This window comes from Pituophis catenifer, unplaced genomic scaffold (genome assembly GCF_029215685.1).
Source record: "Pituophis catenifer annectens isolate HBS135680 unplaced genomic scaffold, rPitCat1.0.hap2 SCAF_3, whole genome shotgun sequence".
NCBI classification, from domain to species: Eukaryota; Metazoa; Chordata; class Lepidosauria; order Squamata; family Colubridae; genus Pituophis; species Pituophis catenifer.
The window spans coordinates 113,605,852-113,871,349 of record NW_027256883.1 but is presented as its reverse complement, the minus strand read 5'-3'; the positions used below and the strand labels follow the sequence as shown (position 1 = coordinate 113,871,349).

The window sequence follows — 265,498 nt, the reverse complement described above, 5'->3', positions numbered from 1 at the left end:
TTCTCTTTTCTCATTATCACTCATTTCCAGTTCACCCCATTCTCCTTACAAAAAACGTACAGCCTTAATACCTTTTGTTTCTGAGTACCTGAAAATGTCTGTTGCTGTGGCATTTCTTACAAGCTAATTTAGATTCAATTTTAGCTTTTCTGGCTTAATCCCTGTAGTTTGTTTTTATTCGTTTTTGCAATTGCCTTATATCCCCCTTGGGTTACATGCCCCTTTTCTAATTTCCTATGTTAGAAAACTTACGTGACCTCACTGGTCTTCCAGTTTAACTTCTGGTAGGAATTGTGCATGATTGCATTTTCCATAGCTTATTTTTCAGGATCTCCAGCCATTGAAATTGACCCACCTTCCACCTGAGTTCATCAAAATCTGCTTTTCTGAAATCCAATACACGAAACTGATTTTACTACTCCTTCCCTTGTAATTGTGAAACTCAATGAAACATTCTTCCAATGTTTCATTTACTTCCCTTCCTGTTGGTTACATGCATAAATACATACATTTATTTTTAATTTTTAATGCCATCAAACGCCAACTGTGTTCTTTATTTTCACAATGAGGTGGTTACAAAAAACCAAAAAAAAAAAAAAGGCTAGGAATTTGTTGGACATGATTCATGACATGGATTTCTAGCAGATATCCAGTCCACCTGAAATCTTATCTCTATTATGTACCTTTTTGAAAATTTGATCATATGGCATAGAAAAGCTTTACCCATATCTTCTGGCTTTCTATCTGGATAGTTTACAATAAGCTATTCATTTATAATTTTTACAACCCACCATATTTTGGTGGATTTTTCTGCAGGCATATGCTTCCTATGTATTGAGCCTGTTCCTTTTGAATAAGTTGTCTTTTTCCAGATTCTTCTAATCACGTGTCATCCCACCAAGTTTCATCATTCTGTACCGGATTCACATTTGTAGTTTCCTGCCAATTTCTAAGTTTTCCACTCCAGTCTTACACTTTTTCCCTTCTGTCCTATGGTTGTTGCCACGGATGTAACAGTATAGTAGGTTCTGGGCTGCTGCCATCCTCTTCCATTTGCTGTTCTTTAACACCCATATGATGAGCACCATGCGGTGCCTGTTGAATACATCCTTGCCCGTCCTTATGAGATGAAACCTGATCTTGTCAGAAGTTCGTGATCTAATAGTCATAGAACCCAAACTCTTCTCAGCCATACTACCTATGTAGCCAGTTGTTCACATCCAAGATTCTGTTTTTCTTTTTACGTCTTGATCTCAACTGGAAGAATTCACAAAAACACTATCTGCTCCCAATCTTCCTTCTTAATGCCCATAAAATCATAGCCTGGAAATTGATACAAGACCTCTTCTGGCAGTATCATTTATCCCCCCCCCAGGATCAAAAGAAAGAGATAGTTATCTGTGGCTTGAAGAGTTTCACCAGCATATCGCATCATGAATACAGGCACTTGGAAGACAATACACATCAGACTGGGCTATCTTCAATTCCTTGTAAAGAAGATGAAGTTAGCTAAAATAGACTAACATCTTTTCCTTCCTCCCTCCCACATAAAAGAACTTCAGATTGATTAATATTTTTGTGATAGCATTGTGATCTCTGCCTGCATATCTTTGCTGGAAGTATTGTAGATCACACTTGTATTTATCCATTATATGGCAAGTTAATCAGGTATGCTGATTATGGCTGTGCAACATACAGTATGTGTTGGCTTGCATATGTTTGTTTGAATTTACCACACTGGGAACACATTTGTTCTTTTAATTGCTACTTAAGATTCACCCAAAAGAAACTGAGAGAAGCCTTCCATTTGTCCACTTTACATTCTAAATTTCTTAGCAATAAATTCAAACATAGCAGAAGAAATATTTGCAGAGTTAAACTGTAGCCAACATTTCCAGTGGGAAAACTGGGTGAGAGATAATTGCACACAGCCTGGTTATCTTTGGTGAAGACAGGGAATACAGTGTAGTTTCACCTGATTTCTTAGGTGAAAGCATCCTGACATGAAGGCAAAGAAGCTGCTCCATAAATAGCACAATTCCGAAAGGTCAAGCCCTGATTCCTAGCCTGGCTGTGCAGTGGGGTCATGGTTATATTAAAACCAAAAACATGTTGCTCCAACATTTAAATGATTGACTTACTTCTTGTGATTTCAACTGGCAGGCGTGTTGCAGCTGGTTGGAAAATATGCTAGGGGCAGGTTTGCTCTTTTCATTTGCTCCAAGCACTTCAGGGGATGGACAATAAATAATAAATCCTGACATTGTCACATTATTTCAGAAATTAATATGGCTTTGTATTATTACTTTTAGAGTACAGGCCATCAATTTCATTTTTTAAAATATATTCTTGCATCCAGTGGGATGAGTTTCTTTGCCTCTTCATCTAATGGGAATTTGAATCTTTAGTTTACCAGGATATTATACCATGAAATGGATTCTCTTTAGATCTGGTCCCAAATGCATTTTATGCAGTCATTTTACACAAGGCGATATATTAGTTACCTGAAAGGATTACAATCCTGAATTCAAGATAGCCAGTCCCACATAGCAGACAAGAGAATGCAAACAAAAATTCTGGGTGATATTCCACATTCCCTTCTTGTCAATTTTGGGTTGTCGGCTACAAAGAAAATCCCAGAGGCTTCCCTCACAATCAAAGGTGTGTGTGTGTGTAGGGCACATTTTTAATGTGTACCCATATACTTGCCGGAAATCCCATTCCAAAAACATGTACTGCCAGGCCAAAATTTAAAAAGCATTACCAATTAAAATTTATTTCCTGAAAAATAAAGTACCCCATTATTACAATTGATTTCTTATCTGCGCAGTTTCTCCATCTGGTATACACAAACTGTTGTAATATGCGTGACAGAAATATGGAGAGGAGCTGAGCAGCTGCCCTGCGAAGTGGAATATAAAATGGGGAGCAAAAGTGAATGGAGACAAGAAAAGGATAACTGAATTGGGAGGGGGGAAGGGGGCTGTATTTGTATCTTACAGAAAGGTACACATCAAGCAATAGTCAACCAGCCAAAGTTCCAGGCTTTTCAGAAGCAAGAGTCTGCATTCATTGGCCTTCTCACCCATTTGTCATTTTTCCTCAGGTAAGAATCCCTACCCTCACCATTGATGCGTAATTATTTTGTGGTGAAATAGCCTAATAAAGCCACCTTTCCCTTGGTTCCATTGTATTGTTTTCATTGTTCATTTGTGTTGTTTTGATGTTTGGATTTTTAGAGGTGATGTATTCATTGGGGAGAGCAATGACAAAAAGTTTAGGAACCACTTTCCTAAATGGATCAATCTGGCCTTTGTGCCTGTTTACCACCATCATCTATGGAACTGAACCTTATAAATAATTTTATTTACATATTTGCCCCCTAAACAAACAGACAACAAAAGGGTATTTACTAAACTTGTCTAACTAGCAAAAAAAAACACCTCTAGGTGCAACAGCTGACCATGGCTGATCTCAAAGAAACATAAGCAACATTAGATGGGAATGGGACAATTTGCCACAGCCAACTTGCCGTGGCAAATACTGTGGCCACTTGCCACGGCCAACTCACTGCAAGACAACTCATTGCGGAACAATTGAACAATTCTATGTATTTAAAGTAAAAATTATTTTAATTTTTGCCATTCACATTTCATTCTGTCCCTCTTTTTGCATCCTTTATTATATTCCAGCATTTCTTTGATATTAATGTAACTCTTGTCCCGCAGCAAGTTGGCCATGATGAATTGGCCTTGGTGAGTTGGCTGTGGCAGGTTGGTCATGGCTGCAGTGAATTGTCATAGACCTACATTAGACTAGGTTCCTACTTTGATACGACACCACCAGGGATTGCCGTCTGTAAACTAGACTGAAAAATTGGACAACCCTGCTTGCTGATGGCAGTGGCAATCTGATTCCGCATTGCCAAGAAACCTACATGACTACAAGTGAAGGGCTCTAGATTGTGTGGGGAAACCAAAGCAGGTCTATCGCTTTGTGATTGGATTGGGTCCCAGGCCAGAAGACAAAAAAACCCTTTGCTCACATCTCCCACTGAAAGATGACAATCGGGTGCTTTGCAAATTAGTAAAGTGAGCGGAACATTGCTTGGGCTGCTGAATTGTTTCCATAATGCAAATGATATGGCAGGGACCTGTGGAGAAATCTCAAGGAGGACGCCCACCCAGAAACAAAAGAGCCATTGTAAAAAAAGCAACATTAGAAAGATTGTTATGAGGAGACCGGAGGAATGGGGGGCAGTTTTTGTAGAGAGGAAGAAATTATACTGGGGCATAAGACATTTGAAACTCTTCTGATTACAGTCTTACAAGACTAATGAGTGGGGGTGGAAATGTGTCTCAAAAGACCCTCAACCACTCATTTTGCAGTTCTTATTTCTTTTTCTCCCTCACATCTTCCAAGTCTCCTGCACGTATGAGCAGTCTGTGCAAAGCATCAGGAAGGAGGTGCTTTACAAAAATGCTAGGAGAACAGTGTTTCTCATTGTAATAAAACAGACCAGTTCTGGAAGGCTCGCGTGTCTGGAACTGCCAGCAAAGCACTCGTGAATAACCAGAACTGCCTTCGAAACATCCAAACAAGCTTTCAAAAGGACAGGGTTGCTTTATTGATTCAAGGTGAACTGCTTCTCTTCTCATACACACAAGTACTTTGCAAAGCACCTCTTTCAAATTACTTGCACAGCCCTAATCTATATTAATAAAGGTCTCTGCAAAGTAAGGGGCTTTTCTAAAAAATCTGTTGCTACTGAATTTTGGTAGTGTGATCTTGGAGCCCTTTGGAAAGCATGGATGCACAAGGCAACATGAAGTTCATAGGATAACCAGCCTATCCTGAATAGGTGATAAATGTATTTGCATTGATCCAGGGTCTTCCTAGCAAAATCTGTCTTACTTCTGCTTTTGTTGTTAAACTCCAACAGACTTAAAATGCCAGACAAAGAGGCAAGGCATCATTTGAGTCAGTATGCATTTTCCTCTCTCCCTAGGTGTCCATATGAGTCAGGCAATCCTACCCTTTCTATGTGTGCATCCAAGAAGAAAGAGCATTTGAGGGGGAGACAGCTGCTGGAGAGCGAGGGAAAAATAACCCATCTTTTGTGAAATTAGCAACCATTGGAAAGGAAATCTGGTTTAAAGAGCAGTTTGGGATTTTGGATTTTGTTTCTCACCTTCGCCTTACAATCAAGTCTTTGGACAAATTATTTAGCTTTCAGCTCACCAATTTACCGTCTCTGAAGTGGAAAAAGGCCACCACAGTAGCCTCTAATACAATCTAAAATGGCAACCCTGCCCCCCCTCCCCTTTCTTCAAAGGTAGTTAGACGGCTTCAGTTCTCTACCCTCCTGAGGGCTTCGCTTGGCAAAAGCCAAATGTCATTCAAGGGAAAAGTGGGAAGCAATTATGTGCCAGTTCACAAGCTCTGCTCCGAGAAGAAAAGCTCCACAAGAAGCTAGAGGCGGTCCTGGGCTCAGCTTCCCCTCCACGCACTTTGCAGGCAATCGGTCCAGACACACTGAAGTAATTAGCATTGGAGGAACAAAAGCTAAAGTTACTCGTCCAGGGAACAGGAACCTTACTGGTGGGCTGGGGTGGGGGTGGGGGAGGCAGCTGGAAGAGCTAAAGCACAACTGGGGCTGGGCAGGTGGCTTCTTGGCTTGGCTGCCAGCCCAGAATTCTTGGCTGCGTCACAACTCTCTTTTGTATTATTGGAAGCCTCTGGCAATTGCAGCAAGATGCTCGCCTGCCGTTGGGCCCTGCTGGGTGATGGAAGAGCTTTGAAAAAAGCCAGCCAAACTAAGCAAAGTGGGGGCAAGAAGAGAGAGAAGACGTAGGCGAGAAACAGCAGCTCAAATGGTGCTGCCAGAGGGGGCAACGAGAAAGAGAGAGAGAGAGAGAGGGGGGACACTATCTAAGAAACTTCCTAGCTAATGGGGCGAGACTATAGCAGCCAGAGATCCCCTGCAGGCATTGGGTGCAATTCATTCACAAGAGAAATCATAAAGCCATCTCAGATGAAGCTGTTGCCAAGAAAGCTCCACAATCAATGCAAAGAGAAGTGTTGCAACAAGTTTCTCCAAAAATGTTGGGGGAAATAGAGAAGCCGCTCCAACAGGCTCCAACAGGTGATTGGATGCATAGCATACTTAGTCAGCACTGATTGAGATCTGATCACTTTTTGAGAACCTTGAAAAGAATTAAATGTACTATAAAATACTTTGGACAGAACACAAAATAGGAACCCTTTATATTTTCATCTTGAAAAAAAAAACACTGTCCAAGCAGCTTTTTCTACTGGTACTTCTAGTACCCCCTTCGTTTTACCTGGTATATTTGTTTTTTTGTGACCAATGGCACTCCCTTCAATTGTATATTTGCCTTTGAGCCAATGTTGACTCCTAACAACTGCCTGGGCAAATCCCTGCAGTTTTCTCAGCAAGAATTCAGAAGTGACTTGCCATTGCCTCCTTCCTAGGGCTGAGAGAGAGGGATTGCCCAAAGTCAACCAGCCTTGTGCCTAAAGGGGCTGAGAGAGAGAAGGACTGATCCAGGGTCACCCACCCATATGCCAAAAATGTGATTAGAACTCACAGTCTCCTGATTTCTAGTCTGATGCCTTAACTGCTACATCAAATTGGCTCTCTAGGCCACTGAGTTTAAAATGAATTTTGAGAGAATGAAAGCTTGTTTTTTTTTTTTTTTTTAAATTTGATTTATATGCCACCCTTCTCCGGAGACTCAGGGCGGCTTACAATGTGCTCAGCAATAGCCTTCATCCTTTTGTATATTTATACAAAGTCATCTTATTGCCCCCACAAATGGGTCCTCAATTTACCTACCTTAGAAAGGATGGAAGGCTGAGTCAACCTTGAGCCTTGGCGAGATTCGAACCTGCAGTAATTGCAGGCAGCTGGTCTTAATAACAGGGTGCTTTAGACCACTGTACTACCAAGGCTCTTGTTGCAGTCTTTGCTCTGATAGTAAAAAACTTTGGTTTGGGCAGATATTACTTTTAATATCTTCCTGTCCTCAACTACTTTGTATAATGGTGTGCCCATTGTGAAGCTTAGGGAAGGGAGGGAGGGAGGGAGGGAGGGAGGGAGGGAGGGAGGAAGGAAGGAAGGAAGGAAGGAAGGAAGGAAGGAAGGAAGGAAGGAAGGAAGGAAGGAAGGAAGGAAAAGATGCCTAGTTAAAGATTAGAGAAACCAGTGGTTCCTTGATCCTACCAGACAGAAACAGGCTATTCCACTATTGAGCAATTATTTATTCAGTTCCTGGAAATATATTTATAATAAGTTTCTTATTAGAGGATTCAGCCTTCAATCCCTTGAAAATAAGTAAAACATTGAATTCTGGGTGCATTCTACTCTTTATTTATAATTCTTAGTTTTTAAAATATTCTCTTCCAGAAAGGTACAACTTTTTCACATCTCCATCACATGGGAAAAAACAAATCCTTTCTCTTGAAAACTCATCCAAAATTATTGTTGTTATTATTATTATTGAATAATGTGTGATATTTGCACTAGTTTTACTGGAGTTAAATGCCAAAAATAGACAATATTCCTCTGCAACTCTTATATAAAGCTGATAAAACAACAGCCCGATTTCCATTTATTGCCATTTCATCTTATCCTTTTGTTTCTCTAAGTCTATGTCCCAAAATGAATCTTATGTCCTTCTTATTCAAAAGATTTAAATGTAAATCAAGATAAATGCAAGCCAAAATAATTGACAACTAATTTATGATCCAGTCTCCTCCTTACTATATAGCATATTATTATTATAAAAATCTTTTGTTCTGTAAAAGCTGTGAATTCCCCAAGACTTCACCTGAACATTGCTTCTTGTTTCTCAGGCATTTAAAGAATCAATTAACTCTTAATTTTCTAATATTGATGCAAATGGCTTTGCTTTTTTTCTTTGTCATAGCATTAATCATTTATAAGGGAAAAGTTGTAATAAAAAATAATAATTTTGAAAGAGTTCACCATTTTAACTGCTGTAGTTCAATCAATTCAATATTTAAATATTTCTTATTCCAGATTTTTTTCTTTTTCTTCCAAATTGAAATAAAGTTGTTACTGTAATATTTATGCCTATATATTAAAGGATTTCTATAGTTGCAATATGTTTAAAAAGTTATGTATCTCTCCCTATGTGTTAGGAAAAGTATAGAAGAACATCAATTTCGACTTTTGTTTAACCTGACACTTTTGCAAATTCTGCTAAATCCATCCTAAAACATGTTACTGAATTGCTGGAGTTTGAAAAAGGAAAGATATTGTCTGTGGTGTGTTCTTAATAAATGCTAAGCAGCTAAAGAATTCTTCTTTTGTAGCTTTTGGTGGACTATTGACTTGAGGTTGCAACATGCTTCAGAAGGCCTAGGCCTCTCCAGATTGACTACCAGCTCATGGGGACAGGGTCTGGTTATATTTCTCAGTTAAAAGAAAAGTATTTTCTTAGGAAAAGAGGTAGTAGCAAATACCAGTTGAAAGGCAATTAAATGTTATTCTGATTGGGTAGATAGATCTAGTACTTGACAGAATCTAACCGATTTCAGGAGGAAAAAAAATCTGGCTTTAAAGCACCACCTCTGTATTAGAAATTTTGCTTCTTATTCCAGGAAGTGTCATCAGCTAATCATTAGAAGTATAACATAAGATTGTTCCTTCCTTCTTGATAAAATGAAAAATTATAGGTGCATTTAAAAAACACACTCCCTATCTAGGAATTCTTCACTATGACCTCTTACTACAGACCATGTCTTGCCTCTTTCAATGCATAAATAATATTTCAGGTCCAGGACATGTTTACGCAGTGTTCTTGTTTGCCAGCCCCCCAAATTCTGATACCACGAGAGTTGAAAAGATCCAACAGAGGGAAAGATCATAATTATCAAGAATTCACAATTATGTAGCTGCAGTAGCAGTTCTGATGGTCCCATTAATTACCTACTCACCAGTGAAATAATTTGGATGTTTTACACCAGTCACTGTCTCTTAGTGTTTATACCAAGTTGCTCAACATTGAGTGAATTCAACAATTGAAAATGTTCACTAATATGCCCATTGTCTATTTATCCCCCTGAGTTATATTGAATATGACAAGGACTCTATTCTTGTTCAAAAGAACCCTTAGTCAACTCACAATAGAGCAAGAGTTGTAATATAATTAACTGCATCAATACATGGCTTTTTTATATTTGTAAGGTTAATCACTCCACACAATTTGAAAATCTGAACTATCAAGCTTCCTACTGACTAAAAAAGTTAGAATGAATGTGTAATTTTAAATAAACATACAATCTCACTGAACTTGATGTAATCTGCATAAGCAGTTGAGTAAAACCTTCTGAAAGGACAATCTTGGCAAATTTCAGGTAAATTTACGTGCAGGGCAGGGCGTTCAAGGCTCCTTTCTTTGTAACAATTCATTGTTATCTGTTAAAATTGGATAAAATTTGCAGACATAGTTGGTTGCTAGAGAATAAAGATTGTAAATACTCTTCTACAAACAAGAGCTAGGTTTATAGTTTAGGGATGGCTTAAAAAAAGTTAACAAATCTCTCCCTCTAGTGTTTGAAGAATAATTTGTCAAAGCCCTGCACATTTTATTCGCCAAATTACAAGGGGAGTGCAGAGCTTTAGAGTTAGGCATGCAAGTTGATGTTGCGGCAGGAAGCCAAAAAAGGATTTAATGCTCACTCACATCATTTTGTTCTGTAATGGAGGGTATGCAGCCAGGTTGCATGACAACGTGGAACTTGAGACAGTCGAACAAATACCAGCAGGAATAATTAAACTTCTAGAAAACAAATTAAGAAATGAATGAATGGACTAGAACAGAAAAAGAAGTTAGGGAAAGAATTGGTGAGAACTTCTAAAACAGGGTGGTAATAATTTAGGGTTTGAGATTTGTATTCTGTATGCTGTGCAGCACTCCCAGAAGAAAATGGGCAGGCTCAGAACTAAACAACTGTTTGTAATGGATCAATTGATTACGTGCCATCAAGTTGTTTACAGCTCTTAGCAACAACATAGATTTTCTCCACGAGGATCTTGAATCTTTTCATTCAAGTCTCTCAACGGTACATTCCTCACCACTGCAACTGAGTCCACCCGCCTTGCCATCTGGTCATCCTCTTCTCTTTCCTTCCACCTTTCTCAGCATTGGAGCTTTTCCCAGTCTTTGCATACTATGTCCAAAAGTGTCTGGGTTGCAATGGATTAAATATCTGAATAAATATTTATATTGACCCTTATTGTGACTACCTAGGAGCTTCCAAAAGATCCTGAAGGAAGATAAAAAACCTTTTGCAGACAGAATATGTTACTGTCAGGCAAGCATATGTATATATCTGTATACACAATGTACAACATGCCCTATGTTATCCAAGAATTGAAGATGCACTGTTCAGAAATATCCATACTAGATTGGGGGGGGGGGGGAGAGGGGCATTTAAAAGGCAAAAGAGATCTGATTTAAAATTCAGTCTTATTTCTTGTATTTATCATTTTTTTAACCTAGCTCCAAATGTTATATTTTTCACTAACAAATGAAGACAGGTCTCCAATCCATATTAAAGCCGGGGTGGGGGTGGGGGGTTGCTTTTTAAAGGAGAGAATATATACCATGCATATCTCCTGACTCAATTAAACATTATAAAAATATTGTTTTGTGCAATATGCATATGATGTTCAGAACCTCAGTATGAAGATAAGTCCATACATTCCCTTCCTCTTTCTCCCACCATTACAGGATCACTGAGAGTCAGAAGTGATCAGTGCCTTTCCATGTTGTAGAGAGGCAGGTCATTGGCTGTTGCTTTTCTTTTTCTTTCAAAAGGCAACTGGACTCTTTTTTCCCTTGAGGAAGGAAAAAACAGTTTTTGCTAGCGGCTGCTTCATCTGTGGCACTGGTGTTCAAGTACTGCCATTAATATTTTTTAGCCAATAGGTATGGATCATGTCCTTGCCACAGAGACTGGTCTGCTACAGATAGTCCTCACTTTACAACCAATCATTTTACAACTATTTGAAGCTATGATGGCCTAAAGAGGATATGAAGGCATCCTGTCTAGGAATCTGCTTGATGGTTATAACCCTCAGGAAGCCAAACTGAAGCCAATCATACCCAATACTGGAGTGCTACTCTACTTCAGGATTTGTAATCAACAGTCCTCCCACTATGACCATAATGTTTCAATTCTTTTCCAGTGCAGTTGATTTTGTTCCCACTGAAATTTGCTTTATTGGAAATATGTAGAGGAACAATATTAAAAATGATGTCTTTTAGATTTTCTGTCCAAACACAATATTTTGCCTTTGCCTGCCCATCAGCAATTTCTTCTTATTCCTTCCTTCTTTTTCTCAGCTGATAGAAAAAGGTTTGAAAGTTCTTATCCTCCTTGGGAAGAACACAGAAATACCTTGGTTTACTTTTAAATCATGCTGAAGGTCACATGATTTGAATTAATATGATGGGGAAGGCACATCCTAGTTGGACATGAAGTAAGCAATGGGCTGAGGCCAAGGCTAAATGGATTGAGCCACCACCTGATTGCTTACTGGGCACTTTTGAAATTAGTTGGGGTGGAAACCACCTAAAGTCAGGCCATCCTGATTTTATATAACCTTACATGATTCATTCACTTCACAAATCAGCTATGCCATCGTAGATTCAAGCCAAGAGTCCATAACTGCTTTTAATAAATAATTTAATCAGAGAAATACAGTGAAACAAGGTAGAGAGGCTTTCCAGTGTTGTCAAAAGCAGCCCATGGTTGTAGGTCAGGGCTGAATACAGATAGTCATCAAAAAGAGAAGCCTCTCCTGTCACAATCATATTCTGGGTACAAAGCTCATGAAATAATCTGGTCTTTGCGGCTATAGAGTCTAGAAGATGGCTCTAAGACAGACACAAAGGATGATCAGTGGTGACAAACCTGGCTGTTAACTCTACCATTTCAGATTGCAACTAGAAATTGATTAACTTCCTACAAACAATCAAAACAAAGATCATTTCATGTTGTGAACTTCATGTGCATTCTAGAATAGTACGTTCCAGGCCTAGGATTACCACTTCATGAGAAGCAAGTTTTGAAAAGAGCTGAACATGAGAAATATAGGAATATGAAGTTCAGACTGACTTGTAAATTTGCAAGGTGGAGAATTTCTCTGGTAGAAACTGAGAAAACTTTCTCCAAAAATTAAGTTCAGTATTTTGAAGAAGCTATTGGAATCTGCAAACATCAGGAATTCTCAGCTCAAATAGCTTTCACTGCAAACATAAAACATCTAAAGTAGAACAATTAGACAGAAATGTCTACTGATACTGTGGCATGAATGAGTTTGGCCATATATATAGTAGCACATAAACTGATCCAGAATGGATATTTTTGTGGATGCCTGTAAAGACTCTTAAGGTTTGTAAAGGAACTGTAGATTTTCTGGTAAAGAGATCTAACTTCTTTAAAGATTCCCAAATCATTGAATCTTTCTTTATAAATAAAAGGGTGTGGAGGGGGAGAGATAAGATTTCCACAATAGGGATCACTTAATTCATTAGCAGCTCTCCAATTCAGTCAACAGAAAAAGTATTAGCTTGAATGTTTTAAAAAAGTTTTTATGAACAAACCCAACTTGTTATGGGTACTTTAATACAAATTAAAGATGACCCAGCATCCTCCAATTTTTAAAGAGTTTGTGGGTATGTTGGTGGTCAAAAGATAAGTCTTTATTCACAAATTGTTACCTGATGCTGCCTTTCCCCTCTCCCCCTATTCTTTGTACAGGGAGGTGCCAGATAACTAATTCCTATTCCTTGGTGATAGACAGAGTCCACATTGAATGACTAATCTTTGCATAAATTAAATATTCAATAGATATCAGGTTCCATTACAGAATAACCCATGGGGTTGGTTTGTGCCTCCATCCACATCCAAGTCATAAAAGCACTGAGACAAGGATGTGAACTCCAAGTCTCAGGTAGGCTTAATAAGTACCAGAACTGCTTTGCCCTGTTCACAAGGCAAAGCTGCTCATTCAAGCTTCCCTCACAAGGATCTCCTCTTCTGCTACTGCCGAACAGGTCTCTGCTTCAGCACTCTAAGGGAGAGTGTCTCTGCCCACAAGAGCAGTTCGTTGATCCGGGCTAGGCCCAGCCCAGCAACCTTGGCACCGTTTACTTCAAGTATCTCATCCCCAACTTCTAGGAGTCCAGCATAGAGTTTAGCTGTACTGGTGTCTGCCATCTCCTGGATGTAGATACCTGTTAAAAAGAGAAAATAACATAAAATTGCATTTCATGTTTTAGTAAGGTAGCCTTTTATTGAAATGTCACAACTATGCAATGGGAAAAATGTTCCTCCTGCAAAATCAAAAGAGTTTGAGGAAAAACTGAGAGACATATAACACTTCTTCACTGAACCTATGCTTATTAGACCTTCATTAATCATTTAGAACTTCTTATAGAAAGACACAGGTTTTCCTGTTTTGTATGAATCTGCATTTATGCATTTGAGCATTTTCTGCTGGATTTCTTTGCAACAAAATCTCCCAAACCTGTCACTGTATTTGTGTCAGAATAATCAACTTGCACCAAAAATCGAAGCATGCCACAACGTTTTGCCATCAAAATCATTTGAATGTTTTCCCTTCATACTTTACTGTTGTACTGTGCAATTACTATCATTATTTCTACTGTTTTGATGCATTTATAAATGACTTAGATGAGGGAATAGAAGGGGAACTCATCAAATTTATAGATGATACTAAACTGGAGGAACAGCCAACACCCCAGAAGACAAACTCAGGATCCAAAAAGATTTTGAGAAACTTGAACAATGGGCTCTATCCAACAAAATGAATTTTAATGTGGAAAAAAGCAAAGCTTTGCATTTAGGCAAGAAAAATCAAAGGTATAAGTATAGATTAGGCTGTACTTACACTAGCTATTTTATAGCTAGTTACGGGCAATTTATAAATGAGGACTCAGGTGTACTACCACAAGCAAAAAGAAAAAAAATCCACCCAGAAAAGCAGCACAATGACTAAGAAAAAAAATAGTCTAATTTGTTAAATCTAGTTATTAGTTAATCAAGGCTTCCTGGGAAGGGGTAGCTCAGAACAAGAAATTGTTTAATTGAGATGTATCCCAATATATTTTGAAATTTTCTTTTTTGGGTGGAGGTGTAATGGAAACACTGTATTCCTAGAATCAGAGTGCTTAATGCAGGATAAACATTTGTCAACTCCGTCACAAATGTTGCAACATTCCCAGGAATCTGCCTGGGAAAAAAACCCCTAAGAACATATGTTCCAAATTATTCCCACCATTTGACCTACTTTAGACAGTCCTTCTCTTAAGAAAAAAACAGAAAACATAAAAACACCAGTGAGATTCTATCATAACCAAATATTTGATTGTGTTCCATAGCCTATTTTTAACTAGTGCCATACAGCAGGATATAAAGTAGATTTGTAGCATACAGTATACGTGGCTGAATATTTCAAATGCGTTCTTCAGAAAAAAAGATAACAGGGAAATGATTGCAGTGCAGAAAGCAATAATACACATGCACCAAACAATATAGCTCAGTGTTTCTTGACCTGTGGTCCACGGATCCCTGGGGGGCCACGATGTCATTACAGGGGATCCACAAAGCCTGGAAGAAATGTAATGATTTAAAACTTGAGTTAAGCCTTAGAGGTCCATGGCCAAGGTCCATGGCCGCAAAAGGCATTTAAAGGGGGTTCATGATGAAGAAAAGGTTGAAAACCACTGGTATAACTGAAACAGGTTTTGAACAAACAAGGCTGCTTTTACCTTCCATTTGTGCAGCATTCCTATTTTTTGGCATGGCTGCATGGTTTCCTGAGTATACACATGTTTAACAATTTCAATACTACACCAAATCATAATTAGCAAGGAACGCATGGGGTCATGCAGCCATGTCAGTGTAGATCAGGGGTCTCCAACCTTGGCAACTTTACGACTTGTGGACTTCAACTCCCAGAATTCCTCAGTCAGCGCATGCTGGCTGAAGAATTCTGGGACTTGAAGTCTACAAGTCGTAAAGTTGCCAAGGTTGGAGATCCCTGGTGTAGATGATGCCACTTAAAAAAATGATATGTTTTTGAGAGGATGCTCTTTGATGTTCTGGAACTTTTTTTAAAAAATGAATCATAACATCATGAGTGTTGTGGCACATCTGTTTTATTGGAAAGAGTAACACATCGCTGTGTTTTGCTGCTGTAACTCAGACAAATTATTTAAGGATAAACTGGGCATTACAAAAACAGTACTTGGGTGCATATATCCTGTGGCTAGTTTGTGTTTAGGAAGTTACCATTCTTGGGTTTGAGGGCAAAGCATTTGTAAAAGAAGCAACAATATCATAATTGGCATAAGAGCTAGCTGCAGAAGTCCGTGAGCAACATAAAATAAAATAACTTCCAGGTCCAGAATAAAGTTTTAAGTCTAAATTAACTTAAAATGTACAGATCAATGAAGAGGCTAGATTGAAACTGGTTATTTAAGAATGCCTCTGAGGAATGTCTCCTCTTGTTTTTCTCTCTGTAATATAAAAATGAAGAAGGCAAGGCAGAAAGAAAGAAAATATATCACAAGGAGGAGCATCTCTTTGCTGCTCAGAATCCTGAGCAAATCTTCCTCTGGAAGATGTTATAGGGAGCAGGGAATGATATATAGGACCTGCTTTAGCAAATGAGTTTCCAGAGACTATCGACAGTCCTTGTAGACTGATTCTTTGTGGCTTGTAGTTGTGATGAGACATAGAATTCCTATTTCAAAGACCTATATTCAGGAAGTGGTAGACATTCTGATGAAGAAAAAATAGGCAATTCTTACTCTGTGGGGTCATAGCGTGTTCACAAATGTTATGAGAATATGCCATGGAAGACTAAAAACACGGCAGGAGCTCAGAGCTCAGAGACCAGGGTATAGAAATGGACTGGTGGCCTTACCTATTAACACAAACCAGATACAAAAAAGACAATGAAGAAGGAGGAGTTGAAATAAAGCCTAACTAATTAGATAAATTATTAGAAACCAAAGAGGGAAAATTAATCTCAAAGTTTTACAAATACCTATTAGAATTTGATTTGGCAGAAAACATAGTTAAAGGTCAAATGATAGCTTGGGCTAAGAATATTGGAAGAAACATACAATCGGAAGAGTGGGAAATGATATGGGAAAATAACTATAGAATAACAAAAGCAACAACATATAAAGAGAACCATTATAAGATGTGGTACAGATGGTATCTAGCCCTGGCGAGATTGGCAAAGATGTATGTAAATTTCAACCCGATATGCTGGAAATGTAAACAAACACAGGGAACCTTTTATCATCTTTGGTGGCTTTGCCCAAAAATTAAGAAATTTTGGATAAAAATTAGAATCTGGATAATAGAAATAACGGAAGAAGATATTGATTTAAAACCTGAAATTTTTCTGTTAGGTATACTTAAAAAAAGTAGTAGAAAGGAAATAAAGTACATTACGTTACATATAATCACGGCGGCTAGATTAACCCTAGCTCAATCCTGGAAATCAGAACAGTTGCCAACAGAGCAGCAAATAATCCAAAAGATATTAATATGCGCAGAAATAGATAGATTAACTTTAAAATTAAATGATAAGGAAGACTCACAGTATTTCAAAGTATGGGACAGATGGTATGAGTGGATTAATCAATGGAAAAAAAGGTAATATCAAATATAGTAAGAAAGCAAAGGTAACAAATATACACCGTCATTAAGATAAAAGAAGCAAAGGTTAATGTATATATTTGCATACTTATATATTATAGACAGGTAATCCGGTTTGTTAGTTTTGTTTATAAGTAGTTTTGAATGTATTTTTAGAGTTAAGAACTTTTTGTATAATTTTTATCTTTTTAATTGAATAAAGTTTGTTTTAAAACGAAAAAGAGAGAGAGAGAGAGAGAGAGAGAGAGAATATGCCAGAGAAGTGGAATTAAAGTCATGCAGAAGAATTTCAGAATGCCAGAATGCACTTTCATAATATACACAACTTGCATTTATGATTTAGGAATCGCAGCATCTCTGAACCTGTCAGGGTATGTACGAAGAACATTTTGTAATGTTATTACACCCCTACAATTTCAGTGTTGCATCCCATGCCCACCACAGGTTTTCCATTCTCTCAAATCATGAGTTTGTTTTGCATGGGTGCATGGGTATAATGCCATTGGCGTTATCTTTTACAGCAGGGATCCTCAAACTTTTTAACAGGGGGCCAATTCATGGTCCTTCAGACTGTTGGGGGGGTGGACCGGTTGGATGGGCATGGCTAGGTAGTCATGTAACTGGGTGGGTGTAGCCAATTTATTTATTGATATCAATTTTTATGTTTTACATCTATAGTTTTTATATAGTTTTATCTCACCGTTGTGTGCCACCCAGTCACCTTTGGTGAACTGCTCTCATCAGGATCTAAGGCAAAAATATTTAGATGGACCCAAAAGCTAATGCAGCTCCTATAAAAGCATTTGCAGGACTGAACTATTCATATAAAAACCTGGGCAAGATATTCAAATACCTGGGAAGGGAGTGGAGATAAAACCTCCCACAGCAAAGCCCATAAAAATCCTGATCTTGAGTGAGACATAGACTGGATCACCTTATTTCAGATGTTTAGTGGCATCTTTTATTTTATTGAAAGCCAAAAGGCTTTGTGATTAGCACAGTCCTCATATAAACCCCTTCCTCGTAATATGAACTCACTGGTTCTGAAACATGAAGCAAATCTGTTCGTTGACTTGAAGAGAAAGATTCCGTTGGTTCTTATTGTCCCTTCTCCTGTCTCAGGGGTCTGCAACCTTAAACATTCCCTCTCATCTCTTTTTCATCTTTTTCTTTCTGTCTCCTTCTCCCTCCCTATTCCTACAGTTAAATACATGGATTCTTTATACTACAATATATATAAAACTAGATTTTAAATACGTAATGTTAAGTTTGTTTTTGTTTCTCAACTGAAAAATTAAGGATACAAATTGTAAAATAAAACAAATGTAAGCCAGCATCCTTCCCTCCACCCAGCAAACAAAAAAAAAATGTACAATTTAAAAAACCATAGGGATACTCCAACACCATAGTTTTAAAAAGTAAGCCGGGGGTCCACTTGTTCAAAGTTTCAGGCCATTCGTTACTAAACTCATACCTGTATCAGGACGACCATTCCCTGAAGAAACACGAAACCCAAAGTTGCCTTGTTGGAACCGCTGCAATTCTAATTGACTAGTTCCATCTGGAAAAACTGCTACCACCCGCCCAACGGTTCTCGCCAAGTTAGGGGACCCAATGTCCTCCACACTGAGGGATCTTCTATGCTGAGTCCTGGTTTTCCTAAGAATGGGGAAAATATTGTCATATTCAGAAAGATGTATAATCTGAAGTCAAAGAAGAAGATGGTGGTTGTTTTTTCCTCTTATCATCTAATCTAACTTCTTTATAATATCTTGGTTTTTAATGAACAGATTTACAGCTCACGTTATGATGGGAACTCTGTGAAAAAGTGAAGCTGACACTTGCAGCATAAGGTAGTTTGGAGACTATCTTACTTGGACTTGGAGACCAAGCTTATGCATTTCCCGTGTGTACAAGGAAAATTTCCTCAAAGGAAACATATTAAGTTTTACAGCATTACCCATTAATAACTTTTCAACTCTGTAAATATACTTTTTGCCATCCTATGTTTAAAAATTCTGACCACATCATCCACGTACATCAGGGCATTTTTAAAATTGCTTAAAGTCAATTTTAGAAGCATTTGATTGTAAAAAGCAAAGTATGTAGTTGTTCTAGCAATTGTGTGTTCTGCTTAGGGATCTCTGAGAGTCCATCTTTTTGAATTTCCAATATAATTGGATTTCTGTTGCATAACCAAGAACAGCAAGCAAATCAAACTTTAGTTAGCCACCAGGCTTTGCATTCTCAAATACTCTGATATATATATTTTAAGGATGAGAAAATACATATTAAAACAACCTTTTCAGACATATTTGTATGGATTTGTTCAGCCATACTGTATGTTCACATTGAATTAAGTGGCATTATACGTTTTCTTCTTCCCAGGAAGATATCATGAAGCAATCTTAATGTCTGATGTGGTTGCTATAATTATGACAGAGCTAAATAAAGCAATTTCACTGTTTATGAAAACAGATAATTTCCTATAAGTCAAAACTAGTATTAATAATTCAAGGTTCACTTTGAATTCACAAAGTTAGTATTAAATAGTACAATATTACTATTAAAATGTAAGATTTAGTGGTAACTCTAAATGAAAACTAAACAACTTTCATAACCTATTTGCATTGGAAATTAAGCGCAGGACTCCACACTCTGTGCATAGAACACTAGACCTTAGGTTAGCATTATAGCTGAACCTGGAAAATACAAATGTCCCCATATGGATTAGTTTTGTGCATTAAAAAAGAGCCTTGATAGTACAAGGGTTTAGTGCACCCTGTTATTAACACAGCTGCCTGCAATTTCTGCTGGTTCGAATCTCTCCAAGGCTCAAGGTTGACTCAGCCTTCCATCCTTTCTAAGGTAGGTGAAATGAGGACCCAGTTTGTGGGGGCAATAAGCTGACTTTGTATAAAATATACAAAAGAATGAAGGCTATTGCTTAAAGCATTGTAAGCCGCCCTGAGTCTCCGGAGAAGGGCGGCATATAAATCAAATTAAAAAAAAAAAAAAATGAAAACAAGATGAAGCGGACTTTGTGACAAATCACATACAATAGAAACATGGGGAGAAAACAGCATGATGTGACCATAGCTATCTAACTACTCTGCAATTCCCCTGAGAAACAGCAGTTAGGGACAGGATTGGATCTGGATTCATGTCTCCTGCAGAAAAGCTAGCCACTCTTCAGGCTACTGTGAATTGAATATGCAAAGATCCTGCAGGATGCAGACGGATCTGAGTTGCTGCAATCAGTGTCTAAAAACAGATTTAGCCACCATTCAACACATAAAAAGAACCATTTAGGATATGGTCACAATAGTCATCTAAAGTATCCCAATTCTCACCTGTTAGAAGCAGCTTCCTCATCCTTAGGTTCCCCCACCAGGTAAACATTGGACCGATTATTCTTGCCCAAAAAGGAATGCAGATTTTGAACAGAAGAGGCTTTTCTTGGTTGGCAGAAAGGTGACACCTAGTGGGAGAAAATACTGCAAATCAGAAAAAGTATTGAAGAATCAAACTGCAGATATATTGGACAAAGACAAATAAAGTTTTCTGACTAAAAGCTTGAATTATCTTGATCTTTCTGAAAACCAAAAGAAGTAAAAACAAAACAAAAAGCAGGGTGGGTGGGTGCAATGCTACTGGATTTGCTTTCATTAAGTTAACTTATTAAACATGTTTCAAAGATCTAAATTCTGATGCTTCAAAAGTATTGCATTGTCACAACATAATCACATTATTAAATAGTATGCACATGCACTTACGAAATTTTTATTTTTGATAAATAGTAGATATTTAGCAGAGGTCAATAACTCAGTGGCTTTTTCACATTTTATAATAATTTTATTAGATTATATTATGCAGATAAAACTAACACAGTGCATAAAAATGAAAACTGCAAAGAAGAAAAAACGTCTAAAATGAGAAAGCAAGAAAAGTAACTTCCCCCTTTGTCTCAGAATGTACAAACAATTTTAACAATTTATCAACCTCTCTTAAAATAGAACATTGTCTTCATCCCATATCTCACCTCATTCTTTATAAACAAATCTTTAAAATCTCATCACCCATCCTAATCAGCAAATGTCTATTAAGGATTACCCAAAATAATACCCTAACTATTATAAACTTGATCAAATAAACCCTCTTGAATTTCTTCCTTTTAAGGTATATCTCATTTTCTATAATAATTAAAATCCCCCAATCCCATTATTCAAATGTAGAATACACTAAAGGTACCAGATAACATGACTATTTTAATCTTATTCAGATAAGTTTAAAATACATCCAATAAATTTTTTCCCATGTAACTTTTAACTATAAACAAAACCATAAAACATCATTATCTGGTCCTGGTCAGAAAATAAAAATCCATTAAAACTTCCAGAAATAGCAACCAATCTATTTTAATCTTGGTCAAATAAACCAGTTTTATATTATACAGTGCCACTAGAACATCCTAACAAATTACATCAATGTCATCCAGCAAACAACCATATAGTTCTTCCCTTCTCATTTGCCAATTGAAAAAAAGTATTTTCCCCGCTTGGAAACTCTTGAGTATTATTATCATTGTTTTGACATATAAAACTTCAGCAGCACTTTCATAATTCTTAGAGATGATCTTGTTAAAATATTTCTTATTGGAGTGGATTCTTGCTGTGCCTTATATTTATTCATGTACAGCTATGTGTCAGGTTTCGTTGCTATCTTAAATAAACTTCATTCTCAAACACAAAGTCTCTAATGAATCTTTTATCTTTATTTAAGAATAGACAAACGACATGCCTGGACTCTGATGCAGCCAAGATTGGCACCTCCTTCCAAACCCCTCCCTTTCCGTTCTTCAACCCCAATGTCTCATTGGCCACCATGCAGATCCATCTCTTCGTCCCATGCACTTTCTTTTCACAGGAATTTCCCCCCTCCCTCTGTTGCCCAAGTAACGCTATCTGCTGAAGAGCCAGGAACTAGGTGAAAGTTCATCCCAGCATTAAAGCAAGTCTTTCTGTGATTTCATGTCAGCGCTGAGAGAGATCATAATTTGGAACGCTGACACTATGCTTGGATAATGAAATGAACTCGTTTTCTGTAAAATTCCTTTGATTTGATTGAAAAATAATAATTGAATCCCAGTATTTGAGATCTGAAAAGCAGGAACTACAGAAAAGTAGAGAATCAATATATGGAATGTGAATATGAATGTGAATCAGTGAATAACTAGCACTGTTGGACTTAATCACTGTCTCAAAGAACTGGGAGCATTACAAACTAAGATGCTCTAAGTAAGATGAATTTCAATGGTGTCATTATATTGTAAAAACTGAAATGGATTTCTAGATGCAGACTGGGCTTACAGGTGGACTTCAGGGTTTAAAATGTTTAAACATTCATGATGCTGTTTAATGCAAAATGCATTGACTAACAAAAAAGTTATACTGATAATATGTCATCACTGTAAGGCTAATATTTCTCTGGAAAATAGTTTTAAATTTGTACCATAAAAACTAAGCTAGTTTACTGCTACCTCATCTCATAAAACTGGGGTGGGCAATTAATTTTCCCAGGGGGTCACATGAGAAACTGGGATTGTAGTGGATGACCACCTCCAGTGCCCTGCCCCCCACTGAAGGAACCCTGCCCCCTCCAGTGACTCTGTCCAAACCCCTGCCGCCAATGCACTGCCACTGATGTTGCCAATGCCATGGGTCAGATATGGCCCAAAGGCTGTAAAATCCCAGGTATCATAAAATCTAATAAAAACAAAATTTCAACACAGGCTATAAAATACCCGGGCCTGTCATAAAATTTAATAAAAACACAATTTCAACTCACCCTCTGCAAAGATTGTAAGGAAGGTACTTTCTTCATTTTTGGAGAACAAATGGTATCTGGGCCAGTTTCCATGTTGGGCTTGGCAGTTCCTGATTCTAGCATAGAAATCTGTTCCATGCTATAACATCGGAATCTGCCCAATCTTTGTTTGGTGCTCTGACTCAAAGTGTTGAAGAATTTTTTAAAACCTGATGTAGAAGAGACTTCTTTCTTGGTGGATTGCTGTTTCTTTGGCTGCGGGTAGACTTCTAAGTGTTTGCTGGAAGGCAAAACAACCAGCCAAGAGAATTACAAATTAAAAAGCAAGAGTACCTTCAACTTTATTTATAATTTGGAGTGCCCCAATGAACCAGTTTGGTGTAGTGGTTAGTAGGCATCACACTAGAAATCAGGAATGATTTTAAGTTTCAGTTCTGCCTTAGGCGACTTTGGGCCAGTCACTCTCTCTCAGCCTTAGGAAGAAGGCAACAGCAAATCACTTCCAAAAATCTTGCCTGACTTGAAGGCACATAAAAAAACCCAAGGACAATAAATGATAAAAGGATTTTGAAAGGATTTACAAATATTTAATAAACAATTAATAGACAAACTAGACACATTTACCTATACTTTCAAATTAACCACATTAATGCCCGAGGAACAGAGAAACTACTTACTATTATTACAACTATATTCCACAATTCTAATCTAAAAAACACTTCCCCAACTAATATTAATTTATTTTTATTTTATTTATGCCCAACTTTTGCTTTGTTTTTGTTTTAAAAAGTATAGAGAAAAATTCTATAAGTGGAGAAGTGTAGCTTATTTTTCTGTGAAGTTCATTCTTTGTGTAATTAAGTTTTTCATCTTACTATGACTAGGATTTTTCCATTTCAAACTGCAAACCTAGAATTGCATATGTGAGGTATTGAAAAGTGTAAGGGGATTAGTCTCTAATCTTATCACTATTTTGACTAAGTAAAAGAGAGCAGCTGTACTCTACTGTATCTCTATCTATGCTTCATAGATAACTATGAACTGTGTGGCTTTGTTGAAGAGGATGTTGTCAAAAAGTGAATATTAGAAATACATTGCAGTTAGTGGACTTTTGATCAGAACATTGCTTAACAAAATCAGTCTTTTTGACTAGGAATTATGGGAAATGAAATCCAACACTGTTGGTGAACACTAGGTTGGGAAAGGCTGACATATACTATATAGTATCATTAATATGTAGGGAACCTCATCTAGGTCAAGGATAGAGGTGTACCCCAAAGAGCTTACAGTATAAGCAGCTTGAAAACAGGAAGAAGCAAAAGGAAGAAAACAAGGTATTATTAATAAATTCATATGCCTCACTCAGAAATTTGAAGGCAGAGAGACAGAGAAAGGGGTACAACATAAAGCAAGTATTTTGAAAGAGTTTAAGCTTTAACTGGGTCTCTATCTTATATATGTGATGTACCATTTATTCTGGTACATCACTGTGATCTTTTAAGAAGGAAGGAAAACCCACATGGCCCAGGAAAGATAGGCTTTGTGACCCTTAATGTACTGTTCTTTCTATTTGCTCCGATTATAGCAATCTTCCAATCCAATGTTGCGTTCAATGCAATGAGAGCTGAAAACTGAATAGACCCAACTGATATCTGTAACTGCTACATGGCACTGTTAGTTGCACGACAAATGACTTAAAAACGCAATAAATAAATGAATAAATAATAATAAATGTGTTATTTTATATCACTCTGCCCAAGTTGTGTTTCTTTAACTCTTGAAAATCCAAACTTGATAATTCCCCTCTATATACATTTCTCAGATTTTTAAATTGGTCCTTACAAAAGATTTCCTAAATAGCTACTTCTTATAAAGGCAGGTGACACTATGTCATGGATGAACAGAGCAACACTGTCCCCAAGGGCAAGAATTTATTCTCTCTGCCTTCTGTAAGAGCAAATTATAGACATTTAGCTGCCAGAATGACAACACTTAAGAGTCATCACTGGAGTAAGAGAGGCTACTGAGAATCAAACTTCAGCCTTCCATCCCTGGTATTAAAGAAATAACAACTGTTCAACCAAATTGTACAAACACTGGCCAGAAAGAAATAAGTGCATTATATTAAATTATGCTTTTTAATAAAAAATATAGAATGTTGTGCCCTTTGTGTACAAAATATTTTTTGTCAGGCACAAAGCCATCTGGAACTTGCCAGGCAGTTGCCAGGAGTTAAACCTGACTTGAAGGCTCTCTTTCTTACACTTACACACACACACACAGAGGGGGGAGGGAGGGAGAGAGAGAGAGCAAGAGAGAGTTTGAAACAAAAAAGGCTTTCAAAGCCAAGAGCTTTTCTTACTTCTCTTATTTGTACTTTCCAAATGTATCTCCTGCCTACTTCCTTCAGCCCCATTTCAAGGGGCTGAGAATCATCTGAGAATCATCTCAGCTTGAACATCTCTATTCTCAACCTACTTTTCAGTAAATCTGCCAAGCTTGTGCTGGCTTAGATTAATTTGTTTCTGGCAACGCTGGACAGAATTTCATCAGACCAAATTATTTTATTTATCTGGTTAACTAATCAGCCAGAAGTAGAATCCAAAGTAAACACATTGTTGATGTTGCTAAACAATGCAGCTACTCGAGTTATCAAAATGGATTTTAGATGAATTGAAGAAACCAATAATATGCCATTTTAGCATTTTAGATATAATTCCTGGATTAGAAAGGAAAGGCTTAATTTCTGAGAACTGAGGTATCAAGCCATAACAAGAACTTTCTGGGGATTTGGGCAGGAAGGGAGAAGTAGGTCAAAGCAGATTTCAGAGCTAAGAGGGAGGGGAAAACAGCAGGGGAGGCAACGGGGGCTCTAAGCCTGCTGGCAGCACCAACAAAGCAGTACTTGCCTGCTGTGAGAGTGAAAAGCCAAGCCTGAAAAAGCAGAAAGCACCCGTGGGGAGAACTGCAGTAGACCTCAGGGGAGTTCAGCAGAGGAAAGATTATATCACGGAGAGCTGAAAGTAGACACGCGGGAAGCATTTGTTGCTAACAAACTGAAAGAGATATTCAGTCTGTACTGCTGCTTTCCCTGGGAGAAAAAGGATTTTAAGAAGAGATTGGACAGCCGTTTGTCCAGAATGGTATTGGGTCCTCTGCTTGGGCAGAGGGTTGGACTAGAAGACCTCCAAGGTCCCTTCCAACTCTTGTTATTCTGTTTTGTTAAAACCAGCACAATGAATTATGGGACAGAGCCTGGGAGCCTTACGAACATAGGAAGTTGAGTTCACTCTTACTGACCACATAAATAGATCTTCTCCAGGATGATGTGTCCCCAAAATAGTCCTTCAATGATGCACCCATTATCCCTGTAATCGACTCCATCCATCTTGATGCTGATCACTCTTCCCTTTCTTTCAACTTTTCAACCCTACCATAGACTTCATAAGAGAGCCAGGTCTTTGCATAATGTGTTGAAAATATGATAAATTGATCCTCATCATTTTATTAATTTAAACTTTATTTATTTAACTGTTATGTCTGGGTACATAGATATCATTTTGGTTGTTTAAAGACTGTGTAGTAATTCGGAAATAATTAGACTGGAAGAAACTGACAAATCATTCTCCTGCTTCTTTCCCATTTCCTAGGCCATACAGTACAACTACATTTTCCTCTTTACTATTCCCAACTAGTATTAACATTAGAACATTCTAATGTCCAACTTCAAGTAACAAAGCTTGCATAATATGTTGATTTCAGATTGAGCTTTTCCTGCATGACATCAGCACATAGATATCAGAAAATCTTTAACATGACTGCACTGTAAACATTATTAACACTCTAAAAGATTCTCAGTTCTTCTTCAAGAACAATCCAAAGGGCCACCATCTGGCACTATATTATCAGTCACTCTATATTGTCTATCCATGCAGTTTTCTTGAAAAAAATACAGGAGTTATTTACCGTTGCCTTATCATGTGCAGTGTGAAACAATGCCTTTGCTATTGTAACTAAAGCTGTCATCTCCCTTTTCATCATCTTCCTATTTTGCTGCTGCCAATATAGGCCCGTTTGCTTTAATTAGAAATCTGTAGTGGCCTTGGGTGACCCTGATGGAAGTAATTACTCTTAGCATACATTCCCAGCATTATTTGTTCATCCCTTCTAGGAGCACCTCCCACCATATGAGACAGTGTAGCAGGACAACCAATCCATTCTACCAATTAACTGAAAATGTCCAGGTTCCTTTTGAAGGCAAATGTGTATCCTGCATAGAAAGTATATTTTTCACAAATAATGTTCAGATGCTATGTAGTCTTGGAGAAGTACCTCACATCCTAAACCTACTTTGCAATTGTTCCAAAGATAAAAATGGGGAAATACAAATTAAAAAGCATTTGGTTAAGCTTGCTAGCTACACCAATTATTAGAATTAATTTCCTCCTGGCAACCTTTTCCACTTCCCACAAGTTGGTACTCTGGAGGCCTTTCCTTTACAAAAGGAGGGAGGGAGATATTATGAAGATGAGGTGAGGTGAGGAGCTGTAAATTAACTAGCCGCTGCTTATTTTCTTCAGTATATTTCTTATATATTTCTTTAATTGTGTCAGATTCTTGAAGACTGCCTGGAGAAATCCCTCTAGTTTTCGTAGCAAGATTTTTCAGAAGTGGTTTGCCATTGCTTTCTTCCTAGGTCTGAGATTGATTCGCCATGATCACCCAGTCAACTTTGTGACTAAGACAGGACTTCTTGTGGTCCGCCAGCAGCCTGCGGAGCTGGCAGCAGAGTCAGACAGTGATGAGGCTGGGGAGGAACACGGGCCAGTCCTGGCATGTGGGGAAGGCTCGGACGAGGGCTCTGCGTCGGAGGCAGAGATGTGGCCAGGGCCATCTGGGAGTTATGCATGGACTCCGGAGCCTCCAGAGTCGGACATCAGAGAGGCAGAGGAACAGGAGGAGCCTGTTCCTAGTGTGCGCATGCGCAGAGCTGCCAGAAGGCAAGAACAGTTAAAACTAAAGGGACGACTCGGGAGTAAGGCCTGGAGATGATTGCCCCCCCCCATAGGAGGAGCAAAGGCACATGGGGCCTTTGCAGGAAAGCAACTTTGTTAATTCTGTTCCCAATCGGCATCTCTGTTTGATTCTGGACTCCGTGTGGCTTTGCCAAGTAGGTCTTTGGCAGCATGTCAAGGGAGATAAAGGTTGGTGATTATCTTGAAGGACATCTCCTGAAGGACTTTTTGCAACTAATTGGGACTCAACAGTGAATGAACATAATTCACAGCTGTTGCAATAAAAGAGGTTTTTGGGACTACACGGGTGTTTTAATGACTCAGGAAGCCTAGATCACAACAGGACTAGAACTCACAATCTTGTGGTTTCTAGCCTGATGCCTTAATCACTACAGCAATCTGGCTCTTTTTTAGTATATGCCATTGCAAAGAAAGAGATCATGGTAGAAACAAAGCAAAAACATTTTTGCTTAAATTGTGTCTTGGTCATCAAAAACCAGTTTTTGTTAACCTTCATCAGAAGAAAAGATTAAATGGCAGTAATAACTCCCTCATTTGTCAGACTAGTGGGGATTATGGGAAATGAAGTTCAAGAGAATATCAAGTTAGGAAGGCTGATGGACAAGATCCCTCAGTAGCAGGTCATTTGTCCATGCTGGCTGAGAAGTTCCAACATGTAAAGAGGGATTAATTTGGGAATTACTTAATTAGTTTTAGCTTTAGAAAAATGACATTTGATCTTATAAACAGCCCTGCTCTATGACATCCCCACCTAAACTTTCTAACAACATGATATATTTCTACTCACCATTGAATAATATTTGCTTGCCCGGGTTTTGTCTTCTGCATATCTGAAACTGGCACTTCTCTGATGATTGACTGAGTGGAGATTGTGAAGTTGGGCTCTTCAGTTGTCAGGGAGAGGTTAATAGCAGTGGAACTGATGACATTGGGAGCAACAGGGGGAACACCACATGTTGAGGATGATGGACCTACTGCAACGATACAGATACGTCCAATTGCTGTTCTTAGAACACCTTTGGGGTGGACTTCCACCTTCAGCTAGTATGACAGGACATAACAAGTAATTGTGGCTTAGCACATAATGTCTGATATACATCCTTTTATCAAAGAAAATGTTCTTAACATATATCAGATGCCACTCTGTACAGTGGCATAATCCAAATTGGAAAATCTTAGGAGAGATCTTATATTTACACATACTGTTCCTCTTTCCCCCAACCCAAAATAATGCTAGGAAATAGAAGTTCTTTCAAGATACTGAGATTTTCATTAGACCCTTCTGAATTCTCTACAATCTTTAGAAATGTAGTGATAATTCATCCAATTTGACAATAATATAGGCATAACATTAAATTGTCACAAAAACTTTCTGGCTTTTTGATTTCCAGATTGCTCTAGAAACAAGCTTAAATGGACTTGTTATATAGAAGGCCAGAAGAAATAAAAGAAGTCACAGTGGGCTAGTACTGATGAAGTTACTTAATTTGATAATGACATCTGCAAGAAAACAGCCAAAGTCAGAGAACACTAAGGACCCCACAGTTCAATCCTGGGCTATAACTATTCTTTTTTATTGGTTAAAAAAAGTCATTTTATTGTAACATATTCTTAATTTTCACCAACAGCTCCCAAATCAAGATTTCTTTAAGACATAATGCTAGTTTTCATATCTGAAGTTAGCAACTTAACTAGGGTATTACAATAGTTTAAGAACTCTCCTGCTTATAAAACCTATACAAACTACGTAACCAGCAGTATCATCACAATACACACAACAGTTGTGACTTTCAGGATGATAACATAAACTACCTACAGCTTTAGAGAAATTCTTGACAGCTAATTCTAAGTATTCTCTTCCATGCAACAGAAGAATAATAAGCCTGAAGAAAAAGTACTTGCCAAAAAAAATCCCATTAAAATGTTTTCAGCTGAAGTTTCTTTTTAAAATTCTTTGAAAAAGGTCCTGAAAAAAGAAGCATTTTGAAGTATTTTTAAGCCCTGGAAGATCAGGTAGTTCAAGGGGGAATAACTTCCAAATAGGAGAAGCTAGATGGGAAAAAGTTCAGAAACATGAGATGGTTATTCTAAGGCAAAGAAGAAACTTACTTAAAGTTGATAAAACTACAAAGGGTTTTTTTTTTATGTACAGCTTCTGAATTCATTTATTTCTGACTTGAAAAGGCTAAGAATACTGAAGTAATTTTTTGACAGCTGTTCATGGAAGTTGCTTCATACCCTCTGGTTGGGTCTAGAATGGTCTGTGTAATTTATGGTCCTCTCTTAAGTCACCCCTATTTTTTTTTTTTCATCAGTCCTCTACACTGGCTAAGACCTTAGGAACATTATCACTTTAAATTGGTTGTGTTGACAAGAAAATCCAATTCTTGAATAACCTAATATGAAATCACGATTCTGTGTGTTCAGATCACGCATGTAATCAGGGCTGCCTAATTCTTCTTTGCCTTAGAATAACCATCTCATGTTTCTGAACTTTTTCCCATCTAGCTTCTCCTATTTGGGAGTTATTCCCCCTTGAACTACCTGATCTTCCAGGGCTTAAAAATACTTCAAAATGCTTCTTTTTTCAGGACCTTTGTGAAATTGAAAGAACTTTCCAATATTAGTAGATGATGTTAATTAAAGTATGATAGTGTTGGGATTCAATGTTTTAAATTGATTATGATATTTTATTGTTTACATCAGTTAAGAAAGTATTGCAAATTATACCCTTCTTTGTACTATGCTTAAGAGCATACTAAATAAAAATACCATTACTACTGTTTGCATTTATAATCCATGAAAAGATAATCTTTTTATTAGATTAATAATCAGTTAATCTTTAAGGACCTACAATATTCTTTCTTTTTGCTACATCAGACTGATGCTACTAATTCCCCCTCTCAAAATTTAATTAGTTTCCATGATCTGAAAGATGTGCAATTTGTATTTTAGCTCTTATTCTTTGATTAGTGATGAATGATTAGCTTTCTAATAATTTTGATTGTAATAGTAAAATTGGGAAACTATCAAAATACGCATTAAAACTGCATTGTTTAATGTACTTGCATAGTGCATGTAGTGCATAATTACAAAACGGTATGTTACAACAAGAAGTAGCAGTTAGCAAATTGCACAAATTAATGGAGGAGACGACTATCAATGGCTATCATTGTAATATCATCTTCAGAATCCAGCTGCATGCCTCAGCATCTTGGAAATCAACAGGAAAAAAAAGTTACGGCCCTCATGTCTTGCTTTTGGGCATTCTTGAGGTTTCATTTATCTAGTTTGGAAAGTAGATGCTAATGATATATGGGGTTTACATTCTTTTAGATGTTCTTCCAACTACTCTAAATATGTTCTATTCACTTTGTTTTCTCACTGTTGCTTACCTCTTATATCCTCACTATTTCTTCCTATTCAAATTTGTGCAAATATCTCAAATATTCACATTCAGACCAAATAGCTATCTTTCAATAAAACAATGTTAACTTAGTACACATTTTTAATGTCCTTGTTGGAGAGATTCTCTTTTTTACAGCCAACTCAACATGATCTCTTACCTTGATTTTTTCCCATCTTCTCATTCTCCTGAAGTTGCTCATCTCTGCCCATTATTATGGTTTTGGGCTCTGGCTTGGTTGATACATTATTGTGATTATTGGAGGACAAAGCCAAATATTTGGAGAATGTCCCTGGATTCTGCTGGCCATTATGCTCCTCTAGCCCAGATACACCCACATCCTGGGAATCAGAATAGGCAGCTGAAACTGATAGTTCATTGGTTTTATTTATATGCCCAGAATCCTGTTTGATCAATTTGTGGCTGCCTGTTAAAAGAGCTCTCCTATAAGACATTGGGGAGGGGTGAACTTTTCCAGTAGCAGGAGGTGCTGGTATTAGATTCATTAAATTGTTGGTCGTGGCCACCTGCTTTGTATGCTGCTTGGTTTGGCATAAATGATTGACTGGCCTGTTCATAGGAACTTTTATACCATCTTTTGTTTGTGATTTGTCTTTGTCTTCCTTCTCCATTTGACAGAGATTCATTAGCTGTTTGCTTCTTGGAATGGCTGCCTGAGTCTCCTGATCTTTTACCTCAGAGCCCCCCTGCAAGCTACCAATTTGTGCTTCGTCAGTACCTGACCCAATTTCCAATCTGCTTACGTTAGGAATGTTACCCCAGATAATGTCTTTACTAGTTTTACAGCTGCCATTTCCCCATTGCCCGTCCCTGGTAACAGTGTTGGCCTTCTTCTCTGAAGAACACAATGGTCTAGGGACACCATGACAATTTTTGATTGCAAATTGCAGGCTGTTGATGCCAGCTTCTTCACTGTCTGTCCTGTAGCTGTCTGATGTGTCAGTGGTGCTGCCTAAAGCTGAGTCCACATCTTCAGCGCTATTAACTTCGCCAATATATGTCTCCCTGATGCATTCTGAAAAAACACGCTGCCGAGAAGGAAGAATCCACAATGGAGTCCTTTTGGGACCTAGAGGCTTTGTCCGTGAGTTCCCCTGGGAAGTACCAAACTCTTTGTTTCCATTCGTGTGAAGAGTATCACTGCCTCCAGGAAGGACATTGGCAATTTCATGTTTGCCATTCCCAGTTTGATTGACTCTAGTGTCTGCTGAATTGTTGATATAAGACCCACAGGCACTACACTTGCTTTCTTTATTGACTTGAGGAGGCGTCCCTTTTTCAGAGCATCCTCCATTGCTCTGGGGAGTATGCATTTTGGCTCCCTGTCCTATGCTTTGATGTTCCCAACTAGATTTGTTGATGCTATTGTCTTTACGCTGAAGGTCACCATTTATATAGCCAGCAAGATCTGGTTTGGAGAGCAGTGGGCCCTGTCCAAGAGATAACAGAACTGAGTCTAAGGGCCGTTTCTGACGTTGCTGCAGGCGTTCCAAATAGCGAACTTCAGCATCCCTTGCAGATTCATCCTCAAAACGCACCCGAGAAGAAGATGGCCCTTGCTTCCTCTGCTGCCCATAGCTGGAGTCACCACTAGATGAATCACTCTGGTTTCCACTACTATGGATGTTTCCATCTTTCAAAACAAAGTCTTTTTTGTCTGCAACAGGGGATCTACAGGTACCCCTAATGAACCAAAGAAAAGATTATTTTTTATTACTTGGTGAGACTATCCACTTTGCTACTGTTTTCATCTATCTACAAGCCTTTAGCAGGAGGGATTGTTTGTCTTAATGGCCACGTATTGTATCCTAATGAAGAACAAAGTCTTCTAATATTGCTCAGGTTTTCGCTACCAAAATTCATTTTGCCAGTGAGCAAAAATAAAAGGTAATATGCATCTAGCTTCTTGTACAGTCATCAGATGAACAAGAGATCCAGCATTTTGTTACAGTCCTAACATGTAACAAATCGGCAAGATGAATGTATACTTCTAAATGAAGAATAACTTATGACTAGAAAATGGCAGGGATATGCTGTGGAAAGTTGAAATTGCTTGGGGATAATATAAGATATAAGACAAGACATAATCAGGTAATATCTGAGGACAAAAAGTAGTCTCAAATAGGGCTTACATTCAGCTGCAAACCAAATTCAGATCTATTTACTTTTATAGGCAAAAGTAAACAATTATTAGACTCTGGTAGTATATATGTTATAACGGTGAAAGAAAAATGCTTGTGAATGCATTTAAAGAAATGTATTTTACAGCTATATGTTGATTTATTTTTTACAATTAGCTGGGCTCCAAAATATTTTTTCCAGGAATTGAAGTGTTTTTAAAGAAGGGGAAAGGGGAAGAAAACATGGAAACCGATTTTTTTACTAGCTGCCTTGTCATTATAGAATATACTATCTCCTGAAATCCATATAGCCCCCCCCTTCTGTAGATGTTTTTAAATATTAGCATTTAAGATATGCCACAAGGATTATCTCTAGTATTTATTTTTTCCAATTCCTTAACTTTATATTATTGCAGTAATTATGTCACAATGTTTATTTTATGAATTTACTTGGAAGATAGCTGCCCAGGGTCTCTGGAACTGAATATACAGTAAGTATTAGCAAATAAATATTTATTTTGTTTGTGTTTATAATAATTTTGATGCATTTGGTGTATGAAAAAGTTTGTGCAGAAAGAAAATAGAAGCACTAAAGCTTGTGGTTCACAATACAAATAGCAATTTTTATAAAGTTTAAACTCCACTATTTTTGAAAAACTGCATTTTATAAAACTACTATGATGTCGGAAAACATTTAAGTCTTATGCATCCTCATCATTGAATATTTTATTGCAAAGGACGTCAAGCCACAACAAATAATTTCATTTGAATCTCACTCTATTACATAGCACTATTTGAATCAAATGTTTATGTTTACTTTCACAGTTTCCTTCAGGTACATAATTTTTGGGCTCTGAATTAACATACATACATTTCTTTAATCTATCTGTTTTATTCTACAGCATTTCATTTGTAAGATGAAAACTTTAAATGGTTACAGATGTGAAGAACAAAGAGGCTGGAACCGAATGGCATACACTGGAAAAATAACCCACGCACTCTTCTTGACTAGTTCCTCCCTTTTCATGCCAATCCAGTCCAGAACCTCAAGGTTACCAAATGGAAATGACCAAGCTTACCTCTTGTCTGGGGAGGCAGTAAGCAGGATGTTATGGCTAGCTCGGAGCGGGTTTGTCCTGGCCTTCATACGAGCTCTCTGTAGCAGCTGCTTGGCCTGTTCATGCCTGGGGCTCAGCTCCAGCTTTTGGTTAGGAACAAAGACCCTGCAGGCAAAGCAACAGGGAACAAACAATGCTGCATTAGTGGGGAGGAGGGAAAATACAGATTAAGAGTAGTTTAATGATGAGAGTGGCAGTACAGTGGAGAGACACCATAGTTGTAGAAGTTGGGTTGAGGCTTCTACTGTAGCCTGACTTAAAATAGATGGTATTTTTTGTGGCTAATATATTCTCAAGCAGACTAATGATCAGACAGCAGGCTAGCCAGAATATCAACAATAAGAAGGCAGTAGCAATGCTAAAGTGTTCAAGAAAGATATACAACTAACATTCATAAAATAAACTTAAGGCAGGCATTTGTTCATGTAAGAGTAAAGGGATGAGTGTTAGTAAAAAGCTATTTATTCTAAGTAAAAAATTAGAGGTAAAGATGGCCCAAAGGTGGCTTTGATTTGTTGTGAAAGCATTGGTGCAGCTTTTCTGGCACTGTTTGCAGGCATGGTCTGCCTTCTTCCCCATCCCCACCCTCCACCTTTCTTTTTCAATCCCAGTTCTCCCACCCAAACAATAATGAGACAAACCTGCTTTTCCCCTGAGATCAGCCAGGAGCAAGGAGAATAATCAGGCTGTACCAATTTTTAAACAGTGAAGAGGGACTTCCAGGATTTGAATTCAGCTAATGGAGTATGATTATACACTGCTTCAGATTTTTATGAGAAATAGCATTTCTTTCTTTCTTTCTTTCTTTCTTTCTTTCTTTCTTTCTTTCTTTCTTTCTTTCTTTCTTTTCTCTCTCTCTCTCTCTCTCTCTCTCTCTCTCTCTCTCTCTCTCTCTCCCTCCCTCCCTCCCTCCCTACCGCATATATTTAACTACAGGTAGTTCTTAACTTACAACCAGCCATTTAGTGACTGTTTGTAGTTACCACAGATTCCAAAAATGAGACTTATGACCCCGTTTCAATGTTTGGGCTCCTCTTGAAGTCACGTGCACTTGGCCTGCATGTATATTTATGGCTGTTTGCAGCCCCCACAGTGATGTGACTGCAATTTACAACGTACTTACTGAAAACCAGCGTTTACTTCCAATTTCCTGCAAAAATTGTCACATAGCAAATAATGGATTAGTTTAACAACTGTGGTGTTAAGGCCACAAAAAGGCCTTAAAATCAGTCTGGTCATATGATAAGCCACTTTATGGCAGTCATGATTTACAATCATTATTGCAGGCTCAATTATGCATAGAAATATTCTTTAGCAGGTATTTTGCAGACAATACTATATATGCCCACAACAGCCAAACAAACAACTGAACAGAATATGCACTTCTGAGATCTCTAAAGAGAACAAATAGTGGATAAAACTGAAAAACAAATGGTTTTCTCAGATAAAATGTAAAAGAGACCTTCTGAATTTTGAGCATTTATACATTTTAAAATGTATGGCTTGTCTAACCAGCAAAATATAAACAGTGTAGTACTGTATTTTTATTTAGACAAATTACAATGTCTTTTTACAATTATAAATTTATTATATTATCCTTCTTTATTCAGATAATTAATTACTCCCCTATTAATTTCCCCTATTAATATTACGTCAGCTTTTCGTTATATCTATAACATATACCGATAAAAGCTGATATTGCTGCTTCTTTAAACATTTGCCCTATTGTGGTTTGCCATCTTATCATGTGACCTATTTTCTCCCCTACAGAGCTTACCAACACACTCAGACATTTCCTATTTGTCTTGATCATAATCTTTACAATTACTTTAATCAGCTTAGTGAGTCACTTTGGCTGATCCAAGTTTAACTCTTTCAGCCTAGAATGTAATTGCACATGGAGGCTAGTAATATGCATACAGATTGTTTTTGCAGGTCTTTTTCAGACATGAAGAGATAAAACATGTTTCCAATGAAGTTTGGCAACCTATTTGAAATAACATGCTTTCTTTAAAATTCTTCAGACGCTGAGCTTAAAGAAGCCCCTCCAATGCGATATATTATGCTTCCAGGACGCCTGCTTATCTATGTATATTTATTTAATATTTAGCCTTTCATTTAGCAGCTCAAGGTAAAATAGAAACCTCTCCTAGGATGTAGGTCATGTTGAGAGAAAGAATAGCCCAAAGGCATGTAATGCTATCTTCCAGAAGGCTAACTAGGTGGGAGCCTTATCATCCCAAATAACACTATTCTGATAAAGCAAATTCTTTAGAAAATAAAACATATGATACATTTTTCCACAAAACACTTTGTTTCAAGCACTTCTCTCTCTCTCTCTCTCTCACACACACACACACAAGCAAACAAAAAAAGTATTCAGTACAAGAGGCTCCAGATCGTATTATGACTTGATTTCTAGCCTAATTTGTATTATCCAGGCATCCAACCTCCCTGAATGTAGTTTCAGAAAGCTTCATTTTGTAAAGTTCATCTTTAGAATCACATATATAACCCACCTGCCTTTTTGTAATCCCTCAAACCATACAGAAGTCACATATGTCATATGCCCTGTTTTATGAGATTTTACGTTACTTTCCCTTTCCCTCCTGGGGAGAGGGGGAGGAATTGCTCCATTTTTAAACATGGCATATCAGGTGGTTTACTTATGCTGTTCACTGGGAGGCAGCACATGACAGCTGTTGTCCTTACTTGGGATTCCTCAGGCATACGTAGCCATTGATATATCTATGGGGCTCAAATCCTCTGTCAGGAATTGAACTCATGGTGCACTGTAGATTACTCCCTTGTAGGGAGTCACAAAGAGAAAAAGAAAGAACCAAACATCTCTCCAAAGAGACACCCAATCTCTGCAGCACTGCACTGCAGCTATGTATGCCCTATTAATCTTGAGTTAGGTGTTTGGTTCAGAGATAAAAGGAGGAACAAACAATTTGATCAAATGTTCTCGATATGAAATGAATCTCCAGGCCTCTTTTTCCTCTCCTTTTTCTTTTAAAAATTTATTTAGATATTATTTTATTAGCTCTTCTTAGCTCTCTGGTTTACTACCAACCTGCCTTCCACTGAGGACCTGTATACTGCATGAGTCAAAAAGAGGGCTGTGAAAATATTTACAGACCCCTTACATCCTGGACATAAACTGTTTCAACTCCTACCCTCAAAACGATGCTATAGAGCACTGCACACCAGAACAACTAGACACAAGAACAGTTTTTTCCCGAATGCCATCACTCTGCTAAACAAATAATTCCCTCAACACTGTCAAACTAGTTACTAAGTCTGCATTACTTCTCATCATTCCTATCACCCATCTCCTTCCACTTATGACTGTATGACTGTAACCTTGTTGCTGGTATTCTTAAGATTTATATTGACTGTTTCCCTATGACTATCATTAAGTGTTGTACCTTATGATTCTTGACGAATGTATCTCTTCTTTTATGTACACCGAGAGCGTATGCACCAAGACAAATTCCTTGTGTCCAATCACATTTGGCCAATAAAGAATTCTATTCTATTCTATTCTATTCTATTCTATTCTATTCTATTCTATTCTATTCTATTCTATTCTATTCTATTCTCTCTTTATTTGGTTTGGCACAATAAAATACTTGGAAAAGTTTGTATCTACTACGCATCTTGGGCATGCCTTTGAGTCAGTGTTGACTCCTGGCAACTGCCTGAATAAGTAAACCTTGCAGTTTACTTGGCTATTTTTTTCAGAAAGGGTTTGCCATTGTCTGCTTCTTAGGGCTGAGAGAAAATGACTGGCTTAAGGTCGCTCAGCTCACTTCATACTTAAGTAGGAACAGAACTCAGTTTCCCAATTTCTAACCCATTGCCTTAACCAGTACACCAAACTAGTCCTGATTAAACACTTAGGATGAACTTTATATAATATAAAGTTGAATTTCAGAAATATTTTTGAACTGACCTTTCTGCCTTTTAAGTTGGACATTTTCTTGTTTTTCAAATGCCCTATTTGATGACAAAGTTTGATTTGTATTTTGAATATATATTGCAGCTTCAATTATATGTAATACTTGAACATACATTAATACATGGAAACATGCTGACCTCTGTACTAAGAATTTTATGCATTTTTCTGTATGATTTGGGAGCATCAAAAATAAATAAATGTTTATGTTTATTACATATTAATTTCTAACTTGTATTCTTTTCTCTACTGTTTTTCCCTTCTAGCCCAGCTCTGCCCTGGTGATTTTTGAATAGGGCCTATGGCATACTATGCAAAATAGAACACAACCAGTGACTAGTGATCACAGAATGTGACTACTACTAGCATTACAGGAATGGGGCAAGTGATTAAATCTATTTTGCAATGTCACAACACAAGTGCAAAAGGGCGAAGCTTGCACTGTAATAACACAACAAAGATCTTGTTATTCCTGCATCATTGTGTTTACGAATGGACAACTATGCATGACTCTTCACACAAAAAGTTTGTTCCGTTCAGGCCTACCAAATGATTTATCATTTGAGTTGATGGAGCATAATAATTCAAGAAGTCTTGATTGAAATTTTGCTTTTTCCATAAAACGGCTATTGTGGCATTTGGCAAGCCATTGCTTCTAGCCTCAGCTCTCCATAGCAATAATTTTTGGATAATGCTGACCTAGAGTTATATACAATATTACATACTGAAAAGATCTGCCCTTCAAACTTACATGATTATCAGAGGTGATTTAAAGACTAAATGGGCCTCTCAAATGAAGTCATTTATGCACTTTCAAAATTGGTCCCCAGAGCTGGCAAAGGGCCTACTGTGTCTTCAAGGTCCTCCCTGGACAATAGGAGTAATCTAGCATATGGATTGTGTAAATGTCATTCCAACTAGATTTATTTATTCTGAATGTAGTTACCTTGAGTAACTACATTCATCTTACTCAGATGATAAATTGTCAGCTGCAGATTACAATATAATTTCTTGTACTGCGGTCTCCAAGTCTATCCATCCATAAATTTTAGCCAGGACTGAGAGTGATCATTTACCTTTAGTAACAAAATGTAGTTCCCAAATAGTACCACATGAATCTCTCTGAGATACCATCCTAATGGAATCACTGCAATCTAGATCTGTGAGGTTAACATGGAATGGGCAAACTAAAGAAAAGACAGTTAATAGGTATAATTCAAGATTACTGATTCCTTATTGCTATTTTACGGAAAGTTGTGAGACCTCAAGCTTGAGGGAAGATAGTGGCTTGGTATCACGAATCAAATTAGTGTTTATTACAGTCATAGATCATTATAATTGATATGACAAGTTAGTATAGAGTCTATAGGCATATGTCATAAAAAAAACCCCAGTGCAGCCAATAGGACTATTTTAGGAAGAGGTAATTTAATTGAATATGCATAATGGCCCAAAAAGACCTGATCAATGCATTCATCAGTGATTTTAAAAAATCCTTCAAAGAGCTCTAGCATACTGGAAACCTAAAAGAAATATTTCTTTTGAAGAAGACAAAAAAGGTTGGCAGCAACAGCAGGATGACATCACCTAATATAGACTATAAAGCTGAAAGACCTCAATTTTCTGACAATTCATCTTGAACCACCCAGACACAATTCTACCTAAATTGGCCTGTTGGGAACCAGTGAGAGCATGGGAATGATTTTTCCAAGCCTTATATGATACACCAGATTTATTTAATTCATATGACTAGTCATTTGCCAATCACCATTAATGAGGGCTAAGAAAAGAAAAATGGTAAAATAATAAAACATAATATGGTGCAACTGGGCCAGGGACCAGACAGTTCATATCATATATCAGACTCATTTGATATTCTGGTGCAGGGCCTTCTTAAAGCACCTTGATCTATATCCAGAAGCAGATTAAAGGTAAAGGTTCCCCTCGCAAATATGTGCTAGTCGTTCCCAACTCTAGGGGGCGGTGCTCATCTCCGTTTCTAAGCCGAAGAGCACTGTCTGATGACGATTCCGTGATAATGTGGCTGGCATGACTAAATGCCAAAGGTGCCTGGAACACTGTTACCTTCCCACCAAGATGGTCCCTATTTTTCTACTTGCATTTTTACGTGCTTTCGAACTGCTAGGTTGGCAGAAGCTGGGACAAGTAACAGGAGCTCACTCCTTTATGCGGTGCTAGGGATTCAAACTGCTGAACTGCCCACCTTTCTGATTGACAAGTTCAGCGTCTTAGCCACTGAGCACTCATAAAATAGAGGTATTACATTAAGAAGGAATGTTGACCTGTCCTTGGAAATGGGGCAGAATTAACAAATGGGAAGACTTTCAGAGAAATGACTAAGGAATGAGTGAGGGAAAGAAAAAACCCTAATTCAGGAATGGATAGAATAAGTACATAAGTACTCCTATCCAACTCCTATTCATACTCTAAAACTCCGTAAATACTATAAATACTATAAAACAACATACTTATACCCACATATTTATATGTTTATATTTTTCTTATCCTTCTCTTGAGTATCTGTGATATTAATAAGTGAACTCTGTTTTTCTCTCTAATTTTATAATTTTATAATTAATATTAATTAGACCTGTTAAGCCATCTTATAGATATATACAAAAAAAAAAAAAAAGGTTGATTATATATGAGAATTTAGATTTCTATAATTATTACTAGTTAAGGGGAAAAAAATAGGGTTGGATTTGTATTCTACTAATTAAATTATTATATAGGATTTTATATTTATTTATATTTATTGTAATCTATTTATACCTATTTATACTTATTTATATCTATTATATCTATTTATATCCAACTTTTATTAAGATCTGAACTTAGAATTTATTAACTCATTAACTTATCGTGGTCAACTTATACAATTTAGAATATCTATTTGTATTTATCTATATCAATACTATCCATTAGGATCTGAAATTAGAATTTATTAACTTAAAATAATTACTTGTACTGCTAGCCTTTAACAATTTACATATATTACTCACTCTTTTCTAAGATTGAATTTAGATTTTATTAAGTGATTAATTGATTAGTATCGATATTTTGTCTGCCTATTTGGAGGAGAATTATATAATTAGTGATTGTTAATTGCTGGAAACTTTATAGTAGCCTACTACAGTATTTTGGAAATTTAGAACTTAGTATTAATTGGAACTTATTGAGAGTGTAGAGAGGACCAATAAAGGAGCGAAATAAAGGTCTAAGAAAGCTCCTCAGAGAAAACGTGGCAAGTGCCACTGGATGAGAATTTGGAGAAAGATAGAGGAGATAATAAGAGACCAAAAATCGGTTCTGAAAGAAATGGCAAGTTTGACCTCCACAATTGCAAAAACTGGTAAAAAAGCGACATCTATACCTACCTTAGCGATGTCTTCCCCAGCCACCCAGAAATCAGTAGAAGGTCTCCAGAAACTAGACAAACCCCCTATAACTCCTACACTGCAAACGGTACAAACATCTCTTCAGTCAATCCAAGAAACAATGCTTGCGATGCAAGAAAAACTTTTGAATAGTCACTCCGAATTAAAATCAGACATCCATGCTCTTGATTTTAAAATGAATGAGATCCAAACTGCTATTGCTAGTAACGAAAACAGAATTTTAAAAGCAGAACAAAGAATTGAAAAAAACGAGAAAAAACTGGACACAGTAGACCAAACTTTGTCGGCACAAAACAAAGAAACAGAAGACGTGCTGATCCAACTTGAGATGGACAAGGCCTCGTTTTTCTTGCGTTTCCAGAACATCCTGGAAGATAAAGATGAGGATTTAGGTGATAAGATAGCGGAGTTGATTGCAGAAACTCTGCAGCAAGACAAGCAGGAAATAATTCGTGAGATTGACGAGGTGTACAGAGTTCAGACAAATTACGTAAGAAGAAACAGACTCCCCAGAGAGGTCCATGTGCGCTTTGCTAGAAAAACAGTTAGGGATATCCTGTATAATATAGCTCGGGAGGAAAAAAATTACCTATGGGGGAAAAGAAATTAATATTCTGAAACAAATTCCGAGAAGAGTGAGGGAAAGGAGGAGAAATTATAAGTTTTTGACAAATCATCTAAACAGGAGAAATATAATTTTTAGGTGGCTTTTGCCAGAAGGACTGCAAATTTCCTGGCAAGGGAGGAAAATAAGAATTGATTGTCTAAGTGATGCTCAAGACTTTTTAGAACAACTAAGGGGAGGAGAGGAGGAACAAACCAGTAAGGAGGATAACGAGATAGTAAATACGGAAGAAGAGATATCCCAAGAGCAAATTACTAGGGAAGACATAGAAGAGGAGAAGAAAAAGGAGGATACTGAGGAAAGAGGGAAAAAATCAAGACCAGTGAGAGCAGTGACTTTAAAAGGTAAATAAGAACAAGAGACTAGAAACCAATTTCAGGAATGAACGATACCAAGATCATATCGGTAAATGCGAATGGATTAAACGATTACAAAAAAAGAAGGATAATATTGTCGAAGGTCTGGGTCCGAGGGAGACCACTGTGCCACAGATTGCTGGGTGTGAGTCCCTCTTTGTGAGATGGGGTCATGGGGTTCAGATGGGCTTGCTGCTTACGTACCTGGCTCCCTGCCGCGTGGCAACGGCCCTGCCCGAGCTACTCGACGTGATAGCCACGGTGGCAGTTGATACACCCAGGCTTATGGTCATGGGTGATTTCAATCTGCCGTCCGTTGGTGAAACGTCAGAGATGGCTCGGGAGTTCATGGCTTCCATGACGGCCATGGACCTGACCCAGTTAGTTCATGGCCCCACTCACAGGGGGGGGACACACGCTGGACCTGATTTTTGTCTCTGGCCGGTGGTTGAGTGGTCTTATTATAGGGGATATAGACATGAAACCCTTGTCATGGTCAGATCACTCACTCCTTCGTCTGGACCTTCGAACCGCTACACCCCGCCGCAGGGAGGCGGACCCAATTAGATGGATCCGCCCCAGGCGCCTGATGGATCCTGATAGGTTCCAGACGGAGCTTGGGCCAATTCCTGAAGATCTGGCACACGACTCGGCCGAGGACCTGGTAGCTGCCTGGGATCGGGCGGCTGGTGGGGCCTTGGATCGAGTCATGCCTTTGCGGCCTCTGACCCGGTGTCGATCCCTCGCGGCTCCTTGGTTCACCGAGGAGCTGAGGGAAATGAAACGCCGGAAAAGACGCCTAGAGAGCGGTTGGAGGGCCAGTCTCGCTGAATCTGACCGAACACTGGTAAGGTCGCATATTAAGACCTACCTAGTGGCGATAAAGACGGCAAAGTTTAACTACTTTTCCGCCTCTATTGCGTCATCAGGGAATCGTCCGGCCGCCCTGTTCAGGGTAACCCGCTCCCTGCTCCATCCGGGAGCGCGGGAGGATCCCTTGGAAGGCAGGGCGGAGGATTTCGGACAATACCTGTATGACAAAATCGCTCAGATCCGGGGGGATTTGGACTCTGACTGGGTAGATCAGGGCAGGGTGACGAGGAATAGTCTTGAGAATGTTACCTGGGAGGAGTTTGATGCTGTGACTCCGGATGATGTGGACAGGATTTTGGGGAGACTTAGTGCGGCCACATGTTTACTGGACCCGTGTCCCTCCTGGTTGGTACTGGCCTCCCGGGAGGTTACACGAGGCTGGCTCCAGGGTGTTATCAACGCTTCGTTGAGTGAGGGTCACTTCCCCGCCGCCTTGAAAGAAGCGGTGGTGAGGCCTCTCCTCAAGAAGCCGTCCCTGGATCCGGCAATATTGGCCAACTATCGTCCTGTCTCCAACCTTCGCTTCCTGGCGAAGGTTGTTGAGAGTGTGGTCGCGCGACAGTTTCCACAATTCTTGGAGGAAACATCCTATCTAGATCCGTTCCAGTCGGGTTTCAGGCCTGGACACAGCACGGAAACGGCATTGGTCGCGTTGGTTGATGATCTCTGGAGGGCTCGGGACAGGGGTTGCTCCTCTGTTCTGGTCCTGTTAGACCTCTCAGCGGCTTTTGATACCATCGACCATGGTATCATGCTGCACCGGCTGGAAGAGTTGGGGATGGGGGGCACCGTATTACGGTGGTTCTCCTCCTTTCTCTCCGACCGGTCGCAGTTCGTGTTGGCAGGTGGGCAGAGGTCGACCTCAAGGCCTCTTATATGTGGAGTGCCTCAGGGGTCGGTCCTCTCGCCCCTCCTGTTCAACATTTATGTGAAGCCGCTGGGCGAGATCATCCGTGGCTTTGGGGTGAGATACCACCAGTACGCTGATGACACCCAGCTGTACATCTCCACCCCAGGCCACCCCAACGATGCCCTTGAAGTGATGTCCCAGTGCCTGGAGGCTGTGCGGATCTGGATGGGGAGGAACAGGCTCAGGCTCAACCCTTCCAAGACTGAGTGGCTGTGGCTCCCGGCATCCCGATATAGTCAGTTGACTCCATCACTGACTATTGGGGGCGAGTCGTTGGCCCCCACAGAGAGGGCTCGCAATCTGGGAGTCCTCCTGGATAGGCAGCTGTCCTTGGAGGAACATCTGATGGCTGTAACCAGGGGGACCTTTTGTCAGGTTCGCCTGATCCGCCAGTTGCGGCCCTTTCTTGATCGGGATTCCCTGTGCACAGTCACTCATGCCCTCGTCACCTCTCGCCTTGACTACTGCAACGCTCTCTACATGGGGCTCCCCTTGAGGAGCACCCGGAGGCTCCAACTGGTCCAGAATGCAGCAGCGCGGGTAGTGACGGGAGCAGCCTGGCGCTCCCATGTAACACCGCTCCTGCGCGAGCTGCACTGGCTCCCAGTGGTCTTCCGGGTGCGCTTCAAGGTGTTGGTTATCAAGGTGTTGCGCTCCATGGCATAGGGCCTAGCTATCTTCGAGACCGCCTGCTGCCACCGACAATCTCCCATCGACCCGTGCGCTCCCACAGAGAGGGCCTCCTCGGGGTGCCATCAGCCAAACAGTGCAGGCTGGTGACCCCCAGGGGGAGGGCCTTCTCTGTGGGGGCACCTACCCTCTGGAATCAATTGCCTCCAGAGATAAGGAGAATCCAAGACCTCGGTGCCTTCCGCCGTGCCCTTAAAACCTTCCTTTTCCAGCAAGCCGGGCTGGCCTAATTTTTTAAGTGTTTTTAAGTGTTTTGTTTATTGTTTTTAATTAATGGGGCCAAATTTATATATGTATATTTTAACTGTATTTTAATATTTGTACTTGATGTTTTTACTTGGCTGTTCACCGCCCTGAGTCCTCAGGGAGAAGGGCGGTATACAAATTCAAAATAAAATAAAAATAAATAAAATAAATAAATTGTCGAAATTGGTGAAACAAAATCCCGATATTATCTGCATCCAAGAGGTCCATATAAAAAAAGATGAAGCTGACTATTTAAATTACTGTAAATTTGGTAAAGTATTTTCCTCACTAGCTGAGAAAAAGAAAAGGGGGGTCGCTATCTATGTTAAGAAAGGAATAATGGCAGAATGTAAATATAAAGATGAAAAAGGGAGAATACTCATAGTTGAAATAATGAGAGGTAACTCTAGACTGCTATTAGTAGGGGTTTATGCACCGAATAAAAAACAAGGGAAATTCTATAGGAAATTGCAGGAACAGTTGGCAAATTGGGCACATCTTGAAATATGTATGCTAGGGGATTTTAATGGAATTGTAGATCCAAAGCTTGATTATAAGTGCGATATAACCAAAAAGAATAAAAGATCTCCCTTACCAAAGACTTTCTTTGATTTGGTGGATGAGATAAATCTAATTGACATGTGGCGTACCTTACACCCCCAGGACAGACAATTTACATTTTATTCCATCCCACAGAACTCCTGGTCCAGAATCGATATGGTTTGGGTTACTAGAAAATTGGCGTTAGAAATTAAGAAAGTTAACATGGGCACCAATACTTGGGCAGATCATAAGCTCCTTGAAATCAGTTGGTCCCATGATACGAAGAAAATACAACAGAAATGGAGCTTAAGGACCAATCTCCTAAATGAAAAAGAGTTCACACTCAAATTGAATGAAGAAATCAAACGCTTCTTCTTAGAAAACGGAAATCGAGGGACAGCCAAAGAAATTGTGTGGGACACTATGAAGGCCTATGTCAGAGGAGTAGCTATTTCATATACTGCCTTTAAAAATAAGGAAAAAAGAAAGAGTAGAGAAGAACTTACTCAAAAATTATTACAAACTGAGGTTGAACTACAGCAACGACCGGGAGATGAGGCGACGAAACAACAGTGGTTGATGATGAGACATAGATTGAATCTATTGGACCAGGAGGAGGTAGCTCAAAAAATAAGAAGATCTAAGCACTATTGTTTCGAGAACGCTAACAAGTCGGGGAGATGGCTGGCATATAAATTAAAAAAAGAGAAGGAAAAAAACCAAATACTAGCTTTAGAAGACCCACAGGGCATCCTGCTGACGAAGGAAGAAGACAAATTAGAAAGCATAAGAAAATTTTATGAATGTCTTTACAAAAATGAAGGAATTGAGTTAAACAAGGTAGAACAGTATTTGTTGGAAGCCAACCTTCCTCAAATTCCGGAAGAAGAAAAGGAAATGTTAAATGAAAAGATCACCATAGGGGAGTTAAGAACCGCCTTATCCAAAATAAAGAAGAACAAAACCCCAGGCCCTGATGGTCTCCCCGGGGAATTATACCAAAAACTTGATGATGCCCTGAAACTGGAACTGTTAGAAATTCTAAATGATGTTATTGCTGGCATAACAATCCCAGACTCCTGGAGGGAAGCGTATTTGACGATCATTCTGAAAGAAGGTGCCGACCCGAAGCAGATCTCCAACTATAGACCTATCTCACTGCTTAACGCAGATTACAAATTATTTATGACTATAATAGCGGAGAGATTCAAGAAAATTCTAAACCGATGGATACATAAGGATCAAAATGGTTTTCTCCCAGGGAGACAGATTAGAGACAACTTGAGAACAGTCCTAAATACCATTGAATATTATGAACAACACCCTGGAAAACAGATGGCTTTAATGTTTGTCGATGCCCAAAAGGCATTCGACAATTTGAATTGGACCTTCATGATAAACCAAATAGATTTAATGGGATTCGGGACTAATTTTAGGAGGATGATAGAGAATATCTACCAAAATCAGAGGGCAAATATATTAGTAAACGGAGACAGAACCCAGACATTTCAGATCCAAAGAGGAGTCAGGCAGGGATGTCCCCTATCCCCCTTACTTTACATTCTAGCATTAGAGGTTTTACTTAGAAGGATTAGAACTAATGAAAATATCAAAGGCTTGAAGATTAGGAAGGAAATATTTAAAACACAGGCTTTTGCGGACGACGTTGCCTTCATAATAGAAGACCCATTAGACACTGGCTCAAAATTAATGCAGGAAGTTCAGAATTATGGAGAAGTCGCGGGCCTTAAACTTAATAAGAACAAAACTAAAATAATTGTGAAAAATATGACAAACCTACAAACGAAAGAACTAGAAGATTTATTAGGCCTCCAGGTAGTTAAGAAGATAAAATATCTGGGAATATGGATTACGGCGAGACTTTCTTCATTAAAAGATGATAACTATATCCCCTTATTGCAGAAAACTAATCAAGACCTCGATAGGTGGAGGAGGCTTAAATTGTCCCTGACTGGTAAAATTGCGGCGATCAAAATGAATATTTTACCGAAATTTCTATTTCTATTTCAAAATATACTGATATCACTAGATAAAAAAAAATTTTTGGATTTGAATAAACATATCAGGAATTTTTTGTGGGAGGGTAAGAAATCGAGGATTTCTCTCAAGACACTTCAAGGGAAAAGAAATTTGAGAGGGTTTGGGCTCCCTGACTGGGAATTATACCAAAAGGCGGCAAAAATAATTTGGATAAAGGAGTGGATCAAATTACAAGAAGGTAGAATTTTGACACTAGAAGGACACGATCTCCTTGAAGGATGGCACGCTTACCTCTGGGATACAAAGGATAGGAGGAAAACTCATTTCTATAAACATAAAATTAGAGAGACATTGATTCGTACGTGGCTGGAAATTAGACAGAAGATATATACCAAGGTTCCTAGCTGGTTGTCGATTATGGATGCTCTGGTGGCCCCAAATAGAAGAGGGAACTATAAAATGGGCACATATAAGGATATCTTGGATGAAGAAGGGAAGCTCAAACCCTTGGAAGTATTGAGGGACCAGGGGTTTATTCTGGATTGGTGGAAATATCTCCAGATTAAGTCTAGATTTCAAGAAGATAGAGATAAATGTGGTATTGAAATGAAATACGGATATTTTGACAAAATTATTTGGGGACCAGATAAGAAAATGTTATCGAAAATCTATAACTTTATATTAGATGAGGATAGAGCCGAGACGATAGCTAAAAATCAGCTAAGCATTTGGGAGAAAAACTTAGGATATGGCCTTAATTTTAATGACTGGGAGATAGCTTGGAACAGAAATTTCAAAATAACGAAATCGGTAACATTCAGGGAAAATCACTACAAAATGTTGCATAGGTGGTACCTAGCCCCGGACAGGCTGGCCAAAATATTTCCAAATTCCTCTGCTTTATGTTGGAAATGTGGAAAGACGGTCGGCACCTTTTATCATCTGTGGTGGACTTGCCCTGAGACCAAAAAGTTTTGGTTAAAGATTCGACTCTGGCTCTCGGAAATAATGGGACAGGAGATAGCCCTGGCCCCGGAATCCTTCCTCTTAGGTATGATTGAAGATGGTCTCGACAACAATAAAACCCAACTGGCAATTCAAATTATTACTGCGGCTAGATTAGCCTTTGCGAAACTCTGGAAATCCAACTCTACCCCCTCTGAAGAAACATTAATAAATAAAATTCTAGAGTGCGCAGAGATGGCTAAATTGACGAGCGAGCTAAAAAATGAAGAGAACTCTAAGTACTACGAAGTATGGGGAATTTGGTATAACTGGTTAAAGAATAGGATAAAAATATGATAATAGGTTATGATTTGTTAGACACCCGAAATGGACTTAATTGTATAGAAATGTAGAGAATTGTATAGAACTGTATATTGTATAGTTATGGATGGAATTCACCTAATGTTTGATCTATGAAATGTGTAAACACTGCACCTCGGATCAAGATTGTGATTGTACATTGTCTTTTTAAAAATTGGAAAATTCAATAAAGTATTTAAAAAAAAAAAAAAGAATAAGTACACAAAATAGATTTATGCAAAGGTCCTCCTAGCTACAACTGCTAATTGGTCTTCAAGCAGGATCCAGAAATTTAGGAAAACTTCCAAATTGTGCAGAAGTTTTCTCTGGGTTAGTTAGCATATACAGAATTGCAGAAATCTTTGGAGCTGCGCAGCTCCCAAAACAATAGCACTTGACCTTTCTTAGAATTGAACCTAAGCCAGTTCATCCCTATTTAGACCATAGTATAAGATGATGGTATCACTTGATCAGCCCACAGTTGAGATGTAAACTGGGTATCAACAACATACTGATGATACCTAACTCTGTGTCATTAGTTGATCTTGCCCAACAGCTTCATATAGATGTTAATAGAACTGGAGAGAGGGTTAAACTCCAAGGATCTCTACACTGCAAGGACTTAGGGATGGATCCCTTCCCCTCACCAATATCAGGCTGAAGAGGGAGAAGAATCACCTTATTAATTTTGCCTCTCCCCTCGCAATTCCTTGGGCTGATCCAGAAGGACACCACAGTTATCAAAAGCTACCAAAAGATAAAGAAGGCTCAGAGTGGCATCTACTTGGATCACAAATGGCTCCTTGGGGTTGGGGTGCTTTAGGACCGGCTCAGCCTCAAACGGTCTCTTTAGTTCTATCTTGAACTTGCCAACGATTATATACCTGTGTGATCAATGCCACCTCAATACAATAACCAAGGTCTGAAGCCTAATTAAAAGGGGTCCACATAAATCATTTACTTCAGGGTCCTCTGAAGCTGCAGCCCAATCTCATTCCCATCAAAGGGACTACTGCCTCCTTCACTCAAGACTGAATTCACAACCACTTGAAATCAAACAATTACCTGCCTTCGAAGATGCTTTGACCAACCAGGAGAGACATGGAGCTAATAAATAGGTGGCCATCCTCACAGCCTCAAGGACTCAGGAGGATGGTGTTCCACAAGAAAGGTGTTGCTACAGAGAAGGCATGACTCCTGGGTCCAACAAGGTAACATTATTTGCTAGAAAGGATTCCACTGAGTTGTTTACAGTAAGCACAAGGGACAATTATATACCTAAATGGTGGGTGAACTGCATTCTTTTAGGCTTGTCACCTGTTTTTCCTAATATTTGAGCTGGATACTGCTGAAGAAATAATTAAGCAATGGATCAACACTACTAGCTTCAAAGTGAGTTAAGCCAACTATTAATGGAGCCTTCTTGCAAGCTCTTTTAACACTTTCCCCTCAATAATCTTGGAATGTGGATTCAGAAAAAATATATTATACTGGGATTATGCCATTTGACTCGAGCAAAACTTAATTAGGAGCATTTTTTACACTATATATTGTATTCTAATCAAAAGAAATATTACTTCAATAGCTTTTTAAAAAAATTCCAAAGATACAAGACAGTGTACATTTTACTTTATATGAGACAAAATGCAAAAGTTACCTATCAAGTTGCCAAATTCTGCTGCCTATTCATAAGGATTCCCATTAAATCTTGGATTTTAAAGATTTGACTTTTTTATGATGATAGAAGTACTGTCTGTTATATAACATGTTATACAATACACAGTACAATTTTGTTTTTTCTCTATCCCTCTTCTTTCTAATTCTTTTTTCTTTTTTTAAAAAACATTTTTTTTAAAAATTTTCTTCTTTACATTTCCACATCAATATTCATCTTTTATATATCCATTTTCCCTGTTACTTCAATTTACCTTTATCTATACAAGTGGTTCTATTATTTATTTATACATATTAATATATCAATTTACTAAATTACAATCATATATCATGTGTCATTTCCATTTCTACAAGTTTGTTATTACGTTCTAACTCCTATATTTTCCTCATTTAATCTTTCCTTACCTTTTACACCTCTCCTCTAACCATTTATTCCAAACCATATAGTACTGTTTCTCCCTTATCTTGTATTTCTTTTGTGAGTCTATCCATCTCTGCGCACTCTAAAACTTTCCTTATCACGTTTTCTAATATTTTTTTCATTGTTTTGTTGCATTTTATACCTTTTTGAAAGTTAATATTTTTTTTAAAATAGGTAAGGACATGCTGTCAGAAGGTCACCATTTTATGACAGGATGACTAATCTCGATATATTGGTAACTATTTGGGTAACATTGAATACTAATATTTCTCTTTATCTACTATTTAGGTAAAATTGGATTATCTGTAATTTTATTGAGTCTAGTTTATCAACACAATACAATTTTCTTTTTGTTGGATTATCACATGAAGTCATTACTAAAATTGCATTTAAAGTACTTTGTAAAATCTTAAGTAAAATGTTCAAAGTCCAAGTATTGCTTAGTCTAATCAATTTAACACTTTAGTTTTAAAAGGGAAATGATGCATAGGTATATATTTTGTTGGATTATATGCTAGTTCTCAAGTATAAAAATTGCAGATATTTATAAATTCAAGAGGGAAGGGTGCATGGATAGGCAAACAGCTATATATGTATGAATTATATAATTTTAGAGCTATATTTGATTTGACATTTGATTATATATTAGAAAAATATTTCAATTCAAATATCCTACATACATTTCCTAGGAATGAATGCCAAGTATTTGCAGCATTGCATGTCCTCTATTTTTAGAATTCTATCCTTTGCTCATTTTGAAATTGTTTATATTCCATACAAACCTCTTATCATATTCACAAATTTGATATGAAAATCAGTTACAGAAGTGTCATCTTAAGATAGTACATTAAACTCAAATAAACTGTCAGGCCTGGAAGCCATTTTTTGCATTAGGCCTTCAGACCTGCCACATTTACTACTGTGGGAAACTGGGAGGGGGGATTGTATGGAGCCAGAGTGATATATAGTCATAATAACATTCCTTCCTCAGAAAGTCAACGACAAATTGCCTTGCACCTTTGAAGGCTGGACTTGGGAGGCATCTCCAGTTGGGATGATGTTTAATTGGACCATGTGATGGACTTGTGGGTATTGGGCAGAGACTTTAACTTTTCTTTGGGTGGGGAAAACCTGGAAACGTTCAGATTCGGGTTTTTCCAGATGTACCAATATGACATCTCTAATAAACTGTAGCTTTGAAGAACTTCAAACCTCAAGAGTTTTATTTCATTGAGTGTGTTACTTGGAACCCTGATATAAACACAGATCTACACCAATGTTCCCTTGTCTCCCAACTTTAGTTGCCAAATTCAGAAAATGATCCCATAAACACCTTTTCCTAAAACTCCCTCTTTATCTTGATTTTTATTGTTGCTGTTTCTTAGTTCAAAAATATTAAATGGGAAATGTTACAAAGCAAAATATCAACCACTAGGACAAGATCTTCATTTATAGAATAAGGAACCTAGGTTCCTTAAACATTGCTAAAATGCATAAAAACTCGATGGCTGCAATTCAGTGCTTAGTTTGGAAGTGATGCTATCTGTCCAGAATAAAAAGACTGAAATAATCTGGAACGGCAGATGACATCCCAGAGAGTAAATACCATTCATGAAAAGGCAATTTATCAGTTCATAGTGATGCTAGTATTTAGGGCCTGCCAATCTTATGAGGAGGCCAATCTGCAAGCAAATCCATAACATGCTTACAAAATTCTGCACATGCTTTCTAGTATCAAAGCTTTGCTTTTAGCTGTTCTATGATGCTACTTTGCAACATTTTTCTCATTTCTCAATTATTTCAGTTCAGTCAATTTATTACAAGCTGAAATGGGTACAATGTACCCATGAGCATTTTTTTATATAAAGTTTGTCATTGTACATATATACACAGTATACCCATACAACGAAATTCACATAACACCCAGAGACCAAGCCAGATGACAATCCCCAGACATACCCCCACTCACCAAAAATTCCCCACCCCTAAACCACCCAAGCATCCACACAGCAGACCAAGTAATGATGTCCAACAGCTCACTGATGGTGGCCATGAGCAAAGTCCAGAAGGAGTGATCTATGTTTAGGTTTTAAGGAAGTTACCATATAAAATGTGGTAATGTCTAAAATTAGAAAAATGTGATGGTATCTAAACTCCATGTAAAATGTGACATGTAAAATTACATAAAACATGATAAAATCTAAGACCATACAAAACGTATCTGTGTTGAAGGAACTTGGCACAGCAGGTTCCAGCAGATGTTATATGCTGCTGTACAAACCTAGCCACATGCTCTGTAATAAGAGTTCTATCAGGAGCATTTGGACATAGGTCAAGTCTGATTGACCAGGATATCTGCTGATCAGAGGGAGGATAAATCTGGTACACGTCTCTCTGTAAAAGGAGCAATGAGGAAGGACATGTTAAGTGGCTTCCAGCCCTCCAGAATCACAGACACAAAGCCTTTCAGCTCTGTATTAAAATAGAGTTCTGATATTTTTTCCCCTAGAATTAGGTAAACCATCAAAAGCAACAAGGAGGAGTGGAACATTAGAAAACAACTAAATTGTGCCCTTTGGACCAACAATTGTTCTCTCTTTTTTCAGAATCCCTAATGTGGCCTGAAAGAAATTAGACATTTTTTTTCTGCATGTATTTTGATAAATGTATATTTAGAGCAAATGCCAAACTGAAAAGGTTTTAAGATATTGCAGGATCCAATCTGGGTTAGTCACCTGGTCCAGAGCTTTAGTCTTCTGATTTTTCAGACTCCTGGTAACCACACATCCTGGTGAGAAGTTCCCTGAGGATTTGGATTGGATCCTGCAACCTTGTCCTGGGATACGCATATTTGCCTTCACTCATGAGTTGTAAGATATGTTATAGTAAATGGCTATTGTCATTTGGAAAAACTCTTTTTTTTCCGTAACAGAGAACTGAAAAACCCATAATACCTTAGTTTAGTTGGAAGTTGGACTTTGAAGCAGCAGGACAGAAAGAATATTGATGCTTTTGAATGTTGTATTTATTTTATTTTATTTATTTATTTTTTTAATTTGATTTATATGCCGCCCTTCTCCGGAGACTCAGGGCGGCTTACAATGCGTTAAGCAATAGCCTTCATACTTTTGTATATTTATACAAAGTCAGCTTATTGCCCCCACAAACTGGGTCATCATTTCACCTACCTTAGAAAGGATGGAAGGCTGAGTCAACCTTGAGCCTTGGAGAGATTCGAATCAGCAGTAAATTGCAGGCAGCTGTGTTAATAACAGGGTGCGTAGACCACTGTACTATCAAGGCTCATTTATTTATTTTATTCGCCTTATATGCCGCCCTATCTCACAATGGACTCAGGGCAGCTCACAACAATAAAACACAAGCCACAATAAAAATAAAGACTAAAATCTAAAAAAATTAAAATTAACCCATTAAAACCCTTAAAACCCTGTCATCAGACCAGGTCAAGGGATTTGAAAAGACAAGTTTTTAATTCCCGGCGGAAGGTGCGAAGGTCAGGCGCTAGTCAGAGCTCCAAGGGGAGTTGATTCCAGAGGGTGGGCACCCCAACCGACAAGGCTCTACCCCTGGGGGCCGCCAGCCGCCACTGTCTAGCCGACGGCACCCTGAGTAGGCCCTCTCTATGGGCGCGAGCCGGGCGATGGGATGTTGTTGCTGGCTGTAGGTGGTCCACCAAATATCCTGGTCCTAAGCCATGTAAGGCTTTATAGGTCAACACCAGCATCTTGAATCTCGCCCGGAGGGCAACCGGTAGCCAATGCAAACCACGCAGGAGGGGTGTAACATGGGAGTATCGGGATTCTCCCATCACAACCCACACGGCTGCATTTTGCACCAGCTGAAGCCTCCAAGTGGTCCTCAAGGGCAGCCCCATGTAGAGAGCGTTGCAGTAGTCAATCCGTGAGGTGACCAGTGCATGAGTAACTGTGCGTAGGGCATCTTGGTCCAAGTAGGGACGCAACTGGGCGAATGCCCCCCTGATCACGGTCGTTATCTGGTCTTCTAAGCTCAACCGTAAATCCAGAAGGACACCCAAGTTGCGCACCCTGTCTACAGGGGGCAAAACTTCACCCCCTATAGTCAGCGATAGCACCTCTCCCCTAAACCGAGATGCCGGTACCCACAGCCACTCGGTCTTGGCCGGGTTGAGTTGCAATTTGTTTCTACCCATCCAGACCCATACTGCTTCCAGGCACCGGGCCATCACATCGAGGGCATCACTGGGTTGGTTCGGGGTGGAAATATAAAGCTGAGTATCATCAGCGTACTGATGATACCTCACCCCAAAACCACGGATGGTCTCCCCTAGCGGTTTCATATAGATGTTGAACAGGAGAGGCGAGAGAACCGACCTCTGAGGCACCCCACAGGTGAGGGGCCTCAAGGTCGATCTCTGCCCCCCCTGCCAACACCGGGGGGGGGGGCAGAGATATTGGTAAAGGCTCCTGAGAATATTATGGACAGCCAAAAAAACCCAAATCAATGAATCATTGAATAAATCAATCCCGATTTCTCACTCAAAACATAAATGACCAGGATCAAATTATCCTATTCTGGATACATTATGCAAAGACTGGAAAAGGCTCTAATGTTGGGGAAGGTGGAAGAAACAAAACGAAAAGGGTAATCAGCAAGTAGGCTGGATAGACTTAATTACAAAGGCAATAGATGCACTATTGCACAGGTGTCAAACTTGCAGGGTCATGTGGCTGTCACGTGACGTTTCGTGACTTTTTTCCCTTCACGGAGCTGGGGTGGGCGTGGCTGCATGTGACGCATCCAGCCCATGAGCTGACATTTTGACACTCCTGCTTATTGGAAGACCTGAAAAACCATGTTAGATACAGATCTTCATAGAGAAAATGTACATGGTCACTAGGAGTCAAAAATGACGATGGTATATAATCAAGCAAACAACCTTAGTTTAGTAGCTCTGTAATCTTACCGATAGCCTTCAGAATCCTGTAAGGAGACATTAGAATCCCAGGCTCCATCATTCGGCACAATCTCTGTAATCATGTGATAAAAGAAGTACTTAATTAATTTTGTTCATTTTAGTCCCAAGAAACATAACAGAACATTAAAAAGATACCCTTTGTTTTAGTATTCCTCATTGCTGATATTATCCATTTTTTCATGATTGCTGTGTGTCAATCTATTATAAATAATTTTCCAAAGATTGTTGAACTTTACCATATTGCTATCAAATTTGGAAAAATTATCCAACCCAATCATTACCTATGTAAAAATATTTAAAGAACAAAATGTCAATTTCAGCAACCCATGCTGAAGTAACATACCACCAGTAAAACATTTTGTATCAGTCCTTCTTCCCTTAGTATAATATTGTGTGAGAATTTAATATTCTTTTTCCACTATGATACTTATTGTGGCCCATAAATTACTGTATCTAAATTTTGCTTCATATACTCTTTATCTTGTACAGTTCACTGCATCAAATGCAGAGTGATGATGTCTTTTAATAAAATGAATTATGGAATGAAGTACAGAAAATGGTTTGTCCATGAAATGAGGATATATCTTTAGATTACCATTTTTTTCTTTTTACAATGTTATAATCCCTTGCTTCAAGGTGGAGTCAAGGCAACTGAATGCAGCTGAGCATTTACTGGCCAGATGCCCTTCCTGACACCTATGCAGTTTACAACAGATATTTTCTTTGTGCCCCAATAAAGAAACATCTGTCACTACCTAGGATTGAACTCTCAGTTTTTCAAATGGGAGGCGAGTGTCTTCACCTCTAGGCCACCTTACATTTAGACTACCAATATGCCCATGGAAATCGTTATCGGAGCTGTTGATACTTCAGAAATTATTCAGAAATGCTTCAGATCTTTCAGAATTTTTACTGTAATATTTAAAGCAGCTGAGTTTTTTTTTCAGGCTACTGTCTGCCTTCTTTAAGTCTTGTATAAGATCCTGGAAAACATTGAGCTACTTGAATGAATAGGACATGCTGTTCTCATGCTTGGCCATGGGCAGAAGCAATTATTTTGAATAATTTTTGAAAAGTGCACAGTGCTAAATGGTATGAATTAAAGTGTCATGCAAATATTAAATTAAATAGAATATATGTCAATTGTCAACATTTAAACAGTAGTTTAATCAACATTAAATAAATCAACATTTAAACAGTAGTTTACACTTTTATTCACTTGTTTTCAACATCAGATCTAAAAGTTTCACTCAAATTATCTCAACTAACTTCACAGTTACACTTCCCTATCTCATCATCCTATTTGAAGGATGCTGAAAACTCTCTTGCATACTTACATATACATATGACACCATGTCCATTAGAACAAATAGAAAGATTTTAACTAATTGTCAACATTTCCAAGTATTCCCTAAATAACATGAGAAAAACACACAGGGAAATGTCAGGATTCAAGTTCATACTGTGTATATGTTTCCCTTCTTTCCCCTACCTATTGAGTTTAAAACCAATCATTTTTCATTTGTGTCTCTTTTTTAAATGGAGGGATTGATCAGAACCACAATTAAAATGCAATTAGTTTCACATTTTCTTCATTGTTACAATCCCACAGAAAATCAATGACCATTATTAAGAGATGTAAGGAATGAGTATAAAACACACAAGAAAAGTTCAAAACCAAGGTAAAATGGATTTTGGTTTCATTATCAGATTTTACTTCTCTTGGAGATCCAAAGAAAGGGATTTAAAAAACCCAAAATTTAGATCAAAGCCCAAGAGTGGGATAACCTAAAAAATGAACTGTGCAAAATAAATGGAGTAGGAGCTGCAGAAATCTGGTTACGTTACAGATTCTCTACTGTAATCGTTTCTGAGACATTTTATCACCTATCTAAATTACAAAGATATTTCAATTTTTATCACCCAATTTTCATCACATCAACCTACCATCATTAGGCCCAAGGTCTTGGATTTCCTTCTGGTAAGTATCCAAAGTATGAGGTTCCTGCAAATAACTTCTGTTCAACTGTGATGTGCTCAGCATCTCCTGCAACTTAGTCCGGTTTCTTTCCACTCTCTCTGCTAAAGACAAAGTACTGACATTGCTGCTGCTACTGCCAAGACTGTCCCAGCTCTCCGTTCTCCAAATCCTCCCAATTGATGCCACCTCAGAGCTGTCATTCTTTTTCATAGAATTGCTGTCAAACTCCTTAGGCCGAATTAGATGGTCTTCTCTACCATTTGTTTCTTCAAAAGATGTTGGGATAAAGGAAAGGTCCTTTAAAGAGCCAGTACCAGAGATGGCATTTAAGGGTACCTTTTTTGTTGAGCTTCCTAAAGAACTCTTTTTATCTGATATGTTTCTTCCTGGGAGCCTCCTGAATTCCTTTGGTGGACTCATGCCTGTGGGCTCTCCTGTTGCCATAGTTTGTGTTTCAAAATCATTGATGTATGGATCTGGAAGGCTTGTTCCCTGAAATTCCTCCTGCATCTGATGTGGATACTCAGTGCTGTCCAGCAGCACATCTGTTAAGTAAGTGCGGATTTGAGCTTGTGGCTCCACTACTGCATTCTGAAGAACAGGGTCTGTTGGTGGCTTTCCTTTCCATGCTTTAAGCTTCCTTAGAGAAGCCTCTTCCTGGGATGTTGCTTCAGTTCGCTTGTTTATGAGGTTCCTTTTCTCTTTAAGAGCTTTAACCTTAGATTGCAAAACAGAGGTGGACTTACTTACAGACCCTTTCTGTCCCACTGGAATCCATGTTGGCCCACTAAGAGAAAAATTATTTACATGTTCAGAGCATTTGTCAGGCTGTTTGGGTCTAGAAGTATTTTTAGCACACTGCTTTATGCTGCCTATTCTTTTTTCAGTAGAGAAATTTTCCTCCATGGTCTCGTGTCCAGCTGGTAACAAACCTTCTGGGGGGAAAACAAAAATCGTTTGAGCAAATCTGGTTGCTTTGCTTGGGAACATTTTCCAAAGTTAATATCTTTTAGAATGGGCTGACACCTTCTATCTGGGGAAAGACCTTTGTACAGAGCTGTATACTAAAAATACTACTACTCCACAAAGTGTGCAAAATTCTGTACAATATAATCTGACCTCCAGCAAATTCACATTCCATTAATTATGTGGACTATATTCTAATTTCCTTACAGGGAAAAAACTCTGGTGCACTAAAACCCTTTTCATTACTGCTGACAACAAAGCTTCTATTACATGGTAAAATATTTAAATAACTACATTAACATTACACTATATTTTTGCCAAGAAAATCTGAACTGTGTAACCTGTACAGTTTATACAAATTAAAATTTTCCAATTTTGTATGTTTATTTTGTATACTAAGATTTTACTTAGTCTGCTAATTTTACTTGGTTCTGCTAATCATTTGGAAGACCAAGAGAGCCCTATTATTTTTCAGGGCCCTAAACTTTTCCCTTTTTCAGTTCCTACACCCCACAACCCAGCTGGCAGGCATGGTTCTAAGTATATATCTATACTTATTGAAACAAGTATGTATCTGAAGTTATTACATCACAAAAGCTTGCTTCTGGCCATTGGACACAATGCCCTAGGCCACTATGTTATAAGATTACTATAAGGTAATTAAAATAAATTCCTTCAAAGATAGAGTGGCTTGGAAGATATTTGAGATTCCTTGGAATGAAGCATATTTACCAGCTTAACAAGGGATGTTACTGGAAAAAAAGTTAAAGGAAGTATGCTCTCAAGCATATTTCAGGAGCAAGATGTGAAAGTGTGAAATTGAAGCTGAGGAGCAATGCAAAAGAGAGGGCCATTCTACTTCATGAGTAAAATTAAGAGCCGAACTCTTGTAAATATTGGACATGGCCCAGTAATAATTTCAGCAACTCTGTCTCTGGGGCTAGGCTGCCTTCCAAAGAAGTTATAGAGGAAATTTGCCTACACCCAAACTAAGAAAGACACCAACTCCCTCACACTAGAAAGACTCCCTTTTCTATACAGGACTGCAAAATTATTGATTTAACACTCAACACCTTTTGATTAGGGACCTCACTGAGCTCAAATCCATAAATTTATAAAATTTATGGGGCATTCTCCTTCCAATCCTTGCCCAGATTGTTAACTAGGGGAAACTTTTTCCAGACACGTAGCAAGAAAACTGCTCTTGAAAGCAGAGGAAGAAGTTTCAGCGGAAGAGCAACAACGTTACCATCTCCTAACTAAGGAGACCAACAGAGATACTCACCCAGCTTTGGGAAGTTCCTTCTTGGGAAAGGAAGGGGAAGGGAGGGCATCAGTGCCTCTCCTTAAAACTCACCTTCTTGGGAAGACATTGCTCCTAAGTCCATCCAAGCCATAAAGGTTTGTGAGAATGGCAGCCCATTTCTCAGAGAACGGCTACCGAAGAGAAGAAAGGAGGCACTAAATTAACACTTCAAAAAGAGAGAGGGAGAGGGAGGGAGGGAGAGAGGACTTTCTTCTAGTTTGTTCCTTCCGGCTTTCCAAAGCGGGGATCATCTTTTCAAATGAATATTGTCGATATTTTCTCCAGCTTTCTGACGGCCCCCGCTATGATCGCCCAGGCTGTTCATTAGGGGGCGAAAAGTGTTTATAATGACCCTGGCAAGAGACCTCAGAGCGGCATTTGGAGCCGAGAACAAGCGAGAGAGCAGAGCAGCTTAAAGCCTCCAATCCTCCTCGGAGATGTGTGTGTGTGTGTGAGGGGGGAGGGGGGAAATGAGATCTACGACTCTGCCAAAGTTCAGCTGAAGTGAACCAGGAGAGCCCCCCCCCCCCCCTTTAGGCCTCAGCCAGTCTGGAGGAGCAGAAACGCTGCTTCCGGCGGGGGCTTTCGGCGCCTCACCTCCCTCAAAGCAAGCGAGATGCGAAGACGGGCGAAGGAGCAGTGGCTGGGTGGGTGGGGGGGCCGCCTCCTCGGCTGGAGTTGGAGTAACTCTTCTGAGCAGCGCTATGACCTCTCCTCCCACTTTCTCCCCCTCCCCTCCCCCTCTGCTTCTTCCAGCCAGCCAGCTGTGTACGAGGAAAGCCTTCGCCTTGGGAGCCAGGACGGGCTTTTTTTGGCTGCTGGAAGCTGCATACCAGGGAATCCAACCAACAATCCTTCCCGCTTAACCGCAAGAACGGGCTGCTCCCAAAGCCTTGCCTGTTTAGCAGGGCTCTTGAGTTGCCATGGCGACGGCTCAGTGGAGCCGTCCAGCCAGGAGGAGGAGGAGGAGGGCCGGCGGGATGGGAGAAAGGTGCCCAATGTGGCCCAGGGAATTTCATTCAAATATTATTTCCCCTTGACGGGCCCAAGAATGTTCTTAACAAATTTACAGTCTGTAACTCGACACTTCAAGGTCGGATTTTTTTTTCCCTACCATAGTCTACCGAAGAATATTTTGAGCAGCAGACGTAAGGAGGGGAAGTTAGGCAATCTCTGGGTGCTATTCAGGAATGCCTTTTAGTTTAGCTTCCCTTTTTTTTTTTTTACACCTGCCTAGAATTTAAAATTTTTCAAAATTCAAAGATTTAGAAAAACAAGAAGACGTAGAGGCAGTTTTGCAGGGAGGAAAGTGAATCTAATAGATGTAAGTTGCCTAATACGTGTGTTTAATTAATATACATTATATATCACGAGACATGGTATATGGGAAGTAGAAGAAATTGAAATAAAAATTGCTGAGAGAAATCCACATATGCCACTTAAAGAACCTCTTTTGGAAGGTAAAAGAATAAGAGGCAAAAAGACTGTTGATCAACATAAATAAATCTCTAAGGCAATGTCAATAGGCAATGCCAACCCAGTGTAAATAGTAGTTGAAGTGCTAAAACATTTATTTTTTGAGATGCAAAGATTCACAGGGACAGTAACTTTAGTCAGAAAATGAACAAATGTCTATTATTTCTGAACATGGCTATGGCAGGTCTAGACAAAAAAAATCTACATGGAGGGAAGTATGCATAGGGGTACCCAAAGGCTCTGTCTTATGCCCAGTACTCTTCAATATCTTCCTCAATGATTTAGATGAAGGGATAGAAGAGGAACTCATCAAATTTGCAGATGACACTAAGTTGGAAGGAATAGCCAACACTCCAGAATAAAGGCTCAAGATATAGAAGGATCTTAACAGACTTGAACATTGGGCACTATCAAAAAATGAAAAGTGAAAAAAGTAAGGTTCTACATTTAGGCAAGAAAAACCAAATGCACAGGTATAGTATAGGTGGTACCTGGCTCAATAGCAGTAATTGTGAGAGGGACTGGACAATTTATCTGAAATGGTAAAGGGTTTCCTGCTTGAACATAGGGTTGCACTAGAAGACCTCCAATGTCCCTTTCAATTCTGCTATTATTCTGTTAATAGCAGAAATATAACAGCAACAAAGATATATAAAATAGTCTTTTGACTTACAACCAATCACTTAGTGACCATTCAAATGTGTGACAGATTCCCCCCCCCCTTGAAAGTTACTTACGGCCTGGTTTCAAAGATATGGCCACTTTCTCAAAATCCTGGTTGGAGTAATTTGGGTCTGTTGGGGGAGGGGGGATGGTGGTGGTTTCTCCCCACAATGCACTGCCTTTACTCCCCACCTTGAGCTATAAAGAAAGCCTTCAAATTGTGGCTGCTCCAAAATGGCACTCACTTGCAGAAAGAAGCAATGCAGCCAAGTGATGGAACAGCTTACTCTCCTTTTCCAACATGGGCTCTGGAACTTCCAAGTGAGAGATTGGTGACAGGGATGGGGAAGAGCGTGTGGTACCTCAGGGTACCCACAAGAGAAGGCCCTTGTGGGAATCCCGAGAGGAGGGAACTGGAGCACCCTGGTCCCTCAGGGTGAGAGACCTTGGAAGGCAAGGATTGCACTAGACACCCCAGGGCCTTCCCCACTCTGAGGCAACATATGCCCTGTTTAATGACTGCATCAGAGAGAAGAGGAATGTAGGAATTGTTAAGCCAGGCAATCATGTGGGAACTTCATTCAACAGACATCACACATGACCATAATAGGCAGGCTCCATTATGGTTGTCAGTCAAGGATTACTTGTACTGGCAAGACTATGGTTTTCCCAGTTGTAGCATAAGACAGAGCTGGATAGACTTAAAGAGAAGAAATTGTGAACTAAAGTTGGTGACAGAATGAAGAACTGCCAAATAGATTGGCTCTTTGAAATACCTTTCTGGACAAAAAGAGGATTTGGGATTACCCACAAGTGCTCCAGACAGCTGTTCCTTATGAGGAAATTGCATGACAGTGGTCTTCAGTGGGTTTAGCGCTCTGGGAAATGAAGGAACACCATTTCTGGAGGATATTTGTAAACAATGGTCTTGTAGGTAGACTATGTTTTAAAAATTATATGGAAGAAAAGCATGTTTTACCAGTCAAGACTGAGACCAATTTAAATATGGATTTAAAAATAATAGCCTACAAGAATGATAAGGAAAAAAATGCTACACAGGATATGCAAATTAAACTGGCTGTTGTTTTCATAAAGGATATACAAATAACAACCAAAAAAGTGACCTGAATAACTTTCCCATACTGGATTTACAGGAGTGTGAAGCTAGTTTGCCTCGTCGTGCACCCTGGATAGCACTACAGCTGAAACTGAACGAACTAGCAACTGCTGGCAGCCAGATTACTCTATAGACTTTCCTGGCTTTCAAAATACATGGCAACAAAAGCCATACACTAAATTAATAACTTGGATTTAAAAGATTTGTTAAAAATAATTTATTAAAGTTTGAAGAATTTTGTGAGAAGGAACAAAAAAAAAAAGAAAATAAATCAAGTTCTAGGAAATTATTGGAAGTGATTTGTCAACATAAAGAATCAGGACCAACCATGTAGATCACAGCATAAGCAATTTATTGAAGCATAGACACAAATATCTGGTCAACTAACTGTCATCACTAAATTGTGTTAGAAAAAGGTCAATGGAATTCAAAGGGAGGGTACTGGACTTGGCTCTTTTTTGGCAACACAAGAACTGATGAGGCATTTTACTCTGGCCCCCAGCTCTGCCTGCTCTTCTCTTACAGGATTAAAGATTAAGATTGTTAAAAGTAAAAGGAAGGGATATACAGTAAATTTGGTTTATTTGATCAAGGTCAAAATTGAGATATTTTTGCTAAGCCTTATTGAACTTTTGCTGACCAGGATTAAATAATGAGGCTTTATAGTTTATAGATAAAATATGAGATAGGGGAAAAAGAGGTCTTTTTAAAATATATTTTAAGAGAAGGTGATAAGTTACTAAAACTGTTTATACTTGTGGTAAAGGAGTAGTAATTTCTTTATATTTCCTTTTTTAAAAAACCATATTCTTATTTTTTAGTTTCTTTTATTTTTTTGCATTTCCTATTTTTTTCTTTTAGTTTTCCCCCCCAGTTTGTAGTAGCTTTAATCTTTTTAACTGTAATCTTTAATGCAATTTACTATAAAAAAGACAAAGATGAAGAAATAATGGTAATTAAAGGAAATTATTGAGAAATACCATGTGCTGCAAGAAGGACAAATCATTTAGTACTAGTGACATTAAAATAGATTTTTCCGAATATGCACTTCTAAATGAAGCTAAAGCTCTGATATCTGCAATGCAAATGCAAGAGAAGATCCTGAGCTGGGGAAAATAAAACACAATTGAAAGAGTGTCTCACAGAAGAAAAGGTTTATGATGACATAAGCATAAACTTAGAAAATTTCAGAAAGAGTTACTAACAGAAAATTCTGATGGAATTATTTCCATATTGGGTCCTGAAGAATCAGAAGAAACTAAAAACAATACACACAACTCTGAGACATTGTTTCAAATAAAAATGTAGTACTCTGAAACAACTAAGATTTGTTTATATAATACAAATCCTTCTTAAGTAACTATTTTTCTAAAACAAAGGAACAAGCATTTATCTGTAACATTTTAATTTGGTTTCTCTTAGCAAAGAAAACCTGTTAACAATTGTTTATTTTGAGAGCAATATCAGACATGAAAATGGAAAAGAAAGTTATATTTGTGTGCATGGATCTCTTAAGAATACATGTTGGTGTGTCTTGGACTTGCCCTGAGGAATTTAAAATAAAAAATGAATGATAAATGAAATCACTGAGAAAGGGAAGCAGGAGCAAGAGTATTCAAGAAGGAAATGATGCATTTGCTTCAGTAGCACATACTTAAACTAGGTATCATTCAGTCATGAGTTTCAGGGGTTGTAACGCAAATGACTTATAGTCAAACCACAGCAGAGATAAGGTCTTTCAGATAAGGTCTGAAACCAGGTCTTTATGATTGCTACTGAGCTTCTTTTCCATGCCTAGATATATAAAATACAGAGGTTAACAAAATATTAGTCTGAATTGGGGTGTGTGCACCCCAGAAAGAGTAAGGTAAATTTGGGAACGCTCCTTGAGCATCCACTATCTGTGGATGGGAAGGTAGCAGTTAGAAGCAAGGAATGCAGTTGCTAACTGTAACTATTCTTCAGTCAGTCAGGCTCAGCAACAGACATCCATGCCTTGGTTGCAACCTACCTTGATACTGCAATATACTTTAGTTTGGCCTATCCTTGAAAAGAGTCTAGAAATTGTATTTGGTACAAACTGCAGTAAAAGGTTCGGAGCTAGCAGATGCCTGCACTGAAACATCTGTGCTGGCTATTGCTTGCTTATAAGGTACATGTTAAGATGCTTGTGTTAATTTTCAAAACTCAAATAATTTAGGGCTTAATTATCTACAGGTCTCCCTCTCCCTTTATGAATCTTTCTGATTCCTTGGTTCAGCAGGGGAGGCTTAAAGCATTCTTAGAAGCCACTTTGCTTATAGAAAAAAGGTGTGCTATAAATCTATCCCTTAAATGTACATAATAAGCCACTTTGAGTCGCCATGGGCAAATAGGCGGCAATATAAATTCAATAAATAAATAAATAATGTCTAAATATCCTTCCTCCTAACAGAGCCCTAATAAGAGGTTTCAGTGCTGCAAGTGACTCTGATAAGGACATATCTAACAAGAGCTAACTTTGAAGGGCAGTTGCAGCTCAATAGACAATAGTCATATTCACACTAGGCAAAAGGGTACAAATAATGCTCAAATTTAATTTTTGTTTTAAGTGGTAATGACCAGCTGAGGTTACTTTGCATTTATCCTCTCTTTAACTCAATTTGGCATTTTGATCTTCTTACTGTACAGTGTTTTTCTCCTGTAGGAAAGTACACTACCAGCAAGAGTAAGGGTTTTAAAAAATAGTAGAATGAGCCATTTATATAGGACAACATTTAATATGACTGTCTATAAAAATGTGTGTGTATCAGTGATCAATTAACATGATTATGTGGAATGTGGAAGCCATATTTTGAGCTGTAATGTCTAGATTATTCCTAACAAGTATATTAACATAACCCCAATAACTAGATAAACTACTTATTTTTTATACTTGGTATAGAAATATTTTGCTTCTATCAGTGGGTTTTAAGCTTTGCCATAACGGATAACCTGATATCAAAAAAATCACTCTTCGTGGAATAGTTTAGATTTCCTAAATCCAAAATGCAAAACAATTCTGCAAGCAACATTCGTTCCTTGCTTTGGCTTTGTTGTAAGCAGAACAATGTAATAATTTTAAGAAGTGTCTTACCTGGATATCATCAGCTACCTCAATGAAATCCAGCAACCCTCAAACTGTTATGAATTCAAAAGAAGAATCTCAATAAATAAAATGAAGAATAGCTTTTCATTCTTGCCCTACTGGTTGCTTTGTCTCCTGCACCCATCAGTATAAAGCATATGTCCCAAGGGGCTGGTTTAAGCTGTGGCTTTTGATATTCATGATTGGTTTCATAATCCTGATAAAAAAGAAAATCACTACGATTATGAAATTGTTTTAATCCACTCCTGACCCTTCCATGACTATTGACTTCAGTATGTAGAGAGTGCTACAATAAATGCTGCCAATCAGCTTTGCTTTCTAAAAACATGCCTGCCTGATAACCTGTTAAATTGTGCCAAATGTGAGGTCTTTTCTCACATTCATTAATTCTAAAAAACGCTTCAATTTCCAGTATTATCCCATTTCCAAATATCAGTTCTAAGTGGGGATGAAATAGCATCAATTGCAGAGTTTTGTCCGCATGCTTATAATGTTGGAGGACATGTGTCAGACTAGTAGGAGAAACTGTTTTGAGTTTCTAATATATAAAGATGGCAGAAGAAATGTATATTCTGTCATCCAGTATGTACTTGTTTGTAAGTTAAAATACTCATTTCTGACTGAAAAGTTTTTAATATGAATTTTTGCAACCTTCAGGTTTACCGAAGGAAAAGAAGTTTTACCACAGTCTGTACCCTTTCAAGTTCTTCAAACTTCTGCCTTTAGAAAGAAACCCCAATATAGGTAGTCTTCGACTTACAACCACCACTGGATCCAGAATTTCCATTGCTAACCAAAGCAGTTCTTAAATGAGACAGATCCGATTTTACGACTGTTGCCATGGTAGTTGAGCAAATCAATGCAGGTTAACTGAATCATGCAGTCATTAAGCAAATCTGGCTTCCCCCACTGACTCTGTTGTTGGAAACTGGTGAAAAGGTTGCAAATGGTTATCACATGACCTCGGGACACTACAACTGTAGTAAATATATGTCGTTTGCCAAGGGCTCAAATTTGATCATGTGATACCCTGGAGATGCTGTAATGTTCATAAGTGTGAGGACTGGTTGTAAGTTACTTTTTTCAGTGCCATTATAACTTCAAATGTCACTGAATGAATGGTTGTAAATGAGGACTATCTGTACAAATAATCAGTTTAAACAATTTAGATTCTGGCCAAAGAGATTGTTTAACAGACTGAACAAAGGTTTTTAAAGAGGGAGATGCAAAGATAATGGTTAAAATGACTAAGTCGGTGGCAGAGGTCTCAATTTAGTCTCTGGACCCTTTTATAGTTGGCATGAAACTACAGATTACCTTCAAGGATTGCAAATTTCAAGGAAAAAAGGCTGTCCAGCCTTACATGTACAGCTATATATGTTTTTCATCGTGTACAGTGTCCAAGTGCTAAATAATTATTTCAGTATTTTTATACTTTAAAACAAATGAGTGACTACATTTCTCCTCTATGCATTAAATTGATCAGAACATGTTTTACCCTACTGTTCTCATCCCAGTTGATAGTGCCAGAAACAGTACTACAATGGGACAACAAAAACGATATTAATCAACATTACAGTGACAGTATAGGATACAAGTGGAGCGCAGTTAAGATGCTGGGCTTGTTGACTTGAAGTTTGGCAGTTCAAGACTCAAGTACTGCATGATGGGGTGAGCTCCCCTTCTTACACTGCCCCCTAGAGTCGAACACAACTAAACAGGGGAAACTTTTATCTTTTTATAGGAGACAGTCCTGAGCCATCGGATCTTGATACTGTTATTTCAATTGAGATTTTGAAACAAAATGGCCATATTGTTCTATTTGGGAGTGAACTGTGCTCACTGCCCACTCCACCCGACGGATAGATTAAAAATATAATGAACTCCATTATGACTACTGAAATGCATCAGTATATTAGCAACTAAAAAGTGAGGAAGCCTAATTCCCTTAATTTGGAAAACAAGCATTATATCCTAGCATAGGAGACCATTGGATTTAACTATTCTTCCACTTCCTGACTTGCCTTCAATGTCTAAATAGTGCTAAATGCTTTTCATAAATAAAAGCTGTTGTATCTGAAAACAACATTTCTTCCCTAGCTTTTGGAAGGGCTGTTTTAGCACCATGTTACACATTAGGTTTGTAAAACACTTTGGAATTGATTCAAAAAAAGGTACTTTGGAGTGTGTGAGAATACAAACATAGCACCATATATCTTTAAGGTAAGCCAGGATTTTTTCATCTTGTTTTTGCTGCAAAAGAATAAGAATAAGAATATGGCTGCTATCCTTTGGGAAAGTTGAATTTAATGGATGATATACTTGGACAACACTAATATGGGATTCTTTTCTGCAATAGCTCAGGTTCAAATGATATGAGAATTACACAGATGACCTACTGGAGAGCATCAATTATGTTGCTCAGGTAGTGAAAGAACAATATTCTCTGTCTAAAGTTTGACCTCACCAGCTTTTTTTTTTTTAAAGAAACAAACATGGTCAGCATTGATAGAAATGTAATCACAATTATTTACAATTCTGTCCTAAAGGCAGAATAGAAATCTAATCTGTAAGTAATAAATGTGTAAAAATAGTCTTTTGGATGCCCTAGTCAGTTACATAAGGCTTGCACAGCTGTGATCTGTGTGCCTGATGTGATCAACATCAATGTGTAAGAATAAAATCAACCATTAAAGACACATATAACGTACAAAAGCAAACAGACAAGTAGTCATTGGAAAACAAAGCTTGTAATAATGAAAAAGACAGATTAATAAATCAATCACTTATTCCTTTTAAAGCACAAACCACATTAACTCTTTTTATACAACCATCTAAGAACTATGAAACAGTACCACATTGTGCATTTTTTAAACCTACTTATCAAGAAAGTTAATTCCACACTTCAGAAAAGTCTTATATCCATGGGGGGAGAGTAGGGGAGGGAGAAGGAGACAGCTAAAAGCGCAATCACAGAAAACATCATTATGAGTCCAAGCAAGCGGCAAGTCTTTTCTTCACCTTTTCCACTGAACCAAAAGAGGAGTGGAGAAGGGGATAGAGAAAGGAAGAAAGTAAAGAGAAAAGCACCCACAAGAGGACTATATCACATTCCATAGTTACTTTTGACACCTACAGCTCGGGGTTTTGTAATATATAATCATTATTTAGACCAACACACCAATAAGGTGAAAAATGGAAACGAGATATATCTCAATATAGCAGCAGGGCAAAGTTGGATCTCAAAAGGAAAGTTTGTTGACATCTCCAATTGCTTTTTGAAGAATTCTTAACAGTATAAGGCCAAAGGCTTAAACATGCTGGAGATAATTTAGAGTTTAGCATGGTAAATGGACAAATCTATTGGCATATTCAGATACGAAGACTGCAGTTCATAGCCTAGTTATCAACCTATAGCTCCTTTATTCTACCTATTACAGCAGTGTAAAGGAAGGAAAAATGTGATTTTTCGACATCAAGTTAATAAAGATTTGGAAGCAGGATATATCTAAATGCACACCTTCCAATCAGAACTAACATAAATATTTTGGCAACATTGTTAGTGTCTTGTGTTAAGTTACTCATATTCATATAAGGAGAAGAAAAAAAATATAGGGGAAGATATTAAAAGCATAAAAATGGCTCCCCCTCAAAGAAATCTTTCTTCCTTTTTAATAGCCAGTGTTTTAAAAAAAAACTTTACTAAGTTGGTACAATTTCTTCTAACACAACTTGTTTACAGAAAGATTTAACAAAAATGATATAGAGGGCTAATGTAATTGCCCAACTCAGCACGGTGGTTAGAAAAGGAAATAGTTATGTCTTACCTGACAACTGTTACCAGTCCAATTGCATGATTCTGGATCTAATTATAGTAGTAGGTTCTAAAATCTAGAATTTCAATTTATGCCTCCTGGCTTTTTTATGACCCTTAGAGAAAAGTGGGATAGTCAAGAGATCAAATTTGTTATATATCAACAGGAAATCTTCCTAGTCAAGTTACATCCCCCCCCTGCTCTTTGCAAATTTGTGATACTATAAGTTTAGAGGCCTTATCAATAATGCTTCCTTGAAAACAAAAATATGAGAACACAATCATGGATTAAAAATGTTCATGTGCATCTCTTGAAGAAGCTTAGAAATATCTAGATGCTGAAGACATTGCTTAATTTAGACACAGCACTTCTCCACAGAAAAGAAATCCACTGGACACATTTTTGTCCAATTAAGGGAAAGATGGACTTCCTTAATGATGAAATTGTCTGATGTTTTTAAAGTATTTTAAAAGAAAATTATCTATACAAAGCTTCTACTACTACTATTTCCCTATAGGCTTGTGATCAATTTCAAGCCAAAGTCCAGAATAACAAAATGGAATTTCCTCCTTAGACACCAGAATTATATACTTTTTCCTGAACACATGCTTTAACCTCCAATATGCGAGCTTTTGTTTATTTTCCTACAAATCACACTTGCTTGTGTCAATCAAAAAAATAAAGAAATCAGGTAATAGAAAGCAAAGCATGAAAACAAAGGAGGATTTTTTAAATGCTCAGAATAAAGCCTGAATCCATTGCAATATTCCTATTCTCCACAACTCTGTAACCTTTATAGAGAATGGACAAAGAGCAAGCGAGATATTTTAATTCAAATATAACAAATTCATCTTTTCTGACAAAACAAGGAAACACTCATTTGAAAGAGGTAACCAAAAAGTAGCAAAGTGCTTCTGCATATCCTCACAAAGATGCCTCTACAGTCTTCTTGACAGAGTGTCAATTCCATTCCATTTCCAAAACAAGTAACCACTTAAGAAAGCCATTAATTCCCATGAGGTTCATATAGCTTTCTCTTACCCGCCCTGTCATTTAGGTCAAAGAAAATCTAACCATTATGTAACGGTACATTAAATCTATTTGCCAGACATGGAAAAGGCCAAAAGCATCAACCCTTCTTTCAGGTCTTTAAAAAAAATCTTCTGAATGTTTTTTTGCGAGTTACATGACATTTCTCTACACTCCAGGAAAATGGAAAAGGTATCCTATCTATCTCAATATTCCATTTTAGTGATTCTAAAAGCTTTCTACATAAGAAATTCAAATAGACTGGTTTTAATGAACAATTCTGCACTAACCACCCGCAGGAAAATACAGTGAACTCTGGAGATGAACCTCTACATTAGGAAGAGAGGCAGGTTTCAATTTCTTGTTAGGCTACCAAGCATTAATTCTTTATTTTTTTCCAAATATACAATTCAATTCAATCTAGGGCTTTTTGATGACACCACCCTGCCGGGGGGAGGGAGGGGATGGCTTAGTTAATGAACTTGGCTGATTCAAAAAACAAAAACAACAAAAAAACTCAATATACAATTTATGAAAATTAGTCAAGTTCTCTAAATATAAATTAAATCTGGAACTTCACTTAATACTTCCATGTAAAATGTTGTGTTATGCACAAGGCAGTGATCTTTTTCAGTCAGATGATAGTGGTATGAAAAAATTGTTGATTGTGGCATATATAATCTTCCTAATCTGATAGGCAAATTATTTCAGATTGCTGGTACTTCTAAATTTCCACCATCAGGTTACTCCTTCTGCTTAATCCTTAAATGTCAGAATTCTTCTGTATATCCTGAATAAATCTTTCCCTGTCATATGTCTTTGGCTGGAGGAATTTAGGGGACTCATGATTTATTCAGATTAACATTCCTTAAATAGAATGACCTCTCATATTTGTTTAACTGAATGTATAGGTAGTTGCCATTATTCACATAAAGTTCGGTAGTAGTCTATTATTATAATATGTAAAAAAACCCACCTCTCTTTGAATTGCAGACTCAACTTGTTACAAAACAGCTTAGTGGGACTCCAAAATCCAACTTTTCTACTAGAACAGCCTGGTACTAGAATACCAAGCAATAACTGCTACACTGCAGAAGCACAAATAATGTACAACTCCAAGATCTACTTGCATTACGACCACAATGTCCTAAATCTTCTACCAAGTTAAAGCACAATAAAAAATAACTGTGATTTAAAGTTTCATTCTACAGCTCTCTTGCCTGTCAAGGAGTCCTGATTTGTAGTTAATTTTTGTTTAGCCAGAAATTTGTTTTCTAGTTCCTTATGGCTACAGGCACATTATGCATACTATTTTTAAGTCACAGTTGCTTTACAAAGTAAGTCTTGTGAATGGCTTGAAAGATAAAATAAGGAAATAAATTATTGTAGACAAGATTATTAACTTGGAAAGAAAAGGAAAAAAGGATAAAAGAGGAATCCTCTTTGCTTAAAATGCTTGTGATTTGCAAACCAAAGGAGATTGTAAAGGAGAAAGGAACTAACACCATCTAAAAACCTAAACAAGAACAACACAGTCCTTGCTGTAAAATCCTATATCAGTATCAGACTTAAGAAAATCTGAAGTAGCTTCTCCCATCATAGGGTGATGATCTCACAAATGCACACATTGTGTAACAGAGTACAATAAGCTTTCATTTGCTAATATGAAGTACAAATGCTTGGCATACACAACACAGGCTTTCTACTACAAGGAGAGGGAGTGGTCATCTTAAGCATTCATGCTGCTCTATCCTATGGATGCTGGAGGCCAATATGGAATTAAAAAAAATAATCAACTGATAACTTTTTTTTAATAAAGGATTTACTAAAGTGTATGACCATCTACCATAAGTCCATTTAACAGTGCCGCTCATAATGCTTGTAAAAGTTGGGCCTAGCACCACACTGGAAATCTAGGACTTGGGGCAGGTAGGTTTAAAAAATGAAACAAAAGTTAACCTGAGGATGTTCTTGGACAGTGATTGTCAGACAAGTATTTGCCAAAGTACGGCAAAATATTTTATTTATTGAAAAAAATTAAAGAGCCCTTTCTGTAGCAATACCAACTTTCTCAATATTTAGAGACTATGCAGCCTCTGGATGACATAAATGACAAACTATTGAGTATCTGCCTGAACCCAGTATATACTGCTGAATGAGTAATCCTTTATCCACTACAAGACAGATCTTTGTCTCAATCAATTTTATTTTTCTCTATTTTTTAGCTGAAGTGAATGAACCAAACATACAGGAACTCCCTATTTAAAAATGGGATGATGTCCTGGAGACTCAGCTCACTAAAATGAAAACCATTCTTAAATGTACAAACTAAGGCTTTCTTGCATGGATATCTGATGGACTACATCGGATTAGCTCTAGATTCCTTTTTCCACAGAAATCTGGAGATCATGTTACTATTTCTGTGGAGGCACACATACAAAGAAGATCCAGCTAAGGAAGGTGTCAAGATTTCTACGGGACCAGCAGCAGCAGCAAGTAAAACTCAACAGAGCAACTTTGGCTTAAAATCAATCAGTCAATAATAAGAAAAATAAAAATAAAAAAATAATCAGGTTAAGCTGGTGCAAGTACTCTCAAAGAGGTATTTTAAAGGGCTTAACCTTGCAGCAAGAGAGACCCAGGATCTACATGCCCTTCTCCCCAACCACTTGCCTTTTTTTTTCTTTTTTAAAGAGTTACCACCTTCATTGCACAGGACTCAAAAACCATTCTCATAAGGTTAACTATCATAAATAATATGAAAACTATGTGCAACAAATACATCATATTTCAAAAAAAAAAAATAAGAAAGTTACACCAAATTAAAAAGTAGCTTCGTGAATGAAGGTACTGCTCTAAGTGCACTTTCCCGGCAAGTGCAGCTAGTGCCTTGGCGCTGGATATGAAAGAAAACACCAAAAACCAGAGCGCAAGCCAGAGTTAAAAACGCTGGTCCAGTTTCAACCAGTCAAAACTGGACTGAGCAGAGACCGAATGATTTCTCAGTAAAGTCCCATTAGGGAGTCCAAATGATGCTTCTTCATCCAGATTGTATGTCCTTGAAGAGATTGTAAACAATCTTTAAGACAGCTCCTTCCTTAAATGTCCCTCTGATTGGCAAAACAAAGTTAGATTTATATTTTAAAAACAAGAAATCAAATTAAAACCAGAAGAAAAGAAAGGAAAACACAGTGAGCTTGTTGGAGTCCATAGGAACCGGTCCGGAAGAGCTCAGAAAATGTGTTCAGATTTTTCTCCTGTTTTTAGCTGGAACTATACCAGAGGATAGACTGGGTGGCAGTTGGGGTTGGGAAGGTAATAAAGCAAGAGAACATGAGGGATGTGGAACTTGACTCTGTGGGCATTTCATGTGTTTGCTTCATCGTCTGTGTCTTCTATTAATACTTTGGTGTCATGAATCTTTGACCTGAGAAAACAAGAAATTAAACTTTGATTAACAATTTGTCAATCAATTAATCAATCAGTCTTTATTTGGTCATAGACCAGCAGTTAAAACCCAAAAGTCACAATTAATTAGGATAAAAGAGGAAAATATAAATGTTCTAAAATATCTAAAAAGGATTAATCTAATTTTGTTTCTTTGACCACAGCTAAGTACTGTTGTGTAATTTGTACAGTATGCCATAATATATCCATTAAACCCTTTTAGGTATTTTAAAACAATTAAACTTTAATTATTTATTTATCCTAGCAACATAAAACTGTTAACCCCACTGACTATTATTATTAGCAGAGTTCATCTACCCCCTGACCCAAACATCTGGGGAAATAGCTTTCTATGCATTCAAAACACAATCTACGCAGAAGAATTTTGGCCAGGCATATTAATGTTTATTGAACTGAATAAATATTATATATCAACAGCTCCCTCTGCTGAGTACTTGCTAGTATGAAAAGAACCCAGAAGAAAAAGCATTTCTACTGAAATGGGCATTCATTGTAATCATTGTTGGTACAGAATAAGCAGTAATGCTCTATGATCAGAATATATTTTGGCCCTGTTACAAGCTCCTTGACAAGCTTTATTTTCTAAACAATTCAAATCAAAGGAGGCTTGCATGAGTCGAGCTGCGCATCTGTGTGTGCCGGCCTGCCTCTCAGGTGGTCCAGTTGAGAATAGGCCACAGTCTGGTAGGCCATGGCCCAGAGGTCCATGGCCTCTGGGCCATGGTATATATGGCAATATATATATATATTATTACTTTATTATTTTATTTGTAATATATATATTACATATATATATATATATATATACACAGACACACATATATACATATACACACACACACACACACACACACACACACACACACACACACACATATATATATATATATATATGTATATATATATATATATATATATATATATATATATATATATATATATATATATATATATTCTGAGGTTTTCGCGGGTATTTGTATGTAGGTCTTTGGTTATTCGGGTTTTCTCCCGTGTAAAATTGGAGGTTTCTTGGCAACGTTTCGACGAAGTCTCATTCGTCATCTTCAGGCTGGTGTCCTCGGCTTCGTGCTTCTAGGAGCAATGGTTCACATTGCTCCTAGAAGCACGAAGCTGAGGACACCAGCCTGAAGATGACGAATGAGACTTCGTCGAAACGTTGCCAAGAAACCTCCAATTTTACACGGGAGAAAACCCGAATAACCAAAGACCTACATATATATATGTGTGTGTGTGTGTGTGTGTGTGTGTGTGTGTGTGTGTAAATTTGAGAAAATAAAATAAAATGGTGTTTTGCTTTTGTTGTGTGTATAAATTCATGTGAGAGATTTTAAATCTATGTATTAATCGGGATCCAAAATCAAGAAATGAAGGGGATTTTAAATGTAGCCTCCAAACTCCCCCCTCCCAAATCAGCATCCTTAACGTTCAAGCTCATATGAGCATTTGCTAGCACACTGACCATACCTTCTAGTTGTTATATGCATTAAATAGAATGTTGCCCTGGAAAGTAATCTTGAGATTCTAGAATCTGATTAAATTCTAGTTTGTATACAAAAGCAGTAGGGTTCAGGTTCATTCTAATCTGGAAGGGGAAAAAATTGTGCTAGAAAGAGAAAAAAAACCTGATACATGCTATGAACGCATGAGCTTGAACAAGGTGTGAGAGAACTGAAAAAGTGATAAGCCTTTAGAGACCCAAGAAAGAATGAGAATGCTGACTTGAGAATAGCTGCTTAGAAAGAGTTTTGTTATTAATGTTTTATAGCATTGGCATGAATATAAATATAAAACCAAGACTGTTTATGATGAAAGATTGACAGGAAACAATTAGTGAAGGGTACAAGGGTGATCAGAAGTTTTGAATGTGAGACAGACCATTTTTTGAAACTATCAAAAATGGATTTGGGAGAAAATGGATTGGGGGAAAATGGACAAGGAAGAAGAGGAAAACAGTAAAATGAGTGAAATGAGAATGACTTCAGGAAGATACAAGATCTTTATGAAAAAATAATTAAAAATGTATTAATAGAAGGAATTAAAGAGGATGTGGAACCTTCCTGAAAGAGAGTAAAAACAATTATGTTATAAATTGCTATATGAATATGAAGGCAAATAGAGAGTACAAAAATATATGCTTGTTGAAATAATGAAGAGTATGAGAAAATGTTTATAAAAATGATTGCTGTGAAAAATGAGAATACCAAACCCAGAGACAAACATATAAAATCAGTAAATAAAAAGAATTTCAAAGAATAAAAATTAAAAGTGGCAGAGAAAATGAGCAATGTTTTGATGGAAATAAAAAAGTTTTGGAAGTAGGAGAAGAGGGCTAGTCAAGTAACAGAGCCCTGAAACATACCAAGCTCAGGCCTAGCCAGGTTTTTAAAGCCTTGGAAAAAGCCAATAGGGTTGGGGCCATTCCAGTCTCTGAGGGGAGGATATTTCATAAGGCAGGGGTTGCAGCAGAAAAAGCTTATCTTCTAGTTCCTGCCAGTCAACACTCTTTGGCTGATGGGATCTGCAGCAGGCCCAATCCGTTGGATCAATTTGGATGGGTAGAAACTCTTGCGAAAAGCCGATCCCTCTTAAGTAACAAGGTCCCAAATCATATAGGTGACATAAAGATGACAACCAGCACCTTGAATTGGACCCAGAAACATACTGGCAGCCAGTGCAACTCACAGAGTAATGAGCACCATTTATTAGCAGTGCAGCTCAATTTTATATTTCTGAATGCTCTTCAATGACAGCCCAATGTAGAGCATATTGCAGTAATCTAAGTGAGAGGTCACAAGGGCATGGGTGACAGTAAAAATAATCAAACAATTTAAGTAGTCCTTGATTTATGACCATAATTCAGACCAGAACTTCCATTGCTTAATATGCAATTGTTAAGTGAGTCATCACATAATCACACCTGAATTTATGACCTCTTCTTCCACAGTCATTAAGCAAATAATAGAGTGGTTAAGGGAATCATCTATTGATTTCGCTTATTGAAAACTGAGTGGGAAGGTCACAATTAGCAATCATGTGATCCTGGGATGCTGCAACTGTTGTAATTATATGCCATTTGCCAAATATCAGAATTGCAATCATGTGATCGCGGGGCTGCTGTGACTGTTGTAAATTACTTTTTTCAGTTTTGTCGTAACTTTGGTTGATAAATGAATGATCATAAATCAAGGATTACCTGTACAACTTTAAAAAAAAAAAACCTTGCCAAACACTGGAACTAAAACCAACATTAAAAGATAATAAAACATGCTGGACTCACACACCCATGCTAACCCAGGCCTGGGGAAAGAGCCAGTCTTTCAGAACCCTCTGAATATAGTCAGGGTGTGGGCCAGATCTATCTTGGTAGGGGGAACAGTGTCCCATAGGACAGGAACTGTCCTACTTCCTAGGTCCCATCAGATGACACTGAAGGAGTTGTGACTCCAAAAGAATCTTAACCTACTGCGCGAGCTGCACTGGCTCCCAGTGGTCTTCCGGGTGCGCTTCAAGGTTTTGTTTACCACCTTTAAAGCGCTCCATGGCTCAGGACCTGGGTACTTGCAGGACCGCCTACTACCATCAATAGCCTCCCACCAGCCGGTACGCTCCCATAGAGAGGGGCTCCTCCGGGTGCCGTTGGCCAAACAATGCCGACTGGCGGCCCCAGGAGGAGAGCCTTCTCTGTGGGGGCACCTACTATCTGGAATGAGCTCCCCCCGGAGATACGGAGGATCCTGGATCTGTGCACCTTCCGCCGCCCTCTAAAGACCTTTTTATTTCACCAGGCGGGCCTGGCCTTATTTTCTCCCTCTTTTATAAAAGAATTTTTAATTTTTAATATTTTTTAGTATTTTATATATTCAAATTTTAAAATTGGTTTTAAATTGATTGGGGTTTTAATTTGTCTGGGCCAAAACTATTTAATTTGATTTTAATTTTGCTTTTAAATTTTGTATGTATGGATTTTATTGTTGGCTGTTCACCGCCCTGAGTCCTTCGGGAGTAGGGCGGTATAGAAATAAAATAAAATAAAATAAATAAATAAATAAATTAAAGAATAATTCATTCAGGACTGTTAATAAGCCTGTTCCTTCTGTGTTGTCTGGTAAGTCTGATATATAATTTTGTATCATCTGGATATTGATGATGCTTGAATTCAAATTTATTCAGCAAGCTCATGAAGACGTTGAAGAAAGAAGTGGTACATCAGCAACCTCAGGTTGAGGGTCTAACTGTTCCTCTACTGAATCCAACCACAGAGAAAGGAGGGAAAGCATTGCAACATTGTACCTTCCACTCCAAATTCTCACAAGCAGGCTAGAAGGATACTCAGGTTGATGGGATTGAAAGCTATTGAAAGATCAAGAAACCCAGGACAGTTGTTCTACCACCATCACAAATTCACAAGTCAACCTGAAATGTTTTCAATGCTGTCTCCATACTATGTCTGCGCTTGAAATCTGACTGAAAGGAGTCCACATAATCAGTTTCTTCCCTTTTTTCATCTCCCATGAAAAGAAAAGATTGGAAACATGGTTAAAATTGTCCAGGATGCCTAAGTGCTTTTTGAGGAAAGGGTGCACCACTGCCTCCTTCGATTATAACATGGATCCAGCTACCTGTTACCTCCCAAGCAGCCTTCACCAACTGGGGTGTTGTTGCATAGTAGCATGAAGATGAAAAATTTGAACAATAAATGATAGTAAGCTAAAGAGCAAGAAAAAATCAAAGGGGTAACAATGGATGTATTTTGAATTTCAGATGAGCTTTAAACAATTTAGACAAGAGGATTTGCTGCAGCACAATTATATGGCAAGTGCACTGTACTCCGTTACATTTCATAAATTATGCTGTGCTAGACTGGGAGGTTAAGAGATTTTATACCTAATTTGAGGACAGAGGAAAAATTGGATACTAGCTAGAATTTAAAGCCAAAAGTTATTCATTATTTTCTCAAATAATTATTTCAATCAACAACCAATTAAAACCTGCTAATAACAAAACAAATGAATTCAAAATTCTCCTTGAGAAATATGTGATAAAATTACAAGAAAGGGGTATCAAAAGCTAAATCTCCAGAGGGTAGACGATAGAATAACAAGCATTATACTAAAATGATTTAGACAGGATTGCAGCAAATGCAGCACTAATGGAGGCTGAGAAGGGAAAACAAACAATAAGGAAGGATGGCAAAATTCTTCATGCCTGTATGTCACAGTTTCACAAAGAAAGTGGGAAATGATACTGCATTATCTTCCTTGCCTAAGCACACAAGATTAAAAAGTGTGGCAACTTCCATATTTTCTAACAGGATAATGTTGTTGTGAATGAAATGCATAATAGGAAAACAATTATGCATTCTCTTACCCAGCTGCTGTAATTCAAATAATCTGAGAGATATTATGTGGCTCCCAAGTAACCATGGCTATAACAAAAATTAAATTAAATTTAATCTGTAAACTGCCTTTGATGTATTAGAATAAAAAGGTTTTTTATTGAGGTGATTTCAAATTATTCCTAGTTGGGTTTTAAAAGATGACTGCATTCTGCTCTTTATTGAAATGCAGAAATCAATTTATAGCTGTAGGAATACAAGGTCATAACAGATAATCATCTGGACATAAAACATGGCTGTTCAATTACTCTCAAGATGAAATTATGTTGTATACAACTTCTCTGAACTGAGAACAGGGAGGCAGAAATGATTAAGAATTGCAACTTAACGCAACAAAAATATGATGCAGTCCTTTAAAATTTCCCCCCAAATCATATTGTGTTGATATTGGTACTACTGAAGGATATACCTGTAAGAGCTGTTTCTGCTACAAAATAATTTAATTTTTTTAGTATCACCATCTTTTCTTTCTATCTGCACTATTGTTTTTAGTTATTCTTTTATTTCTATTTTTTTTATTTTCACTCCATATAATTTCATGTTTACTTTTTACTTATGTGAAAATCTTTAATAGAAATTGTGTGTGTGTGTAAACTTTAACATCACCATAAAGAGAAGAGCAACAAAAACATCAAATAGAACTGCAATGGATCAGTATGGGGACAGGTCAAGGCCCCTATTGATAAAAATGAGCTATCATAATCCTGCACAAAATGGTGGAAGAAGGGAAAACGCAATGACACGAGGATAGCTTGCCTAGAGTTAAACACACATTTACTTAGAGGAGAAACTGTTCCTAACTCTTATAAATCTGATAGCACATCCCATTGATATTTGTATATAAATGATAACAATCCTGTAACTAAAACCTAGGAATATGTTTCATCCACAAGACAGCAAGCTATTGGAGGATATGATTGAAGATCATTTGGGGAATATCTTTTAGCTAGCTTGGTATCTAGTCAGTATGCCCAGATTACCAGTGATGGCAGTAGGAACAATGGAAGATGGGAACTTCAATAGATTATCAGAAGACCAAACTACACTTTGAATCTATGCAATAGGTCATGACCTCAACCAAAAGACTTATGCAAGAAACCAATGAAGGTGCTTTGTTATAAGAGTTATAGCCCTGAGGGAGCTAGAACCACAACAACTGCTTAATACTTCCCCTGGGAATTACTGTAGCTAGATTCATTACTTATTAGTGAGTCACACCAACTGTTATGCATGTAAAATTGTGCAGTTCAATATACTTGGAAATATTAAAACAATCTTAATTTCATGCTCTATATACATGCTTATATGTACATGTAGAAAATCTGTATGCAATAGATTTAACGATATACTGAGCAAGGCAATAGATTTAAACTAGAAGGGTTTGGACAAAATATGGATAAATACTGCATATAACTTGATAAATTATATTAACCTCTTTGTACTAGGCATCTTAATAGTTGAATCTAATTAGATACTGAATGATCAAAACAATATAAAAATACAAGAACTATGTCATATCCTTATCATAAATTCTAACCTTCCCGCAGTTAAGAAAGTTAGGTACATTCTGCTCTTGCCAATAGGCAATGAATTACCAGTATCTAACATAATGTCAACTTCACTTAGTATCTTAATGTAACTCTAAGTATCTTTATACCAACCACAGATTTCTTCTCCTTGAAAGCCTTCTGCTCTGAATGAAAAAAAAAAAGCTGCCCATGAATAAAGTTCAATCTACCAAAAATTTTCCATTTCTTGGAACTTGGAGCTCCAAGAAAAACGTGGCCTTCCTATGTCTGTAATCTAGGACACAATTATTTCAAAGAACAGATAGCACCTTGACATACTACATTCTCAAGATTAATCTTCCCCATCTTCCAAAATGTTGACTTTTTCCTGGCAAATACCGCAGAGGGTGAGAATGATCCATCCCAACAAAAGAATAGCATCTTATGAGGAGAGGAAAGATTGATAAGCACAACACAAGATTTAGAGAAAAAGATTTAGGACTCTCTGAAACACCAACGTCTAATGCCACCAATCCTGTGGGTAATGGGTATGCGTACATGAGAGAAAATCCAGTTTATCAATTTTATTTCCACTGATATTTAACTTCTGGCTACATGAAGAGCATATGCATAAATTAAATTAAATTAAATTAAATTAAATTAAATTAAATTAAATTAAATTAAATTAAATTAAATTAAATTAAATTAAATTAAATTAAATTAAATTAAGTATATTAATTAAAATGCATTAAGAATTCTTAACCTTAGGAAAGTTGGGTATCAGAAAGCAATGTAAACTGGCTTCTTGTGGGGTGGAATGCAATAGAAAAAAATGGCCAGCTTTCTTTTACTTCTCCCATGTTAGATTTATTTATTAAATCTAATTTAGCCTCTTCCAATTTTATGCCCTTCAGAAAATTCAGCACTCTTTTTGGTCATGCCAGCTAGGAATTCTGGAAATTGCAGTCCCAAGAATATCGAAGGGAAATACATGGAGGAAAGTTCTTCTAATCAAATAAGAAACTCATTGGGCTATTATGTAACACGTACTGTGAAGCAAGACGTGGTCTGTGCATGGACACACTCTGGCTACGCTTCCAAGCTCTATTTTTCTGGCGGTTTCGGACACCATCCTCCTGGTCCATCATCTGTTCAAGCAGGGTCTGATCATCTGCATTCAGTGGTGCCACTGAAATATCCCGGACAGCTCGGAACTCACCACAGTTATTCAGATGCTCATTCTCTAATCGGAAGAAATTCCACACAAACCGCCTGAAAAGTGGAAGATAATAGCAACTAAAACAAAGATTTGAAGATATTAACATAGACTAAGACTATTGCATAAATGTATTTTATAAGGAAAATCAATTTTCCACTTCTCCCAAAAGGAATGACAAAGAAGAAAACTAAAACCAGAGAACATTTGCATTAATTTCCCAACTGACTAATCAATACATATAAATTGAATGACAGTCTTTTTAAAAATTATTATTATTAAATTTATTTGCTACCTAGCTCACCATGGGGCTGCTCTAGGTGGCTCACAACCATAAAAAAACAAAGAAATAAAAATGAAGTGTAAACAAAGTGAAAGTAAAATAATAGAATAAAATAAACAAGGGAAAAAACCCAAGAAAATACGTTGATATGACTAGCAAAAAAGTAAATAATGTAAATGTAACAGGTCAAATACTGGAGACAAAAAAAGCTCAAAATTTCAGTATAATGAGTTGATCAAGCATATGATAAACTTGGATACTGAAGCCTAGTCCTCTTACTCAAATATTAAATCTAGGTTTGATCCCCAACAGATAAACCCAAATTCTCAAACTGTGGTAAAATGCAAATTACACTTTCATAGATATTTTATTGTCCCTCCTAAAAATAATATGGAATTATATTAATTAGCTTCTAGGATATTTCTAATAGTTATAAAGGTAGAAGTTTCAAATCCTGAATGCTAGAAACCATATCCAAAGTCTCTTTTGATTAGCAGTTTCTGTCTGCATTTTTAGATGCTACATAATACTTTTTTTGAATGCCGCAAGCATTGTTCATCTGAGTGGACTGATTTAGAGCTGTAGAGAGAGAATAAAATATTTTTAATTATAGGGGATAAATGCAGTCATAATTATTTGCAAATAGGCCTTCCAAAGCTCAGTAACTATGCTGTTAGTGCTGTGCATCTTACCGGAAAACCTCTAGTGGTGCAAATACAGTAGCAATGATGTCACCAGCAAAAGGGTGAATTTCCATGGTAGTCAGAGAAATCTGGATAGTCCACGCAAAACGTAAAATCACATCCTCTACAATGGCACAGTAGTAATAGGCCTGTTAAACAGACAAAATAGGGAGCTGTAATATCAAGGAATAATATCCACCAAATCAACCTCCAAATAAATATATACAAATAGAGATATCCAGTTCTTCATTTTTTAAATTTTTTTTTATTTATATGCCGCCCTTCTCCGGAGACTCAGGGTGGCTTACAATGCGTTAAGCAATAGCCTTCATACTTTTGTATGTTTATACAAAGTCAGCTTATTGCCCCCACAAACTGGGTCCTCAATTTACCTACCTTAGAAAGGATGGAAGACTGAGTCAACCTTGAGCCTGGTGAGATTCGAACTTACAGTAATTGCAGACAGCTGGTGTTAATCACAATGCTATCAGTCTGCTGAGCCACCAGGCTCTACCTTTGCAGCATTTTTTTATGGATATAAGTTCAGTATCATTGGAGATGAGCTAAATGTCTAGCTGTCAACCAGTTGAAGGACAAACATTACACTAAATAAAAGGGCAGCAACAGTTTCACTTCTGATCGTTAATCAGTTCTCTCTTTCAAAACACATTTTTAAAGATAGTATCTATCTACAATCTAGATAATGCTCAGTTTAAACAGAAATTATTACCGTGTTTCCCTGAAAATAAGACCCTGTCTTATATTTTTTTGAACCCTGAAATAAGCGCTTGGCCTTACTGCCATGCATTCAAAAGCCCAATTGGGCTTATTATCAGGGGATATCTTATTTGGGGGGAAACAGGGTAGCAGAAGCCCTCTTCAGCATGCACACTTAACAGCTGCAGTCCCTCATAAGCATTTCCAAATAAACACTGTCCATATACACACTTTTTGTGGGTATACAATCTCTTCCCGGAGGAAAGTATTTTCACCGGCGTTCTTGTCAAAAAGACCCCAGTCCATCTTCAAGTCCCAGATAAGAGTATAGCAGGAACTAATGACGTAGAAGACAATCCACAAATAGAAGAATACTTGGTAGTCACTGTGTTTTTGAACTATAAGAAAGAAAAACAGTAATGTTAAATAAGACTATTTAGTACATACTTCACTCCGTAAAATGGAATTCAGTTAATCATGTCTCAGATTCCTTTTGGCAGTGGATGGTATTTTATATAAGTAGGAACTCCTATAACACTGCATTTAAAGAAATACTAGCATCTGCTTTCCACATCTATAAAAACCCTTGATTATTCACATCTGAATAACCACTTAGAATCTTATGAAAGTATAGTTGGTTAAAAGGAAGTTACCTTTACATGCTACAGAGAAGGATTACCAATGACATTCTGCACCCCACCCCACAAAGGTCATAAACACTCATCTTTGTACAGTGTAAGGATGGATGCTTATTTTTCTTTAAATGATTGAGGTTACTAAGAGTTTGAGTATAGCTCTGCAATTCAGTGTTGTGTTCAAATATTTAAACCTTGTGTTCAACAGGCTGCAGTGTTTGTGTGTGTGTTTAATAATAACAAGATGGTGGGGCTATATACAGTATGTGAGTATCTCATTACAACTGTGGCGCATAAGCAAGCTTGTATATTAATGAATAAGTACAGAATAGCAATGAGTACATAACAACCAATTAAGAGTTTAAAATTACATACAGATCATATTTTTAAGGTGACACTACTCTCCAAAAAGGAACTTTATTGCCTATCTACATATGGAGAAAGATCATGTGAATAAGCCAAAAGGTTATTGGAAGAGTGTTCTGTGGATGGCTGAGACCAAAATAGCACTTTTGTGCTTGAATAAACAAAAAAAAAAAAAGTTATGTTTGAGAAAAGGCATTTCAGTAAAAGAACCTCATTCCATCTGTGAAATGTGGTCATGGCAGAATTGTGATTTGGACTTGCTTTACTATCTCTGGACCAGGATAGGTTGCCATCATTAATGGAACTATGTATTCTGAATTTTGCTAGCAAATTCTACAGGAAAATTTTAAGTATTTGTTTGTAAATTGAAGCTAAAGAGAAAGTAGGTCACAACTGGAAAAAACACAAGTTCTATGACCAAAGTACACTTAAAACAGAAGAAAATTAATGTTTTAAAACAACCAAGTCAAAATCCTGATATAAATTTTAAGAAATGTTGTAAAAGGACAAAGTGGGTAATTTAAGGAAGCTCACCAACCCCCCTTAATGATGCTGATTTTTAAGGAGGAATGGGCTAAAACTCCCCCAAGCTGATGTGTAGAGTGATCATTTAATTACAGTCATTATACTGCTCAAAGGGGAAGACCAGTTAATGAAAGCAAAGGTTCACATACTTTTGCAGTATGCAAATATTTAATTTTGGATTATTTTCCTCAATAAATAAAGGAACAAGTATAATGTTTTTGACTCATTAATTTAATTAGGTTCTTTTTAGCTACTTTTAGAACTTGTGTGGAAAACAGACCACATTTAGGTCATTATGTTACAGAAATATTAATAAAGTGTTCAAAAACATTTACTACTGTAACCACAAATGAATTCTGGTTTGTTTTTTTTCCCTGTACTCTTAAGAAAAATCGCCGAGTGCCAGTATAGTGAAGAGCTGGGATTAGGATCAGAGAGCTCCAGATTCTAGTCCAGTCTCAATACTCTAAATTACTTTGTATCTGATACTATCCCTTAGGGAATTCACCTCAGGGGTTGCTGCTATACAGAAAAAAAAATGAAGAGGGAGTTTTATGTGTGCTGCTTTAAACTCTAGTGAAAAGATGAGTAATCTAATAAAATATGCAAATAAATAGCTATGGTTTACAGTTCTAGCAGGCTAGGAATGAAGCAAAGCTCCTTTTTTGTGCATAATACTAAGTAAATGACAAGCACCATCTGGGTTTGTTCAGCAATTTCTACTGGTAGGAAATACTAACTGGAATAGTTCAGCAGTACACATGACACTCAACTCATCCACACATAAACCAGAATTCCAGAAAATTATGTCTTATTATAATGTGCTAATACAATGAATGCTTTTACCTTTAATGTTTAATCAAGGAAGCTTTTTTTGTCTAAATTAAGAACATTTTTCAACTAAGTACGGTATATTTCATAAATATCAAACTGTCCCATTATGTCAAGAAATAGCATTTTTAAAAAGTTTTCACTTATAGTAATTAAATAATTAATAATAATTAAAGAGACCTTGAGGTGGTTGGATTGCTGATCAAATCTGTGTGCTTTTTATAAAAACATTTTTAAAAATATGAATGTGTTTGACATGTTTATTTTTTAATAATTTGTTGCTGCACACTGCCCAGACTCACTTCTTATGAGATGGGCAGCTACATAAATTTGATAAAATAAATTTTCTTTTCATTTTTTGGAGTAAGGTTGGGCCAAGGAAAAAATAACCCCAAAAGAGCAACATTGGAAACAACAAAAGGAAAACAAAACATAGATAATCTCATAAATTATTTTGTAAAGATATTCCATAAGGATATTTTAAAAAGGAAAGTATGTAAGATTTCACATGCAATATAGAGATGCAAGCTCTGATTTTTAGAATGAAGGATCTAGGTAAACTCTATTTAACATGGCTTTTGATTGTTTAGTAAACCTATGAAACAATATTTGTTTGTTTGCTTAATTTATTTGCCAGCTATCTTGCTATGGGGCTACTCTCAGTGGTTTACAATAATAAAAAGGAAGAAAATGAAAGGCATGTAAACTGTACACAATGAGAATATATCAATATGATATCCAAAAAGATGGACAGGTGGAGAGCAGAGCAAGTGGGGGGGGGGGAAATCTGCCATCAATCCAACAGTCACCTGCAGCATGGACCTTCCCCACTTGGTCCCAGCTCTGTAGCGGACAAAAACGCTCTATGGAGAATCATTAAAACTGCCCAGAATATTATCGGACTCCAGCTACCAGCCCTGGACAACATCTTCGAATCTCGCTGTTTGATGAAGTTGCATAACATTCTGAGAGACTCTTCCCATCCTGCTTACAATCTTTTTGGACTGTTGCCTTCTGGCAGAAGATACAGAACAATTAAAACTCGGACTACACGTTTTCTGAATAGTTTTTATCCCAGAGCTATCATTGCACGCAACAATGAACTAAAGGGCCACCATCAGTGAGCTGTTGGACAGTATTACTTGGTCTGTTGTGTGGATGTTTGGGTGGTTTAGGGGTGGGGAATTGTGGTGGGTGGGAGTGTGTTTGGGGATTATGTGTGTTGGACCTGGTCTTTGAGTGTTAAGTGAATTTCGTTGTATGACAATAAAGTTTATTTATTTATTTACCATTTGGGTCCGAGGGAGACCACTGTGCCTCAGATAGCCGGATGTGAGTCCCTCCTTGTGAGATGGGGTCATGGGGTTCGGATGGGCCTGTTGCTTACGTACCTGGCTCCCTGCCGCGTGGCAACAGCCCTACCTGAGCTACTTGACGTGATAGCCACAGTGGCAGTAGATACACCCAGGCTTTTAGTCATGGGTGATTTCAACTTGCCATCCGTTGGTGAAACATCTGAGGTGGCTCGGGAGTTCATGGCTTCCATGACGGCCATGGACCTGACCCAGTTAGTTCATGGCCCTACTCACAGGGGAGGTCACATTCTGGACCTGATTTTTGTCTCTGGCCAGTGGTTGAGTGGTCTTGTTATTGGGGATATAGACATGGAACCCTTGTCATGGACAGACCACTCACTCCTTCGCCTGGATCTTCGAACCGCTGCCCCCCGCCGCAGGGAGGCGGATCCAACTAGATGGATCTGCCCCAGGCACCTGATGGATCCTGAGATGTTCCAGATGGAGCTTGGGCCATTTCCTGAGGATCTAGCATATGACTCGGCCGAGGACCTGGTAGCCGCCTGGGATCGGGCGGCTGGTGAGGCCTTGGACCGAGTCGTGCCTTTGCGGCCTCTGACCCAGTGCCAATCCCGAGCGGCTCCTTGGTTCACTGAGGAGCTGAGGGAAATGAAGCGCCGGAAAAGACGCCTGGAGAGCGGTTGGAGGGCCAGTCTTGCTGAATCTGATCGAACACTGGTAAGGTCGCATATTAAGGCCTACCTAGTGGCGATAAAGATGGCAAAGTTTAATTACTTTTCCGCCTCTATTGCGTCATCAGGGAATCGTCCGGCCACCCTGTTTAGGGTGACCCGCTCCCTGCTCCATCCGGGAGTGCGGGAGGATCCCTTGGAAGGCAGGGCGGAGGATTTTGGACAATACCTGTATGACAAAATCGCTCAGATCCGGGGGGATTTGGACTCTGACTGAGTAGATCAGGGCAGGGTGACGAGGAGTAGTCTTGAGAATGTTATCTGGGAGGAGTTTGACGCTGTGACTCCCGATGATGTGGACAGGATTTTGGGGAGACTTAGTGTGGCCACATGTTTACTGGACCCGTGTCCCTCCTGGTTGGTACTGGCTTCCCGGGAGGTTACACGAGGCTGGCTCCAGGGTGTTATCAACGCTTCGCTGAGTGAGGGCCACTTCCCCGCTGCCTTGAAAGAGGCGGTGGTGAGGCCTCTCCTCAAGAAGCTGTCCCTGGATCCGGCAATATTGGCCAACTACCATCCTGTCTCCAACCTTCGCTTCATGGCGAAGGTTGTTGAAGAGTGTGGTCGCGCGACAGTTCCCACAATTCCTGGAGGAAACATCTTATCTAGATCCGTTCCAGTCGGGTTTCAGGTCTGGGCACAGCACGGAAACGGCATTGGTCGCGTTGGTTGATGATCTCTGGAGGGCTCGGGACAGGGGTTGCTCCTCTGTTCTGGTCCTGTTAGATCTCTCAGCGGCTTTTGATACCATCGACCATGGTATCATGCTGCACCGGCTGGAAGAGTTGGGGGTGGGAGGCACCGTGTTGCGGTGGTTCTCCTCCTTTCTCTCCGACCGGTCGCAGTTTGTGTTGGCAGGGGGGCAGAGGTTGACCTCGAGGCCTCTCATCTGTGGAGTGCCGCAGGGATCGGTCCTCTCGCCCCTTCTGTTCAACATTTATGTGAAGCCGCTGGGCGAGATCATCCATGGCTTCGGGGTGAGATACCACCAGTACGCTGATGACACCCAGCTGTACATCTCCACCCCAGGCCACCCCAATGATGCCCTTGAAGTGATGTCCCAGTGCCTGGAGGCTGTGCGGATCTGGATGGGAAGGAACAGGCTCAAGCTCAACCCTTCCAAGACTGAGTGGCTGTGGCTCCCGGCATCCCGATATAGTCAGTTGACTCCATCACTGACTATTGGGGGCGAGTCTTTGGCCCCCACAGAAAGGGCTCACAATCTGGGAGTCCTCCTGGATATGCAGCTGTCCTTGGAGGAACATCTGACGGCTATAACCAGGGGGACCTTTTGTCAGGTTCGCCTGATTCGCCAGTTGCGGCCCTTTCTTGATCGGGATTCCCTGTGCACAGTCACTCATGCCCTCGTCACCTCTCGCCTTGACTACTGCAACGCTCTCTACATGGGGCTCCCCTTGAAGAGCACCCAGAGGCTCCAACTGGTCCAGAATGCAGCAGCGCGGGTAGTGACGGGAGCAGCATGGCGCTCCCATGTAACACCGCTCCTGCGTGAGCTGCACTGGTTCCCAGTGGTCTTCCGGGTGCGCTTCAAGGTGTTGGTTATCACCTTTAAAGCGCTCCATGGCATCGGGCCTAGCTATCTTCGAGACCGCCTGCTGCTACCGATGACCTCCCATCGTCCCGTGCGCTCCCACAGAGAGGGCCTCCTCAGGGTGCCATCAGCCAATCAATGTAGGCTGGTGACCCCCAGGGGGAAGGCCTTCTCTGTGGGGGCACCTACCCTCTGGAATTAGTTGCCCCCAGAGATAAGGAGAATCCAAGACCTTAGTGCCTTCCGCCGTGCCCTTAAAACCCACTTTTTCCAGCAAGCAGGGCTGGCTTAAGAAGAAATTTTAAATGTTTTAATTGGTTTGTATTTTTAATTTTGGGCCAAATTTATATATATTTTAATTGTTTTTAAATATTTGTATTCCATGTTTTTTAATTCTGGCTGTACACCGTCCTGAGTCCTCAGGGAGAAGGGCGGTATATAAATTTAAAAATAAATAAATAAATAAATAAAATAATGAGCAGAACTTTAGGCTCTTGCAAAAGGATAGGAGACTTGTGGTAGATCTTATCTTAGAGGGTAAAATGTATGGGAAACCTGATTTAAATAATCATACCCTTAGTATGAAATAATTTATCTGACAACAAAGTATTTATCTGAGACAGCCAGATACTTTCCAAGAATAGCTTGATAATAAGAAATTTTGTATGTGAAATACGTTAAGCTCTTAGAGAAACTATTGCATAAATGCAGATTGCTTTTGTTATTGTAACCTATTGATGCCATTCAAATTTTCTCCAGTAGATGGAAATGGATGCTTTCGCATACAAAACATGGAACTCAATGTTGCATGCAAAAAATTCAATTAAATAATAAGAATGTCATCAATCCACTTAGCAGTTATCTACCAGGGTATTTTACAACAAAGAGTGAATAGAGATGGTATCCCTGGGGGAAAGGGGGAGCTTGATCCTTTTTTTGTTTTTAGACTAAATTCATGAAAATCATTCAGATTTAGTCAGGATTACCTTAAATTCTACATATAGTGTACTAAATTAATATAGTATACTTTTTATACTAAAATATATATTAAATCTGTGTACAATATTGTTTCATCTAATTTTACATTTGCATTTACATTTTATATACTAAAGTCTCCTCTATAATGGATTTTGGGTGCATGTTTTCATATAATTAGAAAAAAAATGAAGAGTTGCTTGACCATGAGATAAGTGGCATATAAATTATATATATATATATTAATCAGCACCTCAAATTATGGGTACTGATTAACTAAATTTGTAAACTCAGGACCAAGTCCAGGGTGTTTAAAAGGTTCTTTGCTCTGGCCAATAGGGGGAAACAGCAGTCACTTTTTAAAAATAGGTGATAGTTGATAAAGATGCACAAGAATATATCAAAAAAGGCATTCAAATATTGCTGAAATAGGGAGGTCCAATGCAAAAATTTGTATAGGAAGAAGATAGCAAATTTCTCTCAAGCTATAATTGCTAGGCTCTTCACAAATATTCTGCCACACAAATGCCAGTCTTTACAGTTCCTCTATGTGAACATGTAAACACTGAATAAATGAATATTCAAGTGCATTTTGTAGAACACATAGCATAAATATTTAAAATTCAGTTGATATCAGCTGGAAAAAAATCATTAGTTCGCATCAATTGTTTTTGACTATAATAAAGTCCAGTTAAAACAGGGTCTGCAATTTTATAAAATCCAGGACAGATTTAGTTTTTGAGTGGAATGCACAGGATAAAGAATAAGGATAAAGAAATGTGTCCTCCCCACATATTAAAACAATATCCTTCTAATTCATTAAGAATTACCTTTCAGTATCAGCTTTTGGAAGTGTTCTGAGGTCTACAGGTTGTCTAATCCTAAAACAAAATTATCCCTAATAATAATTGGGGAGTTATGGTAGAATTTCATATATTGGTTTTTGATTTTGTAAACATAAATCTCAAGTAACAAATGTGCCTGTTCCACTGAAACAGATCAAGACACCGTATTAGACCTTGCAGCATTTTTCATAAATTGGCATATTTACCGTCTTGATAATTTATAATAATTTATTCATCGTTTATTTGCTTAACATGTAAGTTTTACTACCAGAATGTTTTTAGCTATAATGTAACAACCTCAAACTTTAAAGATGAATGCTAATAGCTGAATTCACACTTAATGATCAACTATAATATATGGTTATGTGCACACTGGAGTGATCCAATGCAGAGTGCCAGGATTTCAAAATAGCTTTTCTTCTCTATATGCATATGGAGAGCAATAAAAGCTTCCATTTCACTGAAATAGATTGTTTTTAAAAAAAGAAATCAGAAGCTACAGTTTAAAATAAACCTAGCTTTCCTAAACAAACCACAAAAACAATGCTAGCACGAAGTAGACTTATTTAGAAACTATCTACAATTAATTTTAAGCCAAAAATCTGGTTTATACATTATGCTAAGCCATGATACAGTGTATCTATTCTGAAAGGGAGGGAGCTTAGTTAATATGGAACACACCATTACCTACCACTATTATGAACATAACCATAATAACTGCTACAATTATACTTATTCCTGTTTTATTGTTATTATTGACTGCATTTTTTTTCTTTCAGAGAGAAGAAAATTGAAGAGTGGATGCTTACATTGCACAAATTCTTGGTCATACCCCTAAATTTAAATTATGGCTTACTATTATATGCAAGCCCTGTGCATGTCTCTTCATTTTCTTCCTTTGCAGGTGACAAAATTAATATAGATCAATTATAAATCATTTAGGATAATTTAACAGTAATGAGCAGATTTAATTAGTTGCAACTAGAAACTAAAACAAAGCAAACTAAATTGTCCTATGGTTCTCAGACCCCGTATTTTTGGAAAATGACAAAAATGAAAGCTGAAAATAAGGTGAGCTTTGCTTGGCTATTGTATTAGATATTTAATACTGGGTTTCCATTTTAGAAATCTTAAGTAAAAGTAGATACTTTTGGAACCATGTGCTGTAAGAGAGAATCAATCTCTATCACTGATGATACCTAGCCATCATAGGATGCAAACTATTTGCCTTACAATCAAATGTGTCTGAAGTGTCCACCGGAAAACTAGGCAAATATTGAAGGAAGCATCTAAAAAGGGACTTAATATGAACGGCTAGACGAATATGAACAAAATTAATAGGAGCGCTCCTTATAACTTTCCCAAAGAGCCAACATTTTGCTGTCTGTTCCAAAAACTTTTTTTTTTTAAATTTAAATTTTTATACCGCCCCCTCTCCCAAAGGACTCGGGGCGGTGAACAGCCAGAATTAAAAACACACAATACAAATATTAAAATACATTAAAACAAAATTAAACTATCTTTGGCTTCTCCAATTTAAAACCCCTTACCCATAAAATTTACCCAATTAAAAATTTAACCCAGCCCGGCTTGCTGAAATAAAAAAGTCTTCAGGGCCCGGCGGAAGGTCCGGAGGTCCGGGATTAGTCGTATCCCTGGGGGTAGCTCATTCCAGAGGGCGGGTGCCCCCACAGAGAAGGCTCTTCCCCAGGGGGTCGCCAGCTGACATTGCCTGACAGACGGCACCCTGAGGAGGCCCTCTCTGTGGGAGCGTGTTGGCCGGTGGGAGGTTATCGGAGGCAGAAGGTGGTCTCGTAAGTAACCGGGTCCTAAGCCATGGAGCGCTTTGAAGATGAGAACCAACACCTTGAAGCGCACTCGGAAGACCACTGGAAGCCAATGCAGCTCGCGCAGGAGAGGTGTCACGTGGGAGCGCCATGTCGCCCCCATAAGTACCCGCGCAGCCGCATTCTGCACCAGTTGGAGCCTCCGAGTGCTCCTCAAGGGGAGCCCCATGTAGAGAGTGTTGCAGTAGTCGAGGCAGGAAGTAACGAGGGCATGAGTGACCGTGCATAGGGAGTCCCGATCCAGAAAGGGGCGCAACTGGTGTATCAGGCGAACCTGATAGAAAGCCCCCCTGGCCACGGCCGTCATATGCTCTTCTAAAGACAGCCGTGCGTCCAGGAGGACACCCAAGTTACGCGCCCTCTCTGTGGGGGCCAATGTCTCGTCTCCAATAGTCAGCGATGGCAACAGCTGACTATATCGGGACGCCGGCAGCCACAGCCACTCAGTCTTGGAGGGATTGAGTCGGAGCCTGTTCCTCCCCATCCAGACCCGCACGGCCTCCAGGCACCGGGACATCACTTCAAGGGCATCGTTGGGGTGGTCTGGGGTGGAGATGTACAGCTGGGTGTCATCAGCGTACAGATGGCACTGCACCCCAAAACCACAGATGATCTCGCCCAGCGGCTTCACATAAATGTTGAACAGGAGAGGCGAGAGGACCGACCCTTGTGGCACCCCACAAACCAAGTGCCTTGAGGTCGACCTCTGCCCTCCAGCCAACACAGACTGCGACCGGTCGGAGAGATAGGAGGAGAACCACCGTAAAACAGTGCCTCCCACTTCCAACCCCTCCAAACGGCGCAGCATGATACCATGGTCAATGGTATCAAAAGCTGCTGAGAGGTCTAATAGGACCAGAACAGAGGAGCAACCTCTGTCCCGAGCCCTCCAGAGATCATCAACCAACGTGACCAATGCCGTTTCCGTGCTGTACCCGGGCCTGAAGCTGGACTGCAATGGATCTAGATAGACCGTTTCATCCAGGTACTGCGGGAGCTGTCGCACAACCACACTCTCAACAACCTTCGCCAAGAAGCGAAGGTTGGAAACTGGACGATAGTTTGCTAAAACAGCTGGGTCCAGAGAGGGCTTCTTGAGGAGGGGCCTCACCACCGCCTCTTTCAAGGCGGGAGGCAAGAACCCCTCACTCAAGGAAGCATTTATAATCCTCTGGAGCCAGCCTCGTGTAACCTCCCGGGTAGCCAGCACCAACCAGGAGGGGCACGGGTCCAATAAACATGTGGTTGCGTTCAACCTCCCCAGCATCCTGTCCACGTCCTCGGGAGTCACAGGGTCAAACTCATCCCAGATAACCGTCTCAAGACAGACCTCGGACAACCCGCCTGTACCTACCCAGTCAGAGTCCAAGCCTTCCCGAATTTGAGCGACTTTATCGTGCAGATAATGCGCAAAATTCTCAGCATGACCTTGTAAGGGGTCTTCCTGCGCTCCCAGATGGAGAAGGGAGCGAGTCACCCTAAACAAGGCAGCTGGGCGATTTTCTGCCGACGCGATGAGCGGAAAAGTAATTACACTTCGCTGCCTTTATCGCCACTAAGTAGGTCTTGATATAAGACCTCACTAGTGTACGGTCAAATTCGGAGTGACTGGCCCTCCAACTACTCTCTAGGCGTCTTTTCCGGCGTTTCATCCCCCTCAGCTCCTCGGAGAACCAAGGAGCTGGGCAGATTCGGCGCCGGGTCAGAGGCCGCAAAGGCACGACCCGATCTAAAGCACCAGCGGCCGCCCTATCCCAGGGGGCCACCAGGTCTTCCGTCGAGTCGCGCACCAGAGTCTCAGGAAATGGCCCAAGCTCCATTCGGAACCTATTAGGATCCATCAGGCGCCTCGGGCGGAACCACCTGATCGGTTCCGCCTCCCTGCGGTGGGGCGTAGCGGTCAGGAAGTCAAGTCTGAGGAGAGAATGGTCCGACCATGACAAGGGTTCAATAACTATATCCCCTGTATCTAAGCCATTCAACCACTGACCAGAGACGAAAACCAAGTCCAGCGTGTTTCCTCCTGTGTGAGTGGGGCCCTGAATTAACTGGGTCAGGTCCATGGCCGTCATGGAAGCCATGAACTCCCGAGCCACCTCAGATGTTTCACCGATGGACAGCAGGTTGAAATCCCCCATGACTAAAAGCCATTTTGAATATGTAAAGGATCTAGAATTCAAATGATCCATTCTCCACACATATTTAAATTATTTTCAAAAACTGAGAAAGAAGAAAAATAAGGAGACACTTCTATTTAATTATTCTGACAGAATTAACATTTTCTTTTACTGAATCCTTAGGCCACAACTGTCTTCAGTAGCGATTAGGAAACTGTTTTCTGTAGAATTCTACAGTGCAACTATTGAAACAATATATAACCACAAATAAAGAAATTGGAAAGATTTCCAAGAAAAATTTTATAAAAAGGTATCCATTCCTAAACCATTTGGTCTCACCTTCTGAATGTTTGTCTACAATACCCTTAACCTCTCTCTCAATATTCATGTTTCTAGGATTCAGTTGCCACCTTTATTCCCTATTGTTTTTCCTCATTGGTATTCAGGAGATGTACCAAAATGATGTTGCTTTAGGCAAGCAATTATATCTCAATCTCCACTAGAGAATCCTAACAATTCTCTTCAATGCTGTTCAGAAAATCAGAACATTGGTATTCCAAATAGAACCCTCAAGCACTACAATTCTCTTTTATTGGTTGAAATGAGCCATGGTACATGCACTTATAATGTCTGTCAGTATTTAAAAAAAACACAGAATTTCTACTTTGTACTTTCATGTACAAAGACATTTGAAACTAAATCAACATACTGAATAAAATAGGTGTAGGAAAAGCTGTTATTTTTAATTCCTGTCAACTATTACCAGTTTAAAATGCAGCAAGATAAGGAATGTTTTCTTATCTCTTTCAAAATAGTACTTTTTTCTATGGGATTTCTGTATGAAATTTGGGAAATTTCATTCTACTCCTATGGTATAATAAATTTTTACTGTAACGTTTCTAGCTATGATTTGCATATTTAATTCATTTTATATGGTTATTATTCATGTTTCACAAAACATTTTAACTAAAAGAACAAAAAAGTTGTTTTGACATTTAAAAATGTGTATTGGACATGCATTGGACTAGTTTAATAATAATATTAACAATATATTTGCTACTTCTAAATTGCCTGAAAACTAATAATGTAATATTTAGTAATTAAACAAGTAACTGATATATTATTATTCTAATAATAATAGAATTCTAACTGCGATTAGAATTCTGGGAACCAGAGGTAGTCCTTGAGTTATGACTGTAATGGAGCCTGCCCATAATGGTTGTTAAGTTATAATGTAAATAATGTTGTAAATATAATATTATTGTTTTTTACGATGGTTTTTTAACCACCTTTGCAATTGTTAGATAAATGCTGCGGCTGTTAAGCAAACCAATGGTCACTATGGTATGATTTTGACAAAAAAAATGAAGTAATGACTGCTTTTTAAAAACTGTTGTAAAATCTGGTTACACGACCTTAGGACACAGCAAATGGCTATAAATGCAACTGTGTTGCTGAGCTATTTTCTTCTTGTATCTTACTTGCTAATGGTTCTAATGATAGTAGAAATGAGGAAAGATTTCTTTATTGAACACAGGGTTTAGCAGTCATATCAGGCAGTTGACAGTCTCTGAGCAGGCAGGACAGATGTTTGCATCCTTTTAAGCTTCCTTTAATTCCTTCATTCATAATTCCTTCAACTCTTTTTTATGGCAGGAATGGGAACTTTTCCATGAAGAAGAGTCTTCAGCTTCCTTTTCTCATTCTTCCCTTCCTTTCTATTGGTACTTGAATTTTTAGTTTCTCAGCATTTTTGCCTTCCAGCCTAGGTAATTCTCCCAAATTAGGCAGAAACCTTTCTACCATTAGCAGATGGTTAACTAATAGTAACTTCATCAAAATGAGAAATAGTTTTATACTATAATTTTGAAAAAAAATTACATCCAAGTGTACTTTTTTGCACAGGTTTACATGCTGCCATTGCTCAGCAATTATTTTGGAAGGCTGGATTTGTCAGAAAAAGTGAATAAAAAGTTCACTCTTCTATATTGAACAATCACACAAAATGTGTTACTTTATTTCTGAAACATGTAAAAATGCATCAAAATACAAAAGTTAAAAAAGGTGCAAAAATGGAGGTATTCCTCAAGCTAACAATTGTCTCTCAAGTCTAATAGAATACATGTATAGTTTACATTGGCTATTTTAATAAGGCAAAAAAGTAGCACAAGTGAGCATCACAAATTCTAATGTTCCCTCCACAAAGTATAACTTTTTATGTGATTTTTCCTTCTAATTTTTGTCACAGGTAGACCTCGCTTACCGACTGCCTTGCTTGGTGGCCATTTGAAGTTATGATCTCATATTTATGACCATGCAGTATCCCCACCATCATGTAATCACCATTCGGCCACTTCACCAACAGGCATTTACAGCCATTGCAGCATCCCATAGTTATTTTATTAGTGCTACTCAATGCAACAAACAGAATCAATTGGAGAAAGCAGCAGTGAAATTGGAAGTTAGTTATGTGTTATCTTGCATTGCAACCATGCCTGATTTGTTTAACGACCCATGGCAGAAGTGAGATCATAAACCTATTGCAGTCATGTGATGTTTCACTTAGTGACTGTGAGGTTTAAAAATAGATCTGCCAATCCCAACTGTGGTTACTAAGCAAAGACTACCCTTATATACATTGTATAAATAGTCTCTATGTATACAGAATCATTTCTATACGACAGACTGTTAACATTAGATTTACTGCCAATGAATGTTTACCGTTAAATTATCTAGGAAAGTCAAACAATATATTCTGCTCAGTGTAACTGAGAGGAAAATAATCAATGCTGTGTGCTATCAAAAACTGGCACAGAACACAATGGCTATGATAAGCTTTCTGGGAGGGTCAGTCACTGTGGTTTCTGTTAAACGTTGAACCATGATAGTGAGACCAAGAAACTGAGAGGTTATCAAAAACTGCCTTAATTTTAAAATTGCTACGGACTGCCTGAATCAACAATTTTCTTGTGGAAACCGTTACCTTCAAGTCAGAGACTTTATATATCCAAGCTATATCCAATTTGATTTCAAATTAGGCTATCACATTCTCAGAGCTAAACTGGGAAGCAAAGCATATATAAAAGACTTAAGAACAGGCATGGTAGAGCTGTCAATTTTGACTCATTCATTAAAAAAATATGCAAAATTTGGTAAATTCTTATTAAAAAGGAAAGTCATTCTCATTTATTTCTGTCTTGGGAACCTTGGACTATATTCTGCAGTGTAATCCCAGGTGGAATATTCATTATTTCTTTATTTCATCCCACAGACTTCCACACCTATTTAATCTCTCTCTTGCTTGCTGGCTCTCTTTCTCCCTCAGGGATTCTGTCTTTGGAATACAGCCAGAAATTTCAACATCAAAAAATCAATGAAGGAAAATAAGCCCATCAAAAAAATTGTAATATGTTGAAGCAGCATCCACACAAAGTAGAATTCATTTCCAGAGTGGAAGTTTAGCGGCCTCACTTTTTCCTGAAATCAGCAACTGGTATATAAGAGCATAGGAGGAATAAGGCCAGTAATGGGGATAGGAAGATTTAAAAAATAATGAATATTTTGGTTACCATGACAACCATGACAGCTCTTTTTTTTGGCAGAATTCCGACAGTAAGTGAACTGCTTCCTCCCCCATCCCCATCCGTCTTTTCCTTCAAGTGAATATCCTTCAGAAACACACATCAATTCTAAATTCCAAAGATGCTTCCTGCCATTTTCTGCTTTTTTTCTAGTCATTTATATATCAATGCCTTAGAATATCGGTTTAATCGGGCATGTTATCATCTCTAAACTAGTTTCAACATTAAGTTTTGCTTAAGCAAAATACAAAGGAAAGAAAAAGAAAATTCAAACACATTTTGAAAGATGCATTCTAAGAGAAAATGTTTTAACAAAATCAAACTGTTGCTTAACAGATAGCAATAGTCTTTCCTAAAGAAGAAAGTTTACAAAGATTTAATACCATTAATAACTAATTACCGTAATACTGACAGGGATTTGGTCTTTGAGTGCTTATACTTTGTAACTGAATCCAAATCTGTTTAAATTGTAAATTTAACCTCACAATGATTAGAAAGAAAGATAAATGGTATCATCTCCTGACTACAATAGAATTGTTCATATAGCTACATGCTTAACCAATTCTCATAACACCTTTGGGTATGCTAATTTTACACCAAGCCTTTTATGCAAGTTTTTTTGAAAGCCTAAGTTAAAAATTATAGAATGGAAGCACCTTAAAATTTACAAAAGACTTTATCAAACTAATTGTGTTAGTTTTAGGCAATAATTCAAATATTTTTGAATAAAAAGCAGCCTTTGGTGATATTGCAATGGTGAGGAAACGGCAATGTAAAGATCCAAAATGTCAGCCAAACTCACCACATCTCAGTAATAAGAGAAATTCACAATCATTATTTTTTAGCTAGAATAATAAAAAGTAAAGAATTATGAAAGTTACCAGGTTACATAAAATGGGAATGTACCATGTCCCTCTCTAAGGCAGTATGTCAACTAATGAGATATGCCTCCTTTGCTGCTGTCACTGCCCTTTTGAAATGAGTCCCCCCACACTTCTGTGCAGATGGCTCGACCCTATTAGCCTTTCACAGAGCCATGAAGACTTGACTTTCCTTCTGAACATTGAGATAATTGAGAATTCCACTGAGAAAATGTCTGTCATGCTCAACTATGTGGCTATGTATAATCATGTTTCACTATTTTGATTTCTATTAGTTTTGACTTTGACTTGTGGATGCAACCAAGAGTCATCTGATCAGTTGTGGGGTCTTCAAATTTCTTTAAATAAATGAATTCTGATACTATAATTATCTACCAGTACTGCTTACATTTGTTTTATATTGGAATATAAAATATTTGTTTTGAAGATGTAGTAGATTATAATGGAGAAATGTGGCCTTTAGAGAAATCAGACTACTTATTTTCTTGAGGTCTGATAAAATCCAAGCACACGAAGAGTGAATATTGGTCATTTGCTTGTACAAAGAGACAAGTGAAAATTTTATTTCATAGAAAAAAATATTTCACATGCTCTATCTTTGCCCTTTATTATCCTATGTTAAATAATTTCTAATTCATGTTCATCTTTGCTGACTGTAATTTTATCATGTCTTGAAAACATTTCCTCTATTTTCTTTTTATTAGAATGTTCAAGTATTATATAACCATTTATACAACTCTGGAATTATTTCTTTGTTCTGGGTTGTTTCCAGAATTCTAAATAACTCTAACTATATAAAAAAATCTTCTCAGTAGCTCATAAACAGGCCCGGCAAAGAAAGAAAAAAGCAAAGAAGGGAATGCAGATATTTAAAACTGTCTTCTTTATCTAATCATAGATTTTTTTTCTAATCATGTTTCATACTTTACTTTGGCTGACTAAATAACTAGATACTTTCAGTATCTAGTTAACCCAAAAGTAAAGTTTTACTAAAACAAATGAAACTTACTTCTGGGTAGACCTGTATAAAAATGTATTGCCTATGAATTTGGTACAAGATGGCTGAAAACAGTTTTTTTAAAGCCTAAATACTACTCAGAAATAATCTGCCATACCAGGAATATCTCTCTCTCTTTCTTGACATACTGTACATATTATTCTCACTGAATAAACAAGCCTTACAAACCCTTTCCCTACATTTTTCCATGATCTTTCTGAAGACAAGGGTTCTTCAGAGTGTGCTGCATTAGGCACCAGTGTTTTATGTTTCTGGAAGTAAGGAAAAAGTAGGATAGTTCCTTTTAAAGCCTGATATATGCCTTCAAGCAGCAGCATCCACCATTCCCTTCCACCTTGGCTTTTCCTCAAGGAAAACTTTTTTCAATATTGTTAATTTTGATGCAAGTGTAATGCTAATATCCTCGAATTTGCATGTAAACATTTGGATTTTACTATGATGTTTCAAGTGTTGATTCTTCTTCACTATCATCAAATTGGGAAGAAGATCTAGGTTTCCATATAAAGCCTGATGTTTATCTTAAAAATTATAAAAAATATAAGTCAACTGAAGAAAATTAGAAGTTTACTGGGGTGAAAATAATAGAACAAAGTTGGCAGTTTTTCTATTCTTACATATAAGTGAAATATGTGCAAAAGTGAATAAATTAGTATATATTTTAGAATAGTATTAAACCTCTTGACTGGAGTAACAGTTGAAAGGGGTGGGGTTGGGGGAAGATAAAGATGCTATAACTGCCTAAAGTACTAAGTGCTTTATTCTTCTGCAAAAACAACAAAAGGAAATCACTGTGGTTTCCACAGAGATGTGGGAACACAATGGTTCAGAGATCTCAGTCTGTAGATTAATAATTTAAAAGCAATTTCTTATCATTTTGCATATATTTCTGTTTTGGGCTGTGTGTGTTTGTGTGCCTGTGTATGTGTGATCAATAGGTACTTTTCTACAACTGGTTATTTTTCTTCACATTCATCAGACAATGATATATTTTAGCTTCAGGCAGTAGGTTAGTGTACTGGTATCAGAAGGGTAGTAATTACTACATACGTCTTGAAATATTATAGATTCTATGAGCTAAACTGTCTTTGTTTATAATAAAAATACATTTGCATTAATCTTAAGAGACGTTTAAAAATGGCACTGACTGTATAAACAGAGCAATTGATTTAATTGGAAACAATTAGAATCAATTTACAGGCATAACAGATTTAAAACTAATTTTATAATTCCTCTTGCATGTATGTTTATGGTACTTGCATTCTTATTTCATATTATGGAACCAAGGATGCTTGTCTTCTCTGTCACAGCTCCTGTCCTCTGGAATAGCACCCACTACATGATAGGTATGGCACCCACTCTCTTAAGATTCCAGAAGGCTTTTTAAGACCTGGCTCTGTTCCTAAGACTAGGATTTGATTGTTTGTGAAGATCCTATTGTGTTCTTCTATTATTGTAGCTGGGTTGTTTTTGGTCCAAGTTCTTATGTTTGAAGTTCTGTTTTTAACTGTTTTAATTTTGATATGTTGTAAGTCACACAAAGTCTTTTGGACTAGTCAAACAATAAATTTAATAAATGAAGTAGATGATGATAATGATATCTTTCCTATAATTCAAATTTTGGCAAACTCCTTTGGAAATAGAAAATGGTCTTTTTATATAAATTGTGGGTGTGTGGGTGTATTAGTGCATGTGCGTGTTTATGCATCATGCACCTGATAGTACTATAGAAAAACTATGCACTAATTTGGAAGATAGGAACTGAAATGATATCATTGCCTAGAATTATAATAAAAATACAGTTGTTTTAATAAGTGAGTACAGAGGATTCACTTATTTCTGCTACTTAGTTCATTAAGTTCCATAGCAGAATGGAAAAAAATAACTAAATTTATTTTACTCAATCTATCCAGTAGAAATTCTTGAAATTTACTATAAATGTCTTAAATAGTTCCCAGTCAATGACTATTTGTTCAGCAATACTCTGAAGTTATAATAAAGTTGAACAAGTAGACTTACTACCAGTCTTAGAAGCTGCAATTGTTACAGTATCCCTGTGGTCACATGATCATTATTAGGGGGCTCACAATTATGATGGTCACAGCATCTCGCAATTACTGGATCACCATTTGTGACCTCCACTATCGGCTTCTGAGAAGCAGTCATTGGGAAAGCCAGCAGGGAATCACAAATGGCAATCACATGATGTTTCGCCCAACAACCAAAACTGGAACTGCTGTCATAAACTGGTGTAGTCATTTAGCCTTGCTTAGCAATGGAGTTCCCAATTCCAACTGCCATTATTAACCAAGGACTACTTGTGACTCATAAATACACACTGTCAACTAGTCTATCAAATCTTGTACTGGATAATGACCCCAGTAAAGTTAAATAAGTAATTCTGAGAAATCTCAAATAAGCTGGCACTTAAAAACAGAGACCCTGAATTTATAAGCAAAGACTCCAAAATTATACCTTTGTGGGTGCTGTAAAGGGCTGCAAATGTCACCATAAAAAATGTGGTGGAGTATTTCCCAGCATTAACCAGATGGGGAAAGGCCCGTTTAGTATCACGGTATCGGCGCAGGCACTGGACAAATCTCAGCCAAGCAGGAATGCACTGAACAACTGCACGCACACCATAAGCATAGGTGTTGCAAATATGAACGCCTATAAAAAAAAACTTTCAAAAGGTAAGAAATCTCTAGGAAAATGATATTGTAAATTACAGATGAACAATTCCAGTTAACATTCAACAATATAAATCAAATACTTTAAAGTGCCCAGGCATACATAACATATGTATGTTGAGAGATAAGGGAATATTGGAAAATGAAAATTTAGCAAATAAAAACAATTCTTTATTTCCATCCCACTCCATCCCCAGTAAGAGAGATAATGAATATCTATATACTATTACTAAAACTCTCCTTGACATGACCTTTAGCTAAGTGAAAGAGAGCATCATAAATTAACATTTTTTTAACCAAAATACCTCAAATGGGCTAATTTACAGAATGTGTCCAAAATTCAGGATCCATTACTCCCAAGGGAATGAAATATGGGAAAGTTAGGCTGCTCAAGGTTGCTTCAGTGATACTGGCTGTTGCTGCACTGCTGGACTGCTATACTGAGGTCACATAATTTTCATTTCCAATGTTTTATGACAATTTTCTAGTTAATCTCAAAATCCCCCATTCCCTCCCTCATTGAGGAGCAGAAGAGGGAAGGAAAGAAGAGGGAAGAATTCTGATGAATTCTGAAGAAGATTCCCATAAGGAAACTCAATGGGGAAGCTGGCAGGAACTCAGAAGTCACTCCTGCTCTCAGTACTTTTTTGCCAGCCCTGGGTCATTCTGTTTCTCCATTTAGGTAAGGAAATATCTCTCAAACAATGACCCAAAGGGGAAGGGGTTGTCTAGTGTATAATGAATGTGATTGTATTGTTGCATTGAATAAATAAAGCTCAAATTTGTCTCAAACACACAGTACACACCAATTTATATGGCAGTTACCAAATCTCTTCTCACTGACATACCTGGATCTTCCAGCAATGCATCTTTAGCTTTCCACTGGAGCTCAAAACTATAGAAACAGATCATGTATTCGAGGTCCATAAGTATTACAGCCAGACTATTAAGTTGGTCAGCGAGCCAAAAATCTGCAAAACCCACCTTATGGAAGGGGGCAGTGAATACCCGAAACTACAAAAAAAAAAAAAGATTCAAATATAACATTGTAAAACTCAGACCCTGAAAGTTGAAACATTTTCTCTTAAATGGTAAAATTGCATTACAGAAATTATTCTATTAATTTTACAAGGCAGATGTAGAAACTAAAGGACTTCTCAGTGCAATTCTATGTAAATAGCATCAGTGGTGGATTGTTACTGGTTCGCCCCGAACCAGTAGCGGCGGCAGTGTGAGGCTCTGCCCACCCTCCTGGACGTCTCTGTGCATGCGCAGAAGTGTCGAGCGCCCGCGCACAAACCAGTAGCAAACAAAATTGAAACCCACTACTGAATAGCATGTCTAATTATTATAAGCTCATTTTGTCCTAATGCACAGAATGCAACAATCCAATGTCTTAGTTGTTTTGAACTTAAAACTCCCACTAGTTTAGTATGTATGACCACAGATAGTGGACTGAGGGAGGTGATGTATTTAACTTTTAAAGTGCTTTGATCACTTTCACTATTTACTAATTTTTTTAAAAAATAGAAAGTTTGCAGATAATATTGGACTGGGAATTTGTATTTAAATCTTGTTTTACATTTATTATAATAGGCATTCAAATTAAAACTGTATTATAATTGAGAGTTTTGTAATTAATTTCAATAGGGAAACGGTTTAGTAATACTACAGCATTAGTTGACATTAACAATTTTATAGAGTTCTTTTTAAGTTGCATATCTCCAAGCATCAAGTTTAGGAAAACTATTTAGTACTAAAGATGACAGCGGTGGAAATGTTTTTGCACACTATTGCAACCATAGTGGAAGAAATAGTAAAAACAGATGCTTTTCCATCTCAGTCCATTCTGCCTTCAGCTATGTGTTTCTCAAACTAGGCCATTTCATGCTCCATTTATCTTAGATTATAGTTCTTCCTGCATGGTTAGTTAGAACATCAGCATCCAAATGCTAAAATGGCAACACCAAGATCTATACAATACAAACAAGCTGAGGATAGAGGATCATTTATTGGATTTTTATCCCACGTCTTACTTTGTAAGCAACTCAAGATAGCAAAAATACATTATTTCCTCCTCCTCCTATTTTCTCCACAACAACAACTCTGTGAGGTGAATTGGACTGACAGAGAGTGACTGGCCCAAAGTTATCCAGCCAGCTTTCATGCCTGAAATGGGATTTGCTGCTGATATTTTAGATACCTCATATATCTTTTAGATTCCTCCAGTCATAAACTAGACACATTTTGCCAAAATATAATTACAATGAATTTTATTCAGAAATTCTGGCATTTGTGCTATTTGGTAACAATCATTCTTTTCAAAGTATATACAGGTTTAACCTATGGAAATCTTATAGAAATAACAGGGAGTTGATTTACATATAAACCACATGAAATGAGGCAACAACAGCTTAAAACAGCCTAATGCTTGGAAAATATACATTTTTCTAGGAATCCAGAACCTTAGCTAGTTAAATCAAATTCAGAATGAAAAGGAACAGAATATTCATGATGAATGATCAAACATTGTAGTCATTCAGTCTGTACATTTATATACAAATTAAGCTACATTGTACACCATTTTGAATTTTGTAATTGTAAATAACAACTGATGATTTCATAATTCTTATTCAATCGTCTCTCCTTCTGCCTCTTATATATGGGTTTTCCTGAGCTACCAGTTGCATCAAATTTCAGTTCCCCACTGATTTCAAATCAGCTAATCTCAGTATGAATGTTACTTAACAATGTTATGAATATTAAGCTAGAATTCAGTTATTCATTCTAGAATTCTGCTCTTTAAGGAGCTGAGTCAAACTCTACAAGAGAATGAGTGAGCAAAGCAGCACTCTCAATGTTGGAAATATAGGTTACAGTAGAATGGAACGATACTTGCAGCAGCAATGAGAAGTCATATTCTAATACAGATGTTTATATTTTGGATATAAGAACGAAATACAATGGTTACATTTTTATGATCAAGACACAATTATTCAAAGAGTAACACTGACAATGAGATGGTTATGAAATGCCAGTGTACATTGTAATCACTTACACTAAAAAGTGTAGAATATAAAGTAGAAGAATTCACAGTACATCTGACCTGTTGTTATCCAAAATGATACTTATTTCAGCAATGGAGATGGAACTACTATATTCCAAAAATAATGTAATGATTTTGCTATCAAACACATAGTTGTGGGACTTCAGTCACAAATTTTCTAACTTTGTCAACTTAGCATTTGCTGTTCATTATAAGGATATCACTGACTAAATTTAATGTACAAATTACCTATGGATAAGCAATGGAACTAGCCCATTTAACTAAATCTAAGAATATTTAATTATAATATTTTTGATGGGAAGGGTGGTGAGATTGTCAGTTGCTGATGGATTTTTGCTAGATCTTGACTTACCAAGAGTTTAAGCAGCCAAAATCGAGACTTGTAGTAAAAGGTTTTTGTGGGATTGATAAGGAACAGCAGCATAAATCCATACAAGATAAGTGGGTTTGCCTGCATAGGAAATCCAGTGCTATCTCCATATATGCATGCCAGCAGACTCAGACACCAAAGCATTCCAAGGAATCCAGCAATCTAGAAAAATTACATTCTTTAAAAATGCAAATTTAGCAGTTATGTGCAAATAAGGCAGGACACAATATATATCAGGAATATATTACTTCAGTATTACATTACTTATTAATTTATTTCAGCTCCAACTCAAATTCTAAGTTTAAGTTTTAAATTCATATCATTCAGGAACAAAGTATATTTATTTATTAAATGTATATGTCACCCATCTCACTTCTCACTGTTGCCACCTATCATTCCTTTTTTAAAAAAACTTAAAAATATTTTTATTTATACATCCACTAAAATACTTTTCCTTATAAACTTTCTACAGGGAGTGTGTTCTTTAAACAATTTTCACATTTGTTTAATATGTAATTCCAAAGAAAAAGTTTCTGTGATGGTTGTGTTCTGTGTACTTTGTGTGTTTAGAGCTCAACACATAACATAACGCAAAAGGTCACATGCAGTCCATATGAGATTCCAATATGACATTTAGAGTTTTCAGATGTTGGCCACCCTTTTGAGGCTGAAATCAGAGTATCTGTAGAAAGGAGTGACTGGAGGTTTAGGTTACTGCAATTGGCATCTGTCAGTTTTTCAGTGTTGTCCTCCCAATTAATATGTAATCTTGTGACTGGGTTTATATGCCAAAATATTCCTCTGGAGCTTAGAAAAGTCTGGCTTTATTCGAGGGTTTTCCCTCAATTCTGTTTCAGTATATTCATTGTTTACATAATACCCAACTCTGATAAAGTCTTGACCTCTGTAAGTACAGGTTATTAAGACAACCGTTACACCTACAGCATCTGCATCAGGAATAAATCCTGGATTAGAAGCATCTGCCTGAAATACAAACATGTGTCTTCCTGCAGGAACAGGGCCTACTAAAACTGAATCTAAAACTTGATCGTATTCCTCACTTTCTGCTGAGCCCACATAAATGATTTTCCATTCCAAATCTTCGGAGAGGTCCTCTTTGGACTCGAAGGTAATTTTGAACTGGAAGGGATTGTAGAAAGGCGAAGGGTTGTCCAGCACCACAACGTTGTTCATCTGAACCTTTGCCATATTGGGCGGGGAAAGGGGGGGAGGAAGCGCGGGGAAGAGAACCCGCAAACAATAGTCAGAGTGTGTTCTTCCTGCCGCCTGAGAAAGTGCCACCACCTATCTTATTCCTAAATCAACTCTATAAGTGGTTCTCAACTTATGATTGATCTCTTAGTGACCATTCAAAGTTATAGCAGATGTCTCCAGAGCTAGTTACAAGATGGTTTTGAAATTCCAATGGTGCCATCCAAAGCCACAGTTCAATTATCACATTTTGGACACTTGGCAACTGGTCCACATTTATGACCCTTTGCAGTATACCACAATTTTCAGCATTTTTTGCCAGAAACTGGCATTTACTTCTGGTTTCTGGCAAAAAATGCCCATTGGCTAAAATGGGTTAATTTAACAACCACAGTGTTCTCTTAATGGCCACTACAAAAAAGGTTGTAAAATTGGGCAGTCCCATGGCAACTCACTTAACAACTGCCATGATTTACTACCATAATTTCAGGCTCAAATACAGTGGTAAATTGAGGATTACATGTGTATGAAAAATGACTTCATCCATCGATACTAACACAACACTTTGAATAACAATTCTCTTCCATTTAAATTTCAGTAGATGAGTGCAGGATGTTTTAGATTATAGTAATAAGTATATCTATAGAATGCCCTTTCAAGAAAGTATTAGCTCATTTCACTTCTGCTGATATAAAGACCTTTTTAAAAAAGAATTTTAATGGGAATCCATTAAAATATTTAATATTTTCAAAACAGAAAAGGAGGACAGTAATAACATTTCTATTATTATACTGTAAGCCATCCAAAGTCATTGGATACAATATGGCCAGCAAATAAATTTTACATATAAATAAATAAACAATTTTCAGTCATAGCCAATATTTAAATTATAGCATCATTTAACACAAAAACTTGTATGGGTAGAATTCTGTGGTCAGATGCTGAATTACCTAGTCAGTATGGCCAGTGATGTGAGATGCTTCCATTTTAAAGAAAAACCTTAGAAAAAAACTTCCCAATAATTAAAACAATATACGCATTTAGCTAGAATCTGTGCAATTGAATTTATGAGGTTCTGCTTTTCAAAATAAGTACAGGAGCATGTAAAACTCCTTGAACTATAGAACTTACCTCAAAAAGATGCTGATGGGATAAATTACTGCGGGGATTGAGCTCAAAGATGAGAACATGATTCACTCCAGCTTGCCTCCAGCCATATGTGTTAATGCCAAGGAGAAAAAGGAATTCTATCAGAAGAAAGCCCCCTCGATAGATTCTTATCAGTGGCCACACATTTGATCCTTTCATTTTAAACACACCTATCAAGTGAAAGATGCAAATCAATCATATACAAAACAAACAACCTAGGAGAGATAACTAAGCAACTATTTCTTTATAATAAAGGACATATTATTTTCTCTGTATTTAAAATTCTGCAATAAATGACATTTAAAAGGCACACTTGCTTAATTTCAGCAGTTATGTTCCCTTAATGATGAGGACAGAGAGTCAGCTGACTCTCCATATTTGCTGAACTACATTTCCCAGCAGGCTGGCCGAACCTGTGAAACTGTGATGAATGCTGGGAATTATATTTCAGTAATATGTAGAAAGTTTCAGCAGGTAGCAACACTTGGCTGATCTTATCTTGAATTTAGAAGGTAAATAGGAGCAGGCCTTGGTGCTATGATGGGAAATGAACAGGGAACACCAGGGTAACAGTAGTAGCAAACCATTTCCATATTATTGGAAGAAATTAGCATAGTTGTGTCAAAAAGTTGTGATTGTGCTTGAAGTCCTCTTTATCTTGTGATGCACCTTTACCTAGGTGTACATAGAGCAAGTTTCATTACCCTGATAGAAACTTGAAGGTGACTCAGACATGACTCTTCCGTTTTCATTTTACTACAATATATACAGTAGTTCTAGCTGCCATGCATAAACAAAATGCTTTATATGGCCATTTCAATGCAACTGCCAGCATCAGCACAAGGATATAAACGTTCTTTCCCTTTGATGTTCCCTAGCAGTTGATACTGAGAAGCATGTAACCTTTGAAGACAGACATTCCATACAACCCGCATCATTAGTTGCTACAGATATAGTCTATTTACTTTTATAGCCAACCAAGATAATTCCTATTACTATCATATGGCAGTAAATCGAAGCTTGTTTATTTATATTCCACCTTTATTATTTTTATAAATAACTCAAGGCAGCAAACATATCTAATACTCATTCCTCCTCCTATTTTCCTCACAACAACAAACCTGTGAGGTAGATTCGGCTGAGAGTGAGTGACTGGCCCATCATCCAGCTGACTTTCATGCCTAAAGTGGGACTACAATTCACAGTCTCCAAGTTTCTAATCTCATGCCTTAACCAGTAAACCAAATTGGCTCTCAATATGCATTTCTACCTAATAATCTGTTTTTCTTTGATGACCTCAAATTGTGACATTATGAGAGAGAAAACTGCTTGCTCCCTTTCTTTATATCATTTATGTATTTACTTATTTATTTATCACCACATCCCATATGGACTTATTGCCATCAATAACAACAACAACTACATTATTTAAAAATAATACACAAAATGCTCCTAATTTATTTAGTTAACATATCAATAATTTAATTACAAAACTATACCATACAAAGTGATTTAGTGATTGATTGAAGTTTTTTTAGCTGGATGATACTACTAGGTGAAGCATGTACTTAAAGTAAAGCAAATGCAACAATGCAGGAGGGACAATGTGAATTTATTGGGACAAAAAAGGGTTAAAGACAGCATGATCTCAGAAAAATCTAAGAATTTTTTAAAAAAATGTTTTTCAAAGAACAAGCTTAGCAAGTAAACTAAGGCAAAATATTTGGAATAATAGTTAAAAATGCTATTCTGGCAAGAGAATATTCTGCTTTTGTCAGCTGGCAGTGACTATGCATTTTATAGTTCCTGGAAAAATCTGAAATAAAGATATAATAAATAACTTGATAATTGCCCTAAAATTATCTTGGCAATTTTGGACAATTTCCAGGAAATCATGTGACAACGTGCAGCATATTATGTTCGCTCTAATTCCTATCACTAACAGCCATTGTGGCCCATAGCAAGGAGTTGTGTTAGTCAAACATCTACAGGATACCAGGAGTTTAATTCTTAAAACTTTGCTTATAACTGCAACACACATCTTGCCAGAAATAGTATTCTATATCTTAGATATGATAATAAAAGGATAGTAGAGTATGCCTAATAAAGCTACTCTTCGAGCTTTGTTTTTAAAATTTATTTAAACTCTAATTATTCTAGTCAGTGGTGTCAAACTCATGGCCCGTGGGCTGGATGCGTCATGTGCTGGCCATGCCCACCCCCGTTTTAGCAAAGGGGGAAAAGTCGCAATATATCACGTGACAATGTGATGCTGCAAGTTTGACACCCCTGTTCTAGATTCATTTAAGCTATTTTATTTTCCTTTTCTATCTTATCTATTCTTTGCAATAGAGCTTATCAAAAATTTACTTTTGAACAAGCGCTCACATGATTGCTATCTACAGTAAATAGTAAGAACCCCAGAGATTTTGTTCAGAACTAAATCATGTAAGACAACTTCCCATATTTCCTTATTTGGTTTCCAAGAGGAAGTAGAAGAAATTCTTCTGCTATTTCTCTTTATAAGCTTTTATTTCTCCATGAGCCCCTGAAAAACAGTCTTTATACTCTTCTCAGTTTTTAAAAAAGCAGGTATAAGTGAGAAGATTGCTAAACAGCTGAATTAATTAGTGCATTGTAGATTTCTCATGACTGGCATAAGCTATCCCCTTGAACCATTTAATACTACTTCAGTCAGAAAATTTTAAACAGTAGTAAAAAGAAATTGAACTTCTGTATATCTACATTGCCAACTAAATTAAGACTCCATAAATGAACATAATTCCAGCCTTGGAAAGGTAAGGAATATTTAGCAGCATGGGTACTGTATGTATGGTGATGATTATAAATTAGAAAAAACAAAAGAACTGAGAACACTTCAAATTCTCTTCTACTGACTCTCTTTCAGCTTTTCAAATACAGTGGCAGACATAATTAGCAATTTTGACAGTAGGAATACACTATCTTCTTTCAATTCTGCCAAAATATGGAAGGTAATCTCATGATAGAAAAATAAATCAAGAGGCTAAAAAAGGCAAAGTGTAAAATAGATAATTTCAAATATTTTTAAATATGAGTGCCAAGTTGTGGCACAGACAAAATTCTTATATATCTTATGTGATTATGATTTAGAACAGATCAAAAAATCAAAAGGAAAGCATTCTGTCCCAAATCCTACATGGTGGCATCAAAATCTAATGCCAGATACAAATATTCTTAAAATGAATGGGAACAATGACCACACACACAAGAAATGGAAAACAAATGGGAAATTTTCCAAAGATATATAACATAGTCACATTTAATTTCAAAATGGGAACAAGATCCCTATGAGATTAATAATAAAACAGTCAAATCTAAATACTTGGTATTAATTTGAAACTGCTAGAATGCATATCATTGTAAAGAGGGGAGAATCAGTCCCAGAGGATGCCAGCATACTTAATAAGCAGAACCAAAAAAGCTATAAAGACCCAGAAGTATTGTTTTGTAAAATGGACAGCTTGCTAAAATGAAGAGAGAGAAGTGGAATATATGATCTAGTCAATAACAAAACAAGATGTGAATAAAGGAAAAAAAATATGCAGGCTTCAAAAATGATTCAGAAGAAGTGCTTCCAGATCTTAGGCAGTATGTATCTGCTATTCAGTAAAACAACCCATTTCTAGGTTTCTGCAATAGCTTGGGAAAAAGATGTGAATTTTTTAACAGTTATATTAATTTTAATGAGTAGATCCTTTAAAGGAGCAGCATCTTGTCAAACCCTGAATAACAGAGAGGTCATGGATTTACCAATGGTTCTAAACACTTCCCCAGAAACATTTTCAAGGCATGCACAACCGTTAAAAAGTTTTCTCTAGATATCGGATGCAGGAAACTAGGAACTACTTTGACAAGTTAAAGAATGAAATCTATTGAAAAAGAGTCATTGAGAAAACATGTTTCAGTTGGATTCAGCAGATTTAAACTAAAAACAAATACCCTAAAATAACTTCTCTCACCCACCCAACAGATCTATATCCACTTCTTTTTTATCATTGCCTTACTCCTCTGTGCCCCAGATACCAAAATAGTACTTAAAACATACAGTATCTGGGGTTTGGGGATCATAGTAAACATTAATCATTTTAAACCAGCCAGCCCATTCTGGATTTGTAGGCAATTTGTAGATAAAAATCAGGAAGCAGAAACCATAACCAGGACAACCTTTGCTAAGCATTGGCTGATACGATAGCTGTGCCCTGTTCTGGATTATGAAATTGACTTATACTCTCTTCTATCTTTTGGGTAGCTACAAACTAATGGAACTGCCCTAAAACAAAAAGTCTCATCTGCTGAAAAATGCAATTGATCAGTTGCTAATGGACAAGATCAATTATATCTGGATAATACATATACTATATTGAGGGATATCTCCATTGGCCTTCAAGTTCAATTCAAGATCTGGTTATTACCTATAACAACCCTTATTGGTTGACCCTTGCTACTTCTGGGACCATCTGAATATGAATTTTAAATAGGGTTGTTTGTCAATTTTTAACTTTGTGGGCCAAATTTAATATAGTCGTTTTAAATTGTTTTTAAATTTTGTGAGTTTATGTGTGTTTTAACATGACTGTACACCGCCCTGAGTCCTTCAGGAGAAGGGCGGTATAGAAATTTAATAAACTAACTAACTATCTGTTTAAAGCCAAATCTACCTGTTCAATATAGATTAATCAAGGAGAGCATGTTGTGAAACTTTTCATGAGATATTAAGGGGTGTAGAGCAGGGGTGAAATGCTCCCGGTTCGGACCGGCTCAGGCAAGTAGGTAGCGATGGTGGCAGGCAGTTCGGAGAACCGGTAGCAAAAATCCCTGCCCCAGTCCCCCATGCCCAACTGAGCCGCACGATCATCAGAGGCTTTTTTTCTTTTAAATGCCTCTGACGAGCCAAGCTCTGACGATCCCAGCTGAGTTGCCTGATTGGCAGCGGGTTTTTTAAAAACCCTCTGATGATTAGGCAACTCAGCTGGGATCGTCAGAGCCTTTTGAAAGCATTTTTTTACATGGTTTTACATGTAAAAAATGGTTTTAAAAGTAAAAAAAAAATTGGCCACGCCCACTGTTACATTACCCCTCCCCCCACCAAGCCACGCCCACAGAACCGGTAGTAACCGGTTTCACCACTGGTTTAGAGGCAGGTATTGTCAGCTCCCAAGAACAGGAGGGTTCCCACCTGATTAATATCAAGAAAGATGGTCATTTGTAGAGAAGAGGGTGTCCTATAATTGGGACCTGTTGTCTAGGACAAAAGTTCTTAACCTGTGGGCTGCGGTCCACTACTGGGCTGCGGCCCAATACCAGGCTGTGGTCTATTCGCAACCAGGATGCGTGAGTGGTAGACTGGCACACACATGCGCAGCCCCATTTGTGCGAGGAGCGTGCGCATGCACCCGTCATTCACACAAATAAAGCTGTGTGCATGCATGTTCCTGCCCTTCACACAAAACCATCTCCTCTTCCCCTCTCTAGCCCTGGCCACGCCAGCCCGGAAAGGTTGGGGAACGCTGGTCTAGGACATGTCAGTTTTAACACAGTTCATGAACAAATGATGATTTTATACTTTCCTAATGCTATATGTGGATATTAAATTTTAATATATTGTTTTAAGTTTTTTCATTTTAAGTTTTTTTTTATAAGCTACCTATAGTATCTCAGGAAGTGTCCTATAAATGGATTTATTATGGGATATCTTTTAGTTGAAGAATCTCAAGGACTGGAGTCTTTTCTGATGAATTCATTGCTTTATAATTTTATAATCAGGGTAAAATCAATAGTATTTTAGGGGGGGGAAGTATTTTCCATTTCTAACTACCTTCCATCTCTGTTTGTTTGTTGCTAAGGTTTATATTCCAGGAAGTCTTATTAATAAGTCCTAGCAACAGTTTCCAATTAGATGATAAGATTCCTGGCTATTTGCCAAATTCAGTCTGTGAAGAAAGACAGGACAATCTTCCCCTCCTCTCACTTCAGAGAAAGCTTTTTACATTTTTCCTCTGCCTGCCTATTTTTGTCCTCTGCAAGGGATGAGTTTGCTCGCTTTGGTAACTCAACTTAGCTTACACTTTTTCAGTGGATCCTTATAGACTGTTTTCATTATTGGGATGTAACTTTTTAGAAGTGAGCCCAGGCAGATTGGTCTAAGTAGGGGTGTCAAACTCAAGGCCCAGGGGCCGGATTCAGCCCGCAGGGTGCTTAGACCTGGCCCATGGGGCCACCCTGGAAACAGTGAAGGACTGGCCTGCGGTGCCTCTGCCAGCGAAAACAGAGCTCAGGAAAGCCGCATGTGGCACTCCCGAGCTCCTTTTTCACTGGCTGATGGTTGCAGAAGGCTGTTGCAGCCGAAAACAGAGCTCGGGAGCCTGTTTTCTCTGCCAGAGCGCTCGGGCCACCACAGGCGCCCTGACACAAGTGACATTGAGCTTGCCACGTCTACCCTGGTCTCCCGAGGTTGAACACAACCCTGATACGGCCCTCAATGAAATCAAGTTTGACATCCCTGGTCTAAGGGCTTTCCTTCTCACTCCTTTCTATCACCCTCTGTTATTCCTAGGTGATTTTTTGAAAATACTAGTGTATCCACAAAAATGCTACTATTTCTATCTGAGAAATTTTGTACAGTACATCAAAACAACAAAAGAACAGAGATATCTTAAGGACAGTAAGCTGTCCTGTTATCTGCTTTGATCTCAAACATCTGAATGCAAATATTCTCTTTAGGTTAACAAGATTAGCTTCTATTGCTGAAGATCTGATTCAGGGAGATTCACATTACTGAAGGAAAATTTTATTCCATTGTTTCATAACTAGGTTTTGTAAAAAGCTATATGTAGATGTCTCCTGGATTTGCTTTAACCATATGAAAAACTGATAATTGTGCAATCTCACATAAATTATGTCCACTTATTTCAATACTGGTTATTTTGTTTTGTGTTGTTTTTATAATATGTCTATGACCGTAGCCTTGATTGTGTGGATCTTAGCCCCATAGATTTTAAATAGAACAAACAAAATTTGGCAACAAACTTTACCCCAAGGAATGAAATAGCTTGTTGTTTGGCAAATTAGTGTAGATAATGTTCACTAACTTAACACATATTGCCTATATATAACATATATCATATGCATTTTATATACGGGTAAAATATCAATCATGTTTTAACAACATTTGATCCTAATCAATATTACTCTCTACCATTTGAATTGAGAGTTTACTGTATCAAACTGGATTGATCCAAAGGCCACTTCCAATGCACTATTTACAACCAAATTTTACAAAGCTGTTTAGGAATGAGATTATGCTACAACATTGCAACCCTCATTTATACTACAATATGCTCTCAGCCATCAAAAGACTTGTGTTTTTCCACTTTCAAATTAGTAATTGAATACAAACACACAGATGGTTCTAAGGACATCCAGAATTGAAATAAGCAAACTACGCTAGTTTGAAAAGATAAATTAAAAAAAAACATTTTAAAAGCCCATTTGCAGAGAGGAAATTGAAGATGTGTTATTTGAAAAACTGAATTATTACTTTAGGAAAACTATACTAAACATCCTTTACTTTTTTGAATATTATTTTTTGATTATTTTATAGTGATAAAATTTTTATATACTGCATTAAAAATTGCATTAGCAGGCTTTGGAAAGTTCATGTTCCCAATACAGAGGTAATATATGGAGTGACAGTTTCATATTGAAATCCAGAAGCAAGCCCACTCTGTTACTCTACAATTCAATGGCATCAGAAAACTTTACCCCTCACATTTTTGAGAGAAAGGATTTCTTTTTTTATGCAATTCAGTTTAATAATTTGCATAAGTGATTGATGGGGGCAGGAATTTCTTACCCTACAGAAAAAAAATACTGATATACTCTTTCTTTTTTCCTTGTCTGTTCCTTCTCCTCTCCTTATGGCAAAGAGATACACAATTTCTATATTGAACCCTTTATCTGCATCTTTTACCCAGGACTGCTGCTAACCTGTGAGGTAGCTTTGTGCAAAAAGTGTTCTGCCACCCCTCAGCAGCCCTGTCTCCTCTATTGCCTGGACTATATAGCCTGTGCAGGAGGCCCTATCCACCATTCCACCTTTTTTTTTTTTTGCTGCCTCTTAATCATGTCAATGAAGGTACTGCAAAGCATGTGGAAAACCTAGGAAGGGGCAGAGGAACATGGGTTACTCTTTTGTCGCCGCCGCAGTCCCCGCAACGTTGTGGTTTCCAGTTTATTTCTATTCAGGGAGCACAAGTTGAATTAATCTGATCCCCCTCCTCTTTTCATTGATGTAATTTCTACATCCATCTGGCACCCACCTGTCATATCTTTGGCAATGCACAACTTGCACACCTGCTAGGAGCGGCCCTGCCTATATCCTATCTCTTCCTCTGTTTGTGTCTGCCTTCTTTACCTCTGTGACTGGTTTCTTAGGAGGCTTGCCAGGTTAATGCAAAAATAATACCGGATGCAAAAGCAGTGGCAGCTCCAGAGGGCATTTTTAAAAACACATTATGTTTTCTTTTCAAAGGAGAAGTAATAATACCTGGAGGGCGCTAGACTTCTACGCAAAGCTCTAATCATCTGGCATGATGAAGAGAGGCGATGGGAAGGGAGAATGAGTGCTGACTTATTTTATTGTGGCTGCCAGAGGAGAAATAGCACCAAAAGCAACTTTCAGTCTGCCATGCTGTTTGGTGTAGCATTTAAGAACATTGAAGAAAAACTGATTTAAAGGCAAGGATAACTTTTTCTCTACCTGCCCCCCCCCAACTCTATTAAATAAGAACAGCTATCTTCAAAATCAAATAAATAAAGGAGAGATTTCAGGAATTATATGAAAATTAATTCATATGAAAAAATATGATTTTATACATTGTTGTACATTATACATTATTATACATTTATAAACTTATAAGGCTCTATGGTGGTTTAAATTGACATATTATTATTTAATTATTAAAACTATATTCTATATTTATTTTCTGTGCAATCCTAATCCCAATAACAGCATTCACTTTATTCACAGAAGGTTGTGACATTCATTTTAAAAAGTTACAGTATTGCAAGTTTTGAGATTCCCTGGCTTAAGCCTAGTTTACATTTGAGGTTTTAAAAGCTGCTGAGTATTATGATATAACTCAGTTTCACTGTTTCTTCAGGGTCAATAATTCTGATTGAAAAGAAAGGTTATTCAAAATATTATTGTAAGCTTAATACTTTTATTAAGATTTTGAAGTGACTTGATTTAAAACTCATCCTATGGCAGTGATGGCGAACCTTTTCAGCACCAAGTGCGCCAGAGTGGAACATGTGCGCATGCGCGTGCCGGCCACCTAGTCTTCAGGTTTCTGGGGCTCCAGCACACACAAAGTTTAGCTTGCCAGTGTGCATGCGCACGCCAGAAACCAGAAGAGCAGCTGGCGATGGCACGTATACCACAGAGAGGGCTCTGCGTGCCACCTCTGGCACACGTGCCGCAGGTTCGCCATCACGATCCTATGGTAATGTTAAAACTACACACACACACAATCCTGAAACCAAGTAAAGTTTACTTATTGAAAACTAACCTGAAAGTATGAGGGTGATATTCAGCACAATGAATATTCCACAGAATAACCCAACCCTGAAAGTAGTCCATGCTGGTGCAGGCTGTAGAGAGAACAGAATAGATTTTATTTTAAATATCTGTCTAAGATTTTAAAAGATTATGCTGATATTATCAAACTTACTGATATATCAGTTTGCAGGCAAACCAATGACTGAATTCCTTTCTGCCAATTTATATTCCTACTGTGCTTATTAATGAAAGTTAATCTTAGGCCTAAACTATATATGGTGAAGATTTATGACTAAATCTCCTGAATCTTACTTTTACTCAAAAGGATGACTATCATGCTGGCAAAGCAATATTGAGGAAGGAGATGTAGAGATTAATGCTTTCCTTCCACTGTAATTTTCTCTAAGGTTTGTGTCTGAGCTGCTGCTTGTTCTAGTGAGAAAAAAAATGCAATAATTGGAGCAAATGGCAACATTTTTATGGCTGAAAATACCAGTAAGTCCAATTTAGGGAGACATACTGAAGACTTTAGAAATACTTTTATATACTTTTTTATACTTTTAGAGCAAGCTGTTTACTTGCTCTAAAGTACAAATAAATATTGAGAAGACTGAGTTATAATTTTGCTTTGTAAAACACTGCACAGCTATTATATGTGGATATAAGGAACACTACATTAATAATGGTCAAAAAGCGGCTTTCATAAAATCAGGGAGGGAATGAAATAGTTCAAGACATTGTCAGGTTATGTGGGCCTTAGCGCAGTCCTAGTTATACCCGGGGTGAAATCTAAATTCTTTTGCTACCGGTTCTGTGGGCGCGGCCTAGTGGGCGTGGCCTGGTGGTCATGCCACTGGGTGGGCGTGGCCAATTTGATGTCACTCACATCACTCACTGTTAGAGCCAGGAGCTCCACATTCTGACACAGAAACACATTCTGTCTTTCACAGAATGTCACAGAAGCCAGGAGCTGCACAAAAGCACATTCTGCCTTTCTGAAGCCCCCAACGCTTTGAGTTTCCCTCTGGCTTGACTGGCCAGGCGAACCTCGGAGCCTTCTCTTGCTCGGCTCTTCGTCCCGGAGGGCCGCGCATCCCCCCTCCGTACAAACCGCCCACACCATTTCTGCAGGGCAATCCAAAGAGGGGAGGGGAATGCTGCTGAAAAAGCCGCCTTCCACCTGGGCCAGCTCTCCAACCTGTGTGTGTGTGTGTGTGTGTGTGTGTGTGTGTGTGTGTGTGTGTGTGTGTGGTGTGTGTGAGGGAGGGATCTGAAGCTGAGGCACCCAAACTTCTGGCAGTGGCGGGGGCAGCTTCTGAGCAGCCCTGAGTCAGCCAGATCCACCTGACCTACTCCCTGAGTCTCGCTGTTCCCCCCCCCACTCCACTCAAGCAGCGGCTTCCCTACTCAGCCCCAACAAGCTATGCATCCATGGTGCCCGAACCAGCATCATGAGAGAAGCAGAAAAGATCATTGCTTGCAAGGAGACAAGCAGAGGTAGCAAGCTGTGGGAAAAATAAGAGGTCCTGTTGTCCCGCAGAGCCTGCCACTGCTTGAGTGGGGTGGGGGGCCGGGAGAGAACGGTGAGACTCAGGGAGTAAGTCAGATGGAGCTGGTTGACTCAGGGCTGCTCAGAAGCCGCCCCCGCCAGTACCAGAAGTTTGGGTGCCTCGGCTTCAGATCACTCACTCGCTCCCTCTCTCAAACACACACACACAAACACAAAAACAGAGGTTGGAGAGCTCTCTTGCTCGCTCGCTCTCCAAGTGCCCCATGCACAGCCCATTTGAGGAAAGGGCATGGACGGCTGGGCGCGTTTGGCTGCAGGAGGAGGCACGGCGCAATGGGGTTGTTTTGTTCAACGCGGCGATGCTTCGGGAGGGAAGACAGATGTCTGCAGCTGACAACTATAATGAATATGTCCACCTGCCCTCCTGAAGCACCACCGCAGTGACCAAAACCACCCCATTGCTATGGATGCATAGCTTGTTGGGGCTGAGCGGGGAAGCCACTGCTTGAGTGGAGTGGGGGGGCGAGTAAGCTGCTAGCTTCTTCCCTGCAGCCCTGCCATGCTTGCCTGCCTTCCACGTAGGCTTCTGCTTGCCTGCTTCGGGATGCCAGGAAGGCAGCATGGAAGGCAGCATGGAAGGCAGGCAAGCATGGCAGGACTGCGGGCCGTGGACCGGTTCGGGGGCGTGGCCAGCCAGCCATTGCTCCCGGTTCGGCGAACTAGCCTCAATCTCCACTACCTAGTCGCCCGAGCCGGTCCAAACCAGGAGCATTTCACCACTGGTTATACCCCATTATTACTAGTAAGAATATAATTATTGTTCATTGCTATTTATTTATATCCCGCCTTTACCCTTTTTCATAAATAAGACATGGTGGCAAACATATCTAATACTCCTTCCCCCTCCTACTTTCCCCACAACAGCCCTGTGAAGTGAGTTGGGCTGAGAAAGAGTGACAGGCCCAAAGTCACCCAGTTAGGTTTCATGTCTAAGATGGGAGTAGAACTCAGTCTTCTGGTTTTTAGCCTGGTCCCTTAATCCACTAGACCAGGGGTGTCAAACTCACATCATCGTCACATGATGTATCAGGTTTTTCCCCTTCGCTAAACCGGGTGGGGGCGAGGCCAGTACGTGACACATCTGGCCTGCGGGCCACGAGTTTGACACCCCAGCACTAGACCAAGTGGAGTAACTATAATCAACAGTCGTTTCTTCTGTGGCAGGTTTATCCAAAGAATCAGTGCTGAATGGAATAAGCATTAAGTAATTGCTCAGTTCTGATTGGCTTGAGGCAGGTATCATTTTTTAAAATTCAGACACTGCTGTACACAGCATTTGATGCCAAGTATTGGTGATGATAAAGTATGACAACGACATAATGTCAAGAAACTATTTAGCTCTCATGACATGATTGTGTCAATGCTACTACTGAAAAGGCTTTCTTGAATGGAGAAGCTGTCTTGCATCTGTAAAGCTGCTAGGGCCAGGGTCTAATCAAAATCAAGCAGCGGTTAGGTGATTAAGACAATGCTGACTGGAAGAAGGAAGCAGTGTTGGAAAAGGAATGAGGCTCAATTGGCCTCAGCAGACATAAAAAAAAATCCATGGATTTTTTGCTTCAAATGAATGACTAAGATCTCTAATGACTTAGCTATATAAAACCTTCTGTTTTTCTGTTACTGTTGCTGTTTTATAGAGCTCTTTGCCTACAACATTTCATAAGAATAAACAGCAGAGGAAAATAACAAAATAATTATTTGGAAGTGCACACAAACTTTTTTATTCTAGCAACATTTCTATTCTGCCATTAGATATTAATGCACTGTCTACTTCCAAGATTTTTATAGTGAAAATTACAAAGAAAAAAGCAAAAGATAATTCAAGATGTGAACTTGATGCCAACTCTTAAATGATATCCATTTATCCAAGGAAATATAGTGAAGAACTTCTTCTATTTCCATCACCTGTGCTGCCCCTAGTGGTGGGACTCGTAATCGTTTCATGGCTTTCTGTCGGTCTCCATCTTCCAATTCATTGGTTACCACTGCCTAAAAAAAATAGATAAAAAGTTATAACATAGTTTTTTAAAAAACATGAAATAAGTTCAACTCCTTATTTAAAAAAATACAGGCGGTCCTTGACGTACAATCATAGTTGGGATTGGAATTTCCATTACTAAGGAATATGGTTGTAAAGCGCAATGCCATGTGACTGTTAGCCTGGCAGGCCCAGCTGCCTAACTCCACATACACAGGGTGGGAAAAAGAGGGTGTCCATGCCCTAGCTTAGCTTTGTCATCTTCTCCTTCCTTCTGCCAATGAAGCATACCTGGTCTGTCTCTTTTTGAGGCAGCTCCTGGCCACACCTTCTCCAGGTATCACTAGGAAACTGCTATGCACGGCCTGGGGAAAAAACCCCCATGCAGCTAGCAGCTGCCTTCCAAGGGCCAGACCTGGTATGCTTGGTCAACAGTAGGAGCATGAAGATGGCAAAGCTTAGCTAGGGCATCAAGGGCTGCAGACTGTAGGGAAAGGCAAGAAAATATCAATGAGGGAGACAAGCATTGGGGGAAATTGAAGTGCCCCTGTGGTTGTAAGTGTGCCAAGGGCCTGAAGTTTGATCACGTTCAGCAGTGCTAAAACTTTGAACAGAACAAATGGTTATAAGTCTATCACTACTTGTACAGGTATAAACCTGCCATATTAGCACTGAAACAACCTGTCTTCTGAATAACACACTGGAATCAGTTGATTTGAGTGTTTTCTGGGAGATTTTATTTCTAGATGGAAACAAAAGTAGTCAGTAGTGCTTTAGGCAGTTCATTTCTAGAAATAATGTAACATGAATCAATACTAGCCCATTTTGGAAGAGGAGATTAATCTAGAACCATCCCTTACGTAGTAGACTATACCTCTGTTTCAGAGATGAGCTGATTGATTTTCTTGCAAGTATAGAAAGGAGCCACTTCAACATGAGCCACTCTCCAATCAGCACCTCGTGGTGTCTCCAGGATCTTATCATGTTTCTTCAAAATCTTACGGAACCCTGTGAAATTTAGATTCTAAAGATAAAGATAAAACACAACCATGTTATTTGCTCAGTTTCTGTGCCTATTACCCTTTGTTTGATATCAGGGAATTGGGAAGGGAAATAAATCACCTAGAGGAAGAAACTATAAAATCTTTTCGTTCTTTTAGAGAAACATATTTTACATTTTTCTTTCCATAATAAAGCTGGTCTTTTTTTTTCTTTAAAATTAACAAAAAAATTAACAAAGCCAGCTTTGAAAAATCATATATTCCCTCATAAAAGATTGCTGCTACACGGGTAACCTTTTGTAAATTGCATGTTTAAATTAAAATGCCAGAGCTAAAGTCTGCTTCTAATCCACATTGTTGTCCTTCAGTTTTATACATAATAATGCATAAAATTGATTGTAATCACTAATAGCAACTACGTACTTCATACAGACAAAAATGGAGGATTAGAAACACATCAACATTCCCAATTCACTGACTGCTGAACACATTTTTGAACACCTGGCATATAAAGTGCTGTTTACTAGGAATAATTATTGGAGAAATTGAATATTTAAAGAAGAAAGTTGTTGGGTTATCAGAAAAAAGCAAATAAAGAATTAAAAATTAAGGATATGGAAATCTTCACTTGTTTTTAATTCATTGTAATACATGGGACTTAGTAAAAGCACTGTTGTTATTTTAAGCCTATGGCTTATATTATATTTAATCACCAGGTACATGGAAAAGTGTGATTTATTTTAAAGGTGTAATTTATTTTAAACATAACACTGAGTATATGAATGTGTACTTATATTTATTTAATTTTAAAAAACAGTGCAATTGAATTTAAGAAAAACTCAATAGTTTGCAGCATTATATATGGTAACAGTAAAACTATATCACTATCATTATTATAGGCTAACATATGTTAAAAAAGAAACCTAACCTGTTATAAAAACAAAACTTTTATAGTAAAGTAAAATATATATTCAAAATCAACCTAAATTTTTTTAAAAAGAAAAAGGGGGAAATCATATAAAATAAGAGGGAAAAGCTTCCTTATAAACTGAACATCCAAAAGATAATATTATTTGGAAAATGATCTCATTTAGGCTAGTTGGTAATTTCATTTTCAACTCTGAAACAAAACAAAGAACAGAACCAAAATATGGTGCCTATGGGAAGAGTTACAGCAGCTCTACTGAAATTATTTTCAATTAAATCATGCCTGGAGTGATTTCATAATGGAGCTCAGTAGGATAGAAAAGCAAGGAAACAATCTGGAGATGGGAAGAGGAAACTAATATATTAATGATATATATTATCTTTAATAAGAAATTTTAATTATTCTCTCTTGAAGAAACTCAGCAATCTCCCACAAGAGCTATACCTCGTTCACAAGCCTAAATGAAAAAAAAATGAAGTGACAATTTCAGGCTTAGGTTTTTATTTCTGGGTTGAATAACTTTGATTGCTCTGGGAATAATTACAACTTCTGACAAATCTCAGCGACACGAAATGTTTGACAAGTCTAATACCACATCGCAGTGTTGAATTCTTGCTAGAATCTTTCTATTCCAACGGTATATTTTGAGCAATGAGTTAATCATAAAGGATATTAAACTGTAGGAATTCAGTGAGAAGAGAAATGAAAAAGGTAACTGCTTCCCAAACAATCCAGGTGGTATGGAATATTACCAGAGAGAAAAGGTCACAGAGCTTCTCCTCAACCCTCTCTCTCTCCCCTCAGAATATTTGGATTATTCCCCCCCCCTTTTTTGTCAAATAAAGATGTGGCAACTAACTACAGGCAGTCCTCGATTTACGATCACAATTGAACCCCAATTTTTTGTTGCTAAGTGAAACATTTGTTAAGTGAGTTTTGACACAGTTGTTAAGTGAATCACTGCAGTTGTTAAATTAGTAATACAGTTGTTAAGTGAATCTGGCTTCCCCATTGACTTTGCTTGTCAGAAGGTCATAAAAGATGATCACATGGGACAGTGCGGGACACTGCAAATGTCATAAATATGAACCAGTTGTCAAGCATCTAAATTTTGATCATGTGACCATGGGGATGCTGCAATGGTCCTAAGTGTGAAAAAGGGTCATAAGACACTTTTGTCAGTGCCGTTGTAACTTCGAACAGTCACTAAATGAACTGTTGTAAGTCAAGGACTACCTGTAGTGCTAGAGGATAAAAGACAAATTAACTACTTATATAAATGATGGTCTACTGATAGCAAGCCAATCTCTTCAGTTCAAAGAAATTTTTAGCATGCACTAGGGACCGTAAGTACCATTGTTAGGAAGAGGTATTCCATTATCTGCAAGAGGAAGATTTTCACACACATTATAACCCAGCTCGATGTTTTTGTGTCACTGCACAGGTTGCCACATTCTACATCAGAATGTGGCAATCTGTGGCCAAGAAGATGCATCTACCCTTAATACTCCAGATAGCAACTGCAAAATTATCCTAATACCTAGTTTTTCAAATGTTGGTGGGAAGCAAGAAGATTTTGCTAGTCATTAGGTAAATTTAAAGCAGAAAAGTGAAAATGTTTCTGAACTGATCTAAAGGGTGAAATGGTATCTTGGAAATTAATTGTGGCCCCAAGCTCTTCATATAAAACTGTATCTCATTCATAACCATCAAAGCCGTATAAGTATCTGCACTAATTGAATCTTAACCAATAGCTATATGATGAATCAGATAAAGGCAATCTGGTTGCAAATCTCACTCTAATCAAGATTAATCCCACCTTAATCACTGGAAACATCCTTTAATGATATGATCAATACCTGATAATTCTGCAGTAAGATGAGGCTGAGGTAGAACTCGCTGAAAGCCAGTTTCAGGTCTTTGATGTTCCTATGCTGAACACGTTCCTCATGAGACAGATGGAAGACTGGCTTTCTACGTTGCCGCAGGGTAGTAAGACCACTGGTTTCCTTTTGTGCATCCAAAGTTGATTGCAATTCATTCTGTAGTGTAGCAAATCTGCGCTGAGCTTCTGCCAGTTTTTCTATGGAATGAAAATACAGAATATGTTTATATATTAGAATAGAATAGAAGTTTTTATTGGCAAGTGTGATTGGACACACAAGGAATTTGTCTTGGTGCATACGCTCTCAGTGAACATAAAAGAAAAGATACATTCGTCAAGAATCAACAACACTTAATGATAGTCAACACTTCAACACTTAATGATAGTCATAGGGAACAAATAAGCAATCAAATCATATTAGGAAACAGTCAATATAAATCGTAAGGATACCAGCAGCAAGGTTACAGTCATACAGTCATAAGTGGGAGGAGATAGGTGATAGGAACGAGAAGATTAATAGTAATGTGTACATAAATTGTCTTGATACATATGCTCTCAGTGTACATAAAAAGACAAAATACATTTGTCAAGAATCATAAGGTACAACACTTAATGATAGACATAGGGTACAAATAAGCAATCAGGAAACAATCAATATCAATATAAATCGTAAGGATATAACCAACAAAGTTGCAGTCATGCAGTCATAAGTGTTTTATAGCACAGATGGATGCTGAAATAAAGAAAAACCAGTTGTCATTTTATAGCGTTTTTTCCCCTACAAGATGATGTTGGGGGGGAGTGTAGTTCGTTTAACTACAATGTGGATGGGGATAATTAATTCATAATGAATAATGCAAGTGTGTCCAGTTAAGAATCTTGTAAACATACAACTTTAAATGATACAATTAAAATGTACCATATTTTTCACACTATAAGACGCACCGGACCATACGACACACTTTAGCTTTAGAGGAGGAAAACAAGAAAAAACAATCTGCCTCTGCCTCTGCCTCCCAGCATCCATCCGGTATTCATCTGACTAGTGTCCTTGCAGCAAACAGCAAACAGCCTGGTCAGCTTCAGCACGTTATCGCAGCCCCAGCACGTGGCTCGTCAGGGCTCTGCTCCGTTGCACCCACCACAGGTCAACTGAGCTGAGCTGCTGCCAGCGGGGAATGCTGGAGTCTTTGCTGCCAAGCAACTGATTGGCGGTTGGATCAGCCTCCTGGAATACTGCCGATCATCTGTTTTAGATCATCTGCCTATCACCACCACCACTGTTTCCCACTGATCGCCACCGTTTGGCGGCAAGTGGTGGTGACGATCCCCACTGCCTAGAACAGCTGGTCAGCAGTATTCCGGGAGGCTAATCCAACTGCCAGCTGCTCGGCAGCAAAAGCTCCAGTGTTCCCCAGTGGCCTTGTTCCAGGCAGATTAAAAGGAGATTCTTAAACAGGGTAAGATAAGAACTATTGCAGAACATGGTATAGCCTTGATATGGCAATTGCCTCTTAGGAATCTGATGGACCAAAAGATTCTTACCTGAATAAAATGTGTTGATTTTGGCAAGCTCCTTCTCACAAGTTTGGAAAAACTTTTCTTCAAACTTGGCAAAATATCTCTTTACAGTATCTTCATCTGTGACTGGGGAAATAGAAACAAAATAGAATTTGTAAAAAGGTTCTTAAAATCCCTTCTGATATTAATCTTAGTTTTCTCAATTCGATACCATCGACCATGGTATCTTGCTGTGACGGCTCGAGGGGTTTGATACCATCGACCATGGTATCTTGCTGCGACGGCTCGAGGGGTTGGGAGTGGGAGGCACCATTTTACGGTGGTTCTCCTCCTATCTCTCGGGCCGTACGCGAGCGGTGTTGGCAGGGGGGCAGAGGTTGGCTATGAGGCCCCTCATCTGTGGGGTGCCCCAGGGGTCGTTCCTCTCGCCTCTCCTGTTCAACATCTATATGATGCCACTTGGGAAGATCATCTGTGGTTTTGGGGTGCGGTATCATCAGTATGCTGATGATACCCAGCTTTTTATATCCACCCCAAACCAGCCCAGTGATGCCCTCGACATGATGTCCCGTTGCCTGGAAGCGGTACGGACCTGGATAGGGAGGAACAGGCTTTGACTCAACCCTGCCAAAACCGAGTGGCTGTGGGTACCGGCATCTTGTTCTGATCGAGATATTCCATCGTTGACCATCGGGGGTGAGGTGTTACCCCCTGTGGATAGGGCTCGCAACTTGAGTGTCCTCCTGGATTCATGGTTGTTTCTGGAAGATCATGTGACGACCGTGACCAGGGGGGCATTTGCCCAGGTTCGCCTTGTGCGACAGTTGTGCCCTTACTTGGACCAAGATGCCCTACGCACTGTTACTCTTGCGCTGGTCACCTCCCGTCTTGACTACTGCAATGCTATCTACCTAGGGCTGCCCTTGAAAACCACTCGAAGGCTTCAGCTGGTGCAGAATGCGGCCGCGCGGGTTGTGATGGGAGCGTCCCGACACTCCCATGTTACACCCCTCCTGCGCGGCTGCGCGGCTTGCATTGGTTACCCGTTGCCCTTCGGGTGAGGTTCAAGGTGCTGGTTATCACATATAAAGCCCTTCATGGCCTAGGCTCGGGATATCTGTCGGACCCCCTGCAGCCAGCGACAATCCCCAATTGCTCGGTGTGTTCCCACAGACAGGGCCTCCTCAGGGTGCCGTCGGCCAGACAGTGTCAGCTGGCGACCCCCAGGGATAGAGCTTTCTTTTTTTAAAAAAATAAATTTTTATTAGCGTATAAATATTAAAAAAAAAACATAACATGGCATACACACAACAAACATTTATACAACATATATAAAAAAAAAGAAATTATATTTCCTTCTTAAGCATTGTTTCAAAGTGACATTCTGCTTGTTATATATTTCTTCACCTCTCCTTAGTGTAATGACATTTTCTATACCGGTAGTATTTCCCCTCTAGGTTTTTTGTTTATTTCTAATTTTTAACCAATTATACCATTTATTCCATATTTTATAGTAATCTGATTCTTCTCTTTCTTGTATTTCTTTGGTTAATCTATCCATTTCAGCGCATTCTAGAATTTTTTCTATTAAATCTGTTTCGTTTGGCGTTTTTTCTTGCTTCCAATTTTTTGCATATATTATTCTTGCAGCTGTTAGTATGTGAATTGTGAGATATTTAATATCTTTAGGGTATGGTTTATTAAAAATTCCTAGTAAAAACGTTTCTGGTTCTTTATCTATCTGTGTTTCTGTTATTTGTTCCAACCATTTTTTGATGTTAGACCAAAATTTCTTTGCTGCTGGGCATGTCCACCATAAATGATAGAAGGTTCCTTGTGTCTTCTTACACTTCCAGCAGATCGGACTATTTTTGGGCTGTATTTTTGCCAGTCTGGTTGGAGATATGTGCCACCTATAAAACATTTTCAGTTGGTTTTCCTTGTACGCCACTGTTCTTGTTAGTTTTGTATTTACTTGCCAAAACTTTTCCCATTTTTCCAAATTTATTGTATGTTTGATGTTTTGAGCCCATTTAATCATCGTTTCCTTGACTGTCTCTTCTTCCATTTTATAGCATAAAAGAAATTTGTAAATTCTGCTAATTAGTTTTCTGAATCTAATATAATTTTGTCTATTTCTTGTTTTTGTTTATGAATTTCATATATTTTTATGTGTTCTCTGTATTTAGATTGTATTTGGGTATAAGTCCACCAATCTATTTCCCTATCTAAGTCTGTCTCCAATTGTTGTTTTGTCTTCAATTTACCTTGATAGTCAATTAAATCTTTATATCTAATTATTTTTGTCTTATCTGTTAGATTTGGGTGTCTAATTGATTCTACCGGTGATAACCAACTTGGTATTTTCATATAGTGCTGTTTTTTAATTTTAAGCCAAATTTGTAGTAATGAGTTTCTTATTGTGTGTCTTTTGAATGTGTTTTGTTTCTTTTATCCCACATAAAGGAGTGCTAGCCAATTTGAAGTTCGTATCCCTCAATTCTCCCCAGGGGGAGAGCTTTCTATGTGGGTGCACCCACCCTCTGGAACCAACTTCCTTTGGAGCTCCGGATGGCCCCTGATCTTCGCTCGTTCCGCCGCGAGTTGAAGACTTGGTTGTTCCGTAGCCTGGACTGATGGGGGTTTTTAAATGAATTTTAAACTGTTTTAAATTGGGTTTTAATTTTATATTGTTTTAATAAGGAACTATGCATTTTACCGTTGTGAGCCGCCCTGAGTCCTCGGAGATAGGGCGGCATATAAATTGCATAAAATAAAAATAAAATAAATAAAATTAATATCTATGTAATCTTTTATCTAGAGGCAAGCCATTTCTCAGAGTTTGCAATATAGTCAAGAAAATAAAATCATTAGACTCCCTGAAGAAAAAAAAATCCCTTGAAATCTTAATGGGTATTTCTTTTAGTTTTTTAAAATTACAATCATTTAACAGTACCCATTATAAATCAAGGAGCTGGCAATATAAGAATTATTGTAGAAGAATTTTCTCCTTTATTTGTTTTAATAATAGAGACCAGAATATCTGTCAATAGAGGAACAAATTGCAGTTTATAACTGAGATAACCACTCTAGTTGGTGAGTGGTTATCTTTTCTTTTTATCCTGCAAATTATTCAGGGGGTTTTCTATTGTTATAACTATACAATTGCAAACTGTGGCAGATTCAATAAGCAATTAGAACCATACTATATCTTGTTGCTTAAACTTACAAAGCCTTTATCATTTAAGCATTTATTATACAGGGTTATTTCCATTTCTATTACTATATCAATAAATAATACAACACATAGATATTATATATATATCTATATTTCAAAGCTATAGTTAAGCTATTTAGGATGTGTTTTACAATTTATTTTCTGGGGAAAATTTAAAAACTACACAAATTGGATCAAGTTATTATTGCAAACATCTCATACAGCAGGAAACAAGATGTGGTCAAGCTAAGTTTATATAATTTTTGCGATGGGGTGTAAAACATATTCACAGAGGAAAAACAAACTTGATTTATATTGAAATGCCTTAAACATTTTGATAAAATGGATACTATACTATTTAATATATAACTAGGACACCTTAACTAGCAAGATACAAATTTTCCTCTCTTGTAATTGAAAACAAACCTCTAAACCATGACCTCTGATTTATTGCTACTGGATCTGCCACTGGAGGAATTTACAATTTATGTAATATGATTGATGTCTACTCAGGAATACATTCTACTGAATTTAAAGGAGTCTATTCCCAGACAAATAGTTTATAATGCTGCTGCCTAATGAATGAACAATATTTCAGGGAATGATTATGCTTCCCCCTCAATTAAATGCACAGTATTTCAATTAATCATAAAACATAATAGACTCCATCAATTTAATGTCATATTATACACATCTTTAAAAGAGTACAATAAAAATTTATCAGAGCAATTAGTAAAAAGTACTGTGAAATAAATAGGTAAATGTATATCTGAAAGCAACAGCTCTTTAATTTTGAGTGGAGAAGGCAGTCTATGACTGCAAAACAGCCTTGCAAATCTCCCTTTATCAATGGGTCAAAGGGCAAGACCTCATGTATTGATTATAAAGCCAAGTCTGACTCTAATGGATGCAGGCAATCCTTCTGATAAGCTAGTCTCAAAACATTCAAGATCTAAAGGTCAGTACTCACACCAGCTTTCCCCAAACCAGAAAGAATGGACTTCAAAGGTCAGAATTGCTAGCCACCATACCGATTGCTGAGAAGCATAGGAAATTTCTATAGGCACCCTGATTGGGAAAAGACTGATGGATAGCTTAAATTACACTTAAAAAAAGACAAGCTGAGTAACAAACAGAAAATGACAGTATTTCCACATATATAATCTCTAATATTATTTCTGATGTAATATTCTGCATCATCTAAAGTACTTTAACCCATCTTAAAATTATCCTTAAACAGTACATGTCCACTTATTTTTTTTCTGCACTAGCATTAATGAAAAAAGAGAGGTGTGTAGTATATAATTCTTTTTAAAAGATCCATTAGCATTTGCAACACTACAAATGTTTTCACAGAAAGAAAACCAAAAACAAGAAGATATATGGGCAATTTCTGTAATTTTAAAATTAAACAAGCTACCTGTAAGCAAGAACCCTAAACTAGTCCTTCAAGAATTTATGGAAATGGAAGCTTTTGTTCAAAGGATGGAGGAACAGGTTGATAACAAATAATTGATAAAAGGTAACAAAACTGGTATCCAGGAATAATCTCCAAACTATCAGAATAAAACAGAAAACAACCAAATATTTATTTTTTTAATAAAAGTTTTTTTTTTATTTTTTAAAACAAACACATAATACATCAATCCTTCCGTGTGTCTTCTTGGTGTTTCTTCCGTGACGACCTCTTCTTTTTATTACTCCTCCTATCTTCATTTCTCCTTGATGGTTTCAATTTCTCTGTTGATATTTTCCCCAAATTACAATACATTCAATATAACATTCTCCTTATTTAATTATCACAATCTTTATCTATATCTCTTTTTTAACCAATCATAAAATTTCCCCCATATTTTATAATAGTCTGTATCCCCTCTCTCTTTAATCATCGAAGTTAATCTGTTCATTTCTGCACAATCTAAGATTTTTTTAATTATTTCCTTTTCCCAAGGGATTTTCTCTGCTTCCCATCTTTGTGCAAATACTATCCTCCCTGCCGTTATTATATGTATAATCAAGTATATATTTTCTTTACTGATTTTCTCTGGTAGTATACCCAATAGGAACAACAACCAAATATTTATGAAGCCCAGTTGCCTTTTGAAAAGGCACCTTTGAGACATTTATGATTTAGATTCCTAATTTGTTTCACTTGTCATCTATAGTTCCCAACTAAAACTACTGAACTATATCATCACTGAGCTACAATTCATTCCAGACAATGACAACTGTCTCTCATAAAATCTGGATGACAGATCCCTATGTCTTTAACAGATAATTCCCAAACTATTACAGCTATTTACAAAAAAAACCCTGCATAAAAATAATGGATAGGACCCTTGCAGCTCCAGGTTCTCAGCGAAGCTCTGAAATGCAACTGGGCAATTCTAAAGGATCTTCCAATTGCAAAAGATGAGGAAAGACTGCCGTTCTAAAACATCTGGGAGAATATCACCCTGGGTAAAGCTGATCTCTTCTAACCTAAGTTTTGGAGGGGACTCTTAGTTAATTGGCCAAAAAAATATATCCATTTGTTTTTAATGCTCATGCAAAGTTATAACAAAGAACTAAACAGGAGCTTGCAGATAATTTTCTGAGGGGCGAGTCCTCCAGATTCTCCAGCATTTTAGTAAAAATGGCCTTATCCAACAGGCAGATCTTAAAGGACAAAGCAAGGCAAAATTGGACAGCAACATAGAAAGAATGTTAAAACAGAACCATCTGGTGTTCCTGCGTGTCCTGAATTATAACTCCAACCATGTTATGACCCAATTAATTCTAAAAGAATTCTAACATTTTTAAATGAAGGCTCCTTTAAGCTGTAAAAATACATAGATCAAGGCGTGTGTATATGTGTGTAAAATCCATTCATGAGTCAGGCATGTGTATAAGAGATAAACTGTTCTTTGCCAGTTGGCTGAGAAGGGAGTCTTCCTCAATCCAAAAGCCACCATTAGACCATGTTTCAGATGTTCACTGATCACAAATAGTTCCACATTCTAGGAGCCTGGCTGAAGAAACAAGCCTTTTTAGAAAACCAGGAATCCCACACTTGGAGCACTGCTAGAGTACATTTCGTACCATTTTTGTACTGTCTGAATCCAAAGTTCATATAAATGGCTTTCACTACACTGATCGGGGCGGGGATGTGTTGGTGGGGAATAACAATGGTGTAGAAGCCAACTCTAAATGGAGTGGCATGGCATGTGATCTGTCATGAGGTAGTACTTCAGACAGTTATACTTGAATAGATCATAGATCACTAAATCAATGCAATTCACAACAACATTTTGGGATATATTAAGAAACACCATTCCTAAGGAGACTCTGAGCCCCTTTTCCCTGGCAATGGTCTTGTATATATGTCTATTGGTACCATCTGCCAGTTTCCATCTGGTTTGAACTGAAACCTCACTTTCCACATATCTGTGAAGTGGGCCACCACCTCTGCTCCCATGGTACAACTGGCAAGAAGCCAGCATACTCTGAGCCTTTGATATAGAAGAATTTCACCAATTCCTATAGTCTAATGTGGATCAAGGGAAAACTCATCTGAAGCCAGCCACTGAGCAGCTATAGAGCCCTCCTTGAGCCCTTGTTTTATCACCATACTTGCTTGAACCCTAACCCTAATCCTTACTTTTGCTATATCAAAAAGGAAAACAAATAAATCCTCAATGCAGGCAGCAGTCCCAGCTTCCACACACTTGCAAGTGGGCACTGGAGAAACACTGGAGGGCTTGAATTCAACTAATATGATGGCTTCATGATGGTTTTAAAGAGGGAAAAAGGATTTGAAAGTATCAAGGAAACACCATGAGGAACTGTAATAGTAGAAATACCAGAGGCGCGAACTGTTCCCTAATCTTATTGAGCAAACCAAGATAGTGGCAGTTCAATCAAGCGTCTCTAAATGTTTCCCATTCATCAAATTTGTTTTGATAGCAATCCAATCTAACCCCCTTGACATTCCATAGAAAGATGGATTGAAAGTTGACATAGAATAAGCATAACATTTATGCTGTCACCAAGGGGGGGAAAAAGCAGAGCACTGAGTGGTGGCAGTGGCAGTGTTTGGGGAGCAAGTAAAGTGATGGCAAGAATGGGCAGGCTCGTGAATCCACTTTCAACAAACTCAAATGTCAACCCACAAAGCAGCCAATGCTGGTAAAAAGCACTCCTTCCCACAGACATCCTCCTTCTACAGAATATGGCTGCTTGATATTCTGAGGAGGGATAATTTGTTTATCTCAACATGGTATGCAAACAGCCCTTTGGAAAGGCTTTGCAGAACTCTGCTATGGATATGTTCTATGTGTCACACTGAAGAGGAACTGACTGGTTTAGGAGACAGTTTGCTAAACTAGTTAAAGGTTACAATATGTAGATTCTTAACTGAAATTTCATGAATGCTTTGCCTTGTATAAATTTGAAAAGTTCATTCCACAGCTGGGAGAAAAATGTTTTGAAGAGACATTCTGTCCAGTCATATTGTTACAAATACAAAAGTAGGCTGTACACAGCAACTAACTTTAGCATGTTTGCAAAAATATTAATTTAGCCAGGCTGGAACCCCTTTCACGAAAAACAAAATCTTGAACTTCTACCAAATTCTTCCCCTGCTTTTAGAGTAGGTGGCCCAAATTTGACATTGTACTTTAATGTTAATAAACAGTATATTCTACTTTGAATAAGCCTTTAATTCCTCTATTCACATTTTCTTGAACAATAATCAAATGGATATATTTAATATACACATAATATTGTTACTCAAATATTATTATCGAGAAAAAACACAGATTGTTGTTTTTTTTAAATACTTTTTTTAATCTAATACACACCATACATATTTTGTGGACAGTGTATTGACTGGGTCAAATCCAAAGTCCATAATCCAGAATGTTGGGTTCAATTGTACCAAAGTCAAAAAAAGCTTTAATGTAGAAAATGTATTTTGTGCTAAGAAATTAAGAGAAAAGCAAGCAATAACAACAAAAAAGAAAAACAGATATATTAAAATGGATGCAACTAAATGCAATACTTTTAAATATGAAGATAGCAAAAAATATGCATAAATGCTCAGGCATTCTGGACAAATAAATGGAGAGCTTGCTTTCTATTGGAATATTCAGGAATAATTTGGGATTTCCTGTACATGACCAAGAATAGTTGACCCCTGACTGCTATTGTTTCAGTTACCATAGTAGTTTAACCTTCACCAAGGGATTCTTCTATTTTTGGTTCAGGACTAAACTGTTAAGACCTTCTTCTGAAGTGAGAAGTGAAATGAAAGTATTACATGTATGCCCTAAATTTTTGACTACCATAGATACTCTGCAACCTCTGAAGACAGTGGAAGCTAATATTCAATTGGGTTTAGCATCTTTAGCTTTTCATTTAGCATTGATCTTAAAGGACATCTTATCTCTCACAAAGTCTAGGGACGCTAGGAAAATGACGCCTTCACAGGAATGCACTGACAACATAAGGGAAAGGTTACAAATATTTTTATCCTTTCTCCAGTGCCACCCTTCCAAATAACAAACTCTGGGGAAAACTTGAGAAAATGAATTAGCTCAGTCATAAAACATTTTTTATTTCACATTTTGTTTGGTGTGGGCATAATCACACTATAGGAAGTTTACGCTTACTATACTTATCTGTTTAATTTTTATTTTTCTATTGTATATGTTACATCTATTTTTGTTGCTATCATAATAATCCTACTCAATTAAAAAATATATCAAGAGAAATAAAAAAGGCATGTCATAGCACAGTCATATATAGATCAACTTCTCAATATCCCCCAGTGTGCTGTTACTTTCTACCATTAATTCTAGTTTGTTTGCTAAACTAACTCATTCAAACCTGAATAATAAGGTGATATTCTACCACATCAAGCATTTTAGTGGCTCATTATGCATGTTGAATAATTTCTAATAGCTAGGCAAGAAAAAATATAACAAAGCCATCTTAGTGGTACTTTTGAACTATGGTGCTGGAGAAGACTCCTGAGAATCCCTTGGATTGCAAGGCGATCAAACCGGTTAGTCCTAGAGGAGATCAATGCTGACTGCTCTTTAGAAGGCCAGATCCTGAAGGTGAAATTCAAATACTTTGGCCACCTAATGAGAAGGAAGGACTCACTGGAGAAAAGTCTAATGCTGGGAAAGATTGAGGGTAAAAGAAGAAAGGGTCGACAGAGAACAAGGTGGCTGGATGGAGTTACTGAAGCAGTAGGGATGAGCTTAAATGGACTCCAGAAGATGGTAGAGGACAGGAAGGCCTGGAGGAACGTTGTCCATGGGGTTGTGATGGGTTGGACACGACTTCGCAACTAACAACAACAACAAAGTGGTACTTTAATAGAGCTTTTAGTTGCATATTCCTGTTTACAAAGTAACTATTACTGTACAATCAATTATTTAATGACATGCTCAAAAGGAGGTTAAACGGGGTGCATTTTGGCCCCCTTGCTTTTTAACTTCTATATAAACAACATGATAAAATGGCTAAACAAAACAAATTACTACCTCCCCAAAAAATAGGTGATAGAAGCATCGCCCTGCTGCTCTATGCAGATGACGCTGTGATCCTCTCCAGGATACCAGTAGGCCTTAAAAGAGCCTTGCAAGCCCTTCTCCAGTACTGTAATTACAATAAACTGTAAACAGTTTAAATTATGTGAAAACAAAGATCATGGCCTTTGCAAAAAGGCCAAAACTTTATTCATGGTATCTAAATGGCCACAAAATAGAGCAGGTAACCATCTTCAAATACCTGAGGTGGTCATTCAGGCCAATGATTCAAGAAAAGCACATGGAGAATATGTGGCTGCCTTGGGCCAAACATCAGTGAGCCTTAAATTTTTCCGCACAAAGGGAGGATATTATGTCTCTGCTGCAATTAAGCTTTTTCTGGCCAAGTTGCTAGCACAGCTTCTTTATGGGACCTTGCTCAGACAGTCAGCTTCATGTTTTACACCATTAGAAATAGTTCAATCCAAATTCATTAGATCAATTCTTCAGATGCCGCGTTGTGTCTCAAATGCACTTCTGCGCCTGGAAGCAAGAATCTGTATGGTGTCCTTAAATCTCTGGCTAAAGTTTAACTTCTTTCCGCAAGGTCCTGCTCCATTAATTCTCCAAGACAAATTCTCCTCATCATGGATCAAGGCTGTCAAATCCAACCTTGCCAAACTAGGCTTCACCCCAGCTTCAATACTTAAAATGGACTACGACCTAGCAAGACAAACCTTGTGACAAAGGGTGGAAGACATTGAGAGGCAGGTGGACTTAGGGAAAGCTTCGCTATTTCTGGCTCCAGATATCATTAGATGTGTTGTTGCTCCTGACAACTATCTTAGTCAGTTGGAGTCAGCAAACCACCAGAAAGCATTTTCACTTGAAAGGTGCCATCAGCCATCCTGTACGGCAAGTATAAAAAGGATACCATTGACGAAAGATTCTGTTCCTGTGGCTCAGATGATGTTGTGGTCCGCCGGGGGCCTGCAGAGCTGGCAGCAGAGTCGGACAGTAAGGAGGTTGGGGAGGAACATGGGCCAGTCCCGGAGTCTGGAGAAGACTCCGACAAGAGCTCTGCATCAGAGGCAGAGAGGGGGCCAGGGCCATCTGGTAGTTATGTGCTGCCTCCAGAGCCTCCGGAATCTGACATCAGCGAGGCAGAGGAACAGTGTGAGCCTGTTCCCAGTGTTCGCATGTGCAGAGCTGCCAGGAGGCAAGAACAATTAAGGAAAAAAAAGGGTGACTCGGGAGTAAGGCTTGGGCTTGAGTGGCCCGTCCCATAAGACATAAAAGAGGAGCAAACAGACGTGAGCCTTTGCAGGAAGCAATTAGTTCATATAGTCAATTCAAGCTCTGAGAAGTCCGTTTGACTCTGCGCTCCATTTGGCCTTGCAAAACTAATTGACAATTAGGTCTTTGGCAGCATTTCAAGGGAGATAAAGGTGGGTGCTTCTCAACATTAGCCTGAATGACTGTGTCAACTCAAGCAGACATCTGTCAGAATCTTCACAGACTGTTTGTGAATCATTACGGGCTGTGAATGACCATAATTCACAGCCGTCTCAATAAGAGAGGTCTTTTTTGGGACTAAAATTGTGATTTATGCTTTCTCCATTGTGGGTGGAGACAGCAGCCAGGATGGGTGTGGTCATCTGTTAGGCCGATAGACTGAGCCCATCAAATTTGCTAAGTCCCGCCCTTGTTACCGGGCAAGCCCAGCTTTTGGCTCAGTCTGTCAGCCTAGACAGGCGTGTGGGACTGATCCTCTTGATCCTTTCTACCTTTCCTGGCTGCTTCTTGCCTATCTGAAATAATTTTTTCTCACTTGTCTTCCTGGTTTGACTCGGATTGTGATTTGGACTTCTTTGGATTGCGATTACAACTTCAGTAAACAGGGAAGTAGGTCGTTTCTCCCATTCCCCATTAGCTGGCTTTGCCGGTGGCTTGGGGGGGGGAGGACATTCCCTTTCCTTTTAGTTTAATTGGGGGAAGCCTTTGAGCCTTCGTGGAGTGTCCGCGCTCCCTTTCCACCCTCTCCTGGCCTTTTCGGGTCCCCAGAGCATTTCTAGCCGTCTGTGGAGCTTCGCGCCCCCTTCAGAAGCTCCCGGCGGCCATTTTGGATTTCAAAGTGCCCCGTTTTTTTCTATTTGCCGTTTGCATTGAAATTACAGCGTGGGTTGTGTTCGGGTGGAGTTTAACGCTCCCGACGGCATCGAGGGAGGCAGCCAGACTCTTCCCTTCGACCACCAGCGTCTTTAACAACTGAGCGTGTTTTGGGGGCTAATTTCACCGCGCTAGACGCTGGGAGGGGCCATCGGCTTAGGCGCCATTCCTCCTGAGTCGCTGGGCGGCGGAGGCCCTTTCTGGCGCGAAAACTTATTCTGGCATTTATCCAACTGCCTCCATTCACGAGTAACGGGCCCTTGTCATTGGAAGTATTTGCCTGACCTAATAACTGGCGGAGCTTCGCGCCCACCTCCCCTCCTGGGTGGACAGATTGTCTCTTAAACGTGCACTTTGAAGTGGGGCTTCGCGCCCCCCCCCCGCCCTTGTCTCCTGTTACGGGCTGCTACTGGTGCTCCCTGCTCACCTTAGTGTCATCAGGGCGTTCTTGGCAATTGCAGGTGGAGTTTTTCTACGCTCCCAACAATTAAATTCTGGGGCTAATCCACTGTATTTGTTTCTGGGCAATTCTTTGACTATTGTAACACCTGCTCTCTGTCATCATGCCTAAAGCTTCCCACAAGTCTAAACATGGCAGAAAGGCGGGGAGCTCCGACTCTCATCATCATCATCGTGGGGACATCCCTGCCGTCACGGGCGACTCTGCTGGAGCTTCTTCCAGGCTGGATCCTTCTGACCTCCCTCGGCCTCGAAGCAAGGCAGCTACTCATCTTCTTCCTTCCCGGGCGGAAGCTCGCAGGGACAAGGTTCTACAAAAGATATGCGCCAAAGCCAGCGGTGTTCAGTCGACCGTTAACGAGGCTTCATCTGCTTTACCTCGCGCCTCTACGGGACTTGGTTCTGGTGCACAAGGGGACCATCTCTCCCTCCAGGACTGCCCGGCGGTCATTGAGACGACCGGTCTATGGGGTTCTTCTACGTCACTGACTGCGACTCCTTCAGCAGAAGCCCCCCCAGCCCCATCCTCTGGAGAGGCTGCGCCAGCGGGGCCGCAACATCATTTCTTTCCGTCCCAAGAACAGATACAGCAGATGATAGCTGCAGCGGTTCAACAGTCTTTGGCGTCGCATTTTCAGCCCCCTAGTAGGGCGGCCTCTGTACGCTCCGTCATCTCCCCAGCCAGGGAGAATAGGGAGCTGGAAGACGCTTTGTCTGTCAACGCCCCGGACTCCCCTGTCTCTTCTATGGCAAGCGGGTCTCCTTCTCAGGTGACTGATGAGCCTCACGACCTGGAGCTTTCGGAGGATGAGGACCTTCCTCCTGAGCAGCCCGCCTTTACGGGCATTTTTCCCCAGGCCTTGTTTAAATCGCTATTACATAAGGCCATTGCTACGGCCCAGCTTGGTTCTCCTTCACCGCTGCCAACTTCTACTTCGGACTCCAAAGGTACCTTGAGTCCTCTCTTCGCTGAACCGTCTAGGACGGTAGATACCATCCCCACTCCTCCCTTGTTTCTTGATGTTATTAAGAAACAGTGGTCTACGCCGGGTTCTACTCTGACACCTACAGTAACTGATCGTCGGAACTTTAGCATCGCTCCGGATCTAGATTCGCTTCTCCAGATCCCGTCTGTGGACGCTCCCGTGGCTGCCCTCCTACCTCACTCGGCGGTTCCCGGTGACCCTGAGGAAGGACTTCGCCCGGAGGAGCGCCGTGCTGAACATGTGTTACAACGAGCCCACCAAAGTGCCTCCTGGGCCATCCGTGCAGCTTCAACGGCCTCCTTTTTTAACCGGACAACTCTGTTATGGCTTCGGCAATTACAAGAGTCGTTGTCTACGGAGGACGTCCGGGTACGGCAAGATCTCAGCAAGATTATTGCCGCCACGCAGTTTTCAGCAGACGCAACTTTGAATACTGCTCGCTTTGCGGCCAAGTCTCTAGCTTCTGCGGTTACGGCGCGCCGATTGGTCTGGCTACGCTACTGGCAGGCCGACGCCAGGCATAAATGGCGCCTGGCGTCGGTTCCTTTTGCGGGCTCCAAACTGTTCGGGGACTCCCTCGATCCTTTTCTTTCGGAGACAAAGGACAAGAAGAAATTTCTTCCGGTGGTTTTTCGTAGGGGGGATTCCAGGTTTCGCCCGTACCCGTCTCGCCCCCAATCTCGCCCCTATGACGGACCTTCCTCTTCCTCTTCCTTCCCTAGGTCGCAGGGGAACTTTCAACCTCGGCAACGGGGCGTTCAGGACAGACCTCCCAGAGGTAGGACCTTTGTCCCCAAACGGCCCTTTCGAGGGGGAGGAGGTCGTTTCTCCGGTCGCCGTCGTTAAGTGCACTCCGGATCCGCCCATAGGGGGCCGATTGGCTCTTTTCGTCCCCGCTTGGGAAGGTTCCACTTCAGACAAATGGGTTCTGGCCACCCTTCGATCCGGGTTGGCCATTGAATTCGTCTCCCCCCCTCCGAGGTCTTTTGTTTGCTGTCCGCTCTCTAATGATATCCAGAAACGATCCCTTATGGATTTGGCGGTTCAGCACCTTCTTTTGATCAGGGCTATTCAACCAGTTCCCGTGTTGGAGCGCGGCGAGGGATTCTATTCCCGCGTTTTCCTTGTTCCCAAGTCCTCGGGGGGGTGGAGACCCATTCTGGACCTCAAACGTCTCAATCGGTACGTCCGGTATCGAAAGTTTAAGATGCACTCCCTTAGATCTATTTTGGACGGTGTCAGGAGGGGCGATCTCCTCTCTTCCATAGACCTCACTGAGGCCTATCTCCACATACCCATCCTCCCTGCCCATAGGAAATTCCTTAGATTCTGTTACGGGGGCCACCATTATCAATATCGGGCCATGCCCTTTGGCCTTTCCTCTGCCCCTCGTACCTTTACTAAGGTATTAGCTGATCTGGCAGCTTCCCTCAGGGCTAAGTCTATTCGACTACAATGTTATCTGGACGATATTCTGATTTTGTCTCCTACGCCTCAACAAGCTCTTGCTGATTTACAATCCACTCTCCAATCCCTTTCGGCCCACGGATTTTCAGTTAATTTGGAAAAAAGTCAGTTGGTTCCCTCCACTACCTTGGTACACTTGGGGGCACTGATAGATTCGGTGGCAGGGAAGGTCTTCCTCTCGGACGAGAGGCAGGAGAGTTTGAGTTCCCTTGTCGCCACTGTTGAACGGTCTTCTTCTTCCTCTCCCCTAATCCTGTCTCGACTCCTGGGTAAGATGATTTCTGCCATTTCATTAGTTCCTTGGGCCCAACTGCACGCTAGGGAACTTCAGTGGTTCCTGTTACCTCTGCAAAAGGCGGGTAAGGGTACTTCTACTGGGAGGGTTTCTGTCCCTAGGAAGGTGATTAGGTCTCTCAGGTGGTGGCGGTCTCCAGCACTTTCCCGAGGTTGTTTTTTCTTTGATCCACAGAGAGTGGTGGTGACAACGGACGCCAGTCTCCAGGGTTGGGGTGCTCATTGTCGGGGTCACCTGACCCAGGGCATCTGGACATCCGCCGAGGCCCGTCGTTCCATCAACTGGCTGGAACTGCGGGCAATCTTCCTGGCTCTTCGGGCCTTTCATCGTCTCGTCTCAAACTCACACGTCTTGGTCCTCACGGACAATATTACAGCGAAGGCCCATGTCAACCGCCAGGGAGGCACGCGGTCTCCCTCTCTGATGTCGGAGGCGTTACGGTTGGGACTATGGTCGGAGGTCAACCTGGCTTCGTTACGGGCAGAACACATCTCCGGGGTCACCAATCTACAAGCCGACTGGCTCAGCCGTCGTCATCTAGATCATGCGGAGTGGCGTCTCAACCCTCGTCTCTTCCGACTGATCACGTCTCGTTTCGGGGAGCCGGTGCTCGACCTCTTTGCCACGTCGGACAATGCTCAGCTGCCACGTTTCATCTCACGATTCCCGTCACCCCAGGCAGAGGCTGTCGATGCTCTCCGCTCCCCATGGCCACCCGGGCTCCTATACGCCTTTCCTCCGGTTTCCCTGATTCCCCGGGTGATTCGCAAGTTGCTGATGGAACAGGCGGAGATCATTCTTGTGGCCCCACATTGGCCGCGCAGACCTTGGTTTGCGGACCTAGTGTCCTTGTCAATAACCCAACCGTGGCAGTTACCTCAGCCACAGGACGCTCTAACCCAAGGAACCCTGACTCATCCGGACTTACAGTGGCTCCGTCTGACCGCTTGGCGCTTGAGCGGTATTCACTTGGGGAGGTCAACATCCCTCCTGACGTGATTTCCGTGATTCAGGCGTCGAGAAGGCCGTCGACGAACCGGATTTATTCTGCCACTTGGAAGGCCTTTTGCGCTTGGTGTGATAAAGCGGGGATCCCTCCCCTACAGGCCTCAATAGTTGATATTTTAGTTTTCTTACGGGAAGGCCTTCGCAAAGGATTGGCTCCCAACACGTTGCGGAGACAGGTGGCGGCGATTTCATCGGTCCTTACCTTTGGTTCCTTGTCCTCTTTGACACAACATCCGTTAATCCGTCGATTTCTGCGAGGAGCTACAAATCTCTGCCCGCCTGTGTTGCACAGGTACCCCACTTGGGATCTCTCCGTCGTCCTTAATTCCCTTACGGCAGCCCCGTACGAGCCCTTGCGTACGACTAGCCTTCGCCTTTTAACCTGCAAGGTTTCATTTTTGGTTGCTATCACTTCGGCCCGACGCATTTCCGAACTGGCTGCCCTCTCAATCCGGGAGGACCTTTGTGTGTTCCATACCGACCGTGTGGTTCTTCGTCTGGACCCAACCTTTGTGCCTAAAGTTAATACCACCTTTCACCGTATGCAGGAACTTATCCTGCCCAACTTTTGCCCTCGTCCAGCCCACAGGTTGGAACGACGGTGGCACCTTTTGGATGTTCGTCGGGCTCTACGGATCTACATTAAACGGACGGCGGATTTCCGCAAGACGGAATCCCTCTTTGTCTCCTTTCTACCGGTATCCTTGGGCGGCAAGGTTTCTTCACCGACTATTGGGCGTTGGATTCGCCAGACGATAGCCAAGGCTTACGAATTACACTCTCTTCCGAGACCTCCTCGACTGACGGCGCATTCTACCCGAAGCGCCGCTACTTCGGCTGCCTGGGCAACTCAGGCTTCATTGCTTGAAATATGCAGAGCGGCCACATGGACTTCGCCTTCTCCGTTCATTCAACACTACAAACTTGACAAATTTGCCTCAGCTGATGCCGCCTTTGGTCGTAGAGTGTTACAGAGAGTTGTTTCCGGGGAGGGTACTTCGGACCAGACTGGTCCCACCCGGTTGTAGGGACGTGGATCTTTGGTATGTCCCATCCTGGCTGCTGTCTCCACCCACAATGGAGAAGGGGCGTTGGTCCTACCTGAGACGCACCTTCTCGTTGGGTGGAGACAGCAGCCAGACCCTCCCTCTCTGTCGCCAGTCTGGCCCGGTTATTTCTGTTCTGTTTCTATTCTTTGCTCTGTATTGGTGTCCCACACGCCGAGCCTGTCTTCGGATCCTCGCCAAAAGCTGGGCTTGCCCGGTAACAAGGGCGGGACTTAGCAAATTTGATGGGCTCAGTCTATCGGCCTAACAGATGACCACACCCATCCTGGCTGCTGTCTCCACCCAACGAGAAGGTGCGTCTCAGGTAGGACCAACGCCCCTTCTCAGGAAGCCTAGAACAGGAGAGGTGGAGATTGTGGGTCACATGCTCCTTAGATATTCCTTTTTCACAGCGATTAGGAAAAAACATATTCTGCCAATAACTGCTAGGTATCCTGGCTGTTCCGATACTATCTATCTTCAGTGGCTGCTTAAGGATGAACAATCCATAACTACAGCGCAGGTGGCCAGATTCTGTGCAGCAGCACTGGGGATTTGTCGCAAACATGTGTCTTCTCCACATATATTAAATGTGGTAAACCTTTGTACTGCTTAGTCTTTTCCCTTTTAGTGTTGGACCTACAACAGCCACACAATTTATGGTTTGTAATTTTAGTATAGTTAGGCCATGTATAATTGACAGACTAGATTTTATTATAGATTTTAGTTGTTACTTATTATTTTATACTAGAATTTTTAATTGTAGCATTTTGATTTGTTCTGGTCTCTGGTTTAAGACTGTAATAAATTGATTGATTGAATGACATCCTATAAAAGCATGCAAAAAAAAATAAACAGCAAGTGAGTAGAATAGAGTAGAGTAGAGTAGAGTAGAGTAGAGTAGAGTAGAGTAGAGTAGAGTAGAGTAGAATAGAAGTTTTTATTGGCCAAGTGTGATTGGACACACAAGGAATTTGTCTTGGTGCATATGCTCTCAGTGTACATAAAAGAAAAGATACGTTCATCAAGAATCATAAGGTACAACACTTAATGTTAGTCATAGGGTACAAATAAGCAATCAGGAAACAATATCAATATAAATCGTAAGGATACAAGCAACAAAGTTACAGTCATACAGTCATACAGTCATAAGTGAAAAGAGATGGGTGGTGGGAATGATGAGAAGATTAACAGTAGTGCAGACTTAGTAAATAGTTTGACAGTGTTGAGGGAATTATTTCTTTAGGAGAGTGATGGTGTTTGGGGGAAAAACTGTTCTTGTGTCTAGCTGTTCTGGTGTGCAGTGCTCTATAGCGTCGTTTTGAGGGTAGGAGTTGATACAGTTTATGTCCAGAATGTGAAGGGTCTGTAAATATTTTCACAGCCCTCTTTTTGACTCATGCAGTATACAGGTCCTCAATGGAAGGCAGGTTGGTAGCAATTGTTTTTTCTGCAGTTCTAATTATCCTCTGAAGTCTGTGTCTGTCTTGTTGGGTTGCAGAACCAAACCAGACAGTTATAGAGGTGCAGATGACAGACTCAATAATTCCTCTGTAGAACTGGATCAGCAGCTCCTTGGGCAGTTTGAGCTTTCTCCCCCTCATTTGTGATCTTGTTCAGGACCTGGCAGGTATTACCTGGCTGGGCCAGGAGGGGGGGTTTCCCCTCATTGAAATGTGCTCACCAGGTTTCCACGCATTCCATCAGCCGAGGTCACAGGGGAGAGGCGGGGGGTAGCGGTTATTATTAAAGAAGGTCTTAGACCGAGGGAGGCCACTGTTCCTCAGACGGCCGGCTGTGAGTCCCTCCTTGTGAAGTGGGGTCATGGGATACAGATGGGTTTGCTGATCACATACCTGACTCCCTGCCATGTTGCAGCAGCCCTGCCCGAGCTACTCAACGTCATCGCTGCGGTGGCGGTTGACACCCCTAGACTTATGGTCATGGGGGATTTCAACCTGCCGTCTGTGGGTGAGACGTCTGAGGTGGCTCAGGAGTTCATGGCTTCCATGACAGCTATGGACCTGACCCAGCTAATTCATGGCCCTACCCACACGGGGGGAAACACGCTGGACTTTGTTTTTGTCTCTGGACAGTGGTTGAGTGATCTTGAGATAGGGGATATAGTCACCGAGCCCTTGTCACGGTCGGACCACTCTCTCCTTCGTCTTGACCTTCAAACTGCTGCATCTCGCCGCAGGAAGGCGGAGCCAGTAAGATGGTTCCGCCCCAGGCACTTGATGGAGCCTGATAGGTTCCAGATGGAGTTTGGGCCATTCCCTGAGGCTCTGGCTCACGCCTCAACTGGAGACCTAGTGGCCGCCTGGGATAGGACAGTCACTGGAGCTCTGGATCGGGTCGTGCCTTTGCAGCCTCTGACCCGGCGCCGATCTCATCTGGCTCCTTGGTTTACTGAGGAGCTAAGGGAGATGAAGTGCCGGAAAAGACGCCTAGAGAGCAGTTGGAGGGCCAGCCTTTCTGAATCTGACCGGACACTGGTAAGATCTCATATTAAGAATTACCTAGTGGCGATAAAAGCAGCAAAGTGTAATTATATTGCTGCTCTTATTGTGTCATCAGATAACCGCCCGGCCGCCCTGTTTAGGGTGACCCGCTCCTTGCTCCACCAGAGAGTGCGGGAGGACCCCTTGGAGGGTAGAGCCGAGGACTTTGTACAGTATCTGCATGACAAAATCACTCAGATTCGGGAAGACCTGGACTCCGACTGGGTAGTTTCAGGGGGGATGACTGAGGCAGGTCTTGAGAATGTTATCTGGGATGAGTTTGATCCTGTGACTCCTGATGACGTGGACAGGATTCTGGGTAGACTGAACGCGACCACATGTTTGTTGGACCCGTGTCCCTCCTGGTTAGTGCTGGCTTCTCGGAAGGTGACGCGAGGCTGGCTCCAGGGGATTATAAATGCTTCATTCGGTGAGGGTGACTTCCCCGCCGCCTTGAAAGAGGCGGTGGTGAGGCCTCTCCTCAAGAAGCCTTCCCTGGACCCGGCAGTGTTGGCAAATTATCGTCCAGTCTCAACCTTCGCTTTGTGGCTAAGGTTGTTGAGAGTGTGGTTGCGCGACAGCTCCCCCAGCACCTGGATGAAACGGTGTATCTGGATCCGTTCCGGTCGGGCTTCAGGCCTGGGTACAGCACAGAAACGGCATTGGTCGCGTTGGTTGATGATCTCTGGAGGGCTCGGGACAGAGGTTGCTCCTCTGTCCTGGTCTTATTAGATCTCTCAATGGCTTTTGATACCATTGACCATGGTATCATGCTGCACCGGTTGGAAGAGTTAGGGGTGGAGGGCACTGTGTTGCAGTGGTTCTCCTCCTTTCTCTCCGACCGGTTGCAGTCTGTGTTGGCAAGGGGACAGAGGTCGACCCCAAGGCGCCTCATATGTGGGATGCCAAAAGGGTCGGTCCTCTTGCCCCTTCTATTCAACATTTATGTAAAGCCGTTGGGTGAGATCATCTGTGGTTTCAGGGTGGAGTACCATCATTATGCTGACAACACTCAGCTGTACATCTCCACCCCAGACCACCCCAATGATGCCCTTGAAGTGATATCCCGGTGCCTGGAGGCTGTGCGGATCTGGATGGGGAGAAACAGGCTCAGGCTCAACCCATGCAAGACCGAGTGCCTGTGGTTTCCGACGTCCCAATATAGTCAGTTGGTGCCATCACTGACTATTGGGGGCGAATCGCTGGCCCCCACGGAGAGGGCTCGCAACTTGGACGTCCTCCTGGATTCACGGCTGTCTTTAGAAGAGCACTTGACGGCCGTGACCAGGAGGATTTTTCATCAGGTTCGCCTGATTCACCAGTTGCGTCCCTTTCTGGATCGGGACTCCTTATGCATGGTCACTCATGCCCTCGTCACTTCTCACCTGGACTACTGTAATGCTCTCTACATGGGGCTCCCCTTGAGGAGCACCCAGAGGCTCCAACTGGCACAGAGTGTGGCCGCGCAGGTGGTTATGGGAACGACATGGCGTTCCCATGTAACACCTCTCCTGCGTGAGCTGCACTGGCTGCCAGTGGTCTTCCGTGTGTGCTTCAAGTTTTTGGTTACCACCTTTAGAGCGCTCCATGGCTTAGGACCTGGTTATCTACGGGACCGCCTGCTGCCACCAGTAGCCTCCCACCGGCCGGTACGCTCTCATAGAGAGAGGCTCCTCCGGGTGCCGTCGGCCAAAAAATGTCGACTGGCAGCCCCCAGGGGGAGAGCCTTCTCTGTGGGGGCACCTACCATCTGGAATGAGCTCCCTCCGGAGATACGGAGGATCCCGGATCTGCGCACCTTCCGCCGCGCTCTCAAGACCTTTTTATTCCATCAGGCTGGCCTGGCCTAATTTTCCCTTTTTTCCTTTTTAAAATGTAAATTTTAATCTGTTCTTAATTATTGGGGTGTTTTAAATCTGTCTTGGGCCAAATTGTTTAATTCAGTTTTATTTTGCTTTTAAATTTTGTATTTATGTGTTTTATCTTGTGGCTGTTCACCGCCCTGAGTCCTTCGGGAGTAGGGCGGTATATAAATCAAATAAAACCTAAACCTAAACCTGAGTTGGCACAGAAAGAACGTTCTTTGTTGTGCTTTTTGGATGACGTTTTTGATGTTAACTGTTCATTTTAGATCTTGAGATATGGTAGAACCTAGATATTTGAAGGTCACTACTGTTGATACTGTGTTGTCTAGTACTGTAAAAGGTGGAAGTATGGAAGGGTTTCTCCTAAAGTCTACCACCATTTCTACGCTTTTGAGCATGTTCAGTTCCAAATTGTTCCGGTTGTACCACGAAGCTAGTTGTTCAACCTCCCATCTGTATGAAGATGAAGTAATGTCTTATGTCAATTCTTCACATTTCATATGAGTCAGGTATATGACAGAATTTGAAACTGTTCTCTTAGTCAATAATGCTAAGTGCCTCAGCTGGAATTTGATGTAGCCAGTTTGCATTTAACAATTGCTATTAAGAAAATTGTATGACAGAGTTTTGGTAAATTCTTTTTTCCAGGGAGACTACCTGTCTTTTATACAAAGTTGAATAAAAATTTCACAATCTCAGAAACAAAAATGAATAGCCCCATAATAACTTTTGAATATCAGAATCTATAAAAAGATTAAATTAGGGAATGCACCATGTTCTGATGGACTACCAAATTCATACTGCAAGCGTTTCAAAAACCAATTTTTGCAATGACTTAAAATGTGATTAACATCCATTCTGCAAGGAACTGCAATGCCACATTCATGGAAAGAGGCCAATATTGCCTTATTACAAAGGACGGACAAGACTCAAGCACAACTAAAATTATAGACCAATTTCACTATTGAATAATGATTATAAAATATTTACATCAATATTGGCTGACAGACTAAAGATGATTCTATAGGACCGTGATGGCGAACCTATGGCACGCGTACCACAGGTGGCATGCGGAGCCATATTAGTGGGCATGCCAGCTCAGCTCTGGGGCGCATGCGCATGCCGGCCAGCTGATTTTCGGGCCTTCTGGGCCCACCAGAAGTAGGAAAACAGGCTGTTTCCTGCCTCTGGAGGGCCTGGGGGGGTGGGGAAGGCCCGTTTTTTTTTTTCTTACCTGGCTCCAGATCCTCTCTGTGTATCTGGGAATGGCGAAAGGGGCGTTGGTCCTACCTGAGACGCTCCTTCTCGTTGGGTGGAGACAGCAGCCAGCATGGGTAATCCTCATCCAATCAGCCTGAAGGACTGTCCAAAGCTTAAATCCTGCCCTTGTTGCCGAGTAGACCAGCTTTTTGGCGAAGACTAAGGAAAGACTCGGCGTGTGGTCAAGAGAAGAAAGCTCCGATAAAGAAACACAAGGACAGCCTGGCACAATATAACGGGAGGGTCTGGCTGCTGTCTCCACCCAACGAGAAAGAGCATCTCAGGTAGGACCAACGCCCCTTCTCCATTGTGGATGGAGACAGTAGCCAGCATGGGACATACCCAAGTTCACTGTCCCGAGACCTGGGAGGGGCCAGGCTGGTCCGGAACAGTCTCCTCATCAACAACCCTCTGCAAAACCTGCCGACCAAATGCTGTCTCCGCAGAGGCAAATGAGTCAACTTTATAGTGCTTAATAAAGGGAGCTGGCGAGGTCCACGTGGCCGCACGACAAATCTCTAGCAATGGAGCCTGAGTAGCCCAGGCCGCCGATGTAGCTGCACTGCGCGTAGAATGAGCAGTCACATGAGAAAGTCGTGGCAGAGAGCGGAAGTTGTAGGCTGAAGCAATGGTCTGTCGGATCCAGCGACCGATAGTAGAAGAACCTTACGACCCAAGGAGACGGGGAAGAAAGAAACGAACAAAGCCTCCGATCGTCTGAATGACGCTGTGCGTTTAATATAGATGCAGAGGGCACGTCTAACGTCCAAGGAGTGCCAACGACGCTCACAAGGATGAGAAGGATGTGGACAGAAGTTCGGGAGGAGGCTTTATAATGTTTTGTTAGAAAGGGATTCAGAAACAGAGTTAGTTAAAGATTGTATGATTAAGTGGGCACAAAATTTTGAAGAATCAGTGATGTTGGAAACATGGGAAAAAATTTGGGTTCAGAATGTAAAATTTACACAGTCGCAAAATCTGAGGGAAAATTTCTATAAAATGTTTTATAGATGGCACTTAGACCCCAAAAAATTGTTGTGTATGTACCCTAATGTTCAGCCAAAATGTTGGAGATGTGACTGTTTAGATGCTACATATTATCATGTTTGGTGGACTTGTAGGAAAGTTAAGGCTTTTTGGATAAAAATTTGGTGGGTTATGCAGAATGTTTTAAAGAAAAAAATTCAATTTTCTCCACAACTGTTTTTATTGGGTATAGTTAAGGGTTTTACATTGGGTGAAACAAAGTTGATATTGTATATGATAACAGCAGCAAGATTATTGATAGGTAAATATTGGAAAAATGAAGCTTTGCCCACTATCGAGGAATGGACTATGAAGATGGCCAGTTTTGCAGAGATGGCGAAGATTTCAGCATATCTAAAAGACTGTTTACAAGAGACTTATGAATGGGAATGGAAAAAGTGGATAGATTATGTTCAGAACAAATATCAAACTAGGAAGTATCAAATATCTTTCATTTGAAAATGATATATTAAGATAGAAATATGTTAATGTAATGAAGATAAAAAAGAAAATTATAAGAGGGAGGGAAGGGTTCAAGTTTTATATAAGTTTTATACAAAGGGGGGTTTTTTTTCTACCTGATATGAGTATACTGTGCGGAAGTCCGGGGGGAGGGGAGGGTTAGGGAGGGTTAGGGAGGTTGGGAAGGCTGGGGTGGGTTGAGGGGGGGGAAAGGGGTGAAAATGTAATTGTAAAACTTTTGCAATAAAAAAAAAAAGAAGTTCGGGAGGATGAGCTCTTGAGAGCGATGAAACACCGAGTTGATTTTCAGCACGAAGGTTGGATCCAGGTGGAGGACGACACGATCAGCGTGGCACACGCAAAGGTCCGCCCTGATGGAAAGAGCCGCTACTTCTGAGATGCGCCGAGCTGAAGTGATAGCCACCAGGAAGGCAACTTTACATGACAACAAGCGCAAAGAAGCTGTCCGTAGGGGTTTGTAGGGAGGCCCCATGAGAGACTCCAAGACCAAAGGTAGGTCTCAGGTGGGGTAACGGTGCAAAATGGGAGGGGACAAGTTAGTGGCCCCGCGGAGGAAGCGCCGAATTAGAGGATGCTGCGCCAACGACGAGGGATCCGCAGGTAAGTACCGAAGATATGGCCGCAACGTGGCGACGCAATGTGTTTGGCGAAAGTCCGTCAGCAAACCCACGTTGTAGGAACACCAGGATGTCCACTATCAAAGGCTGTAGGATGGGCACGCTATTCCTGTCACACCACGAACAGAAAGACCACCAAGTGGCAGAATAAATTCTGTTAGTAGAAGGGCGACGGGAGGCCTGGATTATATGAATAACCTCGTCCGGAATATTAGCCATGCTCAGGGAGAGCCGCTCAACCGCCAAGCGGTCAGATTGAGCCACAGAAGATCTGGGTGGTTCAATGCCCCTTGAGTCAGAGTGTCCAGTGTAATTGGGATGCGCCAGGAGGGGGCGAGAGAAAGGGAACCCAAGTCCGGAAACCAAGCTCTGTGAGGCCAGTGAGGAGCCAGGAGAATCATCTCCGCCCGTTCATCCAAGAACTTGCGGATCACTCTGGGGAGTAGCGACGTTGGTGGGAAGGCGTATAGAAGACCTTGTGGCCAAGGAACTCGGAGGGCATCGACAGCCTCCGCCTGAGGTGTTGGAAACCGGGTGAAGAAGCGGGACAGCTGAGCATTTGCTGGAGTCGCGAAGAGGTCCACGACTGGAGTCCCGAACCGAAGGACCAGACTCTTGAAGATTTGGGGGTGGAGTCGCCACTCCGCATTGTCCGCCTATTGTCGGCTCAGCCAATCCGCCTGAACGTTGTCGACGCCCGAGATGTGTTCCGCCCGAAGAGAGCCGAGATGACGTTCTGCCCAGAGGCCGACTTTCAAAGCCACTGACAATAGGGACCTCGACCTGGTGCCCCCCAATTTGTTCAAATGCGCCTTGGCCGTTACATTGTCCGTCAAGACAAGAACGTGGGCTCCGGCTAGTAGTTGACGGAACGCTCTGAGAGCCAGGAAGATGGCTTGTAACTCTAGCCAGTTGATCGGACAGCGCGCATCCATCTCGTTCCACACACCTTGGGCGAACTGATCCTGACAATGAGCCCCCCAGCCGCGGAGGCTGGCATCCGTTGTTACCACCACTCTCTGGGGCTCGAGAAAGAAGGAACCTGCTGAAAGGGCCGGGGACTGCCACCACCGAAGGGATCAGCGAACAGCAGGAGGAAGCAGGATCTGACTGGATGATGTGCCTCTGCCCGCCTTCTGTAAAGATAAAAGAAACCATTGGAGCTCCCGGGCGTTGAGCTGCGCTCAAGGGACAATGGCTATGGCAGAAATCATCTTCCCCAAGAGTTGGGAAAGAACATACGGGGAGACCTTCCGAGATCCTTCAACTCTAACCACCAAATCTCGCAGGCTAACCTGACGCTCTGAGGAAAGAAAAACTTTACCCTGTAGCGAGTCAATTAGAGCCCCTAAATGAACTAGGGAAGTAGAAGGGACCAGATGGCTCTTTTCCAGATTAATGGAAAAACCATGGGCAGCTAATGTTCTCAGAGTAAACTGAATATCCCGGGCAGCCTGGAGAGTGGAAGACGACAAAATTAAAATGTCATCTAAATAACAAAGAAGCCTGACTGACGAGAGTCTGAGGTAAGCGGCCAAGGCCGCCAACACCTTAGTAAAGGTGCGGGGGGCGGACGAAAGTCCGAAGGGCAAAGCCCGATATTGATAATGAACCCCCCGTAACAGAACCGCAAATAGCGTCTGTGAGAAGGTAGAATGGGGATGTGTAAATAGGCCTCCGTAAGGTCGATGGAAGAAAGGAGATCGCCCCTCCTAACGCTGTCAAGAATGGATTTAACGAGAAATCAGACAACAGACAAAGGTGCTCGGGGGGGGGAAGAAATTCAATGGCCAACCCTGATGGTAAGGTGGCCAGGACCCATTTATCTGAAATAGACTTCTCCCAAATGGCAGCGAAGAGGGCAAATCTGCCGCCAATGGGAGGGTCAGAGATGCGACTAGTGACGGCGCCGGTAGGAACGACCCCCGCCCCCCCGAAAGGGCCGTTTGGATACAAAAGGTTTACCCTGGGACAACCTATCTTGTGATCCCCAGGGCCGTCCGAAATTATTGAAGGGCCGTGAAGGAGGGAAAAAGGAGGAGGAAGAAGGACCCCCACCATCAGTAGCCCGGGAGTGAGGTCGAGTAGTGTAAGGTACATAACGAGATTCCCCCCTGCGGAAAACAGGAGCCAAAATTTTCTTTTTGTCTCGAGTCTCGGTCAAAAAGGGTTCCCAGGCATCCCCAAACAACCGGTCCCCTCCAAATGGAATAGCGGCCAACCGCCACTTATGTCTGGCATCCGCCTGCCAGTGGCAAAGCCAGACCAGACGACGTGCAGCCACCGAAGACGCCAGCGATTTTGCCGCAAAACAGGCGGTGCTCAGAGTCGAGTCCGCTGAAAATTGAACTGCTGCAATAATCTTATTGAGGTCCTGCTTAATCCGCGCATCGTCCGGGGAAAGCTTCTCCTGAAGTTGAGAGAGCCACAGCAGGGTGGTGCGATTGAAAAAGGAAGCCGTTGAGGAGGCCTTGATAGCCCATGCCGCCCCCTGGTGAGCCTCTGGAGAACCAGATCAGAATGACGCTCCTCAGGCCGCAACCCCTCATCTGGATCCCCGGGGGCATTAGCATTCGGCAGAAGAGAAGCCATGGGAGCATCCACTGACAGAAGTTTAAGTAGTGAGTCCAGGTCAGACGCAACATTAAAGTTCTTTCTGTCAATAGACGAGGGCAGGGGGGCAGAGCCTGGAGAAACCCACTGTCGCTTAACTGCATCCAGGAACAGAGTTGGGGCAGGAATAGAAGTGACTTGTTTGGCCGGTTTCGCAAACATCGGGTCTAGAGCCCTGGGAGGAACAGGAGCAGAAGGCTGGACAACTGGAGAAGACAGTTGGGCCGTGTTAATGGCCTTAAAGAGTAAGGATTTAAACAGAGCCTGCAGGAACAAGCCGGACATGACAGGTTGGTCCGGAGGCAGATCATCGTCATCAGATAAGCCAGAACCCTCAGCATCCTCCACATCAGACAAGACAGAAGACTGGGAAACCTGCGAGACAGAGGGAGACGAGGGCCATCCGACAACATCCTGCTCTGTAGTATGATGACGCACAGGAGAGGCCGATCTCACCGAAGTGGCCCTGCTAGGAGGATGGGACCTAGCGGCCAAAGATTTCTGCACCGCAGTTTCAATGAGCTGTTGTAAATGGTCAACATTTCCAGGTCTGGGAAGGCCAGAGGAGCAGACCCCGCCGAGGGAGCAGGGATGGTCGTTTCCTGTGCCATAACTGAAGTTGGAACAACGGCTGGGGTAGAGGATTCAGGGCCCCACAGGTCAGAAGTGGAGATTGCCACTGGGCAATCTTGAAGAGACAGCTGGTCAGGAGTTGTAGGTCGGATATCTTGGGAAACCCCCACATCTGTTGCCGCATTGGTGTCACACTTGCAGATGGGTTCCGCTCAGCGCATGCCTTGTCGCAGAGCTTTGTAAGCACTTTATCACGGCGCTTTTCCACTTTCGAGGAAGTACCGCCATGTTTGCTATGCCCCTTATGGTGCGAGTGCAGCCTTTGGGGCTGAGCTGGGGCCTCGCTAGGAGCCTGGGCAGAAATTGGAGGAATAGTAGATGGGCCATCTGAGTGGGCAACAGAAGAAGCTACAGCCTTGCTGCTGTGCTTTGTCTTAGTGGCTGCTTTGGGCATGATGACACTAAGCCAGGCAGACAGAGATGTGATCAAGGTGCAATGGGGGAGCGCAGAAACTCCACAAGGACCCTCAACAGTCAATAAATTAGTTCAGCAATTAGAGCACAGACTATAAAATTTATGCGAAGGTATTAGCCAACAGGTTGATGCCAGTAATCCAAAAAGTAATTCATGAGGACCAAGCGGGATTTATTGAGGGCAGATATATGAAGGATAATGTAAGGCAAGTAATAGACTTATTGGAATATCTTGATAAGAATAAACAGATTTCTGCAGTGCTGGTTTTTTTGGATGCGGAGAAAGCCTTTGATAGAGTGGATTGGAACTTTCTACTAAAGACTTTAAAAAAGATGGGCTTTGGGGACCAATTTATACAGTCGATCTCAGCAATTTATCAAGAGCAAAAAGCACAGATTATTATTAATGGAAGTTTGACGACAGAGTTTAAAATTGAAAAAGGAACAAGACAGGGATGTCCGTTGTCCCCACTTTTATTTATATTAACATTGGAAGTCTTGCTAAATACAATACGGGACTCAAAAATTTTGAAAGGTATAGTGATAAGGCAAGAGGATTATAGAATAAAGGCATTTGCAGATGATCTGGTTGTTACCCTATCACAACCAATGGAATCAATAATCCTGATGAACGACATTATACAAGACTATGGTAGAGTTTCAGGTTTTAAACTGAACTCAAAAAAGACTAAAATGATAGTTAAGAATATGACACAAGATCGTAAACATGAGCTTGAAAGGAGGGCAGGTTTTGAAATTGTACCTAAGGTAAAATATCTTGGAATTCAGGTTGCAGAATCAAATATGAAATTGTTTCAAAATAATTATGAGGTGTTGTGGCGAGAGGTTCAGAAAGACATGGAGACTTGGAAAAAGCTGCAACTGTCTTTACTTGGAAGAATAGCAGTAGTTAAGATGAATATTTTGCCAAGATTTCTGTTTTTGTTCCAAATGATTCCGGTGCTTAAAAGTGACAAACAACTGAAAGTCTGGCAGTCTGGTGTGAATAAGTTTGTCTGGAACGAGAAAAAGCCGAGAGTGAAATTGAAAATTATGCAAGATGTTCCAGAAAGAGGAGGCCTTAAACTCCCAAACCTACAGTTATATTATGATGCAGCAGCTTTAACTTTAACAAGTGACTGGTTTGGAAATAAAAAGGCTGGAATATTGAATGCAGAAAGTTTTGATCTTGAATTTGGATGGCATGCTTACTTATTCTATGAAAATAAAGTGGATAAAGTATTTAAAAGTCATATACTTAGAGACTCCTTGATGAAAGTTTGGAAGAAGCACCGACTCAAATGGGATTATAAAATACCGCTATGGCTGGATCTTGGTCATACCTTGTGGAATACAAATATAATGTCACTCGGGGGGTTTTTATATAAAGAGGTTCTTTTTACAGATGTGGGCAGATGGCAGCTGAAGACATTGCAGACACTGTTGGACGAAGGGATTAATTTAACCTGGTTACAATATAATCAATTACAAATGAGATGGAAAGAGGACCAAAAAACTGGTATTATGTTGCATGAGGAAGAATTGGTTAGACATATAAGAGAGAAAGGTCCAATGCATATTAAAAGGCTTTATAATGTTTTGTTAGAAAGAGATTCAGAAACGGAATTAGTTAAAGATTGTATGATTAAGTGGGCACAGAATTTTGAAGAACCAGTGATGCTGGAAACTTGGGAAAAAATTTGGGTTCAGAATGTTAAATTTACACAGTCGCAAAACCTGAGAGAAAATTTTTATAAAATGTTTTATAGATGGCATTTAGATCCTAAAAAGTTGTCATGTATGTACCCTAATGTTCAGCCAAAATGTTGGAGATGCGAATGTTTGGATGCTACGTATTATCATGTATGGTGGACCTGTAGGAAAGTTAAGGCTTTTTGGATAAAAATTTGGTGGGTCATGCAGAATGTTTTGAAGAAAAAAATTCAATTTTCTCCACAATTGTTTTTATTGGGTATAGTTAAGGGTTTTACACGGGGTGAAATAAAACTAATATTGTATATGATAACAGCAGCAAGATTGTTGATAGGTAAATACTGGAAGAATGAAGCTTTGCCTACTATCGAGGAATGGACTTTGAAGATGGCCAGTTTTGCAGAGATGGCGAAGATTTCAGCGTATTTAAAAGATTGTTCACAAGAGACTTATGAATGGGAATGGAAAAGGTGGATAGAATATGTTCAGAACAAATACCAAACTAGAAAGTATCAAATAGCTTTTATTTGAAAATAATGTATTAGAAATATTTTAATGTAAAGAGACAAAGAGGAAAAATTATATAGGGGGAGGGATGGGTTCAGGTTTATTTATTAGTGTTATTAGTTATGAGTATGTAATAGGGAAGTCTGGGGGGGGAGGGTTAGGGAGGATGGGAAGTTTGGGGAGGGTGGTGGGGGGGTGAAAAAAGGGGTGAAAATGTAATTGTAAAACTTTTGCAATAAAAAAAAAAAAAAAAAAAGAAATTGGAGGAATAGTAGATGGGCCATCTGAGTGGGCAACAGAAGAAGCTACAGCCTTGCTGCTGTGCTTTGTCTTAGTGGCTGCTTTGGGCATGATGACACTAAGCCAGGCAGACAGAGATGTGATCAAGGTGCAATGGGGGAGCGCAGAAACTCCACAAGGACCCTCAACAGTCAATAAATTAGTTCAGCAATTAGAGGGGGGAAGCGCGGAAACTCCACAAAATGGATGCTGTGTCAGTCAGTATGTGGGACAAAATGGCGGCCGTCAGTAACACGGTGAGTTAAAACAGTTTGATTGAAGTAGCCTGTCCAGTCACAGAAATTGGTGCTTTGAAGATCAAAGGCAATTGAAAGTGAGCTGAGGAGAGTAAATGTAAGTCCGTTTGAAAAAACTTGACTCCCGGGTGATAGGCAGCCAGATGAGGGCAGCTGCGTAGCCACGCGATCGTGCAGGCTATGGGGGGCAGCCGGCAGGTCCCTCTGGGAGCAGGCAGTTCCCTCTTCAGCAATCCGATCGCCAAGAGCAAAGGGAGAGTAAAATCCAAGCCGCAGCCGAGGAACGAAGCAAACGGGCCGAAAATAGAGCCGCGCTGCAGCCCCGATGAAACAAAATGGCCGCCGCCACTCAAACGGTGCGAAAACGGCCGAAATGAAGGGACCAGGATGCTGGGACTATTTAGGACAGGCACAGGTCTGAGAAGTCCCCAACGATCTCCCCTCCAGGCTAGGAATCGCCACAGGCAGCAAGCCAGAAGAAATCCTCCTTTTGCCTTCCCAGGGAAAACGCTGTTAGGCGAGGGGGCAGCCCCAAGCAACCAGCAAAGGGAAACTCACAGCACAGTCCAGAATCACGAAGGAAAATCCAGAAAGCGAAGTCAATACAACAGTCCAGAGTAAAATCACACCGAAGGAATCAAATACTAAGCAGAATTTAGACAAATTAGAGACAGCTAAAGACCACACGCCAATCCTGACTGAAGGACTGAGTCAAAAGCTGGTCTACCCGGCAACAAGGGCAGGATTTAAGCTTTGGATAGACTCAGTCCTTCAGGCTGATTGGATGAGGATTACCCATGCTGGCTGCTGTCTCCACCCACAATGGAGAAACAGCCTTTCCCACTTCCTTGGAGGCCCTATGGAGGCTCAAAGGGCCCATTTCCCCACTCCCGGTGGGACAGGAAGTGATGTTTCTTCCTGTCCCCAGCCTCCAGAGACTCCTAGAGAGGCTCCTACAGACTCCTAGAGAGGTTCTGGAGGCTGGGGACAGCAAAAAATGTCACTTCCTGTCCCACCGGGAGTTGGGAAATGGGCTTTTTCAGCCTCCAAGGGAGTGGGAAAGGCTGTTTTCGCCGTTCCCAGATACACAGAGAGGATCTGGAACCAAGTAAGAAAGAAAAACGGGCCTACCAGGCCATCATATGCCAGGAGCAGGGGGGAGGGGGTTGCGCACACATGCGTATGGGCACGTGCGCGCGCGACCCTCCCCCGCCCCCCCCTCTCCTGGCACGCGATGGCAAAAAGGTTAGCCATCACTGCTATAGGACTTTATCTATGGTGACAAATGTGGGTTTTATGTAAAAGACGACTAAAAGACAATATGAGAATTATATTGGATATAGTAGTACGGCGTGTCAAATTTGTCAACTTTCAATTTCCAATTATTAGAGGTGCTCAAAAGTGGTGACATGCCTTGGGGATTGTAAAGGTATTTTGGTTACTTTAGTATAATTAGATATGCTTGGTAAATAATTACATAAATATTATAACTTTTCAGACCAGCAATTCCCCAGCAAACAATTCAGGCCAGCAATTCCCCAGTACCATCAAAGAAGGACATTATTCTGTGTGCAGTGAGCCAGTGGAGTGTGTGCAGTGGAACATATCTTTATCATTTCACTCCAGAGAAAGGCTCAAAAACAGGAAAACCTGCTCTAGCAATTACAGATAATCTTGTATATTTCATGAAGAAAGGCATTGACAAAAGCCTGAAGGCCCATTGGAGGAGATTCTACAAATGTTAATATTGGCAGTGAAGGTGGTACCATGCACTGGGTAGAGGTCAAGCCAGAGCGTCCACTCTGCTGGAGCTGATTGGCTGATCTGAAGGTGTATATGAGCCACCTTTGACGTGCAAACTGACTACAGTGGAAATAAAGAAGTTCACTGATGAACCAATACAAGTACTGGTACCACAGTGGCCCTGTCCTGCCCAATCAGTAGAGAGATGTGTGAAACAGGTTACAGAGGCAGCAAGCAGAATGTATACAAATGAGAAATGTGAGGGTTATATCAAGGCTAAGAAGCCAGTTGGCAGCTGATGTCGAGGAACGAATCAAAACAAGACTTGATGAAATTCGCTTAGACATTTTTGTAATTCAGACAATTGCTTTCTGATGTTCGTTTATGAGTAATGGATTATTTTTTGCTTAGCTAGATAAGATTCATGCAGAAAAAACTTTAATTTTTGTAGTACAAGGTGTAATTTTGAGAAGATAAAGTTAACAGTATTTTGTGGAGTATATGATCAGACGTGGATTTACCTTACCAAGCTAAACGTTGTGCAACTGCAAAAATAACAGATTTGAATTCTTGGTCCAAAAACACATATTTTTAGAACCCTTCACTGAAAAAAATTGCAAAAATTAATTTTCATCCAATTAAATGAAGAGTACTTACAACAAAATAATGAAAAGCAAGCTGTATTGATTTTGCTGGATGCAGAGAAAGCTTTTGACAAATTGGTTATTTGTGTTTAAAGTTTTGGAATATGTAAATTTTAGGGAGAATTTTATTCAAGGGATTAAGTTAATATATACAATTCAGAAGGTTCATATTATTGTTAATGGTGATTTAATTAAATGTCTCCATTCCTTTTATCTGATTTTAGACAGGGTATATTAGACAGGGTGAGAAAATGGGATTGGAAATTAAAAACAGAGGCCTATAAATTGAGGGGTTTTGCTGATTATTTATTTTTGATTTCACAAAAGTCTCAGAATGGGATTGAACACTTAATGAAGAAAAGTACATTAGCTGGTTTTAAAGTAAATCAACAAAAAACAAAGATTTTGGTTAAAAATATAAGTATATATAATCAAGAGACTTGATAAAAAAGACTATTTTTAAAACTGAGAAGAAAGTTAAATATTTAGGGATTATAGTGACTAATATGAATCACATGCTGTTTCAGAATAAATATAGTAAATTAAGCAATGACATCAAAAAGATTTATTGAGGTGACAAATTACAACTATTGTCTTTGTGTAAAACCTCTATAATTAAGATGAATGTTTTATCCAGGATGTTATTTCAGTATTTCAGAGAACTAATGCACCATTTAAATAGTGGCAAAAAGATATTTCCAAGTTTGTAGGGCAAGATAAAAAGCCAAGAATTAAATATAATTAAAAATAAGAATTAAATATAAATTAAATGAAATATAATTTAATTCTCACAATATTAAATAACAGAATAAAGGAAAGCAAACTCACAACACTATCTCATATCTCAAGTGCAGTGCCACAGTATCACATGATCACATCCCATATTCTTACATTTTCTGGATTCACTTTTATGCTAGCTCAAAGCCTGGATAAAGAACCAGATCTTCACAGTTCTCCTAAGTGGAAGAAACGGCATTCAGCCATGGGAGGTGACTCTTCTATGCTGCAATGACCGAGTCTGCAATTTACATAACTCCGCCCCCTGCTGGCTAGTCTCCAGTGTTTAGACTCGGTCTTTGCTTGACGGTAGTGTCTTCCTGAGCTGAGTCTAATCTATTGGAGAGATCGTTTGGACTGAATTTTCGGCTTTTATCGACCCTTGGACTGTTTCTTGACTTTCTGGACTGCTTTCTGGTTTGTGCTTTCATTTGTTATTGGTTGGATTCCGGTGTGAAAGGTCTTTACCCAAACCCGCCGAGGGCTGCTTCCCAGTCAGTCTCCTCAAAGGGGCTCCATTTCGTTGCCATTTAAGCCCCTTGAGCCTCCACGAACTTTCGGAGAGCTCTCGCTGCGTTTTAAAGGCATTTGCCAAGCAGCGTTACTGGCGCCGTCTAGAAGAGGTCGGGAGTGCTTTCTTTTGCCGCGTTTGATTGCCGACGGCTAGTGGCTGAGCTGAAAGGCTTGTGAGGCGTTTTTTCGCCACCTGCCTTATTGGGCTTCGTGTGCCTTTCACCATCTCTGCTCAATCACTTCCGGTGGGCCCTCCCATCCCCAAGAAAGGGTGTTTTCCTGAATTTGACTTTCTCTAGCAACTAGTCGGATCGATCTGTAGCCATTTCAAGATGGCGGACGCCATCTGTGGGCAGTGAATCAAAGATATTAAGAATTGTTGTGTATGGTAATTTTGCAGGACAGTGGGTGAATAAGCTAGTTAGCAGACTGATTAGTTTAAGAAAAGGGATTTTTAAGTGATATACTTAGGGGAGTGGAGGAAATGGATAGAGTGGAATAAATGTTAAACTAGATTTTATGGGGAAGGCCGCTTTGAAATGTTATAGTAATATATATAGAAGATTAAATGTTAAAGTAGGACTTATCGTATAGTCTTAAAGTGGAAGGTGGTTTTGAATTGTTGTATAATATATAGATATAAGTTTGGGAGAGGAGAAAAAGGGCAGATTATTGCCAAATTGGGAGTTATAATACTATTATGCTAAATTAGAAGTTATTCTACAATGTTATAGTATAATGTCTTTTTTTTTTTTTCTTTTCTGAAATGTATGGATAAAAGGGGATGTTATAATATTAATAATATTTTTAGTAAGTAAAGGTCAGTATTTAGAGGAGGGAGTAAGTAATCTGTTATGAATTAGTTTTTTTGTTACGAAGAAGTCACAGGGGGGGATGGGTGGGGAGGGGGGGTTAGGGAGGGGGAGGGGGAAAAAAAAAAGGGGGGGGAAATTTGTATTTGAAAAGATGGCGGACGCCATGAGGCAAGCCCGGGGAGCCCCAACGGCTAAAGGAGGCGTTTAGCCGTTGGGGCTAAACGCCTCCTTTAGCGTTTAGCTAAACGCTGGAGGAGCAGGCATACCAGCGAGCCCGGGGAGGGCACTTCAGCTATGCCACCACCACCTAAGCACCCAGCTAAGAAGCCTCCTTTGAATGCTCCCAAACCCTCCAGGGAGGAGCTTTGGAGACACAGGGCCTTAGAGAAGGCCGTTCTTAAGGCACAAAAGCCGGTGGCCATTTTGTGAACTCCGGTGGCCTCCTCCCCCAACATGGAGTCTGCACCACAGCATGGGAGGGATCTGTCACCAGACCATCATTCTCCTCAGGGTCCTCTTCCACCTCCAGGCTCTGAGCCTTTATTTCAAACGATGCCTGAATCCTCTTCTTCTCAGGCCTCTGGATTAGATTCCCCTCAGCCTGATCAGCAAACTCAAGCCTCCCAAGCAGCCCCCCCCGCCCTTGCCTCCTCAACCTCTGTCTTCTCTGGAAGCCATTATCGCAAGTGCTATTCAACAAGGCCTGGCCCAGGGCCTTCAACAGGGTTTGCTTCAGCCCCAGCCTCAAGGCGCTACTGCTCCTCTTCAGGCTGAGGGAGGACTGTTGGAGGAACGTTATTCCCCTGACCATTATGAGCAAGGCTCGGTTTCTGAGGAGGAGGAGGCAGAATCCAGGGAGTTAGCGCTTTCTGATGATGAAGGATTAAACCCTGATCAGCCAGCTTTTATTGGGCTTTTATTTTTCGCCCTCAACTGTTTCGATCTCTACTTCACAAGGGCTTGGCAGTGACTCGTCTGGGCGCTGCTGCTTCAACTTCTACCGAGCCACAATTGAGTGATTCTGATCCTGCTACGTCTTTATTCGTCGAACCTGCGGTGGAACTAGATTTGATACCAGCGCCTAAGCTATTTACTGACGTTGTACAGTGTCAATGAAATCTGCCTGGGGCTGGTCCTGCTCCAAATGGCCTAGACAAACGCCTTTATCAATTGGCTCCGGCTCTTTCTAACCTTTTGCAGGTTCCCCCTGTTGACGGACCCATGGCTGCGTTGGCTTCTCCTTCGCGGGTGACAAGATCGCCGGATGAATATCTCCGCCCAGAGGATAAGCGAGCTGAAAAAACTCTGATAAAGTCACATCTGTCAGCGGCCTGGGCTGTCTATACAGCCACTTCAGCTTCTTTCTTTAACCGGGTGGCCCTCCTCTGGATTAAGCAACTTCAGGACTGGCTTCCTCCGTCCGACTCCCGCATGCATCAGGATTTGAATAAGATCGCTGCTTCTTTGGAGTATTCGGCGGATGTTACTTTGAACTTGGCCCGTTTTGCGGCCAAGGCGATCAGTGCAACCGTCACTTCTAGACATCTGCTCTGGCTCCACCAGTGGCAGGCGGATGTCAGAAGCAAGTGGCAGTTAGCGGCCTCTCCTTATTCGACTGATTCCTTGTTTGGTGCTCCATTGGAACCCTTGTTGATAGAGACTAGGGACCGTCAGAAGATTCTCCCTTCTGTGTCCAGATGTACTGACTCTCGTTTTTTTCCTTACAGCAGGCCTCAGTCCTTTCGTCCTTTGGACGCCTCCTCCTATCCATCGCAATATCAGCGTTCCTTTCAGTCACGGGCCCAACCGGATTCCCAGGTCAGGCAGGGCAACAGATTTCCCCCAAAACGTTCCTTTTGGGGTGGCAGGGGTAGACACTTTCGGAGAGCCAAGTGACTCTCCTTCTTCCGCCCCTATAAGGGAACGTCTCGCCCTGTTTGCAGCGCAATGGCGGGCGTCCATTTCTGATTTATGGGTTCTTAATACTATCCAATATGGTCTTTCTTTGGAGTTTCACTCTTCCCCTCCTTCTGTTTTTCTATCATGTCCCCCATCCCGAGATAGGGTTAAGCGGGCTTTAGTCTCTCAGGCTATTGACCATCTTATGGCCATTAATGCTGTTCAATGGGTTCCCCAGGAAGAACGGGGTCAGGGATTCTATTCCTGGCTTTTTCTAGTCCGCAAGGCCTCGGGAGGGGTTGGCGGCCTATTTTAGATCTTAAGGCACTGAACCAGCACATAGTGTATCGCTGGTTCAAAATGCACACAATCTATCCTGGATACCCTTAGGCCCAGGGACTATCTTTCCTCAATTGATTTAAAGGAGTCTTACCTCCACGTCCCAATCCACCCCTCTTTCCGTAAGTTCCTTCGTTTTCATTACCTGGGGGCCCACTACCAGTATGTAGCACTTCCCTTTGGCCTTTCTTCAGCTCCTAGGGTCTTTACAAAGATCATGGCTGCTCTGGTTGCCTTTATCCGGTCCTTGCCCGTTGTATTCAATTTTATTTAGATGACATTCTGATTCAGTTGTCCACCCTCCAGTCGGCCCATCTAGATTTGAACGTTACCATTCAAGTTTTACAGCAGCATGGTTTCTCCATTAATTGGCCTAAAAGCCATTTGTCCCCTTCCACCGTGCTACAGCATTTGGGGGCGGTAATTGACACCAAGGCTTCCACAATTTTGCTCTCCGCGGAACGCCAGTCCTACTATCCCTTGCTCAGGGTTGTGTCTCGGATTGTACCTCGTCCCTTCTTCGTCTATCTTGCCTTCTTGGCAAGATGGTTTCAACTTTTGGAGTGGTTCCATGGGCGCGTCTTCACAGCCGAGAACTCCAATGGTTCCTTCTTCCCCACCAAAAAGATCATTCTAGTATCTCCCTTCGCAGGGTATCTCTGTCTCCGGTTCTGATCTCCTCCCTGCGATGGTGGACTTCCCCAGCGATCTCCATGTCCAGCCCCTTCCGGGAGCCAGTGAAGGTGACTATCACGACCAATGCCAGTCTGTTCAGCTGGGGGGCCCACCTGGATCATCAACTGGTGCAAGGTCAGTGGTCCTACACCGAGCGGTGTCTCAGTATCAACCTCCTTGAATTATGAGCCATTCGTTTGGCTCTACTCTCATTTCAACATTCAATCACCAATCGTGACGTGCTGGTGCTCACAGACAATGTGACCACTAAGGCCCATGTTAATAGAATTTGGGACACATATTCCAGGGCTCTTATGGACGAGACCTTGCTTCTCGGCTTCTGGGCTGAGTCTCATCTGCACTCCATCCGCGCAGATCACATTTCGGGGGAGGCCAATTCCCAAGCGGATGCCCTCAGCAGGCATCAACTGGACCACTCGGAAAGGAGCATCCCGGACCATCTGTTTCAGGACATCATGGCGCGGTTCGGTGTACCGATGCTTGACCTCTTTGCCTTGGCAGCCTTGGTAGTACAGTGGTTTAATGTACCCTGTTATTAACACAGCTGCCTGCAATTACTGCAGGTTCGAATCTTACCAGGCTCAAGGTTGACTCAGCCTTCCATCCTTTCTAAGATAGGCTAAATGGGGACCCAGTTTGTGGGGGCAATAAGCTGACTTTGTATAAATATACAAAAGTATGAAGGCTATTGCTTAACGCATTGTAAGCCGCCCTGAGTCTCCGGAGAAGGGCGGCATATAAATCAAATAAAAAAAAAATCACCAGGTTCCAAGGTATTTCTCTCGTTATTGGGATCCTGCAGCAGAGGCCACGGATGCTCTACGTTCCTCTTGGCCTGCCGGGCTCTTATACGCTTTCCCTCCCCTTCCCTTAATATCTAGGGTTCTCTGGAAAGTGCTGGAGGAACAGGCAGAAGACATTTTACTAGTGCCTCGCTGGCCACAGAGACACTGGTTCGCGGACTTAGTGTCCCTATCTGTCTCCCGCCCGTGGACCATTCCCAACGATCGTCTGACTCTCACTCAAGGGGCCCTTCACCATCCGGATCCGACGTGGTTGCACTTAACCATTTGGAGGTTGAGCGGAGCTTGTTGCTGAGAGCTAAGGTCCCTCCCTGTGTCATCACCACCATTCAAGCGGCTCGTCGAGATTCCACTAATCGTATTTACAATGCAACGTGGGATGCCTTTGTAGCCTGGTGCCATCGTTCCAATGTCGTTCCTCTGTCTTCCTCTGTGGTGGATGTGCTTCGTTTCCTCCAGGCTGGGTTCAAGTCAGGGTTGGCCCCTAATATCCTGAAAGAGTGGCTACTCTTTCTTCAGTTCTGGCCTACGGGTTGGATTCATCTCTTTCTCAACATCCTGTCATTCAGCATTTCCTCCGGGGCGCTTTGAACTTACGTCCTCCCACAGTACATCGTTACCCCACGATGGACTTCAACAAGGCTCTTTCCGCACTGACTGCATCCCCGTTTGAGCCTCTTCGCCTCGTGTCCCTACGTTTTCTTTCGTTGAAAACAGCATTTTTAGTAGCTATTACGTCTGCTCGGCATATTTTGGATCTGGCCGCCTTGTCCACTCATCGCGACCTATGTATATTTCACAAGGACAGGGTTGTGCTCCGTTTGGACCCAGCCTTCATTCTGAAGGTTAACACTTCCTTTCACAGAGCACAGGAGCTGGTCCTTCCGGACTTTTGCCCCTCCCCTTCTCTCCATCTAAAGCACACCTGGCATACTCTGGACGTACGACGGGCGCTTAAAATCTATCTGGCTTGTACGGCATCCTTCCGCAAAATGGAGGGTCTGTTTGTCTCATATCAGCCAACGTCGATCGGAGTTAAAGTTTCAGGCCCTATGTTGGGGAGATGGATTCGGGCCACTATCTCTACTGCTTATCTGCACCAGTCTTTACCTGTTCCACGGAACATTACTGCCCATTCGACGAGAAGTGCCTCTACGTCTGCCGCCTGGGCTATGCAAGCCCCGTTGGAGATCTGCCATGCCGCCACCTGGATGAGCCTCTCTCCTTTCATCCGGCACTACAGAGTTGACGCCTTTGTCTCCTCTGATGCAGCATTTGGACGTCACGTTCTTCAAGCTATTCATACGCCTTAAGAGTCCAGGACCTCTCTTTTCCCACCCTACGGACATGAAGCTTTGGTATGTCCCATGGCTGAATGCCGTTTCTTCCACTTAGGAGAATGGACGTTGGTCTTACCTGATACGTCCGTTCTCTATGAAGAAGAAATGGCATTCAGACCCACCCTTTGGTAGGTCCTGTCCCCTTGGTGGGGGGGGGTTTGGTGCATTAAATTTCTTTTTCTCATTTCAGGAAGACACTCTAGTCTGCGTCAGCGCCCTCGCCTAAACACTGGAGACTAGCCAGCAGGGGGCGGAGTTATGTAAATTGCAGTCTCGGTCATTGCAGCATAGAAGAGTCACCTCCCATGGCTGAATGCCGTTTCTTCTTCATAGAGAACGGACGTATCAGGTAAGACCAATGTCCATTCTCTGAAAGGTTAATAGGGTGAGTGCCCTCTTGAGAAGACTGTCCCACATTTTACAGTATATATAGTAAGATCTGATTGCTTCACTGTGTTAAAAAGCATAACAACTCCTTGTCCCAAGGAACTAACTCTATCAAAAGACATGGGGTTTCCATTTAATTGTGTAAGTAGCATTTCTTCTTGTGACCAGTTGCTACTGTTTATATTATTCAAATGTTAACATTATTTTTTAAAAAAAATCAAATACTGTTCTGGAGTTCTTAAGAGGGGAAAAAAAACAAGTATTACATTTGTGTTTTAGACAAAAAAATCCTTAGTATTTCTTCCCTTTCCCATAATATAGCAGAAAAATCTTTTCCAAATCAAGTAGAAGAAGCCTTCACATCATTCAAAAATAAGGAATGTTGATCTTAGTGCTCGCTCTCTCTCTCGTTCTCCCTCTCTCTGAATATGTATGTGCACACGCGTGCACACACACACAGGCATAAGAAAGAGATAATTCTATAGGTATACAGCACTGTATATTTATAGCTCCAAAATCACACCTTTCCTATTTTTATTTCACCTTGGTATTAGGTTCATACTACCCAGCATGCAAATATGTACTGTGTGCAATAAGTACATCTGTAAATAGCATTGTCAGATGTAATATTGTAAACCTTTTTCATATCCCTTTAAACAAGTAAATGCTATTTCATATTTTTTAAACATTAACTTAAAGTCAGTGTTATGAGATTCTGCTTTAGGTGGCTGCTAAACATATTTGTACAACTCCTTCACCTAGTAGAAATCTTATATTATTTTATTCAATGTAAGTTGTGTGACAATTAAACAATCTCTCTAAATTGTTAAATATTAAGGTACAGATTAAGTAGACGGTGAAAATATGTTAAAATATAATTAAGAAGTAAATTATAAAACTTAAATTAGTTAATTGTTAAGATGGCATATTTCTGTAACCAAAGTGATATTTACAATCTCACAATAAAGTTAAGCGTACTTAGCCACAAAATTATTATAATATGTAACTGACTTTTTCAAATCATAAATGTGTTAAAATAGGGCATGGCACAAATTATTTGCTTAAGTTCTTGTCCATCAATGTATCTTGTAAGACATGTTAAAATAGATACAACTGTGTGCAACCTGTCCCAATAAATCTTCAGACTTGTGCAATGTTCCACAACATACTTAGAATCTGAGGGATTTTCTTTTTCTTTTTACAGCTGAATCCCAGCCAGAGGCACTATTATGGGCAACAGTGAAAGAGTCAGAAAGGCAGGGCACAGCACAGCACAGAGACTTGTTGATCTTAACCATGAAACTTTTATATTAAAACTTGTTTAGACACTAAAATATTAGAGACTTCAGCATTTGGCCTTGTTCTACAACATTTTTCAGAAACAACTCAGTTTACAGTATAGAAATCTAATAAGTTATGAAAAGATATTGTATCTTGATATGGTCACATTAACAGCATAAACTTAGGTAAACAAATACTGAGTAATGAGTGGACTATTTAATGCAACAGCATGTTCACAAATCATAAGCTAATGGGAACTCAGACTGCTGTACATTCTGTACTCTCTCTCTTACTTTGCCTAAAACTTTCAAGGCAAATTGGAACCTTTGCATATAATATTTAAGGCCCAGTTTATATAAAAAGAGGGCATGTGTAGAAACACAAAGCACACAAACAGATAAGATGGATAAAAGCAATTTATTCCAATATCTTGAAGTTTTAAATTTTCATATCCTCAGTCAATATAGCTATAGTTAGGATTTACAAAAGCAGAAATTCTAAACATCTGGAGAACAGCAGCTTGAGAAGCACCCTGAAAACATTATTGCCCAGTGAGGGAAAAAACTTGAAGTATTATACAAAATAAGGTCAATCAGACCACAAAAGAGCTACTAGACAAACTGCTTTAAGATATGACCTTAAAAGAGCAATTGACTGGGATTATTTTGTTCAAAATACTAGTAATTTAACTTAAACAGTGAAAAACAATTTTACTTACTGAATGTCTTACTAGAGTAAGTCCAATGTGATTTTTGTTACCATTTTTTGAATTATAAATTCAAAATATAAAAGCTAAGCTTTTATTCTGAAAATGTGTATTTGTTAACAGTCTGGCAGTCTGGCAGATATGAATACATTGGACTTACTTAAATTAAATTGGCATTATGGGCAGCATAGTTCTTTATTTTATCCCTGAAACAACTTACTATAATTAACATGAATAAGGAACAGTCAAATATAGAGAGGATTCACTACACTCTATCAATTAAGGTACTTAAATTACTAGTTAGAAAATTTTAGATAGACAAACTGGGCAGCTAAGTTTTGAAGTTGGCGCCAGAAATCATAACACTCCAAGGCAAAAAAGCCAACACTACAGTAAACATGTCAGGTATGATCTATGTCAGGCACTTACTCACCTGATTTGGAATTTCACCAACAACGATGCAAACTAAATGAAGGGGTTTTCTGGAGTAGTTTATACTGAGCAGGTGAGTTATAATTAAGAGTATGCTGCTTTTTTTAGAATTTTAAGAAAAACAGTACAAATGCATTCTCCAAACAATACAGAAAAAAAGGGGAGAAAGACAATTATCAAGATGCCAAATAGTGATTGAGATTTGGGAATATTTCCCAAAAGAATGTTCATTTACCCATTTTAAAAAATAATCATAACTCTTTTTATTTACATCATATTCAGCAGCTATTTCTTAACATCTGGACTGGAATAAAATAAGTAAGAAACATGAACATTACACATGCAGAAGTAACCTTTACTCGATAACTACATATACTCATACCTTCAATATAATAGCTCTCAAATGCAAAACAGAATAGTCGATAAAGAGAAAGCTAACAACAAATCTTGCACAATGCATAAAAATTATTATAGAAGAGAAAATATGTAGAAAATGTTTTGTTCTAACCTTACAACTGTAGCAGTGAATACATGTTTTCCAATACTGAGAAGTCACACAATTTTAGGCAATAAACATGAACACAAATGAATAAACCCTTCAGCATCACATGAAATACTATTTTTTCTCTTAAATGAATGAGCATGAATTTAAGAAAAAATTCAAGTAGGATTGACAGACAGTATGACTGCCTCCATTATGTTATGAAAGTTGTACATTTCTGTTTGATGAGCAAGCTTAGAGTAATGGCAACTGTAACAAAAGATTTGTGTTATGACACCAAAAAGATTTAACTTCCATGAGTGCATGTAACAAATTTCCAGACCACTTGAAACATACCCTTTAAAATGTGTGCATGTATGTGTGTCTTCCAAAAATAAGATTATTTCTCAAGTCAAGTTTATATCTACTGTTTTGAACAATGTATTAAGAAAACTTAAGCACCTAACCTGGACGAAAGCAATGGCAAATCACTTCTGTGTTGTTGCCAAAAAATCAACAACCTTACTGGAATGTTTATCTATGAAATAATAAAACTTGATCTTGACTTGAAGGAGACTTTACCTTTAGTATGAAAGCATTGACGTAGTACGCTTTTCAAAGGCACTTATGTTATCAAAAGACATCACGCTTCAATTAGTATTAGGCTTTTTTAATTGGCCTCGTAATTCTGAAATTTCCTGTGAGTGGGACTATGACAGCATTAAAATAATGCCTGTAAACAAGTAATATGGAACACGCAGTTCTGATTGCTCCCTTCAGGTCTTTTTATAGATAGGCACAGCTAACAAACTGGGAATCCTCTCTTGTTCTGAAGAAATTATGGATTGTCCTTGGGTTGCTTTCAGGGGATGGGGGTTCTGAGATAAATCTATCAGAGTCTCTAACTAATAAAATGCACATGGACTATTCCACACTTCTCTATTTGCATCTATTTCCAGAAGGAGTCCATAGAAGGACATGAGAGGAACACATTCCACCACGCTGCTGGTTTTACAAAAGAAAGATCCAGAGCAGCACATACCAACCTGTTGTTATGCCATTTAAAAGGCTAGGATAGAGCAGCCCAATCAGTACTTTAAGGCAGTTGTGAAATTCAAATTTTACTACCGGTTCGGTGGGCGTGGCTTGGTGGGCATGGTGTGGCTTGGTGGGCGTGGCTTGGTGGGCATGGCAGGGGAAGGATACTGCAAAATTCCTATTCCCTCCCCACTCCTGGGAGAATATTGCAAAATCTCCATTCCCACTCCACTCTGGGGCCAGCCAGAGGTAGTATTTGCTGGGTTTCCGAACTAATCAAAATTTCCACTCCCAGTTCTCCAGAACCTGTCAGAACCTGCTGGAGTTCACCCCTGCTTTAAGGCCTTCTTTTCAAAAATATTGATAACTGCTCAATGCCAACATTTATTTTATCTGCAGAAGGAATTCCTATCCAGTATAAGCTTCAATTGGAGAAGCTTAGGTATCTTATTTTTAATCATCTAATCCATCAATTAATTCAATGTCATTTTAACAGATCAAATATTTTATGAATAAATCAAAACACAAATATTTACAATAGCTAGGATTCTTAATCTTTTTGCCTCAGATGGGAAGGAGATCATCCTACAGTGCAGAAATAAATCAAAATCTAGTGACTTTGCCTTTACATATGTGTGTATCTGGCTAATCAATGAACATGTGATTATAGTTGCTGGGGCTACCATTGCTACAGTAATTATCAGGAAAATCTGGATGGAATCTGAATGATTTTCAGTATGAATCCATATCCCTGCCATAAATTGCCAATTGACAACAGGAAGTATTGAAAATTTAGATTAACACATTTTTTCTATGTGGGCAAAATGTTGTAAGCACTCATAGATAAAACTTGTTTTTCTACATGATGGGTTCTGTTTTCTGACCCTGAGCTGAACAGCTAACAAACTGCAACATGTTTGGGGCATATAATATTACAATATCTATTATAACTGCTAGCCCTTGGATTTTTTTTCAAAAGTATTCAGGAGAGGAATGCTCAGTTCTGCATTCTGGATAATTTAGGACTTTTAACTGTAGAAAAGCTTCTTCGGAGAGGTTAGTGTCTACAAGTTTACACAGCTACCTATATAAAGTTCTAGTTGGTTGCACAGATAACTGTACTGTCTACAGTACTGTTAGGAAAAAAAAACCACCTCATTCAGGAGGAGCTATCCAAGGTCCTGTTTCATGCTGTCTTTTTCACTCGGTCTTTGTGCAGATTTTTGTGTACTGCTGTTTCCTCCTGAAGTACATATACCTTACCTGCTAAAATATATATGGGCTACTGTTTGTTGGACAGTGCAGGTGCTGCAGTTATTGCATTAGCGGCTTTTTCTTTCACAGCTTGTGCTTATATTATGCTTCAGCAGTCTCCCTTGCTTCAGCAGTATGTCTCTACCCAGCAGGCAGTTGGGTATGTGCTCATCTGGCATATGAGTAACATGGCCTGTCCATGGCCTGTCTGTGTTCTCATCAGTAGGATGTGAACTGATGGTAGGCATGCTCTGATGCCTAATATTCAGTAAAAACAAGTCAACTGTAAATGGTTTGAGTCTTGCAGTCCACATTTCACAGGCATGCAGAAGGATAAATTATGGCTCTTTAGACATTCAGTTTCATTATTGAGCTATTCCTTATTGCCCCATCCCTCCAGTGGAGCACAATCTATTGAAAGCAGAAGTTGTCTTTGCTATTTGCAGTTAATTTCTGCATCAATAGTTACTCCTTGGAAGAGGACACTGCCAATTAAACTGGTCCACTGTCTAGTTTCTGCCCTTTGATTGTGATTTGGGGTTCTGTGTACAATTCATGAGAAGTACATTGGTGCATAACTTTGGACTTTTGGATGTTGATAGTAACTTTAAAATTGTTGCAAACCATGGAGATGTTATTCATATATACTTACTCTAAGCCAGCTTTCAAAACACAGTCATCAAAAAGAGAAAGTCTCTCAGATGAGGCTCTAAACCAGCATTCAGAACACAGTCATAAGCAAAGGGGAAGTTTCTCAAAAGTCTCTCTTCATTTTGGTGAGAGCTTTAAGCCTCCTCACATTGAAGAGCTTCCTATACCTCCCCCCCTCCCCAATACTTGCATCTGATTCCAGCATCACTATCCTGGAAGGCATCGTTCAATAATGTCAGGAAACATCATGCTGAACAGGATAGCCATGTTTGACATCATTTGTAACTGGAAAAGCCTTAGAAGATTCCCAGCTGCCCAGCACACTGGCCATCGTGGAACTGGCATGCAATCTGAATAAATTTTGAAGGGGCAGCCAAATTTCAACATTATCCTCCTCCACAGGACTCTTTGGCTAATAGCATTGGAGGTTTTTGTAAAATCAACAAAGATTGTGCAAAGTTCACAATTCCTCTTCTCTTAAAGCTGGCACACAGCAAAATCATGTCAAGAGTCCCACAACCTTTGTAGAAAGTGCATTGTGACTCTGGCAGCAGGCCCAGCTCCAAACTCTTACCAGACAATTTAGCAGGACATTTACATGGGTTTTTCCTGCAATGGAGAGTAGCAAGATTCCTCAGTCACATACTTGTCAATTGCCCTTCCTCATGTAGAGATAAATGATACATGCATTTTTAAGTTTTATATTTAAAGATGCATCTTTAAGTTACAGACTATATAAGTATAAAGTAATACCAACGGAACACTAGAATCCCAAATACGGTGGATCCTGTGCATGCTGGGATAAATATTTTAAAGAATATAGTTATAACCTCCCCCCATTTATGGGGAAAGGAGGGAAGTACCTTTTTAGAATGCAGCCAGAGCTAGCCTCAAACTGAAGGAAATCTCTTAAATATTTAAAATTCAGAAAGTTGGGAAAATCCAAGAAAAAGAAAAGTTTAAGTAATTTGCATGAGGAATATGAATTGTTAAGCTGAAAGTACAGCAATTTAGTACAGAAGCCAAATAGTAAATAGTTTGTATTTTATAAATACCAACTCTGCCCAAATAAATTTGAGTTAAAATGTCATAAAAATATTAGCTTCCCTTGTTAGTGAATAGGAAAATGATTTTTGGACCAATATGGCATCTGGCTACAGGCTGCCCCACAGTCGAGGATACTTCACCAAGTAATATGCCACCACTTAATGGGACAGTTTGTCCTCTTAACTTTTTCAGTATTCCTGATAATTTCAAAAGTGGTATTTTATTCTAAAAATGTTAAGAATGGATAACTTCCTCTTTCCCTCATTATTGCATCAAGATTATCATCTCATCCTCTGGCTGGCATTCCAAATATTATCCTGAAATTCAGGATTGCATATAATGACCAACTGGTACACCTTGTCCCTATATAACAACTCAAATTAATTGACCCATTTCTGGCATGAAGTGGAGAGCTTCCACAGAAATCAAAAGTTGTATATATCTTATTTACCTACATTTTAATTCAGGCCAATTTCAATTATTTTGCTCTGCAACTCCCAGAAACACTAAGCAGGAAGATTCAATTGTCAATTATTACGAGAAATTCAATCCCAAACATTTTAAAGTCAAGTTATTTACTCATACATAATAATGAAAAACACCTAAAGAAGAAAATAGTATTGGTGTAAAGATTTTGATGGTTTTCAAGATGAGCTTCACAATCACTACCTCTTCAATATAGCATCCTGCTGATTCTGAACAGTTGGGGCATTATGTATCAAAATTCTAGCTTTTGCAGAAGTCTTTTGTTCTGCTATCAGGAATTCAGTGTCAGAAATACAGGCCTCCTTATCCGAACCTAGGAGCTGTAGAATGCCAGTCTGCTTCTTACACAGAAATTGATGCTGTGATTATAGCAATCTGCAGCATTAAATTTTGTGGGGGGAAATATTTAGCAGTTGCACTGCATTAAAACTCAGAACATATTTCATAATGAGATGAAAATTTTGGACCTTGCAATTAATATTCATAATTCCGTCTTGAACATGAACTCTTCCAAACTCTCAATTGTTAAGTATCCAACCATGAGTAAAATGATGACTGGCCACCATCCCCTTTTATTTCTAGCCAATGATTATCTTATACAGGACAGCCCATCTGTCTCCTGGCTTCAAGCCCAAATCTGCTAACTCCACCACTATAAGTGTTTTGTATGGAACAAACCCAATTAAACCAGGGTTTAGATTACTGATGGACTGCTCTAAAAAAGCCATAGGTAGTTACAAAAAATAATAATGAAGGGATATTGCTGTCTGAAGCATCCTCAGATTAAATTAACTGATTATTAGGCTTATATTGCTTCCTTTATTCCCTAGATAACCAGTATGTATTCCGCAATAGAAGTCATTAGTGTAGCTTTACTATTTGCTAAAAAATAAGATTCTTTTGTTGAAACACATGGATTTTATTGATTTGTGCCAAAGGATATGGCTTCAAACAGTGAAGGGGGATAAGCTGCCTATCAAACAAGCTTAAGAAGGTTTGGCTTTAAAATGCAGTATTAATATTTCAAGGCTGTTTTCTAGTTTGTTCAAGTATATTTCTTTAGTCAGATATACTTGGAGACCAGAGGAGGAGTCGTTGATGGGAAATGATTATATATGAGATGCAATTATCATGTTTTCAGTTAAATACTTTATTGGTTTGATACAGGACATTAATGTGACCTGTTTTTAAAGTCACTGTCGATGCCCACAAATACCTTATCCTTCCTTTAATTTATCAAACTGAAAAGGATTCTGGAAAAAATGTCAGTGCTGGAGAACAAAAATATATTTAATTCACTTAATTCAGGGTTGGCTTCAAAAATTTTAGCAAGGGGTTTTCTGCCTGGTTGCTGGGTGGGCATGGCCATCGTGGGTGTGGCCTAGTTGGCCTCCTGCACCACAGGGGGGGCTTTTTGCCCTCCTCAGGCTCTGGAGGCTTTTTTTTTTTGCCTCCCCAGGCTCCGGAGGCTGGAAATGGGCTGTTTCCGGCCTTCCCAAACTTCCGGTAGGCCCTTTTTTCACCCTCTCTGAGCCTCCATGCGCGCCCTGCATTTACCTGCATCCAAAAACGGGCTGTGTGGGAACTCCTGGGAGGGGCAGAGCGGGGTGGGTGGGGCCAGCCAGGAGTGGGATGGGGCATTGGTCCTACCTGAGACGCTCCTTCTCATTGGGTGGAGACAGCAGCCAGCATGGGTAATCCTCATCCTATCAGCCTGAAGGACTAAGTCTATCCAAAGCTTAAATCCTGCCCTTGTTGCTGGGTAGACCAGCTTTTGGCGAAGACTAAGGAAAGACTCGGCGTGTGGTCAAGAGAAGAAAAGTCCAATAAATCAGCACAAGAACAGCCTGGCACAAAATAATGGGAGGGTCTGGCTGCTGTCTCCACCCATCAAGAAGGAGGGTATCAGGTAGGACCAACGCCCCTTCTCCATTGTGGGTGGAGACAGCAGCCAGCATGGGACATACCCAAGTTCACTGTCCCGAGACCTGGGAGGGGCCAGGCTGGTCCGGAACAGTCTCCTCATCAACAACCCTCTGCAAAACCTGCCGACCAAATGCTGTCTCCGCAGAGGCAAATGAGTCAACTTTATAGTGCTTAATAAAGGGAGCTGGCGAGGTCCACGTGGCCGCACGACAAATCTCTAGCAATGGAGCCTGAGTAGCCCAGGCCGCCGATGTAGCTGCACTGCGCGTAGAGTGAGCAGTCACATGAGGAGGTCGCGGCAGGGAGCGGAAGTCGTAGGCGGAGGCAATGGTCTGCCGGATCCAGCGACCGATAGTCGAAGAAGATACCTTGAGACCCAAAGAAACGGGGAGGAAGGAGACGAACAAAGCTTCTGAATGTCGAAAGGACGCTGTGCGTTTAATATAGATGCGAAGGGCACGGCGAACATCCAAAGTGTGCCAACGACGTTCGCGAGGGTGAGAAGGACGAGGGCAGAAATTCGGGAGGATGAGCTCTTGGGAGCGATAGAAGACAGAGTTGATTTTCAGCACGAAGGTTGGATCCAGACAGAGGATGACACAATCAGAGTGCAACACGCAAAGGTCCGGCCTGGTGGACAGAGCAGCCACTTCCGATATGCGACGAGCCGAAGTGATAGCCACCAAAAAAGCAGCTTTACATGACAACAAGCGTAGAGACGCTGTCCGTAGAGGTTCGTAAGGAGGCCCCATGAGAGAGTCAAAGACAAAAGGTAGATCCCAGGTAGGGTAGCGGTGCAAAACAGGAGGGGACAAGTTTGTGGCCCCGCGGAGGAAGCGTCGAATTAGAGGATGTTGCGCTAATGACGAGAGGGATCCGCAGGTAAGTACCAAAGAGATGGCCGCAACTTGGCATCGAAGCGTGTTCAGAGAGAGGCCGTCTGCAAAACCTCGTTGAAGAAACACCAGAATGTCCACTATCGAAAGCTGTAGGACAGGGACGCCATTCCTGTCACACCAAGAGCAGAAAGACCGCCAAGTAACAGAATAGATTCTGTTAGTAGAAGGACGACGGGAGGCCTGGATTATCTGTATCACATCGGCCGGGATGTTAGCCGTGCTCAAAGAGAGCCGCTCAACCGCCAAGCAGTCAGATTGAGACACAGGAGATCTGGGTGGTTCAACACCCCTTGAGTCAGAGTGTCTGCCACGATCGGGATGCGCCAGGGAGGAGCGACAGAAAGGGAAATCAAGTCCACAAACCATGCTCTGCGCGGCCAGTGCGGAGCCAGGAGAATCATCTCCGCCCGTTCGTCCAATAGCTTGCGGATCACTCTGGGGAGCAAGAACGTTGGGGGGAATGCGTATAGAAGGCCCTGAGGCCAGAGAACTTGGAGGGCGTCGACAGCTTCCGCCTGAGGGGCCGGAAACCGGGCGAAAAAACAAGGCAACTGAGTATTCGCTGGAGTCGCAAAGAGGTCCACGACTGGCGTTCCAAACTGAAGAGTCAGGCTCTGGAAGACTCAAGGATGGAGCCGCCACTCCGCATTGACCACTTGTTGTCGGCTCAGCCAGTCCGCCTGAATGTTGTCGACACCGGAGATGTGTTCCGCCCGAAGAGATCCGAGATGACGTTCTGCTCAGAGGCCGACTTTCAAAGCCACTGACAATAGGGACTTTGACCTGGTGCCCCCCAGTTTGTTCAGATGTGCCTTGGCGGTTACGTTGTCCGTCAAGACAAGACAATTGTCAATCAGCATAACAAGCAAGTGAAGTTACTATAAACTTAAATGTATCTGAAATAAATAGCCAGTAAACTAATACTATTTCATACACTCTTATTTAAAGTGTGATTTTTGATCTTCAGTCAGTAGTTTGGATTGGTCAAGAGCTACTTTAATCCTCAGCTAAAGATGATTAACAAATTGAAAAATATTTTTAGAATTATGCATTTGTTTCACTCCTGGACCAAATTCCTTTCTTAACTATGACTAATTAATTTACCAGCATTACTCTAGCAATTAAACTCTATTTTATATAAAGCATCTTAAACTTTAATAATTTGTTTAGTTATTAAAATATATTTGAATACTGATTTAGTGACAATTTTGTGTTGAAACTATTATAAGCAGAGATTTATTATACTTAAACTTGACTTAAATTTTCTGAATTTAAACTATTAAATAAAATATTGAGATCAGGGTTTTTTGGACTTGTTCTTTACATTGGGTTCTGTCAAGAAATGCAAATCTTTAGACTGTGCTAATTTCCATGAAAGTTAAACAACTTTCTTCCTCTGTTGCAAGTCAGCTGTTATCTATCTTGTCATGTTCCTGTCAGAATAATTCAAGGAGAATGTCTGTTCAATACTGTTTTTGTTTTAAAAGAATTCCAGATATTAGTAAGTGATGAGTATATTTTCTTGTAACTCATTGTTTAACTTGATTTTTCAGACTTTTGTAATTTGCACATTGATGTAGAATTATGGCCTAGTGTCACACTGCCTTTCCCTTGGTCACATGAACAGAAACTGAGTACTTGGCAACTTGTTTGCACTCACAAATTATTGCCCAGGGCTCCACAATCATGTATTCACCATTTGCAATTTTCTCTGCTGGCTTCCACAGACAAGTTGTCTACCAAGGGCAGCTGAACTCCTTCAGTAGGATGGAGAAATGGAACTCAGGTCCTGGTGACCTGAGTTCTATTTCTATATACAGCTCATTTTTGGGTGTGAAGGAGAGCCGATCTTCTTCAAGCAGCATGTAGAAATGGATCTCTGCTTTTGCACCAAAGGCATTCTCTTCTGCACACAGAGAGGAACTGACATCCTTCAACCAGCCTCTAAAGACTAGATGGAGCTAAAACCCAAACAGAAAATGGAGAGGCAGCATGATAAGGAGTGCAGCAGCCCAGGTTATGTTTGAGTGTCTCTCAAGAGTCTGAAAATCCTGCTTGGATTTTGGCAGGAAGGATTTTCCGCTCCTAAGTGGAGCCTCCCAGGGACCTCTCCCCCTGAGGCATCTCTGTCTGCTTAATAACCCATGCAACTGCTTAATGACCAAAACCAGGAGTTCTGGGATTGTAGTTGTTGAGCAAAGCTTAATGACTGCTTCACTCAATGACCAAGATTCCAGGGTCAATTGTAGTCATAAGTCAAGGACTACCTATAGGTATACACTTTTCCTATTTTCTTTTCACAAATGCTAGCTACATATTCAACCACAGATGTAAAGGAAGGACCACAATACTGCATTAAGGTATGACCTGCCTAAATACTGTTAACAGAGTAAGTTCATATAACAAGTTAAGCATAAATGAGGAATGAATAACCATTTTTTCTGTCATCTTAAAAAGCATCTGTGGGGGCTGAAAAAAACAGTGAGCGGTCCGAAGCCCAAACTGGACAGAAACACCAGAATATCTCCAATGTCCCTGTCTTTTCTCCCCCTTCCACATTTCAAGGATAGGATAATTAGGTAACTCATCCCTTTCCAAAGTTATATTTTGCACAGTACAATGACTAACTTCATACCACACTGTTAACCAAAACAAGCCATATTATGACCTAGTTTGATGTCTGAGAAAACCAAATTGGTATAATGGTTAAGCCATCAGACTGGAAGTCAATTGGGTAACTTTAGGCTAGTCGCTCGTTCTCAGCCCTAGAAAGGCCAGTCACTTCTGAAAATCTTGCCAAGGAAGCTTCACACATTTGTCAGGACTCAAAACTCACTCTAAGGCATTCCCCTCCCAAAATTTCAGAACCTGGTTAGTATGTAAGTTTATTTATTTTATTTTTTATATATAATTTAACAAATTGAAGTTGTTATATCCAAACTGGCATGTGCCTCATATAAACAAAGATTATGAAGGAGTTATAACCCAGCAACAACAGCTGCAGCTGGACAAGCCTGGGCAAGACAGAGGTTTTAACAATTCTACATGTCAACACACATCTTCAGTCTTCCCTTCAAACTAAAATGTGAACCGAGAGCTATAAGCAAGGACACATTTAAATGTTTTAAATTGCTTTGCATTCAAAGACAAATAAAAAGGAACATTCTGACCACCTGTTGCAAAACACAACCAAGAGACAAAATTTCACTGTTAAGTATAATAGTAAAATAAAAATGTGCAGCACTGACTTTTTTTTAATTACTTCAGTCATAATTAAGATCCTTGAAAAATTCAAGTATATATGAAACTATAACCTTATTTTTCCAGTTACTTTATCCTTTATTCAGCATGTTGTTGGAAGATTAAGGGCAGGTAATATAGTTATCACCAAAATTCATGCTTGATTATTCACATACTGGTAAGATTAGCAGAATTCTAATATGCATGCCATATAGTACATAACTTCAATCTCCCTTCCCAATCCATGTCACATAAATTAAAAAACTTGATTTATACCAAGGAATACTTTTGGCCAGAGCAAATGTTACTGAAATATAAATCCAAGTACTGTCATCTCAGTGCAGTTAACTGCACAATGGAGAGATAAAGTCACAAATACTAAAAATTAAAATTTAAACAACTTTATTACGGTCATTTAACATACACACATGCACACACACAATAAAAAGCATCGTTCTTATTAGTTAAAACTAATCTAAAATGTAGAATTATAGAGTCCCTGTCAAATCTGAAGAAGATATAATACAGCAGCTCACATAAGAAACATGACCAGTGGGTAATGCTGTGGCAGAACTATTCCTTGCTCAAACAAGTTCAATTACTCTTAATTATTCTTTATATAATTTTGTCTGCCACTGCACAGAACCTGTCAATCTTATATATTATTTCAGGATTAATATAATAAGAATTGCTTGTATTGCTGGCCATTATACCCTGTTTTACTAACCAGGAGTGGGGCAATTAGAGCATTTTGGGATGCTGTGTAAAACTGGCAATACAAAAGAAATATTCAGTTGTTTCTACATATCCTGAGTCACAAAAACATACTTGTAAAGGGTATGGTATCCTTTTGTATCTTCCAACTAGGAGTGCTGAAGGTAATACATTACAGTGGACTAAGGTAAAGGCCCTTCTCTGATTGGAAATATTAAGATGTATAAAATACAAAGCTGGCGCCAAAATGTATCCCTGACTGTCCATCATGGGAAGCTAAGTAGTATTTCCTGCATCCAGTTTCTTGGTCTATATTATGTAGATGTCATTTGAGTGTGGTTCACTCAATTATCTACAGAGATAATACTGTAGATAAGTGGGAGAGAGTCCTAGGAGAGTAAGCTTCTTGTATATATGCTAAAAATATACTGTGCGCATCCCATCTTTCTTGTGTACAAACTGCTGGCATTAATGTGTTATTTCTAATTTATAAATCAAACTGCACTTATTGTTCTATACTTCAACATTAAAAACCCCTAGCATTCCTAATAACCCAATGAAATCTTTAATGTATAGTTTCCACTATAAAATACAATGCTTGAAGTCCTAATATGTCAATTTTGGCCACAAAAAATATTAATATTCCTCTTTCATGTAAATGTCATTATATACCCTTATAGATTCTGAATACAGGTTTGCAAATTAATCAAATACTGTCACAATTTAGTACTGGGCATGTTCACCTGGGGGACAAAGATTAATTTAAGGTTAATTTGAAAATGTTCAAGCCTGAAAAATATGGAGACAAGGAAGTAGTTGACTTATTCTGTAGGTTTTTACTTTATTTATTGACTTTAAAATCAATGAATGATAAAAGCAGTTACCTAAATGCTCTCCTTGGCATTCTTCCTACAATAACCACTACACTGCAACATCAAAGCAAATCAATAAAATTAAACTGTCATTTCTATTATGAATTACATCACAGGACAGTAAAGTTCCTTTGGAAGGTTTTCATACTGTTATAAGAATTCTAAGTTTTTAAATTTAAATTCTAAATTTTTGTTGATTTTTATTATGAGGGCTCTTAATTTCACAGGATGCTGATAAACTCTAGTCTGATAATTTAAAATACTATTAAAATATATTCAACCTCCTTCAAAGAGTAGAAAGTAGTGGGTCTTTAAAACTCAGAAATGAATTAAGTGTGAATTGATTAAACAATGTGACAAAGTGTATTTTTACAGCAAAGCACTAACAACTCATTAACAAAATATTATTTGCAAAAGTGCCCATAGCAACTGCCCATGCTAAAATCAGAAGTGATAGTATAAATGTTTATTGACACTGCATCCTCATGGTGCAGGGTTACAACATCCATCAAATAATGTAATGGAAAGTGTGAGCAGTTATTTTAAGTTGTAACAAGCATAGGCAGTTAAGTACAAGCACAGGATTAACATAAAAATGTTAATTCTAAAGTAGCAAATTACTGAAATAACAGCAATTTCAAGATGCCTTATCAGTAAATTCTATTGCTTACATATGAACATTTAGTGTCTGGAGCAGAAAGCTGTGAACTATATCTCTTTTTTAATCGATCTTACAAACATATATAGGGACAACATTCCTATCTGACATTAAGCCGTCCACAAAACTCCCTTTTCTTACATTTCTGAACTCCAGATTTATAAATTCCTTGGTTGTTAGACTTCCTTTTCATTTCCAAGAAGCATCCTTCTTTAGCCTCAGCTTGTCAGCAAGCTACCTTTTCAATCCCACTTCCAGTGGGAAGAAAAGCAAGCTACCTTTTCTTCCCACCGGAAAAAAATTCTGGTTTTCTTCCACATTTAGTGTTATTTAAAACGGTATTCTTAGGGTTTTTTTCAAAATATCCCAGCTAGTTGAAACACTAAAATTTTTCCCATTACATCTTCATTGTTTCTTTTAGTGTACTAAAATCAGCCTTTTAAAAAGACATGGTTTATAATTTGTTATTTTTTTAATTAAGCTTTTTGTTAAAATCAAAAATTCTTACAAAGCATGGCCATTTATAATCAAAGTTTCCACCACATTAATATTGTCAGTCAACCTCTATCTGTTATTTAGGTCCATGAAGCACATCCTTTAGTGCCTATCTCTATAATCTTTTACATTCCCTGTCCCCTTAAAACAACAAAAAGTCTAAGATATTTCTTAAGTATGAAGAATTAGAATGTACAATATACAGATATGCTGAAAACTGCACTAATACTGAGAAGAGCTGTATTCGATTAACCAAATAAAGATAATCGGGGCCCAGAAGTCATCTAACATAAAAGCATTTGCAAGGATAGAATTCTCTACCACTTTATTCTCAATGAGGATAATATATTCTCATCGAAGACAAGTCAGAGCTGCTATGAAAAAATTTAATTTAGAAAAATTACTACATCAGTCAAATCTACAACTTTCCAAAATCCAGTTCATACTGAATTACATTCATTTAATCTGGCAAGTATTTCTGAATTTATGTTAATATACTGTGGTGTGGTGGCGAAGCAGTTAAGATGCTGGGCTTGTCAGCTGTCCAGGTTTGAGACCTGAGCATCACGCAATGAGGTGAGCTCCCATCCTCGCTCCAGCTCCTGCCTATCTAGCAGTTGAAAAGTTTAATGCAAGTAGATAAATAAGTACCATTTCAGTGGGAAGATAACAGAGCTCCATGACGTCATACTGGCCACATGACTGTGGAAATGTATTTGAAGAGCACTTGCTCAATGGCCTTGAAACGGAGATGAGCATCAACGACTAGTAGTATAAAATCCACAGAGACACCTTTATCTTTAACATTACTATAGTCAAAAGATCCATTTAAGTTTGATAATAATTGTAAATTAGAGTTATCCTTTTTGTAGTCTATTCAGTTAAAATGCTGGTTGCTCTTATACATATTTATTTTAGATAGATACCACTGACTCCGGCTGGAAGCATGGTGATTGTATAGACAAACATTCTTTATCTTGACTTGTCTCTAACATTAATTTATAGCTCTTTAAAGGACACACCAGCAATTTCCTTGTTTTTGTTCATCAATTTTACCAGTTGCTTTATCCTTTTTCCTACTTCCCATCAACCTGCCAAACAGAAGCCTCTTCATGCCCATCTTCTGCTTGCATCATCTGTTCAACATATCTGAATTACATAACCTCAAATAATCAGTCTTTATTTAGTCCAGAATTGATGGATATGCTTTTTACAATCCATGATACTAAATATCTGCCTCTAAATTCATACTTCAAAGACACCTGCTTCTTTTTTGGATTATGTGTCTTCAGTTCTCAAAGCACACTGTCACCCATGGAAACACATTGCTTTAACATTTCCAATCTTATTTGTCATAGAAAAGACCTTGTCCTTCATAATCTTGCCTAAATCTGCCTTTAAAACAAAGAAAGCAAAACTACCTATCACCTTTACTTCTTAACTGTCAATTTCAAATTCATTTAGCATGTGGTTTCATGTTTTTTAACATTTAATATTAATTCATAGTTTTATTTTCTACTTCCATAAAGAGCTATTCTAAAGCTTATGTTTATCTAACCAAGTTGCATATCTGCATGTTTCACTGCTCTCAATTTTGATTCTAGCTGTCACTCCCATTCTTCTTATTATAATGTATTTATTGTACAGATATAGGGACAATAATCAGTCCCTTCCTTATATAGACCTACACAGTTTTCCAAATTCAGCTGGTTCCAATTCTAATTGTATATTCAGATGCCTCAGATTGTAATGCCATCTATTTCAAATCCATAGGAGAGATTATTCCCATTACAGCCATTTATTCAATCAATTCTGTACAAGCAACAATGATACATAACCAAAGTTATATAAAGTAAATTGAAATAATAATTTGTGTAACTTACTAGTTTATGACCAATTTTATTATATTGAAGCAAATCCTCCAAATTCAAAAAATTCCAGTATCTGCAACCCAATAATTAATGTCTTCTGTAGACATTGGATTGCTAAAAAAGCAACATGCCAGAAAATCCAAGGTGAGAGTTAGTTTGATCTAAGGCACTGGCTTAGAAAGCAGGAAACCATGGAGTCAAGTCCTGTCTTAGCCATGGAAGCCAGCTGGGTGACCTTGGGCCAAATGCTGTTTCTCAATCCAACTCACTTCACAGGGTTGTTATGGAAAAAATAGGAGAAGGAAGAAATATTTGATATGTCCATTGTCTTGGGTTATTGGTAAAAATAATAAAGGTGGGATATAAAAATGAATATAATAAAAAAAATTTAAAACATAGAAAAGCTAGACTTTAGCTTAGTAACTTTTTGTATTTATACAAGCATTTAACCAATTTCGTTGTATGTTGGTTTTAAAATGAAATTGTAAGAACACAAGAATATGGTTAGTACTAATTTAATTTAGTATAATGTAAATCGCCATCTGACCAAGTAGCAAAATACTCTTGTGCAGTTTGGAAGTAACATTTTGAAAGCGAGGCAAAGATAGATAAATAATTCTGATTGCCACATGCAGCTCTTGAGATCTTATTTTAAAAACAAGGACCATATTAGTCTACTTCCATGATACCCCTTATTATTTTCTCCTCTTCCTCCTGTGCAACAAGAAAGTAGTTACAGCTGAGCAGATTGCTTGATTTTTGTTCTATGAATTACAAACCATGAATTGAAATAAATTATATTTAATTTCTACAAACGTTATTTTAAATGCTGTGCTGTTTTATGCCTATGATCAAGAAGCAAAATGCGCCTACTTTTGGAAAAACAAAAAATAGTACAAACAACAAATTTCAAATTGACCTCTGTGAATATTGTAATAAAAATTGGGAGTTAAGGAAGAACATGATACAATACTGATTCATTGTTAACATTGTTAATTGTATACAAAACATTTTTAACTCAAACCACTGTAAGTTTAAAACATACCACTTAACATAGAAACAGTTGGTTTGTGCTTGAAATGGATTATTTTGATCATTTAGTGTTTCCAGCTCAAAAACAAATTGGTCAAAGGAAGTCTTTTTAACCCCATTTTTGTCTATATAGAAAGTGGTATCTGGATACTCAGAGGGAACTACTAAAAATTAATATAATTAATCAATATAATTAAAATAATTATAGCTTGCGCTATACCTTCTATAGAAGGGGCCTGGTCCTGAGCAGCATACAGCATTTCTTTGAAAGCCTGTCACGAAAGAAGGAAAAATAAATTTGTCAGCACTAGCACATTAAGTCACTTGATCTGCATACTTTAAATCAATTAGCAATTAAATCCTGTTACCCCTTAAGGCTAACAAACAAAACCAAGGAATGTAAATTTAATGTTATTTCATTTATTTCCAACATCAGAGATGAATTCTACACACTGACCACAAACATTTAGCACAAGGAATAAACTGACCAGCAAAACAAAGCTCTGTTATATTTTTAAGTTTCTCCAATTTCTATTATCATTCACATTGAGTTTTATAAGATTAGTTGGAAATTGGAGAAGAGGAAGAAGCATCTCAGATTATATTAGCAGCATCAGTGATCACAATAGTAGTCTATAGTATGCATTAAACAGGTAGTTCTCGATTTACAACAGTTCCTTTAGTGACCATTCAAAGATACAATAGCACTGAAAAAAAGGGACTTATGAGAGTTTTTCACACTTACGACCACTGCAGCATCCCCATGGCCACACAATCAAAATTCACAAGTTGGCAACTGACTCATATTTATGGCAGTTGCAGTGTCCCAGGGTCATGTACCACCTTTTGCGACATTCTAAGAAGCAAAGTCAATGGGGAAGCCAGATTCATTTAACAAGCTTGTTACTAATTTAACAACTGTAGAGAGTCACTTAACAACTGTATCAAGAAAGGTGGTAAAAATGGGGGGAAATTCACATAACAGTTGTCTTGTTTAGCAATAGAAATTTTGGCTTCAGTTATAAGTCGAGGACCACTTGTAATAATTATGCTGTTTTCTATCATTAGCAAAATAAAATGTTGTTTCTTCTATCTGTACTAAACTTCAATAACGACCCTTAAAGGTAAGACATTCAATTACGATGACATCATTAGATGAAAATACAGAAAACTCAAGAGAAACTGATTAGGAAAACATTAACCTCCGCAGCTTAATGTTAAATATTAAGACCCAAATATTCAGTAATGTCAATTAGTAGAAGTTGAGTTCAACTCATGTGGCATCTAACTGTTGAACTATGGATTTTAACTTAGCAAACCAAATTTAAGGCCTTAGTCTTTCACTAAAAGTAAACAATGAGTGATCAGCAGTCACAGTTTAGAGGAAAGCAAACAGAAATAGCAAAACACCTCTGAAGAATTATTAGCTTCAATTAGCAAAATTTATGACTTTGCAATACAGATACAAAGTCTAAAAGGACAACCTGGAAATGAAGATGGAAAAATGGAAAAACAAATTGCTTTCAAAACTTCATCAGCTGACCTCCATGTTGCAACGAATTAACTGCATGCTGATCTACATGACAACAGTTTCATACAAATTTTAGAATTATGCTTTATTGAATAAAAACGTCATACAATTATGAGACCCAAAGCCAATCTCCACATCAGCTGGAACATTTCTGACACTTCAAGTTACTGTTATTATTTGGTTAATTAAGTTACATCAAGAAAAGAGAGCAGAGTAAAATTGGTATCATTTTTCTTTACCATTATTAACTCCATGCCTTGCAATATTAATTTATACTATGTTTCAACAAGCAGTATATTTGCACCAGAGGCGTCACAGTTTTACTAAAGGCTCAAAACATGTTGTTATATTTGTTTTAAAGATATAGAATTTACTAGGCAAGGACAGATTGGGACTCAGCCTCAAATCTATTTCCAGGACTTGAAACTTCTATTTGTGCCAATGGAAGTATTTTTCACTGAGTTAATTGCTATAGGCAGGGCAGGGCTGCTTTTATTAAGGGTGTTTCCATACTTCAGTTTGAATAGCTCTTGTCAATTCTGTGTTCTTCAGAAATGGACACTGCCAATGTAACCAACATTTCAAATAATCTATCTTTGTTTCTGTACAAATTGTACATGTAATCTTAACTTCAAGACTAGACATAATGTTGTTTTCCATATAACCAATTTGATTGTCTTAAAAAGAAAAAAGGAATGATCTTCCACCACCACCACTGGTAATGCTGATGAAAGCATTCACCATTACAGGTAGTTAACAGATGGGAACAGAGCATAAATTGCTGTTGCTAAGTGACATGTCATGCAGCATGTCATGTGACCATATCACTTAGTGATGGCAATTGATACTCCTATGTGCTGTTATTAAGAAAATCAGCAAGAAAATCAGCGAGAATGTTACATGGTCGCCATTTGCAACTTCCTACTGATTCCCCATTGATTTTGCCTGTTGGAAGCTGGCAAAGAAGGTTGCAAATGCCAATTGTGACTATGGGATGCTGCTGCCATCATAATCACAAGTTAGCCACCAAGCACCCAGATCTCAATCATGTAATCACGGGGACATTGAATTCCTAGGACTAGTCATAACTACCACTCATTTGAACAGTAGCTGAATGAGTGGTCATTAAGTGAGAACTACCTGTATATTTTACCCAAATTTTTAAATATTAATGAGCTAGAATTAAGTCTTACAAATGAAATATTTGTTTTAAACTTAAAACATCTTTCTCTTCTTTTACAGCCTGCTTTCACAATATGGACTAAGTCAAGATCATGAAGATTTAGATACATTCTTATCTAATCAGATTCAAGAAAAAAAATATGTAATCTAAACTCTGCAATAATTTTAACCAGGCCACTTCCAGCAATGACTGTTATATAAATAACTAGTCTATAGTACATTTCTACCATATGTAGTAATAAACAGTAGTGTAATTACAATAACTAATCACAATTAAACCACAATGCAGTAAGACCTAAACACTCTCTCTTCAGAGTATCAAATTGAAATGTTCCACAATTTTCAAATCTAGGCCAAAATCTTCATGCTTCAATATGAGTGAACTATGTGTAATGTTTTAATCTGTGTTTGTTTAAAATTATACTTCAAGATGCAGTTATCACTTTTAAAGCCTTTAAGCCATAAGGTTGAATTATTTGAGAGACCACCTATCATTGATCAGTTTTGCCCATCCAATAAGATACAATAATGATCAACAAGCTCTGAGTTCCATCTCTTAAACAATATTATAGGATGCAGTAAACATATCTTTCCTGTCACTGCATCTGAGAGTTAGCCTAAAGATACATACTGTCTTACCCTGACCCTACCAATTTGTACTAAAGTCTTAAAGACCTGGCTTTTCTCCAGACATTGTGTCGGGTGGATTTGTGACATTGTCTGATATGATTCTTTGTTGGATTCACAGACTTTTTGTATTAGTTTTATATTTAGCAGGATTCTTGTATTAGTTTTATTATATTTCATACACCCTAAGAGTTTAATTTTGTTCTACTTGTTTGGCATCTATACCAATCAACCAATCAACTGCATGTTTGCCCTACATTTTATTCACAGCCTTTTGCTGTACTTCATTCTGGAATATGAACCCATTTCCAGCCAAGTTTGAAGCAATGTTTCAAACATTGGTTTGCAATGCATTTTGTTAATTAGCTGAATTTAAATGGAACTCCTTTCCACTCCCCCAAGACAGAATATCTCTGTCCACACAATACAATGAACTACAAAATAACCACATTCATAATCTAATGTACTATGCACATCTAATTCATTGTTTATTACTTGGTGCATCTTGTGAACCAATAAAAAGTGAGCTAACAGTAGTTAACTGAACTTTGATAAGTATGGCATACAAGCATAACCATCAGCAAAATATGTCATATGCTTAAATGGAGCAGTGGGAAGGTTCAATATTTTTGACAAAAGATATCCTGATTAGTTATAACTAACCAGATATAATTAGACCATAATTTGACCACTGCTTTTTTCAGGTAGTTCACCTTCTTTCAGTTGGCTTATTAGAAACCATACTACACTGATTCACTAGTGATCAGTGTAATGACTGAGAAAAGTGTGGATAGCTATCAAAGATTTCAATGACATAGGAGACAGATTGTTTCATAGCTACAGCTACTTGCTCTGGCTTGTTGTATTTGATACAGCTTTATGAAGTTTGTGCCATCAACATTCAGATTGCAATCCATCCATTTCATGAATTCAATTCTGCAGTAATTGGGAATTATCAGACCTATCGATCTCTCTACCTAAGCTTTCATGGCTTTAACTGGAATGTCAAAGAGCATCCAGAAATCTTTAGGATTTCTTAAGTGTCCAGGATGGATTATCCCTGTTGAAGAGTATATGGTCAATAAAAAGGTCGCTAGGAAATGTTATGATCATAATAGGCTCATGAAGATCTCTGTATTTTACAAGTCCTAGTATTTCTTGCTTGATTTAAAACACTAGGCTAAGAGCAAGACCTGCATTATGCATCAGGCTGATCACATATTTATCTCATGGTTGCCAAAAGCAGTATTAAAATTTTCCAGAACCACTGATACAGTTTTTTTTAATACCTCACCTGTGATATCTTAAGACAGCTCTTGCATGGAAACTGACACATCAATAAAATACTTCCTCTCTGAACAAATATATAAATCCATTTTGGACTGTATAATGTTGAAAATTCCATCGTATATAACAAAATTGATCTTCCTTGGCAAAACTATATTCACTATCAAAATCTGATCATAACATAGGTATGTGGAAATGTGTCATGGCTTGAACAAAGGAGATTTTTGAGGACCCCCTGAAAAACTGTTGTTCATACTCCCCAGGATAGAAACTTTGTTCAAGCCATGACACATAGAAACAGTTATAAAACCACATCCAAAGAGTCTGGATTTCACCAGTCCACCCTCAGACAGATTGTCTGCAAATGGAGGCAATTTAACGTCATTGTTACCCTCCTCAGGAGTGGTTGAGCAGCAAAGAGGGGCATAATATTCTGAGAGGCATGAAACAATCCCAGAATAATGTCTAAAATATTAAAGAACTTTCTTGCATTAGTGAATGTTCAGTGTTCATGGAACCACCATCAGGAGAACAAAAATAAATAAAAATGGTGTGCATACCAGAGTTGCAAGGAGAAAACTACTTTCCAAAAAGAACATTGCTCCCTGTCTAAAGTTTGCAAAAGACCAGGGGGATAAGCCAGAAAGCTTTTGGAAGAATGTTCTGTGGATGGATGAGACCAAAATGTAACTATTGGCTTGAATGAAAAACATTAAACATATCCCTTCTGTGAAACATGGTGGTGGCCGTATCATTGAACTTGTTTTGCTGCCTTTGGACCTGGACAGTTTGCCATCATTGATGGAGCTATGAATTCTGAATTGTACTAGCAACTCTACAGGAAAATGTCCGGGTATCTGTCCTTGAACTGAAGTTCATGAGAAAGTGAGCCATGCAGCAAGATAATGATCCAAAACATCCAAGTCATACAATCAAAGAATGGTTAAAGCAGAAGGAAGTTAATGCTTTGAAACAGCCAAATCAAAGTCCTGACTGCAATCCTATAGAAATGTTGTGGAATGATCCGAAGTGGGCAGTTCATGCAAAGAAGCCCACAACATCTCCAAGTTGAAACTGTTTTCTAAGGGGAATGGGTTAAAAATCCTCCAACACAATCTGCAAGTTAATTAAATTATTGGAAACATTTAGTTGCAATTATTATTGGCAAAGGGGTGGCTCACCAGTTACTGAAAGCAAAGATTCACATTCTTTTGCCACACAGAAATATGTAGCTTTGGATCATTTTCTTCAATAAACAAGTATAATGTTTTTGTTTAATTGGGTTCTCTTTAACTTTAAGATTTATGTGAAGAATAAATCACGTTTTAGGTCATGTTTATACAGAAATAATGAAAATTCAAAGGAACCCATAAACTTTCAAATACTATAATACATTATTATTCTTTATAACACTCCAACACATCTAGAACCAATTTCTCCCTATTAGTTAAGAGGCTGATTCTAATAGGAAAATGACATATAGTCGGTAAATAATAAAAAACCACTAAAACCCTAAACAGAGGATTCCACTCCCCCAACAAAAAACCCTAGACCAGTGATGGCTAAACTTTTTGCCGTCACAAAAAGCAGGGGGAGGGTTTTCTCTCGTGCGTGCCCTCACCCATAATTCAATGTGTCCCACCCCCCACGTGCATGTGCGTGCGACCCCCCCGCTCTTGGCACGCGATTGCACGGTGGGTCAGGTAGGCCCATTTTTTGCCCTCCCCAGGCTCCTAGAAAGCCTGGGGAGGGTGAAAATGGCCTTCCCCACCCTCCTGGAGGCCAGAAACGGCCATTTCCCAACTTCCAGTGAGCCCAAAAATCAGATGGCTGGTGTACGCATGCACGCTGGAGCTGAGCTAGGACAATGCTCGTGTGCCCACAGATATGGCTCCTTGTGCCACCTGTGGGATGCGTGCCATAGGTTCGCCATCACGGCCCTAGACAGATTACTTGTGTAAGAAAAAGCATTACAGAGATAAAATGAACTGAAATGTTTAATTACTGAAAGCTTCAAATATAATGAATAAACATGCAATAAAACTGGGCTAAAGCAACTGATGCAAGCCTTTGAACCTGATGCCCAATCCATCACACACACACACACACACACACACAAATATGGAAAAGTTGAAACTATGAGTTATGCAAACTTGGTTCTAGAAGTATTTCTAGGAATTACCACACCCACAAGGACACCATTGACCAGGCTCAAGAGACTATAACTTCAAATCCCCGCCAAAAGTGCAAAGCTTTAACTTTCAGAATCGTATCAACACATAGCAATTCAGCGACTAATTAAGGATAATTGTTAGTAGTTAGTAGAGAAAAACCCAAGTGTCAAAAGTGGAGGCTGAATAACCCTGGGATACAGTGCCATCTAGTTTCCTTCAAAAGCAATTCACAGCCTTTCAGGTGCCTTCTCCTCTCACCCCGTCTTCTTTGGGAATAGCAATATCCCAATAGAAGATCCACTATAACAGCCTACTACTAAACAGGAGTCTTCTGACCTTCGACAAAAGAAACGCTGCTTAGCAAAAGCTCCCGCACTGCCTGAATGCTATTCCTTTCCATCTTGGTTATACATATAATCATAAATATATCAAGGTGTGGAGCATCAAAGCCCAAGGAAATCTCTGGCAAAAGAAAGCTTCAAATGGAGACAAGTTAAAGAAAGCACGGCCGTCCCTGCAAGGCTCGGGTAAAAATGCACGCGGACTGAAGCCACGAGCCCAAAAGCAAGAAAAGCAGAATGCAGTTGGAGCAGGGAAGAGTGGAATTCTACCAGGAAAAGGCAGGCCGAGCCTGGAAGATCAGCGAAGCATCTGCGATGCCGCTACGCCCAACCGCGGGGTGGGGGCGGCGGCGGCTCCAAACGACTACATCAAATGGAGACCCTACTTGAAAGCCTTGGCACCAGACCCCCCACCACCACCGCCGCCCACCAAAATCGCAATACTGTTGTTTCCATTCAACTCTTTCGGCTCGAGACGCGTCGCCAAGCCTTTTTCTTTGCACCAGGTGAGCCCCCCCCCACATACATATACACACACGTACGCTCTCAAGCGCGCATCTTTCATTCACATTTTCTTCCACGTAACGCAAACCCTAAAAGAGCTTTTAGCCTCTCCGACGCGACCCGCTCCTCTCCCCGTCTTTTTATTTTCCCTTCTTTTTTCCCCCCCGAAGAGCTCAGGTACCTCATACTGGATGTATTGCTTCCGCCACTCCGGAGTGATGTGTGCGGAAAGGTGCTCGGCGAACTTCATGCTGCTGCTGCTGCTGCTGCCGCCTCTTCCCCCTTAGGCTTCTTAGCCTTGCCTGCTGGAGGCACTGCTTCACTTTTCAGCTTCGCTCGAGCGCCTCGGAGCCTGCTCAAAAGAAGCCGGAGCCGGCTGGGATGTCTCTTGTCGGTGCTTGAGCTGCGGGCGACGGACGCGGACGCCTGCGACCTCCGCCGCACATGAGCCCCGTCCCTGAATCTCTCTTTCACACACAATGCCGGCCCCAGCGCGCTTTCCCGCTTCCCCCTTCAGGAATGCCCTGGCGCGGCTGCCGCCGTCGTTGCCCGCTGCGGCCCCGCAGCCTCCTCTAGCGCTCCTGAAGCAGCGGCAACCTCCGCCGCCATCTTTCCTCTCCTCCGTTGGCCTGGGCCCGCCTTTCCACACTGAGGGACCTGACGTCATCACCCCAGGAACCGCCTTCCTCCCGAAGAGCAGACGTAAGGCGAAAACAAAGGGGGGGGGAAACGAACACTGCTATCGGCCACGCCCACTTCCCCTCCTCGCCGCCTTTCTTTCCATCCCACACAAACGGAGCGAGAGGGGTGTGAGGAGCTCGAAGGGGGCGGAGCCATCGTTCAGAAACGCCCACGGCACGCCCTGAGTGGTAGCGGATTTTCAAACAAAACGGGATTTTAGAGTTGGGACGTCCCTTTTTTCTGCCCTGCGGCAGCGACTTGGGGGCGACCGGAAATATTCCGCGCGGCGTCCTTGGCTAACATTGAGGCAGAAGGGGTTGACATATTAAGGTCCCCTTTGCTTTATCCTAGGTTACTTTGCCCGAAAACCTCGCTTGAAGGGAGGGGAATGCTGCGTTTTGTAAAAATAATGTTACTAACATACTGGTTCGAGAAAGTGATTTTTACGTGGATAATTAGCACCCGAGATCTTTCGTTTTATTTCTTGTTAATGACATCATATGTAATGTATATAATGCATGTACATGCACACATATGTCATTCTATGATAGGTATATTCACTGACTTCCACATAAATTTTCCTTGTGTGCCATCAAGTTTTTTGATCACATAGATTGGAGAACATGAAGATTGATTAATTAATTATATACCATCAAGTTTCTTCATGACAATGAAGAAAGCTAACGTGTCCTTTCATGTCTTCTAACCTACATTCATAGCGAATGTAACCTTCTGTTAGTGGTCCATTTATCTTTCCTTCCACCTTTCCCAACATTAGAGCTTTTTCCAGAGAGACGGGTTTTCACATAGTGTGTCTGAAGTAGTATAATTTGAGCTTTGTCCTTTGCGCCTCATGCGACAACTCTGAATTGAGAAAAAATGAACAAGTTTACATTTCCATGTGGATGCTCACAGCATGTCAAGCCATTCATAACAAAGCACTTGGTGAAGTTTAGTATCCAATCATAATTTAACATCAGTGTATAAACTTATATAGAGATTTCACAGATCAATTTGATATTTTGTACAAAATGTTAAATGTGAATAATCAGATCCACATATGAAGAATTCAATTAGCTATTTTATTGCGCAAGACCATGCATAAACTGATAGTGTTTACGCCTGTGTTAGATAAGTTTCAACGGCATTCAGATTTTGCCCTCTTATGCTCACATAGGGATTCCAGACTAATTCCCTGTTTGACTCCTCCCACTGGCTCAGACAATCTCTCTCCAATATGGGGATGGATGGATGAATTGTTTCATGTATGCTGTGCCCATTTTTCACTCACAAAAGAATATTCTAATGAAGAAATCTATGGCAACACTTTGCAAAAGTAGTGTGGCCTCACATACATGCTCCTAAACTCTACTTATTGGGACAAATAAATAAGCATGAAAGGAAGATCCAGTATAAACTGCAACTAATAGTGCAGGCAATTTTGGATTTTGTCCCGGTTTTCTTAAGTTAACTTAAATAGTGCCCAAGAACTGAAGAGAGAGGCATGTGCCCAGAGCACTTAAAGTGGGCAAAGTAGTTGGGTAGATACATCAGTAGATCAACCACTGATGTATCATCAAAGAAGCATTCCAGGTCATGTTCACTACAATAACTGTTTCAGAAGAGAGAAAACTCCACTTTAAAGGTAGAACAGCTAAAGATGATTTAAAGCTGCTTTAGCTGTGGGCTAGGGATGAGTCAAAATGACAGCAATATGTTATAAAAACAATTAGCAGGGCATGCTTGAGCTGTGATTAGATGAGCCCCAGGAGAAAAACTTTGCTTATCCCTACTCAAATAAACAGAGCTTCCTGGATCAGATCAAGCAGTGTATTGAACCAGCCCTGAGTCCCCAATAACCTCTCAACTGCTAATACAAGCACTACATAAGGACAATATAACTTTCCTGATAATTTCTCTCAACTACTGTCATTGAGAGGCAAAGTACTTCTTGTAAAGGGAGTAATAAATAACTATCATGTCTAATAGACATAGACAGCCATGATTTAACCATTTAACCAGGTTAATGGCCTGTTTGAATAGTATAGAGTTATGGTCTCATAATTAGCTCTTATATGATTGAGAAGGAAAAACAATTTTTAGGCTAAGCTGGCTCAGTGAAGTTTTCTTGCTAACAGTATGAAGAGTTTTGATGTTAACTTCTAGGGAAATTTTCTGGCTTCTCACTCAAATCTACAGAAAGTCTGGAACTTTCCTGGTGGTCTCCTATCCAAGGAATAATACCTGATCCTGCTTAACTTTTTCCAAGTTCAGTCATGACTACCTTATGTCTAGGTGAATTGAAGATTATAGTCACTTAGTATTGTCCTAATTTGTGCAAGGAAACCTAAATAATTCATATTTATGTGAAACACTGGGGAAAAAGGAAGAAGGTTAAACTGTAGCCTTTCTCAGTTTCTTCTTTCTTGATGGACTGGATTTCATCCCATTGAATTTCCAACCAGTATACTGTAGCTATTGACATATGTGGGGGGGAGGGTGGAAACAAAGCTGAAGAAGGGGATTTATTGGTTACATAGAGCAAAATTTATGTTAAAGACCTACAGCTCTCATAGCATAAGAGATGTTCTGAGTGGATTAATTTTTTTATAATCCTTCTGAAATGGCTTGAATGTCTAAAGTAGCATAAAAAGATCAATTAAGCCAACAATCTTTTCTTATTTTTTCTATATTAAAGCCATTCATTTATCCAAAAGAGCAGGGGGGTTTTTTTGCATTTGCAAAGCAATCAATATCTTTCCTAGCAGCAAAAAAAGAGCATGAAAGTAATGTAGGGCACAAATTTATTCTCTAATGCCATGATGGCAAACCTATGCCACGTGTGCCAAAAGTGGCATGCAGAGCCATCTCTCTAATCACAAGAGCCATCGCCCATTCCTCTTCCAGTTCCAGCACGCTGGCCAGCTGGTCCTCACGTGTGCGGGAGCGCCGGAAACCAGAAGAGCAGCCGCCCAGAGCGTATGCGCGCGCTGGGTGGCTGCTCTTCCAGTTTCCAACACACACATGTGCACCGGCCACCTGGTCTTCTGGTTTCTGGCACGCTTGCGCTTGCGAAGACCAGCTGACCAGTGCACATGCGCATGTCAGAAACCAGAAAATCAAGAAGAGGAATAGTCATATAGTAAACCCTATCATATTAAATTCTTATACTGCCCAATTGTCAGGCTTCACACTAGGAAACAACAGTAAATCAACTTCCCAAGAATTAACCCTTTGTTCAGTGCTAAACTTGATTGGCAAAAGACTAGTAGGAATCAGATTCTATATCACACATAGCATACTTTAGACCACGGGTGTGAAACTTGCAGCATCACGTTGCTGTCACATGACATTTCATGACGTTTTTCCCCTTCACGGAGCTGGGGTGGGCATGGCCTGCACATGACGCATCCGGCCCACGGGCCGCCAGTTTGACACCCCTGCTTAGACAAACTGATTGCCATTGCAGAACAAAAATTTAGTTTTTATCTTGCCTTGCTGTGTTAACCTGTACTTGGTGAGTCACTTAATGGTCTTGAGCAATCATGATATGTTTACATAACAGTTCTTTCTAGCCTGGGAACTACTGGTTTCACTTCACCTGTTTCAGCCCTTATATCAATGTTGGTGCACTGTTGCACCAACTTCAGAAGTGATCATTAGGGAAAAAATCAGTTTCGCCCTCCTCTGCCTAATTACACTGACTGTATTTACACAACACTCTAATTCATGGCTATCTGAATGATGAATTATTAAGTTCACTTGATTGTGACTCCACACAATGAATTGAAACAAACCTTATAATAACTATATTGGCTGAGTTCCCACTGAACCACAAACTAGTCAGACATATTTTACCTTAGCATGTGCTAATCCAGCTATTAACAGAATGAAATATAAGATCTAGACTAATTCAGACAAACTGCATCAGTCCAAGCATGTCATCACCAACAGATAAACTTGTGATCTATGGGAAATTAATCCACACAAAAAATTGCAAAGAGACAAGTAAATGGCCTGAATTAAATCTTCCAAGTTCTTTGACATCTAAGTCAGAACAGTTGCAAATGATCATTATCTTTGTAAATAAGTCACTGCTGCCAAAGTTTCTACTAGTTGCCTTGGGGTATAAATTAATAAGAGCTCTAAGTGCTCAGGACAGGGTTGCTGCATGGTATTATGTAAATGATTGGCAGTTCAGAACTTCAACTGGAAAACAACAGTACAGTTGGCAGTACTGTTGTTTTCAACTGTTTTCCTGTTGTATTAAGCCATAATGTGGTTTGTTTGGCTTAGTATACTGCTCAAAAAAATAAAAGGAACACAAGCAGAAAACATCCAAGATCTGAATGAATGAAATAGCCTTATTAAATACTTTGTTCTTTACATACAGTAGTTTATACACTGCTCAAACAACTAAAGGGAACACAAAACTACTGTATGTAACGAACAAAGTATTTAACAAGGCTATTTCATTCATTCAGATCTCGGATGTCTTCTGCTTGTGTTCCCTTTATTTTTTTGACTAGTGTATACTAGATGAATGCCATGTCCATGTTTGAACAGACTATGGCTTAACATATTGGATAAACTATATCAAAGTTTCTCAAAACTACTACCATCACCACCACGGAAAAAGATCTATGATTAAATTTTGATTCAGAAGCTGAAGTTAAAACCAGGCGAAATGAAGTGTTGTCAATTAATAGGAAATAGTTCTGGGACTGATGTCCAGATTATGGAGAATGCAGTTACAGTCCTTGTAAAAGAAGGGGGCAGCAGTTTGGGAGTGCTGACATTAAATTCACAGATGGTAGCAATGGTAAATAATGCATAAAAATATTACTTCAGACTTAATATCAGCTTGTTTCACATTTGAAACTGTTCGACAACTTCTTAAAAATGTTCTTTTTAAAATATTTCTCCTAAAAGTCAGTGTGGAACAATTGCCTTGAAGTTGGCTTAGGCTATGGAAGTAGAAGTTGAAATCCACGCTCATAATAGGAGCTTGTTATGTGACTTTGGGCCAGTTATATTCACCTTTTTACCTCAGGGAAATCCCCATGTAAACTGGTCTGAATTCCTGCAGAAAGGTAGAATAGATAATTTTGCTGTTTTTGTTTTATCCCACTTTATTAGTTTTGTAAATAATTCAAGGCAGCAAACATACCTAATATTCTTCCATCCCCTTAAAAAACCTGAAATCAGGTGAGGCACTGAGACTTTGTAACACCTCATACTTCCTCTGTTGAAGGTATAATATTACAGGCCTGCTAGGAGCAGGATCACCCTGTATGAGTAATATTTTCCACAGATTCCAATTTCTCTTTCTACCCAGTAAGGTTCTCTCATCTTCGGAAAAAAAAATCTATCAATACATAAGAGTTGTGCTAATAGTAGCTTCTGGGAAGTCTTAGAGGTAGAATGTAGCAGGATAGAGAAGGTTCAGCAGTAGAATTATTATGGCAATGGTTTCATGTTTTGGGACAGTGTCACTTTGTATTCAGTCAAATAACTTAATAACAATTCTTTTCTAGGATAAATCAAGGACAGGCCACTCAGCTGGTCAGGCATTCAGCTCTGAGTCAAAATGTAGGCATATATACTAGGGATTTTTCCCTCTAAACTTCTTCTCTGGGTTTCGTTGATTCACTATGGAAAATACTGCAGAATTATGTGCCCTGGGAAATTGTAAGCAACCCATTGCACTTTCTTAAATTTATAAGGCAGATTAATCATTTGAATTATTAGCCATAAAATGTATAAGAAAGTTACTTATAAATCATACATTATAAGCACACAATTGAATATAACTGAGAAAATCTGTATGCTGCTGTAATAAAGAAAATATCTGGAAAAAAATTCTATTTTACCTTGCCATGTTTTTCTTGTACGGTATTGGGATTTCCTTTCGCAGTTTGGGTCATATTCTTAATGGGAGGCCAAGCTGAAACTGAAACTGTTTGTTGCATTCCCTCTTTACTGAGAAAGCCTGATAGTTATGCCGTCTATGTTCATCCCAATTTCTTGCTTAAACAGCAGACAGGACATATTGCATAATTGTAAAACTGTTTTAAACAGGTCTGCTCAACATTCTTTCTTGAAAATTTTATGATATGGTATATGTGAGAAGAATGCTTTGCAAGCTCTTCCCATGTCAAATGTCACTTAACTATCATTTTTACTATGATGTGCTGATTTTTGTGATCTTTTAATACATAGCATAATAGCCTTAAATCATGAGATAAGGTTAGCATCTTAGTCACAATTTGTACTGAGGGCAGGATATTTCCTTGTTGTTGTTGTTAATTGCGAAGTCATGTCCGACCTATCGCGACCCCATGGACAACGTTCCTCCAGGCCTTCCTGTCCTCTACCATCCTCTGGAGTCCATTTAAGATCACGCCTACTGTTTCAGTGACTCCATACAGCCACCTCATTCTCTGTCGTCCCGTTCTTCTTTTGCCCTCAATCTTTCCCAGCATTAGGGTCTTCTCCAGTGAGTCCTTCCTTTTCATTAGGTGGCCAAAGTATTTGAGTTGATATTTCCTTAGGGGTTGTCAAATCTCAAAACAATTGAGAATTGGACTTTGGGGTCTTCAGGGGCACTTGACTCCCCTTGTCACATCTTCCACAAACCTGATTGATGGTGGCTCTGGTAGAAGCCTTAAGCTTGATTTAAACTTGTCCACAACTGTGTGTAGGCGTTGACACATGCTTATACTGCAAAGGGGTAAGCATTGGTTGCAGATGGGCTGATGCGCACACCTCCCAAATCTCAACCAAGTGTTATGTGGAGATGCGTGTCCTGCATGCCAATTGGTTGGTCTGACCATATTTTCTGTGCTTTATTGTTTGAGCACCCCCTAGGGAGAACATTAACATTCACAGAAATATAAATGCAGCAGCTATGTAATCGTCTCCAAATGGCAGGCCTATATATTTCCTGACTTGCAGTGACACCGAAGTCTAACTTAGGTTTCAGTAGAAAGCAGAAGAAAGAGAGAAAAAGAGTTACAGTTGTTACTAGTGCTATTAACTATCCTCTCCTGCAGTAGTGCTGATTCAGCTGCTTCCTCAATAGCATCATGCCCCATCTCCATTGCCTCCCCTCATCAGTCGGATCATGTAGAAACGGATAAGAAGAGGCTGTACCATCTAGTGGAATGGCACACTTAGCGGTCCTGGCAGCTTCCCCTATGGTTGCTGACTACTTCCTTCTCCTTCCTGCTTGTAATGGTATGTGGGGATGATCTTGAGAGACAGTAGGAAGAGCAGCAGACTCTTTAATGGTCAGGTAAATGGCAGCTGAATCTGCAAAAGGAATAGGGACCCTCTGTAGTTTCTTAGACTGTCAAGGCAAGGGGGTAAAGATGCACTTTCAGATTTGCAAGCTTCTGTTAATGTAACCTTGCAATAAAGTTAGGGCTAGTACTTGTGGGTATGCTTCTTGTCTGAACTACCTTGAGTAGGCTGATCCTGTTTGAGAAAAGAAAAGAGAAGAGAGAAGAGAAAAGAAAAGAAATAAAAGATTTTGAAATGAGTGAACAGAGAGGTGAAGATGTGAACACATACATGCATGACTGTATTCTGCATAAGAGGAGGAATGACCTTGAATTCTCTCATCATGGGGAGTGAAGTTCAGAGAGCTGTTTTTTCTTCAGGCTTCTCAAGGGAAAAAAATTAGGGCCACTCAATTCACAGTATCTGAGCTGCTTCCTGTTCTTTTATTCCACTCCTCACAAGGGTTTTAAAGGATGGAGTTACATAAATGAAATTTTAAAAGCCATGGGATATTCCACATTCCTCCACACCATCCACACTGATTCAAACCCTAATGGGACCACCAGTTTTTATATCTTCTATTACAACTGTCCCAACGGTGATTTTTTCAAGAGGCAATTGGACTTTCTGGTTTTTCTTCGAAGAGCTGAAGAAGCTTCTTGGATGAGAAGCGAAACATCTTTAAAGAAAAACCAGAAAGTCCAGTTGCCTCTTGAAAAAAGCACCTTTGGGACAACCATGACCTGGATGACTGAGTATCTCCATAGACTTCTATTACAATGCTTTTAAATATTCAGGAAATGTCAGCTGGTTAGCCATCTCCAAAGTGACTGGATTACTGGCTGTTTCATTCTGTCCTAGAATAAAATTCTGGAAGGCTTTACTCTATTGCTTCAGGAGAAAGAGGTTGCTGTGCTGGAGAACAGTGGCTCTCAATCTTTTGTTCACCATGGACCCCCCCTTTACCTTTTGGGGCCACAGATCATGGCCACAGACCCCCAAGACTTAACTCAAGATTTAAATCATAACTTTTCTTCAAGCCTTCACAGTTTCCCTATGATGACATCGCGACCCCCCAAGTTGAGAACCATTGCTATATAATGTTTGTTTTGTTGGTATTAATCAAAATTCACTTGCCAAAAAGAAAGAGACCTAGAAAGTTGATTGTCACTTGCTTCTTACCACCATCCTTCCATCTGAAGTAGAACAGCTCAGAATTCTACCATGTTTTGCATGATATGTACATCAGTTTATGAGCAGACATATAAGCTTGTCTATAGAGAAATAGGATGAACAAGAAGAAACTTAAGGGAAAGGGGATTTGGGGAGGTAAGAGTCCAGTATAAAATGAGGCACCATTTGTAGTTTTATCAGCTGTAATGCAGTGGATCTAATGAAGAGAAGGAGACTATTCATATTCTCTCTTAAAAGTTCTTGAAACTACTGGTTGATAACCTTGAGACGGAAAATTGCAATGCAGATTTCAAAAATTACTGCATTATTAAAGCTACTGCTATTAGAATATTTTAGCTGTGTATGCAGGACATGCTTACCCATATATAAATTGACCTGTTTAATCAGCCCAATGTTTTGATTTTATGTGAACCTTGAAGCATAAATAACCACTGGCTGTATTCCCATAAGATGCTAGGGTAAAATATGGTTAGCTGATTTGTGAGTCAGTGTATCATGTGAACACAACTAATATTGCATTTCTGTTCCTACTAATTCCAAGTATTGGAATTTAATTAAAAAAATTTTAGAGTGCGCAGAGATGGACAAACTAACAAAAGAACGCAAGGAGAAAGAGGATACAGAATATTACAAAGTGTGGTGTAGATGGTATGAATGGTTGGTGAATAGGAAAAATGAGAAAGAGGAATAAAGGAGAGAGAAAAAAATTGTTAAAGATAAAGGTAAAATGTAGACGAAATAAGGGAAGATAGATAACAATGTGGAGTAGGATAAAGTTAAAACATGTGTAAATAGTAAGAAAGGACCACTTCGAAAGAGCTGTTAAAAAAAGAAGTGTGTGTGTGTGTGTGTGTGTGTGTGTGTATTTTATATATATATATATATATGTTGTATGTTTGTGTCTTGTTTTAATGTGTTTACAATAAAAAAATTTTTTAAAAAAGATGCTAGGGTAAAATATGGTTAGCTGATTTGTGAGTCAGTGTAACATGTGAACACAACCAATATTGCATTTCTGTTCCTACTGATTCCAAGTATTGGCCAGAGGCAGAGAAACAAGATTTACCCATGCAAATCTTCTTCATAAGTATTCCAAAAAATGCTTCTTTTACTTTTCCTTATAATCTGTAAGCAAACAACCTGCTTTTTCTGAGGCTGATCCAACTGCAACAGCAGATTATCTTGTGCTGCATTATCTTTATTTTAGGTTTGTAGAACTATTTTAATGAGTGATGTTTAGTGATCTTCAACAGAAGCTTTAATGTCAAAAACTACTGACCTTACACAAAGCTAAAATCTTATCACTACTTGATACTCATTTCCTGAACAAGTTGTACTTTAATATATTACTTTTTGTAAATAGAAATGTGGGTTAGGAAAATCAACAGCATCTTCTCACTTTCATGGGTGAAACTGGCTTGTTTGAAAATAAAATTATGCTAATATTGCAACAATGTATCAGGTTTTCCCGAAAGTAAGGACATAGAAATAACTAACTAAAATTTTAGCCTGTATCACCTCCCCTGTTCTTAGTACAGGTAGTCCGCGAGTTACGATCACAATTGAGCCCATAATTTATGTTGCTAAGTGAAACATTTGTTAAGTGAGTTTTGCCCCATTTTATGATTTTTCTTGCCACAGTTGTTAAGTGAATCATTTCATTCATTAAGTTAGTAACATGGTTGTTAAGTGAATCTGGCTTCCCCATTGACTTTGTTCATCAGAAGCTCACCTTGTGACTCCGGGATCCTGCAACTGTCATAAATATGAACCAGTTGTGAAAAATAATCATAAGTCACTTTTTTCGGTGTTGTTGTAACTTTGAACGGTCACCAAATGAACTGTTGTAAGTCCAGGACTACCTGTATTCAATTATCTATATTCCATGCATACTGACATACATAGGTACCATAAAACTATACTTTGTGTGAAAAAGAGATCCAGTATATCATTTTTTTCCAAATTTAATAGTAAAATGCCAATATAGCAGTTTCAGGATTCTCAGACTAAAATGTTAAAAAGCCTGCAAATAATCTAATATTATTACAGCAGGGACTTTGTGTCCCTTTATGGAACCAGATTGTGCTGGATGGATGGTATCATAATCTGCAGCCTCTGAGCTAAATCAACATTTTGCCCCACAATAGTAGATAGGCTGCTGCAGTGCGAAGTCAAGGATTTTATGTTTATCTCATGGGTTTAAATTCCAGACTTTTTCCTCCCATCCTGTTGAATTAACAGATAGATGGCCTAGCGCTTGATGGCCTTAAAGGTGGTATGTTTCTGAAACTATCAGCATTAGCTTGCCAAGCTCAATGCTTATATGAGTTCTGATTTTTCCTCTAATGGAAGAGATATAGGAGCACATCCCCATGCAGACTTTTATTTCAAAATAGGAAACTGTGAATATTATATATGGTAACTGCAGCAAAATTATTATATGCAAAAAGTTAGAAAAGCAATTAAATGCCAAGGGTGTCAAACTCAAGGCCTGGGGGCTGGATCTGGCCCGTGGGGTACTTAGATCTGGCCTGCAGGGCCGCCCTGGAAACAACAAAAGAGTGGCTCGCGGTGCCTCTGTCAGTGAAAACAGAACTCGGGAGGGCTGCACACTGCCCTCCTGAGCTCCGTTTTCACTGGCAGAGGGTTGCAGGAGGCCGTTGCAGCTGAAACTGGAGCTCGGGAGCCAGTTTTCTCTGGCAGAGTGCTTGGGCCACTACAGGTGCCCCTGACACGAGTGATGTCAAGCTGGCCACACCCACCCTGACCACACCTGCCCTGGGCCCCGAGGTCAAACACAACCCTGATGAAATCGAGTTTGACACCCCTGCTATATTTGGTTATAAAATTGGATTATAAAATTAACTGAACTTGCAGAAATGGTGAAGTTGATCAGTTTGGTTGGAGATAAAAAAAATGGCAGACTATCTTGAAAGACCGGAACCCTTATATGAACTGGAAAAAATGATGATTTGCAGATTAAAATGAGACAGGGAAGTTGGGGTAATGTTTAAGGTAATAATTACTTGATAGAAAGAAAGGCTGAAGGCACTTGCATGTTTTTTTCCCTTTTTTTCTTTAATTTCTTTCTTGTTTCTCTATGGCTTATTTTCTATATTTTTTAAAAAATATTTTTTATTGAACATTTTTTAAAAAAACAAACAAACAAACAAAACAAACAAAAACAGATATTTACATTTTCTTCTTTTCAACATCTTCGCATCAGTAATCTATATTTATACATCTTCTCTTTCTTATCTTAATCTATCTTTTATACATATATTTCTAGTATATCATATATATATATTCTCTCAATTTAAATATTTTATTTACATTTAATATAAACAGGTACCTAGTTTCCTTTCCACAATGTATATCTTTCCATTTGTGTCCATATTTCTCCACCTAATTAAACCATTGTTTAATTTTCTTTTGTCCCTCTGTTTTTCCCCCTTTCTCCTCCAACCATTTATACCATTTCTCCCAGACTAAATAGTATTCTGTTTCATCTATTTCTTGTATCTCCTTTGTGAGCTTATCCATTTCCGCACACTCCATAATTTTTCTAATCACCTTGTCTTCTGATGGTATGTCATTGTTTTTCCAATTTTTGTGCTGCAGTCAATATGTGAATAATTAAGTATTTTATTTCTTTTTCATATGGCCCGGTAATTATTCCCAGTAAGAAAGTTTCTGGCCTCATTTCTATTTGTTGATTTATAATTTCTTCTATTTGTATTTTAATTGTTTGCCAAAATTGTTTTGCCTTCTGGCAAGACCACCACAAGTGATAATAAGTTTCTTTTTGATGTTTACATTTCCAACAAAGCAGGTTGTTGACTTATTTTCTATCTTTGTTCTTTGTTTTATATATTTTACTACACTTTTAAATTTCTATTAAAAATAAAAAATAGTATATATTATGTAACTCAGAATTGCACTTTATGTCCAACATATGGTTCTTCAATATCTCCTAATATAACCTTTTAAAGAGTGTGGCTTATTTCACTGCCACACACTTGGCATAGAGTCACTTATGATTGTGGCAGAACACAAATACAATAAATGGATCCGTTAAGAGATGGGTTTCCCCCTGAGAAGGGGGTTGTATGCTACTATCCTTTCAACCCTTACATTCTAGAATTTTCTGAAATGAGAGGAGGGAATGCTGGTTAGCAATGTTCTGTCATACATCTTTTCATTGTAACATTGGTAGAAAAAAGGCTCTCTGCTATATCACAAAGACATATCCTTATTATGCCCTTCCCATCCCTAATAATGCTCATTTTTATGGATTTCTTCCCTACAGATATACTCTCTATGTTTTTTCAGATGTAGATAAAGAACTGTGAAAAATCTGTTTCCCGCTCCTGTCTTGCACCTGCTTTGTCAAATTAACATACAGTTAGAAACCTTTATAAATAGAACAAGTCTTTTGAGTAATTACATTTGTAGAGTGTTCGTGTAGTTTAGAGAAGAAAAGGGAAAAACACATTTTTCTCACGTGAAAAAATGTTAGATTAATATATGAATTAAAAAGATAGGTGAGTCTATATATATAAAATCTATAAAATGAAAAGATTACTATTCATCTTATAGGCTGTGACCATTGCAAATTCAGTTCTGGCCTGATGTATTCCGATTAAAACAATTTTGACGACGAATTTCATAGAGGAAAGCTGTGTTCTTACAACATCTGTTAACTTATTTAATTAATGTAATTTTATGGGTTTATACATGAACCTCAAATGTTGTGGTCTGGGTTCATATAACCTACTAGGCGAAAATGTGGTTGGTTAATCAGTGATCCAATATTATGGGAAACCCAACCAAGGAGATGAGCCTGTATTCACCAACACCATTTCCACCTCCCACTCTTATATAACTCATGCTCTTTTTACTCCTCAGCTGAACTACTGCAGTGCACTCTACATGGAGGCTGCTTTCATAGGCCACTCAGAAGTTACCACTGATCTAGAATATACCAGTTCATGGTGCTAACTGACACATATTAACAGAACCACAGTACACTTGTGCTACAGGCCCTGCATTGGCTTACAGATAGAATGTGAAATGCTGCTTTTGGCCTCTATAGTCTGATGTGACTTGGCACATAAGTGTTTCTACACCATATACTCTAAGTAAAAGTGTTTTCGCCAATGGAGTCATCTCAATAAAAGCAAATTGAAATGCTCCACTTCTAAGAAGTGAAAAGGCGGAATCTGGAAGGCCCTGATTTTTGGAATAGTGCCCAGATGACATTCTAGTTGCTCCCTCTTTTATTACCTTCATAAAATTATTCAAGACCAAGTTCATTTGCAAAGTGTTTATAAATGGAGATGGTGCTGTCTGCCAAATTGTGTTACAGTATTGACAAAATGAAAGCGCTGATTCAGTGGGGATATGTATTTGCTTTATTTTTATTTCAATTATTAGTCTTAATTTATCACGGATGTTTTAAATGTTTGAAAAATATTGGTATGTGAATGAATGAATGAATGAATGAATGAATGAATGAATGAATGAATCATTTTAAAAAGGAACCCATGATTATTTTCACATCAACCAATCTTGATACACAGAGAGAAGGTAGAGAATATCATGAGCCAATTAGTACTCATCCAGATTCCATCCAATGAAGCTGAAAAAAAAATATCCAACAATTTCGTGACCACCAAGTTATTACCAGTCATACAGTAACATTAATTCTATTACCACCACCACAGCACTAAAAAATAAATAAATCACTTTGTTCCACATTTTTCCTGGATGCATTTGTCTTTATTCATCTGGCATGTTAAAAGGGAATGTGTAGGTAAGTAAAAGTAAGTAACAGTAAAAATGTAAATAAAAATGCTGAAATTCAATATAGGTTTCCCAGTATAATTTTTGTCATACTTTTTTTTTCTTTTTCTTTTGTAAACTCTCTGAATTATGAAAATGAAATAATGTAATTTTATAACCAATTTCTCAGTTTGCAATTTTTCCATTAGTCTTGAGCATGGCTGCAAATTGGATTAGACTGGAAGAAGGAGAAAAATAAGTTATTCATTATGTATGTACATGTGTGTGCGCACACACATGCACACAAACATATATATGTAACAAATGACCTACATTTTGGCTGCCTGATTTTAATCATCTTGGCAGACTTGGGAGTAATGTTAACGTTGAGAATGAGCGATCTCCTGCTTTTATTGTCATCTTCCAGAGAGCAATACACACACACACACACACACATGCACCCATTGGAGGTTGTGGCCTCCAATCTATCAAATGCTGCCAATCCCTAGTTTAGCATTATGTCCAAATCTAACTATTGGGTTTCATGGACTTGGTTCAAGATTGTAAGGACTGGTTAAAGAGTTTCCAAACAGGGATGCATGGCTTCCACTGGTATCTGAGCCATTATATGCAATATTGTGATGCTGAACATCTGATCCCCATGCTTACTGGATTGAAAGCATGCAGGAATATCCAGATGCACCTCCATGCAAATGGAATCTTGCACTTTGGCATTGCTAGAAAACTTTTGTCTTCATTTTGGAAGACGACTTGGGCAACTAGTAAAGTGGAAAATTAGAGATTCCAGTTCTACGTTGGAGGAATTTGAGCTCCTTAGTTCATGAGTAAAGGCAAGTATCAAGTTGTTCTTCTCTAGCTACAGAATGCTTTTCTTGAGGTTTAACTGTAGGTCAGCTTGAGGTTTACGCACTCTCCAACACAGACTATTGCCAAGGTAACTGGGAATTGGGGCATCCTCAATAGCTGTCTTAGGGCTAGCACAAGGCCAAAAGAGAGCCAAACCTTTGCTCCATAGGAATAATTAACTATCCCCAATATCCCATGTTATTTTCCTCTGCAGTAAGCACTTAAATTATTTTTGAAAAAGAAATTGTTTCAAAAATCCAGATCCAGATTTTTGCTGTTACTGTACAGTTAAAAGTTTAGAAAAGGGAACAAAAGCAAAGCTTAAGCTCAAATTAAAAAGAAATATTTCTGAACAATTGTATCCCTTCATGCCAACCATGGATCATAGATCATGCCACCCATGTAGCTCCTGATCTTGCTCAGAAAAAAAGGTGTATTTTTCCAAAGAAATTAACATAAAAATTCAAAAGAAAATAGACCTGCAGTACTTTTCCATGTGCCTGCCTACAGAGATGTTTCAACCTGTTGAGACAAAAATTGTTTGGCTTAAAGACAGTAATGGGGGTTCTGGAAACAAAGAGGTTCTGAAGGCAACTCAGTGTAATGATAATGGTGATAATGGTTTTTAAAAGCTAGTGATTTGAGCCAAGATTTACTATAGGAATTAGTGAGATACACCACCAAGGACCTACCTGAACCAACAGAAAGTATGAAAAGGACATTTTTATTAACTCTATCCTTCCACTTACGCATTGCCTCCAGAAGATAAATGATAATAGAGGCTGGGTTGTTGTGACACACTCAACTGTGATAACCAAGATTTAGTCAATTTACTTGGTTTTGTAATTTTGTATGCTATTTCCACCATAAACTCATCACACTGGGCTGAATTTGCATAATATCCTAGGCTAAAATGTGGTTGGCTAGACTGATTCAACAGGTTCTGCAGATTGGGTAACTGTGAAGAGAGACATGTCTACACAAAGCTCTGGTAGAGCATTAAAACCACTGAGTCTCCTCATCTTTGTTTCACTGCCTATCACATTTATTTTCAAGTTTACTTTTTTCCCCACCTTTCTGAAAACTATCCTCTCAGTATGCCCTTTCAAATTTCCTATATTCTTAGCTCCTTATAAATGCCTCCCTGCTTTTCCTGCTTTGTTTTTTTCTAGACCTTCCTACTTCATCTGCTTGAATCTGGATTCAAATCAGTTGAGCCAAACATTAACCAGCCAGTGCCATCCTTGGACAATTCCACACTGATCTTTGGGACCATATCTAAATTAGCGCTGCTTTCCTATAACATTGTGAGCAGTCTGGCTCAGCCAAAACACAGCTCGACCCTTTGTGAAGTATTATTTATTTAAATGTGTTATAGCTGCTCCCTGATAGATTTAGGGCAGCTTTCAGAGCCCAAAATAAATAGGTTCATTAAAAAAAAAACATGCAACAAAGGCAGCCTGGACTAAAACAATCATCATCATAATAGTGAAGAATCACAACAGGGATCCCACAATGCATTAACCCCAGACCTGAGATCAAAGTCAGGTCTTGAGTGCTTTCGGAACCCAAGAAAGAAAGGTGTCATCCATATCTCTGGAGGAGTTTTTTTTTTTTTTTTTAATTTGATTTATATGTCGCCCTTCTCCGGAGACTCAGGGTGGCTTACAATGCGTTAAGCAATAGCCTTCATTCTTTTGTATATTTTTTTTTATACAAAGTCAGCTTATTGCCCCCACAAACTGGGTCCTCATTTCACCTACCTTAGAAAGGATGGAAGGCTGAGTCAACCTTGAGCCTTGGAGAGATTCGAACCAGCAGAAATTGCAGGCAGCTGTGTTAATAACAGGGTGCACTAAACCCCTGTACTATCAAGGCTCTTGAGTTAAAGAGAAGGCATGTTTCTTTGGTGTTGTAAGATGACCACATTTAATAGAAGGGACCTGGAGTGATCCCACCCTGCCAGAAGATACTGGGCAGGCAGAAATGAATGGAGACAGGTGGTCCATCCCCCCCAAATCCGCTTCTTATGCCATATTTGTAGCACTGGAGCTCAAAACCTGGGCATGGGCGTTATATTGGCAGGTGTTACGATTGTCTATTGTCAACCTTCAGTCCCCAGCTCTTCCCCCTTCACCTAGTTGTGGCATGTGATATCCTTGCACCAAGCTATATTGTATCTTGATGCATTTTTAAAATATATTTTGATTGCCACTTATCTCTTCCCCCCACTCCAATACATGCTCCCCCAAAGATTACCAAAGCTCATCAGACTGACTGATTGGCAACCAGTCCTGCTAATCTATTTGGAGAAAATAGATTTCTAGAAACGTGATTAATATTTAGATTACAACCACCCATAAAGCTTTGGGTAAGATGGTGAAGGAACTGGAAGCACAACTATCTCTTTTCAAGGGATAAGGCAAAGCAGCGTGAATATCTGGCTACCAAGTGAATAATTATTTGTATTTGTTGACTGCAACCTCCGTTACCAGTGTAAGAAGCTCACAAACAACAGTGGGCTGTTTCTGGAAAGGGGAGGGAAAAACGTGTATAACAACCTCACAATGAGGACTTTAAACCAGAGGTCTTCAAACTTGGCAGCTTTAAGATTTGTGGACTTCAACTCCCAGAATTCTAGGAGTTCAAGTCCACAATTCTTAAAGCTGCCAAGTTTGGGGACCCCTGCTTTAAACTATAGCAGGGACGCAGAGCAGAGGTACAGATTCACAGAATCACTGGCACTAGACCTATATCTGTAAATGATAATGGAGATGGTGCAAGGCTGGAGAAGGTTGTCAGAAAATAAATACAGTAAGTAGTAAACAGGAGTTTACAAGTATATGCAGGAATGGTTAGACTAATTCTGTTGAAGCTGAAAACAGGACAAGGAATGAAAAGAAAAGAAAAGAAGATAGAACATGCTGTTCTAATGACAGCTGAAGCAACTGTTTTTCTTTACCTCACTTTGACCCTGTGGATAATATCATTTCAGTGGGTTGTTTATGCCTGTTCTCTGAAGTTTACTTTGTTAGAATAAGGTCATATTTTAATGACAAAAAGTCAGGAAACGTGTAATGAAAAAAAGAAATCTGCCTTCTCTCCACTCCAGACAGAGAACTCTTCTCCAATAGAAAGAGAGACAAACAAGGCTGGGGATGATGGACAAATAGTAACTGAATTTCAGTAAATGACAGTTGCTGCCATCTCTGCTCAATCTCCTGAAATGCAGCAACCTTAAATCCTGATTTATCTGTTTGTTTATCTGGGGAAGAAGAAATAACAGGCTTTAAGATTAGGGTTAAACTGTAATCAATATGAAGACTCTGAGAAGAGATTTATGGGTTTCCAAATTGCCATGAAAGATTTTCATGAAGATCTGTTTTATTTATTGATTGCTATACAGTACAATTTTCCTGCCACAAGACTGGACAAAATTTTCAGGAAAAAGGTTTGGAGACTTAAATTAAAACCAAGACAGTGAAACGCTGTTTAAAAATACAGTAGTTCTATAAAAATTGTTCTGGTCCTGGCATAGGTTATTATTTATAAATGCCTAAGTAAATGGGCATGTGTTTAATTGTTTTCTGAAATAAGTCAGGAATTGAGCTAACCAAGCACATAACTGGAGCATGGTCTTTGAGAAAGCCATACTCCTAGTCCTCTCACTATGTGCCAAATCCATGAGTGAGAGCACTAACAGGGTGTCTCCAGCTCTGGATTGTGTATACATAACAACTATGGTTCTTAAATTGTGATTTCTGGCTCAGTATAATGTGTTAGCCATCAATTTTTACTACATCCAATCAAATATAGTTAAAAATACCGTAATATGGTTGAGTGAAGGGTTAGGCAATTTCTTGGTTGCTAGAACTAGAGTTCATATTTGAGAGAAACTGCAGACTTCACATCTTTTGCTTTGCGACATTGCCAGTACAATTAAATCCATTAAATTGTGGAAAACTTTTGATCTTGGTACTTTTCCAGATGATTGGGTGATAAAAAATATATTGAGTTTTTGTCTTCTACTTGAGTACAGATTTACAGTGACGCCTTTGCAAACAAATTTCTGCCTTTTAATTTTAACGAGGCAAATATTGCATTTATTTCTCAAGCTGCCAGGGATGTTACTCACTGTGCTAACTATAGATACCTTTTCTTGATGTGGATGCTAAGATTTTAACAGCTACTTTGGCTTGTAGATTACAGGGTATTTTTCCAACTATAGTGTATCACTACAGGCTAGACTTATACAGAGCAGTCAAGATTCTGACAATATGAAATTTTTAATTGTTGTTCTTGGTTTAACTCAAAATAGACAAGGCCCAACAGCTATAATTTCTTGGATGATGAAAAAGTCTTTGATATAGTTCCTTGGCATTTTTGAAGTAAGTTTTCATTTCTTTAAAACTTGTATATTTTGAATTGATATGATCTATTCAATTTCCAAATGATAATAGATTATTAATACCATGCCTTCTCCTTAGCTAAGGTTATGTCAGGATACATACCAAAGATGCCATCTTTCTCTTTTTCTTTTTCATTTGGCCTTTGGACCTTTCGCCTACATAATTAGATATTCAAAAAAACAATCAATGGGGTGGGGTGGGAATAAAATGTTATTATATGCTGATAAATCTATAGCTAACTACAACATTGAGAAGTTGGTGACACACACATCATGATGTTGACTTCCGACTCTCTTTGGAGCAGTAAAATAAGATATTAGCATTAAACTTCAACTTTTTACTTTTACATAATAATATAAACTAGCCATTTCTATAACAACAAACTTGTCTAATTGGTAAAACTCCAAATCAAAGTTTCATTTTTGTCCACCTCAAGCACAAAGTCCAGAAGGGATTTCCAAGTAGAAACAAAAATATTTGTGTTTTTTTTTTCTTTAATCAAAGCAAGGTGGGGTACAGTCAATTGAAAAGCATAGAAAATATATCAGAGTCTTTAAAAAGTCAAATTAAACACTCCTGAGATCTTGAAAATATAAGGATTGGATTTTTAGGTTATGTTCAGACTCCTTTGTTTATCTTGTTACAAGAATCTTCAGACGCTCTTCTCAACTGGTTGATTTGAACTTTTATTCTGTTTTGAGACAAATAAAAGAAGATCTTGGGCTAAAATTCCTTTGAATATTTGAGTAAGATAAATGTTATTAGGATGAACCTCATTCCAAGATGAATGAAAAATAGAAAAAGAATCAGCCCAGATATACCACCCCTTGCTTCAATATTAAATGTTTCATTTCACAAAGGGGAATATACAAAATAATTTGATAAAATATGAAATAATATTTTGTATGTTCTGTAAGATCTAATTCTTAATAAAACAAAGACAATTCCTTTCAGGATGCTTTATTTGGAATAGTCAAAATCACCTTACTGGTTTCAGTGTCTCAAACAATACAGTAAATATAGTTCAAAAGGAATCTTAAAAACAGAATAAAATACTCAGAAACCTGACTGGATTTAGATTAAAAAGATTGTAATACAAAACTGAGAATGTTTGCTGGAGATTATTTTCAAGTTTTTATGGAAATGTGATTCAGAAATCAAACTAGTTAATGCTATGTGATTAAATGGATGCTCCATTTAAACAGCAAAGTTGACAAGTGACAAGGGTAATATGAATACCAAAAAATATTAACATCAGCATGAATATTACATTTATAAAAACTGGTATAAGATGTTTTACCACTGATGTTATTTCCCCAGTGCTGATTGCCAAAATAGATGATTTTTTTCCTAACTATTGGAGATAAAATAATTGGGTCAAGTCACTCTTTCATATTTGACAACAATTCTGCACCATTCTGGAAGATGAAACAAATTTTAAAGTTTAAATTCTTTTTCTGCCAGTTATTTTCCTGTTAACATTACTGACCCTGATATTCCAGGAAGGTATAACAAGTCAATGATAACAGGTGCCAATGATAACTTTATGGGTGTTATTGGAAATGCCATGTAATTCTCTTTTTAGAACAGTATTTCTTAACCTTCAAAAGTTTAAGATGCATGGACTTCAAATCCCAGAATTCCCCAGGTAGCATGCTGTCCAGGGAATTCTGGCAGATGAAGTTCACACATCTTGTAGTTCCCAAAGTTGAAAAACACTGTGTTAGAAGAAAGAAAAATGGAACTACTGTCAATGTAAAAAAAAAAAATTTCCATTCCTGTTTTGGGGAAGGGGGTGGTTTCCAAATAAATGAAGTTTATTTGAAGCTCCACAATGGTTAAAAATTCTGGAGGAATTAATTGTGGTTCCTTATATGCCGCCCTGAGTCTTCGGAGAGGGGCGGCATATAAATTGAATTAATTAAATTAAATTAAATTTATTGGTGGACTAGTTATTAGTTATTTATGTGATCTTTGGAATAACAAGGTTGAATCTCCTATCATACCTTAACAATAGAGGATTGCATTAAAAACATGAAATTGGTTTTCACTTCATCTCAATACATATAGACACCTTAAATAATCTTCAGTTATGGTTGGTTACAGCTGTTCTGCCATTGGAGTTGGAGCATTAATTGATATAGTATGCTCTTATCCTGTAATTGCTGCATTTTAGTCTGAGACATTATTGTTAACATGTCTCCGAATCAATTTCTCTGGGTTAAAGATGCACGTTTTTTCTTGGCTGTAGAGTATTTGCAATATATTAACATATAAAGAATTATAAATCTGGGGAGCATGGGACTTGGCGAAGAGAATTATTATACAATATTGGAAAGAGAAATCTATATCCAATTTGCAGCAATGAATTGTCTGTCAACACTCAAATTACAGTCTTTTTCAGCAAAAGGGCAAGTAAGACAATTCCCAAACAATAGGGCAGTGATGGTGAACCTTTTTGCCGTCACGTGCCAAAAGCGGGGGGAGTGCGGGGGGTTGTGCACGTGCGTGCCCACACCCATAATTCAGTGCACCCCATCCCCCTGCACATGCATGCATGACCCGTGCTCCCCCCGCTTTTAGCATGTGATGGCACGGTGGGCCCGGTAGGCACGTTTTTCACCCTCCCCAGGCTCCAGAGGCTTTCTTGGAGCTGGGGGGGTGAAAACAGGCTTCCCCACCCCCCGGAGGCCCTCCAGAGGCTGGAAACAGCTCGTTTCCCAATTTCCGGTCGGCCTGGAAGGCCTGAAAAGCAGCTGGCCAGCATGCGCATGCACGCTGGAGCTGAAGCAGGGCAACACTCGCGTTCCCACAGATATGGCTCCATGTGCCACCTGTGGCATGCGTGCCATAGGTTTGCCATCACGGCAATAGGACAAAATTTTTGGAGTTGTTCTACTGCTTTTAAAAAATTAATTTTTTTCCCTTTAAAGTTCTATGCCTACCAGTTCTGAAATTATGTTGATCCTTTAATGCTGCTGTATATATTTGATTTTTTAATCAATTAAACATAATTTAACAAGCATAAAAAAAGAGCAAGGAATAGTGGAAGATCAACTATACAAAATGGGAGAAACTGATCTACAAGATAGATTGCAGCAGGGCTTGGTATTTTTCCTGGATTAATCATAGCAGTGTTCCAATAGCTCAGGGGCTGCCACAAAGAAGAGGGAGTCAAGCTATTCTCCAAAGCACCTGAAGGTAGGACAAGAAGCAATAGGTGGAAACTAATCAAGGAAAGAAGCAACTTAGAACTAAGTAGAAATTTCCTGACAGTTAGAACAACTAATCAGTGGAACAACTTGCCTCCAGAAGTTGTAAATGCTCCAACACTGGAAGTTTTTAAGAAGAGATTGGATAACCATTTGTCTGAAGTGGTGTAGGGTTTCCTGCCTAAGCAGGGGGTTGGACTAGAAGACCTCCAAGTTCTTAGCATTTCCTCAATTTTCCCTTACAGTACTGTACATTTGCAGGAATTGGCTCTGTCTTTCCTCTTGCCGCTAAGAAACTGTCCAAGCTGATCTGTACTGTAGTCAGAGATGAGTCACGATGACAACACATGGCTCTCCAGCTAAGGTACCATTCACAATTGCCATGTCACGCACATTTGCTCCCTTGTGGCTATTTCTGATTATGTGAACTGGGGGAACCCAGCTGGAAATACAGCAATGAAAAAGTCAGCGCATAGAAGAAATTAGCTGGCAGGAGAACAAACATTCTACTGTGTGGCTAATTGGTTCCACTTTTCAGCATGGCTAGCACAAGCAGTAACTTTCCATAAATAAAAAAAAAAAACTGCCTATTCAAATGTTTGATGCTCAAAATGGTCTCTATTCTTTCAGTATGGACTAATTTACATTTACATTACAAATTCTTGATTCAGAGAAGGTAAACCATTGCATGAAAAAGCCTAAGCCTCATCAAATTTAATGAGAAAACTAATTTTGGCAAGAAAGTGAAGAAAAACTGGGAACTGGGTTAAAACCCATAACCTTGCCACATCTATGAAACTGTGGAAGGAGAATCTATATATTCCAAAATTAATAAATAGGCTAAAAACCTTGACTTTGACCATTCAAGAAACGTTATTACATCATCACCCCACACACTGCGACTGGCAGTGTTTGTAATGTAAAATTTGCTCTAAATGATTTTTGTGATCTCTTTCTCTACACCTTGACTTTATCAAATGTATTGATAAAATTTAATTGGTGTTGACTTAAGAAGTTGAGATTTTAAATGCATTACTGAATATGAATTGTTTGTGGTCATTACTGCAATTGCTGCATTTTCATTTATACCAATCAAAGCTGATGCAAAACATGAGGTTTTCCTGTAAAGGAAAACCATGGCCACACCCACCCAGCCAGTCATTAGGGCAGAGAACCGGTTGTTAAATTATTTGAATCCCACCACGGGATATGTGCATTCCAAAAGCAAGCAGAAAAAGTCCTGCTCCATCATGCCTATGATCCAAGTTGATTGGGGATGCCATTATAGGTATTTTATAGGTTTTTTTTATTAGTTAGGGTGTTTTACTTGAATTTGTTGTTTGCTATCCTTCCCCTGGAATGGGGTGGGAATGGAGATTTTGCGATATCCTTCCCCTGCCACGCCCACCAAGCCACACCCACCAAGCCACACCACGCCCACCAAACCATACCCACAGAACCGATAGTAATAATATTTGAATTCCACCACTGTTCTCAAGGACTGGTGCTTGAATATGTATATGAAATTTAACATCTGTGAGGCTATAAGCCTGCTAGAGGGAGTGTCTTCCAATGAGGAGGGCTGGGAGAAAGTGGAGTCAAAGGTATCCTGTAAGAGAAGCTCTACAACAATAGGAGACGGTAACTTTGATAGACCTAAGAAGTTCACAGAACTGAACGTTTCACCTGCACCACCGACAGTAGCTTAGACTCAGAGGTTCGACCACTTAGTCATAGCCTAAGATGCTTAATGAAGATGCAGTTTCAGAAAGCTGAACATTGCAGATCCAAGAAGCTATTGCTAACAGAAAAGTAGATTTTGCAGCTGCAGTTTGAGGCATCTCTGCTATGCACTGGGTGGAGGCTCAAGGGTGACTTTTTTATTACATTCACTCACTCAGGGCCATGCTGAAAACAATTTATCAAAAATGCATTTCCTGCTAATGAACAACCTGCATTGCAATGTTTCAGGTTTCCTTTTACTCATCTCCTGCTTCTTCATCTGATATGTTTCCTATCTGACCATGGAAGCCTTCTCTGGAAAGGAGACAGACCCCTTTTCTCTAATCTCCTTAGCAGTGAGGTTAGCTTTGATCACATTTTCTCAGTATCGGCATGCTCAGTGAGGCTATCCTCAAAAAGGACTTTTTCTCAGTGAGACTATCCTCAGAGACTGTTTACCTCTAGCTAAATGCAATAAAGTCTTGCTTACCTCTGGCTTGTGACAGATTTATAACTCGTTTATTTGTTTCCAGGCAGCCAGGCATGCCAGCACAAATATATATGTGTGAAAGCACTAGGAGAGGTCATCCAAAGGTACAAAGTGAGGCATCATCAATACACTGATGTCTTTCTATTTTGCCATCTCAAACTGAGTTGGATCTGCTGTGGAAGTGCTGGATCTCTGCTTGGAAGTTGCGGGTATCTAGATGAGGGAAAACAAGCTTAGATTAAATCCCTCCCAGAGAGATTTGCTATTCATCAATGACATTGCTGTTCATCAACAACAGAGCACCGTGTCAATGTCAGTCCTGCAAAGAGTCACACTTCCTCTAAAGGAAGTGATTTGTGATTCAGATGTCCTTCTGGACTATTTGCTTCTGCTTCAGTAGAAGGTGGAAGCTTTGGCTGATGCACAAGATACAACACTACTGGGACCAGGTTTCCCTTAAAATGTTAACTCGTACCTTGATCCCCACTTGGCTGAATTACTGCATCATACTTTGTGTGGGGCTATCATTGCAGAAGATACAGAAGCTGCAGTGGTACAAAATGCAGCGGCAAGACTGCTGTTAGGACAATCCTGCCAGTGCAGAATAAAGACCTCATTTAAAGCTACTTTGATGGTTACCAACAGGCTTCAAAATGTTGGTCTTTAAAGTCCTGCGCTGTGAAGCACCAGGTTAGCAATAGCACTTAGAGTTATGTACCACTTCACAGAGCTTTATAGCCCTCTCTAAGTGGTTTACAGAGTCAGCATATTGCCCCCAATAATCTGAGTCCTCGTTTTACCAACCTCAGAAGGATGGAAGGCTGAGTCAACCTCAAACCAGTGAGACTCAAACTGCCAAACTGCAGGAAGCCGGCAGTCAGCAGAAGTAGCCTGCAGTACTGCATTCTAACTACTGCACCACCCTGGCAACATCTTGCCAGAGCAGAATCTGGTCCAATCATTTACAGCAGGGCTTCTGACAGTTCCTTCATTTTACCAGCTACATAGGGTGACAAGCTTTCCTGGTAATAGTCCCAGCTTTGTAGAACTGCCCTCTCAGAGATATGTGCACTGATGGGATTTAGCCGGTTCGGGCAAACCCAGTGATGAAATCCAATTTTTTTTACTACTAGTTCTGTGGGTGTGGCTTGGTGGGTGTGGCAGGGGAAGGATACTGCAAAATCTCCATTCCCTCCCCACTCTTGGGGGAAGTATGCTGCAAAAACTCCATTCCCTCTCCACTCTTGGGGGAAGGATATTGCAAAATCTCCATTCCTACCCCACTCTGGGGCCAGCCAGAGGTGGTATTTGCTGGTTCTCCGAACTGCTCAAAATTTCTGCTACCGGTTCTCCAGAACCTGTCAGAACCTTCTGGATTTCACCCCCGGGCGAACCAGTTGTTAAATTGCTGACTGGCCCAGTGCCTTCCTGCCCCGCTCCTTCCAGGAGTCCCCACATGCCCCATTTTGGCTGCCAGGTAAATGCAGGGAGGCCTACTAGGCCCAAAACAGGACACAGAGGAGTGCAACGTGGCCCCTCCAGCAGCCCATTTTTGCTCCCAGGTGGCTGCAGGGAGGCTTACTAGGGCCAAAATGGGGTGTGGGGAATGTGCTCCCCCCGTGGCCCATTTTTGCTCCTGGGGGGTGCAGGAGGCCAAGGGCTGCCTGTCCTACACCCCTGGCCACGCCCACCAAGGCCATGCCCACCCAGCCGGTCATTAGGGCAGAGAACCGGTTGTTAAATTATTTGAATCCCACCACTGGATATGTGCATTCCAAAAGCAAGCGGAAAAAGTCCTGCTACATCGTGCCTATGATCCAAGTTGATTGGGGATGCCATTATAGGTATTTTATGAATTTATTGTTTTTTTATTAGTTAGGGTGTTTTACTTGAATTTGTTGTTTGCTGTTCATCACCCGGAGTGTTAGGGTGCGTTAAAAATTCTTTTAATAAACAAACAAATAATTGTGTGGCTTCTGCAACAGTAGGTGATAACTGTGATACCTGTGGCAGATTATGCCAAACAAAGATTTTCTTCATTTGTATCCAGAAGAAACATGATTCAGAAAAAATATAGCAAAAATATTCCACTACCATCCCCCCCCTTTTTTTTTTTTTAAAAAAAGGAGGTTGCTACATAGTTTAACATTTCAGTAGGTTCATTTTAGGGCTTCTAGACCTGCTTATAATATAGCAGTTATTACAACATGGATGAACAGCTCTATGTTACTGTTCCTTCCTGAAGCTTGTTTATACTAAACCACATTTTCAGTTATGAATAATTGCTGATCTGATGAAAGACAAAAGAACAAGAAATCAATGTACTCAACCCTGTTCTCAAATGCACTTAAGATAGTTAAGTCGTTAAAATGAAATAATTACAAATGCAGCCATCAAAGATCTGACGCTAAGCCTGCTAAAGACTCCATCTAGCTTTCATTTTCCAAGAAAGCAAGATAAGAAACTATTTTTAGTGTGATAAGTTGCTAAGCTTCACAGCAGAGTTAACAGCAACAGCAGAAAGATAATAGAAGAAAAAAGCCAGAGCCCTGATTAGTATTAGATACTTCTACATTATATTTTAAAACTAATAAGAGAAAGACAGAGCGAAGGCATACCCATTTCTTTTATTTCCTATAGGTTTCCTCTAGACTAGCCTTCCACAACTTGACATTCCAACAGTTATGTTGGAACTTTAACTCCAGGATTCCCGGTCAATTTGGCCTTTGATTGAGAATGTGAAGAATTAGTTATATTTACATTACCACTTTTCTAACAGATTACAAAAAATATAGCATAAAAGAGCCAGTTTGGTCTAGTGGTTAAGGTACCAGGCTAGAAAGAAGGAGACTGTGAGTTCAAGTCCCACATTAGGCACGAAAACCGACTTTGGGCTAGTCACTCTCAATCCAACCCACCTCACAGGGTTGCTGTGGGAGGGAAACAAGGAGAAAGAAGGTGTGTTGATATATTTGCCATCTTTAGTTATGTGTAAAAATAATAAAGTTGGAATACAAATAAATAATAAATAAATAAAAATAAATAAACAAGGAAATAAATAAAATTACACAGCAATATCTTCAATTACTAGAATTATACTGACTTTGGTGTCTCCCAATGATAAAATCTAACTGTGAAAAGCTCTTCTGAACAGCTTCACATTATTAACTATTAAGAGGCAGGATACTACATGGACTCCCCAGACATTATTCCAGGGCCTAGTGTCTGTGATTGAAACCATTAAGCATCTTTTCCCACAAATTTCTTATGGGGGCAACCTGAGCAAACCAATGTAGGATGGACAAACTGGAGAAATAGGTTTAACTGAAGTAGACAATCCTACAGGTTCTTGGGGTCCCGCCATATAGGACCTTACAGGTTTGAACTAGCAGGAGCTTCTCATAGTCATGTAGAACTAACTGCATGGTTGTAATGTGTGGATATTTTACTGGAACTCTACTTTATTGTTGCAGGGTATAATCACAGAAATGTGAAAGCCTGGCAAAGTTTCTCTCTCTCCCCCCCCTCTCTTATAATAAAGAGAATCAAGATAGGGCAATCTTGAGTTTCTTTCTCATCTTCTACTCTTTTTGGGCTAAGCTGATGGTTCTGTATGTAATTGCCCTTGTAATCCTTCTTTGTTATGTCTGTACTTGGCTATGGTACCAATTCTTACCTGTCAGCTGCATTTTGCATCAACTGCAATTTCTGAATAGTCTTCATAGAGCTATAGACATGAACTGCTATAGTATATATAGGAGGTGACAAGAGCATGAGTCAATGGCACCAAGGCTTTCTTCTCCAAGAAGGATTGCAACTGATATATCTTCCATACCTGAGCAAAGCAACACTGTAAGGCTTTTTGTAAGGCAGCAGGCATCACTCCCACTCCAGGGCTGTGTTCTCTCCACTGCTTTTCTCTCTATATTGAAGTCTATTCTCTTGACTTCAGTCAAGTTCCCTTGACTTAATCTCAGGGGAACTCTCTGTTAAAGTTCTGGACTTTGCAGACAATACAATGGTCATTGGCCTCATCCGAAATAGTGATGAGTCTGCATATAGATGGGAGGTTGAACAACTCGCCCTAGCTTAAAACTGTAGAGATGAAAGTGGATTTTAGGAGGAGCCCTTCTATTTTATCACCTCTCACCAGATTCAACAACACAGTATCAGCAGTAGAGTGCTTCAAATATTTAGGTTCTATAATCTCCCAGGATTTAAAATAGACACTTACAGTAACATTAAAAACATTTAAAAGGCACAACAAAGAATGCCCTTCCTGCATCAACTCAGGAAGCTCAGACTGCCCCAGGAGCTGTTGATACCGTTTTATAGAGGAATTATTGAGTTTGTAATTTGTACTTTTATAACTGTCTGGTTTTGTACAGCAACAGTACAGACTCCAATGGTTAGATAAGACTGCAGAAAGAACAATTGACACCTGCTTTCCATAGAAGACCTGTATATTACACAGGTCAGAAGGACGACTGAGAAGGTATCTGCAGACATCTCACATCCTGGACATAAACTGTTTCAACTCTGCTCCTTGGGACGGAGCTATAGTACATTGCAGGCCAAAACAACTAGACCCAGGGACAGTTTTTTCTCTCTCTCAGGCTAACACTTTGCTGAACATCTAATTCTCACAATGCTGTGTAATGTCTGTGTGTATTTTCTCACACAGTATGGCTTTTAGTATTATTATTTATCCTTCTTATTACCTTTCTTATTCCATCCACTTATTGGGATGATGATGATGATGATGATGCTTTACATGTACACTGAGAGCCTCTGCACCAGAGATAAATTCCTTGTGGGTCTAATCACACTTAACAAATAAAATATTCAATTTAGTTCAATTCAAATAAAATATTCATAATTAATCGAATTCATCTGGCCCATGTATCCACCAGTTCTGTAGTTTATTGTTGCAGAGGCTGGGTGGGATGAGAGGAGAGAGCATTATGTATGAATCTTGAGCATTATGTATGAATATGAACCAAAGGCAAGATATAACTCTAATATATAAATCTCAGATCAGACAGTGCTGGTCTTGCCATTTTCAAAACAACTGCAGGAAGCAATTGTTCAGTGAATTCTCTGGGTATGCATTTGGAATGGTACATAGGAATGATATGGGGATACAAGAGGAAGAGACGCAGACTGGACAAACAATGTCCAGTTTGATGTAAAAGATATATCCGTCCACAAAAGGGGAAGACATGAGAAGCATTTCAGAATGGACCCTACCTATTTTTACAGACATTAAAAGGAGAAGAGGGGAGTATGTTGAAAGTTGGATCTAGCCCAATAACTCAAAGACAGACTTCAATTCTTTTCTGTAACTTTATTGTAGGTTTAATGGTACTGGACGTCACTGACCTTGTATCTTTCTCTTTCAGGTATACATCTGGAATAGCCTGTGGACCTCGTGGTCGGAACTGTTATACCCAGGAAGAGGGGCAAAGAGGTGAGGAGTGGTTACAGGGGTTATGGGGTATATGGTTGGTTAACCCTTGCAGGGCCGGGTGATCAGGGAGGTGTTGTAGTTAGACATTTACCATGACAAAACCCCCTCTAAATGTCTAACTGGGTACCTGGAGAAGTGGTTGTATACATACAGAGAATATACATGCACAGGCACGGATCACATGTAAACACGCATTTTGGACATGAGGTACGCATGCTGTTTATGTGGTAGGGGTTTTGTGAGAATGTCTGCTGTTTGCTCCTCTGTATCACAGTGTACTGCCTTAATGAAACCTATCTCTGAAAACTGCCTGACGTGTTTGCATTTAATGTCAATGTGCCTAGATCGCTGCCCTATAGCATCGGCCTTTGAGATCTCTATCGCTGCTTTGTTGTCTTTGTGAATGAATATTGGGTATGAGGGTTCAGCCCAGATGCTGCAGAGCAGGTCATCGAACCACACTAAGTTGTTTGTGGCCTTGGATAGGCAAACGAATTCTGCTTCCGTAGTTGATGTGGCCACCAGTTTTTGCTTTCCAGTGTACCAATGGATGGGGCAATTGTTGAGTAGTAGCACGTAGCCAGAGGTGCTTTTTCTGCTTTTTATGTCCCCAGCCCAATCAGCGTCAGCATAGCAGGTTAGTTTTGGTTTCTCAGATGTTTCTGGCTCTAGGCAGAGTTGGGCATCCGTGCTGAATTTTAAGTATCTAAGTAGTCTTTTGATGGCGTTCCAGTGTGTTACTGTGGGTTTGCTTACATGTCTGGACAGCAGATTGACGGCCAAGGCGATGTCGGGCCTGGTCCAGTTGGATATATACAGCAGTGACCCTATCGTTGATCTATACAACTTATTGTCTGTGAAGGGCTCAGATTCCTCGTACATAGTCTTCAGGAACTCTGGTTGCATGGGAGTCTCGCTGGGTTTTGCTTCTGACATGTTGCATTTGGACAGCAGCTCGATGATCTTTTCTCTTTGGGAGAGGCGAAAATCTTTGTCAGTTTTTATCACTTGGGCCCCTAGGTATTTATCGATCTTTCCAAGTGACTTTAGGGAGAAGTGGCTACCCAGCTCAGTGGCGAACTTGTCACATCTGTCCTTGTGTTTGCTGATGTACAAGATGTCGTCCATGTAAACGAGCACACCTTCGAATGTGTTGTTTTCTCTCTTCGTGAAGAAGCATTTGTCAGCTAAGGTGGCCTCGAAGCCCATGGATCTGAGAGCTTTGGCTAGGCAGTCATACCACCTTTTGCCCGACTGCTTGAGCCCGTACAGGCTTTTGTTCAGCAGCCAGGTCTGGTTCTCGCCCTCGCTGTACCCAGGCGGTGCTTTGACGTATATCTCTTTGTCCAACTCGGCGTGCAGGTACGCTGTTTGTACGTCGAATTGGAAAACTTCCAAGCCCAGGATGGTGGCCACCACCAGGGCACTTTTGACACTCTCCGCCCTGACGGTAGGCGAGTAGGTGTCTGTATAGTCTTCAGGGTATCTTTGGGCAAAACCCTGTGCAACTGGCCTTGCCTTGTACAGGACCTTGTTGTCTTCTAATGTCTTAACTCTGAACACCCATTTGGTTCCTATTGGTTTTTTGTCCTCTGGAATTTGGGCAGGTGAGTATACTTGGAGGTTCCTTAGGCTCTCCATCTCTTTCTCCATGGCAGACATCCATTTTTCTTTCTCTTCCTGGGGGAGCCCGAGGATGTCTTCGTATGAGCTGGGCATGAAATGGGTGTTGTGGATGGCCATGACGTAGTCCTCCAGCTTCCTTGGCAGTTTGTTTCTGTTTTCTCTGACTGGCCTGCTGGGGGATGGCTCGGTTTCCTGCATGTTGTCTGCCTCTTTGTTTGTCAGGTCATCTATCTTCAGGGAAGGGTGTCCTTCTTTCCACTCTCTGACGCTTGCTTTGCGATTGTTGGTTTTATGCCCTCCGACCTCTCTGACCTCCTTTTCCCCCTGGCCATGTTCGAATGTAACCTTATTGGTGGGAATGTTGTTGGAGTGTACCCTCGACCAGTTTGCATTTTCATGGAAACTGGCTGACCTGGAAACCATAAAACGGTTGTTGTTGTCGACAAATCTATAGCCCTTTGTGCCCGGTTCGTAACCCACGAATCTCAATCTTTTTGATAATTTCTCCCCTTTCTTTCTTAATTGCCTGGGGATGTGGACATCGGCTGGAGCGCCGAATATGTGTAAGTGTGCGATGTTGGGCTTTCTGTTGTATAGCATCTCGTATGGTGTCTTATTGATAGAGCTTGACCACAGTCTATTCAGGGTGTAATTGGCGTAGTGTAGTGCCTCTGACCAGAAATGCTGCCCCATCCCAGCATCCTCCAGAGCGCACCTCATCATGGTTTGCAACACCCTGTTTTTTTCTCTCTGAGACTCCATTTTGGAAGGGGGAGAAAGGTGAAGAGGTGTAATGCGCTATGCCCTGTTCTCTCAGCCACCTCGTGAATTCCTTGGCCATGAATTCTGAGCCCCTGTCTGTCATTATTTGCCTTATTTTCATGTTATGTTGCATATCTACTCTTCTGTGGAATTCTTTAAACCTTTGGAATACTTCGTTTTTGTGTCTGAGGGAGTAGACATACCCGTATCTGGTGTAGTCATCCACAATCGTAAGGAAGAATCGCTTCCTATGCCCCACAGAGGGTTTCAATGGCCCTACCAAGTCCATATGCACTAATTGGAAGGGGGACTCTGTGGTTCGTTTGGATCCCCTGGGGATGGCCTTAACCTTGATCTTAGAACGCTTACAGATCGAACACTCCAAATAGTTTTCGCAGTTCTTTACTTTGAGACCTTCAGTACATTCCGTCATTTTCTTTACAATGGGAAAACTTATGTGTCCCAGCCTCCTGTGGAGGAGGTGGGCGCAGTTATCATGCAATGGCTTCCCGATAGATACAGACTTGTTGGCATTTCCATGGCCACTTCCTGCCTCTTGCTGCACCCCCTCTATTTCTGGACACTCATCTACTTTGTGGTTCGTGTTGGTATCAATGCCTTCTTCCTCCCTTTCGTTGGGTGTGAAGTAAGGAAGTCCCTCATGTATGGTTACCTTTCCTATCTCTTTCCCTTGCTTGATCAAGTGTGCCTTTCCATCTTTGAATTTTATCTCTATGTTTGTGTCCCGTGTCAGTTTTGTGATGGCTAGTACATTGTGGGGTATCTCTGGCATGTACAGTACCCCTTTTAAATCCCCTATCTGTGTGATGTGTACGTTTCCTTTCCCCACTACTTTGACCTTGCTTTGGTTCGCTACCTTTATTTCTGAGTCTATTTCTGTGAGTGAGTCTAGCAGCTCTGGGTTACAAGTAGTGTGGCTTGTGGCCCCTGAGTCCAGGAGCCATGTGTTTCTTTCTGCCTTATGTTTATCAGTTGGGTCATCGTGCCTGATCCCATACATGGAGCCAGAGTTACTGTCCCTGGAGTGGTCTCTGCGCTCGTGGTGCTTCCTGGGGTTGGGTGACCACCCTCACCCCCTTTCCTTTGGGTACCTGCGTTCAGGTGACCTCCCCCCTCTGCTGTCGTGTTGTCCCCTATCCCTATGGTTCCTGGGGCAATCCCTCCTTAAGTGGTTTCTTGAACCACAAGAATAACATTCTGAGGTGTCCCTGGCCCTATCTTGGAAATCCACCCTCTTCGTGGGTCTAGGATCCCTTCTGGACAGTTGGCGGTCCCTCCTCAGAGTGTCCTCTGCAATGAGCTGACTGGTCAGTGTGCCTAGAGTTAGGTATTGCAAGCTGAGGCTATTTAGTTGGGTTATGAAGCTGTCCCAACTGCTATCAAGAGAGTTTATGATTATGCTTATCATGCTCTCTTCAGTGATGATTTCCCCCCTCTGCATGAGCTCTGCCCTTGTAGCATTCATTTTTAAAATGTGCTCACTCATGGGGACCCCTGCCTTGTGTTTGGTGGAATGGAACTCCCTAGATATTCTAGTGGTTGTGGCTCTACTCTGGCTATAAAACAGGTTACATAGTTTTTGCATAACATCATAAACAGTCAGATTGTCCTCAATAGACGGATACATAGCAGATGGAATGGAGGTTAACATGATACAAAATGCCCTGTGATGAATACAGTCAATTTCCAGTGACCAGGGCTTTTGGGGAGGTCTGTTAGCTAGGAACAGTGCATTCTCTCTCATGAGAGCAATTCTCAATTGTTGACTCCATTCTATAACATTACCCCCATCTAACTGTAATTTTGGCAAATTTGGCAAACAGAAATGTTAGTAAGGTTACTTACTGGGGGGAGCTGTCCATGGTCCAAACTGTGATTGAACTCACAATAAGGCTTTGGGATGTCTGTGGCCATTCTGTACTTGCTTGGATCTATGTAGCTTGCTTCTCTTGTTACAGGCAGGTACTGGGCATGCGCGAAGCTCATTCCGTGCTGGAGTCCATCGGGTGAGGTTCCTGTTGCTGGAGCTCTCAGGTCTAGGCCTAGGCCTGTCGGTGGGAGGCCGGACCCACCCCCGGTGGGTCCGAAGGTTCCTCCTGAAGGTGGACACCACTGCTGGACGGCTGGATCCCCGGCGAAGAAGGAAAGAAGGTGAGGAGGCGACGCGGTCGTAAGTCGAGGACTTCCGCGGGTCAGCGGCGTGGCAGCAGCGGAGATCGTAGGTTGAGGATTCCCTGCACCCAGCGGCTCGGCGGTGATGGCGGCGGCAGCGGCGGATCCTCCCTCGTGGTCGCTGGTCTCTGGTCGCATGGATCGGCCTGGTTGAGGTCGTGGCGCGGGTGAGTAGCCAGTTCTTCTCTTCTCCCTCGGGCCTCGCGTAGTTGGTGTAGCGGGTGGTGAGTTCGAGTCCTGCAGTTGATCCTTCCTGCAGGTGGACGGTTTCTTGTGCCGGTTGTTGGTGTGCGCGGTGTTTTTAGTTGGCTGTGACTCGGTTGCCTGGTCATCGTTGGTTGTCCTGGCCTTCTTGTGTTTTCCAGGATTTTTCTTTGAGTTTTTGAGTGCTGCAGGGGGCTCGAAAGCGGAGCCAAGGGCAGCGGTGATGGTCTCGATTGCCTTTTGCAACTTGAGATCGGTAGGTGTTTTTTTCTTAGTGATTGTAGTTTCTTCGTGGTCGCTTTCAGAGTTGGGCTCTTCGTTGGCGCTTTCTGAGTCCCCCTCGTCTGTTTCGGGGTGCGGGCATTTTTGCGCCAAGGGATTCAAATCCTGGCATCCCATTGGCTGGTGCTAGTCCCAAGATGGCTGCCGGGAAGAGAGCGCGAAAATGGATTCGGCCAGCTCGGGATCTTCAGGTTGGGGTGGCTTACCCTTTTTTGCTGGCTTTTCTCTCTCGGTGGTCTTTGGGGCCTCAATCGCTGCTTCTTGCTGCTCGAAGAGGCTTTGAAGGTCTGTGATGAGGTTTTCTTTGTCGCTGCTTGCCTCCATCAGTTTCAGGATAGAGAGTTTGAATTTATTCATTTTTTGTGCTGTTTCTTCTTCCAGGGCTGTGATTTCCTTGGATGGCCCCTCTTCATCTGATTGTGAGTCCAGGCTGGAGTCCTGCTCGCTTCCAGCTTCTGTCTCCTCCATGGCTGTGGCTTTGGTTGCAAGTTTCTGGTCTTTGAGTTATTGGGCTAGATCCAAGGTACTGGACGTCATTGACCTTGTACCTTTCTCTTTCAGGTATACATCTGGAATAGCCTGTGGACTTCGTGGTTGGAGCTATTATACCCAGGAGGAGGGGCAAAGAGGTGAGGAGTGGTTACAGGGGTTATGGGGTATATGGTTGGTTAACCCTTGCAGGGCCGGGTGATCAGGGAGGTGTTGTAGTTAGACATTTACCATGACAGAGTAACATTTTCAGACTTGTAAAATTCTCTCGATATAACCTTACAATAGATACAATATTCATTGTGGTGCTTCTTGTCTGGACTACCTTGAAAGGTTAACAACATCTAAAATGGCTGGCTTCTTAAAGCTTCTCAGGAGTTTGCCTTAAATTGCAAGAGACCATTTCATTCATCCAGCTGAATTTACTACTGTTTTCACTGTGAGATAGTAGGGGTTTTGAGGGCAGGGAGTGGGATTTACCAGGATTTAGGCCTAGGAGGACCTTCTACTATAATAGCTGTTATAATCATCTAAGGAAGATTCACTAGGGTATTATATTTTCCCTTTCTCCAGCCAGTTTTCATTCTCCTCCCCAAACTATCTGCCTTCCGCAAACACCTGATCTCTATTTTGTAAAGAAATTCATCCTCTCCCTGTTATAAGGGTATTTCCTACATGAAACATAGTCCTAAATTATAATGTGACAGGAAAATCTGAGCTGGTTTCCTTGAAATCAATTTTAATTATGTTTAGTTAGACATATTTATTTATTTTTATTTTATTTTATTGCAATTTATATGCCGCCCTTCTCCCAAAGGACTCAGGGCAGCTTACAAGGTAAAAATTCAACAATATGAATTAAATATAAATTAAAATCCAATTAAAATTAATTAAAATTATTACAATGTAAAACCCCCCCTCAACAGGTCAGTCCATTTGATGAAAAAGCCACGTCGTCAGTTCGTGGTGGAAGGAAAGGAGGTTGGGGGCTGTTCTAAGCCTGGTGGGCAAACCGTTCCAGAGCATCGCCACTCCCACAGAGAACGCTCTCCCCCTGGAGGCCACCAGCCGACATTGTCTGACTGATGGCACCCTGAGAAGGCCCACTCTGTGAGAGCGCACAGGACGATGGGAGGATGGCAGAAGATGGTCCTCCAAGTACCCCGGGCCTAAGCCATGTAGGGCTTTATAGGTGAGCACCAGCACCTTGAAATGAACCTGGAGGACCACCGGCAGCCAGTACAGCTCGTGCAGGAGAGGTGTTACACGGGAGTAGCGAGAGGCTCCCGTAACAACCCGCTGAAGCCTCCGGGTGCATCCCAAGGGCAGCCCCATGTAGAGGGCATTACAGTAATCCTATACCTAAAGAAATAACCTTAAATTAATATTTTTGCATATATGTATATTTTTTCCATATCCAATATGCAGATAATTAGTATGTGTGTATTTATCTCTGTGAGTATAAAATACTCCAACAGTTATATGTTTCAGAAGATATGTAGTTCCATAGTTCACCTACAATATCATTTAAGAATCTGAACTAAATCTTTTAAAACATTTAAGGCAGATAAAGGTAGATTCCTGCAAATACATTCCTGAATTAAGGAATATTATATATCTTTTATAGAATACTGTACATATAAACACATACATATATAATGACTCGATTCAAATCACTAAACTGCCGACCTTTCAATCAACAAGCTCAGCATCTTAGCCACTGAACCACCGCATCCTACGGCGTTTAGTCATGCCCGCCACATGACCGCGGAGATGTCTTTGGACAGTGCTGGCTCTTCAGCTTTGAAACGGAGATGAGCACTGACCCCTAGAGTCGGGAACAACTAGCATATATGTGCAAGGGGAACCTTTACCTTTTATATCATTTCATCAAGTTGGGCTGGCCTAATCTCTCCAATTGTGTATTTTAATTTGGATTTTTAATGTGGGATTTTAACTGTTGGGCCAAAATGTTTAATTTATTTTTAAATTGTTTTTAAATTTTGTATTTGATGTTTTTTTACTTCTGGCTGTTCACCGCCCTGAGTCCTTCGGGAGAAGGGCAGTATATAAATTTAAATATTAAATTAAATTAAATTAAAATTAAATATAATGACTGAAAATAAAAAATAAAATAAAACTTGTTAGATATTGATTTTAAGAAGTGTTGATGTTGTTTTAAGAACCTTTTCAATTTTATCGCAGTGAAAATGGCAAAAAATGTATTCCAGTGAATATAGTACATGAAAAAGAGATATGAATGCAGTGGCATATTTGCATATAGTTGATGGTAAAAAATAAAACATTTTGTGATCACAAGTGATCTTAATGAAAGTACTATAATTTCAGTAAAATACAATACAGTTAGAAATAATAAAAGTACAATGAAAGAAAAGACATATAATGATATCGATACATGGATTAATTTCAACAACTACATTGCTGATGAAGTTATGCAAATCAGGTTTGAAGTAAAAGTTGCTTATGGATTTATGTATGTATGTATGCACATTTGTATATCCTGCCTTTATTACGATTTTAACTTTTTAAAGATACTACTTATCTAAAATTCTTACAACAGTTCATTTAGCTCTGCTGACTGAGGAATTTTGGGAGTTTGTTATGAAGTGGGGTTGAGGGGTACCCCGGACCGTGAACCAGCTCATGAGCAAACACACTAGGACTGAAATAAATCTGACAGAGGCGTCTTGTGTAAAAATATAATTTACTTTAAAACATTTAAAAAGCACTATGTCTTTAAAAAAGCACATTAGTAATAAAGTCTTATCTTGGTTATGTGAAGCCAGGCTATCTCCCTAGATTCCTCTCCACAATACCGAAACAGTTCACAAGAGAAAAAAAGCTAACATGACAATAAGCAGCTCCGGTGTCGATACATCATCGAGGTAGTAGAAGGGGGGCAGCATAAACTTCATAGCTAAAAAAGTCACCTGAAGAAAAAACAATTTCAATCAGCAAACGTAGCTTGAAGCTTGTGGGAGGAAGAATGTCCAGCAGCGGCAGTTCTGACGATGGCTGCGTGCTTCAAAACAGCAAAAGGCAAGCATCCGTAGGAGTATCTCTGCAACAGAGTCTGGAGTCTTTATCTGTGTTCTCCTCCCTTCTGTAACGTTGCACTGAGCTCTGCATCCAGCTTCCAGCAGGAGCTCTGCATCTAGGCCTAAACAGCGTTTAGGCCCAAGTAGCAAGTGAAAAGGTCCTTGCTTATATGGGGAGTTAACCTGCAATTAACTAGGGCGGGGAAGGCTTGCAGGTAATTGCAAACAGGAGATGGCTTGATTGGATCCATACTGTTTGTGACTGATCAAGTAGCAATCCTGAAAACACTCGTGACAGAGTTGAAGTCCACACATCGTCCAGCGGCCAAGGTTGAGAAACACTGATTTAGCAGCTGTTCAAAAATCGCATAGAAAAATATGAGTTAAGACGATTTTTCACACGATCGCTGCAGTATCCTCATGATCACGTGATCAAAATTCAGACACTTGGCAACTGACTCGTATTTATGAAGTTGAAGTATCCCAAGGTCACCTTTTGCAACCTTCTGACAAGTAAAGTCAATGGGGAATCCAGATTCATTTAACAACCATTTTATTAATTTATCTTAAAAAAAAAATGATTAAAAAATACGAAGAAACATAGATACAACAGTACAACACACACAACAAATAAACATAAATCAAGTCTTGCAACTTCTTTTCAAAGCTTGTCACATTGGTAAACTATATTTATATTCCTATCTCTGTAACTATATCTTTACATGCAAAATAATGTCTTAAACTCCATGCTTAATTAATTATATTTCTTAATTGGTACCCAATTTTTGTCTATGTATTTCAACCTCTCTTTTGTGTGTCTAATTTTCCTTTCTTTTCTCCAACCAATTATACCATTTCTGCCATACTAAATAATAATCCGTTTCTTCCTTTTCCTGTATTTCTTTTGTAAGTTTGTCCATTTCTGCACATTCCATAATTTTAGTGATTATTTTGTCTTCTGTTGGTGTGTCTTCATGTTTCCAGTTCTGGGCAAAGACTATCCTTGCTGAATAATTAGATATTTTATTTCTTTTTCGTAATAGCCTGGAATTATTCCTAATAAGAAAGTTTCTGGCTTCATTTCTAATTTCTGGTTTGTGATCTCTTCTATTTGTATCCTAATTGCCTGCCAAAACTGTTTTGCCTTCTGACAAGACCACCAAATATGGTAATACGCTCCTTTTTTTTTGTAAATTTTTGCAATTTACACTTCTAACGAATTGGGGAGGTATTTGGGAACATTTTTGCTAGGCGCGCAGGGGGGAGGTGCCACCTGTAGAACATTTTATATATGTTCTCTTTGTAGGGTAGAGACATTGTTTGTTTATAATTTACATTCCATAATTTTTCCCATTTTCCAATTCAATGTTATACCCAAATTTTTTTGCCCAAATTATCATATTTTCTTTCACCACTTCTTCTTCTAATTTGTATCCTAATAAGTAATTATAGATTTTGGTTATCAATTTATCATCTGTTCCTTGCAAAATTTTGTCTAATTCATATGGCTCCTTTTGAAATCCGAATTGCACCCAATCTGTCTGTAACTAGATTCTATCTGTAAATATGGCCACCAATCAATGTCTATTCTTTCTTTCAGTTCTTTCAGTTCTCGTCTTGATCTCAGCTCTCCTTTGCTATTCAACAGATCTTTATAAGGTTTCATTTTCTCCATGTCCATAGCATTGGAATAGATCTCCATGGTCGATAGCCATTCTGGAATCTTGTCATAGTGTACTTTTTTAATCTCCTGCCACGTTTTAAGCAATGCGTCTCTAATAACATGCTGTTGAAAGTATCTGTGGTATTTATCTCTCCCCTTCTACAAAAATGCATGCCAACCTCTTTGCAAATCAAAACCTTCTAATATTAATATTCTTTTGTTTTTGAGCTCTATCCAATCTCTTATCCAAATCAATGATGTCGCTTTATAATACGTTTCCCAATCTGGTAGTCCTAATCCTCCTTTCTCTCGTATATCTTGAAGATGTCTTATTTTAATTCTTGCCTCCTTCCCCTGCCAAATGTAATTTTGCAATCATTTTATTAAAATCTTTGAAGAAGTCTTTTCCTGGTTTTATCGGGATTACTTGGAACAAGTATAGTATTCTGGGTAATACATTCATTTTGATAGATGCAGTCTTTCCTAGAAATGATAGTTGTAGGTTGCTCCATGTTTCTAAATCCTTTTTTATCTGTTTTATCAATTTATCATAATTATCTTCTCTGAGTGATGATCCTTTATTGGTGAGCCAGATTCCTAAGTATTTTACTTTTTTTACCATTTGTATTCCTAATTTATCTTCTTATTCTTTTTCCTGTAATTTTGTAAGATTCTTCATTAATGCTTTTGTCTTTTGTTTATTAATTTTAAGTACGGCCACTCTTCCATACTCTTCTATTTTTACTAGCAATTTGGTTCCTATTGATATTGGTTGTTCTAAGATGAAAACTACATCGTCGGCGAAGGCTTGAAGTTTGTACTCCTTTTTTTTTTATTGAAAAAGTTTTACAATTACATTTTCTCCCCAGTTTCCCCCCCAACCCTCCCTAACCTCCCTAACCCCCCCTAGCCCCCCCTAACCCACCCCCCTCCTTTTTTTTATTTTCAATCCTTTTATATCTTTATCTTTCCTGATTTCATTTAATAACGTTTCTAACGATATTATAAACAGTAAGGCAGATAGGGGACATCCCTGTCTCACTCCTTTTGATATTTCAAATTGTTCTGTCATATCACCATTTATTATTATCTTTGCATTTTGAGTGGAGTAGATCTTCTTTATCATATTTAAAAATTTGTCACCGAATTTCATGTTTTCCAATTGTAGTATAAGAAATTTCCAATTTAGATTATCAAAAGCCTTCTGCACGTCCAAGAAGTTTAATGCCAATTGTTTATCCGATTTTTTTTCATAATATTCTAAAACATCAATTATTAATCTCATATTATTTTTTATTTGTCTTCTTGGAATGAAGCCGTTCTGGTCTGGATGGATATATTCGTTAATAATTCTTTTTAATCTCTTTGTGATAATCAACATAAATAATTTATAATCTACGTTTAGAAGTGATATTGGTCTGTAATTTTTGACTTGTGTGAGATCTGTTTCTTCTTTTGGAATAAGTGTAATGATGGTTTCAGTCCATGATTTGGGGATTGTGGCTTCTAAAAGTGCATCATTAAAAACTTGAAGTAGAATTTGGTCTATAGGTTGTTGGCATGTTTTGTAGAATTCTGTTGATATACCATCCGGTCCTGGGGTTTTATTGTTCTTTTGTTTTTTCCTTGCCTCTGTTAGCTCGGCCACGGTGATCCGTTTATTCAGTAGCTCTCTCTGTGTCTCTTCTAATTCTTGAATGTTTGTTTTGCTTAAATATTCTTTGATATCTTCTTCCTGGATCTTTTCTTGTTTATATAAATTCTGGAAATAATTTTTTACTATTCGCTTTTTATCTTCGTTTCTGTAGTATACTACTACATTTTACTAATTTAGCAATTGCCGTGATTCACAACTGTGGAAAGAAAGATCATTTCATGGAGCAAAATTCACTTAATAATTGTCTCACTTAGCAACAGAAATTTTTTGGGGGGTCAATTGTGGTCGTAAGCTGAGGATTACCTGTCGTACACTCTTCCTCACAAGTAATCTGATACTTTTTCCTATTAATTTTTATCTCTATTATTTGCAACTGAAATTAGAATGCCTAGTGGTCTCACTTTGCTAGAGAATAAGAGAAGGTTCTATTATGGAGAGCAATAGCTTCATGAGAGATGGTAGATATTAAAAAAAGTCAAGTCAGTTTGTATTGTGGCCATCTGCCCACACCAGAAAGATCCTGAATATGATCCTCAACATTTCCTGTGAAAAAAGTGTCATGGTAGTGAGCAATAGCTGGGTACAATTTTCTTTCGTGTTACTATAGTGATAAGAATTGAGGTTCTTGATATATTTCCTACATTTGTGGCATTGTTAAAGACAAAAAAAAGATATATCCACAGAGGAAAGGAGATAGCAGCCTTGATTTATTTTCACATATTTGGAAGTATTTGCTTTTGCTGCTAAGCTATTATAATAACATAGATTAATCGTAGACCATAATAGTCTCACTTATTACAGCAATCTTTTCATTCAAGGAACCTATATACTAGGAATTAGAGTAGTAAGACAATACATACTTCACATTAAAAAGCTTCAGTCGTGTAATGAAATTCACTTTACTGAAAAGTAAATTCCAAACATATGCTTCAGGGGCAAAGTCATGTATTGTTTCACAGTTGTTCCTTTGAGCCATCAATTTCCATCAGTAGATATTACAATGTTCTTGGAAACTCAGCAGCAATATCTGCTACTACAAGAGATTTTTCTGTTCATGGTTTAAAAATGTAATTTGCACAGTAAATATTTGCTAATAAAATTGACTGCCCTTGCTTCTACAAGCATCACAAGCACTTTTCAGATCTTACAGCAACTGTAATCCCAATGCTTTAATTTTATATTTTTGAGCCTTCTTTTTCTTTACCCTTCATTTTTTGAGCCTCATTTGCCTTTAATGTCATTTACTTCAACCATGACAATAACCAATGCTATCCATTAAAACTGATTTATGTCATGATATGCATTTGTAACAGATGCATTGAAAAATTATTTAAATCAGGGATTACTTATAAACATATCAGGATGTGAAACATAGGTTTTGCATAGAGATAACCATAGACATTAAGGTTATACATGTTAGAAGTGATTCTGATATTAAAAATAATTCATAATTGAGAAGAACCATCATAGGACCTTCTATCAATATAACCAATTTCTTGTGGTTATTGGGTTTGCAATAAACAAGCATGCAAAACAATTTGTTTTATTAAACAATGAGCCTTGGTGGCGCAGCAGACTAAAGTGCTGTTAAGTAGCACCGGCTGCCTGCAATTACTGCAAGTTCAAATCTCACCAGGCTCAAGGTTGACTCAGCCTTCCATCCTTTTGAGGTAGGTAAAATGAGGACCTGGATTGTGGGGGCAATAAGATGACTTTGTATAAAAAAAAAAAAAAAAGAACACCGCTTAGGGGGGCCCGAAAGCCCTACTAAGCAGGTATATACAAAAGTATGAAGGCTACTGCTTAACACATTGTAAGCCTCCCTGAGTCTCCGGAGAAGGGCGGCATATAAATCGAACCAATAAATAAATAAATAAATAAACCTGGAGATGGATACAGTTATTCTTGATATGAGTTTACTACATACAATGGTCCCAAAATGGCCTGAAAAACAGCCAAAAACCAGGCATGTGTGTTCCAGCCAGCTGGTCTTTGGGCTTCCGGCGCTCAGGCTTGTGCACATGCAAGCGCATGAACGGTTTAGGCACTCGGTGCCAAAAAGGTTCGCCATTACTGGTCTAGGACATACAAATGAAACAAACAAAACGTTAAAAAGTTATGATATTTATTTAATTACTTAGCACATTTAAATTATATTAAAGTAATCAAAAATCTTTACAATCCCCAAGGCATGTCACAACTTTTGAGCACCCCTAATGTTTGGAAATTGAAAGTTGAAAAATTTGATACTCCCTAATACAGTATACTTTCCACCGTTTCTGATATTTGGAAAGTGTTAGTGGATACTATACCTAGCCATAATTTACTTCCAAAACAACTTGATTCTGCATAGTTAGCAAGTGAGAATGATCAGTTGTTGTTATAATATTTTGGGAATGAAGGTGCATAAAAATAAAATGAATTTTCATCACTATCAAGTGTATTTTCTCCAACTCTGATCTTGTTAGCAGCTATACTTTTCATCTCCTGGCTATGTGGACTCAATAATTCTTGTTGTTCTTCTCTGATTTTTTCTTACTGTGTGATGCCTAGAAATGCACAGTATTTGAGATGGGATCTGATGAAAATAGAATAGAGGGGAACTTTTATTTTCTGTGATTTGGAAATTATACTTCCTTTGACGCAGCCTTACATTTAATTTACCTTTTTTTGCAGAGAAATCACACCACTGGCTCCTATTCAGTTTGCAATGAATCACTATTCCAATATAATTTTCACAAATACTGTTACCAGGCTAGGTATTCCCCATCCAATTTGGTGACATTGCAAATCAGATAAGCATTACTTCCACCCTTCATCAGGATTACTAGTAAAAGTGTTCAAAGAGCCCAGTATTTGAGTATAATTTTGAGCCAGCTATATATGTATTTAAATATTATGTCATCCAGATCAGCAGTTCCCAACCTTTCTAGCTTGGCAGCCCGGCCCAATGCAGGAGGATGTGTGTGCATGTGCGCCTTCCACTTGTGAGCCTTCCACTTGCATGACTGGAGCTTTGCGAGTGAGTGGAGTGTGATTGCGCTTGTGAATGAAACTCCACTCATGTGAGTGGCAGGCACTTGCACACTCATGCACAAAGCTCCACTCACTCCACCAGAGGCCACTTGAGCAGAGGGTGCAAAGCTTCACTCCTGCGAACGGATGGCGCTCGTGCACAAAGTTCCATTCACGTACACACTTGCCCATCTTTCCTATGGCCCAGTTTCAAACAGGTCATGGCCAGTAGTGGGCCATGGCCCAGGGGTTGGGGATCACAGATGCAGACCATATTTACTAATCAGAATATTTTGGGGCCATGTCATCAAATGCTGTATCAAAATCAGGATACATAACGTATACAGCTGTATTTTACTTATTTATTAGTTTTACAAATAACGTAAGAAACATATACAACACAGCTCCTTCCTCCTATTTTCCTGCAACAGTAACCGTGTGAGATGAGTTGGGCTGAGAGAATGGCCGAAGGTTACCCAGCTGGCTTTCATGGAAAAGGCGGGAGTAGAACCCACTTCTTTCTAGTCTGATTTCTAGCCTGGTGCCTTAACCACTAGACCGAACTGGCTCAACTTTCTCATAATGTGCTAAAGACACCTATTCAGAAATGAGATGAAGTTCATTAAACAAATACAAATCCATTGTGCATACAGATTTATCTATATGATCTGTTCTAGAATCTTTTCAAGAACTAATTATCAGGCTGAAAAAAAACAAGGCAGCTAAATAGATGTCAAAATGTGAGCTGCAAAAGTCAAAGAAACAGTTACTGATAAACAGTCCTGGTAACAAGATGAACATAGAGTTTTGAAGAATCCAAAATTACCCAACAACTCAATGATAAATGCCAGTGGATTTAATACATCTTAGTAATTGTTCTGTCACATTTCTTGACCTTCTTATCTTTACAGACCACATATTTCACAAGCCAATCTTCCCACCATTGACACATGTTATTTTGGTTTTTGTAGAAATGAGTCACCAGCTACTATAAGTTTGGCTCCTGGAAAGGTGCACCTGGATTCTTACTGCATTTGAAGGATCCACCATCCTATATCTTGTTCAGCAATTACTCTTTCTTTCTCCTTGAAGATGCAGAGCCTATTTCTTTTGTGAAGGCTGACATTGGTTTACTATCAGAGCCCAGCCAGAACCTCTCATTTTGCTCAAAAGAGCAACAAAGAGTAATCAGATACAGTATTTAAGATGCAAAGGAGCCAAGACCTAATATTAACATCTGAAAGGACAGGTGAAAACTTTGTTACTTTTGCCTACAATGCTGAGAATTTGGACTTGAAATGAGACATAAGGCCTCCCAGCCCCTAAGAACATTGAGCAAAAGTTAATTAAATTAGAAGCTAACTTTCTAAGTTAACTTAGAAGATGATAAAGGGTTAGCTGCCTCATGAGGAAGTTTTGACATGAAAGCTAAAGCTTTATAAGATTTCAGCCAAGTAAAATCAAAATTGTAGAGCTTCAAATTCACTTGGATGGGGATTATAGAAGACTAAGTTATTTAAGACTGCTAAATAATTGATACTCTGAAATGGTGCTGAGACCTTCTTATTCTTGACCAATGTATGTGACCTAATCTTGGAGTACTTCCTGAAATTCTGGATACTGTAAATTGGTAGGCATTTTTAAACACGATGAGAGACCATAGACTGATCTATGCTGAGGCTCAATACGAATGAACTGAATTATGGCTACTTTGCTTAACTCTTCTAATTTTCTGAGTTTAAGTGGTGCAAAATATCTCTTGCTTCTGATAGTAACTATCAATTGGTATTACTCATTTGTTAATTCTCTTCCTTGTAGAATTACTTCTACTGTACAGTAGTGTGTCCTTCTTTTGACCTGTTAAATAGGCATTCCCTCTCTTCAGAAGGGGAAGTATGGCTGCATTTATTGATTTATTTATAACATTTATTGCCCGCCCATTTTACCAGAAGGCAACTCTGGGCAGCTGACAATCATAACAATCTATCTAGCCATATACATTAAAACATGAATAAGTTAAAACCAACCATTATGAATCATTACTGTTGTTCCAATCATTGCATGCTGTTCCAATCCTTTTTAAGAATTGCCAGAAACTTACATTTGATGTACATTGCAAGCAAGAACACAATATAACACAAGAATGTAGGTCACAACAGCCTTCTGTCCTTTCATCTTTCCTTTGTCCCTTAGCATTTCACTGGTAGAAAGTTTTTATTTCTTCATATTCCATCCTCAGGCTAAACCATGTATATCATTTTCATTTAGAAAGAAAAGTTTCTTAGGAATTCTTCTGGCAAACTTTTGTTTGCTGTTGCTGTATATCTACTTAATACTTGCTTGCTCCTTGGTTGTCTTACCTTCATCCTACAGCCTCTGCCTACTCATCAGGGACTGAATATGGGCAGTCAGCCAGATATACCCTTTGCAACCAACAGCCATTTAGGAGACTTTTTAAAATCTTTTTTTAAAATCTTTCATAACAAAACACACATTCCTAAGCTTCTCTAGTCACTCTCCTTTCTTATTCCTGTTGAACTCTAGTAGCAAAATCATATTTTATTGCAATGATTCATAATCATTTGCCACATCTTGGCATACTATTAACACAGAAAAGCTAGATTCAGGCTCTATTAATGCTGTCTTTAATGTTGAGGCTTTGGACTTGAAGTTAGACACAAGGCTTCTCAGCCCTTAATGCAAATCAAGGGATAGAGAGCTAGAAGCTACCATGATTGATGCATCAACCCATGGAAGAAGGAGAGAAAATAACAAAGCCTGCTTTTGGTATTGAATTTGGCATGTGTAAAATGCTTCACATTACCTGAGGAACAAGATTGAAAAGATCTCCACCTCACTCCCATTTTTGGTAAGTTCTAGTCATGAATGTTCTGCATTTTTAGTAATTCACACAGCAGCCTTGAATTATCATTCTTATATTGCTGATGTGAGGTTGAGCTGAAGCTGAGAAAATAGTAAATTCTCATGGATGACTTAATTCATGATTGAGATAAGATTTCAGCTGGTGAATTCTTTAGTAGACAGCACACAATCTTAGCTATGAAAATATACAGTACAATACATTTGTACCGTAATACGTGTTTCATTGCAACCAAAGAAGAACACGTCCTATCAGGCTCGGCAGGTTTCTCAGACTTTTGGTTCAGCTCTCCTTTGAGAGAGATACAGATAACTGTACTAGTTCTAGTTCCCTCAAGAACAAGTGTGGCTGTTACTAAGAAAGCAACTAGATCTGACAGAAGAACAGACACAGCAATGACCTTTGAAACCTGACTCTTCAGACATGGAGTAAGCTTAAAAAATTACAGGCCAATCTTGTCCTAGAAATGCTATTTGTATTCTCACATCTGCTGTCATATTACCATGACCTGCTTTGATCCTAGAACTGTCTTGTAGCTGGCCATAGATGTATTCTCGGCTGTTGTAGAGGGTTTTCCTGAGAAGAAAGCAATCATGAGCTGTAATGATAATTAAATAACAAATGATGGCTGTCCAATGCCTGCTAGCCCACAATACATGTGGTATAAGATAAAATAGTGGGCTTCATTGGGGAACAGATATATCTTAAGAGAAGAGACCACATGGGACAGTTCTGCAACTGGACATTTGACCAAATGTTGCAGGTGGGCATGAGAATAATAGGGAAGTTGCGGTCCAGTCTACCCTACAAAATCTTTACTTTTGGGAAGAGAAAGTAAGAGGCAATGGTTGGCAGCTGAATGATGAACCAGAAGAAAGATTTAATTATATGCTGAGGTTGAATTTATGTGCTTTTGAAAGTTTCATTAATTTTTTTCTAATAATGTTGACTAATTTGCATTAAATATGGTGAGGTGAAAGGGGCAAACAGAATTCTTTTTTTTTAAGCTAGCATACATAGATTCAAAGCAACATCTCCCTACAGCATTAAATCCTATTCTAAAAAGTCATACAGTAATAACAATATAAAGTATAATTATTATGGATTAATGTAGATGGATTTTATAAACCAGACAATCCTCTCAGAAAACAATAAATGAACCAGATTTTGACAAACAACCTGGAATGGCCTCCGATGAAAAGGATTAGCATAGGTTCTATATTTTTCTTGTTGCCAAATTAAAACATTCCAGGTTCCCAGTCATTTTAAGAATTCTGGATTATTATTTTTTTGAATAAACAAAATTCAGTTTTTTTAAACAAACAAACTAGTTGCACTAACTCATATGAGAAAATATTTGTTAGGTCTGTTAATACAAGAGAGTCCCTGGGTTGGTTGCTACCGGTTCTCTCCGGTTCTTGCGAACCAGTAGTGGAAATTTTGAGAAGTTTGGAGAATTGGTAAATACCACCTCTGCCTGGCCCCGCCCCCAATCTATTCACTGCCTCCCAAGTCCCAGCTGATCGGCTAGAAGGAAAAAATCAGGGCTCACTTGACAAAGAAGAGGAAAAAAAAACAAGATACCTTAGCTTTAAATTGAGAAGCCAAGAAGCTTCCCAACTGATTGGCTAGAACCAATCCACTCCTTGTAAACTGCTCGGTAGTAGTAGATTGGCAATTGAACCCAAGCTGCTTGAAAGCGGTTTCCAATGCTCTCGGTGGTGGCAGAGCGGCACAAAACTGTTTAAACTCTTGCCGTGGCGCTTCAAACGGCCGCCCTACAGCTGATCAGTGGTAAAAGGCAGTGTGGTGGTAGACCAGTGCTCTCCAAAAACAAATGAGTAGACCGGAACACTCCAAAAACAAATGGGTAGATCGGTATGCTCCAAGAACAAATGGGTAGACCAGTACGGCTCTGCAAGCAGTTAAAAGCCTGGTAGACCAGTACCTCTGCTAAATCCTAAAGAATTGTTTGTCACATGACCATCAAACCACACCGACAAAATAAGCCACGTCCACAGAACCAGTAGTAAAAATTTTTAGAACCCACTCCTGCAAGGGACCATAAAGTTGGAAGTTCCATTTTCTATAACCTCAGAGTCTGAAGTTCCAGAGGAAATGACCACTCCATCAACAACTACAAAATTTCAGTTCATCCTGCAAAACACTGAGTAGTGCAGACACAGTATCTATAGAGATTTGTCAAAAGTAATTCTAGGGTCCAAATCAGAAGCTTTATTCTATAAGACATAATTTTCTTCCAAAAAAAAAAAAAAAAGGAAAGCCAAAGATGAGTAATCTAGTCTTGAAAATATAATATCCCTCAGTTTGTTCTTAGGCTTCCTTGGATATTTGAGTTTAGGACCAGATGACTGTGCTGGTGTGATATATTTACCCATAAATAACTGTATTTTAGCATTGTATTGTATTAGCTCAGCCTCTTTGGTTAGTGCATGGTTTATGTAACATACAAATGCAGAAAATTGGATTCAGTGAATAACCCTTGGCTTGGTTAACTGTGGTAAAGGTCTCGTGCAAATACACCCAACTGGCTCTTAAGTAGAAAAGCTAAACTTTTATGATGTGGTTCAGATAAGGTTGGTAAACTTTAATCAAAGTTATTTATTATAGCAGAGGAAACACAAATGAGTAATTTTTCACATGTCCAAGTATTTAAATCCTAAATACTTGGATCATAGTATGGTTCCTGAATAAAATTCCAGTTGAGTTTGCATAACACTAAGCTATAAAATGAAAACTATTTGGTATAATTGTTAATACATCCCGTTAGAAATCAGAAGATTGGGAGTTCTAGTCCCAATCTTCTGATTTAGGCACAAAGCCAGTTGGGTGACCTTCAGCTAGTCATTCTCTCAGCCTTAGGGAGAGGCAATGTCAAACCACTTCTAGAAAACCTTGCTAAGAAAACTGCAAGGACACAACTGCCTTAACCATGCAGCCTCCCAATGCTTTCTCTGATCTATGTGAACTTTTGAGCACCCCATGCACCCTTCTCAACCCACATCATCCCCACACATTTTCCCTGACCCATGTGGCACCTCTCGCCTCACCCCCATGCAACCTCGCTGACCTATGCCTCTCATTTGCCTTTTTTGACCTGCACTGACCTTTTGGACATTCACATGCTCCTTTTCTGACCTGCACTACCACCACCACCACCCTATGTGCCATCCCTGACTTGTACAGCACCTCTCGCACACTCCCAAATACCCCCAAGCATTCTTCCTGCACATGCCAACACCCATGTGACCTTCCCAACTTACACAGTATCTCTCACACACACCCATGACCCAGGGGTGAAATGCTTCCGGTTCTGACCGGATCGCCTGATCCGGTAGCGATGGAGGCAGATGGTTCGGAGAACCAGTAGCAAAAATCCCTGCCCCCCCCACCATGCCCACCTGAGCTGCACAATCATCAAAGGCTTTTTTTTTTACTTTTAAAAGCATTTTTCTACAACCTCTTCGGCCAAAAAAATGCTTTTAAAAGTAAAAAAAAAAAAAGCCTCTGATGATTGCGCGGCTCAGCTGGGGTCAAAGGCTTTTAAAAGAAAAAAACTCTTTTTTTCTTTTAAATGTCTCTGATGATCCAAGCTGAGTTGCCTGATCAGCAGAGCCTTTTGAAAGCATTTTTTAACAACCTCTTCGCCGAAGAAGTTGTAGAAAAAATGGTTTTAAAAGTAAAAAAAAAAAAAAGGCCACGCCCACCCAGTCACATTCCCTCCCCCAAACCACGCCCACAGAACTGGTAGTAACAAATTTTAGATTTCACCACTGCCATGACCCCTATGCATCCTTCTTGATCTGTAGTGCCCCAATACACCCTACATGACCTTTGCAGATCTTACACCACAGCTGCAATCTCATGCATCCTGTGATGGAAGGAAGGAAGAGAGGGAGGGAGAGAGAGAGGGGAGGGAGGGGAGGGGAGGAGGGAGATTTCCGATTCTCCTTGCCACCTTTACACAAGGAAATTCAATGGGGAAGCCAGTAGCAAGTCAGAAGTCACTCCCATTTGCACTACTTTTTTGCCCATGATCATTCTGTTTCGCTGCTTAGGTAAGGTAGTTCTCTGAAACAATGACCCAAATAGTGTCAATGGTTTGCCAGTGAAAGAGAGGAAAGGGAAAATCTAACCAAGCAGGCTTCTGAAAGGTTGCCAGCTGCTTCCTTTCAGGCTTTTGTGGTAATTGGTTGTTGGAAAAAACAGCTTTGTAAACCATGCAAAAATAGGAAATGAGATATGGGGAGATGGAGCTTGTTCGTTTGTTTTTAGTTGGGCCAACCCAGAAACATCTTTTCACACATCAGAATATCATGGTTGGTATTCTTTGTTTGTTAAAGAATTTACAAGATCCCAGTTCACATACATTAGGAAGCTATATATTTTTAATATAGATGAATTTATTTTATTACTATGCAAACTACCTTGACAACTCAAGTTGTCAACTCAAGAAGTTAGGACAAGATAAAAAAAAATGCAGTAATAAACCGAGCACATCCAAATGCATCCATATTAGACTCCACTTTTCAGATACTATGCTAGTCAGAACCAAACAGATCTCATTATGGTTTCGTGAGAGTCATACAGCCAGCTGTCATCAGTCAATTTTATGTTATATGGCCTAATTTTGAGGCCTTTCTCTATACTGTCTGGCTAAGATCATGCCTTATAAGTCTCCTCTGTTTGCACAAAGGAGTTTCAAGACCCAGCCTGGCCTTGGGCTGCTTGTAAACCTGCTATGTTCTGCTTTTATTTGCTCTTGATAGTGCATTGTGCTCTTGGGCACATGACAGACTCCTCCCGTGCCTTACTCGTCCTTCCCTCCCCCACACACCCTGACATAAATAGGAAAGGCGCAGGTTATGCACAATCTTCGAATTGCCATTACATTTTGTTAATGGGCACACCCTTTCTGGAGTTCAAAAATATCTTCCTGGACTCAAAATTTGAACTGTTTTTGTAAAACATTTTTGTCACTTCTATATTTGCCCTTCTTTGTTAGCTTAAAATATACTCCTCTAGTCAGATCTATTTAAATTAACACAGAGTTTTTCCAGTTGCCCAATTCTGCGCCGTGTTTTTTTTATGAAAACAAGTTCCCCTTTTAAGATCAGCAGTCATCAGAAATGGGAGCCTTTGGAAGCATTTCCTCTTGTATTGGAGGATATAGTATCCTCTTTACTGTATTCTTAAACCCCCATTTTTAAGCAAGAGCAACAAGGGTCACTTCCCTTCTTACAGACATCTTAACAATGCAACAGTATTATGAAGTACTGGTGTTCGACGAAGCTTGGGTATGGAAAACTGACATATATGTGGCATAGATTTTATGGGCTGAAAAACTGATTTCACTGGAAAAGTGTATTAGATTTTGCCATTATAATCAACATAATAGATAAAGAAAGGGATACGGGCACATGAAGCAGAAATTGTCTTTGCTGCAAATGCCCTCAGACCAAGATTAGATCAGCACATTGACAAAGGATGGGAAGGGTGGGGGATTGTGTAGTTACTGCAGGGTTTTGCTGCCTGCTCAAGGGAATTGCAAATTGGAGTTGGGGCCCCGGGGGTGCCTGCTTCCCTGAATACTGGAAAGAGAGGAAGGGGGAAAGAATGCTTCCAAGCATGTATTTATTACAGATCTGCATGCACGTACATGCATGCGCATATAGTATGTGTCAAATCCAAGGCAGGAACATGACAGTGTGGCTATAGTTCCAGCAAGTACCATTACACAATTCATTAGACTTTATTGCACTATTCATTTTCAGCTCTAGACATTTGGTTCTTCTATCCATTGTAAGATTCTCTTGGCTCCAGTGCTTAAATTTCTGTGGAGAGGGAAGAATGGACTTATTTCACTTATGATATGCGGTTTCATATGTGGTTTTAAAAATGACTCAGATCATAAGTCACCTAAAATGAGGGAATTTCAGAAATATCTCCCCTGCCCTATTCACATTGGTTCCTTATATAATGTTTTCAGGACACACTTGAATCAGAAATGACTCAACCATATGTCAGTTTAGTGTGTTATATTAAGGCAGTCCGTGTTATTAATTCATAATTGAGTGGGGCAAGTAAACCAGAAAAATGGGTTGAATAAACCATGATTAAATTAACTATGGTGTGTATGCTATGTAAATACAGACAACGGATGTTTTGTTTGAAATTACCTTTTTTTTTTGGTTTACTCACTTTTATGGGGAATCCATTTTGATAAATATTTTCCACCCTATATTTTCACTCTTGCCAATTTTAGCTGTCACATTTTCTCCCCACATAAAATAGAATTGTATCACTAGCCTATACAGTATGAATAGATAAGGTATTACTAAATTATGAAATGAAATGATATGACAGTTACTGGATTTTTAATTACACAGTGTTCCAGATACAACAGCATGCCAGACATCTTCCTGACATAGGGACTGTAATCAATTAAACAAATGGACAACATCTAGGAACTTTTGATACATAATTTACTGTGTTAAAAACTAAGAAACCATTGTGAAAGAATTTCAGTGACTGCTACTGTATATGTCAGCTCAAATTCATGTTTTTGTACCTCTTTCTCAGACCTGAAAATAAATTTGAATAGAATTGAAAAAAAGTCAAAACAACTCAGATCAATTTCCTTGGTTATTAAACTAAGTTCAAAATTGCCGAGAGAAAGACTAGCTTCCTGCAAGTGCCAAGAATATTCCTTCACCTCCGATAAATCCTGTTCAGCATATGAAAAATTTGATAGACACACATTTACATAGACCCTTCCTGTTCCAGTAGTAGTTAACCATATATTCTTGAATCATCTTTACCAGGTTGCTGATCTCTGGGTGTATTGCAGGGGTGAAATCCAGCAGCTTCTGACAGGTTCCGGAGAACCGGTAGAAGAAATTTTGAGTAGTTTGGAGAACCGGCAAATACCACCTCTGGTTGTCCCCAGAGTGGGGTGGGAATGGAGATTTTGCAATATCCTTCCCCCAGGAGTGGGGAGGGAATGGAGATTTTGCAGTATCCTTCCCCTGCCATGCACACCAAGCCACACCACGCACACCAAGCCACGCACACAGAACCAGTAGTAAAAAAAATTGGATTTCACTACTGGTGTATTGTTGCTACAACATTCAGACTCCCTAGCTAGCATTCTGTGAACCCTGGTATTCAGAAATATACTTTCTTTTGGTATATAATTCACTTCTATATATTATTGTCCACAGTCATTAATAAATATAGTTTCTTTTAAAGTCATCTAAGCCAGCAGCCATCATCAGACTTAGAAAGGATGGCTAAGTTAAATTCCTCAGCCAATATTTTGTTCAACTGCAGAAACTCTTTAATTTTTCAACTATCTTTCCAGCAACAGTCTACAATGCAACAATTAAGGAAATCCTTCTGTTCTACCTGACTAAAAAGCTTGTTGCGGTTATCTTCCAGACAAAAGCTATGTACTCACTTGACTATACTCTCAGGTGTCTTCTGAAGGTGAAGGAACTAGGCCTGGCTGCATTCCAGATATTTTGTCACATTTGGTGCCACATTCTGTCTTCCTCCCTGTCTGTTTCTGCTGCTCTCCAGGCAATGCAAAGATGGCATCTGTCTTGTCATAAATGATTAAGGAAGGAAGCGCTGAAAACCTGTACTAGTTTACTCTTATGGAAACCTGAATGAATGAACTCACAGATGGCATCTTTCAATGCCTTGTGCCAAATGAAGTATTAAAATGACTGGAATTAAAGAAAAAGATGGCAAGATTTAAAACAGGCATGAGTCACACTAGTATTGATTCTGGATTTCTTACAACGAGTTAAAGCCATACCAATACTTATTGTATATTTGTTTCCAGAAACAGAGTGCTTGAGGTACAAAATGTCAAACTCTTCTGTTACCTCCCCCGTTCCCCCATATGTGTACATGCACAGAGAGCAGTCATGCTGATCAGCTGGCTCTCTTCCAAAACTTAATGGTATACAGAATTCCATTTATTTTTATGGCTAAGCACATTATTGAAATACTTTTAATAATACACTTTCCACTACCTTAACATTCTGCTCGATCAATTTTATTGTCCCAGATCTAACCTCAATGAAAGCAAATAGAGAGAAGAACTTTTAAACAGATTTTTAAATACAAATGAAGTGAAATAACCCACAAATTGTCATCTGAGATGATTTTATCATCTTTCTCATGATCTGAATAGAGAAAACATTTGAAGGATCTTATTATTCTAGTCTGAATTTACCACATTGCTAATTACCAAATCAAATTCTAGGTGTACTCGAAGAACATGTTTAACCATAAGCCATACTTAAGAAAATATCATGGCTAAATCAGAATTAAATGTATTACATTATGTCATTGTATGTCAAGGGTCCCCAACCACTGGGTTGCAACCCACTACTGGGCTCTGGCCTGTTCGAAACTGGGCCACGGGAGAGATGGCCAAGCGGGTACACGCATGAAGCTCCACCTGCATGAGTGGTGAGTACTTGCACTCGTGCGTGAAACTCCATTCACATGAATGGAGTTTACATGCAATCACCCTCCATTTGTGTGGGTCGAGCTTCGTGCGTGAGCCCAAGCACCCTCCAGTCACACAAATGAAGCGGTGCATGGATGCATGCGCCTGCCACTCACCCCCTCCTCGTGCCAGCCACCAAGCTGGAAAGGTTGGGGACCACTGTTGTATGTTATGTGGACCAGGTCATCTCAACAATAGGATAGGCTGTCAGGAGAATCTAAGAGGTGTCCTGAACAACTATTTTACCAGAATTTACTAGTTATCTCAAGGATGCTAATATCATCTGCTCTTCAGTCCATCTTCTGACCCATTACTAAAATCACTCAAAATTCTGAACCTTCCACAATCTTTCTCGCTCCCTGGATAATAGTTCTTCCCTACAAGAGAGACCTTTTGGTTTCTTAGTCTGAACAGGAGAGACAAGGCAAGGTTTCAAGGAGCTAATTTACACAGATTTTTTATTTAGTCACATCTCTCTCCCCCAACACCCCACTTTTCAGCACCCGTTTGTAGGAAATTCTTTTCTTATCTTTCAATGCACAAGGAGTTCTTCAGAATCGACAGCCAACTCTCTGTACCAGATTTGTACCAATCTGAGATCAGCAATGACTCCCAGTTCCTATGTTGTGACACCCTCAGCAGTTCCTCTGCACTTCAGCTAATTAATTTCAGGGTCAGCTGTACAGCAGAAAGAAAAGCCGCAAAAGTAATTTTGAAGTGTAAATGCTGAAGCTGCAAGGCAGGCAGTTTCTGCAGAAGGCTTAAGGAATGGCCTTGAAGGATAGGGAAGAGAAACCACTACCAAGGCAACAACCAGACATGTACAGGTTGAGTTAGGATAAAGGTTAGCCTTGTCTCTTTGGGCTTCTCTGTTATCTTTCCTGCTGAAGTCATGTTCCATAGCCCCTAGCCACCTCTTTACTGTATTATTCTTCCAGTTTGTTGACATCAAGGTGCCATAACTATGTGCCTTGTATATTTTTTAATGGAATGTCTGTTTTTTCCCTTGCTGGGGTAACGAATGCAGCATGACAAAGATCTAATTGCAGTATTCCTCCATTGGTCATCTGGAGAAAGTTTGGTTAACTCATAGGAACCACCAATTGTTGCATGGATACGATGATGAGAACCAAGACACAGTGGTAGGAAAATGCTTTGGAGTCTTGGGGAATGACTTCATTCCCCAATACCATTGGTGGCAAGGAAGCTGGCTCAGATGCTGTGTGAAGGGATCTGCAGAAGAAGAGTGGGGGAAATAATCCTTGATTGTCCTTTCTGCTTATCTCTGATGAGCTTGCAAATATTCAACCTTCCCTGCCTTCTGAAGTATACCAAACATGGTGATACTGTATGCACTAGCCATCCTCAGTGTATTGAATGCTTTCTTAAAATTCAGGAGGCTTATACTCTTCTGTCACTAGTTTGCTCCATGTCTCTGTGCTATTGCACCTTTTGTGTCTTTGGTGGCAATTGTGCAGAATGCAAGAAAGTCTTACATGAATGACAAAAAGCAAAAAGAATTAACTAAGCATTGTATTATGTTGCACATTATTGCAATAGAGATAAGACCTGCTGTTTTCGGGAATAACCTATTTCCACCATAATATGAAAGAATAGATGATGTACATTCCCAGATTCAATTTCCTATGTGTCTCCAGAGATCAAATAGTTGTGTCCACTTGGGACATAGCATGTATTAGGTTTAATCTTGGGTGAAGACTGTCAAATCAGCACCTCACTGAGAGTACTGGTTAAAGTGGTCTTCAGAACTACAGAAGCCTAGGAACTACAAAACAAGATAATTTAAAGAGGAAAATGGGCCTTGATTGCTATCAAGGCTGAATAATGGATTGCAAATAATACTTTAAACTGATTCAAATCTTGGACACTTTTCAGCTTAAAAGATTTTAATATTTGCTACCTTCAAAAACCATAGCAGGCATAGGAAAATGTAACTCAGCATAGATTTTTTTTTAGAGTGTGAAAACAGTTATCAGCTATACAGTAAAGGTTTTTTTTAAAAAAAGAGTTTTGGTTTCAAAAGGCTAAGTTAGGCATAAGTAATAACAGTGACATTTAAAGAATTACATTAATATAAAAAATGTAAATCAGAATTAAGTACAGTACATGCTTTCTATTTACTACATTCTGTCCATATTTCAAGCTGAAAACCCAGTTTAATTATGCAAATACTATCAAATGCAAAATTATCTTGCCACAATTTTATTTTTATAAATAAAACCAGCTATTGAATACATGTCATATATTCAGTAAATTCAGGTAGTCCTTGACTTAATCATTCATTTCGTGATTATTTAAAGTTCAGATGTGATTTCTGACCCGTCCTTGCACTTAAACATAGTTGCAGCATCCCCATGGTCAAGTGATCAAAATGTGGGCATTTGGCAACTGGCATGCATTTACAATGGTTGCAGAGTCCCTGGGTCACATAATCGCTATTTCTGACCTTCTCAACTAACTTCTAACAAGCAAAGTCAATTATTTCATGATCACATGATTCATTCAACTGCTTAACAATTGTGGCAAAAATGGTTGTAAAAATCGGTGCAACTCATTTTAGCCTCTGTTAGCCACAGAAATTCTCATCCCAGTTATGGTTGTAAGTCAAGGACTACCTTTATCAGTGTAGTGAAAGTAGAGGGAGAGATTTATTTATGAGCTGCTGTGTTTCATATGTTATAGATAATGAGTTCCTTAATATTGTTTCAGTTTGGGTGAACCATCTCTTATATTTAAAACATTTTAAAAACAGTGTGATTAGATTCACAATTGTTTGCAAGAGAGGGAGGTTCACCTACAATTCTAAGCCAAAGACAATGAACCATGATTTAATATTTTTTTAAAAAAACCATAAACCAATCTGTAAATTGTGCAATTAGTTGTTTCTCTCCCTGCTGAGTACAGCTACATTACATTGTTCATGGCTAACTGCATTCCGTCACCCTTACCTTTTCTACGTGGCGGAGTGAGAACACAAAATCCAACTGGTTTAAAAACAAAACAAAACAACTTTGGTCCCCTAACAACCTGTTTGGGGTTGCGGAAATGTTTGAAAATTATACCTTTGTTTCCGGATGAAAGGAAAGTTGAAATGAGCCCTCAACCTGCTTCTAAATAACCTAGAGCCTAAATACCGAAAAGGCCTTCTTTTCCCCTTGGTAATGCAGAATTAGAGATTTCAAAGTTCCATTGTGTATGCCATTTAATTGCAAGAAGATATTTTTATTCCTCTAGAATAAATATAATGCTTAGCACCCTTTGTTACAGTTGTTATTGTGGTATTGTTGTGGTTCCTTATGGCATTTTATTTTTACTCCTTAATCTTTGCACTGATTTTTCCAGGCTCGTTCTCTACAGTAGTAGATTTACTGTGGAATGGCTCTGATAATTGCCTGCTGTTGATTATCATATATGAATATATTTAGGCATGATTATAAATTGAGAGGAAAAACTGGAAGAGCAATTCCACAGTCATCAGTTTTCAAGGGAAGGAACATTTTCATCAGGTAGCAAAAAAAAAAAAATTACAAAAGAGAACAAAATTACTTCACACATTTTTTTTTTCCTTCCATCCAATCATGCCTGATTCTCAGAAACTGCCTGGACAAGTCCCTGCAGTTCTCCTGGCAACATTTTTCAGAAGTGTTGACCATTGCCTCCTTTCTAGGACTTAGAGAAGGAGACTAACTCAAGGTCACCTAGCTGGCTTCGTGCTCAAAGTGGGACTAGAACTTCCAGTTCCTAGCCTGATGCCTGAACCACTATACCAAACTGGTGCTCACTTTGCCCATAGCTGTAGATTTTTGGAATACCCAGAATGATTCACAAATGCATGTGTAGATAACCTTTCAGAACCTCATGTCCTTAGAGAAGTTGGGGTCCGGCACCTTCTAGCTTTAGCTGCGATTCAGGGGATATGTGGAATTTTTAAAAGGCAATGTCCCCCAACTCCAGTGTTCTGTTTATAGGTTTAATTCATGCTCTGTCTAAACTATGGTTGAAGAACACCAAACTATGCACTGTTTTGAGTATGGACCAGTGGTGGGTTGCCCCCGGTTCGCACCGGTTCTATAGAACTGGTAGTAAAACTGGCAGGAGGCTCCACCCACTGACCCTGATGTCATCAAAACACTTCTGCACATGTGCAGAAGCTTCTGTGCTTGCGCAGAAGAGTGCACGTGTGTGTGCATGAAGCAAGTGCATGCGTGCAGCCCCACTGTGAACCGGTAGTAAAGGTAAGTAGAACCCACCCCTGGTATGGACCCTGCACATAAAGAGACTGGTATAACTTGATCCATGCAACTAAAAACATAACCTTCCATATAAAGTAGATTTCAGCTTCAGGACAAGTTAAGGTCATAGAAGTTTCCCCAAAGCAAATACAGTTGAAGCAATTTGTTGGGTTTAATTTTTGGCCAAGCTTTGTTCAATTCAAGGATCTTAAACTGAGAGAATTGCACATTTAAGGGAAATAATTAGAGTAGGTTTTATCAAAGAGCCATCTCTGGCCTATTATCCAAGCTGCATTCACATAGTACACTAAGTTTTAAAGTGTTCTGTTTGGTTTTGGCTTAATGTGTTGTGTGAAACTAATCCAATTGTGGTTAATTCATGCACAATTCACAACACTTAATTTACAGTCTCAAAAGTAAACCTATGATGCAGTGTTTCTCAACATTGACAACTTTAAAATATGTGGATTTCAACTCAAGTCTGCTGGCTGGGAAATTCTAGGAGTTGACATCTACACATCTCAGACTTGCCAAGGTTGGGAAACATTGCTATAATGTAAAGCAGATTTAGCATCAGTTACAGTAGAAAGCAGCTTTGGATTTCTGTATTCCCAGGACATTAGCATTGTTGGAACACTGAGATTATTGATCTCCAATTTAAATGCATTATAACGGAAAAGCCAGCATTTTTATGAGTCTCCATTTCCTCTTTGGATAGAACTTCAGTCTTATTTTTCTTCATAACTCCTGAACTGATTGGTTTAATGATTTTGTGGCAGTCCTCAGTAAATCCAGAAGGATGTTGATAAGTGTTGTTAGTTTTCCCCTTTTCTCCAGCATTGGTGGAATCCACCTGCAATGCCTGCTAACTAATTTTTTTTCCCCTTCTGGGCAGAGTGAGGTTATGAGAACTTGGAGGCAGGAGAACCTGCAGGAGTTCAAAGCGGCACACTGGATCTTTGAACATTTATTTAAAAGGCCCCAATAATTACAGTAATAATTTCACACAAGTTACAGAATGACTGACTTTTTGATGGCAAGGATTTGTACCTCTAATATGCCTGCCTGTTACACAACCTATTGTCCGTTTAATTGCCCCTATTATGTTCATAATCCGTTGAACTAGTGATTCTATTCCAAAACATTAGTGGAACCTGAGGTCTGAAACATGCTTCATGTCTTCCCTAATTGCTTTTTGCACACTTATTTTAGCAGGATTAAGCAGCTGGATTGAAATTTAAAAGCTGATAGTTTGCCTCTAATTGTTTCAGCCCCAAGGACCGGCTTTTCAAGCTGCATCTGTTTTGGCATACACCTTGTCTTAGTTGTTTACTTGGAGCTAAATTAAATGACAGGCTGGGAAGGGAACACGTTGGACTTGCCTTTATTTATGCTATTGTAAAGCAAGAGTTGTCATTGTGTGGGGCAATGTAAATAGTGTTTGCATTTGTGTGTGTGTGTGTGTTTTACCTGCCGCTGGCTAGCATGTGTTTGGCTGCTGTGCAGGGCGCTCCTAGATAAATGAGGATAATTGCAACTTGTTCTTTCTCCTTTCTTTTTGCAAGCAAAACTGTTACCTCAGATGGTTGTGTGTCAGCATGACCCTGCCATTCTGACAATTGTTGACTGAACCACAATGGCTGAAGGGTAGATTCTCTGCAATTGAAAGAAAAGCAAGAGAGAAAGCCGGATTAAAGAGAATTGCATTCCTTTTGTTTGCTCACTAGAGGTTCTCCAAGCAAATCTTGGAGCTTATCCTTAAATTTATTCAAATAGGAGGATAAGAGACTCTACAGTCACATGACATTTAGGCTCCCCTCTCTCTTTGGAATGGTGCAATCCCCCACTCTCTATTCAGTGGTCTCTGAGCCCTACCTTTTGTAGTGGGCTACCTTTGAGCTCCTCTTCCTGTTTCTCCTCCCCTTTTCTTCTGCACCAGGAAAATCAATGGCTATTTTGTAGGACTGAGAGAGTGCAGCATTTATAATCAAGCTTTAATCCTAGTTCAATGTCTTTACTTTCTATTTTCTTTGTTTTGACTAAACATTTTAGAAAACAATAGAGAAAGAAGACAAGAGACAAAGAGAATAAGAATGTAAGGCACAAATAAGTACAGTGTCTAGGAGGCTATAATTTTCTAGTATACCATTAATTAATTATGAACAATTGAATATATCATCTTTTGGATGCAGAGTGTTTCAAGTTAGGGTTTGATATCTGGCAACAGCCTAGGAAAGTCCCTGCAGTTGTCTTGGCAAGATTTTCAGGAACGGTTTACCATTGCCTTCTTCCTATGAAAGAGAGAGAGGGATTTGCCCAAGAGGTCACACAGCTGACTTTGTGCCTAAGAATTACAATTCAGTGTCCCAGTTTCTAGCTTGGTTTCTAAATCATTACACCAGATGAAGCATCCAGGCTCTAAGCAAGGAGGAAAATCAAGAACCAAAATTCCTCACAATATTATTTACCCAATAATAGATTGAGTCAAAACTTTTTTTTTCTGATTTAAATTTCTCATGAAATTGAAATGTAGAAACAAACTCATTAGTTTTTTTTTATAGCTATGACTCCTACTTGAAGAAAAGCAGTTAACTTTTACAGTACCATCAATTAAAAAAATAAAACAAAATTAAAAATCTACCCCATTAACATACATGTATATAATTTTCTGCATTGTTCAGATGGCAGTGTGAATTTGCTATAGACATAATACGGAGGAAAGGAAAGGTGTGACATTATGACTATAGGCACTTTTGTAAAGGTATGAAACTAGGCAACCAAGGCATATTCACCATGGAGACCAAGAAAAAAAAATTGCACCCAGTGATTAAAGCTAATTTGTTGTTCCTTGTACAAGCTCTCATCACATGCAATATTCCTGCTTCAGGAATATTGAGCCATAGATACAGAATAGACCTGCAACTGTGATATTCATTTTGCCAAATGTCCAAGAATTCTACAAGTCACCACCTAAAATCAGAGGGGGGAAAATCAAATATTTGAAATACCAATTCATTTTGCTTACATTAAAAAGAGGAATAAAAATCCAAAACACAAGAGAATAGTGGGAGAATTCACCCCATGTTGTTACATTTAGGAAGTTAGTAAGAATACCATGAGAAAGTCAGAAGATTGCAAAAGCTGCTAATCCAAAGCGTAAACCCAGACCCTTTACAATTAAACTGGGTTCAGCCCATTAACAAAGAATCTTGGCCTTTATTGGACTCATTCTTAATAGGTTGGACAATAGGCCTGTTATCCCAATCCTGTCCAGCTATTGGTGGCTGGATATGCCTGCCACCAATAGCTGTCGCCGGACACAACTAGAGGGAAAACTAGTATTTTTTTTTCTTTTTACGATGTTTTAATCTCTTTATTTGGGGTGGAGTCAGGGAGACTGAATGAAGCTGAACATTTATTGGCTGGCTGCCCTTCCTGACACCTATGTTGAGTTTGCAACTGATATTTTCTCTTTGCGCCGATAGAGAAATATCCGCCCGCTGCCTAGGATTGAACTCTCAACCTCCCAAGTGGGAGGTAAGAATCTTCACTTCTAGGCTACCGTGGGGCCCCAGAGGGAAATCTAATATAATGGTTATAAAACAAGGAGGGGGGAGGCCTTTCTCCATTTTGGTTGAGTTACTTGGTTTAGCTAAGAGCTCAAAACCAGAGGCAATCTTGACAATGAAAGCTTGTGAAGTGATTTCAATCCTTTTTTAATTTAGCAGAAGCATCAGAAAGTTCAAAATGCAGTCTGAGCAGAACTACAGAAGCTTTTGGGTTCCTAACCTTTCCTGCATGCTATTTGTTTTCAGTACAAAAGTTCGGTGATTTTTGATGTAGTGATGTCAGATTTAAAGGAGACCTCATTATACTGTGGCTGTTTGATCTTTGCTGTATCCCAGTTTATCTTCTTTTGACCAGCGCATCAGCCTGCTGGTGTGCACTCTTTTGGACCATATTTACATGGATATAGCTCTTTCAGAAGTGGTGTTGCCCCCTCCAGCTTCTTGCTGTGCCGGCTAATCATCAAGTTAGGCTATACAAAACGCAGAGCGTAACATCACCATCAGATGCGGTATCTGGAGGAATGTAACAAAGGAGCTGCCTGTTACAAAATGGAGACTAACAGGAATGCTGCAAGTGTGCAGACCTTTGGGGCGGGGGGCACAGTGGGGGAGGGAAGAGGCAAGGTGATAAATAAAAAGCGTCGGCAACCCTTTTGCTGAAGCTCAGGTGGTACAGAAGGGCCAGGCAGAATTCTGAGATAAGAGTGAAAGGAAGGGTTCTGAATTCCCAGACAGTGATCTATGTTTACCTCTAATGCCACCAAATTCAGACAAGGGATAAGACAGAGCTATGTGTGTTTGAGCAGACTGGGTTTGCTCTCGAAAGAATTTAAAGACCTTGTGTGTTTCAGAATATGTGTATATGTATACAGTGTCATAATTCCCACATTTCCTTTAAATTAGCTTGGTAGCGTGTTCTCCTGGATAGAGACAATTCAGATTTAATAATAAAACCTACTCTTGGTGCCTGTTGAAGAAGTCTGTTCAACTCGGTAATTTCCAGTTATTTGCCAAACTTGTATAGTGCTAGAAAAGAATTGGGAGGGAGTAATTAAAAAATAAAGAATTGAACTGCAGAGACTCTGGCATAAACCAGTGCAGGTGGTTCCAGTGGTATTCGGCACACTGGGTGCTGTGCCTAAAGACCTAGGCAAGCACTTAAAAACAATTGGTGCTGACAAGATCACCATTGATCAGCTGCAGAAGGCCACCTTATTGGGATCTGCTTGCATAATCCGCCGATATATCACGCAGTCCTAAATGCTTGGGAAGTGTTTGACTAGTGATTTGGGATACGAAATCCAGCATGGTCATCTCGTTTGCTGTGTATACTGTCATAATATAATATAATAAATTATTATTAAATATAATAATAATAATAATAATAATAATAATAATAATAATAATAATAATAATAATAATAATAATAATTTGCTGAATGTAGCAAAATCGCACAAACTGATTACAAAGCTAGACACGACCGAGTTGCTAAATTAATCCACTGGTCATTATGTAAAAAAAACAACTTTCCTGTATCCAAAAAGTCATGGGAACATAAAGTGGAAAAAGTTATAGAAAATGAGAAGGTGAAGATCTTGTGGGACTTTCGAATACAGACGGATCATCACTTGGAACACAACACGCCAGATATCACAGTTGTCGAAAACCGAAATGTACAATTTATTGACATTGCGGTATCAGGAGACGCCAGAGTCGAAGAAAAAGAACTGGAAAAAATCATGAAATATTGCGACCTGGCCATAGAAACTACATGGCTATGGATGAAACATGTCACAGTGATACCCATTGTCATCAGGGCACTTGGTACCATGTCCAAGAATTTCACAAAACACTTCAAGAAATTACAGCTTCCTGCAATAACACCAGCGGAACTGCAAAAAACTGCGCTACTCGGAACATCATATATTTTAAGAAGGTACTTGGTTGATACTTAGGATGCTGGCAGCAACCCGTATCAACCATTGGCACCAGTCAATGGTATTTGTGACACATTTTTAAATGTCCAGTTGACTGAGTTTCATTTTTAATGAATAAAAGATAATACTAATAATAATACCTAACTCTGGCCCAAAGAAGATGCTTGCTAGGAATTTCACAGCATCTCTAGAATAATTCCTGATGCAAAGAGACCATTAAAGCTTTGAGACAACATTGTCTATTTGCATTTCTGAATGAGGGGAGTTGTATCACCAACTAATGACTCCTATAAGAATTCAAGAAATTGACTTCTCTCAGGGAGTAAACAATTATTTGACCTTCACAGTGAAAAAAATACTTTATAGCTGTAAAGCTAAATGTGAAAATGAACTATTGTATTAAAACAAGAAAATGTGTGCTTTCAATTATTAGGTGTTTGGATAATTCCAGTTTCCTTCAGCTCTTTTCGTAGAACTTTGCTGCTCGGCAATTGGTGCAGTAGCCATCCCGAGGGTCTTGCATCATTTTCTGAGCTCCACAAGGACTTCTTCGGCCTGTCAATTAATCAGATTGCAATGCATTTGGTTGAAAGCCTGTGCCAGGTGGCTTAGGGCAGAGGCCTCCAACCTTGGTCATTTTAAGACTTGTGGACTTCAACTCCCAGAGTTCTTCAGCCAGCAAAGCTGGTTTAGGGCAGGGGTCTCCAACCTTGGCAACTTGAAGCTTGGAGGACTTCAACTCCCAGAATTCCCCAGCCAACTCCAGGCTTCAAGTTGCCAAGGTTGGAGACCCCTGGTTTAGGGTGTTTTCCAACCAATTTGTGCGGGGATTCTGCAGTGCACTCCCTTGAAGCAAAGGCAGTGATGTGGGGATAGTGCAATGAAACTCTAGTTTAGCTGAGTGAAAAACAGAAAGAGAGCAATGCTCAGTGCAACCTCAGCGGAAGTAATTTATTTCCTCCAGACTTCTGGATCAGCAATT

The 265,498-nt window shown here is 39.5% G+C and overlaps 2 protein-coding genes and 1 pseudogene across 3 annotated transcripts; all 3 read right to left on the bottom strand.

Moving 5' to 3' along the window:
• Positions 1-12,384: 12,384 nt before the first annotated feature.
• Positions 12,385-59,258, bottom strand: KIAA1614 (KIAA1614 ortholog). The gene is made up of 9 exons (XM_070941051.1): positions 58,235-59,258; positions 56,276-56,339; positions 34,247-34,390; positions 31,187-32,730; positions 28,408-28,594; positions 22,606-22,864; positions 20,112-20,239; positions 18,233-18,417; positions 12,385-13,295 (listed from the first exon to the last, which is right to left on the bottom strand). Exons 1-9 carry the CDS (start codon positions 59,256-59,258, stop codon positions 13,102-13,104), a joined length of 3,729 nt encoding a protein of 1,242 aa, XP_070797152.1. The 3' UTR covers positions 12,385-13,101.
• Positions 59,259-74,420: 15,162 nt separating this feature from the next.
• On the bottom strand, positions 74,421-197,833 carry XPR1 (xenotropic and polytropic retrovirus receptor 1). Of its 2 annotated transcripts, none has more exons than XM_070939266.1 (15): positions 197,450-197,833; positions 189,843-189,894; positions 129,272-129,373; positions 127,701-127,924; positions 124,787-124,936; positions 123,840-123,923; positions 120,375-120,456; positions 110,746-110,933; positions 108,385-108,564; positions 105,814-105,979; positions 104,751-104,945; positions 85,290-85,456; positions 84,351-84,490; positions 83,210-83,431; positions 74,421-75,194 (listed from the first exon to the last, which is right to left on the bottom strand). In XM_070939266.1, exons 1-15 carry the CDS (start codon positions 197,516-197,518, stop codon positions 75,134-75,136), a joined length of 2,082 nt encoding a protein of 693 aa, XP_070795367.1. In that variant the 5' UTR covers positions 197,519-197,833; the 3' UTR covers positions 74,421-75,133. The 2 variants fall into 2 exon arrangements, with proteins under 2 accessions (XP_070795367.1, XP_070795368.1); XM_070939267.1 differs by lacking the exon at positions 104,751-104,945 and adding an exon at positions 97,138-97,162 and having other exon boundaries at positions 105,833-105,979.
• Positions 109,001-109,611, bottom strand: LOC139313799 (histone chaperone ASF1 pseudogene; annotated as a pseudogene).
• Positions 197,834-265,498: the final 67,665 nt, after the last annotated feature.

Coding starts and splice junctions, on each gene's coding strand:
- KIAA1614 (XM_070941051.1), bottom strand. CDS start 59,258: ATGTTCCCAAGCAAAGCAACCAGATTTGCTCAAACGATTTTTGTTTTC. Junction 20,240..22,605: donor CCTTACAATCTTTGCAGAGG/GTGAGTTGAAAT, acceptor TTCTCCCACTAG/GTGTCACCTTTCTGCCAACC. Junction 13,296..18,232: donor GAATGGTCGTCCTGATACAG/GTATGAGTTTAG, acceptor TCTTTTTAACAG/GTATCTACATCCAGGAGATG.
- XPR1 (XM_070939266.1), bottom strand. CDS start 197,518: ATGAAGTTCGCCGAGCACCTTTCCGCACACATCACTCCGGAGTGGCGG. Junction 127,925..129,271: donor AATCAACACATTTTATTCAG/GTAAGAATCTTT, acceptor TTCATTCCATAG/AAAAACTGGCAGAAGCTCAG. Junction 104,946..105,813: donor TGCATTGCTGGAAGATCCAG/GTATGTCAGTGA, acceptor TTTTTTTTATAG/GCGTTCATATTTGCAACACC.